We start from the raw sequence: 288,358 nt of genomic DNA, 5'->3' as shown, positions 1-288,358 counted from the left end.
GTTGGAACATCAGTCAGCGACCGCTGATGTAGAGGATACTAAAAAACTTGTGCAGATGATCACGCAAGAAACTAATCCTGAAGAGGCGTGCCGACCCTCCGATATCTGCTCTAGCTCAGTGCAATGAGGATGTATGTCATTACCACGCATGCTTTTACAACGTCGCCAGTATCGCTTTGTTCGCCCTAAGTGTGGCAGGGTATGCTCAGACGTGAGTCCCTTGTTCACTTGGCTACTGGATTCAAGATAGCCTGGCTGATGAGGATTATGAATCCGAAACCGGTCCCAGGATGCTTGTTTCCGGTCCAGGGAAGACATGGCTTGGCAGTTCAGGCTGTACTGTTCCCATGAGGCACAGGGTCAGACTGATTTGCATATAGCCATGTCTGAACTGGGGTGGCTGAGTGAACTAAAGAATGGTGATGGATTAAACCCAGATCAGTTGACTGGGGGTGAGTGTTTGATTTGTTCAAGCGCTCCGTCCATCATCCCCTTTTGTATCGCTTTGTTTGCCCTAAGTGTGGCAGGGTATGCTCAGACGTGAGTCCCTTGTTCACTTGGCCACTGGATTCAAGATAGCCTGGCTGATGTGGATTATGAATCCGAAACCGGTCCCAGGATGCTTGTTTCCGGTCCAGGGAAGACAGGGCTTGGCAGTTCGGGCTGTACTGTTCCCATGAGGCACAGGGTCAGACTGATTTGCATATAGCCATGTCTGAACTGGGGTGGCTGAGTGAACTAAAGAATGGTGATGGATTAAACCCAGATCAGTTGACTGGGGGTGAGTGTTTGATTTGTTCAAGAGCTCCGTCCATCATCCCCTTTTGTATAGCTTTGTTCGCCCTAAGTGTGGCAGGGTATGCTCAGACGTGAGTCCCTTGTTCACTTGGCCACTGGATTCAAGATAGCCTGGCTGATGAGGATTATGAATCCGAAACCGGTCCCAGGATGCTTGTTTCCGGTCCAGGGAAGACATGGCTTGGCAGTTCGGGCTGTACTGTTCCCATGAGGCACAGGGTCAGACTGATTTGCATATAGCCATGTCTGAACATGGGTGGCTGAGTGAACTAAAGAATGGTGATGGATTAAACCCAGATCAGTTGACTGGGGGTGAGTGTTTGATTTGTTCAAGCGCTCCGTCCATCATCCCCTTTTGTATCGCTTTATTCAGGTGTATTCCTTTGATTATCAACAACTTATTTTTTTACAAAGCTGGATGGTATTTTAGGAAGTTTCATATGGGGTTTTTAAAAAAAACATAGAGCACTCTCTTTTTGAAATTACCATTTATTAAAGGAGGTCTTAATTCTCCAGATTTCAAAATTTATTTTTATGCTTCTTTCTTGAGGCGATTACACAGTCTTTTCAACTCCAGTAATCCGTATTACTTTCATCAATTTATGCTGGGCACAAATGCTACACAATTCCTTGCAAGAACTAACAACCCAAACTACTTTAAGAGAGTTAGGTTCAAGACCGCCAAAGATACGATTCGTATATGGAATATAATATTGACTATTAATAAGACTTCTATATTTCACCCTAATCTAACACTATGGAATAACCCGGGCCTACCGGGCATTTTTAGTGAGCCGGGGTGGAAAATGTGGGCCAACTTAGGCATAACTAAGCTGGGAGATCTATATGGTTCCTCTGGTTTTCTAGAGTTTGAAACACTTAGGCTACTTTATAAATTACCCAAATATACGCAATTCAAATACATACAGATCCGTGATTTTTTTATCGGTAAAATGAAGCTTAAAGATATTTCAGATTCAGACTTTTGGGTATGCATGTATAGGGGGGGGGGAAAACAAAGCCATAATTAGTCTAGGCTATAAATGTGTTAGCCAATTCAAAACAGATGACTGCCCTAAGCTGGCGCAGAAATGGGCCCCCATATTGGGGACTGGGATATCATCGAACAACATCTCTACATTCTTAAATAATATTAATACTCTTGTTCACTCATCCAGTTTAAAACTTCAAGCCTATAAGACTGTTTGCAAGCTATATTATATTCCGCTACAAATTTCTAAGTGGTCTGTTAATAATGTTCTTAATGATCGTACAAAATGCCCGAAATGCAACTTGCAGGCAGCCAATCTAGAGCACATGATTGTCTCATGTCCAAAATTGTGTTTATTCTGGGAAAATTTAGAAAATATTTTCAAACAGAAACAGTTAATTTCTACTCCATTATCAGCTGAGACAATACTTTTAGGTATGCAACCAATTATTGCTCCATATAGGGATCTTGTTTTTATTTTGTTATCATGTGCTAGACTGATCATTGCAAGGGCATGGATATCAGATCAACCACCTCATGTAAATGAATGGTGGTTCTTGGTGAACGAAATACATGATATGGAACTTTGTTTAGCCAAGACAAGAGGGGACCGGCCACTAAAGAATATTGACAAGATTTGGGGATTTCTTTTTCCAGGCCTGATTTGATCTAGCTGCCACCTGTCTCTTGAGTTGTCTTATATAATTGTTTTCTCTTCTCGTATGTCTTTTTTTCTCTTGTTTTTTTTTTCTCTCTGGTATCAATTGCTCTTTGTACTTGTCAAATCAGATGTTTTTATGCTTTATTACAAACAGATCAAATGATCTACTTCTGTAGCACAAGTTACTACTTGTGTAACGATATATCTGTAAGAGACATTAGTTAGTGATAGATTCCTTACCTTAGAATATCCCCAGGCGTCAGACTGGATCCGGAATTTTTTTGCGTAGCAGTACCCTTGCGTGTCGGTAGGCGTCGTCTGCGGCTCCGCGTCCGTCATTGGCGTCGTGGGCGCCGTGATGACGTCGTTGGAGTACTTAGACGCCGCCTCCGTGTGCTGACGTCAGTTCTTAGACACAGCTTTTCTGCGCCAGAAGCGCTGAGCCATGTTAAAAACCAACACTGGTGCCATTGAAACTAGGGCCCTGAAAGGGGATAACCCTAACCCTAGATATTGCTTCGAAGAACGGGGAGGATGGGTGGGTCGGTAAGGAATCTATCACTAACTAATGTCTCTTACAGATATATCGTTACACAAGTAGTAACTTGTGCATCTGAAAGAGACACGTTAGTGATAGAGTCCTTACCTTAGAATAGATACCCCAGCAATACCAACCCCGGTGGTGGGTCTGCGAACCAATAATCACACCAGAAAGTCCTGGAGGACAGAACGGCCATAGAAGCCATCCCTCCAGACTTGGCTGTCCAGGCAGTAGTGTCTTGCAAACGTGTGCAGTGATGCCCACGTAGCTGCCTGACAAATGTCTTGTAAGGGAACTCCACGGCCCAGGGCAGTTGTAGTCGCCGTGGCTCGGGTGGAATGAGCCCGCAATCCAATAGGGGGCTCCTTCTTAGCCAAGGAGTAACATGCCTGGATACACAAGATAATCCACCAGGAGATGGTCCTCTTGTGCACCGCTTTCCCCTTCTTAGTGCCCACGTAACCAACAAAGAGTTGGTCATCCACCCGGAACTGGCGTGTGCGATCCAAATAGAATGAGAGCGCACGTTTTGGGTCCAGACGGTGGAGCCGCTCTTCCTCTTTAGAGGGGTGGGGTGGCGGAAAGAAGGTTGGCAAGGTGATAGACTGCCCGATGTGAAAGGCTGTGACAACCTTGGGCAGGAAAGATGGCTTAGTACGCAACACAACCTTGTCCGGATGGACAGAAAGGAAAGGAGGAGTACAAGAAAGGGCCTGGAGCTCACTCACTCTCCTGGCAGAGGTGATGGCAACCAGGAAAGCAGTCTTCAGAGTAAGAAGGCGGAGAGGACAGTTGTGAAGTGGCTCAAAGGGAGCGCACATCAGAAACGTAAGAACAAGGTTCAAGTCCCACTGAGGCATCACAAACGGAACAGGAGGAAACGTGTGTGTGATGCCCTTTAGAAAACAATTTACAATAGGGGACTTGAACAAAGAAGGTTGATCAGGCAGCCTCAGAAAGGATGAAAGGGCAGAAAGGTAGCCCTTGATAGTGCCCAGAGCAGAGCCCTGCTGGGCAAGAGAAAGAAGGAAGAGAAGAACCTCAGAGAGAGGGGCAGCAAGAGGATCCACAGCCTTTGCTGTGCACCATGCCACAAATCTGTTCCACCTGCAGGCGTATACCGACTTTGTGGAGGGACGCCTGGCTGCCAGAATGACATTACAGACTTCAGGAGGCAAGTCAAATGGCCTCAACTGTCGCCGCTCAATCTCCAAGCATGGAGGTGGAGACTGGACAGGTTCGGGTGGAGGACCGTCCCCTGCTGCTGCAACAGAAGGTCCTCCTGAAGAGGCAGACGAACCGGGGGATCGACTGACATACTGAGTAGCTCTGGATACCAGTATCTTCGTGCCCAGTCCGGAGCCACAAGGATGACTTGGGCCCGGTCGCGCTTGATCTTCTTCAGCACTCTGGGTAGAAGTGGTATAGGCGGAAAGGCGTACAACAGACCGCAACTCCACTCGCGACGAAAAGCGTCTCCGAGCCAGTGCCGCCTTGGAAATTCCAATGCGCAGAACTGATGACATTGCGCGTTCTCTTCGGTGGCGAATAGATCTAACCAAGGCTCTCCCCATCGCTGAAAGAGGCCTTGCGCCACGTCCGAGTTCAGACGCCATTTGTGATCCATCATGCACCGACGGCTGAGCTCGCCTGCCCTGGCGTTCAGAGAACCTGCCAGGTGTTGAGCCACCAGGGTCACGCCCTGGCATTCCAGCCACTGCCAGAGGCGCAGAGCCTCCTGGCAAAGGGTCCACGACCCCACCCCGCACTGTTTGTTGCAGTACCACATGGCGGTGGTGTTGTCCGTGAACACCTACACTACACTCTCCCGGACAGAGGGGAGGAATGCTTTCAGTGCTAGACAAATCGCCCGCAACTCCAAAAGGTTGATGTTGAGCCGGGCCTCCGCCGGAGACCAGAGGCCTCTGATCTCCGCCTCTCCCATGTGGTCTCCCCAGCCCTGGAGGGACGCATCGTTCACAACTACGTGCTCTGGTTGGGGGAGGGAAAGGGATCTGCCGCTGACCCATTCGCGGTCCGTGACCCACCACTGCAGTTGTCTCGCAGGGCCCTCCGAGATCAGGACGTGGTCGGACAGGTTGCTCTGATGCTGGGCCCACTGAAACTTCAGGTCCCACTGCAGAGCCCGCAGCCGCCACCTGGCGTGATGCACCAGTAGGATGCAGGAGGCCATCAGCCCCAGAAGCCGCAGCGTCAACCTGACCGAGACCCGGGATAAAGGCTGAAAGAGTGGAATCAGAGCCTAAATATCACGGACCCGCTGTTCGGGAGGATAAACCTGCAACTGCGCCGAGTCTAGAACCGCTCCGATGAAGAGGAGCTTCTGAGAGGGGCACAGGTGTGACTTCGGCACATTGAGGGAGAACCCCTGCTGGTGCAGGAGGTCTGCCGTTGTCTGGAGGTGGCTGACGACTGTTTGGGGCGAGCCCGCCTTCAACAACCAGTCGTCGAGGTAGGGGAAGACTGAAACCCCCAACCTGCGCAGATGAGCTGCGACCACCGCCATCACCTTTGTGAACACCCGTGGGGCGCTGGTAAGGCCGAAGGGGAGCACAGTATACTGAAAGTGCTCGTGGCCAACCGTGAACCGCAGGTAGCGCCGGTGGGCCGGCAGGACGGGGATGTAGAAATAAGCATCCTGCAAGTCCAACGCTACCATCCAGTCTCCTGGGTCCAGGGCAGCTAAGACCTGAGCCAGTGTCAGCATTTTGAACTTCTCCTTCCGGAGGAAGCCGTTGACGTTCCTTAGGTCCAAGATAGGACGTAGGCCCCCTTTGCCCTTCTTGGGTACCAGAAGGTAGTGGGAGTAGCAACCACACCCTTCTTCTGGCCCAGGAACACGCTCGATGGCCCCCTTGGCCAAGAGGGCCGTAACTTCCTCCTGCAGAAGCCGCAAATGATCCCCCGATACGCGGTGGTACTGCGGTGGCATGGTTGGAGGGGTCGCCTCGAAGGGTAGGGAGTAGCCCCTTCGGACGATTTGCAGCACCCACCTGTCCGACGTGACAGTGCGCCAGTGGAGGTGATGGCGAACCCTGCCCCCCACTGGCGTCACGTGGGCCTGAAAGCACGGACTAGGAGGGTTTTGAGGCGGATGCTGCGGGGGAAGGTGTGGACTGACCTCGCCGTTGTCCCCACCGCCGCCACGCGGGTTCCACGGCCGCCACAGCGTTAATTATTACCCTGCGGAGCGTGGCTGGTAGCACGTGTGGGTGCACCCCTTCCGTGGCCACGAAAGGAGTGAAAGGCAGCCAATTGCTGGCGCGGGGCCGAGAGGCCCAAGGACTTGGCCATAGCCCTGGAGTCCTTAAAGCACTCAAGCGCATGGTCTGCCTTGTCGCCAAAAAGGCGCGGGCCATCAAATGGCATGTCCATGAGTGTGTTTTGGACATCTGCCGAGAAGTTGGCGGATCTCAACCAGGCGTGGCGACAAATCGCCACCGCCGTTGCCATCGCTCTGCCCAGAGAGTCGGTGGTATTCAGTCCACACCGGATAGAATAACGTGCCGCATCTCGGCCTTCCACAAGGGCTTGGCCGAGTTTAGCCCGTACCTCCAACGGGCATTCTGGCAGCACGTCCACAACCGTATCCCACAAAGAGAGGGTGTAACGGCCCAAGAGGCACGCGGTGTTGGAAGACCGCAGTCCCAGACTCAGGGAGCAGAATACCTTCTTGCCGTATTGCTCGTACCTCTTGGATTCCCTGTCAGGCGGCGCCGACGGGAATGCGGTCTGGGAGTTTGAGGCCTGAATCACCAGGCTCTCAGGGTTGGGGTGGGTGGACAGGAAACAAGGGTCGCCCGGGGCTGGGCGGTGGCGTCTGGCCACGTTCCTATCTACAGGCGAACCTGTAGCGGGCTTGGACCAAGTGCCCAAAAGAACGTCGGTTAAGGCCTCGTTAAACGGCAGCAGAGGCTCGGCTAAGCATGACTGCGGCTTAGTGACCTCAGTGAGGAGGTTAGTCCTCACGGCCGCGACGGGGAGCTCAAGGCTCAAGGCCTTGGCTGCCCTCATCAACACCACACTGTAGGTTGCACCCTCCTCCGTAGCCACAGTAGGAGGTGAGAAAAAGCCAGTGTCTGGCGAGGTGTCCAGACCACTGGCATCCCCAAGTTCACCTGCCCAGTCCTCCTGGGACTGACATTCTCGTGTCAGAGGGTCCTCAGACCCCTCCCAATACTCCTCATCACCCATCTCCTGGTACTCGGGGTTAGTAAATGATGGGGCCGGTTCATGGAAAGTGAACTCTCCGAACGGCGTCTGAAGCGGCGCCCAGCGGCGCCGTTCCGGCGCCGGAACCGAGTCGAGGGAGGCATCGGGGACGGCGACGCCCGAGGACGGCGCCGGGGGTGACACCTGAGGGGCCGGCGCCGGGGAGGTCGTTAGGTCCACCGGCGACAACCCGGATCGGAACCGGATCCAGCAGGGTCCTGCGGCGCCGGGCCCGAAGGCGCTGGCGGCGTCAGAGCCGAAGCACCTGACCGCGTCGGGACCGAAGCCCCCGACCCGCTCGGCCCCCCAGACGGGTCCGCTGGGCCTGAAGGCGCCGCGGAGCCCGTCAGAGGAGTGAGGGACCTCATGGCCATGAGGAACCGCTCGATCTCCTCCGGCGCCGCGCGAGGCCCAGAGACCGGAGGGTATGGGGCCGGACGCGGCGCCTGCGACTCCGACGGAGCCACGTGGGCGGTGTCACCTGAACCCCAGGCCGCATCGCGCGAGCGTCGGGGGGAGTCAGAAGAGCGATGACGCCTCTTCGACTTCTTGTGCTTACCTGACGACTTCGACCATGAGGAGTGATGTCGACTCCCGGAGCTCCGATGGCTCCTCTCCTGCGACCGGTCCCTCGACCTCCGTCCGGAACGGGACCGTTCTCGGCGCGGGGCCGACTGCCGGAGTTCGAGCCGCTTGCGGGACCGCTCCAGCCTAGCCTTCGAAGTTAGGGCCCGGCAGTCAGAGCAGGTCTTGTCGTCGTGATAGACGCCGAGACAGTGGAGACACCGACGGTGAGGGTCGGTTACTGACATCAGCCGGTCGCAATCCTCACAGGGCTTAAAACCTGGCATCCCTACCGGCACCCTTCGGAGTCGAGGACTTCGAAAAAGGATGATCAAAAGATCAAAAAAGTTTAGTCAAAAAGGGACTAAGGTACCACTTTTTCCAGATCTGCGCTGCTGGCGCGGAAAAAAGAACTGACGTCAGCACGCGGAGGCGGCGTTTAAGTACTCCGACGACATCATCACGGCGCCCACGACGCCGACGACGGACGCGGAGCCGCAGACGACGCCTACCAACGCGCAAGGGTACTGCTATGCAAAAAATTTCCAGATCCAGTCTGACGCCTGGGGATATTCTAAGGTAAGGAATCTATCACTAACATGTCTCTTTCAGATAAGTTATTTCTTGTTTTAAGCTGCTTGTGTTATCAATAAAGAAACTGTTTAAAATAAAAAAAAAACATGCACAGTACAGAATAAAACAAAACGAAGGCAATACTGGTCTTGTTGTAGCGTCGAACAATACTGTTGGTAAATACTAGCTATGCTGAGACACTTGAGTGATGCTTATACATAATCGACATATATCCTTGGCAGCATTTTAGCATTCCTGTGCGTTGCCTTCGTAAGCTGGAAGAGACAGTGTGAGCTAAAAGGTAAGTAGGAGAGAAGGGAGGAAAAGGGAAGAGGAAGAGGGAAATGAACGTGAGTTAAGTTAGTGGTTGGTGGCTTTGACTTCAGAGCGTAGGGGCGGGTGGCACCGGGGGCGGGGGGATGATTGTGTGGGGTGTTTACGGCGGTTTTTGCGAGTCTAGGTATTTGTCCAGGGAATGCCACATCTCGTTGTTTGGGATGCCTTGGGATGTGCGATTTTGTGTTATGTTGTCTGCACCCCTTAGGAAGGTGATCCAGTTGAACCAGACTTTGAAAGTGGCTTTTCCTGTGTCCTTCCAGTTGGAAAGGATAGTCTTAGTTGCCGCTGTGAGGAGGAGGTCAATGAGGCTCTTGTAATTTTTGGAGTGTATCTCTGGGGCCATGAAAGCGGTGGCTATGCTGAGGATGTCTAGTTGTGGCGTGTACCCTGTTACGTTATAAATGAAGTCTCTTACCTTCCCCCAAAATGTCTTTACTTTAGGGTAGTGGATGATAATGTGTGCCAAGTCTCCTCTCTGTTTCTGGCAGTTCCAACATAAATCGTTATTTCTGAGCCTGACAGCCGCTAGGCGCGCCGGGGTCCAGTACGTTCTATGTAGGAGCCAGAATTTGGTTTGTGCCAGCGTAGTGGTGACTTTATTCCTGCTTGCTGATGTCCAGAGGTGTCCCTTTTCTCTTTCGCTAAAATGACCAGCGTGCAGTGTTTCCCAGTAATCTATTGTCTTTCTATTTAGTCTTGTTGTCTTTGTGCTTAAGAGTTTATATAGGTGTGATGTTTGGTGGCCAATTTTGTTGAGGTTGGCCATGTATTGATGGATTGTTGGGACCACTTTGCTCAGGCCTGCTTTTGTGATTGCTGCCTTTATTTTAAGAAAGTTATATAGTTTTATATCAGGAAGGTTGTACATACGTTGCAGGCTGGCAAAGGTGGTCGGGGAATCCTGTTCCTCTAGTTGGCTTGGGGTAGAGATTCCTCGCTGAGACCATGAGGCTAAGCTAAGTATGCTGTCTTTGTATTTTTTTTTAGTGTTGAACCAGATGGATTCCCATTTTGTGTTTCTAATGCTCCTTTCCATTCTTTTGGCTACATATAGGAGGGCGTTCTTGGTGTTTTTGAGAATTATGTTGCTAGCCTCTGGGTGTCTTTTGGCAGTGAGGAGAGCCACTTAGCATTGCTCTCTCTAGCTTCAGCCAAGCCGGCGTGTATCCCTGTTCTGGCATAAGCCAGTAAATGCCTTGTCTGGCTAGGCAGGCTGTCTGGAATGTCTTAAAGTTTGTGATGTTGAGCCCCCCTAGTTCTTTCCTCAGCATTAGTTTCTGGAGACTTATCCTGGCTTTCTTACCTCTCCAGAGGAACGTATTTGTCATGAAGTTAAGCTTTTTGTGGAAGTCTTCCGTGGCTATTAGTTGGAGCATGCTCAGTAGGTAGTTAACCATGTGGGTCATCATTTTTATTGTTTCTACCCTGCCCCACCAGCTGACATACTTGGGGGACCATGTGTCTAGCCTCTCTTATTTATTATTGATTTTTCGTTGTGGTCAAGTGTAGACTTGAGGTCCCTGTCAAAATAGATACCTAGGTATTTTAGGGCGCCTCTTTGCCAGTGTAGGCCTGAGGCCCCTAGAACGTCCTTTGTGGTGTGAACATTGAGTGGCTTACATTCAGACTTGCTTCTTTTGAGCTTGTAGCCAGCTACCTTTGCGTATTCATCGAATGTATTCATTAGTGCTTCTATAGAGGGCAACAACTAGTCCACACGTGGCTCAAGAAGAACCTGGGTGGATTTGAATCTTGGACATCAAACTTTCCTTCGAAGAACACTTTCCCTAGAAAACTGAGAAAGCCTGGTACCAGCTCTCTCTGCTCAGGAAAGTGACACCATTTCTTCTAGAAAGTGACTTTAGAACTGCTGTTTAAAATATCGGGAGGCAATGCTGTGTTCTAGTGCCTCCAAGACTCCACACCTACTCCCACTGACAAACACCTTAGAAAGTAAAGCACGTCTTACCCACAGTCTGCAGAAATATGACCACATAATCCCCATTGTGATGGAGCTCGCTTACTAACCTTGCCGCCTGAACCATCTTCACAACCATCTCGTCCTCCAAGGTTGCTTTCAAACTGGAAGCAAAAAGATTCCTCATGAACAAATTCTTACCTTCATAAAAGCGATTGTCAGCTCTTAGCGCATCGGACACACTTCATGAATGGATGTCATTCTGGTATTTTTCTATTGCTTTTGCTCCCCTTTCCGTTATGTTTTCAATGCCTAACACATCATACGCCTAGCCAAGGCCTATATCGGATCTTTTCTTGTGCACGATTTTTGCATTGCCTATGTATATTCCCCATTTGACTCTTGTACTGTTACCTCATTCCCTTAATTTGTAAAGCGATCTGATATCCTTCGGGATTAAGTTTGCGCAATATAAAACTTTATAGAATAAATAAATTTACCAACACTCCTTCCTCTCGGGCTGACAAGCACACCCCGTCCAATGATTTTTGGCATACCTGCAACTGGGTCAGCATCAGACTTGAGACAAAGAAGTGCTATAGAGTAAAAAAAACAAGGCATCTCCGTCTATGCACCCAGGATCTGCAAAGACATCCCTCTATAAACCAGGACCGGCCAGCCCTAACCCTCTCCAATTTAGGAAAGAGTGAATATATACCTTTTTAAAGAACACAACGTCAAGACGAAGTCACAGACAACTTATGCCCTCAGAGCCCTCCATTGCCTTTTGTGAAAACTCTGCTTTGGTCCAATGCCACTTCACAACTAAAACAATACCTACTATTTTCTCAGTAGCCAACACATCAGTAATTACTTTGAAACAGCACTTGCAATCTCTAATGATTGACTATACTCACCTGCTGGAACAGCAGGTTCTCCATCTGCAGCAGGTTCTCCATCTGCAGATGCTTCGGTGGTGAGAAAATTCTCAGCCTAGTAAGGTCTGAAACTACGATGGTTTAGCTGGATTCTAAATGATTAACATCATAACCACTCTGATCTCCCTTGATATAAACTATCTTGGAAACTTCGCCAGTCAGGACTAAATGCTTCCTCAAACTTCAAATAAACTCAATTGGCGACTATCTCCTCAAGGATTAATCAATTAGATATTTGCTCGTAATTTATCAATTACGTTCAGTATTCCTCCTAAGTGAGAACAGGAGCAACCCTTCTCTCCTCAGCACCAAACCCACATGGCCATGACTTTGACATGGAGCTGAGCCTTCTCCTCTTCTTCACAGTAAACTGCTGATGTACTGTCAGTCAGAATCTCTAAGTGACACGCCTGCACTATGGAAAAGAGGCCAGGACTAAACTGATGATTCAAAGTTCACTCTCATTTATACAGAAACACCCCTTCTCGTGTCCACAGACCATTAATACATAGTTCTTCTCAGTGAGACCACCGCCCCTAATCACAGTGTGCAGGGAGATGTCCAATAATGACTGTTAACCGTCTTAAAATGATCCCCTTCAGGGTATCCTTGACATCTGTTCACCGTAACCATTGTTGCACAGCTTATGAAGAATATCCGATCCTGAACCTCACCACAGACACCATCGGAGTGCTTTTATCTGCAATCTCCCACACAGCACAAGAACAAGCAGACGCATCAAGCGTGTAAATGGTCACTACACACTGCCTAAACTGAGATCCTTCTCAGCTGGCCTCACTACAAACTAGATATATTCCGCCTACAAAGACTCCAAATCCTTTGGAGAACATTATTTAACCCAACAATAAAAACCGATGGAGTAAACACTTTTCGTTTACAGTCTTTTGGAAAAACATCCCATCAAGAAGAGTCAAGGATGAGAGTGCTAACTATTGATGTTTCCTGCATGAAGATTTAGAACATTTACAGGTGGTTCAGGACCCTGGATTCTTTAATAAAACACAAGGTTCTCAAGTATCAGAAGAGCCTCTGGAACCTTGCAGCTGGGTCCCACAAAGCTTGCCGCCAAAGCACATTGCCTAATCCAGAGATATTGGAATAACCAGCACTCTCGTATCTTTTAGAGAACCTTCAAAATTAAAGTAGCAGGGAGGGATCGGATAAGGAAGAAAGTTCGTGGTATTTAAAGTGGATCAAAGGAGACTCCACTCCGCTTGCGCACTGAACTGAAAAAGAGACCAGAGTTGTTACTCTGTGTAGCAAAAAGGTCTACTTCAGGGAGACTCTTTCTGCAAAACGTTTTGCAGCTCACATTCAACAGAGGTTCACTTCAATATCTCCTCATTGAGGAATTCCGCCACTGCACCAAGGAGACCGACAGCAAACTTCAACCAGGCCAAGGAATTTGCTGTTGTGATATAGTCTGGGTGCACTTGAATTTTGTTTCCTTATATATTTTAAGAAATAATGATCTGAGGGCTAGTTTCACGAGTCTAAAACATAGGAACTTTAAGTGGTGATGGGTTGTCCAAATCTTCAGAAATTGCTTTATTCGGTTTTTACATGCAAATAAAAAAAATCATAAAAGCAGCATTAAAATGTAAACAAAATACATACTTAATCTCATTTAAAATAACTTAAAAAAAATTGTTCCAAATATTGATAAAACCTTTCACCCCCAACAATAGTTAACATATCATAGTGTTCTGTTTCCTCATGATGCTCTTTAAAAAACCAGTGATGGTACCAATACAATATTCGTTCTCCAACTGCTGCAAGAATAAAAACACTGGACGGTATTGCTGCCATGCTCCCAATTTCAGAAGTGGCTTAATCCATCTTCTGCGTTCCCTAGCATAGTATTTGCAGAATAATACCACATGGATGGTAGTTTGCAGGGAAAGATTATCACATGGGCATAGGGCCAAGTTTCTCGACCAGTCATTTTAGTTGGAAATGTTACCAGGTGATGAAAGGACTCAAATCTCAGCCTGGTAAGAACAAATCTATCAAAGCCCTTTAAACAAAAAGCCAAGTACGGTTGCATGGTATAATACGTTAGGGTCATTTGATTTTGTGTCACGGTTTTCTTATTGATTTCCCCAGATAACCTAAGTAATTCAAAGTGGTTAATACATAATATTTTCAGTTCTTTTCTATATAAAGAGGAAATCATCTATGGGTTTACATAAAATTCTGGTCTATTTAAGTTATTTGCCAGGTTTTTTATATTGTTTAACCGCGGTATGTTTCTGGCAAAATCCAGAAGCATTATGTCCTTGATAATTTCTCAGTTTAGACCCAAGGAAGGCGAAGACCAGACTCTGTGCCATAATAAGATTGGTTGAGTTTTAATGAGCTCTGTGATATGTTCAAGGCCTAGTTCGCTATGGCAATTAAAAACGTAGGTACTCTGTGGGACCGCTAAAATAAACCTTAAAAAAGCATTTTCAACTACTTGTAGGGAGGCTACATTGTACCTTCCCCATAAATCACTATGCTTCTGCATTTTGCAACATACATTTTTAATAAAATCTCTGGAGGTCTTTTTCCGAGCTTTTGAGCGAAATTCATTAGCACGGCAGTCGAGCGTTTAAACAGGAGAGTCCTGCTCTTGACCGCGGGGGGCCATGATCCTGATTCCTCGATAAGTATTCCAAGATATGAAAATGTATTAGTAGATCCAATTCTGTCATGACCTACTACCAGATTTTTACCTTTATTCCCGCCTTTCCCACACATCATCACAATGGTTTTCTTGGCACTAACCTTTAGGCCCCTGCTAGTCATGAACTCTATGTATGTGGAAAGCGCTCTCTGTAAACCTATCTTGGTTCTGGCCATTAGCACCGCGTCATCCGCGTAGAGAAGGGAGACGATCTGCTTGCTGTCATATCTTGGTGAGTCCCTTACTTTTGCCCCCAGTTCGTCCTCCAATGCGTTGGTATAAATGGAGAAGAGGAACGGGGCCAGGATGCAGCCGTGCCTTACACCCTTCTCCACGCAGAATGGCTTGGTGCACTCTCCCTTAAGGCCATATCTTACCTTCACGGTAGCTCCCATATATAGTTGTTTTAAAAATTGCACTATTGCAGGTTCTACCCTTATCTCCTCCAGGGTTTGCCATAACTTATTGTGATCTACCCAGTCGAAGGCGGCCGTAAGGTCAACAAATACTGCGTACAGGCGACCTGATTTAGCTTGGGTGTATTTTCCTTGTATTAAGATGAAATTTAACACCTGTTCTACAGTACCCATCCCTTCCCTAAAGCCATACTGGACAGGGCTCAGAATGTTATTGTCCTCTGCCCAGTTATGGAGTTTATTTAACACCACCCTTCCTGCAACTTTCATTAGGGAGTCCAAGAGCAATATTGGTCTATAGCTAGAGGGACTGTCCCGATCACCTTTTTTAAAGATCGGTATAATAATTGATTCTGACCAAGTTTTTAAAAATCCTATTGAGCAACATGCCTCAAGAACACGAGTATGGAGAGGGGCCCAGAGATCAGTAGTTGTTTTAAATAGATCGATAGGTATCCCATCCGGGCCTGGGGCTTTACTTCCTTTGCTCGAATTAATAGCCATTAGTACTTTCTCGTGGGAAATCTCGATGTCGATCAGGAATTGAGCTAGATAACCTTCAAACTCCTCCACAGGGTCTTGGTTGCTTATGGGGTCGTCCAACTCATTACTATATACTTTAGAGAAGAAGTTGACCCAGGTATTATCGTCGATTGCAACTTCTACCCTCGCCCTCTCCTTAGTAACAAAGAAAGGGGCATTCACAGCCTGCCATAAAGACTGTGAATCTCTACACTGAGCGGCCTCATATGTCCGAATCAATTATTTTGCCTTTATAAGAACCTCTGAGATGAGAGCTCAACCTTGTAGTGTAGTTCCTATATTCCGCATAAACATGACAACTTTGCTCCCTCCAGAATAAGGAGTATATCTCCAGAGTCGTGGAAACAATAGATAACTATTTTACTCAGTCAATCGTGCATACTTAGTTTCACCAGAAGCGCAGAGAAATAGAGAAACGGGCGTTTTCAATAAAAGAGGTTATTTATTGAACAGTCTTCTTTCTCATGCAAGAGAAGTGAGTTGCTACAATTGCAATACTTGTTATAAAGTAAAGTGTGTACAGTAAAAGGAGTATTATGAAATACTACTGTAAAAGCATAGCATGGTTTCTAAACCATACTGGGTTTAAAATAGATAAAATATATACATAGATAAAACCATGACTAAACGTACTCAACTGGTGCTTCTAAGATATGCCTACCCCTGTGTACCTTACCTAAGCCTAGAAAGTGGGAAGGAGTAAGTGAGCTGCAGTTTAAGTTAAGATAGTTTTTGCCAAGAATCTGAATCAAGAATTCTCTAAGGGTCTAATCAGCTCCGTACCTTGTTTATAGAATGAAGGAGGTCTTGTATCTCTCTCTCAGGACTTGATCTCCCAGCAACCGTAAGGGTGACAAGGAAACACTGGAGCTGGATTTCTCGGCAGGAAAAAGACAGCGTCTCTCTCAGTGCGTCAATGGGAGGGTCGGCTTCCTTCGGCACTTGCAACAGCAGGGCGTCGGGCAAATAGATAGCTGATCTGCTCCAAATCACTGTGTGTTTTGCTAGGACAGATGCTGGTATATTTATACCTGGAAGGTGCTGAGTTTGACGTAAGGTTGGACATAAGACGTCACTAAGAACTCGCAGTTCTTTTAGGACTCCAGGAGTTCTAGGACAAATCAATACAGAAGCAGGGGGAATTCCCGGGCTTCTGGAGGCTTGGTTTGTTTAAGAACGCGTTGTGCTTTCTAGGAGTCTATGGGAGTAGCCTTGCCGTATATGGACTGCATTGGCTATGACTTAATATGGATATGATTCTTATGCCTTTATAAGGATATGATTTGTTATAACCACATAAGGACATAAATCGGGATTCTTTAAATAGGGTCCTAGATACGTTAACAACACCCAGTCCACGTATAATGTCCATCATTGACGCCGCCACACGGATTTCCTGCGCCAGGAGGTGCTTCAAAAGGACTCCAGCATCGGTGGAGCGGGGGGAATCAAAATCCTTTGGGGGGCATACCTCGGTGGTCCAGTGCAGCGCAGCTCCAACGCTCCCCTCTGCCGCCGCAATCCCAGACCAGCGGCCGCAGTGCGAGGGGGGCGTAACCAGCCCGGAAACTACACTACCCAGAAGCCCTAGCGGCAGAACACGCCGCCACACGGATTTCCTGCGCCAGGAGGCGCTTCAAAAGGACTCCAGCATCGGTGGAGCGGGGGGAATCAAAATCCTTTGGGGGGCATACCTCGGTGGTCCAGTGCAGCGCAGCTCCAACGCTCCCCTCTGCCGCCGCAATCCCAGACCAGCGGCCGCAGTGCGAGGGGGGCGTAACTGGCCCGGAAACTACACTACCCAGAAGCCCTAGCGGCGGAACACGCCGCCACACGGATTTCCTGCGCCAGGAGGCGCTTCAAAAGGACTCCAGCACCCGCGTCGCGGGATCGCGCGCGGGTCGGCGCCGGGCTAAGCCCGGGCAAAGGACGGGCCCTCTGTGGCCCTCAGAGGCCAGAAGAGGACGGGACGGGCCATCCCACCTGACTTTCCCATAGGAGGAGGTATAGAGACACATTTTACTTATTGACTTGCACTGCATTGCTTATTGCCGTTTTTTGGTGTATTGTATACTAAACATGTCCATCTGGGAGAATCTCAATGCCCTGTGTGGCACTAAGTATGTCCCGGATGCATCACCACCCCCTATTTTGGGCAGTATTCCAGACAATTCAAACGGCGCTCCGCGGGATCTACTTCTAAATATAGACAAACTTCAAGCCAATGCACTGCCTCGGGGTCTTAACATTAAAAGGAAGCATGACGGGGAAAACGATAACGAGAACCAACCTAAAATTCAAAAATTGTGCACCAGCCCTACATTATCCCCCTCTAACCCAATCACATCATTGGTGGATATGGCTGTGGATAAAATAGATGACCCTGTATCGTCCTCCCAACTGTCTTTACTGGCTCAGCTTGAGCAATTGTTACTATCTGTCATATCACCTTTGGTTATAAAAATTAATGATCTGGGGGACAGGCTGACTAGCATTGAGAAAACAATTAAAAGGAATTCTCCGCCAACTAATAAGATGGCAATACCCATTTGCCATAATCCTCCCATTATCCCCGACAAGTTTAAGCCAATTATATGTAAGAATGTCCAAACTCAATTACTACCTCTTAATACACCTACCGCAACAGGCCTTAAAGTAGCACTAAAATCCCCGTTAATAAATCACACAGTGGCCAGAGCCGATCCAGAAAGAATGCCACGTATTAACCTACCTCCTGAAGCCGCCCCATATGTGACTGTCCTCTCTGGGGTCCCTGCACTTAGCCAGGGAAAACATGAAACACACCAGGACCTGTTAAATAAGGTTATTTTTTACAGAACAACAGACCTTTGCCACCTGACCTAGATGGTGGAATCCTGAGCGTCAGGAGGGTGGGGTGGTTAGGTACGCTGCCCAAAGACACCTCTGAGGACCTGGTGTTAATTAAATTTAAGAACAGGAACATTGTCCCCTACCTACGATTCTGCCAGCCCACAGAAGGAGACGGCCCCATTTGCATTTGGGACTTGTATGACTTTTATCCAAGCTTCCTACACATCCCGTTACTAAGATCAACGGCAAAGAAATACAACTCCTGGGGAAGGGGATCTTGTGCACCTAGCGCCACTAACTTTCTAGTCTCTAATAGATTTGAACCACTGTTTAAAAATTGTATTTCCTGAGAACCATCTATTAAGAGGCCACCCATGAGTATTAGCTTAACTGACACGGTAGTAAGCAATTAATAAGTAAACTGCTGACATAGGTTTGCCTGATGTTCTCCCCCTGAACCTTAAGCTAATTTGTGGCACTGTATGCACGACCCTTTTGTTCTTAGAGTTGTCCTATTCGTTAATGAAATGTCTTATTTTGATTAGCTGATCCGTCATACCTATTTAAGCTTGTTTTAATAGTTGATATTATTTTTGTAATGAAATGTTAAGGTATTTACTTATGTATTGATGCTGCTTTTATGATTTTAAACCAAAATCGAATAAAGCTAATCTGACTGATGTCCATCATTACTAAATACTAAGCAATTTTAAACATATGACTATGCATGTGTTTTCCATCCCACCCCAAAATACATAAAATGCATTTGAAATGGTATATACACGAAAAATGAGTAAAATACTGTACGTTTTCAAGCAGTGGTATCATTCAGATAATGCATATAAAGTACTTTGAAATTTTGGCTGAATGAATCACGAAAATTACATTTATGAAATGGCTCTTAATACAGAAGAGAAGGTCGAGACCATTTCATCACATATTTATACAAGAATGTACATGTGCTAGAGGCTAAATCAAAATATTGTCTCGAGTTTCAAAATAGAAATCTTGTTCTCTAAGAATAGTTCTACTTTAAGCAGAGTATCATGTGCCAAAAAAAGGTAAATATTTTGGGAACGTGGGAAAATAATTTCGCTTTCAGGGCAAAAAATAGTTCCACAGTTTTTTAGAAGTTCTGTTTTTCAAAATTGAAGGTTAGCAGGAAAATTTAGCAGGAAAAGGGAGGAGCGAGATGGGGCGGAAGTTTTTGAGATCGGTGGGGTCCGCTGTAGGTTTCTTCAGGAGGGTGCTGATCTCGGCGTGCTTCCAGCTCTCCGGGAAGGTGGCGGTGTTGAAGGAGGCGTTGATGATGTTTCGGAGTTGGGGTGCGATGGTGGAGTCGGCCTTGTTGAAGACGTGGTGTGGGCAGGGGTCGGTCGGTGATCCGGAGTGGATGGTGTTCATCGTGCGGGCTGTGTCTTCGGTGGTCACCGTGGTCCAGGTGCGAAGGGTGGCGGTGGGGGGCGTTGGTTCGACGGTTGGGTGCGTGGGTGGGCCGCCGAAGCGGTTGTGGATGTCGGCGATCTTGCGGTGGAAGAACGAGGCGAGGGAGTCGCAGAGGTCTTGTGACGGAGTGATGTCGTTGGTGCCGGTGCTGGGGTTGGAGAACTCCTTGACGATAGTGAAGAGCTCTTTGCTGTCATGGGCGTTGTTGTCCAGTCGTTCCTTCAGGGATTTCTTCTTGGTGGTGCGGATGAGCTGGTGGTGCTTGCGGGTAGCGTGTTTGAGGGCGGTCATGTTGTCGGTGGTCCGGTCGAGGAGCCAGGCTTTCTCGAGGGTGCGGCAGGTCTTCTTGGAGTCCTTGAGGTCGTCGGTGAACCAGGATGCCTTCTTGCTTCTGCGTCTGCTGGGAGGGTTCTTTAGTGGCGCGAGGTCGTCGGCGCAGGCGGTCAGCCACTGTGTGAAGTTGCGGGCTGCTTCGTTGGGGTCCGTTGTGTTGGCGGGTGGGCTCTGGCTGAGGGAGGTGGTGAGCTGGTCTGCGGTGATCTAGCTCCAATTCCTGTGAGGTACCTGTTGCGGGTGGTGGTGGGTCGTGGATCTTTTGAAGCTGAAGTGGACGCAGCTGTGGTCGGTCCAGTGGAGTCCGGTGGCGTGGCTGAAGGTGATGTACTTTATGGAAGAGAAGACGGGATCAAGCGTGTGGCCGGCGTAGTGGGTGGGGGTGTTGACCAGTTGCTTGAGTCCGAGGTTGGCGAGGTTTTCCAGCAGTGCGGTGGTGTTGCGGTCCTTGTTGTTCTCCAGGTGGATGTTGAGGTCCCCGAGGAGGATGTAGTCAGTGGAGGGGAGGGCGTGCGGGCTGATGAAGTCTGTGATGTCTTCGCTGAATTGTGTGCGTGGTCCCGGGGGTCTGTAGACGAGGGTGCCTCTGAGGGTCGTCTTAGGGTCGGTGTGAATCTGGAAGTGGAGATGTTCGGCTGCGGCGAAGGAGTGGTTGGCGTCGGTCGTGATGCGGATGGTGTTCCTGTGGACGATGGCGATGCCTCCTCCGGTCTGGTTGATGCGGTCCCTCCTGATGATCTTGTACCCGTCCGGGATGGCGATGGCGATGTCGGGTGCAGAGGAGGCGTTCATCCAGGTTTCCGTGAGGAAGGCGACGTCCGGTGATGTAGCGTCGAGGAGGTTCCAGAGTTCCACGGCGTGTCTGTGGACGGAGCGGGTGTTGATCAGGATGCACTTGAGGTGGTTGCTGCTGGTGTTTGTCTTGGCGGGTGCGGGGCAGGTTCGGAGGCAGGTGAACTTGCAGGTGCAGCAGGTGAAGGGTCCGTGGGTGCGTCTCGGGGTGGCTCGGCAGCAGGCGTGGGTCCGGCCAGCATTGAGTGCGTTGAGAGTGGCGGCATCGTAGGTGAGTCGGGTCGTCTTGCCTCGGCGGGGAGGGCCAGGGGTCCTGGCGCTGGGCGCGGGCCAGGCGCAGACGGGCTTACCTTTGGCGCACCTTCGGCGCTCAATCGGCGCTCCCGCTGCGCGCGTCCGCTGCGCGGTCGCTCTGGGGGCGTCATAAGTAAGGAGCCGGGAGGGAGGAACAGCTGGGTGGCGAGAGCGGGGCGGCGAATGGAATCACAGGGGGGCGGGGCCGCAGGGAGGCAGCGGCGGGAAATTCCAAGAAGCAGCGGGCAGCGGGAAATTCCCAGGAGCAGCGGGCAGCGAGCGAACGAATCTGCAGGCAGGAGGCGGCAAAGGCAGGCAGGAGCGGCAGCAGTGAGTGGGGCGACCAAGCCCTGTGGAGGGCTGAGCGGTCACTGTTTGATACAACTTGTCAATGGAATACAGCAAGTACAGATTCTGACAGGCCAAGGACTACATTCCATCTTTGTCCTGTAAAGCATCAGCTCCTTTTGCTTAGTAACCAATCTCTTCTCTTCTCAGATATTTTGTGGTGAAAACACAGATCAAGAATCATCCTCAGATCTCTGATTTTCTCGGGGATAAGGAAACATCTTTAGGAGAAAATGTTTCCCCTTTGCAATTTTGGAACTAATCAATGACACCCCTTTCAATGTTTGTTGGGGGGTGGGGCGGCGAAGAGGGGAAACTGAGGCGACTTTGCCCGCAATGGAAGAATTAATCCCTTATCCACAAGCTAAAACATCCACTGGTCCAAGGCGCTCTCTCTCCATCTCCAACAAAACAGCTAAAATCCCTATGGTGCTTCATGCAGCTATTTCAAGAACCTGCGTTTGGAAGTTGTAGATGAGGTCATGGATGCCGGTGTCCACCATTTTCCTCTACTTTAACCTTATCCTCTGTAAAAAAAAAATTACGTTTGCTGAGGCTGTTGAGGTTTATTAAACTCATGTTGGCAGGCCTTGAATTTCTTCTACTGATGGAGGGGTTTAGGTGGTGCCAACCCCAAAGCCTTGGTTATTGCTCTGCTCAACTTGATTTTCTGCAGAGAACAATCACCTTTCTCTCACTAACACTGACCATCGAGTGGCACGTTCAGCAGCTGAGCCTACGCATTCCCTGAAAAGCACGTTGATCTCACCTAAAAATGCCTGTCTAAGACTTTGTTGCAACCCATCATAGGCGCCACTGCATCCACCGTCTCATGGCCAGTCTTCATAAAGTTCTGTGCAGCATCCATGGCGATCTTCAGAAGCGGAGTGCTCTAGCAGACTTGCAATTGCCAGAGATGACAAGGAGTATAGACGGCATTACACAAGACCATAGTGCCAGATTTCCCAGAAGTAAAACAACTCCTCCTAAGTCATAGTGGTTTCTAAAGGAGGGATCGGTGGGAAAGTATTTTGGTGCAATTCACTGTGAGATGCTTGCATAACCAAGCTCTCTGAAGATGAGCCAACAGACACAAATCATTTCTTAGGGCTTCCCTATGTTTTCTAGCGGCATGCCTAGGAACACCTAAGACGTTTAGAGGTATCTCCCAAAGTGCCCTTACAATATCTGCCAAAACAAAACGAAGAGCAGAACGATCTACCGGTTTCTTCTCTGAAAATATTCCAGCAAATGGACTGGACTTCTGCTAATGGACTTGTTTTCGCATCAGCTGACTGCTGTTATCTCTATGCAAAATTACATCAATTCAAGATATCTTTGACTATCCAAATTCTTTCAAACGCAGTACTGGTGCTGTACATGGCTCAAGACAGCCTCTCCAATTGGCATCATCTTCCTCACTTCCTTCCTCCACGACTCTAGAGCCAGAGAAACACATTGGGGTGATCCTGAAAAACAAAGATTGAAACCACTGGTGTTGCATACGCTTTTCAAAGGCAAAGCACTACCTGAAATGAAGAAGCTGCAAAGGGCAAACTAAAGGGCGGAGGCTTTGCAAAAACGGTTAGCCAAGCCTCTTGGAAGGCTTCAAGTTGCTCTGAAACAGCACATGTGGACGAAAAACTTACATCAACTTTAGAGTGAAGCTTATCTAGGACTGAAACTTCTTCTCGTATCTTTTTGATGCATATAACAGAGGAAAAGGGTTGCTTATGCCTCTGGTGTTTCCAGAAATCATTTTCTGATGACCTCCCATTTGAAGGAGTTCTCGACTTTGATTTAGCAGGTACCAAGTATAGGTTCGCTTCATGCTCATTAATGTCCTAGGGTGCAACAAAAAACACAGTTCAAAGGCAGATGCACTCTGATCTTTCCCAGGCACCAGAGACACATGTTAAAAGGGTCAGTCGCCAAGACTGGCCTGTGATATCTGGTGCAGGGTTTAACTACAGATGCTTTTGGGGCAAGGGGTTGGGAGAATGATGTATGTAAAGAACAATTTACTTACCTAGAGTATCCACCAGAGAGTGCATTACCGAATGTACATTTTGGATGACTTTACTTATAGACTCCTCACCTTGTTAATATATATCAAGCCAGTACTTCCCCAGGTGGTTGGGCTTTTGGGGGTGTGGAATGGCCTAAACTAGAAAATCCTCCAGGCAAAAGCAACCTTACTGCCAGACCTGGCTATCAACGCAGTTCTTCGTAAACATGTGGGGTGACGCCCATGGTACAGATTGACATGTCCAGAAGTCATTCCATGTGCCAGCGCAGTGGTAAAAGCCTTGGCTCTGGTCGAATAAGCTCGCTGATGTTCTGGGAACTGCTTCTGGACCAATGCATAGCACCAAATATACACACACAAAGGACATCCCCATTGAGATGGCTCTTTTCTGTACTGCCTTACACTGTTTGGCTTCTGTGAACCGTTCAAACAGCCGATTATCCATCCGCAGAGGGTATTTGGTACGATATGTAAAAATTCAAACCCTTTGGGATCCAAGGAGTTATTCCTCTTTCAAAAGGGTGGGAAGGAGGACAAAATATCGGAAGGGTGATACTTGTCTGACATGAAAAGGGCATCCCAACTTCCAGCAAAAATGCCACTAACCCAATTAGTTCACCCACTATATACCATATTTTTTTATGACAGACAGCCTGTCGCTCACACACGCGACAAGCTAAAGTTATTGCTATCAGGATGACTGTTTTGATAGTCATGAGACACAAAGCAAACTGTGCATTGGTTCAAATGGAGTACACATCAGGAAAGTGTAGATCAAATGAAGGTCCCACTACGGCATTTCAAAATTCTGGGTTTAAACCTATTGATCAGACACTTAAGGAAACACATCACAACAGGTGATTTAAACATGATTGGCAGGCCTGGTAAATACAAAAAGGCTGAAAGACCCGAAAAGTACCTTTTACTGTGCCTACAGCAAGTCCTTGCTGTGCTAAATGCAGCACAAAAAGCAGAACAGCAACAACTTTGCTTGTAATGGATAAGTGTGGAGGCAACTGCACCAGGCCATAACAGTGTCCCAGCATGCAGTGTAAACATATTCTGTAGCTGGAAATTTGGCACAGAATAACATCCACTACTTCAGGAGGAAGATTAATGTTAGTGTACTGTCACCACTCAATCTCCACACATGGAGGTGCAGATTGCTAGGCCCAGGTATAGGACCCTGACCTGCTGCCGCAACACAAGATTCTTCAGAAGCAGCCATCTAATACGAGGACAGATGCTCATGTCCACAAGTTCTGGGTACCATACTCTCTTGGCAAGTCCGAAGCCAAGATGACTTGAGCCCAGTCGTTCCTGATCTTCAGAACTCGAGGGAAGAGAAACGGTGGCAGGAAGACATACAGAAGTCCTGTGCTACACTCTAAGCGCAACCTGTTCTGAGAGAGACTTCTTGGGAACTCATCTGCATGAAAGTGTTGACACTGCACATTCTCGGCAGAGCTCTAGCCAGGAATCTCCTCATTGCTGGAATGCGCCCAGCACTACCTCTGGGTGCAATTGCCATTCATTATCAATGATGCGTTGCTGACTCAGTTGGTCTACCCTGGGGTTTAAAGATCCCACCAGGTGCTTCATGACTAAAGAGATGCCCTGCCGACTCAGCCAGTTCTAGGAACCTTACCCCACACTGCTTGTTGCAGTACTACATGGCAGAGGTGTTGTCCGTGAGCACCTGGATCAACCTCCCTTTGATGGACAGCAGGAAGTCTCCATGCCATGTGAACAGCCCACACCAGTGAGAAGTGTGGCTCACTGGTTAGAAGCGGCAGACCCTGAAGCAGAGATCAGCCCGGGACCAGGGTTCAATTCCCGATGCGGCAGGGTCTTGGGTCAATGTCCGCGGACTCGATAATTCTCGCTGAGGTGCTTACGCTAACCATGGGTCCCACTCTGCAACTCTGGGCAATAGCTTGCTTAATCTCCACAACGGCCCCATCAGCGCCGGGGATGCCTGGCTTCACCTTGGAGGTGCCCAGGAGGGACCATCTCACAGGGAAAGCCAGGACGGGTTCCCCAGCGGTATACAGCGCCAGGACACTCCGAGATGGAGTAACAGTGCGCTTTACAAGTATACTTACCTACCTACCTACCCTCAATAGATAAATCTGGAGGCTGGTCTCTGCCACACACCAGCATCCCTTGAGCTTTACCTCTTCTAGACAACCTTCACAATCCATCAGCAACTCACTCTTTACCAATCAGCTCTGGGTGGGGTAGGGAGATGGGTCTGCTGTGAGTCCAACTGCAGTTAAGCAGCCACCACTGCAGGTGTTTAGCAGTCTCCTCCAAAACCGGGATGGAATCCAACAAGTTGTGTAGGTGCTGAACTCACTGAATTTAGATTCATCTGCAGAGCTTGCATTTGCCATCTGCTGTAATCCACTAGCAAGAAGATGCAGGAGGCCAAGAAGTCTCAGACGACCCACTGAGATCCAGGATCGAGGAGGGCTCCACCAATGGTAATCTGACTGGAGGCTTCCTTAGATTCTTGGGGGCCGAAGGCACACCAGGGGGCCGGAAGGGTGCCAAAGATGCACAACATGAACTCCCTGAAGGCTTCACCTTGCTTTAGTGTTGCCAATGGACACGGGCATTCAGACTGAATCTGTACAAGCTTTGCGATGGGATTAGCTGTAGGAAATAGAGAGGAACCTTGACAGCCATATGACTTCTCCTGACAAGAGTGGCAAGAAGAGAGACAGTCACGCTTCGGCTCCCTAGGTTTCTTTTTAATTTGGAGGTATCCAATGACTTCGGTCCAACTGGGAAAGGTTTGTAGAATGGGAATGCCTCGACTTCGACCAGGACCGGCTTTTACGGGCCTTCCAATAGTGTTAAGTGATTTTGAGCTTGGCTTTGTGGTCCTGGATCACCCTGGATTTCACCCTTGTTGTACCAAGCTTTAGAGTCGTGCAAAGACCTTGGCAGCAGAGACATTATTGGTGGGAGTCAGTCACCAACATCTGTTTGAGGTGGCCCTAGCAAGGATTAAACCTAGCAGACTTCAGAAGAGACGTGGTCCCTTGCACACTGTAGAGAAAATGTTAGAGAAAAACTTGTCAATATGACAAGAAAAAGCTGTGGGAGCAAACTCCGAATGCCCGTCTGAAAGCGTGGAAAAAAAGGAACAGACGTCAGCGCCTAGATGTGGCTCTTACATAAGTTCTGGGGTGGACATGGCTTGGATTCCAGAGATTATTCTTTCTGGTACCTGAGGGTGAAGCATCTGTGGTTTGAAGAATCCATCAGAAATCAAAGTTTCGCCAAACATAATGAAAAACTCTAAAATGTAACCTCCTAGGGCACACAAGATAGTGATATCAATGTTCCCAGTGCCCTTGGCATGAAGAACAAGTTACTTATCTTCAGTAACGCCTTTTCTGGTAGATTCCATCTACCGCAGACTCCTTACCTTAGAATAATCCCCAGGCGTCATACTGGATCTGGCAGTTTTTGTGAGCAGAACCCCTGCGCGCGGGTAGGAGTCATTGTTCAGCTCAGTGTGCCGGAAGGAACGTGCATGTGCCTATTTAGGCAATATCACAGCGCACTGATGCCAGTTTCTTTTGTGACTTTTCACGCCACAAGCGTGGAAAGTCACAAAAGAAGAACACTGATGTGTGAAGCTTAGGGCTTTAAGGGGGAAAAACACCTTTACTATGAAATAACTTCTCAGAGCGGGAAGGATGGGTGGGTCAGTAAGGAATGTACAGCTAGATAGAGTCTTAACCAGATCAGGCCTTAACTTGTTCATCTGATAGAGACTTCTAGCCGCAGATTCATTCCTTACCTTAGAATAGATACCCAAGGAATACCTCCCTGGATGTGGGACAGCGACATGGATTTAAACTAGAAAATCCTGTAGGACTAAATGGACAAAGTGCCAGTCTCGCCGGACCCGACTGTCTAGGCAGTAGTGCTTTGTACACTTGTGAAAGGAAGCTCATGTTGCTGTCTGACAGATATCCAGGACAGATACCCCACAAGCTAATGCAGTAGTCAAAGCCGTGGCTCTGGTGGAGTGAGCAAGGAAACCTTCAGGAGGTTGCTTGTTGGCCAATGCGTAGCAGATTTTGATGCAAAGCCTTTCCTTTTTTGGCTTCGACATACACCACAAAGGATTGATCATCCACCCGGAACTCTCTTGTGCGGTCAAGATAGAAGGCCAACATTCTTTTTGGGTCAAGTCGATGGAGTCTCTCATCTTCTTTAGATGGGTGAGATGGAGCGTAAAACGTAGGCAGGGCGATGGACTGGTCTACATGAAAGGGAGTTAGCACCTTCAGTAGGAAGGACGCCCTACTTCAGTAGGAAGGACACCCTACTCTGAAGGATCAGTTTGTTTGGATACATAGTAAGGTACGGAGGCTGAGACCGCAAAGCCTATATCTCACTGACCATCCGGGCAGATTTTATTGCCACTAGGACGGCCATTTTGATGTTAAGGAGCCTATAGGGCAGTTGTGTAACAGCTCGAATAGAGCACACATTAGGGAAGTGGGGACTAGATTAAGGTCCCACTGTTACATAATGAAGGATGCAGGTGATAACATGCGTTGGAGACTTAACTAATCTAAGTACAATAGGTGACTTCAAGGGGGTGGCTGGTCTAGCATCATTAGAAATGCCAAGATGGCTGAAAGATAGCCTTTCAAGTGCCCAAGGTAGAGCCCTGCTGGGATAACATGAGATAAATGACAGAACCTAAGAAAGAGGTGCAGAAAGAGGATCAAGTTGCCAGTCTGTAGACCATGCCACAAACGTGCTCCACCGGCAAACATATACTGTATTGGTGGAGGGATGCCTTGCTGCCAAGATAACATTACAGACTTCGGGCAGAGGACTGAAAGCTGTCAATGGTTATTGCTCAGTCTCCACGCATAAAGATGAAGTGTTTTCAGGTTCGGGTGCAGAACCCTGCCCTGTTGCTGTAACAGTAGAACCTCTTGAAGAGGCAGCCTCAACGGAGGTCCAATGCTCGGGATTCCAAAGTCTCTGTGCCCAATCCAGAGCCACAAGAACAACTTGAGTTTTTAGTTCACTATATAACTTAAACAATAAAGGGGATAATTGACACCCTTAACAAGTTCCTTTTCCTATTTGAAATTAGTGTTAAACTTCCATTAACTAGAATCCTGGCTGTTGGTGGTCTATAGATAGATCTCATTGCCTTGAGGAAATTATCCTCTAAGCCACTTTGCTTGATATCCGTTTATAGAAATGGCCAACTCACTCTGTCAAAGGCCTTAGTAGCATCAATGGTCATAATAGTCAGAGGAGAGTTTGTTTCTATTGCCACATCTATGGCACTCACTAAGTCGTGGTTAGTTCATACAGTTGTCTGCTTTTCATGAAACTTTTTTGATTTTTGTGGACAAGCCCTCCAATCACTTAATCTAGCCTTTTTGCCAATATCAGAACGACAATCTCACAAAACTGCTGACATTGCGCATTCGACGGACAACAGATCCAAGCAAGGCTTTCCTCATTCTTGGAGGAAACCTTGCGCCACCTCCGGACAGAGATGCCAATCGTGATCCACTAGGCATCGACGGCTGATCTTCCACCCTGGTGATCAGAGAGCCTGACTGGTGTTAAACCATGAGGGATACGCCCTGACATTCCAGCCATTTCCACAGGCGCCTCTTGACAAAGGGTCCACGACCCCACCATACCCATTTTGTTGTATTACCACATGGCAGTGGTGCTGTCCGTGAACACCTATACCAGCCTTCCCCTGACTGCAGGAAGAAAGGCCTTCAATGCCAGCTGGATCGCTCAGAGCTCCAACAGGTTGTGGTGAAGTCCCGATCCCGCCGGAGACCAGTCATCTGATCTTGACCTCTTCCAGATGGCTACCTAAGCCAGGAAGTGATGCATCTCTCACTACAGTTAGTTCTGGTGGGGGAAGGAAGAGGGGTCTGACACTGATCCAACTGCAGTTCATTGACCGCCACTGCAGGTCTTTTGCTGTTCCCTCTGAGATCTGGAACATGTTGGAGAGACCTCTCTAATGCTACGCCTACTGGAACTTCAGGTCCAACAGCAGAACCTGCATAAGCCAATGGGCATGTGCCACAAGCAGGACACAGAAGACCCAGCATCTTCAGTGTCAGCTCAAAGAAATCCAGGGCCCGAGCAGGACATCAGTAAGGGCTTCATTGAGCAGGAGAAATGGTTCTTTCGGGGCAACTACCGGCTGAAGCACCTCCATCAAGACGTTTGTCTTAAATGCTACTGAAGGCAACGTAAGGTCAAGGACCTCAGATGCTCTCTACACCACCATTGCGAATGAGGCACCCTGCTCCGTAGAAACTGGAAGGAGAGACCAGGACAGATACTGGGGAGGAATCCAGTCCACTGGCATCTGCCTGGTCCTTGCACCAGCTGCACTCATCTCTTCTAAATGGTATCTATAAGGGCCCCCAGACCCCTCCCATTTGTCCCCTAATCCAGGCCTGTCATACGATTAAAGCACTGGCTCCGTCATGGGGAGTCGGTCCACTGCCAGCACCGGAAAACATCCGACTGGCTCTGTGTCAGAGTCAGGAATGACTATGGGGACGGCGCTGCCGGGGGGCGCAGGCACTGGAGCCAGCGCAGGTGGAAGGTCGAGGTGGCTCGACCGGCACCACTCCAGATCCATTGCCGGATCCAAGGGTCCTGCCTGACACCATGGGGGCGAACCCGCCAGTGGAACACCAGTAGGGGCAGCTCCTGAACCCGCCCAAATATGAGTTGCATGGCCTCAAAATTTGTGTAACTGGACGGGGGTCACTCAGGATCCTGGAAACTCTGGGAGGCATGGAGATGGCCCAGGCTCCACCACAGAGCAAGGTTTCAAATGCCGCTCCCTCGTCTTGTCAGATGACTTAGACAGATGTGACAAAAACGAAGATCACTTCGACTTCTTGCTCTTCTTGTGCCTGTGGGACTTAACCCAATTTTGCAGACTACCTCATCTGTGAAGACGAGCTCCTGGAGTGGCTCTGTGAATGATCTCAGGACCTTACTCTTGACCAAGATCCTGATTGTTGCCGTGGTGAGGAGCTTGAGGGACCGCTTACTCAAGACCTTGCGGTGCATGGCAAGGCAATCGACGCAGGTCTTGGCATCGTGGGTGCACTCCAAACACCAGAGGCACACCCAAATGTGGGTCAGTCACTGACATCTGTCAGTGACAGGTGCCACAGGGTTTGAAAGCAGCTTTCCGAGCTGACATTCTTGACACACCAGGAGAAAAAGTCCCGAAAAAATCTCGACAAAAAGACAAATAAAGGTCAGTCAAAGACTAGTGGTAGCTCTTCTCTGGATCGGCACTAACCTGTGTGGAAAGAAAAAACTGACATCAACGCACTATGGTGGCACATATATAGGCATCGCACACGTCACTGCCAGCACAGAAGACGCCACACTGAGTTGAATGATGCCACCTACCGGCACGCAAGAAGTACTGCTCACAAAACATTTCTGGATCCAGTCTGATGCCTAGGGAATATTCTAAGGTAAGTGTTAGAACCGGGAGTCTCTGGTTGGCAAAGGTAAGTACCTTGGCCCAAGTAGGGACCCCTAGCTCCGGTCAGGGCAACGGAATAACCCTCTGAGATAACCCCTGCTCACCCTCTAGGTAGCATGGCGCGAGCAGTCTAGGCTAAACTCGGAGACAATGTGGATAACATTTGCACTTAACACAACAATAATCCCCCATCCACCACAAACTGAGACCACACAGGTAAGTATATTTTTATAAAAATATATAACTTTATCTAGTTTCAGCAAGGTAAATCAAGCAGTTGCACGATAATCACTTCATTATTAAAATGAGGCACTTAATCTTAATGGTGGTACGTAGTTTCAGGAAGTTGTCACATAAAAACAAATGTCTCAAGTCTCTTCAAATCAGTATTAAACCTAATGCCACCGATTTATAATGGCTACGCTCAAAAAACGAGCAGTCCAAACAATGCCAACGTTTAGAAGATATGCCAAAGTTATTGGGTTGACAATGCTCTCCAAATGAGCAAAGAAACAATGCCAGCGTTATTAAATTATGCCCCAATGGTCCCCTGGCTTCAGGGACCACAAGCGCTCCTAGCGCGTCTCACCCGGTATCCTGAGGGAGGGGGGACTTCTTTCCCCGTGCTCGCGGTGACGCGGGTCCCCCAGGGGCACCTCGCGGGGGAAGGCTCAGTGTGGCTCCCGCCCGGCCGGTCTCCGGACGCTCTCCGCCCGCTCTGGATCCTTCAAAGAGCAGCGGGGAGCAGAGACGGCAGGCCAGGGGCTGGAGCACATGTGGAGATCCCTCGGCGAGGTCAGGTCACTTCTTCCCGGGCCCGGCGGTGATCGCGCTGATTCCTCGGCTTCTTCAGCGGCCTCCGCGACGGCAGCCAATCCCCTCGCGGCTCCTCAGGCGAGCCTCCACAGCACCCGGGAGTCAGCCAATGGCAGTGCGGCTCCCGGGACAGGCAACGATGACGCTCCGCTCCCTAGGCCAATCACGGCCCAGCACGGCTGATGACGCTGCGCCGCACGGGCCAATCCCGTCGCGGCGTTGGTGAGGGGGCTCGGCTCCCTCCACCAATGGGAGCACGGCGGCTTCGTTCTTCGCCGGTTCAGCGCCGATCAGGATGGCGCTTCCCTCGGAGGTTCTCTGGCCCCGGGCAGCGGCGGTGATACAGCCAGCAATTGTTTTTCAGCGCCCCTTGCGCTGCAGAGGCTCACAGGTCTCCGGTCTGCCCCACACACGTGTCGATGAGCACGTCGATTTTGGCCCTGCGGCAGGCTGGGTCAGCGCGGCGCTCTCAAGCAGTAGAGAGCAGCCAATGCGCTAAACAGGCAAACCACACGGTTGCACGATCTCCTCGCCACACAGCAGCTTCAGGGGGGGGGGCACAGCAGATTCTTGTAGCCTTGGGCAACCTTTATGTTCCTGGGTTGCAGACAGGGAGCCAGCTCTTCTCAGGCCCTTGGAGATTCAAGCTGTAGGCACAGCCCACAGCAAAGTCTCAGCAGTTTCAAGCAGGCAGGGACACAGCCCACAGCAAAGTCCCTTTCTTCTCCTCAGCTTCCAGTGATACAGCAGAACAGGTCAGCCCTTAGAGCACACAGCAAGGCAATCTTCCTTTAGTTCTCTCGCCGTCCTCCTTCCAGCAGAGGGTCCGTCTTGATTGTAGAGTTTCAGAATCTAATTCTCTGCAGACAGGGGTCCTTTCCTTATACCCCCCAATGTCTTTGAAGTTCCTCGTGCATGGAGGCCCTGGGTCCAGTCTAAACCAGTTCTGGGGGTTGCGGAGCACTGAGGTGTCTCTGGCTTTCTTCTTCCTGTCAGCTTCAGGGCTAGTGGGGTCAGTTGACCACCAGGAGAGAGCTAATGTGGGGGAGGTAGGCAGGCACAGCCCAGCACTTATCTGGCATTCCTTCCTCCCTCCTCCCAAGCAGGCAGATGTGCCCTTTCATCCCCGGGATGGCTCCGACCCTCTCCTCTGGGGCTCTGCAGCCCCTTCCTGTCACATCCAGACCAGGCAGACATTCCACAAGCCCAGGCACACAGAAAAAGGTTTAGACAAGAGAACAGCCACTTTCTAAAAGTGCTATCCTCCAACACAGGATTTAAAAACACCCTTCACTAAAAGATGTGTCATTAAATTCTGAGTCCAGGGATATCTTTCACTTATGTCCCATCTTGTTCCTATGGGGAGATAGGCTGGTATCACATGGGCCCAGCCCCCCCTCCATGTTACTTTATGGAGCAAGATAGCCTTACAGCAGTGAGCACACAAAATGGCTGTAGCCCACTACCAGAGCATAGTACCTGCACTAGCACATGCTCTACCTTATCCCTACACTGCACCCTGCCCAGGGGGGTACCTTGAGCCTTCCATAGGGGTGACTGATGTGCACAGACAGGGAAGGATTGGACCTAGCCAGTGGGGACACTGGCCAGGCTGACATGGCAGTCACTGACTGCACACAGGCCCTGCGCTGGCAGGCCTGAGTCACCTTTTAAAAGCTACTCATGTGGGTGGCGCAATCTGCGCTGCAGGCCCACTAGTAGCATTTGTCATCACCAGCCCTGGCACACACAGTGCCCTCTACTAGGGACTTCGTGGTGATACAAATATGCCAATTCGGTATACTCAATCAATATCACAATTTACAGAAGGAGCACTTACACTCTGACACTGATCAGCAGTGGCAGAGTGTCCAAAACATCTAAATCAGCAAAAACGAAATCCAGCACAGCATCAAAAACACATGAGTCAGAGGCAAAAAGATGGGGGAAGAACCACGCCAAAAGGTGTCAGGTCTAACACGTGTCCCCTCCAGCTGAAAGTGGGGAGAACTACCCAACCTCTTGGGAGTCCTCATCACTAAGGCGGAAGAATCTGGACAGACCGTCAGCGTTGGCGTGTTCTGTACCAGGGCGGTGCTCCACCGTAAAGTCCATCCCCTGTAGGGAAATGGACCACCTCAACAATTTTGGATTCTCACCCCTCATCTGCATTAACCATCTGAGGGGCCTGTGGTCGGTCTGAACGCGGAAGTGAGTCCCAAACAGGTAGGGCCTCAGCTTCTTCAGAGCCCAGACCACAGCGAAAGCTTCTCTTTCAATGGCACTCCATTTTTGTTCCCTGGGGATCAGCCTCCGGCTAATGAAAGCCACAGGTTGGTCTCCTCCCTCATCATTGATCTGTGAGAGCACTGCTCCCACGCCTTGCTCTGAAGCGTCAGTTTGCACAATGAACTCACTTGAAAAGTCAGGTGCCTTAAGCACCGGTGCTGTGCACATGGCAGTTTTGAGGGTGTCAAAAGCAGTTTGACAGGCCTCAGTCCAATTCACTTTCCTGGGCTGATTCCTAGATGTCAGCTCTGTCAAAGGGGCCACAATGGTGCCATAGCCTTTGACAAACCGTCTGTAATACCCGGTGAGACCTAGAAAGGCTCTCACCTCCGTCTGGGTCTTGGGGGGTTCCCAAGCCAGAATGGTATCAATCTTCGCCTGTAGGGGCGCCACCTTGCCGCTCCCCACCTGGTGTCCCAAGTACACCACAGATCCCTGCCCTATCTGGCATTTACTGGCCTTGATAGTGAGGCCTGCCTTCTGCAGAGCCTTCAACACTTCAGTGAGGTGTTGCAGGTGTTCCTCCCAAGTGGAGCTGAACACCGCAATGTCATCCAGGTAGGCTGCGCTGAATTGCTCCAGCCCTGCCAGTACCTGGTTGACCAATCTCTGAAATGTGGCGGGGGCATTTTTCAACCCAAAGGGCATGACACGAAACTGGAAGTGTCCTTCTGGCGTTGAAAATGCTGACCTCTCCTTTGCCCCGTCAGTTAAGGCAATCTGCCAGTACCTTGAAGTCAAGTCAAAAGTACTCAGGTACTGGGCAGCTCCCAACCGATCCACCAGCTCATCAGCTCTGGGGATGGGGTGCGCGTCAGTCTTCGTGACCGCATTGAGCCCACGGTAGTCCACGCAGAACCGAAGTTCTGGGGGGCCACCGGGGGTAGCAGCTTTCTTAGGCACTAAGACCACTGGGCTAGCCCAGGGGCTGCTGGAGGGCTCAATAACCCCAAGCGCCAACATCTTGGAAACTTCTTCCTTGATGCTAGCTCTGACCTTGTCAGCCACCCTGTAAAACTTCTGTTTCACAGGCATGCTGTCTCCAGTGTCCACGTCGTGGACGCACCATTTGGTGACACCTGGGGTCAGGGAAAACAGTGGGGCGAACTGACCCAAGACTTGGCGACAGTCCTCCTGCTGTTCTGGGGTCAGGGTGGGGGAGAGGACCACACCATCCACTGACCCATCTTGCTCCTTGACTGCCAGGAGGTCAGGGAGAGGATCACTATCCTCCTCCCCTCCAACATCTGTAGCCATGAGCATAGTCACTTCAGTTCTTTCAAAGTGGGGTTTGAGGCGGTTCACATGGAGCACTCTCAGGGGCTGCCTGGGAGTCTTCAGGTTAACCAAATAGGTAACCTCGCTCTTGCGCTCCACCACCTCATATGGGCCAGACCACTTGTCACGGAGCGCACAAGGCTCCACTGGCGCCATCACCCACACCTTCTGACCAGGTTGGAACTCAACCAGAGAAGTGTTCTGGTCATACCACCTCTTCATTTCCTCCTGGCTAGCCTCCAGGTTCTCTTGAGCGAGCTTCCTGAAGCGCTTGGTCTGGTTGCGAATGGCCAGCACATAGCTGAACACATCCTGAGGGGTTTTCCCACGGGATTTCTCCCACCCCTCCTTCACCAGAGCCAGAGGCCCTCTGACAGGGTGGCCATACAGCAACTCAAAGGGAATGAACCCTAATGATTTCTGAGGCACCTCCCTGTAGGCAAACAACAGGCATGGCAACAAGACATCCCATTTCCGCCTCATGGGCTCCTCCAGGCCCATGATCATGCCCTTCAATGTGCGGTTGAATCTCTCAACCAAACCATTTCCTTGAGGGTGGTAAGGAGTGGTGAACTTGTAAGTCACCCCACACTCACTCCACAGGGACTTCATATATTTAGAAATGAAGTTTGTCCCGCGGTCCGAAACGACCTCCTTCGGAAATCCCACCCGGGAAAAGATCCCCATCAGGGCACGGCCCACCACTGGGGCGGTGACTGTCCTGAGCGGAAGGGCTTCCGGGTACCGAGTGGCATGGTCCACCAAGACCAGGATAAACCTGTTGCCTAGGGCTGTCTTGGGATCCAGGGGCCCCACGATGTCAATGCCCACCCGCTCAAAAGGGGTGCTCACCACGGGAAAGGGTTGGAGGGGTGCCACGCGCTTCCCTCCACTCTTGCCACTGGCCTGACAAGTCTGACAAGACTTACAAAAGGCAGAGACGTGCGTCTTCATCTGGGGCCAGTAGAAATGGGTGACAAGCCTGTGATAGGTCTTGTCTTGCCCCAGATGTCCTGCGAGAGGCACGTCATGAGCCAGACCCAGTAGGAAGTTCCTGAAGCGCTCCGGTACTACCAGCACACGGGCTGCGCCGGGCTCAGCGAACTTAGGCTCACTATAAAGTAAGTCATCCTCCCAATAGATCAAATGCTCCTTGGACCCCAGGCCTGCGGCCTGGTCAGCAGCCTGCTGCCGCACACCAATGAGAGAAGGGCACTCCTTCTGAGCCTGGCAGAATTCCTCCCTGGAGGGACCACCCTCTTGCTGCCACTGGGACAGCTCAGGCAATTCCCCTAGTTCGGCCACTTGCTCCCCTGTAGGTTCCAGGGCATCCCCTTCCGGGTCTGTCTCCTCCTGGACCGTGGGAACAGTGGGGGCCGGTTTCCCGCGCCCTCTACCCCTTCCTCTCTTGGCAGGTCCCTGGGCCCTTGTTCCAGGCTCCAGCTCTGTTAGACCGCCCTCTCTTACTGTCATTGCACGGGTGGACACACAGATCCACGCAGGCAAACCCAACATCTCCAAGTGAGTCCGGTGCTCCACCTCTTTCCATGGGGAGCTCTCCAGGTCATTACCTAATAGACAATCTACAGGCAAGGCATCACTTACTACAATCTCCAAAATACCGGAGACTCCTCCCCATTCAAATGGAACTTTCGCCAGCCTGCAGTAGCGCACTGAACTGTCAGCTGCCACCACAGGCCGGAGTACCTGGGGAACAATTTGCTCTTCAGACACCCACTGACACCTAACAGATGTCACGCTGGCCCCTGTGTCTCTCAGAGCCTCCACCACCTGTCCATTGATGGTCACCTTCTGCCCGTATTTCTTAGTGTTTTGGGGCAGCAAGGTTTCCTGGGCCATCTCTCGGTCTCCTAAAGAGACAAGGGTCATCACTGCTAACCCTTCCTCCCCACTAGAGATCAAATCCCCTCCCAAAGCTACACTGGCCAATGCCGGTGCTGGAGCACCAGAGGGTGCTGGAGGTTTCTTTGGACATTTGGGGGCAATGTGCCCCACCGCCCCACATGTAAAGCAGGTAGGCGGGGGCCTGTTGTCCTGCTTGCCCTTACGGGGCCAGGACTTCTTAGACTTGGGGGGTTGAGACACCTTCTCCTGGGAACCAGTTTGGGGCCCTTTAGAAGACTCCTTTTGATTACCCGTGTCCCCCCCACTCTTCTGTTGGGGACCCTGTCCACCTTTGGCGGGGGTACTTACCACCCCCTTGTGGACCCTGGTGCTAGTCCACCGGTCCGCCTCTTTAGCAAGCTCACTGGGATCAGTTAACTTACTATCCAAAAGATGCTGGCGCAGCTCTGGGACACACAAACTACTTAAGTGCTCCCTACTAATCAAGTGACACAACCCCACATAATCAGTAACTTTGCTGCCCTTCATCCAACCTTCCAGTGCACGCGTGTACATACTCACACACTCCACCCAAGTACTTGAATCAAGCTTCTTGAAGTTCCTAAACTTCTGGCGGTACTGTTCAGCAGTGAGCCCATACCTGAGGCACAAAGCCTCCTTCATGGCGGAGTAGGACAAAGCATCCTCTGCTTCTAAGGGTGCCAAAACATCCCTCCCAGAGGCCTCAAAATGCTTCCACAATCCTGCTCCCCAATTCTTCTCAGGCACCTCATTCATCTTTAAGGCAAGTTCATACGCTCTGAACCACGCATAAATATCCTCACCCCTCTGATAATTCTGTACCAGATCCTTTGGTATGTATACCTTACCCGCCTGTACTGGTTGTGCGCTGCCACCATTAGAACTGGACCCCCTCTCTTTATATTTGAAATCCAATTCCTTCATGCTCCTCTCATGAGCCAATTGGAGCTTCTTCTCCTCCAAAGCGAGAGCATGCCTCCTCTCCTGTGCCTCTTTCTCAATTTCCAGGCGCAGTTTCTTCTCATCGGCTTCCGCCCTGAGCTTCAAAAGCTCAATCTCATGGGCCCTAGCTCTCTGATTCTCCTCCAACTCCTCTGGAGAAATAATCCTACTGGAGTGGGTGCTGCCGGCCCTAGACGCTGGCTTTGCCACTGGCAATTCACTGGGCAAAAACCCAATCTCCTGTGCGCCACCCTCTTCCATAGGAGCTTCTGGGACACCATGCTTGGCCTCCCACCAGGCCCTCAGAGCTGTCCTTAGCTCTTCCTTATTTGCGCCGCCCCTCACTGGGCATTCAAGCTGTTTGCAGACTTTTCTCAGTTGCTCCTTGTTATAGGTTAACAACTTCTGGATTTCAAATTCCACCTCCACGTCTCCATTCACGCTTGGCGCTTTCCGAGACATGATGCTTCCTACCCTTTTTCAACTAAAAAGGTTTCACCAAAAAGAAAAAGTCTTGCGCAACCTGTTCTGCTAAACTAGACTAGTGATGTACAAGAAATCACTGCCGGTCAAGTGCAATTATTAGTTCAAAATCCGCACCGCGAGCCACCAATGTTAGAACCGGGAGTCTCTGGTTGGCAAAGGTAAGTACCTTGGCCCAAGTAGGGACCCCTAGCTCCGGTCAGGGCAACGGAATAACCCTCTGAGATAACCCCTGCTCACCCTCTAGGTAGCATGGCGCGAGCAGTCTAGGCTAAACTCGGAGACAATGTGGATAACATTTGCACTTAACACAACAATAATCCCCCATCCACCACAAACTGAGACCACACAGGTAAGTATATTTTTATAAAAATATATAACTTTATCTAGTTTCAGCAAGGTAAATCAAGCAGTTGCACGATAATCACTTCATTATTAAAATGAGGCACTTAATCTTAATGGTGGTACGTAGTTTCAGGAAGTTGTCACATAAAAACAAATGTCTCAAGTCTCTTCAAATCAGTATTAAACCTAATGCCACCGATTTATAATGGCTACGCTCAAAAAACGAGCAGTCCAAACAATGCCAACGTTTAGAAGATATGCCAAAGTTATTGGGTTGACAATGCTCTCCAAATGAGCAAAGAAACAATGCCAGCGTTATTAAATTATGCCCCAATGGTCCCCTGGCTTCAGGGACCACAAGCGCTCCTAGCGCGTCTCACCCGGTATCCTGAGGGAGGGGGGACTTCTTTCCCCGTGCTCGCGGTGACGCGGGTCCCCCAGGGGCACCTCGCGGGGGAAGGCTCAGTGTGGCTCCCGCCCGGCCGGTCTCCGGACGCTCTCCGCCCGCTCTGGATCCTTCAAAGAGCAGCGGGGAGCAGAGACGGCAGGCCAGGGGCTGGAGCACATGTGGAGATCCCTCGGCGAGGTCAGGTCACTTCTTCCCGGGCCCGGCGGTGATCGCGCTGATTCCTCGGCTTCTTCAGCGGCCTCCGCGACGGCAGCCAATCCCCTCGCGGCTCCTCAGGCGAGCCTCCACAGCACCCGGGAGTCAGCCAATGGCAGTGCGGCTCCCGGGACAGGCAACGATGACGCTCCGCTCCCTAGGCCAATCACGGCCCAGCACGGCTGATGACGCTGCGCCGCACGGGCCAATCCCGTCGCGGCGTTGGTGAGGGGGCTCGGCTCCCTCCACCAATGGGAGCACGGCGGCTTCGTTCTTCGCCGGTTCAGCGCCGATCAGGATGGCGCTTCCCTCGGAGGTTCTCTGGCCCCGGGCAGCGGCGGTGATACAGCCAGCAATTGTTTTTCAGCGCCCCTTGCGCTGCAGAGGCTCACAGGTCTCCGGTCTGCCCCACACACGTGTCGATGAGCACGTCGATTTTGGCCCTGCGGCAGGCTGGGTCAGCGCGGCGCTCTCAAGCAGTAGAGAGCAGCCAATGCGCTAAACAGGCAAACCACACGGTTGCACGATCTCCTCGCCACACAGCAGCTTCAGGGGGGGGGGCACAGCAGATTCTTGTAGCCTTGGGCAACCTTTATGTTCCTGGGTTGCAGACAGGGAGCCAGCTCTTCTCAGGCCCTTGGAGATTCAAGCTGTAGGCACAGCCCACAGCAAAGTCTCAGCAGTTTCAAGCAGGCAGGGACACAGCCCACAGCAAAGTCCCTTTCTTCTCCTCAGCTTCCAGTGATACAGCAGAACAGGTCAGCCCTTAGAGCACACAGCAAGGCAATCTTCCTTTAGTTCTCTCGCCGTCCTCCTTCCAGCAGAGGGTCCGTCTTGATTGTAGAGTTTCAGAATCTAATTCTCTGCAGACAGGGGTCCTTTCCTTATACCCCCCAATGTCTTTGAAGTTCCTCGTGCATGGAGGCCCTGGGTCCAGTCTAAACCAGTTCTGGGGGTTGCGGAGCACTGAGGTGTCTCTGGCTTTCTTCTTCCTGTCAGCTTCAGGGCTAGTGGGGTCAGTTGACCACCAGGAGAGAGCTAATGTGGGGGAGGTAGGCAGGCACAGCCCAGCACTTATCTGGCATTCCTTCCTCCCTCCTCCCAAGCAGGCAGATGTGCCCTTTCATCCCCGGGATGGCTCCGACCCTCTCCTCTGGGGCTCTGCAGCCCCTTCCTGTCACATCCAGACCAGGCAGACATTCCACAAGCCCAGGCACACAGAAAAAGGTTTAGACAAGAGAACAGCCACTTTCTAAAAGTGCTATCCTCCAACACAGGATTTAAAAACACCCTTCACTAAAAGATGTGTCATTAAATTCTGAGTCCAGGGATATCTTTCACTTATGTCCCATCTTGTTCCTATGGGGAGATAGGCTGGTATCACATGGGCCCAGCCCCCCCTCCATGTTACTTTATGGAGCAAGATAGCCTTACAGCAGTGAGCACACAAAATGGCTGTAGCCCACTACCAGAGCATAGTACCTGCACTAGCACATGCTCTACCTTATCCCTACACTGCACCCTGCCCAGGGGGGTACCTTGAGCCTTCCATAGGGGTGACTGATGTGCACAGACAGGGAAGGATTGGACCTAGCCAGTGGGGACACTGGCCAGGCTGACATGGCAGTCACTGACTGCACACAGGCCCTGCGCTGGCAGGCCTGAGTCACCTTTTAAAAGCTACTCATGTGGGTGGCGCAATCTGCGCTGCAGGCCCACTAGTAGCATTTGTCATCACCAGCCCTGGCACACACAGTGCCCTCTACTAGGGACTTCGTGGTGATACAAATATGCCAATTCGGTATACTCAATCAATATCACAATTTACAGAAGGAGCACTTACACTCTGACACTGATCAGCAGTGGCAGAGTGTCCAAAACATCTAAATCAGCAAAAACGAAATCCAGCACAGCATCAAAAACACATGAGTCAGAGGCAAAAAGATGGGGGAAGAACCACGCCAAAAGGTGTCAGGTCTAACAGTAAGGAATTGGAGGCTAAGTCTATCAGATTTAAGGACAAGGCCAACCCTTAAGCCCCAGTGGTCCATGGCTACAGCTGATTTGCACCACTTTGTGCTGGTGGGAAAGTAATGCTTAAAAATTCTTAGATGCAGTTTGGAACCTGTAGATGGGTCACAAACTCTGCAGAAAGTTTGGATGATATATGTATATGTATATGTATATATATATATATATAATGTTACTTATCCAGTAAGCATCTGTTCTTGGCATGTAGAGCTGTAGATTTCCATGCTTTGCAGACTCCTGCCATCTAGTGTTGGGTCCGGATGTTTGCAATTTGGTTTTCCTCGAAGAAGTCTTTGAAGTCACGAGGTAGGTGACTCCACCTTTCGGTGATAGTGCGCATGGGCATCAACTCCATTGTTAGATTGTTTCCCCACAGAGGGTGAGAATGGAGTTAGTAAAGGTAGAATAGAGATGTCCATGCGTATGTATGTAAAATAGGAAAAAAAAAATGCAACAGGCATAGGTGCCCAGGGAGGCGGGTGGGCGCATGTGAGTCTACAGCTCTACATGCCAAGAACAGATGCTTACTGGATAAGTAACATTTTCCGCTGGAGGCACGTGAACTGTAGATCACATGCTTTGCATAGACTATACAGTAGTAACTCCCAAAGCGGTGGCTAACCTGTAGCTATTGCAGATGTTTGAAAAAGTGTTTTAAGTAATGCCTGGCCTACATTAGCTTGTTGCCTCGCTAACACATCTACACAATAGAGTTTGGTGAATGTGTATGGTGTAGACCATGTTGCTGCCTTACAGATGTCAGCTAGGTGAATATTCCCTAAGGCCATAGTAGCCCCTATTTTGCGGGTGCAATTAGCTCAAGGGGGTATTGTCAAGGTTCTTTTCGCTTTCACATAACATGTTTGGATACATTTCAAGATCCATCTTGCAATACCTGATTTAGAAATGGGATTGCCTTTGTGTGGTGGCGAAAAAGCAACAAAGAGTTATTTTGTTTTACTATAATCTTTTGTTCTTTCCACATAATATAGTAGAGCTCTTCTAACATCTAGTCTACAGAATCAGGTTGAGGAAAGAACACCGGTAACTCAAAGCGGAAACTATTTTAGGAAGAAATTTGGGATTGGTTTGAAGAACCACTTAGTCTTTGTGAAGTTGAAAGAAAGGCTCTTGTATAGTTAGTGCCTGGAGTTCACCAACTCTCCTTAAGGAAGTGATTGCGATAAGAGAAGCAACTTTCCATGACAGAATATGTAGTTGACACTTGTCCATTGGTTCAAAAGGTGGACCAATTAGCCTCGTAAGGACTATGTTCAAGTTCTATACTGGTGCAGGTGGAGCTCTCGGTGGTATTACTCTTTTTTAGTCCTTCCATAAAGGCTTTAATCACTGGTACTCTGAATAGAGATAAGTGTTGTCTGTTTTCTAAGTATGCTGCTACTGCTGCCAGATGTAAGTGTAAGCGAATGGATGTGTAGGCCAATCCAGATTCCTGTAAGTGTAAAAGATAACAGATGATGTTTTGCACTGAAGCATCAAGGGGATTGATAGTTATTGTTGCAGTATATAACACATTTTTCCCACTTTGCTGCATAACGCACAAGTTACTACTTGTGTAACGATATATCTGTAAGAGACATTAGTTAGTGATAGATTCCTTACCTTAGAATATCCCCAGGCGTTAGACTGGATCCGGACATTTTTGCGTAGCAATACCCCTGCGCGTCGGTAGGCGTCGTCTGCGGCTCCGCGTCCGTCGTCGTTAGCGCCGGAATGACGTCATCGGAGTACTTAGACGCCGCCCATGCGCGCTGACGTCAGTTCTGATACACAGCTTTTCCGCGCCAGATACGCAGAGCCATGATAGAACCAACACTGGTGCCAAGAAACTAGGGCCCTGAAAGGGGATGACCTTAACCCTAGATATCAGTTCGCAGAACGGGGAGGATGGGTGGGTCGGTAAGGAATCTATCACTAACTAATGTCTCTTACAGATATATCGTTACACAAGTAGTAACTTGTGCATCTGAAAGAGACACGTTAGTGATAGATTCCTTACCTTAGAATAGATACCCCAGCAATACAAACCCCGGTGGTGGGTCTGCGAACCAATAATCACACCAGAAAGTCCTGGAGGACGGAACGGCCAAAGAAGCCATCCCTCCGGACTTGACTGTCCAGGCAGTAGTGTCGTGCGAACGTGTGCAGCGAGGCCCACGTAGCTGCCTGGCAAATGTCCTGCAAGGGCACTCCCCGGCCCAGGGCAGTTGTAGTCGCCGTGGCCCGAGTGGAATGAGCCCTCAATCCAACAGGGGGCTCCTTCTTAGCCATGGAGTAACATGCCTGGATACACAAGATGATCCACCGGGAGATGGTCCGCTTGTGTACCGCCTTACCCTTCTTAGCGCCCACGTAACCAACAAAGAGTTGGTCATCCACCCGGTACTGGCGTGTGCAATCCAAATAGAAAGAGAGCGCACGTTTTGGGTCCAGACGGTGGAGCCGCTCTTCCTCTTTAGAGGGATGCGGAGGCGGAAAGAAGGTATGCGAAGGTGATGGACTACCCGATGTGGAAGGCTGAGACAACCTTGGGCAGGAAAGATGGCTTAGTACGCAACACAACCTTGTCCGGATGGACAGAAAGGAAAGGTGGGGTACAAGAAAGGGCCTGGAGCTCACTCACTCTCCTGGCAGAGGTGATGGCAACCAGGAAAGCAGTCTTGAGAGTCAGAAGACGAAGAGGACAGTTGTGAAGTGGCTCAAAGGGAGCGCACATCAGGAAGGTAAGAACAAGGTTCAAGTCCCACTGGGGCATCACGAAGGGAACATATGCGTGATGCCCTTAAGAAACCGATTTACAATAGGGGACTTGAACAAAGAAGGCTGATCAGGTGGCCTTAAGAAGGCAGAAAGGGGGGGGGGCGTGGCCAAGATGGCGTCGGAGTAGGACGCTTTTCCGTGCCTCTCCAGCGCCGATCCGACACAGCTACTTATAGCTTGGTGTCGCCGGCACAGATCGGCCCCCGGACTGTGGGCAGAGGTCCGTGAGGAGTGGCGGAAGGGTCCGGTGCAGCCGGCGGAGCGCAGCGCCGCACGTGAAGGCGGCAGAAGCGAGGAAGGGGTGCGGCCTTGGGATCACCGGCCTCGAGTGATCGGGAGGCCGGCCGGAAGTTCGGGCTACAGCGCCGGAGGAGGGAGCCCGCTCACCGCCCACCCGAGGGTCCCCCCAGACGCCGGCGGCTCGAGGCGCACCACGCAATCGGCGGAGGGGGCGCTATCTGCCAGAGGCCGCTGGTGGTGCTTCAGGTCAGGAGGAGAGGGAGGACCTGTCTATGTAGGAGCGTGGAGGCCCACGGGTACCGGCCCGGAGAGACGGTGGAGTCTCAGGGCGCATTCCGGACGCCACGTGTTTTTGTGCCACGAAGCGGGGCCCGGCCGCGCTGCCCTGGAGGGGGATAGTGGACCCAGAGACCAGGGAGAGTGCAGTGGAGAGAGGCAGGGGGAGCGCGTCTGGAGGTCAGGAGGCGGTCTGGAAGTGGAGAGTGGCGGCGCCATTTTGCCTGGCTCCCCCGGTCGCATGAACGCTTAGCGCTTACGCCTGGATAGCTGGACGCTGTGCTTCCCCGCTGCTCAGTTCTCATAGGGGCTTGCCATCGGCGACGGGGGGCTCCTTGTTCCCTGATGTCTGTGCGTTCTCGCCGATTGGGATCTCGGCGCCCAGGGATTTTCCGGGAGCCTCCGGCCCGAAGTAGCGTGGAGGGCATCGAGTAGGGCTGCCCTACGGAGTCGATCAACGCATCTCGAGGCCAGGACCCTGTACCGTTTGGCCTTGGAAGTGTCTGGGGGGCCGTCCGCCCCGACGAGGGCTGCCAGGAATTATGGCTAACCAGGCTCGCAAGGGGCGCGTGGGGAAGGACGGAGCGGCCAAATCTTCCCAGCAGCCGGCGTCCCCCGGTCCCAGTGGGTCGCCAAGAGTGTCCGATGATGAGGCCCCGGCTACCAAGGCATTTATGACCGAACTTTTTGCTTCCATCAAGGAGGATATCTCCGAATTGCGGGCGCAGCTGGCGTCTGACCTCCGTGAGGTGAGGAGAGATGTGGATGGGATTGGCGAGAGAGTGGCGACTCTAGAGGACCATGATTTGACCACGGCCAATGATATGCACATGCTTCAGCAGGATGTCATCCGTCTCACGGAGCAGAATTTGGACTTGCAGGCGCACACGGAAGACCTAGAGAATCGTTCCCGCCGGAACAACATACGTATTAAAGCGGTGCCTTGGGACGGTGAGGCGGGAGACCTGCGAGGCTATGTACAAGAACTGTTTCTGAAGATCTTGGACGACGAGGATGTAAAGGATATCCAGATGGATAGAGTCCACCGCGTTGGTTTGCCCAGGAGAGGGGGGGGACCGCCGCCGGACATCCTTGTCTGTGTCCATGACTTTCAGGTGAAGGAACAAATCCTTCGTAACGCCAGGGCCATTACTTCACTGCAGTTCAGGGACCATCATCCTCAGCTTTTTCAGGACTTGGCGGCGTCTACGCTCCAAAAAAGGAGGGATTTTCGGCCGGTGACTTCCTTTCTGCGGGAGCGCAGCATCGCATATTCTTGGGGTCATCCCTTCAGGATCATCTTCAGATGGCAGAATAGGTTGGTGCAGACACGCTCCCTTCAGGAGGCAAAGGATCTCTTAGGCTTGGATGATGTTGCTCCGTCCCAGGGGTCGAATGCCTCCCCGTCTCGGCGGCGACGTCGATCCTCCTCTTGGCACAGAGTGGGGTCCTCACCAGTTCGGGGGCGCCCGGACCGCACTTCCAGCCTGCAGGAAAGGGGGAACGCAGTGGCTTCAGTAGTTTCGGCGACGCTGCCGGTGTCGCAGGCCAGTTCTGGTGCGGCATGATGGAGAATCGAGTGATGACGGATCGGCGCTGGAGAGGGCATGGGCCCCCTGGTCTGGGTGAATGGATGTACTTTTGGAGAAGACTCCCCAGACCATAACCCTGGGAGGAACCGAAATGGTCTCCCTGCCCTGTCCCCGGAGTGGTCGGATCTCCGCGAACTTTGGACAGCTGAGACTGATGAGTATCATGTTCACTGTTTATGTTTCGTTTACTGTATTGATGTTCCTTTTTCTTTCAGGGGGGGGGTGGACTGTTGGGGGGGTGGGGGTGGGTACTGATGGTGGCGACTGGAGCGCGTTGTGGCACTTCTGGTGGGTCTGGAGGGGAGTGATGGTGGCGTGTACAGATCTGGCTGCGTTGGTGGAAGGACTACGGGAGGCGGATGGTTGGGCTGATGTGGCTTGGGAAGGGGCTTTGGGCCGTTGGTCACTGTTTCCTTTGCATGGCGGGTGGATGACTGTGCGGGTGGGGGCTTCAGTGCTGTCTATGGAGTGTTCTGGTCTCTGGGATCGCCATGCCTGTTAGCATAGGGACATGGAACGTTAAGGGCCTGAACTCGCCACAAAAGCGGCAGAAGGTATGGAAGTACATAGCTGACCACCAGTTGGATGTGGTGGGGCTCCAGGAGACACACCTGGCGCGTAAGGACGAGATGCGCCTTCGCCATAAAGCATTTCCCATTATCTATAGGTCCTCGGCGTCCTCGAAGCACAGGGGGGTAGCTCTCTTATTTCGCTCTACACTGCATTTCCAACCTCATGATGTGTGTGGTGATAAGGATGGACGCTGGCTGATGGTGAAGGGGCTGGTCCGTGGGAGGCTTTGTACTTTTGTAGTGGTATATGTCCCCAATGCTGGTCAAAATCAATTTTTACAAGGTGTGTTGCAACGGGTGGGTGATTTTGCGGAAGGGAACCTGTTCCTCTTGGGGGACTTTAACCTGGTGTGGGATGCGAGTGTGGATAGCTCTGGTTCCCATAGGACTCATACAGGGGTGTTTTCTCCCTCCTCGCAGCGGTTGGTGGGTGACCTAGGACTGGTGGACAGCTGGCGTTTTTTTCATTCTACCACCCGAGATTACACTTTTTTCTCGCATGTCCATCATTCTTATTCCCGATTGGACCACATTTTTATTAGCCAGGCACTTAGGGGTGATGTCCTTGACTCCGTCATTCTTCCACTCTCGGTCTCTGACCACAGTCTGTTGGTGCTTACCGTTCGATGGTCGTCTTCTGGTGATGTGCAGCGGAAGTGGTACTTCCCGGCTTCGGTGGTGCGGGATGATGTCTCTAATAAGGCGCTCCGTAAGGCCATCAGGGAATTTTTCGAGCTGAACCCAGTGTCGGACACCTCGGTCTCCAACACTTGGGATGCGCTGAAGGCGTCCATCAGGGGCACCTGCTTGGGCCTCAATGCGGCTCTTAATAAAGCGCGGCGCCGGGACAGGGAGGCTCTGGAGACCGAACTGTCGAAACTTGAGCAGGCTCACAAGCTAAACCCCTCTAGAATCACTCTCCGGCCCTTGACCGCTATTCGTGGGAAATTGAGAGCTCACTACAACAACAGAGCTGAGCTGACACTATTGAGGTTGGGCAGGCAGTCTTATTCCTGCGGTAATAAGGTGGGCAGGCATCTGGCTAGGCAACTGCGGGATAGGCGGGAGCGTGAGTATATCGGGGGGATTCGGGACGCTGCGGGAGGGTTGCATCACCGGGATGTGGACAAGGCTGCGGTTTTTGGCCGCTTTTATGCGGATCTTTACACTGGAGTTGAGTTAGATGCGAGAGCCCAGGAGCAGTATCTGCAGCGCTTGGCCCTTCCACAGGTGTCCAGTGAGTGGAATGACGTCTTGGCGGCTCCGATTACCAGAGAGGAAGTCCTTGGGGCTATTAAGAATTTGAAACTGCATAAGGCCCCTGGGCCTGACGGATATACTGCCGTCTTCTACAAGACATTCGCATCTGAACTTTGTGATTTCTTGGTGACTCTTTTTAATAGCATGGCTGAGTCTGGCTCTTCGGAGGGTTCCCTGGCCGAGGCGGTTATAACGGTTCTGCCGAAGCCGGGGAAAGACCACACTCAGTGTGCCTCGTTTCGCCCCATAGCGCTCCTTAACTTGGATGCGAAATTGTACTCGGCGATCTTGGCGCATAGACTGCAGGATCTGCTCCCAGCGATTATACACCCAGACCAGTCCGGGTTTATCAAGGGGCGTCAAACTCACGACAATACGCGTAGAGTAGTGCATCTCATTGAAAAGGCGGACCGGTTTCGCATTCCGGCTGTCCTGGTGGGGTTGGATGCCGAAAAGGCGTTCGACCGGGTGGACTGGCGCTTCCTGTTTCGTACGATGGTGGCTTTTGGCTTTTCGGAGAAGTTCATTACCATGGTGAAAGCCAACTTCTGCAGCCCTAGATCTCGAGTGGGAGTTAATGGTCACCTGTCAGCTTTTTTCCCGCATACCAGAGGCACTAGGCAGGGTTGTCCCCTGTCCCCGCTTCTGTTTGCGTTGAGTATAGAGCCCTTGGCGGTGGCGGTGAGGGAACATGCGGGCATTCAGGGCATTCCGTTCACGGGAGAGCAACACAAAATCACGCTCTTCGCGGACGACGTCCTTCTGTCCGTGGCGGACCCGGAACGTTCGCTGCCTTGTGTTAGGGAGGCCCTGCTGTCCTATGAGGCGGTGGCCGGCTTCAAGGTTAACTACAACAAGTCATACATCCTGAATCTTACTCTCTCGCCGGTTGAAGTGGAACGAGTGCGCACTCTGACACCCTTAGCCTGGGCTGCTGCTTCGATTGTCTACTTGGGGGTCCACTTGACTCCTACTGTGGGCAAATTATTCGCGGCCAATTTCCCCTCTTTATTGGCCAAGACTCTAGCCGAATTGGACAGGTGGAAGCCTAAATTTTTGTCCTGGTTGGGCAGGATCCATGCTGTAAAGATGGTTCTTCTTCCTAAATATTTATATTTATTTCAGGCTTTACCCATCTCTTTGGACTGCGACTATCTTCGGCGCCTTAGGACGCAGATATTGCGATTTGTGTGGCAGGGTGGCCGATCGCGCTTGTCCTTTGCACTGCTACGTAGACCGCGGTCTGAGGGCGGTGTGGGTCTTCCTGATGTCCAGCTTTATTATAAAGCGGCGCAGTTGAGGATATTGGTGGAGTGGTCGCAGCAACAATCGGAGAAGCATTGGCTGCACATGGACCGGAGTGTGGCGGGGAGGTCAGTGTGGGATTTGGCTTGGAAACCCAAGAAGGACCGCCCTTTGAACGCATATTTAAGTACTCCTACGAGTACTGTCCTGAAGGTATGGGACACACTCGCTGGGGACGAGCGTTGGACTACGTTCCCCTCACCCTTCACACCCTTGCATTACAATCCGGCCTTCCCGCCGGCGCAGCGGGACGGGAACTTCGATGCCTGGAGGGAGGGAGGATGTAGGGCTCTGACCCACCTGTTCCATGGTCCGGTTCCCCTCACTTTTGCTAATTGCGTGAGGGACTATGGGGTTCCCCAGAATGACCAATACCGTCATGCGCAACTGCTCCATTGGGCCACGTCCCCGGGGGTACTGGAGGCGGCCACGAGACCGCATTCTCCATTCGAGGCTTTCCTGCTGCGGACGTCGACAATGAAGGGGGTCATCTCCTTTCTGTACCAGCTTTTGCTTAAATCGGCGATCTCGCCTAGGCCTCGTTATATGGGCCAATGGGAAGAGATGCTAGGGCGGGATATCTCAGACACTGAATGGTCGGCTTTGTGGAGGGATGTAGCGAAGTTTAATCACTCGCTTCACCTCAGGGAAGCCCACCTCAAGACTCTTATGCAGTGGTATTTATGCCCGACCAGGCTACATCGCTTCTACCCGGCCACTTCCGATAAATGTTGGAGGGGCTGTGGGTTTCTTGGGGACTTTCGCCACATCTGGTGGGACTGCCCAGTGATTCGGCCTTATTGGGAAGAAATCCTTTCGCATATTAGGGATATTCTGCAGTATCCTATAGAGGACTCGATGGCCTCCGTCCTGTTAGGCCTCCGAGAACCCGGTCTGGAGCACCAAACCAGGGCGGACAAGAAGATTTTGTGGCTTTGCCTGGGTGCTGCCAAGATTACATTGGCAGCTGCCTGGAAACAAAAAGATGCACCGGCCATCTCACTGTGGCACGCCCGGCTGTGGAAACTCTTGAGTTTGGAAAGAATGGCGGACATTTTCCTTGGTAATTTTAAGAACTTCCAATTCCAATGGGGCCCATTGGTGAATTTCCTGTCTAAGGGCTTGCCGTCAGCTGTCTGCCCAGCATCCTTGAGGTCACTCCATTTGTTTCAGGTGTAACTTGGTTGTTCGGAAGTGTTTGGATTGATTGAGTCGCCACCTTGGGGGGAGGGGTGGGAGGGGGGTTGTTCTGTTTATCGGGTTATGGTTCACCAAGGTACCTAGCGAGGACCTATGGCCGGCTGTTTAGTATAGCCGTAATATGGACGTGGCAGCCATGGACACTAGCCAATGCCGGACATTTGCCTATGTTATTGTGGATTCCGCATTTATGCAGTTCTGCTACCGGACTGGTTCTCCTCGAGGGAATTTTATTGCACCTTGGTGAATTTCATCTGTGTGATGTTTTTTTTTTCCTCTGAAACTGAAAATAAAAATTTTATTAAAAAAAAAAGAAGGCAGAAAGGGCAGAAAGGTAGCCCTTGACAGTGCCCAGAGCAGAGCCCTGCTGGGCAAGAGAAAGAAGGAAGAGGAGAACCTCTGAAAGGGGGGCAGAGAGTGGATCCACAGCCTTTGCTGTGCACCATGCCACAAATCTGTTCCACCTGCAGGCGTATACCGACTTTGTTGAGGGACGCCTGGCTGCCAGAATGACATCACAGACTTCGGGAGGCAAGTCAAATGGCCTCAACTGCCGCCGCTCAATCTCCAAGCTTGTAGGTGGAGACTGGACAGGTTCGGGTGGAGGACCGTCCCCTGCTGCTGCGACAGAAGGTCCTCCAGAAGAGGCAGACGGATCGGGGGATCTACTGATATGCTGAGTAGCTCGGGATACCAGTATCTTCGTGCCCAGTCCGGAGCCACAAGGATAACCTGGGCCCGGTCGCGCCTGATCTTCTTCAGCACTCTGGGCAGAAGTGGTATAGGCGGAAAGGCGTACAACAGACCGCAACTCCACTCGCGACGAAAAGCGTCTCCGAGCGAGTGCCGCCTTGGAAATTCCAACGCGCAGAACTGATGACATTGCGCGTTGTCTTTGGTGGCGAATAGATCTAACCAAGGCTCTCCCCATTGCTGAAAGAGGCCTTGCGCCACGTCCGAGTTCAGACGCCATTTGTGATCCATCATGCACCGACGGCTGAGTTCGTCCGCCCTGGCATTCAGAGAACCTGCCAGGTGTTGAACCACCAGGGTCACACCCTGACTTTCCAGCCACTGCCAGAGGCGCAGAGCCTCCTGGCATAGGGTCCACGACCCCGCCCGCCCTGTTTGTTGCAGTACCACATGGCGGTGGTGTTGTCCGTGAACACCTGCACTACACTTCGCCGGACAGAGGGGAGGAATGCCTTCAGTGCCAGACGAATCGCCCGTAACTCCAACAGGTTGATGTGGAGCCGGGCCTCCGCCGGAGACCAGAGTCCTCTGATCTCCGCCTCTCCCATGTGGCCACCCCAGCCCTGGAGGGACGCGTCCGTCACAACTACGTGCTCCGGGTGGGGCAGGGAAAGGGATCTGCCACTGACCCAATCGCGGTCCGTGAGCCACCACTGCAACTGTCTTGCAGTGCCCTCCGAGATTAAGACATGATCGGACAAGCTGGGCCCACTGAAACTTCAGGTCCCACTGCAGAGCCCGCATCCGCCACCGGGCGTGACGCACCAGAAGGATGCAGGAGGCCATCAGCCCCAGAAGCCGCAGCGTCAACCTGACCGAGACTCGGGACAAAGGCTGAAAGATGGGAATCAGAGCCTGAATATCCCGAACCCGCTGTTCAGGAGGGTAAACCCGAAACTGCGCCGAGTCTAGAACCGCTCCGATGAAGAGGAGCTTCTGAAAGGGACACAGGTGCGACTTCGGCACATTGATGGAGAACCCCAGCAAGTGCAGGAGGTCGGCCGTAGTCTGGAGGTGGCTGACGACTGTCTGGGGCGAGCCCGCCTTCAACAACCAGTCGTCGAGGTAGGGGAAGACTGACACCCCTAGCCTGCGCAATGAGCTGCGACCACCGCCATCACCTTCGTGAACACCCGTGGGGCGCTGGTAAGGCCGAAGGGGAGCACGGTAAACTGAAAGTGCTCGTGGCCTACCGTGAACCGCAGGTAGCGCCGGTGGGCCGCCAGGACGGGAATGTGAAAGTAAGCGTCCTGCAAGTCCAACGCTACCATCCAGTCTCCGGGGTCCAGGGCAGCTAAGAACTGAGTCAAAGTCAGCATTTTGAACTTCTCTTGACGGAGGAACCCGTTGACGTTCCGTAGGTCCAAGATCGGGCGCAGGCCCCCCTTGCCCTTCTTGGGTACCAGAAAGTAGTGGGAGTAACATCCACACCCTACTTCTGGCCCAGGAACGCGCTCGATGGCCCCCTTGGCCAAGAGGGCCGTGACTTCCTCTTGCAGAAGTTGCAAATGATCCCCCGACACGCGGTGGAATTGCGGTGGCATGGCTGGAGGAGTCGCCTCGAAGGGGAGGGAGTAGCCCCTTCGGACGATTTGCAGCACCCACTTGTCCGATGTGACAGTGCGCCAGTGGAAGTGGTGATGGTGAACCCTGCCTCCCACAGGCGTCACATGGGCCTGAAAACTCGGACTAGGAAGGTTTTGAGGCAGGTGCTGCGGAGGGAGGTGTGGACTGGCCTCGCCGTTGTCCCCGACCGCCGCCACGGCGGTTACCAGGGCCGCCACCGCGCTGCTGGGTATTCTGCGGTGCGTGGCTGGCAGCACGTGTGGGGGCGCCCCTTCCGTGGCCACGAAAGGAGCGAAAGGCACCCGATTGCTGGCGCGTGGCCGAGAGGCCTAAGGACTTGGCCATAGCCCTAGAGTCCTTAAAACGCTCCAGCACATGGTCTGCCTTGTCGCCAAAAAGGCGACGGCCATCGAACGGCATATCCAGGAGGGTGGCCTGGACATCGGCCGAGAAATTGGCGGACCTCAACCAGGCGTGGCGTCGAACCGCCACCGTCGTTGCCATCGCCCTGCCCAGTGAGTCCGTGGTATCCAGCTGACACCGGATAGAGTATCGTGCCGCATCTCGACCCTCCACAAGGGCTTGGGCGAGTTTAGCCCGGATCTCCTCCGGGCATTGTGGCAGCACGTCCGCGACCGTGTCCCACAGGGTGTGGGTGTAGCGGCCCAAGAGACACGCGATGTTGACCGACCGCAGTCCCAAACTCAGGGACGAGAACACTTTCTTTCCGAACTGTTCGTATCTCTTGGATTCCCGATTGGGCGGGGCCGACGGGAATGCGGTCTAGGAAGTGGAGGCCTGGATAACCAGGCTCTCGGGGGTGGGATGGGTGGACAAAAAGCAAGGGTCGCCCGGGGCCGGGCGGTAGCGTCTGGCCACGTTCCTATCCACAGGCGGACCTGTGGCGGGCTTGGACCAAGTGCCCACAAGAACGTCACATAAGGCCTCATTAAACGGCAGTAGAGGCTCACTGGAGCTTGCCTGCGGTTTAAGAACCTCAGTGAGGAGGTTAGTCCTCACGGCCGTGACGGGGAGCTCAAGGCCCAAGGCCTTGGCTGCCCTCGTCAACACTACGCTATAAGCAGCCCCCTCCTCCGTAGCCACGGTGGGAGGGGAGACAAATCCAGTGTCTGGCGAGGTGTCAATACCACTGGCCTCCCCAAGCTCATATGTCCAGTCCTCTTGAGACTGGCACTCGTGTGCCAGAGGGTCCTCAGACCCCTCTTAATCACCTTCGTCACCAGTCACCTGCAACCCAAGGTCAACAGACTGGACCTCCTCATGGAAATAGAAATCTCCAAAGGCCGTCAGAAGCGGCGCACAACGGCGCCGTTCCGGCGCCAGAGTCGGACCGAATGGAAGATTGGGGACGGCGTCCACAATGGACGCCGGGGGCTACACCCTCGGGCCGGCGCCGATGAGGTCGTGAGGTCGACCGGTGACAACCCGGATCCGGTGAGGCCCTGCGGCGGCGTCGGGGCCGAAGCGCCCGACCCGCTAGGGCCTCCGGCCGGGACCGCTGGGCCCGGAGGCGCCGCGGGACCCGGCTGAGGAGGGAGGGACCTCACGGCCATGAGGTACCGCTCGACCTCCTCCGGCGTCGCGCCGTGCCCAGGGACCCGAAGGTGTGGGGCAGGCGGCGACGCGTGGGCGGTGTCGCCCGAACCCCCGGCCGCATCGTGCGAGCGTCGGGGTGGGTCGGAGGAGCGATGATGCTGCTCCGACCTCTCATGCCTCTTACCTGAGGACTTGGATCCCGACGACCGATGTCCACTCCCGGAGCTGCGAGGACTCCGACCCCGCGACCGGTCCCTCGACCTCCCATGGGACCGGGACCGGGACCTGGAATGGCGCGGGGCCGACTGCCGGAGTTCGAGCCGCTTGCGGGACCGCTCCCGCCTAGCCTTCGACGTCAGGGCCCGGCAGTCGGAGCAGGTGCGGTTGTCGTGGTCGAGGCCTAAGCACTTCAGGCACCGGCGATGGGGGTCCGTGACCGACATCAGTCGGTCGCACTTCGAACAGGGCTTGAACCCGGGCATCCCTACCGGCACCAACAGAGTCGAAGACTCAAGAAAGAAATGATCGAAAAAGATCAAAAAGTTTAGTCAAAAAATGACTAGGGGTAGAGCTTCTCCGGATCTGCGCTAGCTGGCGCGGAAAAAAGAAGAACTGACGTCAGCGTGCATGGGCGGCGTCTAAGTACTCCGACGACGTCATTCCGGCGCTAACGACGCCGACGACGGACGCGGCGCCGCAGACGACGCCTACCGACGCGCAGGGGTATTGCTACGCAAAAATTTCCGGATCCAGTCTGACGCCTGGGGTTATTCTAAGGTAAGGAATCTATCACTAACGTGTCTCTTTCAGATATGCTCTATTAGTAGGTTTCCTAGCTTCTTTTAGGATATTGATACAGTCTGGTGGTAATTGTAAATAAACAAACTGACTTCATGAGCCAAATCGCCAGGTTGAGTTCTTTGTGATTTGGATGCCGGATTCCTCCATGGCTCTGAGTGAGGAGACTGGAGGTAAGATGCAGTTTTGGTGTGGAACTACTGAGAGCTTTAGCAGGGTGGCGAACAAAGGTTGACATGCCCATGTGGGAGCTATGAGAATGAGTCTGAGGGACGATAGTCGGAGCTTCTGAACTACTAACAGAATGAATAGAAGAGGCGGAAAAGTGTAGGCAAATATCCCTGACCAGTTCATCCATAGGGCATTGCAGGTGTGGGAACCTGGAGCCGAAGCTTGGGCATTTTGCGTTTTGAGCTGTGGCGAACAGGTCTATGTGAGGAAGTCCCCATTCCCGAAAGAAGGGAAGAAGAATCTGGGGATGAAGTTCTCACTCGTGGATTTGCTGCCTCTGTCTGCTGAGAAGGTCTGCAATTTGATTGTTTATTACGGGAAGATGTTCTGCTAGAAGATAGATTGTGATGTATGGCCCATTTCCAAATGGCATTTGCTAGGTGTGACAGTTGGAGAGAGTGCCCCACCCCCTGTTTTTGTATATAATACAGAGCTGTCATTTTGTCTGTTTGCACTAGGACATTTCTACCTATTAGGCGAGTTTGAAAGGCCTTGAGCGCTAGAAACACTGCTAGTAGTTCTAGGTGATTTATGTGGAGGCTCTTGTACTTTAGAGTCCACAGTCCCTGGATTGTCTGAGTTCGTAGGCGAGTGCCCCAACCAGTGAGCGATGTGTCTGCTGTTAGCACTGTCTGTGGAACAGGGTCGAGAAAGGATACATTTTGTAGGTTCCACCATTGCAGAGAGCGATGGGTGCTGCCATCTACCAACACCTGATCGGTCAACTGACCCTGCGATTGGCTACACTGACTTGCTAAGCATTCTTAAAGGGGACGCATGTGAAGTCTTGCATAGGGAACAATTAAAATGCACGATGCCATCATTCCTAGCAGTTGGAGGAATCATTTTGCTGGTAATGACTGGTTGGGCTGAAATTGAGTGAGAATGGACTTAATATTGTGAATCCTGGCTGCATTGGGAGATGCTAGTGCTTTCTGAGAGTCTATTGTGGCTCTCAGATGAGTTTGTGTGATGGAAGGCTGTAGATGAGACTTTAACGCATTTATTTTAAACCCTAGTTGGTGAAGTAAGTGAATAGTGGTTTGAGTGTGAAGGTGATACATTTGGCAATTGCTGGCTTTGATGAGCCAGTCGTCCAGGTATGGGAAGACATGGATGTGTTGTCTTCTCAGATAGGCTGCGACTACTGCCAGACATTTGGTAAATACTCTGGGGGCACTGGTGACTCCAAACGGGAGTTCTTTGAATTGGTAATGTTGACCCGCTATGATGAGTAGACATAAAATCGCCCTGTTGTAAAAGTGGGAGCACTTGTTGAAGTGTTACCATGTGAAAATGCTCTGACAGTATGCAGAAGTTTAGTTCTCTGAGGTCTAGAATAGGTCTCAAGGGGCCGTCCTTTTTGGGGATGAGAAAGTACAGGAAGTAGACACCTGTTCCTTGATATTGTAACGGCACAGGTTCTATGGCTCCTTTAGAGAGGAGAGACTATACCTCTTGCTGAAGTAAATGTAAATGTTCTGGTGACATTTTGTGAGAACATGGTGGAATGTTTGGAGGATTGTTGGTAAGCTCTAGGCAATAACCATGGTGGATAATTCCTAGCACCCATTTGTCTGTAGTTATCGATTGCCAGATGGGGAGGAATTGTAAAAGACGCCCCTGACAGGTGTTAAATGACCAGGGGGCAGCGTAGGCAAGTCACTGTTTGTTAAGAGAGGGGGAGATACGTCTTATAGAACCTCTACCTCTATACTTGCCACTGTTACCTCTGTATCCTCCTCTAAAGAAGCCTCTCGAGGAGGAGGATTGATTGTTGCCCTTGTAGGGTGTAACAGTAGTGTCTGAAGATATGGTCTTGGACCACCCACGATAGAAGGCGCGATGAAAGGAACCACAATTAGAAGGAGACTCTAGGGCTACCATAGAGTTAGCCACTTCAGTATCCTTTTCCATCTTTTCTAAGGACGTGTCTACTACAGGTTCAAAGAGATACTGTTTATCAAATGGTGTATTCAAAATGGATTGCTGGACTTCAGGTTTAAATCCAGAGATCCTTAACCATGCATGCCTCCTTAATAATACACTAGTATTGATGGCTCTAGCTGCAGTGTCAGCAGCATCTAAAACACACCTAATTGATGAATTTGAGATGAGATTTACTTCTTGGACTAGGTCTTGAGCTTTAGCCTTATGCTCATCTGGTAGAAATTGGAGCAATTGCTCCATCTCGTCCTAGTGTGCCCTATAATACCTGGCTAGAAGGGCCTGTGTGTTGGCAATAAGCCAGTAATTTGCTGCTTGGGTGGCGTGCTCCCTTACCGGAGGCGTCTATCAGTTTGGACTCTTTGTCTGAAGGGGGGACGTCCCCTGAAGTTTGTGAATTGGCCCATTTACAGGCATTAGAGACTACTAAAGAGTCCAGTGGTAAATGCCCCTTTGGGGCATATGTACTATAGACTATATATTGTCTGCATGTCGCATCATGCCTTTGGGCATAGGGAGAGTGTGAGTGGATCTTTGCGAGCTACTAAGGGTTTCAAATAGAAAGTCCTCTTCTAGGGATTCTTTATGTAATTGTACCCCAGCTCTAGATAGTAATTCTATGTACCTCACATTGTCATCAGGTGGGAAAGGCTTTGTAGGGTAAAGGTCTGGGTCATTATCTGTGTTATAGTCTTTCCAGGGATCTGCTGGTGAAGGATCAGCCCTACCATTCCCATCATCCTCCACATCAGGTTGTTGAGGAGAGTTAGTTGGTGTAATTAGTAAGTGATGCAACTGTGGGGAAGATGGTGATGGAGGAGGAGAGGGGTTAGTACCAACATGCTTCCTCTTCAAAGGAATATGATGAGTGTCCTCTGACACTGGTTTACGTTTCTGAGGCATTTTGGTAGAAAGATGTCCTGTATGAGGATTAAAACAGATTTTTTTTCTGTTTGGCCTCCGATTTCTGAGGTGGGACGTCAAAACAGGGGTGCTGCTGCTGCAGAGGAGCATCTTTCTGTTTCGGACCCGAAATTTTCGGTGCTGGGGTCAGGTGAATTTTTGGTGCCGAAGGTTTAAGTTCAGAAGCCGGTGTTGGCGTTGAATGTTTCGGCTCTGAAGCGGTTTTGGGCCCGAAGGTTTCGGCTCAGTGCCAGACTGACTCGATCTCGAGCCGGAAGGCTTTGGTGCATGATTTGGTGCCGACCGTGGCCCGCAGGCAGAGGTGGGACCGGAGCCTTTTGCTTTGGCTGAATAGGTATTTGGGGCAAGGGGTGTTCGGTACTCACGATACGTTGACCTTGCGGCACATGTTCTTCCATGTCAGAGTCCGATTCTGAAATGGATACAGGTTCTTCCTTTTCTTCTTTGGCCCCTTGCGCATCGTAATCTTCTTGCTCGGAACCTTCTCTGAAGATGTCAAGCGTGGGTTCAATGTTTTGGCTCTGCATTTCACGACCTCGAGCCCAACGATCGCGGAGCGTTTTCTTCGAACGGAAAGATTTGCATGTGTCGCATCTCTGTTTGTTGTGCTCCGGACATAAGCACAAGTTGCACAGTTTGTGTGAGTCGGTGTGCGGGTACTTTGGGTGGTACAGAGTACAGAATTTGAATGGAGTCCGTTCCATCGACTGCAAGGTGGCCGACGCGACGAGTTTTCCAATCAAAATGGAAGTTTTGTAGACTGATACAAAACGCGGAGAAGTGGGGTACATGTACGAAAACAATACCGTTGAGCGTAGAGTGGATTTTGCACCGAGGGGAACCCGAAGAATGGTTTCGAACTTGAGGACAGCAATACACTTCCGAACCCGATGGCGGAAAAAAATATATCTAACAATGGAGTTGATGCCCATGCGCACTATCACCGAAAAGAGCAGTCACCTACTTCGTGACTGGAAAAACTTCTTCAAAGAAAAACAATTTGCAAACATCCAGACCCAACACTAAATGGCAGGAGTATGCAAAGCATGTAATCTACAGCTCACATGCCTCAAACATGGAATTAGTTACTTACCTGTACACTATAGTTCTCCAGTATTATCTTTCATAGATTCACATGCTTGTATCTTCCCCGTCGTCATGGTGGGAGTCTCACGGTAACAGAATGACCAAGCAGTATCATAGAGAAGAAAAACTGCATAGAAAATCCCCATAGGGGCTGTATTATTTGGCAACCAGACCATATCTTTGTTTGGACCAAAAGCCAGCCAATCAGCATTGCTGCCCTGCCCTCACACTCCCCAGCAGAAGCTTCCTGCCTCAGATTTCCGTCCCCGAGTGAGAGACATGGATAAATACAGAGAAACAGGATCTGCCTGAGAAACGGGGAGGCGGGCGGGCGCATGTGAATCTATGAAAGATAATACTGGAGAACTATAGTGTACAGGTAAGTAACTAATTCCTTCTCCAGTATTACATCTTTCATAGATTCACATGCTTGTATCAGAGTAGTAAGCAGTGCTCACCAAATATGTAGCGTTTCCAGGACAGAACTAAGAAGGAAGCTCTGCCGTAAGACATAGGTATAACAAAACACATCAGCATAAGAAATACGATAAATGCATGGTGACACATAAATCAAAGTACTGCATAGACAACAAATTATGCCATTATGTCATACCTTACTGAAATAGACGCTTCAGAACAGCTTGTCCCACTGCCGTGTCCTCTTTCCACGCAGTGTCCAGACAGTAGTGTCTCGTAAATGAGTGCACGCTCTTCCACGTTGCTGCTCTGCAGATGTCAGGCAGCGCTACTCCTGCAAACAAGGCCATCGAAGTTGCCATCTTCCTTGTGGAATGTGCATGCACCTTAGAATCTAGCGGTTTCCCCGCTTTTTCATGACATTTCAGGATAGCTGAGGAGATCCATCTGGCAATACTCAGTCTTGACAAAGGAAGACCCTTCCTTTGCCCTTTAAAAGCAATGAACAATTGCTTGGACCTGCGGAACGTTTTTGTCCTTTCAATGTAGAACTTTAGGCATCTGGAAATGTCTAAAGAGTGTAAGGCTCTTTCTGCTTCCGATGAAGGATTGCTGAAAAAAGTAGGCAAAATAATGGGTTCATTGAGGTGAAAAGATGTTGCCACCTTGGGAATAAAGGTAGGATTTGTCCTTAGTATAACCCTGTCTTGACGAAATTGTAAGAAGGGTTCCTCCACTGAGAAGGCCTGGATTTCACTAACCCTCCTTGCTGATGTTAAGGCGAGAAGGAGGGCCGTTTTCCATGACAGGAACTGTAAATCTGACTTGTGAATAGGCTCGAAAGGAGGCCTCATAAGCTGCGATAGTACTGTGTTGAGGTGCCACGGCACAGGAGGGCGTTGGATGGGTGGGTAAACCCTAAAAAGTCCCTTGATAAATTCCTTTATTATTCTGGAGGACCAGAGAGATGGTTCATTTGGCTTCCGCCGGAAGCGCGATATTGCTGCCAAGTGTACCTTGACCGAGGCATGCGACAGACCTGCCTTAGATAGTGACAGCAGGTAAGGAAGGATACCTTCAGGTTGTACTTCAAACGGATGCAAGTTTTGTCTGCTGCACCAGTGGCAGAAACGGGTCCATTTCGCTGCATATGTTTTGTTTGTTGATACAGCTCTAGCTTGTGAGAGAACATGTCTGCATTCTTGCGAAATATCTAGATTTTGAAACTCCCGCTCGTGAGGTTCCATGCTGACAATTTTAGAGATTGCAGATTCGGATGCAGAATTTGCCCTTCTTTCATGGAGATGAGGTCTTGAAATGTCGGGAGCTGGATTTTTTCGCCCCTCGACAAAAGAAGTAGGTCTGAAAACCACGCCTGTCTCGGCCAGGCTGGTGCTATCAATATGATCCGGCACGGTTCCAATCTCATCTTGCGCAGTATTCGCGGTATCAACGGGAAGGGAGGGAACGCGTATGCAAACCTTCCTGTCCAATCCATGAGGAATGCATTTCCCTTGGAGCCCTGTTGATGGTATCTGGACGCAAATTGAGCGCACTTTGAGTTGTTTTGCGTTGCGAACAAATCTAATGTGGGAGTGCCCCACCTTTGAAACAAGAAGCGAATCTGAGTGTGGTGTAGTTCCCACTCGTGTGTCGCCTTGGTAGTACGGCTCAGGGCGTCCGCCCGTGTGTTGAGGACTCCCTGAATATGCTGAACCTGAATTGAAATTCCGTTGGTTATGAGCCATTTCCAGATTCTTTGCGCCAATGCCGACAGCTGTTTGGATCTCGTTCCGCCCTGCTTTAGTAGGTAAAACATGGTAGTGGTGCTGTCCGTTTGGATCAGTACTGACGAATGGCGTATTCTGGGAAGAAATGCTTGAAGGCCTAGGAACACCGCTTTGAGCTCCAACATGTTTATGTGAAGCTGAGCTTCCCAGTCTGACCAAAGGCCCTGAATTTCCAGCTCCTGAAGATGCGCACCCCATCCTTTCAGCGAAGCGTCCGTTGTCATCACGAAGTCGTGATCTAGAGGAATGAAGCTCAAGCCTTGATCCAGGTTCTTTTGAATCTTCCACCATGACATTGCCACCTTCATATGGCTCGTGATGGTAATGCGATCCTCGAAGGTACCTTTGGCCTGGACCCACTGCTCGTCCAGTTGTTCCTGCAAAGGCCTCATTCGAAGCCGACAGTTTGGTACCAGTGGGATGCAGGATGACATCATCCCCAACATGGATTTGTATATCCTCACGGAAGTGGACCTTTTTGCTTGAAGCGATGCCGTTAGCCTCATGATCTTTCCCATTCGTTCTTCGGAAGGGTAGGCTTTCCCTGCACTGGTGCATATCCATGCCCCCAGGAACTGGATGCCCTTGGCCGGAGTCAGCGAGGATTTCTCTAAGTTGGTCTTCAGGCCCAATCTCTGAAACAGCCGGATGCAGCTCTGAAGAGATGTTGCTGCGTCCCTGAAAGATGGACCTGTCACCAACCAGTCGTCCAGATATGGGTAAATGTAATGCCCTTGCAGTCTTAAATGGGCTGCCACCGGGGCCATGCATTTGGTGAATACCCTCGGGGCTGACTTGAGTCCGAATGGCAGGACCTTGAACTGGAAGTGGCGACTCTCCACGACAAATCTGAGATACTTCCTGTGCTTCCGAAGAATTGGAATATGGAAGTACGCATCCATGAGATCTAAGGACGCCATGTAGTCGTTTTCTTTTATCAGTAGTAGAATTTCTTGTAACGATAACATTCTGAAGGGTATCTTTTTTATGTACCGATTTAGATCCCTTAAGTCCAATACCTGTCTCCATTTCCGGGTTTGTTTCTTTTTGATGAGGAAGAAATGCGAGTAAAAGCCTCTCCCTCTGAGATGTTGCGGCACTTCCTCTATGGCGCCCTTTTGCAGAAGCGAGAGAACTTCCTTCTGCATTTCCTGGCGATGTTTGTTGAGCCTGAGTACTGGGGGTTGATCCGGAGGTATTTCCACAAATTCCAGAATGTGGCCCCTGCTTATGACATCTAAAACCCATTTGTCCGATGTAATGGACATCCAGTTGGTGTAAAATTGAGACAGATAGTGGTCTTTGTCGTGGATCTGTTGTGTGGGGAGCGCCGGCCTGAAATCATTGACGTCTATTAGACTGCTGAGGTTTCCCCCTGGCGTTAGATTTGCCTCTGGACTGTTGTTGGTAAGAGGAGTTGGAGGACCTGAATTGGTTGTTAGTGTTATACTGTCGATATCCTTGCTGATTATACGGCTGATATCGGTTGGATTGAAAAGAGGATCTTTGATTAAATTGACCTCTTGAACCTCTCTTCCGAAAGGACTGAAACCTTCCTTGCTGAAGCGATCCCAGCGCTCGAGCTGTATCCGTGTCCGACTTTATGCCTTGCAACGCCTCATCGATATGCTTCCCAAATAAGTTTTCACCGTCAAAAGGCATATCAACGATTTTCGCCTGCACCTCTGGACGAAAAGACGTCGCCTTGAGCCAGCCCTGCCTGCGAAGCGAAACCGCTCCAGCCATCTGCCTGAAGGCCATGGACGAAACATCCATGGCGATGTCGATAGATTCGGCAGCAGATTTAGCTCCTTCCTTAAGTATGGCTGCCGCTTCCTCCTTTCTATCCTCTGGGAGAGCAGAAAGTATGGGTGCAATATCAGACCACATTTGCCTGTTGTATCGTCCAAGCAGTGCCATAGCATTTGCCGCTTTAATGGTAGAGGCAGCCATGACCGCAAACCTCTTACCTGCCCCATCCATTCTTCTTCCCTCTTTGTCAGGTGGCACTAGGGAAGTAGCCACCGGGTTCTTAGAATTTCTTTGCGCTGCCTGCGTCACAACCGATTCAGGCCTGGGGTGCCCAATGAGGCAGGCTTTTGTGGACTCTGGGGCTCTGTATTTTTTGTCAATGCGGGGAACTGAAACCGCTATAGACGCAGGTGTTTTCAGAATCTTCAGTCCCTCCTCCCAGATGTGAGGGATAATCGGAATTGAGCGAAGCGACCTCTTGTTATCATCTTTGAAATCATACAAGAAACAATCCGTCTCTTGTACCTCCACATCCAGATTGAATCTTTTGGCCGCCCTTTCCATGAGATCATGAAAACCTCCGATATCTTGAGGAGGGGAGGTAGATTTGAGTGGTTCAGGCGATGCAGCCGATGGTAAAACGTATTCGTCCCATTCCTGTCCCGAAGCATCCTGAACGAGTTCTCCTTCTTCGGGCTGCTCATCCTCGTCGGATTCCGTTAGGTCGTCCCTTATAGTAACAACCTGCGGCGATCTCACCCCCTGTTCTTGGGGAGCAGGTGCTTCAGGTTCGTCGACGGGACCTTCGTCGACGGGACCTTCGTCGACGGGACCTTCGTCGACGGGGCCCCCGTCGACATCTTCGACGTCGAACCTGTCGTCGACGGAGTCGTCGTGGTCGTCGTCGACGGCCTGTTCGTCGACATTGAGATTTTACTTGTCGATGTTGTAAGCGTAGACGTCGCAGTCGTCGACGTAGCTTTAGACCTTATCGTCGACGAAGCCATAGTCGTCGACGAAGTCGTCGTCGACGGAGCTGAAGTCTTCACCACAGGCCTTGGAGCAGAAGCCAGCGAGCTGCTAGAAGGTGCAGACCTAGGTTCCTTAAGACTGGACTGTTTCTCCACAGGAGTAATAGGAAGAGATGAGGTTAATTTCTCCTTAGGCTTACTCCTTTTAGACTCCACTCTCTCCACAGAAACAGAAGCCTTTCTTTTCTTGGGAGTTGAATGAGAAGATTCCCCCTCAGAATCTGAGCCTGATGTGGCCTTCTTTTTCTGAAGCCATAACAGTAGTCTAGCCTCTCTGTCTCTTTTAGTTTTGTCAGAAAAATTTCTACAAAGCTTACAGTCTTTCACCAGGTGTTTAGGGTAGAGACAGTAAAGGCAGTCCTCATGTGGGTCCTCAGAGAAAAGTCTGGCCTTCCCACAGGACCTGCATGGCCTGAACAGCCTCTTTTTAGAGCCGTCAGCCATTATAAGAGAAATAAGTACACACAATACCTCAATCTAGTAGACAGGAAACAAGATTCCAAAGGGTCAAAAGTTCACTCAGGAACAGAAAGAAAACTGAGCAGAGCTCAGGGAGACTCCTTATCACACGAAGGCGGTTGGAAATCTGAGGCAGGAAGCTTCTGCTGGGGAGTGTGAGGGCAGGGCAGCAATGCTGATTGGCTGGCTTTTGGTCCAAACAAAGATATGGTCTGGTTGCCAAATAATACAGCCCCTATGGGGATTTTCTATGCAGTTTTTCTTCTCTATGATACTGCTTGGTCATTCTGTTACCGTGAGACTCCCACCATGACGACGGGGAAGATACAAGCATGTGAATCTATGAAAGATGTAATACTGGAGAAATATATATATAGAGAGAGATATATAAAGAATAAAACAAATATATATAGAGAGAGAGTGTGCTAGCTGCGGGTACTGAACATGGCATTAGCTATGTCTCATGAATGAAAAGTGTCATTGTTACAAAAGAAAAAAAATGGACACAGAGACATGTATGTATATTTAATATGCATAAAAATACAACATACAAATATTTTATATGATAGTATCATATGGTCTAATATATATGACCCTTAATTATTTTTTTTTATCTTGATTCACTTTCATGCTTTGTTGAACACTATGTGAAGAGCAGACAATGTATTCAATCGCCACTGTCACTCAGTCAAACGTAGCTGGTAAATCTAAGTGAACAGTGCCTTCATGCAGTGGGACAAACTTGGCAGAACTTGTAAAATGAGGTCACAAGGCCACACACTGGTTTGAGCTAAATCTTACATCCTGCATAAGCGCTTCTTAAGTAGCACCAGTGGTGGCAGGGGACGTCAATCTTAAACATTTCAGTAAGAATGCCAGCAAATGAAGATTAATAAATTATTGCAATATAACAAAAAAATGTTTTTACAGCAGAGTACCGCATCAAATCTCATCTGCTACAAACAGCATCCGCCTCTAAGGTTGGCTTCCCCGACTGAGAAGAGCTTCAAATGAACAGTCCTCAGCAAATCTTTGTTACACTAACAAGGTATTGTCCCACTGTAATATTCCAGTGCACACTCAGGTATAGCAGAAGTTGGGACAGCAATGGCCAAAAATACTACTTGACTGAGAAGTGGATTATCCTACACTGCTCTGGTGCATATCTAGCTATCAGAGAACTGGAGCACTAACCAAGCACTAAACCGGACTGCTTCCTGGTGTTTTGCCCAATAGGTTAAGGGTTTTGACAATACAGATACTCGCGGTTAGTAAGCCAGGCTCCTAGCACCATATTTTGACAGTTTGTTTAATTTTGCAAAATGGAGGGAGCTTACTACCAATAGCTAGTGACACCTCACAGTATATGGCTCTCTGAGACAGGACATCCTGATATTCAATCACACACACTGACAATTCCTTCATCAGATGAGGAGTCCCAAAATCCAGTCAGAAGTAAGAGCCAGTGGTCCATTCACATAGAAATTCCCACTGTCCAGCCACAGCCACGCAGAACACCAGGAGATATACTTAAAGTGCAATCGCAGCTTGGTACTGCAGTCTCTCTCACATGATGTCCACCTGCAGACAGAGGTCACTCCCTGCCCAATCACCATCCAAGAGGATGGTCTCCTGCCATAAAAACTATTATGCCTAATCACAGTCTTTACTCGTTAGTACCTGATCAGACCCAGGCATGGACCCTGATGTTGAACCAGTGAGTTCCAAAGCAGGTAACAGCAAGGGCAAATAATTTAGAGTTCCTTTCTGCCTCACAAATATCTGTCCCAACCTGTCGCTAGTAGCATAGATGGAGAAGTGCTGCAGTGCAGGGGTAGTAGAAATTATTGCGATTTTAATGGCCTTTCTTCTGAAAGAGGTGACCTGGTTCAGGTATGCAGAGGCAGTCCAACAAACCAGCAAACCACTCACAAGGAAGAGACAGAGATTGGTGTAACCAGGGGAGGAATTATTAGACATTACTTTAGGAAATCTAGATTGCTGCACTAGCACCGGTGGCAACCACAAATAACCATCTTGATTTTCTTGGTGTCTCTGGTAACATTCAAAGATTCTTAAATCTTTAGTAATGTCTAAATCTGTCCAAGATTTATTTAACACAGGAGGGCAACACATAGCACAGGTGAAGTCATTATTCCTTTCAGATGTTCACTCAGCCTCAGCACGTTTCCTTCTGAAACCACCCTAGACACTGTGCTTCGAGTCAATGATCACAAGACTCAGTACCATGTCCTGATACTCTCCAGTGAAAATGTTTCTGCAGATTATTATTCGTGAAGCAATATTATCTGAGTACACTACCAAGATGGCGGCTGATGAGATGGAATCTTCCGTAGTTCCATCAAGTGTAACAAAACCACTCCCGCATTGACACAATAACACTGCATCACTGATTAAAACAAGGGTGGTGAGTGGAAAGCGAGGAGAAACCTCCAGAAACATAAACCTAGAAGCAAAAAAGCTGGTCAAGGCAAACTACCCATAACATAACATAACTCATAGCGTAACCACACACTGCTCTCCCATTTAGGGAGTTAAGGCCTCAGATTTCAGAGCACACACATTGGACAGCTTTAATGAGGTGTTGGTTGCACTTATGTCAGGCTCTTGGCACTGATCCCGCTATGAAACAAAAGACAAGGTGGAGGAAAGGTGAGCTTCGACACCCACCCAATGCATGGCATTTTCTGACATATTTCATCCGCAAAAGCAGTGTTTTTATGTTGGAGATGGACGACCATATCTATTAGGAACTTCAAAGACGCAAGATCAATGTGGCATTCGTCACCTCTGCCCTACAGCGATTTTAAGTAATGATCAATTGCCTTGCATCAAATCACAGAAACTGAGAGACTTGTCAAGGAAGAGTTTACTGAAGTGGGATTGTGCATTAGAGAGCGGAGTGCTGCCTTTACAGAGTGATTTTATGCCAACTAAATGGCATTGAAGAAGACGATTAGTCATACTTTCCATTTATGTTCCCCAGATAAACAAGCAAAGCAAATTAAGAGAGCCCCTGCCGGCCACATTCGGTAACACAAACCTGTCAGCACACACACATTGATAAAATATGATCCACACAATAAATTAAATGAAGCAGGACATGCGTCCCCTCTCGCTCGGGCCTGTAGATGGGGCCTGCCGTTGACCCACAGGTGACCCATGGGCACTGATGGACTGGCGTGTCCTGTAGGTGACATAAAGGGACATGGGACAGGGACACCAGGCGGAGAAGGGGATCGATTCCAGTAGGCATCAACTCATCCGTCCCAAGTAGGCAGACAGCAGCAGCTCAGGGGGCAAGAAGACGCCATGCTTGTTGCTCACCATCATCCGACGCTTGCCTTCATGGTCAGTACCTTGGAATGATAAATATGCCAAAGGAAATTAGAAACCAAGGGTGCAGGGCAGCTTGACTCCTACCAAGAGACTACCAAGGAGGACTATGATGAGAGCTGTCCGTAACCAGAAATACTCCTGCACAACAGGTACACAATGTTCAAGGCATCACACTGCTCACCTGGGATCTATAGACATTTTCATATCCCTGTGCCAGCAACACAAGTCTTCAGACTCCCTTACCACTGTGCATAACCCATCAGTGTCTACAGATGCCCAATGCCTTCTGCAGAAACAACATGGCAACAGACATCCCTATCACTTTGCCGGCCAACCACATGCCTAGAATTACCCATCACTGTCTGCAGCTGCATGCCTAAAGACTTCCATATCACTCTGCCAACACCTGCAAGCCTGTAAACCTCTGTAACCCTCTGCCAACAAATGCATACATACAGACTTCCTTGTCTCAGTCAGCATTCGCAAGCCTACAGACACCCCCTCCACCCCCCAAGATATGTTCAGATGTCTCCATCCCAGTGGTAACATTCTGTTGGACTTGGCCCTTCTGGCAGGTTCACCCCTGAAGTTTTTGCCTGGTGTTATTAAATAATTATAGTGATGTCTTGGTTTCTGCGCACTTTCACTGTGTCCCAGTGGAAAGTGCGTGCGCACTCTGAGTGCGTGGAGTGAGATAGGCCTGCCCTCCCGTAGGAATGCATGGGGAATGTATGTGTCCCTGGTAGTTCCTGATGCGTGGGGTGTACAGGTTCGAGTCTGGTATGTGCGGACTCGTGTGATTGAATGCTGCGAAATGATGTATGCGGCATGAATGTATCTAATGTGTCTTGATGTAATACAAAGGCTATTTTGTATATATAACCTTGTGTGGAGTTTCCTTTGTGGTGGGCCTTGGGTGTTGTTGCTGGGGTGCGTGCGCAAATACTTAACTCACATCGCCTCCAAGTTTAGCCTTACTGCCCGTGCTACGTTACCAAGGGGGTGAGCAGGGGTTATCTTGGCATGTAACTCCATTGCCTTGACTTAGGAGTGGTGGTCTCTGACTGACTTTGGCGCAAGCCCTGGCCAGCCAGGGATCCCATTTCTAACACATTCCATAATATCTTCACAGCTACTTTTCTCTCTGACGCCAGTGGCATCCCTTCACACTGTAACTCTTCACTGGGACAGGTGCCAGACCCAATCTCTCTGGTAGCACCCACAAACCTACAGTCTTCATTATCCCTTTGACAGCACCTGCAAGTCTACAGACTTCCTCACCCGTCCCTATGATAGCATCCCTAAGCCTAGAGACATTCCTATTCATGTGTGAACCCCCACATGCCTACAGACCTCCCTACCCCTCTGCCAAAACCTGCACGCTTACAGACGTCCCTACCCCTCTCAGCACCCACATTAGTACCGATTTACCCACCACTCTGCCAGCACCCCCAAGTCTTCAAACTCCACTGCCCTCTGTCAGCACCCTCAGGCCTACATTCAGAGCACAGCCAGCATCACCATCCCTCTATCACCAACCCATCTCTCTTCAGGCTTTAATGCGACTTTACCTTAAGCAGTGTCCACATTTCTGTCTCCCTGCCAGCTGACCTAATGTCTATTTTTCCTGATCTATCCATCTGTACCATATTCAATACAACCTCTCACTTCCCTCTCAACCCCAATAGCCCTGCAAGTACACCAATGAAGCACTCTCCCTTCCCTCTCTATCATCCCTCCACCAAGCCATTCTATAAATCTCCACATATCAAGCAGCATTGTAACAATAGCCTGACGCCTTCATATTGTTCTTCAACAGCCTTACGACTGTCTCACACTCCCTGCTCATCTCCTTCTGTCCGACCAGCATTCTCAGAACACCCTCAAAACACCATAACATTCTGGCATCATATTCACTCCAATATCTCTCTGCCATTAGACACACATAAATCCCCCTCTGAATCTGTCATCATCTTCACACTCTTCTGACCATTTGCAGTACCCTCAGCACATCTTCACAACCAGATATGTTTCTGTCACAAACATCTTCATGCCCCTTTTCCTGTTTGCAGCATTGCCAAAGGTTTCATAGTCCCTTCGCACTCTGGCAGCAACCTCAGCATGTCCTCACACCTCCTTATTTAAGCCCAGTATCATCAAGGCGGATTCCCACTGCCCTCTCATCCTCCTTTACAATGGTCTTCAAACTTTCAATGCCACACCGCCTTGTGATAAAAAAAAAACATCTGGGCCCCCACAATCAAATGTTCTCATAATTATTCTAAAACACTGCCAGCTCTGAAACTATTTCACAATTTGAACGTTGTTGATATGGTCAGTTATCCCTTTTAAAAATTAAATTAAATTTATAACTGCCATCATGCTAGTGGAACCCTGGGCTCAATAAAGTGTAAAAGAATCCACAGCGAGATCCTTTATCAGAATTTTTATGGGGGTAACGGGGGTGGGAGCCCTCTATCACCTCTCTATATTGACACATACTTCCAGGCCAGAACATGAGGGGAAAAAAACTTTGCTGATTACCCGTTACAAAGCAGCTCACTGCCACTCAGTTTAACACCCTGAAGGACAGAGAGATGGCTGACCCTTAAACTACTGGACGAGAAAAACATCCTCTTAAGAGGGATTCCACATAGATGAGAACCAGATCCATAGAGGACCTGCCTCAAAAATGCGCACACACTTTTGCACAAACACAAAAGGCCCGTTTGTACATACACACTGACGCATAGAGACATGAGAAGAGACTACAGAGATTCATAGACAAGAGGACCAACAACATATCCACACTACCTCTACAGGCAAGAAGGTCAGCCAAAAACAAGGACAAATATAGGAGGAACAGTCATACACATTAGAACCAGACCCATATACACAGAGAACCAGACAAACACATGTATACATTGAAACACACAGATGAAAGGAACAGCCACATACACACGGCACATCTACAGATAAGCGAACAAGCCGCAGGTACAGTGAAAGACTCATACATGACGGCCACATAAAGAGTACGAAAAAACAACAGCTGCAGGAAGAACAAGTTACTTACCTTCGGTAACGATGTATCTGGTAGAGACATAGTCTAGCCGCAGATTCCTAAACTTAGAATATCCACCGGCGTCAGAGTGGTTCGGAATATTTTGCGCAGCAGCCCCTCTGCGCGCCTGGGGGCGGCGCCGCACGGCTCCGCCCTGAAGTCGTCCATGGACGGGACGTCAGCGGAGCCATATATGCCCCGCAGACATCAGTTTTCATCAGGGAATTTGTCCGCGTCAGAACGCGAAGCCATCACCAAAAACCGTGAAAATATGGGAACAGTGTGCAGAAAAAGAAAAAACAAGGTATGGGGAATAAACATCACCACAGAAAGACAGTGCCAAGCACTGTATACTGTAAACGGAGGGAGGGAAAGAACAGAGCACCACTCTGAGAGGAACCCCCACAAGTATAAAGTCCTAACTTCCCCCGGAGGCAGAAGAAGATGTAGAGCATAGGCAGGATAGAACCCTTGGCCTGTGTGAGCCTGTGCCACCAGAGGCACAAGACCCACCATTGAGTTACAGCTCCTCGGTGAACCATCACAGCAGGCCTGCAGAAAGGCTGCAACCACGAGAAATGACAGTGAAGGACAACCAGTCCAAAATCCAGGCGCAAGGACAAACTACTATAAAGCGTCACCTAAAAGAAGACGTCAAATCCAAATAATGGATCCGCCAAAGGCAGCTTTGTCAGAGACTGCAACCGCTAGAGTGCAGGGGAGGCAAGAGACCTCAAGCGGTTGAAGAAGATAGAAGGGAGAATTAGACTCACGTCGGACAACCCAGGGTAAGGGTTGTAAAGGACACATGTCATATGAGCATACCGTCCAATCACAAGAATGGGCAGAGCAAAGTCACGAAACAGAATTTAGCCTCGTGAGTCGGAGTGAAGAGGAAACGTCACCCCGCAGAGGAATAGAGCCACCCGAAGGAGGCGAAGGCAAGAAGTCCAACCTTAAAAGGTTGTCGCAGGACGGAGAGGACGGGCGGGTGTTAAGGAATCTGCGGCTAGGCTATGTCTCTACCAGATATATCGTTACCGAAGGTAACTAACTTGTTCATCTGATAGAGACGTCTCGCCGTAGATTCCTTAACTTAGAATAGATAACAAAGCCATACCCATAGAGGAGGCGGGACTGCCACTAAACCCCACCAAGGTCCAGAAAGAACCTAGTGGTCAATAACATGACCAAAGGAGTGTCGTCTACCAAAGAACGAAACACAGTGGGGGCAAAATGACAGAGCAGCCAACCACCCTTGTGCCTTGAAGAGAGCAGGAATCAAGGGAAGGCTAGGGCACCACAGCCCATCCAGAATAACACAAAAAAACCACATGTAGAGGGGATGAGAGAAGAAAAACACCAAGCCAAAACGCTTGCACCTGAGTGAAAAAATGCAGAACCTCGAAAGAGGCATGAAGGATCCACAGGATCCAAGGTGTCGACAAGAAGCAAGAGCTAGCCCAATTGAATCACTCAAACAGCGTAAAACATTGTTAAACCTGCTCCCGTAAAGATACGAAGGCAGCAGGATACTGGCCCCTGCCCAGCACGGGGCGACATGGAAGAAAAACACACCTAGTAAGAAACTGACATGAAAAGAAAGTGCAGCACCTCGCGTGGAGTAGAAGTGAACCTTATGGCGTGAAAGAACCGCAGGATGTGGCAGTCGATAAAGTCAACCTAAAGGACCGGATAAGTGGTATGGTTGAGAGAACGCATAACGCCACCACGTGTACCACAGAGGAAGAGTACTGCAGAGACCCTTACCAGACAGAGATGTGGAGAGCATTGAAAGGATGCCCATACACAGCCCGAAAGACACTCATACGTGGCCAGAAGTAACACCAGGGAGCAAGACAGCGGGAACAGCCGAGATGCGCCCAATAACAAGAAGCAACGGGCCGCACAAGCCATGAGGAATAACATGGCACATAACAGCCTCAAGTAGATGCTGAAACCCGTCCAAACCCAGGCATTCGGATTCGCTTAAAAGTACCTGCAGCTTATACAGAAAGTGAAACTAGTCCAGGATCTAAGCAGCATCTGCCGTCAGTCCGGACGAGAGAGAAGTCCTCTCGCAGGACAATTTAGAAGAAAAGACCAGCCTAACAAGGGAGTACTTGGGACCAGCTCACGGGTCCTAGACGCCAGGAAGATCAGAGTACAAGGAGAACCGGCTCCACGAGTCCGCCACATTTAAGAATGCCAGTGGAACGTAGAAATCCCTGCGCGAAAGCAGCGGGGATGTGGAGAAAACTGCTGGGGAACAAACCAAAGGCCATAACAGCCCACAACAGAGAGGTCCATGACAACTAGAACAACCCAGGAGGGGCTGGCACGAAAAGAAAATAGACCTAGACCCGGAGTCTAAGCATTACAGACAATAGGGTGATGCGACCCTGCGGAACGCAGTAAAAGGAGGCATATAAGTCCCAGAGGGATACCTACAATGAAAACTCCACAGGAGCGTACGAAGGCAAAGGCAGATACCTGCCACCAGCAAGTACCCCACATAGGGCAAGGGTCAACCCCTGGCAAGAAGGGGGGGTCCTCTTGGCAAAACAGACAGTCAGAGTACTTGAAAACAAAAACAACGCAGCTGTACAGCTATACAGACAATATAGAGGCACCAACCTGCCTCTGATAAAAAAAACTTGCCGTAAAGGAAGACCGCAACCAAGAAGAAAAGTCAGCCAGTCAGTGGCGCGGCATAATTACAGAAGCCTGGACAGAAGCCTGGAGATCGCAGAGTCAGCCTGGGACCCAAAAAGGTTTAATCTGTCAAATGACATGTCCTGGAGGCTCTCCTGGATATTATCAGGGAAGCAGCTGTCACGCATCCAGGCACAACGGCGCAAAGCCACCAACCATACAAGAGCACGGCCCACAGAGTCCGTGGTATCCAGGGAGGAGCGTATAGTAAAATGAGCCATTTCCTTGCCATGAACGACAAGACGGAGTAACTCCGGGCGCAATTCCTCCGGAAGAGAAGAAAGAAATTTAGCCACGGAGTCCCAGAGTGCGGAGGACGCATGTGCAAACATGCATGTAGTGTTTAAATTGCGGATGGCCACGCTAGAAGAAGCAAAAAGCTGTCTGCCACATGCATCCAGCCACCGGGATTACCGGGTGGGAGGAAACAAAGGCAAAGTGGAGGAGTCTTGTAAACCAAAAGCCGCCTTAATTACCAGGCCCTGAGCAGCAGGATGGAGGGACAGACCGAGGGGATCCCCCAGGGCAGGACGGTGCCTACCGGCAATGGTCCGATCAACCAGGGCTCCGGAAGAGGGCCGTGCCCATGTGCCACGCAGAACTTCCAATAAAGCAACCCCAAGGGGTAGCAACGGTTCCATTGTAATGGGCTCGAGATGAAGCAGATCCGTTAAGGGATCGGAAATGAGGGGTACCACAGGAGGCTGAAAGCCAAGGATAGCAGCTACCCTGGTGATAGCCAGCGCGCAGGCGCCCCCCAACTCAGTAATCACCCTAGGAGGGAACAAGAGGCCATCTGTAGTTGACGATTGGAGGCTAATTCTCCCAGTCGCTATAAAGAGCGGGTCTGGGGAACGACCTGAAGGCCATGCCACACTAGGAACCTCCACCAGTGTCTCCAGACCAGGGGAAGCAACAGCCTCCGAAAAGGCTGTAGGGGATACCAGTGTCGCTCGACCCCGTTGAGGGGACAGAAATGAGGAATCGGGAGCAACCCCAGGCATGGGCACCAGCGTTGATGAAAAGATGGGCACCGGCGGCGATGGATGTGGCCGCGTCTGAGTCGACAGTACGTCGACGGCCTCCACGAGGGATGCACCCTCGACGCCGACCGGTGTCAGAGAAGTGAGCTGGGCATTGCCTTGGACGATGAGCCCGGTTTTGGGTCCGACGTGGAGCCTAGCTCCAAGCTCGGCGGCGTCTACGCCGCTCCCGCCGTCCGCGCAGGGCTATTCGTTGACTGGCGGCAAGAGCCTGGCGTCGAACCCGGCGTCGCCGGCATCCCCATGCAAATAAGGTGCGGATAAGTGCCAGACATCTGACGCAGACAGGCCTCACAGGCTTTGAACCCGGAGGACATTGCACTATGTTCCGGTACGACACCCACGGTGTCGAGAAGGCCCAAAAGTAGACCAGGAACTGCTGGTTTCCCGGATCTGCGTTGTGACGCGGAAAAGAAGAAAACTGATGCTGGTGCGCCGGGACGGGGCACATATAGCTCCGCTGACGTCACGTCCATGGACGTTGTCAGGGCGGAGTCTTGCGGCCCCGGCGCGCAGAGGCGCTGCTGCGCAAAATTTTCCGGACCAGTCTGATGCCTGGGAATATTCTAACTTAAGGAATCTGCGGCTAGACGTCTCTATCAGATCACTGAATCATACACAGACAAGAGAACAAGACAAATACACAGCCACAAATACAGTGAGGACCAGCCACACAGGCAGACACATACAAACACCTATAAAAAGGACCAGCCTCACAGGCTCAGATGAGGATCAACAACATTCACAGATAAGATGACCAGCTGTATACACAAGGACAGCTACTGAGCCGATAGAGCGAGTCACGAACACATTGACAGATAACAGGACCTAACCTCATCCCATACATACATAGGCAAAAAACTAGCACATAGTTACAAAGTCATGAGGAGCAGCTAAACATACAGGTGAGGGAACTAGTCATTTATATACTAACATAAAAATTAGAGGATCAGCTACACACACGCTGACACTGCTTCAGATGAGGACCAACCACATACACACAGATACACAGAAAAGACTACCAGCCCCATACATAGTAACAGATACAGAGCAAACAGAGCCTGTTGAATACACAGAGATACACAGGCTAGAGGAGCATTTGCATACTCAAAAGAGAGAGCAAGTCCTGTATATGCTGACAGATACAAAGATGATAGGATCATAGCTCATTCATACCGACAAGACACAGAGCAGAGGAGGATCAGTTGCATTCACACTGCCGGATACACAAACACAAGATAGGCAAGAGAGCCATCAATGTAACTTGCAAGGCAAGGGCCCGGATAACTGGTGAAGTGCAGTGCCAGGAGAGAAGTTTAAAGGCAGGTGGGAAAGGGTCACTCTGGTTTTTGGGGGAGACAGAAGAGGTTTGGAAAAAGAGAGGTGTTGGTCAGGAGTGAAAGTTGGTCAAGAGAGAGGGCATGGCTAAGAGATTATGTGTGGGAGAGAGGGGACAGAGTCAGCAGGAGAGAGGGGACAGAGTCGCCAGGAGAGAAGGATCAGAGTCTGCAGGAGAGAAGGATCAGAGTCAGCAGGAGAGAGGGGATAGCGTCAGCAGGAGAGAAGGATCAGAGTCGACAGGAGAGAAGGATCAGAGTCGACAGGAGAGAAGGATCAGAGCCACCAGGAGAGAGGGGATAGAGTCAGCAGCGGAGTGGGGATGGAGTCAGCAGGGGAGAGGGGATAGAGTCAGCAGGGGAGAGGGGATAGAGTCAGCAGGGGAGAGGGGATAGAGTCAGCAGGAGAGTGGGTATAGAGTCAGGAAGAGAGGGGATAGAGTCAGCAGGTGAGAGTGGATAGTTAGCAGGAGCGAGGGGATGGAGTCAGCAGGAGAGAGAGGATAGAGTCAGCAGGAGACAAGGGATAAAGGTAGTAGGAGAGAAGGGATAAAGTAGCTGGAGTGAGGGAATCTGGACCAACAGCAGAGAGGAGTCTGGCTTTGGAAGGAAAAGGGAAGGTCGGCAGGAGAAATGGCTAGGTCAGCAAAGTGCAGTGACCTGTGTCAGAAGGAGAAATGGGCCGATTTAGGACTAGAGTGGATCTGACCAGGAGGGAAGGGGGTACAGGGCGGGAGGAGAAGAGGGCTTTGGGGGGGGGGAGGAAGGGGGTTGGGGCAGAAGGAGAGAGGGGGTTCTGGGCAGGAGGAAAGAGGACAATTACACCAGGAAGAGAAAAGAGGCCGGGGTCAGGAGGACAGACAAAGTTTGGATCAGGAGAGATGGTTCAGAACAGGAAAAGAGGGAGTTTAGATCAAAAGAGAGAGGCTTTGAATCAGGAGGAGAGAGTTGTGGTGCAATGAGGAGGAAGACTTCAGGATACGAAGGACAGAAAGTCGCTTCGATTACGAGGAGAGAGGCGAGCCAGGGTCAGTTGGATAGAGGAGCCGGGGTCAGTTGGATAGAGGAGCTGAAGTGAGGGGCCGTGTTAAGTCCTGGATGAATGTTTCAATGTCACCAGGACAGGGATATCATCTCAAAGAAGAGTGGGGTCATGTCAGGAGGAAAGTGCAGTCAGGGTTAGGCAATTGGAATTAAGCGGCAGGGAAAGACCAAGTTATGTTCCAGAGCTGAGTAAATTATGCAATGAGAAATGGCAAATTACATTGCGTAATCCTGCACATTTATAAGCGGTAATGCTTCACTTATGTCAGCTTTACACATATTAACGCTTTACGGGCAAAGGTGTCACATCATTAATATCAGTTTAACACCTAAACACAGCAGTTAGCAAATGAAAGGTGACCTGCTTCTGCACAACAAAAAGCTTGCCACTGCACTGTACCACATGTGGTAGCTTTTTTCAAATAACACTACATTCATTCGGAGGTAGAAACTACTTATTTGTTTGCAAAATTTGCAAATTATTCTGATGATTATGGATTACGTGGCAAATCAATAACTATGTGGAAAAACTGCAGTCGCAGTCTGCATAATTCAAGTGTGCCTGGTACAGGTGTTAGAGGACAGTGCTGAATGGCAAGAGGAGAGAGGGGCCAAGGTTTATAGGAGAGGACGTAGAGTTAAATAAGGAGAGGATGAGTTTGGGATAGATGGTGAAGATTCGTGGAGGACAGTTTAGAAGGAGAGCATCTGAAGTGAGCGGTTAGGGTTAAGTTCATTATAGAAGTGGCATGGGTCTGGTAAAACAGCTTACTAGCAGAGGCGAGGTCCATGTACTGGCAGACAGCATGAAGCAGCAGCCGCTCGTAGCTAGAAGAGAAAATACTGCACGTTACAAAAAGACCAGGCATCAGTCTAACAAGAAGTCTGTGGACATTGTCTTACAAAGGTGCAAAGGTGAATGCGACGCACAAGGTTCAGATCACTGAAGTGAAGCACTTCAAGAGTCAGAAAACGGAGCACTGCTGTTTTCCGTTCCCTCAACACAGAGCAAGTTCCCCAGGAAGGTAGTTTAAAATGTCCTCTCCAGTGTAGTCTACAAAAGTCTCTCAGAAAGACAAAGTCCCGCCCCAGAAGCTTCCAAGTGGTACACTTAAACAGGTATGCAGAAAAGGGAACAGTAGCATGTAAACTATGCTACCCATATACAAGAGCTCGCACAGACCTCTGGCTGCATTGTCCACCTCTCTAACCAGGCATGCTCACCTGTTCTGTAGCATGGCTGTGTACACAGACTCAGGGCTCTCAGAGAAAAAAGTCAACAGCTCCTCCTCCAAACCCTCCAAGGTACCCTGTGAAATGAAAAACAAGATTTATCAGCAGTAGGCACGTTAGTGACAAAGTACGGCAGTAAGAACACACAAGGAATTTTAGCATGGGTGAGAAGGCTACAGTTCAAGCCATGAGTGCAGCAGACTGTCCAAGTCTCACCCTTAGGACATCAATGAGGGATGATGGCTATATCGATGCCGGATAACCACCTATTCTATCTAGAACCCCAACAAGGAGCCTGAACGGGATAATGGCGCTGGGCATCTACATCAGCTCTTGCCCAGCGACAAGAAAGTTGAAGGTGATACCAGTTCTGGGCTTTTACCTCTCATCTCTAGCTTAGCGACCACAAGTCTGTGGACTAGCATCAATGGTCTCTAGGCAGAAGGGTTACCACCTGAGTTTATAAATTGAGTTCTTAGTGTGCGCTCTTGCTTTGGCAGGGATTTTCCTGCAGTCTGACGGAATTTCTATCATGGAGAACTAATTGAACTCAGGAATGAGGTCGATAAGGGTAGTGATGCTGGGTCAGGATGACAGACCTGGCCCTGGCTCATGGTCAGCAACGTTGGTATTGGTATGAGCTGGACATGAGGTTGTTCCGATAGGAGCAGGAGTTCGGTGAACCAGAACTTTATGGGCCACTTGTGGACTACGAGGAGAATTCTGCAAGGCTCTCTCTTCAGTTTGATGAGCACCTATGGAACCAACGGGATCGGGGTGAAAAGCGTAAGCCTAGATTCCTGACCATCTCATTAAAAACACATTCCCCAACGATCCCTGTTGGGATGCCAACTTGAGAAGAATGGGAATTTTTTGTTCTCGTTCGTAGCTAACAGAGTCAAGTTCGGCTTGCCCCACCGGAAGAAAGAACTGTCCATAAAGTGCTGGTTTAGCTCCCATTTGTGGTAAAGAATACTGATCCTGCTTAGCGAGTCTGCGAGGATGTTGGACACTCCTGACACATTTTCTGCTTTGAGTGATCTCTGATGCTGATTAGCCCAGTTCTGGATCTGTTATGCTTGATGAGATAGCACTGGTCAGCGCGTTTCCCCCTGCTAGTTGAGATGAAACATACTGGTGGTATTGTCTGTACGAATGAGCACCAATGATTTTTGTATCTTAGGGAGAAACAAATTCACTGCTAAGGCAATAGCCCTAAGCTCTGGTTGGTTGATTTCGCCTGGACTCCATTTGCCACTTATTAATAAGTCCTGGAGGTGGCCACCACAACCTTCTAGTGAGTCATTCGTAGTTATGATATAGTTGGAAATTTGTGTTAGATATGAGGGACCTCTGGACAGATTTGAAGATTGTGTCCAACAAGACATGGCTGTGAGAAGTTGGCCTGATATGCAGTGCTCACTATTCTAGTGATCACTATGTATCAGTCCAGACAACCCTTATTGATGATTGGTTGTAAGTCAACCTTATAGACCAGCTATCCTAGTAGCATGGATACGAGCAGTCTAAGGCTAAGACTCTAGAGGGCGTGTTAAGCCAGCTGTTTTACCATCACATATACCCCTTGAACACCAAGTGAAAGGACACCACACAAGTTGTTATGAAAATAAATGTATATTTATTTCTAACAAGTCTACCCTGGCTCTTTATGAGACAGGGAGCTAAGCACACAACAAAACTCTTATAAAAATACTTAAAGTCCCGAGGGGCACGAAAAACCATATACTATACAAGTGGAATGCGAAATTACTAGCAGGTAAGTAATACTTTTCTAGACTGTAGAAACGCTAGGCCTACAATGCTGAACCCTTGGATTAGAAGCAGGAGGCTGGTTGCTCCAGACTGGCCCTTGCTCCCCTCCAACAGAGGAGCACCCCGGACCCTCCTGGTCCACTCCAGACTCCATTTTAGGTCCACCGCGTGGGCTTGAATTTGCCAAGACTTGTTGACCCAATCCTGGGTCCAGCGACGTCGACAGCAGATACCTTCGTGGGACAGCTCGCACCTCCATCCTGGTCGCCGACAACGCCTCCTGGTCCGAGAGACTGCAGAGCCCAGCAGCGCCCACTCACTCACCTGGTCGTTGTTGGGGGGGGTTGGAGGTAGACCAGACAAGAACTGCCAAGCCATGTCTTTCCTGGACCGGAATCAAGCATCCTAGGACCGGTTTCTGGCTATCAGCCGTCTTCAGCCAGAATAGCTTGACTCCAGTGGTGTAGAGAGCATGGGACTCACGTCTGAGCATACCCATCCCACTCGGGGTGACAAATGCAAAACAACAGATGATGGACAGAATGCAGAACACTCTCATACCTTCACCCCCAGTACAGAGATCTGGGCCTAAATCCATCGTTTTTTTTGCAGGCCACACCACCCCAGTTCAGACATGGCCATATGCAAATCAGTCTTGACCCTGTGCCTCATGGGAACAGTCCAGCCCGAACTGCCAAGCCATGTCTTTCCTGGACCAGAATCAAGCATCCTAGGACCGGTTTCTGGCTATCAGCCGTCTTCAGCCAGGATAGCTTGACTCCAGTGGTGTGGAGAGCATGGGACTCACGTCTGAGCATACCCGTCCCACTCGGGGTGACAAATGCAAAACAACAGTTGATGGACAGAATGCAGAACACAGTCATACATTCACTCCAGTACAGAGATCTAGGCCTAAATCCATCGTTTTTTTGCACTCCACACCACCCCAGTTCAGACATGGCCATATGCAAATCAGTCTTGACCCTGTGCCTCATGGGAACAGTCCAGCCCGAACCGCCAAGCCATGTCTTTCCTGGACCAGAATCAAGCATCCTAGGACCGATTTCTGGCTATCAGCCATCTTCAGCCAGGATAGCTTGACTCCAGTGGTGTGGAGAGCATGGGACTCACGTCTGAGCATACCCTTCCCACTCGGGGTGACAAATGCAAAACAACAGTTGATGGACAGAATGCAGAACACTGTCATACATTCACCCCAGTACAGAGATCTGGGCCTAAATCCATCGTTTTTTTGCACTCCACACCACCCCAGTTCAGACATGGCCATATGCAAATCAGTCTTGACCCTGTGCCTCATGGGAACAGTCCAGCCCGAACTGCCAAGCCATGTCTTTCCTGGACCAGAATCAAGCATCCTAGGACCGGTTTCTGGCTATCAGCGGTCTTCAGCCAGGATAGCTTGACTCCAGTGGTGTGGAGAGTATGGGACTCACGTCTGAGCATACCCATCCCACTCGGGGTGACAAATGCAAAGCAACAGTTGATGGACAGAATGCAGAACACTGTCATACATTCACCCCAGTACAGAGATCTGGGCCTAAATCCATCGTTTTTTTTCACTCCACACCACCCCAATTCAGACATGGCCATATGCAAATCAGTCTTGACCCTGTGCCTCATGGGAACAGTCCAGCCCGAACTGCCTAGCCATGTCTTTCCTGGACCAGAATCAAGCATCCTTGGACCGGTTTCTGGCTATCAGCCGTCTTCAGCCAGGATAGCTTGACTCCAGTGGTGTGGAGAGCATGGGACTCACGTCTGAGCATACCCATCCCACTCGGGGTGACAAATGAAAAACAACAGTTGATGGACAGAATGCAGAACACTGTCATACATTCACCCCAGTACAGCGATCTGGGCATAAATCCATCGTTTTTTTGCACTCCACACCACCCCAGTTCAGACATGGCCATATGCAAATCAGTCTTGACCCTGTGCCTCATGGGAACAGTCCAGCCCGAACTGCCAAGCCATGTCTTTCCTGGACCAGAATCAAGCATCCTAGGACCGTTTTCTGGCTATCAGCCGTCTTCAGCCAGGATAGCTTGACTCCAGTGGCGTGGAGAGCATGGGACTCACGTCTGAGCATACCCATCCCACTTGGGGTGACAAATGCAAAACAACAGATGGAAGGAATGCAGAACACTGTCGTACATTCACCCCAGTACAGAGATCTGGGCCTAAATCCATCGTTTTCCCATGAGGCACAGGGTCAAGACTGATTTGCATATGGCTGGGTCCAGACTGGAGTGGTGTGGGGAGCAAAAGAACAATGGATTAAACCCAGATCTTTGTGACTGGGGTTGAATGTTGCATTGTTCAGCATTCTGTACATCATCTGTTCCAGATACTTAGTTCATACCCAAGTGAAAAACCTTTGCATATTTACATTTCAATTGCTCCATCCCTTCTACGAAGCACTTGACACATACATTTTTAAGCTTTTTAAAAAATAAAAAAAAAGTTTCACTAAAGCATGTACAGTTATTCAAGCTTATTGTACATAAATGGTTGATTGCTAAAAAGCTTCTATGCGGGCTGAATTAGGCGTTCCTATTCACATACTAATGCTGCTTTATTTAGCCACACTGAGCCGGCAGATAATGAAAGAAACTAGTACATGTACCGTACGGTTTTGTTGGATTGTAGTGCTCCCTGGTCTACTCAATTTGAAGGATCATTGCTTCAATTGTTACGACACAACTTCATCTTTATGTGCCAACGGAATAATTAAAATCATTAGTGACACCAAATTGTTGACTTCCGAAAACTTCACTCCTCAGTTAAGCGACTGCGCACTAATGAGACTTTGTATGAAGGAGCATGAACTGAAATATTTTACCCAAAAACCTGACTAGAAATGCTATACAAAGTTTCTGACAGGCGCAGATAAAAGAAGCTTCTTCTCCGGATCAAATTCCGTTTGAAGTGCGTAGCGCGGACCTCGTGCACACGCATTAACAAGATGAGCGATCCTTGTGGGCTAAAAGACTAGTCTGCTCACCGCTCTTACAATCAGCGTCCTCCATCTTGATCTTGTTGATTGCAGAGTTCTGTAAAAACCGCAGTGACACTCTGGGCTACAGTTTCCCACCAAAACTCCACTTTCTAAAACTAGAATAAATATGAATCTTTTTAGTTTCCTGAGCTCTAGTTGACTCTTATGTTCTGCTTGTAGCAGGTCATGACTTTCCTGACAGATGTGGTAGCAGGTGTTATTGTACAATTGCACGGGTTGGCTGGTGTAGCAGTCTGTCTTCCTACTGACGCAAGGAGTTTTAAAGTACAGTACCAGTGGGAATAGCTGCCTGATGAGGTTGATGTTGCTGCATTGTGGTAATATGTGTTACTGTACCGTGGAGTGCTGTTGCCCTGTAGGAGCTGGCATTATAGTAGTGTCAGTGGGTGTTACAGTACTTGATTGGGTATTACAATACTAAAGCACTAAGCATTGCAGTATGTAAGTAGCAGGCACTGATGCACTGCTTCAGTGGATGTCGCCGCATTGCAAAAGAAGACTTTGCTGTACAGTTTAAGTCTGTGCCACTGTGCTGGAACAGTGGATAAGAAAAGGTTACTTACCTGTGACAATCGTTCTCCTTGGATTATAAATGTGGGCCTACAAGACAAAAGGAAAATGCTACTTACCAGTATGCATCTGTTCTTGGCATGTAGAGCTGCAGAGTTGCACACTGTGCATAGATGGCCACCTAGTGTTGGGCCCGGATGTTTGCAGTTTGTTTTTCTTGTAGAAAGTGTTTGGAAGTCACGAGATAGGTGACTCCTCCTTTGGGTGATACTGCGCATGGGCATCGGCTCCATCCCCAGATTGTTTTTCGCCATTAGGGAAGTGATGGAGCTAAGAGACAGTGATGACCATGTGTGTTTGTATCTACGATGATAACACTGGAACAGATAAAGGTAGCCGGAGAGGCGGGTGGGCGTGTGCAACTCTGCACCTCTACATGCCAAGAACAGATGCATACTGGTAAGTAGCATTTTCCGTTTGAGGCATATGAGCTGCAGACTGCACCCTGTGCATAGATTGTATAGCAGTACCCACCTTAGCGGCGACCACCCGTATCTGTTGCAGTTGTTTGAAATAGTGTTTTAAGTACAGCCTGGCCTACAGTGACTTGTTTTGTTTGCACATCTGCACAATAGTGTTTTGTGAATGTGTGCGGTGTAAGCCATGTAGCTGCTTTGCAGATGTCTTCTAAGGGAATGTTCCCTAAGAATGCCATGGAAGCCCCTATTTTCCTGGTAGAATGGGCTTTGGGAGGAATTGTTAGTGTACGCTTAGCTTTATGACAACATATTTGGATACACTTGACGATCCACCTGGCAATACCTGATTTTGATATTGGGTTGCCTTTATGCGGTGGTGAAAAAGATACAAAAAGCTGTTTTGTTTTCCTAAAGCTTTGTGTTCTCTCTATGTAGTACAGTAATGCTCTTTTGACATCTAAGGTGTGCAGAGCCCTTTCTGCTATGGTTTGTGGCTGCGAGAAGAAAACTGGCAGGTCCACAAATTGGTTTAGATGGAATGGCGAAATGACTTTTGGAAGGAATTTAGGGTTTGTACAAAGAACCACTTTATTGTGATGCATTTGCAGAAAAGGTTCTTGAATGGTAAATGCTTGCATTTCGCTAACTCTTCTTAGAGAAGTAATGGCTACTAGGAAAGCCACTTTCCATGTGAGAAATTGCAATTCGCATTTATGTAAAGGTTCAAATGGAGGTCCAATGAGCCGTGTGAGCACTATATTTAAGTTCCACACAGGTGAAGGTGGTATTCTTGGAGGTATTATTCTTTTGAGACCTTCCATGAAAGCTTTAATGGCTGGTACTCTAAAAAGAGATAGATGTTGTCTATTTTGAAAGTAAGCTGCAATGGCAGCTAGGTGCAACCTGACAGATGTGTAGGCTAAATTACACTTTTGAAGAGGTAGTAAATAGCCTATAATGTGTTGGATGGACACATCTAGGGGATTTATGCGGTTTCTTTGACAGTATATTACGAACCGTTTCCACTTAGCAGCATAGCATGCTCTAGTGTTGGGACGCCTTGCTTCCTTGATAACATTCATGCACTCTTGAGGGAGTTGAAGGTAACCAAACTCTATGACTTCAGGAGCCAGATCGCAAGGTTGAGCTGCGCTGGGTCCGGGTGTCTGATCCCTCCATGGTTCTGAGTTAAAAGATGTGGAGATAGTCTTAGTTTTTGGTGTGGTACCACAGATAGGTGTAGCAGTGTGGTGTACCACGGTTGTCTGGCCCACGTTGGAGCTACTAGTATAAGCGTTAGCGAGTGTTGTTGCATCTTGCGTACTAGTAAATGAATCATTGGTAGAAGAGGAAAAGCGTACGCAAATAGTCCTGACCAGTTCATCCATATCGCATTGCCTTTGGCCAATGGGTGTGGGTATCTGGCGGCGAAGTGTGGGCATTTTGCGTTGTCGTGGGTGGCGAAGAGGTCTATCTGAGGTTGTCCCCACACTTGAAAGAATAGATGAAGAACTTGTGGATGGAGTTCCCATTCGTGCATCTGCTGAGTCTGCCGACTTAGCAAGTCTGCCATGGTGTTTTGAACCCCTGGGACATGTTGGGATATTAAGAAGATGTTCTGAGGTATAGCCCACCTCCATATCTGCTGAGCTAGTGGAGAGAGCTGCAGAGAGTGTGTTCCTCCTTGCTTGTTTATGTATTACATGGCTGTCATATTGTCTGTGCGGACTAAGACAGTCTTGTTTGCAATTTGTTTTTGGAATGCTTTTAGGACTAGAAACACAGCTAACAACTCCAGATGGTTGATGTGGAGTAGTTTTTGCATTGGTGTCCACTTTCCCTGCGTGGTGTGATGTAGTAGGTGGGCTCCCCAGCCGGAGAGCGATGCGTCTGCTGTTAGTATTATCTGTGGACCCAGCTCTAGGAATAGTCGGCCTTTTGACAAAGTTTTGGTGTTCCACCATTGCAGAGAGCGATGAGTCCGACTGTCTACCAACACTAGGTCTGTTAACTGACCCTGAGCCTGGTTCCATTGACGTGCTAGACATTCTTGAAGTGGACGCATTTGCAGTCTTGCGTGAGGTACTATGAATATCCAAGATGCCATCATCCCTATGAGTTGCATAAACACTCGAGCTGGGAGCGAGTGTTGTGGTTTGAACTTTGTTAGGAGCGTTTGCACACTTATTATCCTTGCTAGAGAAGGATAAGCTAATGTTAGTTGAGTATTGATGGTCGCTCCTAGGTACTGTTGTGTGTGCGATGGTAGCAGATGTGACTTGGTGTAATTTACTGTGAAGCCTAAGTTGTGAAGTAACATTATTGTATTGTGAGTGTGTTGTACGCACTGGTTGTACAACTGTGCTTTTATGAGCCAGTCATCTAGATATGGGAAGACGTGGATTTGCTGTCTTCTTAAGTGTGCTGCTACCACTGCCAGACATTTGGTGAACACCCTTGGCGCTGTTGTGACTCCGAATGGGAGTACCTTGAATTGGTAGTGTTGTCCTGCTAGCACAAACCTCAAGTACTTTTTGTGCGCCTGGTGAATTGGGATGTGAAAGTAGGCGTCTTTGAGATCTAGTGTGACCAGAAAGTCGTTCTGGAACAGGAGCGGAAGGACTTGTTGAAGTGTGACCATATGGAAATGATTTGACTGTATGTAAGCGTTTAGAGGTCTGAGGTCTAGAATAGGTCTCAGAGATCCGTCCTTCTTTGGAATTAAGAAGTATAGGGAATATACTCCTTTGCCCCTTTGATGTTGTGGAACTATTTCTATTGTATTTTTCTGCAGGAGAGACAGTACCTCTTGTGACATTGGACGCTGTTTGGGTGGTATGTTTGGTGGGGTAGATGTTAGTTCTAGACAGTAACCTGACTGAATTATTTGCAGGACACACCTGTCTGATGTGATGTCTTCCCAGGCTGGTAGGTGTTGCTGTATCCTTCCCCCAACAGAAGTGGAATGGGGCGGGGGAAGGGGAGGGGAGTCATTGGGTAGGGGTGGAGGCTGAGCGTGGGTTGTTGTTTTTGCCTCTGCCCTTGTTGGTGTTACCACAGTAACCTCCCCTTTGGTAGCCCTTACTGTAGGTAGACTGCGTGGGGCTTTTGTATGCTGTGGAAGGTGTGTCAGATGAGTACCCTCTATTTGCACCTCTTTATGTAGAGCGACAAAATGAACGTCTGGGAGCCTGCGACTGCAGGGCTCCCATAGATTTTGCTGTGTCTGTGTCCTTTTTCATTTTTTCGAGGGAGACATCCACCTCAGGTCCAAATAGATGTTGCTCATCAAATGGTTGATTGAGTATAGTGGTTTGGACCTCTGGCTTGAAGCCAGATATACGTAGCCAAGCATGCCTGCGCAGCAGGACGCTAGTATTGATCGCTCTGGAGGCTGGGTCTGCTGCATCTAGAGCACAGCGGATAGAAGTGTTAGTAATAATATTCCCTTCTTGAATTAGCTCACTAGCTCTATCTTTAAATTTATACGGGCGATGTTGCATTATGTTTTTGAGCTCATCATAATGTGCCCTATCATAGCGTGCAAGTAAGGCTTGTGTGTTGGCAATGCGCCACATGTTTGCTGCTGGTAAGGCCGTTCTTTTCCCTGACGCGTCAAGGAGTTTAAATTCTTTATCTGGCGGGGGAGCTTCGCCTGATGTTTGAGAGTTAGCTCTCTTACGTGCGTTAGATACGACTAAAGAGTCTAAGGGAACTGGTTGGTCCCTTTATATATGCTGGGTCAGATGGTGCAGCTTTATACTTTTTTTCCACTCTAGGGTTTATGACCCTAGTTCTGACTGGGTCTTTAAAGACCTCAGAGGCATGTTTGACCACGCCTTTGAGCATTGGCAAAATTGCTGAGCACCTTTGTGCAGTGTCAAATGTGTCTAACAGGAAGTCCTCCTCTACAGCATCCGAGTACATGTCTACCCCGTGGTATTGTGCTGCTCTGGTCAGTAACTGGTTAAACCCCATAGTGTCTTCTGGAGGTGAAGGCACAGAGGGGTATATGTCATCTTGGGGTATATTTGGGAAGTCTGCTGTATTGTAGTTGTCCCATGGGTCTGGCGAGGCTGGTTGATAATATGGCTCCTGTAGGTTAGCCCCTGTATTTGATATGTCGTTCCCATTGTCATCGATACTAGATTTGTGTAGGGGAGTGATGTGGTGAGATATGTGGGGAGGGATTGTGTGGAGGAGACAGGGAAGGAACATGCATAGGTGAGGTAGCAATGTCTTTCTTCTTCTTCGGAGCCGGTGTTGGTGCCTCTGATGGTCGTTTCATTGATAATGTCAATCGACCAGTCTTGGGATCTTTTATGAGAGTCTTTTGCTTTGTATCTGGAGCAAACAATCAATCAATCAATCAATCAATCACAGACATTTATATAGCGCACTACTTACCCGGAGGGTCTCAAGGCGCTAGTCCCTTTGAGGAGTGTGCTCCTTCGGCGTGGAAGCTGGTTTTGGCACCGAAGCGGCTTCTTTCCATTTTTTGTCTCTAATGGGGGAAGCCGGTGTGTTTTTTGGTTCCAAAGTCTTTTTCGGTTCCGAGGGTTTTTTTTGAGTCCGAGACTTTTTTCGGCTCCGATGTGTGCTTCAGCTCCGGTGCTTTCTTGGGGCCCGAAGCTTTTTGTGTTTCCGAAGTTGTTTTGGGTGCAGAGGGAAGGGAGTGTTTCGGCGCCGATGGCTTCGGTGCGGTAGCAGATTGTTTCTTCGGTGCCGGAGGGTGTGGGCTGGCACCGAGTGGGGGTCGACTCGAGTCCGAGTCGCCCGAAGGCCTTATTGACTTCTTGGCCGAGCCCGAATGTGGGGCAGTTGAAGTAGTATCTCGGTATGCACCAGAGCCCGAGGGCGAGGGTGTGACCGCAATCTTTTTTGTGTGTGTCGAGGGAGGGTCGGGGTCGACGGTCTTACTCACGACCCGCTGCGCTGGAGTCACGTCCTCGACATCAGAATCTTTGGCCTCTGAGTTGCTGTCAACGTCGTGCTGTGCTAGGACGTCGACGCCTTCCTGGAAGATATCGTCTGGAATCGATGCAGAAGATCGAGCCATTGTTCTTCTGGCTCTCCGGTCCCGGATAGTCTTTTTGGAGTGGAAGGAGGCACAGGCTGAGCAGTCCTTGGCCTCATGCTCCGGAGAGAGGCAGAGGTTACAGACCTCGTGGAGGTCAGTGTGGGGAAACTTCGACCCACATTGAGGACACTTTTTGAATGGCGTCCTTTCCATTAGCTGGAGTCGAGGCCTAGTTGGGCCCGAAGGCCGTAGTCGACGACCGGAATCGAAGTTCTTTGTCTTGAAAAGTGGTGTCGACTGGAAAACGCTTTCGAGAGAAGCTTCTTGAAGCCGGTGAGGATTGCACGCCGACGGTAATCGGTTCCAACAAGGTGCCCTGGAACCACATCCGAGCCCGGTGGCGGAAAAAAACAACCTGGGGATGGAGCCCATGCGCAGTATCACCCAAAGGAGGAGTCACCTATCTCGTGACTTCCAAACACTTTCTAAAAGAAAAACAAACTGCAAACATCCGGGCCCAAAACTAGGTGGCCATCTATGCACAGTGTGCAATCTGCAGCTCATATGCCTCGAACGCTACTTTCAGGAGAAGTGAGATATATTTCTACAATCTGCGATACTGCGGTGTTTTGTGTGCCTGATCAGGTGCCATTACTAAAGTTAACCTCCTCTGAAAGGATGCACTTCTCTTTGGGCTCATTTCTGTAACCCAGAGGTCTCCCTGAATGTCAGAAGTGAGCATTATTTCAACTGGAAGACTTTATTACAATCAGAAGTGAATGTGGTGTCAGGATATGTCTTAGTCATTGTTTTAAGCAGCACAGGAGTACAATAAAAAAGAAGCATGGGTCAGACTCTAGGGAGAGTGGGTACACATTAATAACACCAGGACTGTATTCAGTTATTCATTATGTCATTTCACAGGTACAGCACAGTAGCATTTCAGAGATAGGGATCTGACACAAGCACTAAAAAAAAACCTAAACTTAGCACTGCACAAATTACCTTAATCAAGGAATTGGTATGCAGTGTACAAAAATTCATATCCTTTTTCAATAAGGCAAAGTAAATAGAAGTGTTAATAACCAGCTATTAATGGAGTCACATTTCCTCACAACGTCAATAGTGTTACAGTGACTGTCACAGTGAATGCAAGAACATTTAATATCAAGATCACATGAATTGATTTCAACTGATGCAAGAAATGAAGAAGTCACTACAAACAGCTGTTGGTACTGGGAGGGAACTTGTTTTGCAAGCTCCTTCATTATTTTCTCATGGTTCGGTGATCATACATTGTTATTGTGCTGAAGGCGCGAGTCTCTAAGAGGATGAATTAAGCCTTTTCTGATTATGCACAGTCCCTGGAGCATGAGGCTTCATCAGATGTTTAGTATTGGAAGGAAGTCATTTCTGTGACTCACTCCAATAAACAAGGGCCTTCGGTGAGATGAATGATTAGTGGAATGTACTCATTTGGTAATTATTCACTCATGTAAGGCTGCATGGTGGCTCTGGGTGCTGCGAAAGGGCTTCCTGCATGCGGCTGCACTGCAGACACCAGCGCCTGGGATCGGGACTTATTCTTCATCAGACTTTGAAACCAAGCAAAATAAGGCAGAAAAAGGAGAATGTAGGGTCTATTCTAGCTTGTGACATATCTGGAGTAGAAGGACAAGTTACTTACCTTCGGTAACGCCTTATCTGGTGAATACAAAATCTAGCCGCAGATTCCTTACCTTTGAACTCCCAGGTGTCTGGCTGGATCCAGAAGATTTCTCTTAGCAGTACCCCTGCACGCCGGTAAACTCCGCATGGCATCGTCGTGAAGTCCACATCAATATAACTCCCACACCGCTGACGTCAGTACTTTTCATTACTTTTCACGCCAGAAGCGCGGAGCCATGAAGTGACTGAAAAGGTGTGTTAAAAATGAATCTAGGGCTCTGAAGGGGAACAGCCCTGACACTAAAAGACAATTCCGCAGTGCGGGGAGGATGGATGGGTCGGTAAGGAATCTGCAGCTAGATTATGTCTACCAGATAAGGCGCTACCGAAAGGTAAGTAACTTGTCCATCTGACAGAGACATTTAGCCGGGGATTCCTTACCTTTGAACAGATACCCAAGCAATAACTTCCCCGAAGGTGGGACTGCATAAAAGCTTTGAACCAGGAAATCCTGTAAGATAGAGTGGCCAAACAGGCCCTCTTTGCGAACCTGAGAATCCAGGCAATAGTGTTTGGCAAACGTGTGCAGAGATGCCCACGTGGCCACTTGGCAGATATAGGAACATGACACTGTAGGGCTGTGGTGGCTGCTTTCGCCCTGGTGGAATGGGCTCTAAGGCCTTCTGGACGCTGCTTTTTTGCCAAGCATAACATATTTTGAAACAGAGGATAACCCAGCATGATATGGTCCTCTTTTGGACAGAACACCCCTGCTTTGCTCCCACATATCCTAAAAAGAGTTGGTCATCTACCCAGAAATCTTTTGTGTGATCAAGGTAAAACGGTAACACTCTTTTTGGGTACAGACGGTGGAGATGCTCCTCTTCTTTGGACGGATGCAGAGGTGCATAGATAGTGGGCAGAGTAACAGGCTGTTCCAGATGGAAGGGAGTCACAACTTTAGGCAAAAAAGATGCCCTAGTTGTTAGTACCACTTTGTACGGGAAGACTGTCAGGTAAGGAGGGGGTGATGACAGTGCCTGTAGTTAGCTAACCTTACCGGCAAAGGTAATTGCCACCAAAAAGGCTGTTTGATAGCAAGCAACCAAAGAGGACAGTTGAGCAGAGGCTCAAGCGGTGCGCACAGCAAGAAAGTACGGACCAAATTAAGGTCCCATTGTGGCATAATAAACGATGGAGGGTGAAACGAACAAGTTACTTACCTTCGGTAACGATATATCTGTAAGAAACAGTAGTTAGTATTAGATTCCTTACCTTAGAATATCCCCAGGCGTCAGTCTGGATCCGGAAACTTTTGCGTAGCAGTACCCCTGCGCGTCGGTAGGCGTCTGCAGGCGTCTCCTGCGGCTCCGCGTCCGTCGTCGGCGCCGTGCGCCGTGATGACGTCGCTGGAGTATATAGACGCCGCCTCCGCGCGCTGACGTCAGTTCTTTGTACATAGCTTTTCCGCGCCAGAACACGCAGAGCCATGCGAGAACCAACACTGGTGCCATTTGAAACTAGGGCCCTGAAAGGGATGTCCTTAACCCTAGGTATCAGTTCGCAGAATGGGGAGGATGGGCGGGCGGTAAGGAATCTAATACTAACTACTGTTTCTTACAGATATATCGTTACCGAAGGTAAGTAACTTGTTCATCTGAAAGAAACAGGTTAGTATTAGATTCCTTACCTTAGAATAGATACCCCAGCAATACCAACCCCGGTGGTGGGTCTGCGAACCGATACAATCCTACACCAGAGAGTCCTGGAGGACCGAACGGCCAAAGAAGCCATCCCTCCGGACTTGACTGTCCAGGCAGTAGTGCCTCGCAAAGGTGTGGAGCGAGGCCCACGTAGCCGCCTGGCAAATGTCCTGCAAAGGGACTCCCCGGCCCAGGGCAGTAGTAGCCGCCGTGGCCCGAGTGGAATGGGCCCTCAGCCCAACAGGAGGCTCCTTCCGAGCCAAAGAGTAGCACGCTTTGATGCACAGAACGACCCACCGAGAGATGGTCCGTTTATGTACCGCCCGTCCCTTCTTCGCACCCACGTAGCCAACAAACAGTTGGTCATCCACCCGGAACTGGCGTGTGCGATCCATATAAAATGAAAGCGCACGTTTTGGGTCCAGACGATGGAGCCGCTCTTCATCCTTTGAAGGATGCGGAGGCGGGAAGAAGGAGGGTAAGGTGATGGACTGCCCGATGTGAATGGCAGAGACTACTTTGGGCAGGAAAGAGGGTCTAGTTCTCAGAACCACCTTGTCTGGATGAATGGACATGAAAGGAGGTTTGACAGAAAGAGCCTGGAGCTCACTCACTCTCCTGGCAGAGGTGATGGCAACCAGGAAGGCCGTCTTTAAAGTCAGGAGACGGAGAGGACAGGAATGAAGTGGCTCGAAGGGAGCACACATCAAGAAGGTCAGAACCAGGTTCAAGTCCCACTGAGGCATCACAAACGGGACAGGTGGATACATGTGAGTGATGCCCTTCAAGAATCTTGTCACAATAGGGGACTTGAACAAAGAAGATTGATCAGGCAGCCTCAGAAAGGCCGAAAGGGCAGAAAGGTAGCCCTTGATAGTGCCCAGAGCAGAGCCCTGCTGGGCAAGAGAGAGAAGAAAGAGGAGAACCTCGGAGAGAGGGGCAGAAAGAGGATCCACAGCCTTTGCTGTGCACCATGCCACAAATCTGTTCCACCGGCAGGCGTATACCGACTTCGTGGAGGGACGCCTGGCTGCCAGAATCACATCACAGACTTCAGGAGGCAAGTCGAATGGCCTCAACTGTCGCCGCTCAATCTCCACGCATGGAGGTGGAGGCTGGACAGGTTCGGGTGGAGGACCGTCCCCTGCTGCTGCGACAGAAGGTCCTCCTGAAGGGGCAGGCGGATCGGGGGACCGACTGACATGCTGAGTAGCTCGGGATACCAGTATCTTCGAGCCCAGTCCGGAGCCACAAGGATGACTTGGGCCCGGTCGCGCCTGATCTTCTTCAGCACTCTGGGCAGAAGTGGTATAGGCGGAAAGGCGTATAACAGACCGCAACTCCACTCGCGCCGAAAGGCGTCGCCGTGCGAGTGCCGTCTTGTAAACTCCAACGCGCAGAACTGAGGACGTTGAACGTTCTCGTCTGTGGCGAATAGATCTAACCAAGGCTCTCCCCATCGCAGAAAGAGGCCTTGCGCCACGTCAGAGTTCAGACGCCATTCGTGGTCCATCGAGCACCGACGGCTGAGTTCGTCCGCCCTGGCGTTCAGAGAACCTGCCAGGTGTTGAACCGTCAGAGTCACGCCCTGACGTTCCAGCCATTGCCAGAGACGCAGGGCCTCCTGGCAAAGGGTCCACAACCCCACCCCGCCTTGTTTGTTGCAGTACCACATGGCGGTGGTGTTGTCCGTGAACACCTGCACTACACTCCCGCTGACAAAGGGGAGGAATGCCTTCAGTGCCAGACGAATCGCCCGTAGCTCCAACAGGTTTATATGGAGCCGGGACTCCGCCGGAGACCAGATGCCTCTGATCTCTGCCTCTCCCAAGTGGCCTCCCCAGCCCTGGAGGGACGCGTCCGTCACAACAACGTGCTCCGGCTGGGGAAGGGAGAGGGGTCTGCCTCTGACCCAATCGCGGTCCGTAAGCCACCACTGCAGTTGTCTCGCAGTGCCCTCCGAGATCAAGACATGGTCGGACAAGTTGCCCTGATGCTGGGCCCACTGAAACTTCAGGTCCCACTGCAGAGTCCGCATCCGCCACCGGGCGTGATGCACCAGAAGGATGCAGGAAGCCATCAGCCCCAGTAGCTGCAGCGTCAACCTGACCGAAACCCGGGATAACGGCTGGAAGATGGGAATCAAAGCCTGTATATCCTGGACCCGCCGTTCCGGTGGATAGACCCGAAACTGCGCCGAGTCGAGAACCGCTCCGATGAAAAGGAGCTTTTGGGAGGGACACAGGTGTGATTTCGGCACATTGATGGAAAACCCCAGCCCATGCAGGAGGTCTGCCGTCATCTGAAGGTGGTGGACGACTGTCTGGGTCGAGCCCGCCTTCAACAACCAGTCGTCTAGATAGGGGAAGACTGACACCCCTGATCTGCGCAGATGGGCTGCGACCACCGCCATCACCTTTGTGAACACCCGTGGGGCGCTGGTAAGGCCGAAGGGGAGAACGATAAACTGAAAATGCTCCTGGCCGACCGTGAACCGCAGGTAACGCCGGTGGGCCGGCAGGACGGGGATGTGAAAATACGCATCCTGCAAGTCCAACGCTACCATCCAGTCTTGCGGGTCTAGAGCAGCCAAGACCTGAGCCAATGTCAACATCTTGAACTTCTCCTTCCGGAGGAAGCCGTTGACGTCCCTTAGGTCCAAGATAGGACATAGACCCCCTTTGTCCTTCTTGGGTACCAGAAAGTAGTGGGAATAGCAACCACATCCTACTTCTGGCCCAGGAACGCGCTCGATGGCCCTCTTGGCCAAGAGGGCCGTAACTTCCTCCTGCAGAAGTGTCAAGTGGTCTCCCGACACACGGTGGTTCTGCGGTGGCATGGCTGGAGGAGTGGTCTCGAAGGGGAGGGAGTAGCCCCTTCGGACGAGCTGCAGCACCCACCTGTCCGATGTTATCGTGCGCCAGTGGGAGAGGTGATGGCGAACCCTGCCGCCCACCGGCGTCACATGGGCCTGAAAGCACGGACTAGGAGGATTTAGAGGCGGAAGCTGCGGGGGGAGGTGTGGACTGACCTCGCCGCTGTCCCCGACCGCCACCACGGCGGTTCCCACGGCCGCCGCCGCGTTGAGAAGTCTGTTGCGGCGCGTGTCTGGCAGCACGTGTGGGACCGCCCCTTCCGTGGCCACGAAAGGAGCGAAACGAACCCGTTTGCTGGCGCTGGGTCGAGAGACCCAAGGACTTGGCCGTGACCCTGGAGTCCTTGAAGCGTTCCAGCGCGTGGTCCGCTTTGTCGCCAAACAGGCGACTGCCATCAAACGGCATGTCCATCAATGCATTCTGGACATCTGCCGAGAAATTGGCGGACCTCAGCCAGGCGTGGCGACGAATCGCCACCCTCGTGGACATCGCTCTGCCCAGTGAGTCGGTCGTATCAAGACCACACCTTATGGAGTATCTCGCTGCGTCTCGGCCTTCAATCATAGCCTTGCCGAGCTTAGCCCGTACCTCCAGCGGACATTCAGGCAGCAGTTCCGCGACCGTATCCCACAGAGAGTGGGTGTAGCGGCCTAAGAGGCATGCGGTGTTGCAAGACCGCAGTCCCAGACTCAGGGATGAAAAGACCTTCTTACCATACTGGTCGTACCCCTTAGATTCCCGGTCCGGCGGGGATGACGGGAATGCGGACTGGGAAGTCGAGGCCTGGATCACCAGGCTCTCAGGGGTGGGATGGGTGGACAAGAACTTTGGGTCATCCGTACACGGACGGTGGCGTCTGGCCACGTTCCTATCAACAGGCGAACCTGAAGCGGGCCTGGACCACGTGCCCAAAAGAACGTCAGTTAAGGCCTCATTGAACGGCAGCAGTGGCTCCTGTGGGCATGACTGCGGTTTGAGTACCTCAGTGAGGATGTTAGTCCTCACGGCCGCGACGGGGAGCTCAAGGTGTAAGGCCTTGGCAGCCCTCATCAACACCACTGAATAAGCTGCCCCCTCCTCCGTAGCCACGGTAGGAGGCGAGACAAAGCCAGGGTTGGGGGAGTCATCCAGACCACTGGCGTCACCCAAGTCACCTGTCCAGTCCACATCGTACTGACACTCTCGGGTCAGAGGGTCCTCAGACCCCTCCCATTCCTCTCCGTAATCTACCTCCTCACCATATTCGGAGTCAACAATGTAGACCGGCTCCCCGGGGTCAACAGACCCCCTCGGCGCCGGACTCGGCGTCGGGCGACGCCGGTCCGACTCCGCGTCCGGAGTCGGAGAGGGAATGGGGGCGGCGCCACCCGGAGCCGGAGCCCCGGCGCCGCGCGGGGGCGGCACCGTGGGTTGCCCCGATGGAATCGGCGCCGGAGAGGCCGGTGGACCAGCCGGCGACGACCCTGAAGGCCCCTGCGGCGCCGGAGCACCCGACGGCGTCGGGGCAGGAGCACCCGAACCGCCAGGGCCCCCGGACGGGACCACCGGGCCCGCAGGCGCCGTAGGTCCCGTCGGAGGAGACAGTGCCCTCATGGCCATGAGGAACTCCTCTATCTCCTCGGGCGCCGCGCCTTGCCCAGGAGCCGTAGGGTATGGAGCAGGCCGCGCCGGCGACTCACGCGGGGGTGGGGCCACCCGAACCCCCGGCCGCGTCGGGGGGAGTCGGGTGTACGATGACGACGCCCCGACTTCTTGTGCTTCCTACCTGAGGAACCAGATGAATGGTGACGACTCTCGGAGCGCTCGTGACGGCTCCGCGACCGCTCCCTCGATCGCTCCCTAGACCTCCGTCCGGACCGGGACCGCTCTCGACGCGGGGCCGACACCCGGAGCTCGAGTAGTTTGCGGGACCGCTCCCGTCTAGCTTTACTCGTCAAGGCCCGGCAATCGACGCAGGCGTCCACGTCGTGGTCTGGGCCCAGGCACCAGAGGCAGAGTCGGTGATGGTCCGTGACCGACATCGTGCGGTCACACCCGTCACAATTCTTAAAACCGGGCATCCTACCGGCACCTTAAGAGTAAAGATAAGATTAAAAAACTTTGGTCAAAAGACCGGAGTACTGCTCTTCGGATCTGCGCTAACTGGCGCGGAAAAAAGAAGAACTGACGTCAGCGCGCGGAGGCGGTGTCTATATACTCCAGCGACGTCATCACGGCGCACGACGACGGACGCGGAGCCGCAGGAGACGCCTGCAGACGACGCCTACCGACGCGCAGGGGTACTGCTACGCAAAAGTTTCCGGATCCAGACTGACGCCTGGGGATATTCTAAGGTAAGGAATCGAATACTAACCTGTTTCTTTCAGATAAGTGGTTTAACCCCATCAAAAACCTCTGCACCAGAGGGGACTTAAAAAGTGATGGCTGTTCTGGTAGCCGAAGAAAAGCAGAGAGGGCCGAATGGTATCCCTTTCAAAGTGCTCAGAGCAGAGCCCTACTGGGCCAAGGAAAGGATAAACAGGAGAATATCTGCCAGAGAGGCAGATAAGGGGGTCAATAGATAATTCGGTAAAATATATACCAAATATGTTCCATCTGCAGGCGTATACCGATTTCGTAGGAGGATGCCTGGCTGCCAGAATAACTTTGCAGACTTCTGGAGGAAGGTCAAAAGCTGTCCACTGTCGCCACTCAATCTCCATGCAAGGAGCGGAGGGTGGACAGGTTCGGGTAGAGGACCCTCCCCTAGTGCTGCAGCTAAAGATCCCCTCGAAGGAGCAGCCTGAATAGAGGATCGATGCTCATATCCAGAAGCTCGAGTTACCAAACTCTCCGTGCACAATCTGGAGCCACAAGAATGACTTTTGCCCGGTCGCTCCTGATCTTCTTGAGTACTCGGGACAGAAGTGGTATGGGCAGAAAGGCGTACAGGAGGCCGGAGCTCCACTCGCGACAAAAAGCATCACAGAGCGGGAGCCGCCTTGGAAACTCCAACGCGCAAAACGGCTGACATTGCGCATTCTCTTCGGAGGTAAGCAGATCTAACTAAGGCTCTCCCCACCGCTGAAACAGACCTAGTACCACCTCCGGATAGAGATGCCACTCGTAATGAGCAAGGCACCTTTGGCGGAGTTCATTGGTTGTGGTGTTCGGAGAACTGGCCAGATGTTCAACTCCCAGGGAAACACCCTGATGTTCCAGCCAAGTCCAGCAGCGCAGGGCTTCTTGACAGAGTCCAAGACCCCACTCACACATGGCGGTAGTGTTGTCCGTGAACACCTGAACTAGCCTTCCCTTGATGGATGGTTAAAAGGCTTCAGTGCCAGTCGGATCGCACAAAGCTCCTATAGGTTGGTATGGAGCTTGGCTTCCGCCGGAGACCAGAGTCCTCTGATCTCCACCTCCCTCAGATGGCCGCCCCATCCCAGAAGAGCAGCATCCATCACTCTGACCCAATCGGGGTTTGTCAGCCACCCCTGAAGGTCGGCAGGTCTTTCGCAGTGCCCTGATATCTGAACCAGGTCGGTGAGGTTTCCTCGATGCTGTGCCCATTGGAACTTCAGTTCCCACTGCAGAGCATGCATGCACCACCGTGCATGGCCCACCAGCAGGATGCAGAAGGCCATGAGGCCCAACAGCCTCAGAGTCTTTCTCATCGAAATCCAGGAAAGGGGCTGAAATATCGGTATTTTGAATTTATCAGGGAAGAAGCCAATGCCCTTCTTTCAGTATCAAAACAAGAGAATACCAGATCTGGTTGTCCCGGTGCACTGCTGCCAGTCACTCATCTGAGTGTACTATAATAAACAGTAAATTGAATGAGAGTTCAAAAACATTTAGAGTACAATTTCATAATCTTGAAGAAACACGTCAAGCGATGAACAACATGTAGTCCTTGAAGCTTTTCGTAGAATTTCTTTATATCCATTCATAAAGTTCAGAGTAAAGTTTTGAAATACAAAAATCCAATGTAGGGTCCGAACAAGTTCATAGGGGGTTTCAAATTAAATATCCCAATGCATTTCGGGCAAGGAAAGGTCGCCCTTCATCAGGGAATCTAAAGAAAATGGTATAAACACATCATGAAGCTTATGTACAGAGGCAGCAGGCGTAGTTACGCTAGAATCATAGTAGAGAAGTCAATTTAGGTATTCCATAAACCAGTACAATTAGGTACGCAAAAAAGCAGAGTGAATGAATAAAGCCATGTTCCTGGATAGAGGGGGTAAAAAAGGGTTGGATGCCATGGTCATAGCCAGAATCAAAGGAGTGAACAATAGTCGGATGGTGTTATCAACAAGGAAGTCAAATTAGGTATGCCATATACCAGTACAAGTAGGTACACAAAAAAAAGTGCAAAGTGTATAAGTCAAACCATGTTCCTGGATAAAGAGAAAATAGGGTGGGATGCCATGGTCATAACCAGAGTCAAAGGAGTGAGCAAAGTCGGATGGTGCTACCATCAAAGTGAAAGTTGCAGTTGCTACTGAAAAAGAAAGTGCGTGCATGCATTCTGTGTTATCGTGAAAACGGTGATAAAAGGAAAACGCGTGAATAAGAATGATAAATCGGTGGGGTACTAGTCTTACCGGGGAATGCGCACAAGTAATGAAAAGGTGCGTAGCGTTCACAAATGAACGGCGCCAAGAACTACAAAGTGAAACATGGTAATTAGGTTACGGAATCTGTGGTGAAAAAGCATGGTCTTGGGTGGAGAAATGAAAAGGGCTTACCATGTGTTGAACCCAAATATTAGGTGTTCATGAAGTTGAAGTGAGCAGGTCTGTCTGTAAAGAAAATACGGGATAAGCACGAGGGTTGGGAAACATGAATAAAACCGTAAATGAGAAACTGCGGCTGGAGGAAAGTAATGGGACTTACCATCAAGGTGACAAACAGGAAACTCTAGACTTCGGACGCCAGATAGAGCAACAATACGCGACGCCGAGTAGAGGGAAACATTAATATTCTCCCGTGTAGTGACAATAAAAGATGGACTAAATATCAGGTGTGTTAATAGTAAAGAAAGTGGCGGCCATCTTAGGTAGGTGTGAGGAAAGTAGTGGGAAGTGTGTTAATAGTAAAGAAAGTGGCGGCCATCTTAGGTAGGTGTGAGGAAAGTAGTGGGAAGTGTGTTAATAGTAAAGAAAGTGGCAGCCATCTTAGGTAGGTGTGAGGAAAGTAGTGGGAAGGACTCATGGCAAGCGTTACAGTACAAAGAAAATGAAAGGGGAAAAAAAGGATGACATTTCAGGAATATGCCAGCAACAATACGTACAATTAATGCGATTGTACACAGTCATATGATAATACAGAAGAACAATGAACAAGATGGGTGTCCATTAACGTGAGATACATAAGGGCATAATGTCAAAAAATAAACTGAAAGACAGTTAATGGCAGATACATACTATGAATAAGATATGAACATATGTACAAGAAACATACAGTAAGTGCAGATTGAGCCTATTTACAGAAAGCATGCTAGTTCGAATTTGTCATTAAGACTATTTGGTACAAGAGTTTGCATGAACCAGATCCAGTGTGTTTCACGTTGTAATAAGAATTTGTTGTCACTTCTTTCAGTATCAGCATGGATAGGGGCTTCTTTTAGAACTTTTGACAACATGACATCACATAATTTCTTAGCTGCCTGTCATACCTGCCTACAATGGCAGACCCATTTGCAATATTAACAGATGTAGAAGTCAGAGATTTCACCGACTATTTTGCCCATCATGTCTCAGTGTCTGCCTTCCCTGTCTGGAGGAACTATATTGAGTGTAGAAGAATTTCTAGACCTTCCCTGTGCCACAGCAGCAACCATAGACTCGCTTTAGTCCAGGAGAAATCTTCTGTTGAAAAGAACTCCAAGGCTTTAACCCCTTCGACGCTCATGACGAGCTGAGCTCGTCATGAGTTACGCCTCTCGTACGCTCATGACGAGCTCAGCTCGTCATGTAATGCGGGTTTTTAAAAAATGCCGCGCACAGCGGGAAAACCGCTAGCGCGCATGCGGTTAAGGTTAATTTCAAACTAGCTATGTGCTCAGACTATGATGAACGGTCTTTTATGCTGGCTTTACTTGTGTCCCAAAAATGATAAAAGCAGTGGTAAAGATGTTCTAGAACTTCTGGATTTATTTTTAAAGTCATAGAGAAAGCTACATTTCTCAACAGTCGATATGGGTAATTTAAACTCCTCTGAAATTCTTTCAACTAATAAATGGTAACTGTCAATGTTGTATGGGGCAGATTCCTATGCCATCATCAGGCACAATAAATGCACCCAGTCTGGAGCCGCTAGAGGACTTGCGCTATCCTGAAGCTCAGTGTAATTAGTGCTGACTCTGCAAGAACGCTAGTTCCCATCTCACCCATTCGTGAATCATCATTATCAGTCAATACCATTGTTATCATCTCCACGTTCAAGTGTTGTACAGTAGAGCCCTCAGGCTGTGCGCCTGGAGCAGGAGCAATAGCTACTGGAACCTCAGGTGGAGCTTACGGTGGTTATTTGAGTGGCACTCAGGGAGCTGGTGGATGTTACAACATTTTCATGATTATCTGTAAAGAAGTCAATAAATCGACATGGTCCTCCATCATAGGCACAGGCCGAAGAACACACTTCATATTCTTGTGTGAAACACAGCGATGACTGCATATACTGTTTGCATCTTCTGATAATGCTGATGTTGGTTTTCATTGTGAGAATCATGCTCATCACAGAGTATCCTAAGCTGCACTGGATGCATCATCTTTAGACTGCCAACATTATCTGAAATAAAAAATGTCTCACTTTGATCTTCTTAACTAGCCCAACTCTCCTGCTCCTCTTCCATGATTTCTGGCCCTTGAAAAATAATTTAAGATGGCCGTGCTGCAACACTACAAAGGGAGCCCCATCAGTGACTGCACTGGTAAGATTTTTGATGATGGTAACACATCTAAGCGTACAGGCAGGTTCTGTTACTGGTGTATCTAATAATGACGTTGTCCCAACCACCAACAGCCAAAGTAAGCAATCTGTAAGACAGGAGGTAACATGACGAAGTGGCACAACAGTGACACATGCGGTTGCGATACCTCATCAGGATAATCTCCCACTTTGTAAGGGTCTACGAGTAGGTGACTTGGCAAACGAGTTTGACCTCAGCGAAGCACATTCTCTAGGAAGAGGACGTCTGGGTTCTAGTGTCCGAGGACTGCAATCTCAGAGGGCTGAACCTAGTGTGGCAGGCGGCCCACAGATTCACAAAAAGCCCTTTGTGGTATAAGTAGTCAAAGTATAAATGATGGAAGCAATGGCTGTGGAAGCTATCCAACAAGATCCAGAAGGCAGCCAAGCGCAGAACTCCATGCGCTGTGTAAAAAGGCTCTCGAAGAAACAGACATGAAGAACGAAGGGAAGCTGTCGGTGTCTAAATAACGAGATGGAGAAGGCAAACGAGGGGGTACTACAGCTCCAACTCAAATGTATAACACCAGCTCTCTTGCATTTCGTCTCCAGCATAATTCCTGATTATCCTCATACTAAGCAAAGGAATATTCTGAAATAACGTTAAAGGACATGAAAGAGACATATATCATGCTAACAATTGAAGGCACCACGAAAGAGCCTCCTTCCTACACTTTGCTTGTAAACACAGATCACCAACAACAAAACACACTTTGGAAGGCAAGTGGTACAAAACAGCAACTGCAGAACAGACTGAGTCACTCAAAGGAAGAACGTTTGAAGAAAGAGGAGAACAAGATACCATTTTCAAGCATCTGCAGCATATTAAAATAACAAATTGGTTTGGAAAATGCTGCAAATTGCTGTAGGCAGTATCATGAATCTGTTGCTGGGATAGTTGGAAAGGATGATTAATAAAAATATGACAAACTCATTAATTGTGGTTTCTACTCAGGGAGATAATAACGGAACGCTAATGCAGCACCCCGTTTCCACGAATAGAAGTGTGCTTTGAAGAGAGGCACATAGCCTTCCTGAGCACAGTGACCTGGCAAATTAGCAGTACATACAAAGGAAATTGGAAGGGCAAATTAAAGCAGGAAAAGACGTTTCTGGATGGACGCTGCATGCATACGGGTTAAGTGGAGGTCTCTGGCTATGAAGGTTGGACGCTCAGAAACTAGGCACTCCTGACAAGCCTGACTGCCCAACACAAGACAGCAGATTCCGTCCAATGATGGAGTCCCAGCCACTGAAGCCACCTGGAATCGGTTAATTCTATAGCATGGCACTCAGTCTCTCAAACAACAACTCACGTCCAAGACTGTAAGGGGGCTGCTTTATTTTAGTCTAGCTTGACAGTTCTCGCTGTCTGGTAAACAACTTGCAAACAATACACAGATATAGGACTTTGGGCCAGCCTCCAAAGGTGCATTGCCTTGTTCCACAAAGATGGATACAGCCATTGGCTTGAGACTTCGTCAATCACATTTCATCGTCATGCTATTGTACATGGTGTATATTATTTCCCTTCCCAGGGTGTGCTTCCATTGCAATACATGAGGTGCATTATTTTCAGTAGGACTACCAGTGAACGCAGACGTGCTTGGAAAGAAGGCTTCACACTCTAAAGGCAATACATTCAAGTGATAAAGAATCCTTCAAGCAGGATGTAAACATTATGTAAACGCACAGCTTGTCCGGTGCTGCCCGCACTGTCATATCCAACACAACAGAAGTCCAATGCTGCTGGCACTGAGAGCGGCACTAGATGTTCTGCTCACAATGGCGTCAGAGATCACTATCCAGCAGGAGGAGGCTCCTGTCACATTGTCTCCATGACAGCGCTTCCATTTAAGGCTTCTTGTGCAGGAGCCAGCCACTCATCTAGAAGAAACTGCAGAAATCAGCCTCCCCGTGGAAGCCAGGTACCGGATAGAGGTTGTTTCTTAGCTACTCTGCACCTCTATGCCCTGCACATACATCTCGCTTACTGGACACAAGGAAAAGATGTTCATGCATGGTACTGCAAACATAACGAGTGAGCTAAGAAGCCAATATTTTGTTTTTGCAACTGTGAATTTAGTGAGTGTCGGGCCCTGGCCTGTGCTGTGACAGGTCAGGAGAAGCAAGCAAACGTGGCCCCACCACTTTCCGCCAAGAACAGAGCACAGCAAGCCAGCCTCAAGAATAATGGAGGTAACACGTAACAATGTTCGAATAATGGAGGTAAAAATTAAGAATGTTCGAATAATGGAAGTAACAATCAACAATGTTCGAATAATGGAGGTAACAAGTAACAGTGTTCGAATAATGGAGGTAACAATTAAGAATGTTCGAATAATGGAGGTAACAATTAAGAATGTTCGAATAATGGAGGTAACAGTAATCGAATAATGGAGGTAACAATTAAGAATGTTCGAATAATGGAGGTAACAATTAAGAATGTTCGAATAATGGGGTAACAATTAAGAATGTTCGAATAATGGAAGTAACAATTAATGTTCGAATAATGGAGGTAACAAGTAACAGTGTTCGAATAATGGAGGTAACAAGTAACAGTGTTCGAATAATGGAGGTAACAGTAATCGAATAATGGAGGTAACAATTAAGAATGTTCGAATAATGGAGGTAACAATTAAGAATGTTCGAATAATGGGGTAACAATTAAGAATGTTCGAATAATGGGGGTAACAATTAACAATGTTTGAATAATGGAGGTAACAATTAACAATGTTTGAATAATGGAGGTAACAAGAATGTTCGAATAATGGAGGTAACAATTAAGAATGTTCGAATATGGGGGTAACAAGTAACAATGTTTGAATAATGGAGGTAACAATTAAGAATGTTCGAATAATGGGGTAACAACAATGCTCGAATATTGGAGGTAACAAGTAATGTTTGAATAATGGAGGTAACAAGAATGTTCGAATAATAGATGTAACAATTAAGAATGTTCAAATAATGGGGGTAACAATTAACAATGTTCGAATAATGGAAGTAACAATTAAGAATGTTCCAATAATGGAAGTAACAATTAACAATGTTCGAATGATGGAGGTAAAAATTAAGAATGTTTAAATAATGGAGGTAAAAATTAAGAATGTTCGAATAATGGAAGTAACAATTTTCGAAAAATGGATGTAAAAATTAAGAATGTTTGAATAATGGAAGTAACAATTAACAGTGTTCGAATAATGGAGGTAACAAGTAACAGTGTTTGAATAATGGAGGTAACAAGAATGTTCGAATAATGGAGGTAACATTTAGGAATGTTCGAATAATGTGGTAACAATTAACAATATTCGAATAATGGAGGTAACAAGTAATGTACGAATAATGAGGGTAACAAGTAACAATGTTCGAATAATGGAGGTAACAATTAAGAATGTTCGAATAATGGGGTAACAATTAAGAATGTTCGAATAATGGGGGTAACAATTAAGAATGTTGGAATAATGGGGGTAACAAGTAACAATGTTTGAATAATGGAGGTAACAAGTAACAATATTTGAATAATGGAGTTAACAATTAAGAATGTTCGAATAATGGAAATAACAATTAATGGTCTAATAATGGAGGTAACAAGTAACAATGTTCGAATAATGGAGGTAACAAGTAACAATGTTTGAATAATGGAGGTAACAATTAAGAATGTTCGAATAATGGAGGTAACAAGAATGTGGTAACAATTAAGAATGTTCGAATAATGGGGTAACAACAATGCTCGAATATTGGAGGTAACAAGTAATGTTTGAATAATGGAGGTAACAAGAATGTTCGAATAATAGAGGTAACAATTAAGAATGTTCAAATAATGGGGGTAACAAGCAACAATGTTCGAATAATGGAAGTAACAATTAAGAATGTTCCAATAATGGAAGTAACAATTAACAATGTTCGAATGATGGAGGTAAAAATTAAGAATGTTTAAATAATGGAGGTAAAAATTAAGAATGTTCCAATAATGGAAGTAACAATTAACAATTTTCGAATAATGGAGGTAACAAGTAATGTACGAATAATGAGGGTAACAAGAATGTTCGAATAATGGAGGTAACAATTAAGAATGTTCGAATAATGGAGGTAACAATTAAGAATGTTCGAATAATGGGGTAACAATTAAGAATGTTCAAATAATGGGGGTAACAATTAAGAATGTTGGAATAATGGGGGTAACAAGTAACAATGTTTGAATAATGGAGGTAACAAGTAACAATATTTGAATAATGGAGTTAACAATTAAGAATGTTCGAATAATAACAATTAATGGTCTAATAATGGAGGTAACAAGTAATAATGTTCGAATAATGGAGGTAACAAGTAACAATGTTTGAATAATGGAGGTAACAATTAAGAATGTTCGAATAATGGGGTAACAACAATGTTCGAATAATGGAGGTAACAAGAATGTTCGAATAATGGAAGTAACAATTAAGAATGTTCGAATAATGGGGTAACAATTAAGAATGTTCGAATAATGGGGGTAACAATTAAGAATGTTGGAATAATGGGGGTAACAAGTAACAATGTTTGAATAATGGAGGTAAAAATTAAGAATGTTCAAATAATGGAAGTAACAATTAACAATGTTCGAATAACGTAGGTAACCAGTAACAATGTTCGAATAATGGAGGTAACCAGTAACAATGGTCGAATAATGGAGGTAACAATTAAGAATGTTCGAATAATGGAGGTAACAATTAAGAATGGTCGAATAATGGGGGTAACGATTAAGAATGTTCGAATAATGGGGGTAACAAGTAACAATGTTTGAATAATGGAGGTAACAATTAAGAATGTTCGAATAATGGGGTAACAATTAACAATGTTCGAATAGGGGAGGAGCCTAGCTCGCGGACGTAATGGCCGCCTTTTAGCTCGGCTCCGTCGGCCCTCCGGCTAACTCCGACTATCCTGCCATATATCCTGCACTGCGACGCTACTTCCATACAGAATTTGAACTTTAAAGACCCACTCTTACTCACCGTCTGATCCGGAGGTCCCTGGGTGCTGTGGATCCGCAGCTGTGCCCTCGGTGAGATTGGGGCCTCCGGGCACTCAAGACCGGGACCTCGCCTGCGGGACCCGACTGGTGGAGAAGAGATTCCTGCGGGACCCGACCGGCGGAGAAGAGATTGCCGGCCCCGGCCGCGAAAGTGAGCCACTGGTGGGAACCGTTGTGCGTGTGCCCCGGAGATCCTGAACCGGCCCGATGACTGGGTCGTGCGGCTGGAGGGGGACGAGCTGTGTTGGGGGCTGACCGTGTGAAGGGGTCCCTTCGCCTTTGTCCTGTCCGGCGGTCCTGAACCCCGCGCCTGGCTCTCGCCTGTGGGGCCTGCTACTGTTCGGAGGGGATCCCCCTCCCCATCGGGCGCTCGCCCATCCTGTGCCGGTGAGGCCGTTGTTGGGATCCTCCGGAGGTCTGTAAAGTCCTACATTTGGGAACTGTTAGGGGGCCCACGGTGGAGTGTGGGGAGGCGAAACTCACAAGATGGCTACCGACAACGTGGGGGGGTGCTCCGCTCTGCACCGACGCTCCTTACCGGCCGGATTGTGCAGAGGCCTGGGTGTGTACTCGAGCGCCCACGCCCGGAGATGTCCTGGACGCCTTGATGTCATTGTACGCTGTCTTGGCCCCCGGTGCCTCTGCCGACCCCATGTGGCTCGCCGCCATTTTGGGCCGCCGCTCCTTCATGCACCCCTGTCGTCCTGATGCCGCCATTGCTTCGCCCCCTTCGGCTGCGCCAGGAGTTGCTGTTGTTGTTCTTCGGCCGCTTGATGGGCCGGTGACTTTTGACCCTCTGCTTCCTCGTCGCCTGGATTTCGAGGACTTCCACACGCCGCGGAGATTTGCTCCTTCCCGGGTACCTGGGACTCATGGTGGGCCGCTGTTTGCTCCCGCTTCGTTGGATTTGAACTTTTGTTCTGGAGGGATACCTTTGTGCTGTCGAATTGCGCACCTGGACTCCGGCTTGCCTTTGCTTGCCCTGTCGTTACTGCTACAATTGATTTGCTTTATTGACTTTTTGTATTCCCTCCGTACGAAGGCTCTACCTGATTTATATCACTTCCGTGACTCTGGACTACGTTACGCTTATTTTGTGCTGGGTGGTCCGCTCCACATTATCCTTTATTGGGTTGGTTTCGTGATCAGGAAGGGTTGGGGGTGAGCTGTACGACATGATAGTTTGCTGGTCTACCTGCCCGTTGCATTGATGTTTGTATTCCCGACACGGTGAAACGTTACAATCTCTCCCTCCCCCTCCCTGTGGTTCTTGCTGTATGTGAAGGTGTAGTACTGATTTGATACTTATTCATTTGTTGGTCGGGGGAGGGTCGTGGCCGAATGTGTTTGCTCATATCCTCTGGCTCCTCCCTCATTTTATTTTTTGTTTTGTATTTCCTCTCCTCCCCTTTTTTGTCTTCTTCCTCTACTTTTCTTTTCACTATATTTCGGGTTTCGGATTAGGGCGACAGGCACGCTGTTTGGAGGGTAGGCCGTAGCCTTCTGCAGGGGTGCGGGGTGGGACGGGTGGGTGGGGTCTTTCAGATGTTTTCTTTTGGTTCTATGGCCCTTTTCTATCCCTTTATAGCGGTGCCGCTTCTGTCCTCGCTTCTCAGGCATGGGTGGGTTGGGGTCTATTGCTATGCCACTTTTCTTGGTTTAGATGCTTCGTTGCGACTGCCATACCCTTCTTTTCGCCAGCTACCACTTTCTTCTGTACTATTAGCCGCGGGTCGCCTGGCCCGGGGTGGCGCCCATCTCGCGCGATTGTGTTTCTCTTTTTATTTTTATTTTGTTCTTCTCCCTTCCTTTCCCCCCCCCCCCTTTCTGTCCCTTTTTGGTTTCCTCCCCCTTGTTTCCTTCCTATTTTTCCCCCCTTCCCTTTTCCCCCAACCCCCCCTTTCCCCCCCCCCCTCCCCCTTTTTCCCAGGCTCGTATTGTGAGAAGTGGGCTTGATTCGTACAGTTTTCCGTTCCCCCTTGCCTCCGTTAGTGTGTTATTGGGTTGGGGTCATTTGATCTTGGTAGCACTTGTATGCTTCTCCACTACATTTTGCGTTTGTTTTGTGCTACGGTCGTATCGTGCCCTTACATCCTCCTCCCCCCCACCCCCCCACCCTCCTCTCGTTTTGGCATGGGTGTGATCCTGTTTCTGGGTTTTTTCCGTATTTGTGAGTCAGCCATGAGCCTCGTCCCCTTATTATAAAATGGACCTCATTGATCCTGCTGTTGGGCCGTTATTGCTGCTTATCCCATCTCTAGCATTGTGCGATTATGTTTGCTTGCCTGCCAACTGGCCTTGTGTCGCTTATTTTGCCACTTGATTGACTTTGACTTGTGGCCGGCCGGATTGGTTGTAGGCCCATACATGTTTATCCTAATGATGCAAATAAAGGTCTTAAAAAAAAAACGAAAAAAAAAAAACAATGTTCGAATAATGGGGGTAACAATTAAGAATGTTGGAATAATGGGGGTAACAAGTAACAATGTTTGAATAATGGAGGTAACAAGTAACAATATTTGAATAATGGAGTTAACAATTAAGAATGTTCGAATAATGGAAATAACAATTAATGGTCTAATAATGGAGGTAACAAGTAACAATGTTCGAATAATGGAGGTAACAAGTAACAATGTTTGAATAATGGAGGTAACAATTAAGAATGTTCGAATAATGGGGTAACAACAATGTTCGAATAATGGAGGTAACAAGAATGTTCGAATAATGGAGGTAACAATTAAGAATGTTCGAATAATGGAAGTAACAATTAAGAATGTTCGAATAATGGGGTAACAACAATGTTCGAATAATGGAGGTAACAAGAATGTTCGAATAATGGAGGTAAAAATTAAAAATGTTCAAATAATGGAAGTAACAATTAACAATGTTCGAATAACGTAGGTAACCAGTAACAATGTTCGAATAATGGAGGTAACCAGTAACAATGGTCGAATAATGGAGGTAACAATTAAGAATGTTCGAATAATGGAGGTAACAATTAAGAATGGTCGAATAATGGGGGTAACGATTAAGAATGTTCGAATAATGGGGGTAACAAGTAACAATGTTTGAATAATGGAGGTAACAATTAAGAATGTTCGAATAATGGGGTAACAATTAACAATGTTCGAATAATGGAGGTAACAAGTAACAATGTTGGAATAATGGGGTAACAAGTAACAATGTTCGAATAATGGAGGTAACAAGTAACAATGTTCGAATAATGGAGGTAACAATTAAGAATGTTCGAATAATGGAGGTAACAATTAAGAATGTTCGAATAATGGAGGTAACAATTAAGAATGTTCGAATAATGGGGTAACAATGTTTGAATAATGGAGTAACAATGTTTGAATAATGGAGGTAACAAGTAACAATGTTTGAATAATGGAGGTAACAATTAAGAATGTTGGAATAATGGGGTAACAATTAACAATGTTCGAATAATGGAGGTAACAAGTAACAATGTTCGAATAATGGAGGTAACAATTAAGAATGTTCGAATAATAGAAGTAACAATTAACAATGTTCGAATAATAGAAGTAACAATTAACAATGTTGGAATAATGGGGTAACAATTAACAATGTTCGAATAATGGAGGTAACAAGTAACAATGTTCGAATAATGGAGGTAACAAGTAACAATGTTCGAATAATGGAGGTAACAATTAAGAATGTTCGAATAATGGAGGTAACAATTAAGAATGTTCGAATAATGGGGTAACAATTAAGAATGTTCGAATAATGGGGGTAACAATTAACAATGTTTGAATAATGGAGGTAACAATTAACAATGTTTGAATAATGGAGGTAACAAGAATGTTCGAATAATGGAGGTAACAATTAAGAATGTTCGAATATGGGGGTAACAAGTAACAATGTTTGAATAATGGAGGTAACAATTAAGAATGTTCGAATAATGGGGTAACAACAATGCTCGAATATTGGAGGTAACAAGTAATGTTTGAATAATGGAGGTAACAAGAATGTTCGAATAATAGATGTAACAATTAAGAATGTTCAAATAATGGGGGTAACAATTAACAATGTTCGAATAATGGAAGTAACAATTAAGAATGTTCCAATAATGGAAGTAACAATTAACAATGTTCGAATGATGGAGGTAAAAATTAAGAATGTTTAAATAATGGAGGTAAAAATTAAGAATGTTCGAATAATGGAAGTAACAATTAACAATTTTCGAAAAATGGATGTAAAAATTAAGAATGTTTGAATAATGGAAGTAACAATTAACAGTGTTCGAATAATGGAGGTAACAAGTAACAGTGTTTGAATAATGGAGGTAACAAGAATGTTCGAATAATGGAGGTAACATTTAGGAATGTTCGAATAATGTGGTAACAATTAACAATATTCGAATAATGGAGGTAACAAGTAATGTACGAATAATGAGGGTAACAAGTAACAATGTTCGAATAATGGAGGTAACAATTAAGAATGTTCGAATAATGGGGTAACAATTAAGAATGTTCGAATAATGGGGGTAACAATTAAGAATGTTGGAATAATGGGGGTAACAAGTAACAATGTTTGAATAATGGAGGTAACAAGTAACAATATTTGAATAATGGAGTTAACAATTAAGAATGTTCGAATAATGGAAATAACAATTAATGGTCTAATAATGGAGGTAACAAGTAACAATGTTCGAATAATGGAGGTAACAAGTAACAATGTTTGAATAATGGAGGTAACAATTAAGAATGTTCGAATAATGGAGGTAACAAGAATGTGGTAACAATTAAGAATGTTCGAATAATGGGGTAACAACAATGCTCGAATATTGGAGGTAACAAGTAATGTTTGAATAATGGAGGTAACAAGAATGTTCGAATAATAGAGGTAACAATTAAGAATGTTCAAATAATGGGGGTAACAAGCAACAATGTTCGAATAATGGAAGTAACAATTAAGAATGTTCCAATAATGGAAGTAACAATTAACAATGTTCGAATGATGGAGGTAAAAATTAAGAATGTTTAAATAATGGAGGTAAAAATTAAGAATGTTCCAATAATGGAAGTAACAATTAACAATTTTCGAATAATGGAGGTAACAAGTAATGTACGAATAATGAGGGTAACAAGAATGTTCGAATAATGGAGGTAACAATTAAGAATGTTCGAATAATGGAGGTAACAATTAAGAATGTTCGAATAATGGGGTAACAATTAAGAATGTTCAAATAATGGGGGTAACAATTAAGAATGTTGGAATAATGGGGGTAACAAGTAACAATGTTTGAATAATGGAGGTAACAAGTAACAATATTTGAATAATGGAGTTAACAATTAAGAATGTTCGAATAATAACAATTAATGGTCTAATAATGGAGGTAACAAGTAATAATGTTCGAATAATGGAGGTAACAAGTAACAATGTTTGAATAATGGAGGTAACAATTAAGAATGTTCGAATAATGGGGTAACAACAATGTTCGAATAATGGAGGTAACAAGAATGTTCGAATAATGGAAGTAACAATTAAGAATGTTCGAATAATGGGGTAACAATTAAGAATGTTCGAATAATGGGGGTAACAATTAAGAATGTTGGAATAATGGGGGTAACAAGTAACAATGTTTGAATAATGGAGGTAAAAATTAAGAATGTTCAAATAATGGAAGTAACAATTAACAATGTTCGAATAACGTAGGTAACCAGTAACAATGTTCGAATAATGGAGGTAACCAGTAACAATGGTCGAATAATGGAGGTAACAATTAAGAATGTTCGAATAATGGAGGTAACAATTAAGAATGGTCGAATAATGGGGGTAACGATTAAGAATGTTCGAATAATGGGGGTAACAAGTAACAATGTTTGAATAATGGAGGTAACAATTAAGAATGTTCGAATAATGGGGTAACAATTAACAATGTTCGAATAGGGGAGGAGCCTAGCTCGCGGACGTAATGGCCGCCTTTTAGCTCGGCTCCGTCGGCCCTCCGGCTAACTCCGACTATCCTGCCATATATCCTGCACTGCGACGCTACTTCCATACAGAATTTGAACTTTAAAGACCCACTCTTACTCACCGTCTGATCCGGAGGTCCCTGGGTGCTGTGGATCCGCAGCTGTGCCCTCGGTGAGATTGGGGCCTCCGGGCACTCAAGACCGGGACCTCGCCTGCGGGACCCGACTGGTGGAGAAGAGATTCCTGCGGGACCCGACCGGCGGAGAAGAGATTGCCGGCCCCGGCCGCGAAAGTGAGCCACTGGTGGGAACCGTTGTGCGTGTGCCCCGGAGATCCTGAACCGGCCCGATGACTGGGTCGTGCGGCTGGAGGGGGACGAGCTGTGTTGGGGGCTGACCGTGTGAAGGGGTCCCTTCGCCTTTGTCCTGTCCGGCGGTCCTGAACCCCGCGCCTGGCTCTCGCCTGTGGGGCCTGCTACTGTTCGGAGGGGATCCCCCTCCCCATCGGGCGCTCGCCCATCCTGTGCCGGTGAGGCCGTTGTTGGGATCCTCCGGAGGTCTGTAAAGTCCTACATTTGGGAACTGTTAGGGGGCCCACGGTGGAGTGTGGGGAGGCGAAACTCACAAGATGGCTACCGACAACGTGGGGGGGTGCTCCGCTCTGCACCGACGCTCCTTACCGGCCGGATTGTGCAGAGGCCTGGGTGTGTACTCGAGCGCCCACGCCCGGAGATGTCCTGGACGCCTTGATGTCATTGTACGCTGTCTTGGCCCCCGGTGCCTCTGCCGACCCCATGTGGCTCGCCGCCATTTTGGGCCGCCGCTCCTTCATGCACCCCTGTCGTCCTGATGCCGCCATTGCTTCGCCCCCTTCGGCTGCGCCAGGAGTTGCTGTTGTTGTTCTTCGGCCGCTTGATGGGCCGGTGACTTTTGACCCTCTGCTTCCTCGTCGCCTGGATTTCGAGGACTTCCACACGCCGCGGAGATTTGCTCCTTCCCGGGTACCTGGGACTCATGGTGGGCCGCTGTTTGCTCCCGCTTCGTTGGATTTGAACTTTTGTTCTGGAGGGATACCTTTGTGCTGTCGAATTGCGCACCTGGACTCCGGCTTGCCTTTGCTTGCCCTGTCGTTACTGCTACAATTGATTTGCTTTATTGACTTTTTGTATTCCCTCCGTACGAAGGCTCTACCTGATTTATATCACTTCCGTGACTCTGGACTACGTTACGCTTATTTTGTGCTGGGTGGTCCGCTCCACATTATCCTTTATTGGGTTGGTTTCGTGATCAGGAAGGGTTGGGGGTGAGCTGTACGACATGATAGTTTGCTGGTCTACCTGCCCGTTGCATTGATGTTTGTATTCCCGACACGGTGAAACGTTACAATCTCTCCCTCCCCCTCCCTGTGGTTCTTGCTGTATGTGAAGGTGTAGTACTGATTTGATACTTATTCATTTGTTGGTCGGGGGAGGGTCGTGGCCGAATGTGTTTGCTCATATCCTCTGGCTCCTCCCTCATTTTATTTTTTGTTTTGTATTTCCTCTCCTCCCCTTTTTTGTCTTCTTCCTCTACTTTTCTTTTCACTATATTTCGGGTTTCGGATTAGGGCGACAGGCACGCTGTTTGGAGGGTAGGCCGTAGCCTTCTGCAGGGGTGCGGGGTGGGACGGGTGGGTGGGGTCTTTCAGATGTTTTCTTTTGGTTCTATGGCCCTTTTCTATCCCTTTATAGCGGTGCCGCTTCTGTCCTCGCTTCTCAGGCATGGGTGGGTTGGGGTCTATTGCTATGCCACTTTTCTTGGTTTAGATGCTTCGTTGCGACTGCCATACCCTTCTTTTCGCCAGCTACCACTTTCTTCTGTACTATTAGCCGCGGGTCGCCTGGCCCGGGGTGGCGCCCATCTCGCGCGATTGTGTTTCTCTTTTTATTTTTATTTTGTTCTTCTCCCTTCCTTTCCCCCCCCCCCCTTTCTGTCCCTTTTTGGTTTCCTCCCCCTTGTTTCCTTCCTATTTTTCCCCCCTTCCCTTTTCCCCCAACCCCCCCTTTCCCCCCCCCTCCCCCTTTTTCCCAGGCTCGTATTGTGAGAAGTGGGCTTGATTCGTACAGTTTTCCGTTCCCCCTTGCCTCCGTTAGTGTGTTATTGGGTTGGGGTCATTTGATCTTGGTAGCACTTGTATGCTTCTCCACTACATTTTGCGTTTGTTTTGTGCTACGGTCGTATCGTGCCCTTACATCCTCCTCCCCCCCACCCCCCCACCCTCCTCTCGTTTTGGCATGGGTGTGATCCTGTTTCTGGGTTTTTTCCGTATTTGTGAGTCAGCCATGAGCCTCGTCCCCTTATTATAAAATGGACCTCATTGATCCTGCTGTTGGGCCGTTATTGCTGCTTATCCCATCTCTAGCATTGTTCGATTATGTTTGCTTGCCTGCCAACTGGCCTTGTGTCGCTTATTTTGCCACTTGATTGACTTTGACTTGTGGCCGGCCGGATTGGTTGTAGGCCCATACATGTTTATCCTAATGATGCAAATAAAGGTCTTAAAAAAAAAACGAAAAAAAAAAAACAATGTTCGAATAATGGGGGTAACAATTAAGAGTGTTGGAATAATGGGGGTAACAAGTAACAATGTTTGAATAATGGAGGTAACAAGTAACAATATTTGAATAATGGAGTTAACAATTAAGAATGTTCGAATAATGGAAATAACAATTAATGGTCTAATAATGGAGGTAACAAGTAACAATGTTCGAATAATGGAGGTAACAAGTAACAATGTTTGAATAATGGAGGTAACAATTAAGAATGTTCGAATAATGGGGTAACAACAATGTTCGAATAATGGAGGTAACAAGAATGTTCGAATAATGGAGGTAACAATTAAGAATGTTCGAATAATGGAAGTAACAATTAAGAATGTTCGAATAATGGGGTAACAACAATGTTCGAATAATGGAGGTAACAAGAATGTTCGAATAATGGAGGTAAAAATTAAAAATGTTCAAATAATGGAAGTAACAATTAACAATGTTCGAATAACGTAGGTAACCAGTAACAATGTTCGAATAATGGAGGTAACCAGTAACAATGGTCGAATAATGGAGGTAACAATTAAGAATGTTCGAATAATGGAGGTAACAATTAAGAATGGTCGAATAATGGGGGTAACGATTAAGAATGTTCGAATAATGGGGGTAACAAGTAACAATGTTTGAATAATGGAGGTAACAATTAAGAATGTTCGAATAATGGGGTAACAATTAACAATGTTCGAATAATGGAGGTAACAAGTAACAATGTTGGAATAATGGGGTAACAAGTAACAATGTTCGAATAATGGAGGTAACAAGTAACAATGTTCGAATAATGGAGGTAACAATTAAGAATGTTCGAATAATGGAGGTAACAATTAAGAATGTTCGAATAATGGAGGTAACAATTAAGAATGTTCGAATAATGGGGTAACAATGTTTGAATAATGGAGTAACAATGTTTGAATAATGGAGGTAACAAGTAACAATGTTTGAATAATGGAGGTAACAATTAAGAATGTTGGAATAATGGGGTAACAATTAACAATGTTCGAATAATGGAGGTAACAAGTAACAATGTTCGAATAATGGAGGTAACAATTAAGAATGTTCGAATAATAGAAGTAACAATTAACAATGTTCGAATAATAGAAGTAACAATTAACAATGTTGGAATAATGGAGGTAACAATTAAGAATGTTGGAATAATGGGGTAACAATTAACAATGTTCGAATAATGGGGGTAACAAGTACAATTTTTCGAAAAATGGAGGTAACAATTAGGAATGTTCGAATAATGGAAGTAACAATTAACAATGTTCGAATAATGGAGGTAACAAGCAACAATGTTCGAATAATGGAGGTAACAAGTAACAATGTTTGAATAATTGAGGTAACAATTAATGTTCATGCTGGATATTGGAAGATACATTAGAAGTCCTAAGCTGATGTATGCATGAGTAAAACAACTTTCCATAAGTAACCATGTCTTAATTCTATAACCCTCACCTCTGCCCAATGCGAATCAATATTTGAGTTTAATGAGGGTATGTTATTTATGTAGTCGGTTGCTGCATGGCAGTCCACAGCACTTTGGTCGCTCTTGGGCCGAGCGGGCACTGAGCAGCAGAGGGGTCTACACAGTTCTCCCCTGAAGCCTTCAGTCGTCTAGAACTTTTCTTCACATGTAGCACTAGATTTTAGATCTGAAGGTCGAGGGGGTTTACACCACCATCTATACTCCAGAGCCGATACAGGGCCCCAAACTTAACTCTCATAGACTTACCTGGATAGGGAAGAGGACATTATTGAGGAGTTTTAGCATTTGTCCCACTGGTGGAAGAAAATAAGTTACTTACCTGTAACTGTAGTTCTCTAGTATTGGTATCATAGATTCCTATGCTTGAATCATTCTCTGAAGAGGGGGTACAATTAAACCAGCATTTACAATGCAACAGGTCTTGCATTTGTTAGAGTGAGAGCTTTTAACAAAATTCAAAATTACAATGTCTTTAACCATGCACTTTTTGTTTTGACTCAAGTGGATGTGTGCGGTGTTGAATTATGTGGGTTGGATTGGCTTTGTTAAGTTGTGAAATTGTGTGGTGTGGAGTGGATTTGTGTAATGGAATAATGTAGAAGGGCGTACAGTGGAATTATGTGGATAGTAATTATGTAGTATTGAGAGTACTGGAATTATGTGGAGTGGGATTGTGTGTCATGGAGTGTAATTATGTAGGATGGTATTTTGTGGAGTGTTATGTAGTGGAGTTTACTTCTGTTTTGTGCGATTGAATATTGTGGCATGATGTGGAATTTTGTGGTGTGGATTGGATGTATGTGGTGTTTTGTGTGATTGTGTTGTTGAGTGGAATTACGTGGTTTGTTGTTGAATTATATGTGGTGGGGAAAGGAAATGTGTAGAGTGGAATTGTATGGTGTTGAAGTGTGTGGCGTTAAGTGAAAATTATGTTGAGTGGTATTATGTGGCATGGTGTGGATTGTATTTATGTGGAGTGTTGCTATGTGGCATAGACTGGTTTTATATGGAGTGTATTTATGTGGTATGAAGTAGATTAATTATATGGAGTCGAATTATGTGCTGTTGAGTGGTATGTGGTGTATAATTATGTTGTGAGGTGAATTGTGCAGGGCTGAATTGTGTAGTGTAGAATTGTGTGGCATTATTTGGCATAGTGTGGTGTGGAATTATGCAAAGTGGAATTTTGTGGCAAGTTGCAGAGTTGTATTTTGTGAAGTGTAATTATGTGTTTTGGAGTGGATTGTAAATATGTGGCATGAAGTGCAATTATGTAGGTTGAAGTGGAATTATGTGTAGTTGAATTGTTTGGAGTGGAATTGTGTTGTGTGGAGTGTGATTATGTGGTGTGGAGTGGTATTATAGTTGCGTGGGGTGGTATTATGTGATGTAGAATGATGTGTCATGGAGTGAAGTAGAAATATGTGTGGTATGGAATGGTGTGGAGTGGAATTATGTATAGCTGAAATGTGTGGCATGGAATTATGAGATGCTCAAATGTGCTATAATTACATGCTGTGGATTTGTGTGTTGTGGAATTATGTGGCACTTAAAAACTAACATAACCTGCCACTTAGATGCAGTTAAATAGAGAGTAGAGGAAAAATGCTGTACGTCACGCACACGCAGTACACGTACGTCTGTGAACTATTAGCCACTATGCTCCTTTATTGCAGCCATTGTACATAACTTTTTGATATGTGGGTCCAGTTGAAGGAGGCCTTGAGCAACCTCACCCTACTGTTTCGAGTTGTGAAATGTAGACAGTAATGTTTTTAACAAAACATACGATAAATCAGTTGTTGCAGTAAATTGAGCCTGCAGGATTTCTCCTTGCATGGACGTGATGTAATTAATATTAAGACAGATCTGAAAAATGCTGCAATATTGTACATGTGGCGCCTGAAAGCTTTCCCAATATTTCTTAACAGAACCACCATGGCGCATTCCCCATTCCATCGGTGTGGGTCAGAGTTCCTTGAGACCAGTAGCGAACTTCCGGCACAGTGCTGAGTGCTGGAAATAATCGAGTTCTTTAGAGGTCGCGTAGACTTGCGACCCGTGCGTTGTCTCTGTATGAACATTGCATTAATAAACGAGGGGAAGCAAGCACTAAAAGCGCAATAGAGTGAGTAGCTGGTAGAGGGAGGGGGAAGAAATAAATAACCAGAGGTAGTAAGCGCTAAATAAATACAATTACAATTTAAAGCACGCACTTCAGAGCTCAACGGTGAACTCTTTGCATGGCCACTCAAATAGAAATGGCATCACAAAGCCTCAAATTTGTCATCAATTAAAGCCAGTACCTGCCCCCAAGCATCCTATACATATGAAGTTACCCTTTATGTTTGCAGAATAACTTGGCGCGCACAAGTGCATTGCTTACAGGCAAGCAGGCACACTGGCAGGAGGGCTTCTTTAGCTGTCTGTCCAGCTTGGTTTCACAGAACAGGAGACACACACTTCAGCTGAAGCATTCAAACTCTGTGTCAGTAAACAGCAATGGGAACTGCTGCGAGCTGACTTGGCATCAGGTGCACCACGCTGGAGGTCAATAAATTCTCCGGGAAATGGGTGGGTGTTCACAGAGCCATCGAAAGTATACAGTGCCGCAGATGTTATGGAACAGAATTTGGACAAGCCGTGCACGCTACGGCTTTTATGTCATGGGATATAAAGTGGAGGATTGTCTTTGTAAAATTAATCCGGGCTGTTTCTTTAGTTTCCGGACATTTCTTCTGAACAATCTGTTAAACTGTATTGTAGTCAATGATCTGTTTCTGGACGCACAAAAATGAACGTAATGTGCTTTATTTACATTCTAAACTTGATCCAGCAGGAATTCATTAAATTGTTCACGGACGATGCTGCATTATCTGCATTATACCAAGGTGTTAGAAAACAATGAGAAATCCCAAAGAGGTTTGTTTACACATTTTTGTTCGACATTCTCCATCAAATATGCTAATTTCATGTTAGCTCACGGCATGCAGAGAGGCTTCTATGAACCATGATTCTGAGAGGCTTATATGAACCATGATCCTAACACTAACTTTGCATTTTGACCTCCACTTGTTTTGTGAGTGTTTAAATGTGTATGTCGTGGCGCTCAGCCGCATAAATCTTGAGCCATGCTGGCGTGGAAACATTGCACAAGCAGTTGCGGGTGCCAGGAACAAGGAGATGGAAATGGCCTTTTCACATAAAAGGGAAGAAATTACAAGCAAAGCTGCTGGGTCCTGCCCCAAAGTCTGAAAGCAGCAGGACCGTAACTAAGCTTTAAAATAAATATAGAAATGCACTCCAATTTCTGCAACAAAACAGAAACGTGTATTTTTTTCTCGACCGCAGGAAGTAGCATAATGTAGCATGTAAACCATGTGTGCAAAGACCTAAGCCAGTGCTGCAAGACTTAAAGCACAAGTTACTTACTTGTGTAACACTATATCTGTAAGAGACATTAGTTAGTGATAGATTCCTTACCTTAAAATTACCCCCAGGCGTCAGACTGGATTCGGAACGTTTTCGTCAGCAGCGTCGTTAGGAGTCGACGTACGGCTCCGTGTACGTCGGTGGCGTCGTAGTCGGCGAGATGACGTCGTTGAAGTTACATAGACGCGCGCTGACGTCAGTTCTGTACACGGTTCTGTACACGACTTTCCGCGCCAGGAACGCATAGCCATGCAAGATACTGACCACTGGTGCACTGAAACTCGGGCCCTAAAATGAATGACCTTAATCCTAGAAATCAGTTCGCAGAACGGGGAGGATGGATGGGGTGGTAAGGAATGTATCACTAACTAATGTCTCTTACAGATATATCGCTACACAAGTGACTTATGCATCTGAAAGAGACACGTTAGTGATAGATTCCTTACCTCAGAATAGATACCCCAGCAATACCAACCCCGGTGGTGAGTTTGAGAACCAAGATTACACCAGAAAGTCACGGAGAACAGAACGGCCAAAGAAGCCGTCCCTCTGGACCGGACTGTCAAGGCAATAATGCTTAGTAAAAGTGTGCAATGAGGCCCACGTGGCTGCCGGACAGATGTCTTGCAGGGGGACACCACGACCCAATGCAGTAGCAGCTGCGGTCCCCCAGGTAAAATGGGCGCGTAACCCCACCGGAGGTTCCTTTTTAGCCAGAGAATAACAGGCTTTTATACACAAGACGACCCAGTGAGAGAAAGTCCTCTTGTATACAGCCTGGCCTTTCTTGGCGCCTACGTAGCCTACAAAGAGCTGGTCATGCACCCGGAACTGTTGTGTGCGACTCAAATAAAACGAAAGCGCACGTTTTAGGTCCAGACGGTTGAGCCTCTCTTCCTCTCTGGAACGGTGCGGAGGCGGAAAGAAAGTGGGCAAGGTGATAGTTTGCCCAATGTGAAAGGCAGGTACAATCTTTGGCAAGAAGGAAGGACGAGTGCGAAGCACAACCTTGTCCGGATGAACCAACAGAAAAGGAGGCTTACAGGAAAGAGCCTGGAGCTCATTCATGCGCCTAGCAGAGGTGAAGGCAACCAGAAAAGCAGTCTTCAAAGTTAATAAACGAAGAGGACAGTTGTGAAGCGGCTCAAAAGGAGTGCAGATCAGAAAAGTAAGAACCAGATTCAAGTCCCACTGCGGCATCACACACGGAATAGGAGGGAAAGGAGAGTAATGCCTTTCAGAAATTTATTAACAGGAGTCTTGAAAAGAGAGGGCTGATCAGGGAGCCTAGGGAAAGCCGAAATCGCAGAAAGGTAGCCCTTAATAGTGTCCAGAGCAGAGCCCTGCCGGGCCAGAGAAAGAAGGAACAAAAGGACCTCTGGAAGAGGAGCAGAAAGGGGATCCACAGCCTTTGCTGTGCATCATGCCACAAATTTGTTCCACCTGCAGGCGAATACCGATTTAGTGGAAAAACGCCTGGCTGCCGGAATGACATCATTGACTTCAGGAGGTAAGTCAAACGGAATCAACTGTCGCCGCTCAATCTCCATGCATGGAGTTGGAGGCTGGACAGGTTTGGGTGGAGAACAATGCCCTGTTGCTGCGACAGAAGATCCTCCCGAAGAGGCAGTCGGATCGGGGAATCCATGCTCATACTGAGTAGCTCTGGATACTAAACTCTTCGAGCCCAGTCCAAGGCCACAGAATGGCTTGAGCCTAGTAGTGCCTGATCTTCTTCAGCACTCTGGGTAGAAGAGGTATAGGCCGAAAGGCATACAAAAGACCATAGCTCCACTTGCGACGAAAAGCGTCACCGAGCAAGTGCCACCTTGGAAATTCCAACGCACAGAACAGCTGACATTGCAAGTTTTCTTTGGTGGCGAATAGATCTAACCAAGGCCCTCCCCACTGTCGAAAGAGACCTGTGCCACCTCCGAATGAAGACGCCATTTATGATCCAACAGGCACCGGCAGCTGAGTTTGTCCGCCCTGGTGTTCAAGGAACCTGCCAGGTGTTGAACCGTCAAGGAAATGCCTTGACGTTCCAGCCATGTCCAGAGGCGCAGAGCCTCTTGACACAGGGTCCACGACCCCACCCACCTTGTTTGTTGCAATACCACATGGCGGTGGTGTTGTCTGAACACCTGCACCACACTCCCCTTGACAGAGGGAAGGAATGCTTTCAGTGCAAGAAGGATCGCCCGAAGCTCTAGAAGGTTGATATGGAGCCGGGACTCCGCCGGAGACCAGAGGCCTCTGATCTGCGCCCTCCCTATGCCAGGAGGAATGCATCTGTTACCACTATGTGCCCCTGCTGTGGAAGGATCTGCCGCTGACCCAATGCTGATTCACGAGCCACCACTGCAATTGCGGTGCAGTGCCCTCCGAGATCTGAACGTAGTCGGACAGGTTCCCCTGATGCAGCACCCACTGGAACTTCAGGTCCACTGCAGAGCCCGCATATGCCATCTGGCATGGTTGGTCAGCAGGATGCAGGAGGCCATGAGGCCCAGCAGCCTCAAGGTCGTCCTGACCGAAACCTAGGACAAGGGCTGAAGGTTCGGAATAATAGCCCGAATGTCCCAGACACGCTGTTTGGGAGGATAAACCTGAAACTGCGCTATGTCCAAGACCACTCCGATGAAGAGGAGATTCTGAGAGAGACTCAGGTGCGACTTCGGCACGTTGATGGAGAACTCCAGCGAATGCAGGAGGTCGGCTGTAGTCTGGAGGTGGGAGATGAGTGTTTGGGGCGAGCCCGCGTTCAACAACCAGTCGTCGAGATAGGAGAAGACAGAAACCCCTGTTCCGCGCAGGTGAGTTGCAACCACCTCCATCACTTTCGTGAACACTCGAGGGGCGATTGTAAGGCCAAAGGGGAGCACGGGGAACTGAAAATGCTCCTGCCCTACCGTGAACCGCAGGTAACGCCGGTGGGGCGGCAGGACGGGGATATGAAAATACGCGTCCTGCAGGTCCAACACTATCATCCAGTCTTGTGGGCAGACAAGACCTGAGCAAGTGTAAGCATCTTGAACTTCTCCTTCCGGAGGAAGCGATTGATGTTCTGAAGGTCTAAGATGGAATGCAGGCCTTTGTCCTTCTTTGGAATCAAGAAGTAGTGGGAGTAACAACCACGACCTACTTGTGGCGCCGTAAAGCGCTCAATGGCCCCCTTGGCCAAGAGAGCCGTAACTTCCTGCTGGAGAAGTGCCAAGTGATCCCCGACATACTGGGATACTCTGGTGGCATGGCTGGGGGGTTGTCTCAAAGGAGAGGGAGTAACCCCTTCGGACAGTTTGCAGAACCCACCTGTCCGATGTGATGGTGCGCCAATGGTGGAGGTGATGGCGAATCCTGCCACCTACTGGCGTCTGGTGGGCCTGAAACACCGGACTAGGAAGGTTTGCGAGCAGTGGCAGCAGGGGGTGTGGTGGACTGACCCGCACCCTGGCCCCGTGACCCGCCTCTGCGGGTCCCACCTCCGCGGCTGCGCTGAGACTGTTGCTGAGCAGGCCTGTGGCTCTGAAACTAAAGTGCTTGGGTGCCCCTTTCTTGACCATGAAAGGAGTGAAAAGCAGAAGGAGTGCGTGTGGCCGAAAGGCCTAAGGACTTGGCTGTATCCCACGAGTCCTAAAACGCTCCAATGCACTACCCGCCTTATCGCCAAACAGGCAAGTGCCATCAAAGGGCATGTCCATCAATGTGTTCTGGACACCCCCAGACAAGCCAGTCGTTCTCAGCTGGGTGTGGCGGCGTAGTGCCACTGTCGTGGAAATCGCCCTGCCCAGCGAGTCAGCAGTGTCAAGACCACAACGGATCGTGAACTTAGCTGCGTCTCTCCCCTCCGCAATAGCTTGGGAGAGTACTGTCAGAGCCTCCACCAGACACTGAGGCAGCACTTGCACAACCGTATCCCACACAAAATGGGAATAACGGCCCAAGAGACATGCTGTGTTCACAGACCACAGTCCTGAACTGGCAGAAGTAACAATCTTCTTCGCAAACTGCTCCAGTTTCTTGGATCCCCTGTCCGGTGGTGCCGAAGGGAATGCACTCGGGGACACAGAGGCTTGGACAACCAAGCTCTCAGGGGTAGGGTGTTGGGAGAGGAAAACGGGGTCGCCAGGAGCCGGGCGATGGCGTCGAGCCACGTTCCTATCCACAGGAGCCCCTGTGTTGGGCCTGGACCAGGTGCCCAAAAGAACGTCAGAGAGTCATCATTTAAGCGCAGCAGCGGCTCCGTAGAAGAAGTCGCCGGCCGAAGCACCTCTGTCAGGAGGTTAGTCCTGACAGCCATGGTAGGAAGCTCGAGGTGGAGCCTCGGCTGCCCTACGCAACACCATAGAGTAGGAACCACCCTCCTCTGTAGCCACGGTAGAAGGAGACAGTGAGCTAGGGTCAGGAGTATAATCCTGGTCACCTGCACCCCCCAGATCCTCATCCCAGTCCGGGTCTAACTCGCATTGTACTGCCTCAATTCAGGAAGTACCACAAGACCTGGCTCTTTGACTGAACTGCAGACTGCAGAACCCCCCTCCCCCAGAGCCTTGAGACCCTTATGGGTGAGTAGTCATGCTTTATAAGAACCCTCATTGACTGATGTCTGACCTCTGCAATCTCAGGGACCATTGTTTACATCCTCACTCAGGGTGCACAGAGAAAGAGAAGGGGAGAGCGGCTGCATCATTCCTGAGGTTTCCAATCAGTGTCAAGTCACAAAGTCAATAATCTTGACACCAAAGACACAGAAGGGAGGTCATTACTGAAATAGTAAGGAGAGAGATGCTGAGAAGTAGGTGCGTCAACTATTTTATGTCAGGGCCCATGATATTCAGTCACACGTAATTGAGGGTTAACATTCAACACCAAAATCTTTGACAGTGAAGGTCAGGCTAAGGAGGTGGATGATATTGAGCTGGTCTTTCCATTCTCTGCAAGCATCTCAAAGAGAAATTACTTCTGTATTTGATCTCTCTCAGATGTTAACTAATGAAGGAAGGGGTTCTGAACATTAGCCCCTAGAGCAACTCCATCGAAGAGAATATCCTTCATCTCTCTACAGGAGACTAAAGAAAGCAAAAGTCAACTGACAGAACTACATCGCACCCTTGCAGACAGTACAGCAATCAAGGACACACACAACAGACTCCAACAAAATCCTGCAGCATGAGGAGGAACACATCAAAATCTCCCTGGGGCACGTATTCTCCCATTTCCCTAACTATGTCCACATCTGGACTATCACCAGTGGACAAGAGACTAACATGGGAACCTTCCGAAGCGGGCATCAAGTTCAAGCAATAATTATTTTTCTTTCAGATACGATCATCACTCAGTTGCATTGGAGACAGTCAACTGCAGGCCCCTTCTACATCACTGTATGATTGATCCAGGTTTAACTGTGCTAACAATGGAGATATTTTTAACACTGACCATCTTAAAAGCTGAAACCCCACAGCTGCTCAAAAATTATAGCGCACCAAAGCAAGATTTGCAGTTCTAAAAATCAGATCCACCTTCTGATTTAGCACCACACACACAAACATTTGCCAATAAATGCTCTTGTCAGCCTAAGTAAGGAATCAATGAATCACTTTCTTCAGATGCCTCTCCTTTGTAAATTAAATTGTCCTTGATATATGTAACTCCCATCGTCAATATATGATCTCTGTTCTTTACTTAAAAATACTGCACTGCTCTGGTCTAGTTTACATTACTTAAAGCTTTTCTCAATTCAAACACTGCATTTTTTGCTCACAATCAAGCTGCAATTCTCAGGCCAAATGGAAGCAGTCAATGGATAGAACAATACAAAAACAATTACATCACCATCTAATTCTCCACTTATGGATGTATTGTTGTACAGGGAGGACAATCAAAAAATTGTGGCTAGAATCCAATCCAGGATGAATTTCAGGACAATTTTAATCCTGACGGAGGCAGAAGGTCCTTCAATCAGCAGATAAAAGTGTTTGCATCTGTGCAGTGCTTAATTTTTAAAACAATAAGTGGAGGCGACCACAGATTGCTCAAGGAGCTCACCACCATGGTAACAAATATTGGGGGTTGCTGAATACCAAGCCAGCCTACTCTTGGTTGCACCTCATGCTTTTTCTTGCACCACTCTACTCTTCCTGTATCCATCTCCCTCTTGCAGGGTCCTTTTCAAACTTGCATATCCCTGTGTCATTTTTCTTTTTTTCTTACCCTACTACTTTCTCTGGGTCAAAAGTCTGTCGGTGCTGGTCTCTAAAATGGAGTACCACAATCAAAAAAAGCCACTATTTCAGCACTGAGTCTGAGTCTTAATGGTACTGGCCCTTTCTGCTTTATTGAGAACCATCAACCATATCATTTTTCTGAAGTGAATAACCAATCGGGTTGCCAATTTAGTAGCTTCTTTTTGATTGATTTGTTATTGTGCAATTGGTGGTGCCACAAGGCCTTTCATATGACCAATTTTGTTCATTCTCTGTCTATGTCCTTTTACCAATATCAATTGACAAACAGATGGAAGACCACTGAACCCTCCCTCATTAAAGCTTACAGACAAATAAAGGAGTTCAGGACTGGGTTAAATCTAACATCCCCCAAGATACCAACTATTGACTTATAAAGTTATTTGTCATTTCAGCTAAATATCTGCCCAGAAATATCCACGTTCAGACATTTGTTAGCATACAGCCCTAGAACTGCATGTATTGGCCAGCCGGTATACGCTTTCCTCTGTATTCATTTGTTAGCATATAGTCCTAGAACTGCATGTATTGGCCGGCTGCTATACGCTTTCCTCCGTATTCATTTGTTAGCATATAGCCACTATGACAGTAGTATTTCCCAACCGCTATATGTTTTCCTCTGTATTCATTTGTTATCATATAGTGAATATGCTACTTACCAGTATGCATCTGTTCTTGGCATGTAGGGCTGCTAACATTCATATCTTAGCATTAGATCGCCGCCTAGTGTTGGGTCCGGATGATCGCATATTGTTGTCCTGGAAGAGTCTTCGAAGTATCCTGAGATAGGTGGCTCCTCCCCTGGACTACAGTGCGCATGGGCATCGGCTCCATCCCCAGATTGTTTTTCGCCATTGTGGCAGAAGATGGAGTGAAAAGTGTAAAGGATGTCCATGCTAATGACTGAATACAATAGTATATCTGCAGCTGCAACAGGCACCGGGGAGGAGGGCGGGCGATATGAATGTTAGCAGCCCTACATGCCAAGAACAGATGCATACTGGTAAGTAGCATATTCAGTTCGAGGCATGTGGGCTGCTAAATTCATATCTTAGCATAGAATACATAGCAGTCCCTCCATCAGCGGCGGTTGCCCGTGCCAGCTGCAGAAACCTAAAAGAGTGTCTTGAGAACAGCCTGTCCTACAGCAGCTTGCTGCTTGGAATGCACATCAACACAGTAGTGTTTTGTAAAGGTATGTGGTGTAACCCACGTGGCTGCTCTGCAAATGTCCTCTAAAGGAATGTTCCCTAGGAAAGCCATGGATGCCCCCAATTTGCGTGTGGAGTGCGCTCTTGGGGGTATCGTTAGAGTGCGCTTAGCCTTTTGATAACATATTTGGATGCACTTAACAATCCACCTGGCTATTCCTGCTTTGGAAATAGGGTTGCCTTTGTGTTGTGGTGCGAAGGCAACAAAAAGTTGTTTTGTCTTTCTAAAGGGTTGTGTCCTGTCTATGTAGTACATCAACGCCCTCCGTACATCTAAGGTATGGAGCATTCTTTCCGCTACCGTTTGTGGGTTTTGAAAGAATGCCGGCAAGTCAATAGTTTGGTTGAGATGAAACTGTGACACCACCTTCGGAAGGAATTTGGGGTTAGTGCGTAGCACTACCCTATTTGGATGAATCTGAATGAAAGGCTCTTGGATTGTGAGCGCTTGTAGCTCACTAACCCGCCTCAGTGACGTAATAGCTATTAAGAAAGCTACTTTCCACGTTAGGAACTGGAGTTCACACGAGTGCAGTGGCTCAAAAGGTGGTCCCATCAGTCTGGTGAGGACCACATTGAGGTTCCACACCGGAGCTGGTGGTGTTCTTGGGGGAATGACTCGTTTCAGACCTTCAAGGAAAGCTTTAATGGCAGGCACTCTGAAGACAGAGAGATGCTGCCTGTTCTGAAGATAAGCCGCTATGGCGGATAGATGTATCCGAATGGAAGTGTACGCTAGATTGCACTTGTAAAGATGCAACAGATAGCAAATGATGTTAGGGATAAATGCATCTAGCGGGTTGATGTCATTGGCTGTACAGTAAATGACAAAACGCTTCCATTTCGCAGCATAGCATGCTCTGGTAGTTGGCTTCCTTGCCTCCTTGATGATGTCCATGCATTCCGGAGGTAGGTTAAGGTATCCAAACTCTAGGACTTCAGGAGCCAGATCGCCAGGTTGAGCTGTTGCGGATCTGGATGCTGAATTTCTCCATGGTTCTGCGTCAAAAGTCTGGGCGTGAGGCGCAGTCTTTGATGCGGCACCACTGAGAGTTCGAGGAACGTGGTGTACCATGCTTGGCGCGCCCACGTTGGAGCAACTAGGATGAGAGTCATCGCGTGCTGCCTTAGCTTTCTTGCCACCAGCGGTATCAGAGGGGCTGGCGGAAAAGCGTACGCAAATTTGCCTGACCAGTTCATCCATATCGCATTCCCCTGCGACTGTGGGTGAGGGAACCTGGCGGCAAAGTGTTGGCATTTTGCGTTTTCTTTTGTGGCAAACAGGTCTATCTCCGGATGACCCCACTGCTGGAAGTACGGGTGGAGGACAGATGGGTGTATCTCCCACTCGTGCATTTGATGGCTGTACCTGCTGAGCAGATCCGCCATCTGATTGTCCTTTCCCGGGAGGTGTTCTGCCATGAGGAAAATGTTCCTCTGAATGGCCCACTTCCACATGCTCTGAGCCAGATGAGACAGCTGTGGCGAGTGGGTGCCTCCCTGCTTTTGAATGTAGTACATCGCGGTCATGTTGTCCGTCCGGACTAACACTACCTTGTTGCACAGATGTACAATGAAGGACTTGATCGCCATGAAGATTGCCATCAGTTCCAGATAATTGATGTGCATCCTCTGTTGTTGCGTCGTCCATAGTCCCTGCACTGTGTAAGTGAGCAGATGAGCGCCCCATCCCTGGAGAGATGCGTCCGTTGTCAGGATAATCTGTGGCACTGGCTCTTGGAACAGTCGGCCCTTGCAAAGGTTGTGTGGAGTCCACCAATGCAGAGAGTCGTATGCCCGACTGGTAACCAACACTAGGTCTGTCAATTGTCCCTGAGCCTGTGTCCACTGATTTGCTAAGCACTCCTGGAGCGGGCGCATATGTAACCGTGCGTGAGGGACTATGAAGATGCAGGAGGCCATCATGCCTATCAACTGCATGAACACTCTCGCTGGAAGCGAGTGTTGTGGTCTGAACTTCTGGATTAGAGACTGCATGCTGTCTATCCTGACTTGGTTTGGTTGAGCCATGGCCGTCAGGGTATTGATCGTCGCACCTAGAAACTGCCGGACATGTGCCGGCTGAAGATGCGACTTTGGGTAGTTCAACGAGAAACCTAGATTGTGAAGGAGGTGAATGGTGGTCGACATGTCCGCGGCGCACTGTCGTTCCGACTTGGCTTGAACGAGCCAGTCGTCCAGGTAGGGGTAGACATGGATGTTCTGCCTCCTGAGGTGCGCTGCTACTGTCGCCAGACACTTGGTAAACACCCTTGGGGCTGTGGTGACTCCGAAGGGTAGGACCTTGAACTGGTAATGCTTGCCTTGAATAGTGAACCTGAGGTATTTCCTGTGGGACGGGTGTAGTGGAATGTGGAAATAAGCATCCTTGAGATCTAAGGTTGCTAAGAAGTCCCCTTGGTTTAACAAGGGAAGAATCTGCTGCAGTGTAAGCATATGGAAATGTTCTGATAGTATGTACAGGTTGAGGGGACGTAGATCTAGAATGGGTCTGAGAGATCCGTCCTTCTTTGGAATAAGGAAGTACAGGGAATATACCCCTGTGCCTTCCTCTCCCACCGGCACGAGCTCGATTGCGCCTTTGTGCAGCATCGCCACTACTTCCTGCTGCAATAAGTGCAAGTGCTCTGCGGACATAGGCCTTTGCCTTGGCGGAATGTTGGGTGGAGTGGATTTCAACTCTAGGCAATAACCATACTGGACTAGTTGTCGCACCCACCTGTCTGTGGTGATGTTTCTCCAGACGGGCAGGAACTGCTGCAGTCTCCCCCCGACAGGTGTTAAGTGGTCGGGGGGCAGTGACAGAGAGTCACTGTTTGCTTGGGGTAGAGGAGCGGGAGTTGTTGTTTCCTCTGCCGCGACCTCTGTTGCTGTTATTTCTGTAACCTCCCTTGTTCTGTTTTGTGAACGAGGATTGTGCTCCACCTCTTGAGAATTGCGATTGTTGACCCATTTGTCCTCTGGTGACTCCACGTGCACCTGAGCGACGAAAATTATTGCCACGAAACTGTTGCGATTGTAGGGCCCCCATGGACTTAGCAGTTTCTGTGTCCTTTTTTATCTTTTCGAGGGTGGTGTCAACATCTGGACCAAACAGTCTATCAGGATTGACTGGCTGATTAAGTATGGTTGTCTGAATATCAGGTTTAAACCCTGATATGCGGAGCCAAGCTTGTCGTCTCAGCATGACGCTAGTGTTGATCGCCCTAGCAGCTGTGTCTGCGGCGTCAAGTGCACACTTGATGGCTGCGTTGGAGATCAGTTTCCCTTCCTCTATAAGCAGTTTGGTGCCCTCTTGAAACTTTGGAGGCAGGTGTTGTACAATCTGCTCTAGGGTGTCGTAATGCGCCCTATCGTAACGTGCTAAGAGTGCTTGTGTATTTGCAATACGACAAAAGTTGGCAGCTTGTGCCGCCACTCTTTTGCCCCCTGCCTCTAGCACCTTGGACTCCTTGTCTGGGGGAGGAGCTTCACCCGTCGTCTGGGAGTTGGCCCGTTTTCTGGCATTTGCGACCACAAGAGAGTCTAGTGGCAACTGTCCCCGAATGTATGCAGGGTCTGCAGGTGCTGGTCTGTACTTTTTCTCGATACGTGGATTGACCACTCTCGCTCTGGTAGGTTCTTTAAAGATGTCAGCTGCATGCTTGAGGACTCCCTTGAGCATAGGCAGCGTTTTCACAGTTCTTTCAGAGACTGAAAAAGTGTCAAAGAGAAAGTCCTCTTCCACTGGGTCAGCATGCATGTCCACATCATGATTAGCAGCTGCCCTCTCAATGAGTGCATGAAAACCTGCAGAATCCTCTGTTGGGGATGCACGTGCACTGAAAGCCTGCGGGTCTTGCCCCACACTTTGGGTGCCTTGGTCACCAATGTCATCATATGCATCTGGATGTGCATCTGGTTCATTGATGGGGAAGGTGTATTGGTCATCTTCATCATATCCCTCAACCTCAGAGTGTTCTGGTGAGGGAGTAGGGCTTCTTCTTGGAGGAGGCTGGATAGGTTCTATGAGGCTAGAAGGGTCCTGAGGAACCCTTTTCTTCTTTAGTGGGATGACATAGGAGTCCAGAGGCTCCAAAGTGATCCTCCTTTTGTATAGGGTTAATTTGCCTGTATTGGCGTCGATGAAGTGCTCAGAATCGTCCTCTGATTCGAGTTCTCGACCTGAAGGTACCCCTGCCGTAGAAGAATCCGACTTCTTTGGCGTCGATTTCGTAGAAAAGGCCTTCGGAGCCTCTTTCGGCGGCAGAAGGAAGAGAAGCTTACTCTTAGGCTTTGCCGGAGTGTCCTTCGGCGTCTGAGGCGACGGCAACGGAGCCGACGTAGCAGCGGCCTTGTCCCTGATTCTCTGTAGCGAAGCGGCGATGGGGGACACTTCACTTACAGTGGCTTTTGGCGCTGACGAGGATGTCTTGACCTTCCCCTCGGATCCGACGTCATGGTGGCCTTTTTGAGTCTTGGAGGCCGATGCAGTAGCCGCCGACCCAGAGTCCTTGGATCGATGCGCAGATGTGCCAGCCGTCGATCCGTGTGCTTGTGTCGCCTCCGACTCCACTACGCGACCGACGAACGGAGTCCCAGTCGGAACCGGAGCCGTGCCGCTGGCCTTGGCGTGCTTAGACGGTGTCGCAGCGGTTGATCCGTGCCGACCACCCTTCTTAGAGGATCCCTCCTCTGGCGCCGATTTTGACCCTGTGGAATCGACCGATTTCTTCGACTTCTGTGGACCGGAGGTCGACGGAGCCGATGCGGCGGCGGGTGCAGTAGTTTTCTGTGGGCCGGCCGCCATTTTAGGGACGCTCGAGTCCATAAGTTTCGGTTTCGTTTTCGGGTCGGCCATTTTAGGTGTAGTCGATACCGTAGGTTTCGGTTTCGATCCGGCCTGCCCAGCAAGTATGTCCGTGGCCGGGCCTGAAGGCGGGGCCGTGGCTTGCGGTACGGGGTCTTGGGTAAGGCCAACTGGCGATCCCGTGACCCGATCGTGATCTTCGAAACCTTCGGGGCATAGCTCGTCCCCTGAGCTATCTGCCGCGGCCCCATAAATCTCTTCGACGTCCCCTACCTCGTCGACGTATTCAAGGCCTTGATCCACGACTCCGTCGTCGTCTACCGGATCCGCCTCGACCTCCGTTTCGGGTGGGGATATTTGGAGATGATGACCCTGTTCATCTTCTTCTTGGTCGCCGAAGATGTTTTCTGGATCCGGGGCCGCTTGTCTAGCCTCCAGGCGCACCGCGCGCCGAAGCTTGAGAGTCTTTTTAGACCTGAATTGTGCGCAAGCCTTGCACTTGCCGTCGTCATGGTCCGGTGAAAGGCATTTATTACAGACCGGGTGCAGGTCTATATGAGGGTACTTGGACCCACAGAGCGGACAGTACTTAAACGGACTCCGCTCCATGCTGGAAAGTCGTGGTCGTGTCGCGATGAGAAGGCCTCGATGTCCGAAGAGTGAAAAAACTCCGCTGAATCCGACTCCAAGAGTCGGAAGAACTCGAGACCGTGCGCAAACAATACCGACGCTATAAATACAAGGCCTTTTGGCCTTAAAAAGTTAGTTTTACTTGGTTCCGACAGAGAGAAGTCGAGACCGCATCCGAACCCAATGGCGGAAAAAAACAATCTGGGGATGGAGCCGATGCCCATGCGCACTGTAGTCCAGGGGAGGAGCCACCTATCTCAGGATACTTCGAAGACTCTTCCAGGACAACAATATGCGATCATCCGGACCCAACACTAGGCGGCGATCTAATGCTAAGATATGAATTTAGCAGCCCACATGCCTCGAACCCCTATATATGCAGTATTGCCCAGCCGCTATATGCTTTGCTCTGTACAAATTTGTTAGCACTTAGCCACTATGACTGCAGTATTGGCCAGCCGCTATACGCTTTAATCTGTATTCATTTGTTAGCATATAGCCCTATATCTGCAGTATTGGCCAGCCGTTATACGCTTTCCTCTGTATTCATTTGTTAGCATATAGCCACTATGACTACAGGACCGAGTGGCAGTTATACGCTTTCCTCTGTATTCTCTTCTTGCAGCTTAGATGCTGTCACATCAAAGCTACATTCTTCCATTGAAAGGGCTCTGATTCAGAGAACATAAGCAGGATCAACCTTGCACATTCCCTTCATTTGATAACTAACTTTCAATGTGATCCCTATTTCCCATCAGATGGGGCTGCCAAGATACCTCAATCATCAGAAATGCATTATAAAATGTCTTACCATGATCTCTGCATAAGATCAAGGAGCGATGCTAGCTCAGAAAGAGAACAATACACAGTGGTCTTAAAGGGAAATCTGCTGCCATATTTTACACCAAATACACAGCCATATTACCATGGACATCTTTCAAGGGAGGCCTCCTTCATTATCTTAAGCTCTTGCACACTCGTATGCCCTATTCACCCCTCTTTTTTCCCCCAAGTGATTTGTCTTGCCCACCGTACCTCATCATATAGGGCCAAATCCTGCCCTCTGCTTTACCATTACATTTGCTGCCCTTTTACAATCACAAGTTGTAACTATCCTACGACCCCTTCTAGATGAATACTTTCTTGCTTATTCGCTGTTCTGAGCTCTAGGATTCATGCTGTTGGCTTCCCCCAGAAGGTCCTCTATCTGGCATTAGAGATCACATGTGCTCTTTCCATCGTACCAGATATCAATCACACTCCCTAACCTGCTCCAATGTTTAATGTGGGAGACTGCAGCATCTCACTCACATCAACCACTGCACTTCTCCTGAACGCAACTCACCATTGGTATCTGTCGGCGTCTCAGTGCTGAGCGCATGCGGCGGCTGATACGCTGAAAACACTCTTCGGGGGTGAAAGCAGGATGCTCTGGAAAAGAAGAAGCGGCTCGTCAATGGGCTGGATTTATCCATAAAAATCCCGGCTACCCTCCTTTGAGGAAGCATATCAATACCGTGGCTAGAAAGACACAAGAACCTGTAGCGAGACTATAGCTGGTGTACTGTAGGATCTGGTTTGGTTATATGCCAAATCACTTACATTTTCAACTGCAAATGTAAAAAAAATACAAAAGCAAAGAAGAGAATATGAATTTGAACAGCAAGGTTTCCTAGATTATTGTAGAAAGCACATATTCTTCTCTGGTATTAAATAACTGACAGTAGTTCAATTTGCTGCATTAGTAGTCACTAATTATCACTTATATACACTGACATCCCTAGAGAGGAGCAATGAAAAGGCAATAGAAATGAACACTGGCATTTGCCCCAAAAGTAAGGATCCAGTTAAAATGATGGTTACTTATAGTGATGTTTACAGGTACCGCACCTGAAATCCTCTCCCAAGCTACCCCCCTAGAAGGTTTCATTTCTGCAGGTCGAGCTCCACTTTATTTTGATTCATACCAGAGAAGGTTAGGCAGATAAACTTGCCTAAGGGTGTTTGGTTGCACTTTTGCAATACTCAAAGTGAGTCACTAACAAAGTTTAGGAAGTATCTACAGAACTGAATCTGAAAGGTGTTCATACAGGGGCAGGAACCAAGGAGAATGCGTGGGCCTAAACAAACAATACACACAGTACTGATGTGGAACCCTCTCCACAGACACCGAAGACGCAGCCCTGAAGAAAAAGCTACTTACCTTTGGTAACGCCCTTTCTGGTGGATACTCTTTCCAACCGTACCATGTGGAAATTTCCCTAGGTGTCAGACTTGATAAAAAAAAATGGTAGCAGTACTCCTGTGCACAGTAGGTGAAGTCGTGTGGCTCCGGACAGATGTTGTTCCACTCTGGATGGAACAAGAGAGTCTGCATATAAGCAACACCCAGGCACGCACAAGTCAGTTGCATTTGAAGGCTCGTTTGCACCCTCAGACACAGAGCCCTCTGCAAATTGGCTTCACCAATGTGCAGACCTCCAGCGTGGAACCTTTTTAGCTGAAAAAGACTATTCTACAGAAAGGGGAGGTGGGAGGATAATAAGGTGCCTTCGGTTAGATAGAGTATCCACCACAAATGGAGTTACTGAAGCTAAGTAACTTTTTCTTCTTGTGATACTTCTAACTGCAGATTTCTCACACTGTAAATAAGATACAAAAGCAGCACCTCCCCAGGTGGATGGTCGGTGGAATGGCTCGACACAAAAGGCAAAATGCCCATCCCTATGGACTTGACAGTTAAGGAAGTAGTGCTTCATGAATGTGTGCAGGGAGGTCAAAGTAGCAGCCTAACAGATTTTCAGAAAGGGTACTCCATTTGCCAACACAGCATCAGCAGCCTTACCTCTAGTGGAATGAGCCTGTAACCCTTCGAAGGGGCTGCTTTATACCTCAATCGGAGCAGATTTGACTGCCCATTCAGAGGTAGTTTTTTTCGTACTGCTTTTTCCTGCTTTTTTTCTTCAAAGTACTCACAAAGATCTGATCGTCGACTCAATGGTCCATGCTGCGCTCAATATACAAACGGAGGGCTCGCTTGAGATTGAAACAATGCAGTCTGTCCTTCTCATTCAAGGAGTGAGGCGGAATGTCGGAAGGACGATAGCCTGTCCGACATGAATGGGTATTACCACTTGAGGCAGGAATGCCGCTCGTGTCCTCAAAACCAGTTTGTCAGGAAAAAATTAGGCGTAAGGTGGGTGAACTCAGAGGGCCCGATTCACAGAATGAACTTAAGACTAAATCCTAAACTTACTACTATTTGGTATTCACAGAATGCACTTACTACTTTCGGGATTCACAGAATAAATTTACTACTTTCGGCATTCACAGAATAGATTTAAGACTACTAACTTCACGTCCGAACTCGGGCCGGAAATTCCGACCCGGAGGCGGAGCTTCCGGCTTGGGGGCGGAGCTTGCGACCTGGAGCTTCCGACTGGGGGCGGAGCTTGTGGCCCGGAGGTGGAGCTTCCGGCCTGGAGTCGGAGCTTGCGGCCCAGAGGTGGAGATTACAGCCATGGCTAAATCCCCACCTCCGAGCCAGAAGCTCCGCCTCCAAGCCGCAAGCTCCGCCTCCGGGCCGGAATTTCCGGCCCGAGTTCGGACGTAAAGTTAGTAGTCTTAAATCTATTCTGTGAATACCGAAAGTAGTAAGTTTATTCAGTGAATCTCGAAAGTAGTAAGGTCACTCTGTGAATACCAAATAGTAGTAAGTTTAGGATTTAGTCTTAAGTTCATTCTGTGAATCGGGCCCACTGTGTCCGAGGCTCACTCAGACACCGAGCTGATATAAGACAATTAAAAACACAGGTTTTTAATTTTAAAAGGCTCCGTGGACAACTGTGGTTTGGCTCAAATGGGGTGCACATAAGGAAGGTAAGGACGAGATTTAAGTCCCACTGTGACATCAAAAAGGACTCTGGCGGAAACAAATGTTGCAAACCTTTGAGGAACCTCATCACAACAGGTAATTTAAACAAATAAGGCTGATCCAACGACTGCACACAAAAAAAAGACAGTAAAAAGCCTCTAACAATGCCCAAGACGATAACTTGCTGGGACAAAAAATAAACAAACAACAATACCTCAGACAGTTCACCATGCAGCAGGTCAATCTGGCGGCGGTCTCTATGGACCTCGATTTGCTGCAACATCAACGATGGACCTGTAAATTCGGGTTGTATCGAAGAACAAGATTTGGAAGCTGCACTTCAGAAATTCAGAAGTGAGATCGAGTGGCACATTGACTTCAACTGCGAAGAGGATCTGCCACAGAAGCATCACTTTCAACTTAAGACTGGTCATGGCGTGGTGTCGTCTGAAGTTTGACGACTCAGTTTCGCCTCAAGGTCTCCTGTGTCCTTCAGCTTCATCTGGACACAGTCGCCTCAGGTCCTGGAGTCGTGTTACGACCTCAGGCACCCCAGCCATACCTCGTTGGGGGGCGGGGGGGGGGGCGATGGCTGGCGCAGAAATGTGTTTGCAAGAGGCCCTACAAGATATAAACCTGGTCTTTTTTTTGAGAGGTGCAAACTGGTAGAAGAGGCTATCATGGAAGCTGTCGGTTTTGTATAAACAAATAAAAACATTGAAACATCAAAAAAAGCCAAAGACTGAGCCTCAGTGTGCAGAGAAATTGTTCGGAATGTATATAGAAAAACAAATTAGGAGAAGCTGCCTGGAGGTATCTGGGCTTTAAAAGATTTGGTTAGATCTTAAGGAGTTCATGGTGATGCCCGAGAGGCTACAGAAGTGTGTTTACAAATAAATTATCAGGGTTCTGAATTTCTGCAACCCTGGCTGGGACAGCGAATTAAGTTATGAAGCAATTACATTTGCTGATTTAGTATGGACCTATGGTGGGAACAGCTTGAAGTCAAATGATAAAGTTGCAAACTGACAAATAAATCAATGCATGCCCCCTCACTACATACTGATGACCTTGAAATATGTTATTTAACAGTAAGATGGCGGCTCAAACACCACAGGTCTCCCAGCATCCAAGATCAGGCTCGAGAATCCTATTTATACAAGAATGACACGCTGCTGGACCTTTGCCTCCATGTTTTTTGCAAATGTTTTGATTGGGTTTCACAACAGGATTAATACAGGCAGCCAGTTGGGCCGTGTGAAAGAACATATTGGCTAAGTGCACATATTGATTAAGCACTGGATTTAGAAAATGCAATACTTAAGCACATTGCATGGTATTAACCGCATGCGTGCGGCGGTCATTTTTGCGCTGTGCGGCTTTTTTTTAAAAGCCGCGTTACATGACGAGCTGAGCTCGTCATGAGCATGCGAGCGGCGCAACTCATGACGAGCTCAGCTCGTCATGAGCATGGAAGGGGTTAAAGAGTCTCTGAAGTTTAAACAGCGGACACAAGCAGATGATTCTGGCATGTAGCTGCAAGGCACCCAACTGGGGGCAGGCTGGAACTGGGGGTAGAGGGCACAATAGGGGGCGGTGGCAGGCAGGGTCTAATGTGGAAGGGACCACTGAGTACACGTGGGTAAGTGATCAGAGCGGGGGTTATGGTGGTGTGTGGGGTAAGCTTCCTGGGTCCTATGTGATCTTGGGTAGGGGGTTATCGTGGGTGGGGGACATGACCCACAGAAAAAGGTGCATGGGGTCAGTGGGGCGAAACTGGGGTATGGAGTGCTGAGACTCGAGATGGGAGCAACCGGAGTATAATGTGAAGTGAAGGTTGTTCATGGGGTGGGGGGAGGGGGTCATTGCTTCCCAGGTTCTGCAAAAAGTGAGTGAGACGGGTAACCCATTTGGGGGGAAATAGGACGCTTACACAGGTTTGCGAACCTCCTCATATTGGAGGGCCTCTTCCTCTGCCTCCCCCATTTTCGCAATGCTTATGCAAAGCTGCCACTGTGTATGCCACCCTGGATTTCCAACTGGAGTATGAGCACACGTTTGGCTAGGAAAAGCGCCAGGGCTGCAAAGCGCGTCCACTCTTTTTGTTGTTTCCAGCGCTTATAGATACCTAAAGCACATTACCTACTGTAGAACCGAGTGAATCGAGTGCCCGTAGCCTTGAACAAGACCAAAGCATATGGCTTAGATCTGCACCTTGGGGTAATAACAATTAAATTGTGCAGAGGTCAGGTAGGCCAGGTGGAGCATAAAGAATTGTATATTTTTTAAAGCAAGCATTTCTAGAGACAAGCTAGGGGAATTCCAGTGCCTGCTGCCATTCTTTGCCACTTAGTACAGTTTCCCGCCTTCATAGCCTACTCTACTCAGCTATTGCTGAACCGCAGAATTTTGTGATCAGCTGCATTTTCTACAAGTTTAGACGTTTTAGGATGCCTCTTCCAATGCAAAAAGTGCCAAGAACACTTAAGGTCACAGAATGATACAATTAAACACACAAACTATCCACAAACACCTTGCAGGTGGGAATATGCAATGCATATTTAAACAACAAAACAGATGTTATTGCTATTCAGTTAACTGCAATACTTCTAGAGAAATCAACTAAACGTCCAATGTCCAGTGAAGCCCAATCTGTTCCCTCCACAGAAAACTAAGGTTTCAGCAATCCGACCCATCAGTCTCTGGGCCATGAAGCTCCTGGATTCAAGAGGATGCAGTATGTTCCATGCCAGCTTAGGCAGGAACCCTTCAGTCAAAAGATGAGCACACAATTGTTTTTGGCCTACTAGAGACACTAACCAGCCGCAAACTGGACAGAGGGGAAGAGTGCTCACAATTTAGATCTATGACCTACTAAGGTTAGAATAGTGCTCTGCATACTACCAACTTCGTAGGATCACTAGGGCTAAGCCATCACCTCACAGTTCAACCCTAAACAATGGGTTAATAGTAGAAGCGAGCGCGTCTTAATCCATGTTGGTCAAACTACATAATCATGTTTTGAAAGTAATCTTAACTAAAGTCAGGAGAAAAGTCCCACATTTCAAATAAAAGTTTCTGTTCTAGAAAGCCTTGTAATAACTAGCGGCCAGGCTGATGAACCCATCTCGTAATTTTATAAAGGGTAACGTTTCAACCAGGTAGGGCTCCTCTCAAGCTGTTGCTGCAAAACAACCAGAGTTCAACTGTGATGAGAGGACGCTTTTCACCGAGGAAATATTTCAAAGTAGAAATTTCAGCTCACCTCCCCGTCCTACCAAAGACATATTGCTTCATGTTACATACATTTCATTATGGCATGGCCGTCCTGGGAAAAATAAAATCTCTTTTCACTAGAGAAAGTGAAAAGTGAAAAAGTGGGTTGAAGGAAGTAAAACAATGTCTTATTTCATACAATTAAAAAATGATTTTCTAATGGAAAGATTACGCTGCTTTAAATCCATTTTGTGACATCTGTACTACGAGTTTTTGGCTTAGAACATGCAGTCAATCTTGGCAGTCTAGCCTATGAAAAAGGGAGACCGAACAGTAAGAGTTTCGACATCTCTATACTGGAGGTCCACAAACTGGAAAAAACGCATTCCATTTTAAGACAAGAGAGATAATAAACTATCATATTGTTTTGGCTGAGTAATCTGCTGTGCTTTACCCTCGCCTCCCGTACACCCTCAAGGAAGTACACAAACCTTTCCTTTTGTCCTCCATCTTGGGGTCCAGCTTCCCGTTTGGCTTTCTTCGGGTCTCCTCCTCCAGAAAGCGAATGACTCTCTCCTGCTCTTCACCTGAACGGTTCATGAAATCATTCCAGATCTAGGAGAACAGGAATAGACGGTTTCAGTGGTGCATACATTACAGCTAACAAGTCCTTTCTCCTATTAGTCCAGTTAGAAGTCTGCTTTGAAGACACATGACCATTACCTGTGACTGGAAACACCAATCATTTTACATTCAACCCCCATGAGTCCCTGAGAGGGGTTTCTGCCACCTGAAATATGTCCATTGTGACAGCCTGAGCCCAAGCTCTGCACCCTCTAGATAATGATGCTTCTTCACTAGAATACAATCTGAGCATCTTCAATGTCTGCGAGCCTCTAGAAGGGACGGACTTCTATCCCACACTGGACACACGCGTCAGGAACATGACCAACCCAATCCACTCACTGGTGGAAACTACATGTACAAGGCACACACTCAAATGCGTGGTTTGCTTGGGAAGCAGGCATGTCACGGTGAGAGACTATCACAACACTAGAACATATTACCTAACAACTTAGGACTCCCATAACTCAACCAGCCCAACGCAAAACTGGGCTAACATACCGTGCAACATCATCATCAACTTTATTTGATTCTTGAAGCTAAAATCACACACGGATACATTTCAGTACTACACCACAAACATCGAAACTAAAATATTTTAAATCAATACATAGTTTAAAAAAAAGAAACATCATCAAAGAATAAGTATGGGAGTTCAATATGCCACAAACGACAATGAACAAAGCTTTTAGTGCAGAGGTGAAGTATCAGATAGAACACATATCAGGAATGATACCTGTGGAAAAAGAAGGGACAAAGGGGCTAAAAACTTGCACTCAAAACACTAGCCAGAAACCACAATACATAAAAACGCAGTTTAGATGTAGATAATAGTTGCAAATATAAAAATGCAGGTGTGATCTGTCTACAATTCAGGAACAACAAAAGGGGCCTTATGTACTTATGGTGAAGGGAAGTGAGTCTGGAGCAAATGAGCATTCAGTGCAGGGTATCATAGAATAATATATTGTCGCATGTAGAAGGAAGCAATTCAAAGGTTTGCACCAGACCCCCTTTGGGAACAACAGCTGATGGAATACGCCCAGTCTAAAATAAGTCAAAAGATGACGATGATGGTTGGGCATTTCCGAAAGGTGATGGGGCTCAATCCCACTAACAAATTTTGCTATTATGTATTTACTCATCGACTGCTTGGTTAAAGCAGAAGATTCTCGTTCAGCTGCCACCCTAGGGGAGAAGACCTGCTTAACCTCATGCGCGCGGCGGTTTTTCCCGCTGCGTGCTGAAGTTTTAAAAACCCCGCGGTTCATGACGAGCTCAGCTCGTCATGAGCGCACGGCAGGTAAATCTCATGACGAGCTGAGCTTGTCAGCCTCGAAGGGGTTAACCCAGTACCAATTTCCTCCATTATCCTAATTTCCACTGATCCTGAAAAAGTGAAGCAAGACGAGGATGAGCTCAATTGCTGTGGAGTAGATTATGCAGTGTTGGGTGACTGATCCCTTTCGAAACCACCATGGAGGAAGTTGCCAAGAGGCTGAGTTTGAAATGCCATTCACAAGGCTGGCTACTGCATCACAATCTGTGGACTTGACTCCCTGTCTCATGTATTCCTACAGTTCAGAAATTTTAAATATGAACATCTGCGAGAAGAGGCCTTCGTTAGTTGATGTTACATGATAAAGTGGAGGCGATTCTGTATATGTTGAGTGCAAATGTGCCTAGATGAAGCAGTATGTTATATATTTACACATATATATGTTATGTGTTCCGGGTTCCCACTCATGGGCGGAGATTATTCAGTGCTTATGACTATTAATGAGTATCCCCTGGAAGAGAAACATTTGACCATCCCATCAAAACCACATTTTACTTGCATCTTTTCTGTTACTATCTGGACATGAATTCTTAGCGCTTTTTGTTGAAAATAGATCGAGGGGGGGAAGGTTTCCAGCACATGATAGGTTTGTCTGCCCCACTTAGGGTTTTTGGTGCAGCCTATCTGGTTGTGTGGTGCATTTTGTGGGCAGACTGACAGTTATCATGGTTAGGTTTCTGGCCATGAGCGTAAGTTCTATGGCCAGCACCCCCTTCAAGAGTACTCTAAATCATGTTCCTGCTTCCATGTTCAGATAGTACTTCACAGTTGTGTTTTCTGCTTTCTGTGGAGTTTTCCTTCAAACGTTTGGTATATAGAATGCTTGGCAAGATGTACTGCCTTCACTGAAACTATGATTTAACGATCCCCTGTGGGATAACATGCCTTGAATCTGAAACTCTGAAGTGAGCTGCCCGTCCTATCAGGAAGGCATCGCTCATAATACTCGGAGATGGTAGCAGTTTTTGAACAGCATCACTTTCATAAGGTTTTCGCTCCTTATTCATCAAGAGATTGCTCTGCTGCCGCCAACAAAGTCCATCTGTTTTCCCAGCCGTCAGAGTTAAATCGTCCTCTTCTGCCAACTTTTATTTCTCAATATAAACAAGTCCATTTTCCATGGAGAGACACAACTTGTCGAGCTATCAGTTGGTGTTTCTCAATTAGAATGTGCCACTTCTGCTGGAAGTACAGCTTTCTCTGCTCAAAGGAGACCATTTTGCTCAATGTGCTTCCACCTCTGCTCCTAAGTAATGGATCTGCTGACAGAGTGCTTGTTGATGTGAACAGACTGTGGATGCGAAGGTTCTGCAAAACTGTCAATGCTATTTAAAAACCCTGTTGTGTTCGTTATTCATTTTGTTTTATTAGCCAGTCATTGAGGCATGGCTTAGACGCCTCATTCTTTTGAGGCCTGCCAATACCACCTCAATATGCTGCAGAATATCTCTGGTGCAGACTTAAAATGAAGAGTAGGACTTGGATATCAAAATGTTAATAGTGGACTACAAATCTTAGGAACTCCTTGTGGTTTTCAGCATGACCAGGGGGTGAAAGACCATTTATTGTATCTCTTTGGTGCACAAACACCCCTTTGAGGTAACTGCAAAGACAACTAGTTCTTGTGTATATCCAGAATGGGCCTCCACTATTTCTGTAGCCTTTTAGTGTGTGCCAGAAAGCATCTCACATACAAGCAATTGTTCATGTAAAGCCTCACAACTTCCCATTACCAGTTCCTTTAAAAACAGTCACGATTTGCTCCCTGCACTCTCGTGCCCACCACCAGAGGGGTGCATCGTGAGACTTTCCTGTGTTCTAATAAGCTTCCAGATACCCCCCTGCATGCACATCTTGACTTCCATTCATTTGGTCATTATTTGGGAATTGGCATCCCTTCCCAATTCATGCCGGGTTTTGTGAAAGCCAGCCTGCTCATGCTTGAAGCCAGCCTGCTAATGTTTGACACTCTGTTACCTAGAATTCCCTGCTCACTGCTTTGTCTCCACCCCTGCAGGCCAAGGATGGGTGGAGGAATTCAGGTCACCTGTGGCTGGCTGCTGCTAGTCTGCTCACACCTGATGCATGCGTTACTGGGAGCTCTTTTAAGACCCAGCTCCCTTCAGTCCAAGGTTGGTCATTGTAGCTGTGTACCGGTGAGACCGATCCTAGTTTCCAGTGTTTCCTGAGCTTTAGCATTCCCTGTTCCTAACCTGCAGCAGCTTCCCTTGGTCCTGAACTAGTACTGCCTACAGTGATGCCTTGACTCTTGAGCTTTTGCTCAATTATAGTTCCTGTTCCAGTACGGCCTTCAGTACTACTTTGTTTTCTTATTTCCTGAATCAGCACTATTCTAGTATACCCTTGTAGCCTCCCCTTCTGTACATCCTTTTCTTCCCATTTCCTTGGTTCCAGTTCCTAGTTTGCTGTCTTTCTATTCTGCTATCTTGCTTCTATTACCTTGTATGTTTATTTGCTTTCTGCCAAGTGTGCCCTGTGAGTTCCTTCCTTTCCTGTTAAGCGCTCCTCCTTGCTAGCTCCTTAGTTCTACCCCCTTGCTGTTACTGCCTTGCATGTTCCCGTTTGATCGGCAGGATCCGTGGGCACAGCTGACTACCTAGGTGGCGTTTCTTGTCCACTGTGAATATTGTCTTTGAGTTACATTTATAACATAACTATAGGTATAAGCTCAACAGACCCTGCCTTTGCATGCATATCCTATATGTGGATAATTGCAGTCAGTATCTGTAACAGCAATTGTGGGTGAGGAACTTACTGAGCTTCAGTCTTACTTTGTGGAGCTCCCAAGTGCTTTACCCCACACTCCTTTTATTGTTGTTTTATATATTCTCTCTCTCCCTCCCTCTCAGACAAATCCTTTGTGCTGATCCAATCCTAGAGGTGACTGGCTGTGTTTCCCTCAGCCAGTATCTCCAGACCTTCAGCCTGCTGCTGTGAGTCTGCAGTGCTCTATTTTGCTTTAATATCCCAAATAGTTGAAGGCCTTAACTTTGACACAGCAGACTCAGTCTTTTATCTCTAAGTCAATAAAGCAAGTGCCATCAGTTGCTAATTAATCTCCAATGTTATTTACTGCGCGTGCTACATTATAACACGTTATTGTCAATATGTCCTGCACGCTTCCACTTCATACAAGGAATCTGTTAGGGACGTCTAGAGCAAGAGCTTTTACACAAGGTTCATACCTCCATGTAGGTTTTATTGTTGCAGGCTTCTGTAAACACACTGGGGGATGCCGTATGCACCATGTCTCCTTCCTCATTCCCGTAGTCCTCACGCTCCAAGAGGGTCATCAGGTACCGAGCTATGAAAGAAAAGGCCCATATTTAAGGATAAAGTTGCAACACTGGGACAAAGATATAGCATAGGTTCTAAATTACCTGGATGGGAGGGGTTTGGTCACTGTGACAGCAAAGTCCAAGAAATTGAACTTTCTATGCACAAGCTAGTCAAAAAGTAGCACCTTTCTGGAAAGTTAGGCAAAGGGTTTGTCACATTGTGCCAAAGTTATTAACAACACAAAACACGCTTTACATATAGAACAGCTGACCTAACTAGAACTACCCATTGGCGACCGCCAGTGGGTAATAAATACATAAATATGTAAAAGTGTAGAATGTGCAGCTCATATGCCTCGAACATATGTAATATACAGGTGTACATGCATACATACACACAAAAACACCCCCACTAACCCACCACTGATTCTGCATTTGTTGGTGATGTACGAGCATGTCAGGGACGATGGTGTGCTCCTAGTAACATTGCAGAGTGGGGTTCAGAGAACACTGACAAACCCAGCTAAAGATGCGTTTCACAACACTAGCCACATTTTACTAATCTACTAACTATTTAACTCTAACCTAGGGTTCTGGTGCTGTGTCAGGGGGAGAAATCGCTATATAAATACAATTTAGAGTTACAAGTAAATGCTCCTGTCCACATCTCTCTTATAAATACTGAGGCCCAAATATTGGCTAAAGTGATAGAAGGTAGGCTGCTACAATATATGACTGAACATTGAGGAGGAGGCAGGATTTCTACAGGGTCAAACAATGACAAATATATGCACAATGTTCGCCATAACGCACCACCTTCAACCTGAGCTGGAGGTAGTCGCTGCTTTGGAGCCGCAGAACATGAACATGATTCAGTGGATTGCAGTCTTTTTCAATAAACCCCCAAGGGTTGGACTGGTGAGGGAGTTATGGGCTGGAACTTGCTGCTCTACTATGCCTGCCAGCTGAGATAAGACTCAACGGGTTGATGTCCAGCACGTGGAGTAGGGCACCAGCCGAATTGCCCTCTTTCTCCGTTATTATTTATTATTATGCTAGAACTGCTGGCGGTACTGATAAAGGAATGCTACCTCGACAGAGGTATCTTGCTTGACAGGAGGAGGATGTTCCTATCTCTCTCGATGCTGTTGTCATGGTAGTGTATATGATGAAGTTCTACTGTATATCAGAAACTCCAACAGAATCTGGCATCTGAAGATGGATATGTAAATACAAAGTTTTTTAAACGCCTGAAAGCACTGTTTAAAAAAAATAGATGAGTGGTTTGTTGGATGAGGAGGAGGCAGGGAAAAGCAACACCGCAGGTGGAGAAGCAAGAGGGAGAGAAAACAGGTGAAAAAGAGCAACGTGGGAGGTGCAGAAGTACACAGGAGAGAGATCAATGCATGTGCGGACGGTGGAAGAGAAGCACATAGGCACAGATTTAGGGAGAGGGGAAAAAAGCAAACATGGGAAAGAGCAGAAAAATGCATGAACTGTCATGGAGTGCTTAAGCAAAATGAAGAAATAGTTCCCTAAAAGTAAGCAAAGGAAGCATAGAAGAGAGCTGATTAAAACAATTGGTAAAGAAACTATTCTCCAGGGGCAAGACAAACACAAGACTGACAAAAAAGCCAACAAATAGGAAACAGCCCAATAAGAGCAAAAGGAATGGCAACCAATTGTAAGCACTGCGCCGGCTCCAATCACCTGCATGTTTGTGTTAAGCCCACAATAGGTCTTTCGCAACAAGGTAGCGTGCACTGTCTGGTAGGCTAGACCTAAAATGGACCCAGATAGCCCGGCTCATGTACGGAAAGTAAAAGAGCCCTAGCCAACAGTAATTGCCTCTTGAATTTCATGCCTTTGTTAGCTAAGAATTGTCATGGTGCCGAGATAATTTCAATTTTTGTACTCAGCGGGTCTGTGTATCTTATCCGTGCACTATGGAAAGAAGGCGGTGTCCAGCCTCCACCATCGCGAGACCCTTCCTATACTTTAATCATCTGCTCTCTCGCTCTGAAACAATAATGTGCTTTTCATTGTGAGGCCAGCACCACTCATTAGACTGGCCTTAGCCATGCAATTATTGCCCGATGACATTAGGAGTGCACGAAAGAACCGCTGCTGTTTAGAGGGCCCTTCTTTCAAACCGCCATTCAGCTGGGATAATCTGGTCACAGCGATAATGACTAACATTAACCACAAGAGCCACTGTAGGGAGCAGCGGCTGCTCTATAAATCTGCAGCACAAGTGCTCTCATCCCAGAGGAAGCTGGCATGTGGCTCACTGTGCTGTCATGATGGAGCATGGAGGTTGGCATGAAGCACACTACCCACCATTCGTTCACTGCTGGGGGAAAAGAGCCGGGCACAACGCAGGCTACCCTCCACCATACTGCCACCACTGAAAGAGGAGTTGGGGCAAAGCACTCCACACACACCATATGGTCATTTCTGGGGAAAAGACTGCACAGGGCATGTTACCCATCATGAGGTCACTGCTGGGGCAAGGGAGGCTGGCATCAAGCACACTATCTACCATACGGTCATAGCTGGCGTAGGATGCTGGCACGAGGCAGGCTCCACACCATGCGGTCACTTCTGGGTGGAAGGAGGCTGCCATGAAGCATGCTACCCACTATACTGTCACCACTGAAAGAAAGGTAGAGTGCGGGCACGCCTCAAACAATGTGGTCATTTCTGGGGAGCAGGCTGAAACGAAGCAAACAACCCAACAAACCGACATTACGGGGTAGGATGCTGGCACGAGGTGCGCTGCACACAATGTGGTCACACCTGAGGAGTTGAGCAGGAGGCATGTCATACATCAAGTAGTGTCTTCTAGGGAGGAGGCTGGCACAAAGCACTCTGACCAACTATACAGTCAACTGTCGGGGAAGGTGAATGGGCGTGAGGCATGGGGAGCGAGGAAGCTGGCAAGTACCAAGTTATACGCCATGCAGCGGCGGTCACAGTGAGGAGCAGGAAGTATGCTGTCGCTGCTTTGGGACAGAGCTGCCTTGGTGCACTCAGTGAGCACTGTGCAGAATGAAGTGAGCAGGGTCACTCCTGCGTACGGTTCAGTCATTGATGTAAAAAGTGGCTGGAAAGGAGCGTGCTGCCTACAGTGGAGTATGCAATGGGGAAGAAGTCTGACACAAAGTATGCTGCCCACTATGTGTTTACTACTGAGAGAGGAGGGTGGCACAGGGTACACTAATCATCATGTGGTGACTATGGGTGAGAGTGAGGCAGGGCGCACGGTCACAGCATGAGGACACTGCAGTCAGGAGGCACACTGCACACCATGTTGTCACTGCTGGGAAGGGGGAGAGAGAAGATGAATGCTCCCCACTCTCTATCACTGTGGTGGAAGGGGTCAGCCTGAGGATGCCTTGGGGGAGTTCTCTGACACTCTTGGGAAGGAGGCTGGCATGTGTACTCTACTTATGGTTCAGTCACGATATGAAGAGAGGCTGGCATGAGACATGATGCCTGGGATTGTGTCACCGTTGGGTAGGGTACCAAAGTGACCCTGGCGGCTGTCACTACAGGTGGAATGACCCGGCATGGGAACAAGACCCACTATAGGACCATTGATGAGGAAGGGCATGTTCGAGGCTTGCTATCTGCAGCCCAGTAACTATGGGGAGGGAGACCGACATGGAACATACTGCATATGTGGGGCTGCTGGCTGGGAAGTGGACTCAAACAGAGCATGTTGTCCTTCAGACATGAAAGCGGAGAAGGGGTGTGGCCGAGTCAGAATGCTGTTCAATCACACAATGACATGCACAATAGAGTTAGCTTGCAGTAGGCTCACAGCTCAAAGACAGGGGCAACACAAGGAGCATTGCCCTACGTGTTGCCATGATCTTGAGGGGCAACTTTAGCCAATGTACAGCCAGTGGCGGAAGGAGGGGACTTGCATGGTCATGCTGACCTATGTGTGGCTAGAAAAGATTGCAGGGGTCACAACACAATGTGTGGCTTCAAGAGGGGCTTGCAGAGGTCATGCTGCCCAGTGTGCAGCATGTGGCTGGAGGAAGAGGCTTACAGGGGGTCAGGCTGTGCACTGTTCAGCCAGTGGCTGAAAGAAGATGCTTATAGAGGGTCACGCTGCCCAATGTGCAGACAGTAGCTCAAGGAGGGGGCATGCAAGGGACAAACTTACTGTTCTCCAGCCTTTGAAGACTCTTCCGCCCTTTGGCCTTTGGGATGAGATCAGAGTTGCGGATGGCCCGGTTGATGTAGTACTGCTTGCGCTTGGGAGGCAGGAACCTTTTTGACGGGGAACTTGGGAGTGGCGAAAGGCAGCTTTCAATGAGGCTAGAGGAAAAAGGAATAAGAAATTATCACCAGGTTCATTTGGAAACTGCCACATTTATAAAAAATCATTCAGCTGAGTAGAATACATATGACGAGGTTGTTAAAGGGAATGGTAAGTAAATAAATAAATACATTTGAGTTGTTGAGCCGTAGAAAGACCTTCCTACTTCAGTCACATCTCACACCCTTATCTTGTGGCGTGTGATTCTGCAACAGAGAAACAAAACAGTCTCAACATGTCTACGCTTAACACCTCTTTCTGAAGAAATCTCTGTTTAGAAGTCACTGTTGCTCCCTAAACCTAATTTACACCTGGAACTGCTAAATACACTGAGATCAGTTAGATCTGTAACTGGTCCTAAACTGAGTTGTGTCCTGAATGGGTTCAGAATCCGGATCCAAACTAGCCCATAAAAAGGGACACCAAGTTCCAGAGCACCCCAAAACCACCCTCTGAGTTGGCTTGGGTGAGACCTTTAGTGTTTGGGTAGGGGGATTTTGATTAAACAATTTCTTTTTACCACTCTGACAGGCTGCTCCGCAGTTGGTGATTCTGCTTTCTGAATTATCTAGCTGTGCACCGATGGCCTGGGAGCATTGCTACAAAAACCAGATATTATCACAGTAAAAATGGCACACTTTACTACTGTGGATAGGTAATGTGGGTAGAGGATGAGGAGGGCTGTGGTCACAGCTTGCGTGGTCATGTACTATGGGTGGGTGACGAGAGCTGCGGGTGCAGCTGGAGTTGGCCTGTGTTATGAGGGGACAATGATGAGGGGCTGTGAGTGCAGCTGGAGCAGGCCTGTGATATGAGGGGCCGGTGACTAGGACTGCAGGAACCATTACAGCATGGAGAAGGTGCAGGTGCAGCAGGAGCAGGCCTGTGATGTGAGAGGCCGAGGGCTGCAAATTCAGCTGGAGTGGGCATTGTTAGACCTGGCATTTTTTATGTTTTCCCCCTGTTTTTTTTTTGCTTATGACCTCCTGTTTTTGACTGTGTGCTGAATTTCGATTTTGCTAGTTTTTTTTTAACTCTTTGGGCACTTACCACTGCTGAAAAGTGATAAAGTGCAAGTGATCCCTGTGTAAATTGTGAATGTGATTGGTTATCCATGATTGAAATATTTGATTTACTGGTGAGACCCAAGTAAATTGCACTGTGTGAGCCCAGAGCTTGCAATTCAAATGCTACTAATGGGCCTGCGGCACAGATTGTGTCACCCATATTCGTAGCCCTGCAAACATGTCTCCGGCCTGCCACTGCAGCGTCTGTGAGTGTAGTTTTAAACTAGCATGTCAATCTGGCAAGTGCACCCACTTGCCAGGCCCAAACCTTCCCTTTTACAACATATAAGGCACCCCTAAGGTAGGACCAAGGTATACCTATGGGCAGGGTGCAGTGTATGTGAAAAATAGGACATGTATTGGTGTGTTTTACATGTCCTGATAGTGAAATACTGCCAATTTCGTTTTTTCACTATTGCAAGGACTATGTAATTGGAGCGGAATTGTAACATCTTACTAGTGTAACTTTCAATTGGGCAGAGATAGAGATTTAGAGTTTGGGCTCCCTGAACTCAGAATTTAAAAATACATCTTTTAGAGAAGTTGGTTTTTAAACTGTGTGTTTGGAAATGCCACTTCTAGAAAGTGAGCATTTTCTTGCTTTACCATTCTGTGGCTCTGCCTACTTCAAAGGCAGAAACTGGTATAAGCACTGGAGCTATGACACCACATTTTAGAACACTGAGCAATTTCATGCCTGATGCTGTTGGAAAAACATCCAACTAGGCTTCCACTTTTTCCAAACCATGGCCCGAACCCACAAACAACCTGACAGAAGACATCAAGCGCTTGGACAACTAGATTACAGTCTGTCCCAAATTACTGGTTCCCTTCAAAAGTGGCAAAACAACAGAAACAAAAACACAAGCAAACTGTACACAGAAGACCTCAGGCTGGCGAAGTGGTACTGCAAGAAACTAGATTGCACGTGGAGAGCAAGCCAAATCCCAGCGGAGAAAGGGACATTCAAATTCGCTCTCAGATGCTACTACCAGCATATGCAGAAAACCAAGCACAGAGCCCTCGCAGACACATCAAAACCGGTACTTTCAACAAGTAATTCTTCACCATCATCAAAGAGTTCACCACCCCTGCAGCTACCTTTAACAAGATCACACACTCAAGACCTCGGAAAAAACCCAGCAGACTAATTTCTGGAACAAGATCACATCCACATACAACAACTTCAACCCTCAGGCAGACCCCTTGGTCCACGCAATAAGTATCCCTGTATAAGATGAAAAACAGACCATTACCACAAAGCCTGCAGTCGCCATAAACTTAACGACCAACACTATGAAGCTCATCGACTCTGGGGCCTCAACATGCCCATACCATGGAGTACATCCACTCTGGAGCCCCATCATACCCATGCCCGCACCATGAAGCACATTCACTGTGGAGCTCCATTATACCCATGCCCGCACCATGCCTTCAACAAGAGATTCACCCCCATCAGCGAAGCCCTCATCCCGATCCGCAATGCCTCCAACTCAGGCAACTACCCAGAAACCTGGAAACAATCTGCAGTCAACACCTTCTCAAGAAAACTTCGGCAGAGCCTACCAAGCTTAATTATAGACTGATCGCCATCCTACCATACCTAGCAAAGACTTTCAAGAAACTCATCACCAAACGCCTCACCACCACTTTGTAGTCCACCGGGTACTAGACACAACTCAGTCCAGATTTAGTCCTAACCACAGTACAGAAACATCACTCCACAGACAACATACAAATGTGCCTGGACAGAGAGCCAAGGGCCCTCATCCTCTCAGACCTCACAGCGGACTACAACACTGTTGCACACCACACACGTCAGGCAGCCTCCATGAGATAAGCATTCAAGAACCTGCTCTCCACTGTATCTTTTCCTTCCAGACAGAACAAAGATAAACAGTAACCTTCACAACATACACCTCAGAACACGTAAACCCATCTGTGTAGTGCCTTAAGGCTCATTCCTCAGCACTGCCCTATTCAACATTCATAAGACACCACTAGCCAAACCACTCCCAAAAACCAGTAACAAGTTCACTGCCTGCATGACCAATGTCACCGCCTGGATGAAGCGCAACTCTCTCAAGTGCAACACCAACAACTCAGAAATAGTGGTCTTCGGAAAAAACACTTAATCCTGGATTCCACCCGATAGCCAACCAACCTCAGACACACATTGACTCCCAGATGCGCAAGCCCAAAATTTCAACAATCATTTACGACAAACTGAATATGTTAGCACAAGTCCATGCAGTCACAGCCTCATGCGTCCACACCCTGAAGCTGCTGAAGAAGATCTTGAAATGGCTCCCAAGCAATATCAAGAAAACAATCAACCACATCTTCATCATCAGCAAACTGGACAACGCGAACATACTGTTCACCAGAATCACCGAGCAACTCACAGGAAGCTTACAGACCATACAGTTCCTGCTGCCAGACTCATCCTCAACCCTGCTCGCAATCGCATCTTCTTTTATTAACCAACTAGACACCTGCGCTCAGCCTAACTCTTACTTGCACACGCCCCACTCATCCACTGAAAGAGTGGACGTCAAGGCTTCTCATATAAAGCTCCTTAAAGCATAAAGCAACTTCCCATCACACGTAAGAATCTCTGATCCTCTTCTTGAATTCCTTAAGAAGCTAAGACGTGGTTCTTCGAGTATCACGCCCCTGAGCAAGGTCCGCAACCTGCTAAGCACTAAGATAACCTCAAGTGTGATAGCATACTATTCAAATAAGCGCAACTTAACACAAAAAAACTTGAGGATCCAATGCTTTTGGTCCAGCAAGGAAATCATGACTCACTTCTTTAAATCCGCCCCCAACTTGAAGACATCAGCTTGCAGCCCTCCTAATCTTGCACTACCTTAATATGAAGGACCTCAGAACTCCGTTTCAATCCAGCACTCAAAGTAAAAACCTCGTACCATGGCAGCGAAAATTTGGCATCCATTCAAAGTAAATGGCCTCATGCTCCATCAGTTACAATGAAGCACCCATGGCCAGTGTCAATCTGACCCTCATTCAATGTGATGGACCTGAGGACCCATTGCTTTCAATCCAGCACCAACTGCAAGTAAAAGACCTCTGGCCTTAACACTCTCAATCCAGCACCCGCTCAATATGAAAGACATCAGGATTTACTGGCTTCAATCAGGCACCCACTCAAGTTGAAGGAACTTAAGGCCAGCAGTATCAATGGGGACCTACTCAGTGGAGAGAACCTTAAACCCAGGACTCTCAATCAAGCACACACTCGACGTGAAGAACCTTGGGACCCACAGCTTTCAATCAGGCATTTACTCAATATGAAGACCTCCGAGTCTGCTGCTTTCATACAGGCACCAACTCAACGTGAAGGACTAGTGGCAAACTGGCATGCACTCAATGTGAAGCACCTCAGGCACGGTCAGTTTCAATCAAGCACGCACTCAATGAGAAAGACCTCAGCCCCAGGTATTTTTATAAAGCACCCAGTCAACGGAAGGACATCAGGCCTAGTACTTTCAGTCCAGCAAACATTCAATGTGAAGGACGTAGAACCTCAAGGCTTTCAATTCCACCAAACAGTCATCTTGAAGAGCCTCACGCCCCAGCCTTTCAAATAAGCTCCCACTCAATGTACAGGGCCACAAGCGCCATGGCTTTCAATCAAGAACTATTGATTGTAAAGGAAGTCAGGCTCCAGAGTCCAAACCTAGCTTACACTTGATGTGAAGCACCTCAGTGTGAATGATCCGAGGACCCAATGCTCTCAATGTGGCACCCAATGAATGTAAAGACCACCATACCCCAGCACTTTAATTCAGGTACCCACTTGACGTGAAAGACCTTGAGCCCAAGCACACGCAATTCGGCACCCACACAATGAGAAGGCACACAAGACTCAATTCTCTCAATCTAGCACTCAGGCAATGTGAAGGACCTCAGGCCCAAACGCTTTCAGTCCAGCAGCTTTGTTTATTATGGTAACTAATGGAAAAAGAGGAGCTAGGCTGCCAGGTGAGAAGAACACATCCCCTCACAGCTTGAAAATCCTTCACAGGGACCAGCTGACTCACAAAAATAGGCATGTAGGACATCACAAGACACTGGAGACCGTCCTGTGACTGCAACAACATTTCTCCAGGTAAGGTGGCCTGGAGACAAGACAAAGACCACTGACAAATGGTCACTAGGGAGCCTGCATCATCCTTTACCCCATGATAAATATACTTTTACATTTATTTTGAAACTTTTCGTTTTAACTAAATCAAACGCATAGTAAAACATAACGCGATCAAAAAAGAACCCAACGACAGGTGCTCGTTAGCGCAAAGTAAAATAAAAGAAAAGCTTAAACAGGCCATTCCTGCTGGGGTGAACCATGATGAAAGCTGGGCAGCCCATCATGGGACACAAAAACAATCTCAAACGAAGGTCCAGAAAAGGTCTTGTGAAGAAGGATTGTGCTGTGCATCTTGAACATAAATTCTGTAATCAAACCAGAAAAGAAGTATTGAGCCATCAAGCTTGGTGGTTCTTTGAACATTAACTTTGCTAAGGATTAAAAGCGTCTAAAAAGTACACACCTGCAAAGCTGGAGAAAGGGAGGATTGTTGTTAAAAAATAAAGAAAATGACTAGAAACCGTTTCTTCTCGGTGTCCCCGGAAGAATTCTTTGAAAATAAGGTTCTTTTTTACGATGATTTTAATAAATGGCATTTTCTAAAGTGCTCAGCACAGCATCATTTGTTGACTTGCAAACTAAAGAGGTTCGGTGCCTTTTCGCTTCTCATCAGGGTCCTTTCAAAGATGGCAAACAGTATGCTGCCTTGGTTAAGCGAGCATTTTTAGCGTGCATGGCACAGCAGCAGTTTGCCAAGCCTCTCCAGAAGATCAGACAGCTTGGGAGGCAGAAGCTCTTTCAGCCACAGGAGATGCGTGTGCACAGGAGGCCTGCAGTAGAGACTTTCTACGTGGAATGAGGCCTGTCTCCTTAGGAGTGTAATCGGCTTCTCAGAAATCAGCGTGCACACAGGCACTTATGCGTCAGACCACTATCCAATGCATTAAGAAGTCATCTACAGTAACATGGACGTCGCGAGCATGCTAAGCAGGCTCCTGGAACGCAAAGACGACCCACCGAGCCACTTACCTCAGTGAAGCGCTTTCTGGTGGATACTCTGCCTGCAAATTCCTCACATTGACAACATTCCCAGGCACCAGACTGGATCCAGAGATGCAGTGCTGCTCGTGTGCCAATAGGCGGCGCCGCTATGGCTTCAAACTGCCCTGGAAGTAAGTGACCGAGTGAAGCCACAAATAAGCACCCCCCCTGTGTGCCGACATGAGTGTCTTAATCTTTTTGCTCCGCCCTCTGGACACAGTGGTTGGAATAATTTGCAGATCACCATGTGCCAAAATCTAACTTTTTTTTGTGTTCAAAAGTTTTTTATTAGGAGCTTAAGAGGTATACAGCTGTACAGAAGTTATTAACAGAATAAAGAATTTGAAAAAAGTACACATATAGGGAAAACAAAACAATAATAGAAGTTGGCATATGGAAAATACACGAGTCGTATCAACATTTTTACAGTAAATTAAGTAAATCATAAGTTATACATACAATTATACATAGGAGAGTTGCATCTATTTTTTTACATGACGATGGGCATACAGAGTCATAGGGTGATATCATTACCACTACAGCATGTTAATTAGGAGTGTGGAAGTACGGGATGGTCGTGAGGCCATTGTGTATCAAGGAGGCTTGTGTAGGTCAAAGTAATCATCTAGCGAGGACCAGAGTTTTCTGAGTGGGGGACGCCACGGGGTAGAGGCGAGGGCTATGTTGTCGGCTCTTCTTAAATTGGTGACCCAGTTAAGCCAATGGGGGAAGGAAGCCTTGTTTGTGCTTTTCCAATTATTGAGTATGATTTTAACCGCAGTCGTCAGCAATAGGTCGAGTAGGGCTTTATCATTATCATTGAGTGTGGCGGCTTTGGCGAATCCGAAGACGAGCGTTGAGAATTCCCTTGGGAGGGTGATATGTAGGGCTTTGGAAATGAGATCAAAGATTCTGTCCCAATAGGAGGTGACGCATGGGCATCTGAAAATTAAGTGTTCAAGGTCCCCTCCCTCTCCATTGCAGTTCCAGCATGTGTCATCGTCCCTGATTTTATGCAGAAAGAGCCTCCTAGGTGTCCAGGAGGCCTTGTGGAGTAGCCAGAACTTGGTTTGTGAGAGTGTAGGGCTTATTTTGTGGCGAGTGGTGGACTCCCAGTTTCTGGCCCATTCTGCCTCTGAGGTAGGTGTGGTTGAGAAAGAGTCCCAATAGAGCTGGAGTGCTTTGGTTAGGGAGGACGATTGTGGGCGAATTAGTTTATAGATTCTAGAGACTTGATGGCCAAGTTTGGTTAGTGAAGTGAGGAATCCAGGGAGGGAGGGGGTGACGTCCTTCAGGTCCGTTTTCGCAAGCGCTACTTTAATATGTAGAAAGTTATAGAATTCTATGTGATGGAGGTGGAATCTGTTCTGCAGTTCACTGAAGGAGAGTGGTAGTGTTTTTTCGGCGAGTTGGTGGGGGAAGAATATACCTCTTTCTATCCAAGGAGAGTAGTTTAGAGGTTTCCCTTTGTATGTTAAGGCGTTATTGTGCCAGAGCGACTCCCAATTTGAATGCTGGAATTTATGTGGTAAGTGTTTGCTGACTTGGAGAAGAGCCATTTTGGTGTTTTTGAAGATAGGGCCCGAGCCCAAGTTGGGACGGAGTTTAATGGTGAGCAGAGCGCAGGGGTCGAGGCCTTGTAATATGGACCTTTCCACAGCAAGCCACACCGGGGTATACTGCGTCTGTGAGGTTAGCCAGTATGATCCTTGTTTTGCTAAAAATGCAGTTTGATATAGCTTTAAGTCCGCCAAGTTGACTCCCCCTAGGCTTTTATCTAATCGTAGTTTCTTTAAACTGATTCTGGCTTTCTTGCCCTGCCAGAGAAATGAAGAGATCAACTTATCTAATTTACTATGGAATTCTTGTGGAGAGAATAAGTGGAAGCATAGTGATGAGGTAGTTGACCAAGGGGGATATCATCATTTTTATGGTTTCTATACGGCCCCACCAAGTAATGAAACGGGGGGACCAACCATCGAGCAGTCGTTTGATTTTGGCAAGAGTCGTGGTCTCATTGTGTTTAAGGGTACTTAAGAGGTCATCAGTAAATTCTATCCCCAAGTATTTAATCACGTGAGTTTGCCAAGTTAGGCCAGAGTTGCCTAAAACTTCTCTAGAGGTGTGGACGTTTAGAGGTTTTACCTCGGTTTTATCTCTATTTAATTTGTAGCTTGATAGGGAGGAGTATTTGTCAATTGAGGACATAAGCCCAGCGATGGAGTTAGTAGGGTCTTCTGTTGTAATTAAGATGTCATCTGCATACGCTGCTAACTTAACTCGTGTGTCCCCGAAGGAAACACCTGCTATGTCTTTATTATTTTTGATGTCTGTAAGGAGGGGTTCAAGGGCTAGGAGGAAAAGCGCTGGGGAGAGTGGACAGCCCTGTCTGGTTCCCTGGTGAAGTCGGAACGGGCTGGATAGGGTACCGTTTATAGCTATCCTGGCAGATGGGGCTGAGTATAGGGCCATCACCATCTTGGCAAAGGGGTCGCCAACGTTGAAGGTGTGCATGCATTGCCGGAGGAAGGACCACGAGACCTTGTCAATGGCCTTTTCCGCGTCCAAGGTTATCGCTACCATTGGGGAGGAAGAGGCCTTTGCTTTTTCCAGAAGGTGGCACAGTAGTCTTATTGTCGTTTGACATCCGGTGTTTTAGGAAGCCAACCTGCGCGGGACTAATTAGTTTATGAAGGACGGAATTTAGTCTAGTCGCCAATATTTTTGCGTAGATTTTGCAATCAAGGTTTATCAAAGAGATGGGGCGGTAGTTTTTAGTGAGAAGGGGGTCTTTCCCTTCTTTGGATATTACTATGATCGTAGCTTCACTCATCGATGGGGAAATACTTCCGCTGGATGCTGTAGAGTTAAAAAGGTTAAGGAGCGGAGGGCTAAGTTGGTCTGTGAAGGCCTTATAGAATGACGCCGTGAAGCCGTCCGGTCCGGGGGCCTTATTATTTTTAGGGCTCGGCCTCCGCCCACTGAAAGTGGGAGGAGTTTCGAGATCCTAATGTTAAAGGAAAAAAAAAAGTATCTCCTAGGGCTTTGGCGAGACACATTCCACACATTCCTTAGTCTGGTATCTCATCTGGCCAGTGATTCGTCTTCGTTGTGGTGTCGTTTTAATAGGCTTGAAGTGATAGGGTAAATGTAGTTATCCTCCGCCATGTTGGGCATTTTTCGTTCGTGTGCGCGCAAAGAAGTACATTAATTATAATTAGGAGCTGTCAGGGTGCCTCCGTAAGTGAATCCAGATGGCCGGGCGCGTTCACCATTCAGCAGCGCTCAGCGCGCAGCTGCTCCATGCCAGGCCGGGAAAGGGCTTCATTAGTTCAAGAACAAGAGTCTGACGTTCTGTCATGGGCTGTTCTTTTAATCTCAGTTTCATTTTTTTTCTGGAATGGTCCGTGGCCGGTGTGAATGGAATTGTTCTCTCGAGTTTATTATGTGTTTCTTTGCAGCAGCTTTTGTTTTCGGAGCTGAGGTAATGAATAGCAAGCTGGCAGGCAGCGCCTTTTAGAACTCTTTGCTTTCTGTTTGAGACTCCTGACAATGTTTTACAAAATCTTTTTTCTAAAAGCAAGCATCTATCGGAAGTGGGAGATAGGAACCTTTTGACTGGTTTCATATAGTTCAGAGATTCACTTTCATTCCTCTTTAAATATCACTCTTTAGGTGTTCACGGTTTGTGTATTTTTTTTTTACATATCTTAAGACAATCTAAAAGTATTTTTTCAAGATGAAATGCCAAAGCAGCACTATGCAGAGCAATGACATACTACAAGTGGCATACTATAATATTTTTTTAATAAGGGGCAAGACGTTGAAAGCCTAATAGCATTCTCAAAGTTTATGTGTAGTGTTCATAAAAGCAGCAAATCTGGGATAAGCTGGGGGGAACTGTCTTTCGCTCTAAAGGCTGTCTGTCAACAGGTTTCCGCTTTCAGAAGTCTAACTGGAATTCTTCAGGACTGTTTATATGGAGTAGTTGCACTATTCTAGCAGACAGTAAAGCATCTGATTACAGTGGTCTTGGGGGCAGAAAACATGACCGCCTTGCTCCTGTCACACTCACATACGTGTATATGACAATTGTGAGAGTGCAGTTTGAGAGTTGAGAGTGCAGATTGAGAGTTGAGAGTGCAGATTGAGAGTGCAGATTGAGAGTGCAGTTTGAGAGTGCAGTTTGAGAGTGCAGTTTGAGAGTGCAGTTTGAGAGTGCAGTTTGAGAGTGCAGTATGAGAGTGCAGTATGAGAGTGGTGTTTGAGAGTGGTGTTTGAGAGTGGTGTTTGAGAGTGCAGAGTGGAGATTGAGAGTGGAGAGTGCAGTTTGAGAGTGCAGTTGGAGAGTGCAGAGTGGCGGTGCAGAAAGGCGGTGCAGAGTGCGGAGTGGCAGTGCAGAGTGGCGGTGCAGAGTGGCGGTGCAGAGTGCGGAGTGGCAGTGCAGAGTGGCAGTGCAGAGTGGCAGTGCAGAGTGGCGGTGCAGAGTGGCGGTGCAGAGTGCAGAGTGGCGGTGCAGAGTGGCGGTGCAGAGTGGCGGTGCAGAGTGGCGGTGCAGAGTGGCGGTGCAGAGTGCAGAGTGGCGGTGCAGAGTGGCGGTGCAGAGTGCAGAGTGGCGGTGCAGAGTGGCGGTGCAGAGTGGCGGTGCAGAGTGGCGGTGCAGAGTGGCGGTGCAGAGTGGCGGCGCAGAGTGGCGGCGCAGAGTGGCGGCGCAGAGTGGCGGCGCAGAGTGGCGGCGCAGAGTGGCGGCGCAGAGTGGCGGTGCAGAGTGGCGGTGCAGAGTGGCGGTGCAGAGTGGCGGTGCAGAGTGGCGGTGCAGAGTGGCGGTGCAGAGTGGCGGTGCAGAGTGGCGTTGCGGCGGTGCAGAGTGGCGGTGCAGAGTGGCAGTGCAGAGTGGCAGTGCAGAGTGGCGGTGCAGAGTGGCGGTGCAGAGTGGCGGTGCAGAGTGGCGGTGCAGAGTGACGGTGCAGAGTGCAGAGTGGCGGTGCAAAGTGGCGGTGCAGAGTGGCGGTGCAGAGTGCAGAGTGGCGGTGCAGAGTGGCGGTGCAGAGTGGCGGTGCAGAGTGGCGGTGCAGAGTGCAGAGTGGCGGTGCAGAGTGGCGGTGCAGAGTGGCGGTGCAGAGTGGCGGTGCAGAGTGGCGGTGCAGAGTGCAGAGTGGCGGTGCAGAGTGCAGAGTGGCGGTGCAGAGTGGCGGTGCAGAGTGGGGGTGCAGAGTGGCGGTGCAGAGTGGCGGTGCAGAGTGGCGGTGCAGCGGTGCAGAATGGCGGTGCAGCGGTGCAGAATGGCGGTGCAGAGTGGCGGTGCAGAGTGGCGGTGCGGCGGTGCAGAGTGGCGGTGCAGAGTGCAGAGTGGCGATGCAGAGTGGCGGTGCAGAGTGGCGGTGCAGAGTGGCGGTGCAGAGTGGCGGTGCAGCGGTGCAGAATGGCGGTGCAGAGTGGCGGTGCAGAGTGGCGGTGCAGAGTGGCGGTGCAGAGTGCAGAGTGGTGGTGCAGAGTGGCGGTGCAGAGTGCAGAGTGGCGGTGCAGAGTGGCGGTGCAGAGTGGCGGCGCAGAGTGGCGGCGCAGAGTGGCGGCGCAGAGTGGCGGCGCAGAGTGGCGGCGCAGAGTGGCGGCACAGAGTGGCGGTGCAGAGTGGCGGTGCGGAGTGGCGGTGCAGAGTGCAGAGTGGCGGTGCAGAGTGGCGGTGCAGAGTGGCGGTGCAGAGTGGCGGTGCAGAGTGGCGGTGCAGAATGGCGGTGCAGAGTGGCGGTGCAGCGGTGCAGAATGGCGGTGCAGAGTGGCGGTGCGGCGGTGCAGAGTGGCGGTGCAGAGTGGCGGTGCAGAGTGCAGAGTGGTGGTGCAGAGTGGCGGTGCAGAGTGGCGGTGCAGAGTGGTGGTGCAGAGTGGCGGTGCAGAGTGGCGGTGCAGAGTGGCGGTGCAGAGTGCAGAGTGGCGGTGCAGAGTGGCGGTGCAGAGTGCAGAGTGGCGGTGCAGAGTGCAGAGTGGCGGTGCAGAGTGGCGGTGCAGAGTGGCGGTGCAGAGTGGCGGTGCAGAGTGGCGGTGCAGAGTGCAGAGTGGCGGTGCAGAGTGGCGGGTCAGAGTGGCGGTGCAGAGTGGCGGGTCAGAGTGGCGGTGCAGAGTGGCGGTGCAGAGTGCAGAGTGGCGGTGCAGAGTGCAGAGTGGCGGTGCAGAGTGGCGGTGCAGAGTGAGAGTGCAGAGTGGGGGTGCAGAGTGGGGGTGCAGAGTGGCGGTGCAGAGTGCAGAGTGGCGGTGCAGAGTGGCGGTGCAGAGTGCCGAGTGGCGGTGCAGAGTGGCGGTGCAAAGTGGCGGTGCAGAGTGGCGGTGCAGAGTGCAGATTGGCGGTGCAGAGTGGCGGTGCAGAGTGGCGGTGCAGAGTGGCGGTGCGGCAGTGCAGAGTGGCAGTGCAGAGTGGCGGTGCGGAGTGGCGGTGCAGAGTGGCGGTGCAGAGTGGCGGTGCAGAGTGGCGGTGCAGAGTGCAGAGTGGCGGTGCAGAGTGCAGAGTGGCGGTGCAGAGTGCAGAGTGGCGGTGCAGAGTGGCGGTGCAGAGTGGCGGTGCAGAGTGGCGGTGCAGAGTGGCGGTGAGTGCAGAGTGGCGGTGAGTGCAGAGTGACAGTGAGTGCAGAGTGACAGTGAGTGCAGAGTGACAGTGAGTGCAGAGTGACAGTGAGTGCAGAGTGACAGCAGAGTGACAGTGAGTGCAGAGTGACAGCAGAGTGACAGTGAGTGCAGAGTGACAGCAGAGTGACAGTGAGTGCAGTGACAGTGAGTGCAGAGTGACTGTAGAGTGCAGAGTGACTGTAGAGTGCAGAGTGACTGTAGAGTGCAGAGTGACTGTAGAGTGCAGAGTGACAGCAGAGTGCAGAGTGACAGCAGAGTGCAGAGTGACAGCAGAGTGCAGAGTGACAGCAGAGTGCAGAGTGACAGTGAGTGCAGAGTGACAGTGAGTGCAGAGTGACAGTGAGTGCAGATTGACAGTGAGTGCAGAGTGACAGTGAGTGCAGAGTGACAGTGAGTGCAGAGTGACAGTGAGTGCAGAGTGACTGCAGAGACAGTGTGTCAGGGTGCACATTGTGTGAGTGTGCAGAATGAGTGTGCAGGGTAAACAGTGTGTGACTATGCAGGGTGACATTAGGAGTGTGCGGGTGAGCAGTGTGTGAATGTTACGGGGCAGTGTGTGAGTGTGCAGAAAACACCACACACACATACACCACACACACATAACGCACACACAAACCACACACCTCAGTCTCTCAACACCACACACTTGTCACCACTCAACACAACACACTCACCACCACACTCACTCCCCAGGCTCACCCCCACAGACTCACCACCACACACTCACCAGCACACAGAAAACAACACACACAACAACACACCCCCAGCCGTCAATGAATGCTTTCACCATGCACAAACACCAACAACCATCATCCATCTGTGCACGCTTTTACCAAGCACACACCCACCAGCCGTCAGTGCACCCTTCCACCAGGCACACACACCTCCAGCCGGCAGTGCACTTTTCCACCAAGCAATCGCAGTATGGTACACTTTACTTTTAAACATATTCATATAAAGCACAGCATGCCACCATTGGTAAAATTACAATTCAACAAACATACTTCCACTACACACCACATGCACACACTCCATAACACATGGCAAAAAGACATTGGCATTTACAATGCCATTAGCTCAAACTCAAATAAATCCGAGCCCGATTGCATTTCTAATGCTTGTTTAGTGTGGTAATTGCTGCCTTGATCTCTGCGCTTGTGATGGGGGAACCTAGGTGAGTCTTATCTGTGTCTGAGAGTTTGGGGAGGTGGAGCGATTCAAGGTAGTCGGTGCATGCTGATACATCTAGTGGTTTGTCGTTTTTATATAGGTCTTCGTAAAATGATTTGAACGTGTCAAGGATATTAGATTGTTTTGTGTGAGTGTTGTTTCTAGAATCTTTTATGGATGTTGTGGTGGACAATTTCTGTTTGTGCTTAAGATAGGAGGCAAGGAGTTTCCCTGCTTTGTTGCCTTCACAGAGTTTTAGGGCCTTGAAGCGGTTGATCCATACCCCCGCTCGTTTACTGGTAATGGTGTTGTATTCGTACTTCTTTCTGGTTAGTGTTTCTAGCGTTTTAGTGTCTAGTGGGTTGGACTTATGTTGGGATTCTAGTGTTCCAATCTGTTGTTCTAAAGATTCTAGCTCTTTATTTAGTGTCTTGTTCGTCTTGGCTCTGATATTGATCATGACCCCTCGGATCGTGGCTTTCAGAGCGTCCCACAAGGTGTTGGGTGTAGTGCCATGGGTGTCATTTAAGGTTAGGTATTCATCAATGGCGTTAGCTATTAGCAATTTGTTTGCGGGGTCTGATAAGGTTTCATCGTTGAAGCGCCATCTCTTAGGTGGGAGGATTGCTTTGGAACCAGCAAGCTTGGTGCGAATACAGGCGTGGTCAGAAATTAATTTAGGGGCTATTTCAGTTTCCTCTATCAGGTGTGTGAAGGGGCTTGAGATCAAGATAAAGTCGATGCGTGAATATGATTTGTGTGGGGCGGAGTAGAAAGTATAGTCCCTTCCGTCTGGATTTTGGAGGCGCCAAGAATCTTTCAGACAATATTTGTCACAGAGGCGAAGGAGGGCTTCGTGCGAACGGGATGGGTGGAAGGAGCATTTGGATTGTCTGTCTAGAATCGGGTCAAGGGGGAGATTGAAGTCGCCTCCCACTATCAGCAGGTCATCTGGGGGGATGGGTTCTAATGAGCGGGAAACCGAGTCCCAGAATTCCGGGTCGTCAGCATTTGGGCCGTAAATATTTATTACATGAATGGGGTCATCCTCCCTTAGTAGGTGTGTAACGGATAGCCTTCCTTCTTTGTCATGAGAGTGCGAGACTAGTGTTAGATTGGATTTTTTCGCTAGTAGGGTGATTGCCCCTCCTTTTTTGTGAGTCGCTGGCGAGTTCAATATGTGCGACGCCCAGTGGATGTTCAGGAACTGTAGATCCTCCTCAGACAGTTTGGTTTCCTGGAGTAAGATAATGTCCCCCTTCGATTTGGCGAGATATTCAAAAACTTTCCTCCTTTTTACCGGATGGTTGAGGCCCTTAACATTGAGATTATTGTAAGGTCATCGGCTAATGATTTTGTGTTAGACATCGGAGTGAGATTTTATCGCTGAGTAGTAACATGGCAAACGAATGATACCGGTGTATAGTGTCGTGTACTGGTCGCATTGGTGTGGGCAAGTGTGAGGAGATACAACTCTAAGGACAGGGTGTAAGATACAGCATTGAAATAAGATTTGGGAATGCAGCGAGAGATGCATGCCATACCTGTAAGAAGTGAACATAAGCAAAAGGCAGTACAAAACAAAGAAAAACTGTTATTCTCTGAACTCTTTTAGCTCCATTTTTTACCCCCCCTGTCAAAACCACCCTCAAGCCCCCCCTCCCCTCCCTCCCTCCCCTCCCCCCAAAATCGTACATAGGGAGTACAACGGCAGTACCGTGCTAGGTGGAGCAGGAGTAGTAAACTGGTAACTAGTAAATTCCCTAGTCAACAAAAATAGCATAGTATCAATAAACATGAAACTTGTCTTATCCGACAAGCAGTTTGCGGCTGAAAAAGTGTCACTCTATATAGCAGTAGTAAGTGGTAGTGGAATGAGAACATAAACAATTTACGCTAAGGCATTAACGAATAACATTAGTGTGACATCATAGTGAAGCACGAGATCTGCATGTGTATAGGTGGCATAGTCCTACAATTGTGGAGTTGTAAACTTTATGGAAAACAAGTGACACAACTTTAAGAGCATAAACTCACGATACCGGAGAGTGATCAGGTGAGATGAAGGGCTTCGGTGTCGAAGCGGACGTTATCAGATTGAAGAGCATGGCGCTAGAGCCATATCAAGCCCGTTTAGGGCCAGGCAAAGGCTTGTTGGCATTGAATACCAGCAGACAATATGGTGACTTATGAGCTGGATGAGTTCACGTTTTCCTTTTCTTCGAGAGGCCGGACGATAGATCCATTTCTTGTTCGCGACGATCTTCTAGTAGGTCTGCAGGGGCTCTGGGGTCCGTGAAGAATCTTGGGTGGCCGTTCACTACAATTCTGAATTTCGCCGGACCAGCGAAGGAGAATGTAATGTTTTTGGATCTCAGTTTGTCTCTGAGTTCCAGGAAACCTTTACGGATCGCCACCGTGTCTTTTGAGAAGTCCTGCGTAAAGATGATTCTATGACCTTCCCACGTGATGGAGTGTTTTTTTCTTGCGAATTGAAGGATCATCTCTACATGTTGAAATCTGAGCGGTTTGCATATCAACGGTCTGGGGCCTTTGGAGTTCCTGGCAGCGAAGGTGGGGATCCTGTGTGCCCTGTCCAGTTCAAGGCCATGTGGGAATTCTATGTTGGTGATCATGGGTATCCATGATTCAAGGAAGGCCACGCAGGAGTCTGCATCTTTTTCGGAGTTCTCCGGAACGCCAAAAATTCTGATGTTCCCTCTTCTGTTCCTATCTTCCAACTCTGCGTTATGGCGTTTAAGTTCGTCCGTGGTCTTTTCTAGACGTTGGATTTTGGAGGCTGATTGTCGTGCCAGGTCCTCCACGTCGCTAATACGTTGCTCGGCTGCTCCCAAACCTGTGTTTATTGCATTCATATCAGCTCTGATCGCTGTGAGCTCTAGTCGGATCTAGTTGGATCCCCCACAGACCCATGCCCTCACCACATCTTTAACAAAGCAGACTCCATTATAGCACCGCACCTCCGAGACGTCATCAACTGCTCCCTCAACTCCGCAACCTTCCCGGAAAGCTGGAAACATGCCGAACTCAGCGCCCTCCTGAAGAAACCCACAGCTGACCCCACTGAACTCAAAAACTACCGCCCTATCTCACTCCTTCCATTCCCGGCCAAAGTCATCGAGAAAGCGGTCAACAACCAGCTCGCCGCCTTCCTCGAAACCAACAAATCCCTCGACTCCTCACAGTCCGGCTTCCGAGCCAAACACAGCACTGAAACCGCCCTCATCGCAGCAACAGACGACATTCGAACTCTACTGGACAATGGAGACACAGTCGCCCTCATCCTCCTCGACCTCTCCGCAGCCTTCGACACAGTCTGTCATAGCACCCTCTTACAGCGCCTCAAAAACGTCGGAATCCAAGGAAAAGCACTGGAATGGATCACCTCGTTCCTCACCGGAAGAACCCAGAGAGTCCGCCTTCCACCATTCAAGTCAGAGGCCACTGAAGTCATCTGCGGCGTACCACAAGGATCTTCACTCAGCCCCACCCTCTTCAACGTATACATGAGCCCCCTCGCGGTCATCGCACGCCAACACAACCTCAACATCATCTCCTACGCCGATGACACTCAACTGATCCTATCACTCACCAGAGACCCTAACACTGCCAAAACCAACCTGCATGAAGGAATGAAAGAAGTAGCCGAATGGATGAAGCACAGCCGTCTGAAACTGAACTCAGACAAAACAGAAGTCCTCATCCTGGGCACCTCCCCCTCCGCCTGGGATGACTCTTGGTGGCCAGAGGCCCTTGGAAAAGCACCCACCCCGACGGACCACGCACGGAACCTGGGCGTCATCCTGGATTCCTCACTCTCGATGAACAGACAAGTCAACGCCGTTTCTTCATCTTGCTTCAATATTCTTCGCATGCTCAAAAAAACATTTCGCTGGATCCCCACCGAAACTAGAAAAACGGTCACCCACGCACTGGTCACGAGCCGCCTGGACTACGGAAACACCCTCTACGCTGGTACCACTGCAAAACTCCAGAAAAAACTCCAACGCATCCAGAACGCTTCAGCCAGGCTCATATTAGACATCCCGCGTAAAGAACACATCTCTGGTCACCTGAAAAACCTCCACTGGCTCCCCGTCAATAAGAGGATTACTTTCCGCCTCCTAACCCACGCACACAAAGCACTCTACGAAATCGGACCCGAATGCCTCAACACACGACTGTCCTTCTACACCCCCTCCCGCCAGCTACGATCCTCCAACCAAGCCCTTGCCACTGTACCTCGCATCAACAAAACCACCATGGGAGGTAGATCCTTCTCCTATCTGGCAGCTAAAACCTGGAACTCACTTCCCACTCACCTTCGCCTTACTCAGAACCACCTAGCATTCAGAAAGCAACTTAAAACGTGGATATTCGACAAGTAATTCCCCACCCTTCTTCAAGCGCCTTGAGACCCTCTGGGTATGTAGCGCGCTATATAAATCTATTGACTTGACTTGACTTGACTTGAGAATCATTTCCATCGTGGCAGCCATGTCCGATTTGCTTTTAACGGGGGAGTCCGAGATAAGTGGGTCTGGCTTCACCTTTTTGGTGGTGTTTCTGTCCTCTCTGGTCGCCATCGCACGTGTTCTGGGTTAGGTGCTACAGGAAGCAGGATGGGCCTGTGTAGATCCGGTAAGAAGACACTGTGGACTGTTGATGCTGGTCACCCACGTAAGTAGGACCGGGTTGCTGTTCGTCTGCTGTGTTTGGGGCTTCGTGAGCGATTCGGACACAGGAACTAAGGGTGGTAGGGCAGTGGCACACAGTCTTATGAATGCGCAGAGAGGTTACAGAGCGCAGTACCTGTGATCGCTACAGCGGTAGGCGGGCACCGCGGCACATTAGGCTGTGGTCTGTGTGTCTCTGACTATGAGGAGACGCTCAGTAGTGAGGCAGATCTTGATGGCCACGTGGTAGGCAGCACTGGGCAAGAGCAGTCGCTTCTAAACTTGGTAAGGCAAGGTGGAACCGCTCTGATGTATTAGAATCCCTCTAGGTCGGTAAAATTGGGCATTGAGTAGGAGGCAAAAGCTCACCGTGTGACCATGCAGTGTGCTTTCGAGGGAATCGCTGCCGCCATTTTGGGGTCAGGCACGATGTGCCGGTTGACAGCTGTCGGTTCGTCTACTTGGCAGCTCTCGCCTCATGGTGTCTTTAGGGGTTGATTTCAAGTGCCTGTATCGCTTCCCCTGCATGTGGTGGGCGGCTGTTGGTAGTAGAAGCGTTGTTTTAGCACTCGCGTCAGGCGCTGGAGCTGCGACCGGGCGCCGCCATTTTGATTTCAGCCCGGGTCGGCGAGCGCTCGGCTGACAAAGTCCGAACAAGACCGCAAATGGTCAGTTGCAGGCGGATTTCAACCCACCGGAGGGGTCCTCATGCTTCTAGGCGCAGGATCCTTGATTTTGGGTCGTGTTGCAGTGAGGAAAGCAGGGATAGCCGAAGGAGTCGCTCTCCCGATCCACGGAGCTCCCGGTTCAGGCGGCCATTTCCCCTGCCGTCCAAGCCACGCCCCGTCAAAATCTAACTTTAAGCCATATATACTGATGTCCAGGAGTTCACCCACAGAACAGGGACATGGGAGGTCAATGAGCCATCTCCAGTAAGACAGCCTATCCAACAGAGAGGCTGTTACTGATCGCAAGGGACCTACTCCTCGGATGGGTATTTTTAACCACAGACCCCTCATCTTTAGAATACATACCGAGCACCTCCCAGAGGTGGAGGGTCTTGGCAGGGGCAAAATGTCTCTTCAGCCAGACAGGCTGTCTAGGTCAGAGGTGCAACTAAAGTCAAATTTCAGGGGGGGGGGTTGCTGATTCTTCCAGCAATATGCGGAGTGGAGATGCAGGGGCTCTAAGAAGGGATGTAAACACAACAAAACCTTGTTAGCAAGTAAATGGTCTTTTAAAGAACTGTGAAGTGCTCGAGTGCGACTGCGTGTGCCAGGGAAGCTGTCTCAGCGGGTGAGGGGGGGGGGGGGTGAAGCCTCTTGGGAAATGGGCGTTGCGCGCCTGGTCTAGCTAATAGTGCTTTGTGAACAAGTGCACCGACTATCACGCTGCAGCCTGGCAGATGTCCAGAACCGGCAACCCCATGTCAATGCCACTAGTGCAATGAGGCCGTGAGGCCGCAGGCTGTCTGGGGTTTCCTATCAACTAGTGCAGCGTTGATGTTAATGCAGGGGACCAACCACCTTAGACAGTCCTCTTCTGCAAGGTCTGTCCTGTCTTGGTTCCAGTGAACCCCACAAAGAGCTGACCATCTAGACAACAGTTTCTTGAACAGTCAGTGCAGAAGCTCAAAGCTCCCTAAAGAATAAACCAATTGAGCATCTCCTCCTCCTCCGACGAGGGGGGTGGCAGATCAAAAAATAGCAGCAGGATAATAACTCCATGGACGTGGATGAGATAAAACCACCTAGGGCAAGAAGACAGCCTGAGTCCTCAGCACCAATTTGTCTGGGGGAAAAACGGTGCAGCGAGGTTGCACAGAGAGTACCTGCAGTTCACTGATGCGATGCGCACAAGTGATGGAGACAAGAGACTGACATGATAGTCAGACGCCACTGCAAGCAACTGATCCTCAGTTCAAATGGAGCGCACATAAGCAATATCAGGACTTAATTTAAGTCCCATTGAGGTATGATGAATGGCTTTGGAGGCAACATGTTTCGATCCCTTGATAAAACACATCACAACCAATTATTTAAGGATAGAGGGATGATCCGGCACATATAAAAGCATGGGTGCGTTGAATAAAAGGATTAAACAAAACCTAACAGGCAATACTGTCTCCAAAAAGATTGCAGAGACGATAAGTCCCCCAAAAGAGCAAAGTAAAGTTGCGGCATATTAACAAAAAAAAAAACATGATCTTGAAGTGGGAGAGTGATTTACCTAGAAACTGTACATAACCCAGTAAGTACCCTGTTATTCCAAAGAGAGGTGCTCACATTTCAAACCCTAATTTATAATTTAGGAAGCATTTGATGTGTTGGTCTTCAAAAAGTAGATATTTGTGTCATTCGTTACCCTGGAAAACAACACACCTTCTTCAAATCCTGAATTCACAAATCTATACAGATACACAAAGAGCCACATGTACACCAGTTTTTTGTGGCCGGGTCCTGGCATGTATAAATGCTATTTTGCAAATCGGTGACTTGCAAAATAGCGTTTGCGACTTTTGCTAATCGGAAGCGGCATCCCTTCCTTATAGCGAGTGAATGTACTACTGTTTTGAGACCGCATTTGCAGCCGCAAAACACTCACAGTTTACCACCTACTTCAAGTAGGTGGTAAGCCACTCGCAAACGGGAGTGGATGCAAAAATATTTTTTAAGAGCAGGCAGTAGAGTGGGTACTCGCTCCCCAAAAAATTAAACAAACGTTTCATTTTACTTTTTTTAATGCATCCCGTTCTGGAGGAAGGAAACTCGAGGTGACTGTGGACCATGGATTTTCAGTGGCCTCCCAGAAACTTCGGGCAGACAGTCTGTGTTTTAATGTGGGCCGGTTCTGAAGCCTGTAACGTGCAGTAGGTTGGGCTGGGTCTGAAAGTCGAGGCCGGTCTTCTAGTTCAGGAAGCCGGCGGGGGTCTCCTGGTCAGCAGTAGTTTGTGAGCCCAGTTTCTGCAGCCTTTCCGCAGGGACGAAGTCTGAAGAGTGCAGGGAGCTGCTGAGAAGTGTCTGTGTTTGTTGTGAAAGTTGAGGCGGGTCTCCCTCTCTTCCTGACTGAGCGTGGAAAGTTTAGGAAGGGCAGGGGCGTCTCTGGGTCAGCAGTACCCGCTGAGGCCGGTGACCGGGTTCTACCTCAGGGGTTACTGTATCCGCGGCCTTCCCCGGTGCGGCCTAAGGTGGCTGAGACAAGCTGTCCGTCTGTCCGTCCAGGAAGAAGCCGAGGCCTGCTCTGAGCCGGCGGCTGGGAGTGTTGTGTGTCCAGGCGGCCTCTTGGGCTCCAGGGAGGGAGGGGAGGGAGGACCCAGGAGCAGAGGAGGGGGCTGAGGGGGCGGGGGGAGCCCGGGACAAGCAGCTGGAGCAAGGAGGCTGCCAGCCAGGGAGGGGAGTATGGAGGGCTGGAATGGGGGGCGAGGGGAGGAGTGTGAGCTGGGGAGAGAGAGACGGAAACAGCAGCCGCGGAGGCGCGAGGTTACATGTGTGAGACGGTCGGGCGCCCACATTTACCATATTGGGGGGGTCAGGTAAGTGTGTCAGCGGCAGCCCCCCTGAACTGTCCTCGCACTAAGGCTCTCAGCAGGCGCCCTGGTCCGCCGGGGGTGGGGGACAGGGTGCTGAGAAAATGCCGCCTCCAGCAGTACACAGCACCGAGGCAGCACTGTGTCACTGCAGACACCTGGCACAGGAAGCAGCAGTAAACAGTACACACACAGAGGAGGAAACTGCAACAAAATGCCCCCACGGTTACAGGGAGATGAAAAGTGTGCAAGTGGCAGGACGGGCATGTCCCACCAACCACGAAACAGCAATACTAAAGAGGGGCTTCTGTCGTTCCTTTGAACCTTCTGGAGGAAGGAAACTCGAGGTGACAGTGAACCATGGATTTTCAGTGGCCTCCCAGAATCAGACTTCGGGCAGACAGTCTGTGCCTTGATGTGGGCCGGTTCCGAAGCCTGTAACGTGCAGTAGGTTGGGCTGGGTCTGAAAGTCGAGGCCGGTCTTCCAGTTCAGGAAGCAGGCGGGGGTCTCCTGGTCAGCAGTAGCTTGTGAGCCCAGTTTCTGCAGCCTTTCCGCAGGGACGAAGTCTGAAGAGTGCAGGGAGCTGCTGAGAAGTGTCTGTGTTTGTTGTGAAAGTTGAGGCGGGTCTCCCTCTCTTCCTGACTGAGCATGGAAAGTTTAGGAAGGGCAGGGGCGTCTCTGGGTCAGCAGTACCCGCTGAGGCCGGTGACCGGGTCCTACCTCGGGGGTTACTGTATCTGCGGCCTTCCCCGGTGCGGCCTAAGGCGGCTGAGACCAGCTGTCCGTCTGTCCTCCAGGAAAAAGCCGAGGCCTGCTCTGAGCCGGCGGCTGGGAGTGTTGTGTGTCCAGGCCGCCTCTTGGGCTCCAGGGAGGGAGGGGAGGGAGGACCCAGGAGCAGAGGAGGGGGCCGAGGGAGCCCGGGGCAAGAAGCTGTAGCAAGGAGGCGACCAGCCAGGGAGGGGAGTATGGAGGGCTGAAATGGGGGGCGAGGGGAGGAGTGTGAGCTGGGGAGAGAGAGACGGAAACAGCAGCCGCGGAGGCGCGAGGTTACATGTGTGAGACGGTCGGGCACCCACATTTACCATATTGGGGGGGGGGTCAGGTAAGGGTGTCAGCGGCAGCCCCCCTGCACTGTCCTCGCACTAAGGCTCTCAGCAGGCGCCCTGGTCCGCCGGGGGTGTGGGACAGGGTGCTGAGAAAATGCCGCCTCCAGCGGTAAACAGCACCGAGGCAGCACTGTGTCAATGCAGACACCTGGCACAGGAAGCAGCAGTAAACAGTGCACACACAGAGGAGGAAACTGCAACAAAATGCCCCCACGGTTACAGGGAGATGAAAAGTGTGTAAGTGGCAGGACGGGCATGTCCCACCAACCACGAAACAGCAATACTAACCAGGGAACAGCAGAGGGAAGAAACGAGAAAGCTTTGTGCACCGAGCAGAGCCATGCTGCAGTAAAACAACACGAATCAGGAGATAGAAGGCAGCAGAAAACTGTTTAAGTAAAAGCAGAGAGAGGCATGACACACAAAAACAAGCAACGAAGTGCATGGAAAGGAATACAAACACAAGGTCATTTTCGGATTCAGGGGGCGTGTTTTTCGTGCTCTCCCCTTCCCATTGGCTGGAAGGTAAAATTCCAGCCAATGGGAAGAGGAGAGGGCGGGACTTAAAAAAAGACCCGGAAACGCCCCCGAATCGCGTTCTGACTGGGAAAGAGTGATTGACAACGATGTCTTCCAATGGCTAGCCTCCATTTATGGAGCTAGCCAATGGAAGAAGGGGCGGGTTCAAGTCCCCCATACTGTAAACAAAAGTTTTCGCCCTGCGCGAACGCTGCTGCGCAGCGGATCACCAGGCGAAACCTAAAAACCTGCTTTATTAAACAAGCATTTGCAATGCAATAGGTCTCGCATTGGTGAGAGTTTGAGCTATTGGTGTTATAAATGACAATGTTTTTTACCTATGGGTTTTCATTTGTAGTGTAGTGGATGTATGTGGTATGGAGTGAAATTCTGTGGGTTGTATTGGAATTGTTAGTTGTGGAATTGTGTGTTGCTTAGTGTATTTGTGTAGTTTAATTATGTAACATGGTGAAGAGATGGGGTGAAACCTACAGAAAATAGGTAGAAAAGAAGGCTGAAAGGGATGGGTAAACTGTGCACAACTTGGTGAATGAGACAGGGGAGCATAAACAGTGTGTGAGAAAGAGAGAAAGAAGGGTGGAGCAGGCCACAGATTCATAAAGAGGGAGCTTTTGTGTATGCAGAAGATACCCTAGGAAAAGAAGGAGAGCATGGGTTTTAGGGACGGAAACTTTGAAAAGGTACCGGAAAGAAACTGTGGCGCATATTATCAAGACAGGCAATAAAATTATCGCCGTAAAACAGCAATAATGGACTTGATAATACGCTCTATGGAATTACAATTGAAGCCCATGTTAAATGTCCTTCACATTTAACATGGGCTTCAATTGGAATTCCATAGAACATAATATTAAAGCCCATTATCGCCGTTTTAGCGGCAGTTTTCTGCCACTAAAACGGCGATAATTTTATCGCCTGTCTTGATAATATGCCCCTGTGTTTGAATACCTGAAGTGAACCAATATGAGATAAATGGGAAGAGTATGTAAGAGAGTGAGTGAGAGGTGTGAGAGAGAGTATGAGAGAGAAGGACGAGTGGGAGGGTCACACAGAAAGGAGAGGGAGGCGATAGATGAACTAGTGTACAGCGTGAGGAGGTATAGGAAGGTGGTATGTGTGAGTAGACAGTACAGAGAGGAGAGAGGTAGTGTTAGGGAGGAATAAGAGAATGCAGTGACATTACAAGATAAAGGTGTAGTGGAAGTGTGAGATGAATGAGAGGGGTAGTGGGTGTAGGAAGAGATGACAGGATTGGTAGAAGTGTAAGGAGGGAGAGATATGTTGTATTGAAATTGTTTTGAAATTGTGTGGTGTGTAATTATGTGGAAAGTATTTAAATGGTACTGAGTTTTTGGGAATTATGTAGAGTGTGAATGTGTGTAATGGACTTAAATATATATATAACTATATTGTGTGTTGTGGAGTGGCTTTTTGAGTTACTATATGTGGTGTGCTGTTAAATTTTGTGGCATGATGTGGAAATCTGTGGTGTGTATTGGAGATACGTGGTGTTTTGTGGAATTGTGTTGTGTATTTGAAATGTGTGCTTTAGTGTGAAATTATGTGGTGTGAATTGTAAATGTATGTAGTTGAATTGTGAGGTGTGGAATTGAGTGTCATTGAGTGAAATTATGCCTATTTAAATTGTGTATCATGGTGTGCAGTGCATTTATATGGATTGCTGGTAGGTGCCATTCAGTGTGTTTATGTGAGGTGTATTTGTGTTGTATTAAGCATAGTTTAATTATGTGTAGTGTAATTTTGTAGTGCTTAGCTGTATTATGTTGAGTGTAATTATGTTGTGTGGTGCAGACATATGCGGCATTGAATTGTGCGGAATTATGTGGCATGGTTTTTGTAGTGGTAATATGTGGCATGGTGTGGGGTTTATTATACGGTGTGGAATTATGTGGCATGTTGTGAAGTGTAATTAAGTGTTTTGAAATTGAGTGGACATATGTGCAGCATAAATATGTTGCATGAAAAGTAGGGTGGAGTGCAATGACGGAAGTGGGTGTTAGTAACTGGTGACGATCGACTATCAGCAAATGCACAGATCTATAGAGACTTCAAAGTTTCACCATCACCAAAGCCCATCTATACCGTCTTCAAAACTATAACTAAAGTGCCTGGTGTTAAAAATAAACAATAAACTATATACGGACCAAAAGGATGGGCGAGCAGCACCAGTAGGAGATGTTACATTTATTCCATGCTTGCCGCTATCTGTAGATGCAGTACATAAATAATAATTTCAGCCAAAGCTAAATAAAGGCCACCCAAACATTCCAGAGTGTTTACCTCAGAACGTTATGACCCAGGAAATCAAGGGTGTGTGCACAGGGTAGTTTTATGTGTCTGCACGTGGAATAATGAAGGAAGTAGTTGGTGATAACTGGGGACGACCGACTGTCACCAAATGCACACATCCATAGCCCCTTCAAAGCTTCACCCTCACCAAAGCTGCACATTTAGAGCACCATCGAAAATGTAAATAAAGCGCCTGGTGTGAAAAATAAAGACTAACCTATATAGAGACCAAAACAACGGGGGCGAGCACCAGTGGAAGATATACAATGTATTAGATACTTCCAGCTATCTGTAAAGCGATGCATTATTCAAATAATCAAGCAAACACTTTCAGGCCAAAGATTAAGGCTGCCCAAACATTCCGTAGTGTTTGCCTCATAACGTTATGGCATCAGGGTTTCAAGGGGGCGTCTGTAGGGTACTATTATGCGTCCGCACATGGCAGAATGAAGAATGTGTGTTTTAGCAACTGTTAACTAACGACTGACCCCGAAGCTGTATACTCATAGCGCCTTCAACGCTTCACCTAACTAATACTGCCCATCTATAGTGCCTTTAAAATTATAATAAAGTGCCTGGAGTGAAAAATCAAATTAGCTATATAAGGGCTAAAATATTTGTGGGCAGCACCAGTGGGAGAGGTTACATTTATTCAATGCTTCCAGCTAGCTCTAAAACAATGAACTATATAGATCATAAAGAAAACACTTTCAGCCAAGGATTTTCATTTTTTTTTTAAAGGACATTAAACAAATCGTTTCAAAAGCTTTAATAGACTAATTTTATGCGTGATCTGTCAAGAGAAGAAGACAAGTGATTTAAGTCCATGTGGACCCCTTTTAGGCCACAGCAGTTTGAAGTGCCAAAGTCATCGCCACCTAGTTCCCCAGTGAAGCCACAAAAATAAATGAGTGAGGCAACTCAGATTAAAACAGTGTTAAAAAATAAAATCTGTAAACATAGTTTGTTTGTGTGATGTATATATATATATATATATATATATATATATATATATATATAAAGGTAAATATCTTCTGGTGACTGCAGAAGTGTAATCTGTTGTCGTATGTTAAGCTAATAACTTGGGTAGTATGTGGCCACCCACACACAAACATCATTAGTACATGTGTAGATGTACAGTGGGTATGGAGTAGCACCCATGCAAGACACTTGTACAATAGTGCACACAAATATACACACACAATTTGTGCATGTGTACGCGTAAATTAGTATATGCAACTGTGACGGTGTCTTTATATTACAAATGCCATAGGTCACTTAAGTCATATTATAAATATGCCGTACATTTTAATAAATGCATTTTTTATAACATATCACACAGTGTCTACAAGTACCAGCACTATTTAAAAAATTGCTCACTGAGCGGCAACATGGATATATGTTTTTTGTTAACGTGTAGACATTAACTAGTTTGTCAGTAGAGTTACACTTCCATGCGCTACATATTGAAAATAAAAAAAGCACTTTTAAAGTAAACAAAAAACATAAAAAGCCATGCTGCCTTTATAATAACAAAAGGAGCACACCACAAAGGTTACCTCTATAAACAAGCAGGATGAGGAGCGGGAAGGGATTCTGCAGCATACATAAAAAAAGTAAAATGACTCAGGGAATTGTTTTTGTGCAGGAAGGTGCCCCCTCCTGCACTAAAACTATCCGACCTTAAATGCAGGCACCCTTGCACCATGGTGCAAGAGTGCCTGCATTGGCGCTAGACTGTGCAAGGTATGCCAGTGCTGGGAAAAAGCAGGAATATGCCGTAATGTGATAAATACGGCACATTCCTGCCCTTTTCCTGTAATGTAGCTCAGTAAGGTGACGTGCTGGGATGCGTTAAGATTTGCTAAATTTGACCGTAGATTTCTGTGATTTCCACCAGACCTGCATATTGGTGTCGCTCTGAGCTTTCTGTTATTGCATCCTGATATTTCACTGACATACCTAAAACCAGCCATTGTCAGCGGTTGTCTCTGAGCCATCTGCAGAGAGGCCAAGGACTGGATGAGCATTGTGTTCTGAGCTCCATTTTGACCCTGTGAGAGGCCCAGTGAGAAACTCGCACTGCCTTCCCGCAGCTCCAGAGCTCTCTAAACATCTCGAGGTGACTCAATTCAAAGTATATGCACCTCACAACATAATGTGTTACATCAAAAAATATATATTAAACAGATCATCCTGGAAATAGCCAACACGCTTATGGAGTACAAAATTGAGCAAAACGTGAAACATATACAGGAACTGAACTGAAAAGCGGACACGGGTTCCCTTTACGTTTTTATTATTATTTGTTCAGAAATTGTGTTTCACCAGTGAAGTTAAGGAGATGAATATAGGGGCCGATATAGATCCGTTTCAATGTGTTTTACATTTTCACCGGGTCTGAGACACGGAGTACTCAAGCAGAAACTCCACGCGCCTACTCGTTGAAGATTACTTCTGAGACATTCAGGGACTACAATCACAATTACCCCTTGCGAGGCCTTAGCAAGTGTCAGCAGACGGAGTGCAGCAAGGCGCAAAGGCTTCTGGGAGAATACAATGCTACCAGATAAACTCCTCGGCATGACACGTCATGTACTGCTGTGGGCCGAGGCGACCATTCTGAAGAAAGGGGGAGGGGGTTTAAATCACTGTCCGAAGTGTTATAAAAGGTTCTGAAAAAAAACTTAACAAATGCCATAAAAATTAACATTTCAGAAAAAGCACATAAATGCACCAATACGACCCATTGCACATTTGTGCACTGATTTTTCGAAGTTGGGAAGCAATGCAGTACACTTCTGGTACATTCTTGCGTGGGGTTCTGCTGCAAATAATTTAATAGACACTTCTTACGCATTTTTTTGTTTGTTTCTTGAAATGCCCACTTCTATTTTCTGTGCACCAACGTGGGTTCAGGGCGTCTTTGTTTTATTTGTTTTTGTGAACGGTGCGAGGGGAAGCCTTCATCTGGACCCTCGGCCCCCAGCTGAAACAGTGGCTGGGAGAGCGGGCTGCTTCGTCTTCAAAGGCCCTGCAGTGGCTCGGTCTCCACTAGCAGCAGATCAGATGCATAGAGGCAGGAGCTGCGGAGCTCCGGAGAGCAGCCTGCGTGTGCCGGTCTCTCGCAGCACAGGCTGTTAAAAGAGCATCGCGCAGGGAGGGAAAGCGGCGGGAGCGAGGGAGGGTTTGTGGGACGTCCAGCAGGAGTGAGAACCAGAGAGACAGGAGATTGGGAACGCGCGCGCGCGGCCGGCTCCGATCGCTTTCCAGAGCGTGCGCGCGCCAGTCTCTGTCTCCTGGGAAGCAGACTCCACAGCTATAGTATCGCGCCTGCGCGATGCATATGGCTTCGCCATATGCGTCGCAGGCGCGAGACCTAAAAAGCAGTCACAGGCATGCTGGTCTGCTGACCCCAGAAGGCCTCCACCCCTTTCCCATTCCCAATGAGGTTGCATATAGCGCCTGCCTCATGAATATTAATGAGGCAGGAAATGTGCAACCCCATTCGGAATCGCTAAAAGTGTCTGAGTCACTGTTGTAAATTGTATTTTGTGAGTTGCAAAGCACCGCAATTTGCGAGTCACAAAATGTAAGGGTCGCACATCTTGCCCTAGTTGTATCTCAAGAAGATGGCGCACAGGCCCTTTTATGTGTGACTCCGTCCAAGTGCAGACAATACCAGAACATTGAGGGACCTGCTTGAATGGACACAAATGTACCCAGATTACACACAAGCAAGCACCAAGAGGAAGACCTTCATAAAGGTCTGGAAAAAAGAGGCTTGGAGACTCAACTGCAGAACAAACGAGAGCACAGGCCCATGCACTGTGTCCTGAATTGTTACAACTACCAAGAGACAGCCTGGATGGAGCAAGTAGGAAAAGCTCAACTGAGAGATGTGAACAGGAAAAGCAGCACAGGCAAATATATGGATAGTCACATCTCCATCTCCTCTCCACTGCACAATCAATGCCTAAACATGCCCTGCTCATCTCATTTATAGGGCGAAGCACTCTAGCATGTCTTTAACTAGGGCTGGTATGTTCTTGAAACATGCAAAATATAAATTAGACCAACACTAGATTCATAAACTTTAGACAGCGCAAGGAGCTTCAGTAAATCAGCTGCCTGCACCCCTTACACCTCCCCCTTTCCTGTTTTCTAAAACCTTCATTTAAGACCCAGCTGCCAACAAAGAACATGCCATTTTAAATTTCTTTTCACTTGTAACTATTTTTATACAACACTTCAGCAATAATGGAGCCAAGCCCTTCACAGAAGCTGCTACAGCACCACAATCTGCAATACACAATGGCAGGGGCAGGATGTGAGAAGCGACTCTTCCACTAGGGCCGAGAGCGGACAACAGTGATTGTTTCAGAATCACAAAAGAGAGCTGCACACACAGGACACTACGGATGTGGTCCTAAAAGCCACAAACTTGACCAGATTCTGCCCTTCACCGGAACACCGTATTACGTATAACTGAACCAGCGCCAATTGTCGCTCGGCGCCAGAGTATGCGCCCAACGGCATTACAGAGGATCAGTCTGTAATGCCGTCGTGATGTTTGCGTAGACTTTGAACTTAGTGTTTATGTGCGTTTGCGTCTGTGCGCATATTGTATTAGCGCGCAAACGCACATAAACACAGACATGCTCGGGCACACAGTGACAATTAGTGCTGGCGCAGTTATTGGTAATACGGCCCCTAGAGGCCAAGTACACACACAAGTGGACATTTCACATTCTCAATTGCCCCTACTGCAAAAGAGCAATCGCACAAAATTACAAGGTTCGCCTCCTCACCATAAAAATTGGATGCCGAATTGTGGGGGAGTGAGGTGGTGCCAACCGTGGAGGACTGGGGTAGGGACCTGGATTGGTGTCAAAGGGCCGAAAGAGTCATTTATAAAAGTAGAGGGTGCCCTAAAAAGTGGGAGAAAGTGTGGGCGGCATGGAGGCAATATAGAGGGGAGTTGGTGGATACCCAGGACATGTCTGAGTCTGATTAGCGGCGGGAAAGGGTCTGCTGGATGTTCTATACCCTGAGAAGGTAGGGAGGTGGGTGGGTTGTGTGGAGGGGGTGGGGCAAAAGTGGTTGTGGTGCCGTAACTGTGTCAGCCGAATGTCCGACGACTGAAGTTCCACAGTGATGGTGTCCAGCGAGTTCACTGCCAGCGCTGGGATGTATACTTGGGGTTTGATCTTCCAATGCACGCTGAATTGTTGACGTGTAAAAATATGTGGCATTGGCCTTTCTGTATCACTATCCTACTGCTACTGACTAATGTGCGAATGGATGGAGCCTGTTTATACAATAAAAATAAAAAAAATTTTAATTGGATGCCGAGCACTCACACAGGTGTGACCTCACAACCACATTCTCTCGTACCGTAAGAGAGTAAGAATTCCCATTGATGAGCCCCACCTGCTCACCCGAAAGACTCCTTAAGCCCCATCCTACTGAAGCCAGCTCTAGCCTTGGTAGACAAGAAACCCACCGAACCCCAATGTCAGGTAGGTTAGACCTAAAACCCACCCTGAAAAACCTCAAGCCCTGTACTTTTGTATTCAGGCACAATGCCCTTGGGAGACGTGAATCATTTACCTATCGTGATAGGCAACGTTGATCTGCCTCGAAGTAACTTTGATCTTCACCCTATGCAGACAAACACTGGGCCGTTGGTGGATATCGAGTCAACAGCCGATGATGCCAGAGAAGATCGGCATTACTGTGAAACCAACTTAAGCCTCAGAATATATGAGCCTGTTCAGAGGTACAGGAGACCTTGACCACACCCTAAATACAGCCACGCTCCACACTATGAAAGCTACACATGGCTTCTAGTGCATATCAAGCCACAGCAGCAGTGTGCTAGGTGAGCTCAAACCTCCCCTAGGCCACCTCAAGCACTGCACTAGTGTCTTCCAAGAGCCGTCAGGATCTTGGGTTGCAGAAATCCACCGCCCCATGGTCACAAGACAGCCAACTCACTGTAAATACTTCCAAGCACCACACTATGGACACCAACCACCACAGGGTAAAAGTTGAGCTCACCCATCCATAACCGAAGGAGGATCGCTGCCCGTTTTTCTATTCGCCTTGCGAAAAGTAAGTCAGTGCTATTATGAGGCCTGCCGACTCTTAATGCAAAGATTCAACTGACTGCCACTGAACTTTATTTAACCGACCATAAAACTGTGGCTCGTTCAGACGAGTGTCAGATTGGCATTGCAGAGTGATTCAACTGCATGTAGTGAGATCTCCCATTGATTTTACTAGATAGCCATGCGATATAACTACAACTTTGAACGGCTGACTGTATTTTAGAGTATACACGTGGCAACATTAATTAGCCGTTGTCATTGTTTTTTATCGTCCTTGGGACACTGAAAGCAGACTGTAGTGATATTTTTCGATACGGTCTTTAGTAGGATACACTGTCATCTGCACGCTAGGGGTGAGTCAACTGTATTTGCTGGCTTGCTCTGTTAATTTAATCAGATGTTCATCCGAAATGAGTATAACTTGTAAGAGCTGTTTGAAATACATAGCGCCTTTACGGCAACAGCAAACAGCCATCGCTATGCTATATCGCCACTCGGGCACTGTGTATAGGCTGTAGCGAGACTCCACTACATGACCTGTCACTGTGGATTAGCGTTTGTTTAAACAATATCAATTTTAACAATCAGCCAGTGAGGAAATACAAATGTATTGGCGATCCTCAGGTGCCAGCAATTAAGCATCCAAGTAAGGTTAGATGCCCCTTTGGTGTCCGATGGGACTGAATTGAAGATCTAAGTGCATGTCCTCCACTAAGGTGATCATATGAACAACTCAAATAGATGATTAATAAGTAGAGTGACGGTTCAAGTCAAAAAAGTCAAAAAGATTTTATTTGATTTGGTACTCGACTGAGGACCACAAATATTATAAACACAATTTATTACATATTAATATGTCAAGATTTTTTTTTTAAATTTATAAAAATTATAGCATACAAATTCATTGGGTGGATGTTTGCACAAAAATAACATTTCTTTTGTAGTTAGAATTCTACATTTCCGATATATAGGGTCCAAGTATCTTGACCGTGCTATTACTACATTAGCATTTGGGCATATAAATAAAAGGTGCTCAATGTTCTGATTACCCCCCTGGCAGAGGGTACATAATGGGGATCCACCTGGAGTCCATTTAGATGTAACTGTTAACACGGGTAGGATACCTAAACGTAGCAATGTAATTGCCCTCCTTGCACCGTGTGAAAGAGAGAACTTAAGGTAGGGCTGTGCTTGCTTGTACTCCAATGACTCAGCATAAAATTTATACAAGGATAATTTGCTACAATGTTGATGATCAAGTTCATAACTCAGTTTAGGTGTAAAACATTTTAAGAAAAGTTTAAGTTGTGAGGGTGACCAGGTTAACAAAATTTCAGTACTGATCTTAGCTAATTGAAATACCACTTTCATATTTCTGAAAAATGTTAAATTTGGAGCGTCTAGGTCAAAAGTCTCGATCTTTGACATTGATCGTAGTGATTTTTCTTTAGCGTGGAGAAGATTGTAAGCCCACCTGATAACGTTCGCAACAGCCGTAGCGTAGGAACTAGTGATCGAAAATTCAAGTCTTATTGCTTGGACTGGTGTAGATTCGGAGCCCTTCAAAATTTTCTTTAATATTTTCCCTTCTTTTAGGTCCATATAGGACCACTGTTTTATTGGGATATATTCAGTGGCATAGGATAAAACGGTTCTAATATTAGAAGATCTACATAAGATGCATAGACTCAACATTGAGCATGTTTTGTTTTAACATTGGAAACATATAGTATCAATATAATGAAAGTGGTGCAATGTCACTTGTTTCTAGATTGATCGCCAAATAGACTGAATTGTGAGACCAATCGGAACAACTATATAAATCGCTGTCACCGCTCTGAAATACACTACATCAGGTATATTAGAAATCTAGTTGATAGAGTGGAAACACAACTAGAATATCAACAAGCACTTTAAGTATAAATTTGTATATTTCAATTGCAGTGTGTCAATTTCGACATTTAAGGCTTGGAGCATCAAGGAGCTCCTTTGAAATTGAAGCAATTGTGCCGAATTACTTTCAGACTGGCCTTTTCGCTAAAAGTAAGCATATAAATGTCAAACATTAAATCTCTACCTTTAGCATGGAGAGGTTGGGATAATTTGTATATTTGTTAGATTTTGAAATTAGATGAAGATACAGCATAATGTGGGGGTAGAAAATGATGATCACTACACATATATGCCACATATGCGCTGGTTTGTTTGCACACGGGTAATCTTTGTTTTATTGTTTGAATTAGGGATAAGAACTGAATTGAAATGTCATATTTGTAACTGTATGCATTGTTCTCATGTCTTTGCTAGATTCAATTTTTACTGTCCCGAAGATGGCCCGAGGGATTTATACCACAGAAGACCGAAACGTCGACTGTACCATCCATTTCCCCAATATTGGATATATTTTAAGTGATTGTTGTATTCATCAGGAGATGAGTCACTTTTTTGATCAAATCTGGAACTGATGTTTTTGACTCATGAACTATAGGTTTCATTGCAATTTACCTTTTTCATGTGTTTGCATTTGGATTAATTTCAGTTATGATTGTGCCCTATTTAATGTAATTTATATATGAAAATACATTTATATTTTGACTAGATGATATTCCCGTGTTTGTCCCGATGTTGCAGTTTTGTTTCTCTGCGCATTTACTGCAGAATCTATTCAATTCATTTCACTACTGGTTCAAGATTTGATAAAACAACTATCCAAATATTTTGAATACAAGGTATTATAAGTTGAACTGCTTAAGCAAAATCCCTTGTTGGCCCACTTCACCCAATACTATTCATATTGCCCAAGCCCACAAGGGTTTACGGGGTCTCCCCACGTTACCCCCCCATCCATAATGGCACCTGAAGCCTGGCTATAGTGTATTCCCAGGGCAGCATCAAGCCCACAGCCCTGGGGTCTTAGTAGATACCCAGCCTACAGCAGCACGGTTATTAGGGAGCTCAACGCCACCCGAGACCCTGCACTACAGAAGAGCGCTTGGGGCAATAGGCAGACAACAGATACAAAGCCTTGAATATGGTAATGGGGATGGAGTGCATGCGAGTTGAAGGATGGTAATGGGGAAGGGGTGCATGGGAGTGCCTGGTAACTTGCTCCTAGTTGATCACCAATTTCCGCTAGGTGTGTAGCTGGAGCACATGATGGTACAGTGTGCGGAGAGGATCCATGGTTTGTCTTAGAGGTAAGCTTCTGCAGGCTGTATAATACCCTGCTTTGGTGTGTACACTGGAAAGTGGATTTAAGTCAAAGAAGGATTAAAGAGAATTCGTAATCCGAAACTAATCAACTTGTTTAGCAAACAATGTATTCTGGAGCAGGCCGGCCAAGAGATTTCTACATAAACTGAGTTTGTCCATTAGTGTGTGAGACCACATGGGCTGGACTTTTCTTATGTTCACCCACGTCTCAGTTTCCCTGTTTGAAGTCTCACTCAACCCTGGTATTCTTTTTAAACCCTTTCCTTCTGTCCTTCTCATTTCCCGACTTCCTGGAGAGTGTGTTGTCCTTTAGGAGGGATAGGCTTGCATCACGTAGCTTGTGTTGCATCTGAAGCGCATTCCAGTTACACTTTTCCAGTTACTGAAGGAAGCTAGTTTATAAATAGGGCTCCTTGTTTTTAAATATAAATACAGACAGTAAACATTGTGTTTCCAGTCTGTATTTATTTTTAAAAGTGGAAAAATACAGATAATTTGCCTTCTTTTGAGTGACTCTCCATGCTGAGATTAAGGACTTTCAGGCCAATAGCTGTACATACTGGCAGCATGGGGAGTTACAAAACTCAATGAGATGTGCTTAATCTCAAAATGTGTTTGTGCTAGTATGCTACTTTTTAGGTCTCGTGACCTATCAATGTGCATGCGCATTGAGAGAAGCGAGACTATAGGGCTTTAAACAAAGTTTAACTAACTGTGGCGATTTGGTGCTGTGCCCGTGCGCTTTTAGGTCAATGCGCAAGCGCATAGACCTAAAATGAGCGTGCACAGCATCAAATCGCCAGCCATCTGTTGCCTAGCTTGGTGCCGCTCCACCCCCTGCCGGATCAAAGGCTTTCACGGCCGGCCGGCCGTGCTTTCAGTTTCACAGCCGCTTGGCCGGCCGTGTCTCCTTATTTGACTTGTTTTGCTTGTTTAACTATCTAATTCCACTTTTATATTTGTGTCCAGGCCTGTTTTCTGTCCCATCCTGAGCCTGCATCACAGTCGACAACATAGACGAGAGATCATGCCGCCGACACCACAATTCTTAATTTAAAACCACAGTTTCCAAATAAAAACTGGCAGCAGAATTCGGAAATGTTGCTTTCCCTTTAAAGCCACGCCCACCAGCTCTTTCCTCGCCTGACCCTCACACTCCCGCTCCCAAGACAACAAACAGCAAGTTGTGTGTCTGAAGCCGAGCGTGGGCTGCCTCCTCCCGCTGCGCGCTGCTGATTCAGCACGCGCTCACCGCCGCGCGAGAGGCCATCTTCAGTCTCGGCAACAACGCTCGCTATGTCATCTTCCAGTTTCCGCAGCAATGTAGCGCAACTTGTAGAGATTGCATAAACTGCTCGACACTATTTTGTTCTGTGATGTTGAGATCACTCACACTGACACATAGACCTTGGTCTACTCTTAGTCGATCAGCCTATAATCCACTTTACAGCAACACATCGCCCATAACAAGGATGCTCCGCCAGCAGCTCTTCCCCTCCCCACTCTCTCTCCCAGCACACCTCCCCCCGCTCCGCCCCTTGCTCTCCGCCCCCTGCCTCCCCAGCCGCCAGCACTCCACACTGACACAGCCTGCCGAGAGCAGCTCTTCACGCTCCGCCCTCGCCCCACTCTCTCTCCCCTCACGACGCTCTTCCCGCTCCGCCCCCTCCCCACTCTCTCTCCCAGCACACCTCCCCCTCCAGCATACAGCACAGAATTCAAGCATCAGCAGGACATGCGGAAAATTTCCCAGATTCTTATAGCGCAACTTGTAGAGATTGCATAAACTGCTCGGTAAATAAAGAAAGTTACACACTATTTTGTTCTGTGATGTTGAGATCACTCACACTGACACATAGACCTTGGTCTACTCTTAGTCGATCAGCCTATAATCCACTTTACAGCAACACATCGCCCATAACAAGGTTGCTCCGCCAGCAGCTCTTCCCGCTCCGCCCCTTGCTCTCCGCCACCTGCCTCCCCAGCCGCCAGCACCTCCCCTCATCCGTTCCCCAGCAGCATCTGTTCCCCAGCCTGCCGAGAGCAGCTCTTCCCGCTCTGCCCTCTCCCCACTCTCTCTCCCCGCCCACTCCCTTTCCCTCACTTACCTCTCACTCTCTCCTCACTCCTCTATCACCCTCTCCCTCCCTCTCTCCTCTCTCCTCTTCCCCTCTCTCTCCTCTCTCCCGCTCTTTACCTTCCCTCTGCTCTAATTTTTCTCCCTCTCCCAATCTCCCCCTCTGCCTGCTCTCCTCTCTCTCTCCCTCCCTCCCCCCTCTGTCCTTCGCTCTCATCCTCCCCCTCTCTTCTAAACCCTCCCTCTCTCCCTTTCCCTCTCTCGCTTTCACTCTCTCCCTTTACCTCACTTCCCTCTCCCTCTCTCCCTTTCCCTCTCTTACCTCTCCTCTCTCCCCATCTCTCTCTCACTCTCCTCTCTCTCCCCTCCGTCCTTCGCTCTCATCCCCCCCCCTCTATTTGCTAAAATAATCACAAATCTACAAACAAAATTAATACTTTTATTTAGAAGGGAAAAAACTTAACAAAAAAAAAAAACCTTTTCCACACCAAAAACTCAAAACTATCCTATGGCGAGACCTATTGCATTTCCAATGCTTGTTTAATGTGGGTTTATTATTTGTGGCTGTGTAACTTGCTAAAAACCTGACCGGCATCAATGTGTGCTTGCACTTTTATCTGTTAAATAAACGTGGAAATATATGAAGTTATCACCTCATCTGTTCACAAAACACAAAATAAATATGGATTAATACCAGTAAGGTGGACAAAAAATAAATGTGGATAAATACAGACAGTAATGTTCAAAAAATAAATGCCATAAAACTGGGAGCCCTAATTACAGAATGCTGGCTGCTCAATAGATCCATCTTATGAAAACGCACATGCATTGTACGGGAATGGCCTAGAGTGGAGACAAACGTCTTGTAAGTCTTGACATGCATCTGTGAGCTAAGTAATAGTCGTTTATTGTTGGGTTATTTAAAATCTTACAATATATGTGAGCTAACTAAAGAAAAGATTAACAAAGCACGCCTACATGCAGATAGCGGAGGCATCTAGGAGCCTGTGTGAACCTGCAACCCACCACTCCTATACTTGTTGGAGCCTGCATAACCGCATTTCGAGGGGCTGTGAAATCTCTGCAAACTTTGGATGGTATGTTTTGGGGTCATTAAACTACCTGTCTCTTACATTCTTAGCCAACTCGGCTCTAACCCACTGAAATATTCGACCTTTGCATCATAGGACGCCGAGAAGCTGTGACAAAGGGCAGAGTATCACAGCAGATAGGATAGATTTATGTGAAGGACTCCGGAGGACGCTGAAGACTCGTGACATGCGCAGCACAATGGCACCTCATCAGACCAGTGCCAAAGTAGTATGGTGGGGGTCACATTACAGCGCCACATGGTGCTAGACTCTGGTTTGTTAGTCATTATTTTAACTGCTCAGCATGACCTATAATGAAACAAACACTGGCAAAGCCAAAAGGTCTCACCTACAGGAGAGCTATTGGCTTTGCCAAAGTGTTTTAGTCATGTTATACACAGGTGTGGCTGCTGTTCAGCATGTCTAAAAGTAAGTGGCGTGGGGTGGGGTAGAATGGAGTGGAATGGGATAGCGTGAAATGGGGTAGATTGGGATAGAGTAGGGTAGACTGGAGTGGGGTAGAATGTAGTGGAGTAGAGTGAGGTAGATTGAGTAGGGCCGATTAGACTGGAGTAGACTGTGGTAGACTGGAGTGGGAGAGAGTGAGGTAAAATGAGTGGGGTAGACTGTAGTGGAGTAGACTGTGGTAGATTGGAGTGGGATAGAGAGTGGAGAGAGCAATTGTAGTGGAGTGGGGTACATTAGAAGGGAGTATGGTAAATTGGAGTGGGGTAGTTTGGGGTGGAGTGGGATAGAATATAATGTGTTGGACTGGGCAAAATTAGAGTGGGGTAGGATTGACAGGAGTGGAGTGAGGTGGATTGAGGTGGAGTGGGGGTGGAGTGGGGAAGAGTGAAGTGGTGTGGAGTAGACTGACGTGGAGTGGGGTATGTGGAGGGGCACAAAGGGGAGTGGCATGGTGTGTCAGATTCTTACAGACGAGGGGTGTAGCTTGCAGTGACATGTTGCGGAGTGATATAGAATGGAGTGGTGTGGCATTAAAGGGCATACAGTGCAGCAGGGTGTTGTAGAGCAGGGTGTTGTAGAGTAGAGTGTTGTAAAGTGGAGTGGTGTAGTGTGGGGTATGCATGGTGTGGTAGCGCGCAGCCAATACAGACAACACCTTCAATTGAAATGACCATTACATTCGCACAGACATACAGTTTTCCTGATAAAACTATACAGCTCACAAACGATGTGTGGAAAGGTCATCATCTAGTGTACCGATTTTTTTGATCGTACTCAAATTATTTGCTTACCCCCACTGTTCATAATTACAAAAATAAATAGCTTCATTTGTACTTTCTTAATTCTGATGTATTCTGGAATATCAGCACAATTCATTTATGTTGTTTGCTGAGAAAAATTACATCTTACAGCCTCTTCTCTCACATAGATACTCAGCAGAATTTCTACATAAGTTCTCTCACTTAGACGTAGGAGAAAGAGAAGTAAACACTAAGCTCCCGGGAAGGCAGAGCCTGACATTTGCCCTATGTCTTTGAATGCACAGCAAATGTGACAAGACAAGAACTAGTTTCAAAGGCTTGTTTAGAGAAAGGGAGTACTCAGAAGGATACAGTAAACAAGAGATGCTCCATGGGAGGCAAGAACTCAAGCTGCACAGTCTGAAGCAAATAAAGCCAGAAAATAGAGAGCAAGCAGTTGTGAATCACATAGCCAATGGTAAGCAATGGGCTGATAGCATTCCAAGGGAAACTTTAAGAATGTCCCCAAGTTGTTGTTAGAAAACCGGATAGCTGCACTGTCTGATTGACTTCAACCTAAAAAGACTAACTAAAGGAGGCACGCATTTCTTATAACAAACCCACTGCACCCGCTCTCCAGATGTATGAAGCTAAAGCCCTGGGCTCCGCACTATATAGGGTGTAGCACTGGAGCTTTACCAATACATATATCTAAAACTCTAAAATAATATAAAAAAATTTAATTTATCAGCCATTGATATAAACGTAAAACGAGTCCATAAACAATTGTATGATTAAATAAAGGCCAAATACTTGAGGTCTTATGAGAAATTCAATTCATGATATGAACTGACGCCCGCGGCCCAGTGCTGTCATGGCAGACCGAATGGATTTGTTTATCATGATATGATGCGCGCAGACACGACACTGCCTCAGGTCACCGGCGGGGGCAGGATGTTCCAGTCTTGTGTGCTTTTATTGAACGTCGGATTCGAGGGGCTCGAGCTGAGAATAGTAACGGGTCTATTTGCAGTGACAATCACGCTGTATAAATAATTCTCCCCCACCAGGGCTCCCCCTGTCTAAGCCTGTCAGCCTGTCAGGGAGCATGGCTTTGCATTGGTTTGTGTTGCCTTGTCCACCTCGAGTTCTTTGTGCCGGTGGAAGTTTATATTGGGTCGAAGCTGTGCTGCGGCCCAGCTGGTTTTTATGTACAATATGATGTAAAGAGAAGACACAGCACAGCTTGAATTTTATGGCCTGGCTCTCTCGCTCCACAGCGACTGGAACAAAACGAGATGCGGGAGCTGCTGGTGTGCGCGCACGGTGGCGAGCAGCAGCATATGTTTCCAATTATCACGCCCACGTCTGGGCACCATAATTGGAAACATATGCTGCTGCTGCGCATAACCGCAAGCATAAGGCCGTGGGCGTGAACATGGAAACAAGAAGGTGGGACAAAAAGACGCCTTTGGCCAATTGCGTGCTGTCTTTGTTAAAAAGATGCACGCAAAGGCCAATAGCCTAGGACAAAACTAAAAGCACTCGCACGAGCGTGTGGTGAGATTTCTAAAGCCCTTACATAAAGTCAAGCAGAGAAGCGCATGCGCGCTGCGCTAGGCTCGACCTAAAAAGGATGCATACTGAAATAAAATATTTGCCTAAGACCACATAATTTATTCAAGCGGGTTTCACATTAGTGGCAGAGTTGCACAGAGGCATCTCTTCCTCACTAAAAAAACTATAAAATATTGTCAATATATACATTTCATTTTCATCTTGGGGCTGGGGGACAGATTTAGGCCCAAAACTAAAAACACATCTAAGATCAGCAACCTAAGCTGCCGTCCTGTGTTGCACTAAGGGGAGAGTACAAAAAGAACAATTGATTGACAGAATGCAGAACAATGTCATACATTAAGTACAGAGATCTGGGCCTAAATCCATCCGTTTTGCTCCCTATGCCATTCCAGTTTGGTCCCAGCTATATGCAAATCAGTTTTGACCCAGCGCCGAATGGGAGCAGTCCAGCCCGAACTGTCAGGCCAGGTCCTTCCTGGACTGGAAACAAGCATCCTAGGACTGGTTTCGGGGTTTCACCCCTCATCAGCCAAGATAACTTGACTCCAGTGACATGGAGAGAACGGGACCCAGGCCTGGGCATAGCAGTCCCATTCGGGGTGACAAATGCAAAAAGAACAATTGATGGACAGAATGCAGAACAATGTCATAGATTTACCCCAGTATAGCGATCTGGGCCTAAATCCAGGATCCTTGTTTCCAGTCCAGGGAGGACCTGGCTTGGCAGTTCGGGCTGGACTGTTCCCATGAGGCACAGGGTCAAGACTAATTTGCCTATGGCTGGGTCTAAACTGGGGTGGCATGGTGAGCAAAAGAACCATGGATTTAACACAGATATCTTGACTGGGGATGAATGTTTGATTTGTTCTGCATTTCGTCCATCATCTGTGTGTCTTTTGCTTTCTCGCCTTAAGTGTGCCGGGTATGCCCAGATGTGGGTTCCAGGCTCACAGTGCCACTGGATTCAAGCTAGCCTTGCTGATATGGGGTGATTCCCCAAAACCGGTCCCAGGATGCTCGTTTCCGGTCCAGGGAGGACCTGGCTTGGCAGTTCGTGCTGGACTGTTCCCATGAGGTACAGGGTCGGGAATGATTTGCATATGGCTGGGTCTAAACTGGGATGGCATGTTGAGCAAAAGAACGATGGATGTAACCCAGATCTCTTGACTGGGGGTGAATGTTTGATTTGCTCTGCATTTCGTCCATCATCTGTGTGTCTTTAGCTTTCTCGCCCTAAGTGCGTCGGGTATGCAAAGACGCGGGTCCCGGGCATACCATGCCACTGGATTCAAGCTAGCACGGCTGATGAAAGGTGAGGCCCCGAAACCAGTCCCAAGATGCTTGTTTCCGGTCTAGGGAGGACCAGGCCTGGCAGTGCAGACTGGACTGTTCCCATGAGGCACAGGGTCAAGACTGATCTGCATATGGCTGGGTCTAAACTCTAAACTGAGTGGAATGGTGTGCAAGAGTGATGGATTTAACCCTGATCTCTTGACTGGGTGTGATGTTTGATTTGCTCTGCATTCCGTCCGTTATCTGTGCGTCTTTTGCACTAAGGGATAGAGAGCAGCACAAAGCCACATTTCTCCACGATATGACGCTGCTGCCTTCTTACCTTCAGCTGGTGCTCTTTAAGCATGCCCAGTGCCATACACACTCCTTTGCACCATAGTGTAGCAGTATGTGTGGCATCTAGCATAGGTTTTGTACTAGAAGAGGTTCCCCCAGTACAAATTAAGCTTAAACAATTTTAAAACATTTCATAAACTCGATGTGTGCTAAACAGTTCAGGTTAGGAGCCTATAAAAGATTTCTTCTACTTAGTGTCTGCCTCAAGTAGGCATTATACTTTAGGTACAACAGAAAAAGGGTATTAAGTTTACGGGATTCACGGGCGCTCAAACAGTTTTAACGTGGATGTATGGGTAGATGTTCAAAGTACTGGTGCCAGCAGGGAGGGGAGACCCTAAAGAACCCCTCAATTTAAGTATGCAAAACATACACATATAAAACAAACTACACAAAGTCCGGCGCACTCAAAACAAGTATACAAAGTAGTGTGATACTATATGAAATTTGAATAGAAATATGTCCAACGACGATTCTTGGAGTTTCATGTATATCTCCTTTTATTTGATCATCACACCATTGGTTATTTACAGCCAGCCGACAGGTGTTTCGTAGTAGGTCTGTACATGCACAGATGCTACAACTCTTCAGGGCTCAATGGCTGGATCCTTAATATTATGCCCCACGTCTGGTGATAATTCCAACCCGGCAGGGAAACCTCTTATTAGGACGAGAACGGTGTATGGAACTCCGATAATGTAGTATTAAAAGGTTGTTGAAGACGCCAGCACTCCGCACATCCGTGCAATACGTTATTTACTGTTCCCAGTTCATATAATCCGCAACCAAAATTCCTTCCAAAAACCACATGGGTACGTGTGGTGTCACTCTCTCTGGGGCTGAATCGCCCTCGCTAGAACGGCGTCTGGAACCCGGAAGTCTATTATTTAGGTAAAAGCACGGTTTAACAACTTTAGTAAATAGGGCTTTGTATCAAAACGCATAGGTAGTACCGGGGGAACACCCAAGTATCAAATCTGTGGTGCTTTTTTACGCAGTCATACATCATAATGCACATGTGCATCAATAAAATTACATGACCGACAACACAGTATCATATGCCTCTTTTTTTTTGCAGACACTACACAGCATCATTAAAAAGTATTTTGAGCAGTGGCAAAACCTATAGGTCCCAAAGGCGAGACATACTGGCTTTGCTGATGCTTCTTTTAGTCACTTATGTAAACATGTAAGAGGCCTAATTTCTGGTGTCCTGCACACATCGATGAAGACAATGATTGGGGTGGAGAGCAGGGGTCTCTAACCTCTGACACGACAGCACAGATAAAAAACTGTTGACTAAAGGTGTACTGTGCAAACAGAGTCTGTCTTACTGCTAGAAGCTAAAATAGTACAAAACAAGTGAGTCACGCTGCAGGACAAGAAGGAAGCTGACAAACTATTGCATCAACCCAAAATGTCACTCAGTTGAAACCTGAACTTTGTATCCAACGTGACAAAAGAAAGAGGCACCTAACAGTGCTACCATATCCAAAGGATGTAAGATCTTCTCACACTCAGCTGTGCTGGGGTCATTCGCCATGACACTAATACAAAACACAGGCTGATTAATTACCCGTGTCAAGAACGCTTGAAAATCAGACCCCATATTTCTCCTACCCAGATTTGTCCACTCTGTCTTTGAAATAAAGGAATGCCCTCCGTTTCCCTGCCACAAGTCCAAACATGAAACACCTGCTAACAGGTGGATTCAATAAAGTCCTGAGAGGTAACGTCACTCACTAGACCCGAGGCAAAGTAAGATAGCAATAACTATGGCGGAAGACCAGGCTGATTATTTGTCAGGTTTACAGGAAGCGGAGGTTTAAGGACAGAGGGATCCTTTGATAAACAGCAACTAAAAAGAGGACAGAACAAGCGAAGTAAAAAAAGCCAATCCTCGATTCCACTGCCAGCCTCTGTTGGACTGTGTGCATGGGGGTGCACTGACCGGCTGTGCTGAACTATGTACGGGGGCATCAACAGCTGTGTACGGGAGGGGGCCATTGACTGCCTGTGCTGGACTGTGTAGATTGGGAGGGTAGTACTGCCAGCCTGTGCTGGACTGGGTGGGTAGTGCTGCCAGCCTGTCCTGGACTGGGTGGGTAGTACTGCCAGCCTGTGCTGGACTGGGTGGGTAGTAATGCCAGCCTGCGCTAGACGGGGTGGGTAGTAATGCTAGCCTGCACTGGACTGGGTGGGCAGTACTGGGAGCCTGCGCTAGACTGGGTGAATTGGTGGGCAGTACTGCCAGCCTGCGCTGGACTGGGTGGATTAGGTGGGTAGTACTGCCAGCCTGTCCTGGACTGGGTGGGTAGTACTGCCAGCCTGTGCTGGACTGGGTGGGTAGTAATGCCAGCCTGTCCTGGATTGGGTGGGTAGTAATGCCAGCCTGCACTAGACGGGGTGGGTAGTAATGCTAGCCTGCACTGGACTGGGTGGGCAGTACTGTCAGCCTGCGCTAGACTGGGTGAATTGGTGGGCAGTACTGCCAGCCTGTGCTGGACTGGGTGGATTAGGTGGGTAGTACTGCCAGCCTGTGCTGGTCTGGGTGGGTTGAGAGGGTAGTACTGCCAGCCTGTGCTGGACTGGGTGGGTTGAGAGGGTAGTACTGCCGCCTGTGCTGGTCTGGGTGGATTGGGAGGGTAGTACTGCCGCCTGTGCTGGGCTGGGTGGATTGGGAGGGTAGTACTGCCGCCTGTGCTGGTCTGGGTGAATTGGTGGGCAGTACTGCCAGCCTGTGCTGGACTGGGTGGGTTGAGAGGGTAGTACTGCCGCCTGTGCTGGGCGGATTGGGAGGGTAGTACTGCCGCCAGTGCTGGTCTGGGTGAATTGGTGGGCAGTACTGCCAGCCTGCGCTGGACTGGGTGGGTAGTACTACTAGCTGGTCTGGGTGGATTGGGAGGGTAGTACTACCGCCTGTGCTGGGCTGGGTGGATTAGGTGGGTAGTACTGCCAGCCTGTGCTGGTCTGGGTGGGTTGAGAGGGTAGTACTGCCAGCCTGTGCTGGAGTGGGTGGGTTGAGAGGGTAGTACTGCCAGCCTGTGCTGGACTGGGTGGATTAGGTGGGTAGTACTGCCAGCCTGTGCTGGTCTGGGTGGATTGGGAGGGTAGTACTGCCGCCTGTGCTGGTCTGGGTGAATTGGTGGGCAGTACTGCCAGCCTGCGCTGGACTGGGTGGATTAGGTGGGTAGTACTGCCAGCCTGTGCTGGACTGGGTGGGTTGAGAGGGTAGTACTGCCAGCCTGTGCTGGACTGGGTGGATTAGGTGGGTAGTACTGCCAGCCTGTGCTGGTCTGGGTGGATTGGGAGGGTAGTACTGCCGCCTGTGCTGGTCTGGGTGAATTGGTGGGCAGTACTGCCAGCCTGCGCTGGACTGGGTGGGTAGTACTACTAGCTGGTGCTGGTCTGGGTGGATTGGGAGGGTAGTACTGCCGCCTGTGCTGGGCGGATTAGGTGGGTAGTACTGCCAGCCTGTGCTGGGCTGGGTGGATTAGGTGGGTAGTACTGCCAGCCTGTGCTGGGCTGGGTGGATTAGGTGGGTAGTACTGCCAGCCTGTGCTGGGCTGGGTGGATTAGGTGGGTAGTACTGCCAGCCTGTGCTGGTCTGGGTGGATTGGGAGGGTAGTACTGCCAGCCTGTGCTGGGCTGGGTGGATTAGGTGGGTAGTACTGCCAGCCTGTGCTGGTCTGGGTGGATTGGGAGGGTAGTACTGCCGCCTGTGCTGGTCTGGGTGAATTGGTGGGCAGTACTGCCAGCCTGCGCTGGACTGGGTGGGTAGTACTACTAGCTGGTGCTGGTCTGGGTGGATTGGGAGGGTAGTACTGCCGCCTGTGCTGGGCTGGGTGGATTAGGTGGGTAGTACTGCCAGCCTGTGCTGGTCTGGGTGGATTGGGAGGGTAGTACTGCCAGCCTGTGCTGGACTGGGTGGATTAGGTGGGTAGTACTGCCAGCCTGTGCTGGTCTGGGTGGATTGGGAGGGTAGTACTGCCGCCTGTGCTGGTCTGGGTGAATTGGTGGGCAGTACTGCCAGCCTGCGCTGGACTGGGTGGGTAGTACTACTAGCTGGTGCTGGTCTGGGTGGATTGGGAGGGTAGTACTGCCGCCTGTGCTGGGCTGGGTGGATTAGGTGGGTAGTACTGCCAGCCTGTGCTGGTCTGGGTGGATTGGGAGGGTAGTACTGCCAGCCTGTGCTGGACTGGGTGGATTAGGTGGGTAGTACTGCCAGCCTGTGCTGGTCTGGGTGGATTGGGAGGGTAGTACTGCCGCCTGTGCTGGTCTGGGTGAATTGGTGGGCAGTACTGCCAGCCTGCGCTGGACTGGGTGGGTAGTACTACTAGCTGGTGCTGGTCTGGGTGGATTGGGAGGGTAGTACTGCCGCCTGTGCTGGGCTGGGTGGATTAGGTGGGTAGTACTGCCAGCCTGTGCTGGGCTGGGTGGATTAGGTGGGTAGTACTGCCAGCCTGTGCTGGTCTGGGTGGATTGGGAGGGTAGTACTGCCAGCCTGTGCTGGTCTGGGTGGATTGGTGGGCAGTACTGCCAGCCTGCGCTGGACTGGGTGGGTAGTACTACTAGCTGGTGCTGGTCTGGGTGGATTGGGAGGGTAGTACTGCCGCCTGTGCTGGGCTGGGTGGATTAGGTGGGTAGTACTGCCAGCCTGTGCTGGGCTGGGTGGATTGGGAGGGTAGTACTGCCAGCCTGTGCTGGTCTGGGTGGATTGGGAGGGTAGTACTGCCGCCTGTGCTGGTCTGGGTGAATTGGTGGGCAGTACTGCCAGCCTGCGCTGGACTGGGTGGGTAGTACTACTAGCTGGTGCTGGTCTGGGTGGATTGGGAGGGTAGTACTGCCGCCTGTGCTGGGCTGGGTGGATTAGGTGGGTAGTACTGCCAGCCTGTGCTGGGCTGGGTGGATTAGGTGGGTAGTACTGCCAGCCTGTGCTGGTCTGGGTGGATTGGGAGGGTAGTACTGCCAGCCTGTGCTGGTCTGGGTGGATTGGTGGGCAGTACTGCCAGCCTGCGCTGGACTGGGTGGGTAGTACTACTAGCTGGTGCTGGTCTGGGTGGATTGGGAGGGTAGTACTGCCGCCTGTGCTGGGCTGGGTGGATTAGGTGGGTAGTACTGCCAGCCTGTGCTGGGCTGGGTGGATTGGGAGGGTAGTACTGCCAGCCTGTGCTGGTCTGGGTGGATTGGGAGGGTAGTACTGCCGCCTGTGCTGGTCTGGGTGAATTGGTGGGCAGTACTGCCAGCCTGCGCTGGACTGGGTGGGTAGTACTACTAGCTGGTGCTGGTCTGGGTGGATTGGGAGGGTAGTACTGCCGCCTGTGCTGGGCTGGGTGGATTAGGTGGGTAGTACTGCCAGCCTGTGCTGGGCTGGGTGGATTAGGTGGGTAGTACTGCCAGCCTGTGCTGGTCTGGGTGGATTGGGAGGGTAGTACTGCCAGCCTGTGCTGGTCTGGGTGGATTGGTGGGCAGTACTGCCAGCCTGCGCTGGACTGGGTGGGTAGTACTACTAGCTGGTGCTGGTCTGGGTGGATTGGGAGGGTAGTACTGCCGCCTGTGCTGGGCTGGGTGGATTAGGTGGGTAGTACTGCCAGCCTGTGCTGGGCTGGGTGGATTGGGAGGGTAGTACTACTAGCTGGTGCTGGTCTGGGTGAATTGGTGGGCAGTACTGCCGCCTGTGCTGGGCTGGGTGATTACGTAAACAGTGCACAGCATGAGGTCTGAGCAGGTGGGCCGTCAGGTGCACGGGGATGCAGGGGCGTGGAGGGGGCTCTGAGAGGGCGGGGTCGGGGCGGTGTCATTGCTCAGACACTGGAGGCCTGTGGGCGGGCGGGGTCGGATGGGGGTAGTTGAACAGCTCCCTGTCAATCTGCCCCACCCCCCGGGGAGTGCCGGATCCCGTTCTGACGTCATATCCCCTTCCTCTGAAGGGGTCTCCTCGCGCCGCCGGCCTCTCTCTGACGTCGGACCCCCCTCCACACCCTCCCAGCTCACCAGTAAGACCGGGCCTCTCCTTCTCCGCTCTCCATCAGCACCATGGTGGGGGAGGAGGGGGGGGCAGACGGTTAGGGAGAATGGGGTGAGGGGGGACCCGAGGGGCGCCGCCCGAGGTCCCGTCTGACAGGAGCCGCCGCCCGCAGCGCCGTCAGCCGCCGACCGTGACGTCAGCGGCCTACGCTACCCTCCCCGTGACGTCGCCACGCACACACGCCTCCTCGCTACGTGGGAGCTCGCGACTGCTGCTGATTGTTGTGCGCGCGCGCGCCGAGGGAAGAGGGAGCGCGCGCCGCCAGTGAGGAGCTCGCGCCCTTTCACTGTGCGCGCGCGCAAGGCAAGTGTGAACGCGCGTGGGCTGCGGCCAACCGTGCGTCGAGCTGAGGGAGGGAAGAAGGAAGCGCGACGTCAGTGTTTCTTGGTCTCGCGCCCGTTTGACGTCTCGTGCGCGGGAAAGCCTCGTGCCGGGGAGGGAGGGGGGGGAAGGAAGGCCCACACAGCCGCGGCCTAGAGTAGAGCGACTGTCCCGGCCGGAGCTGAGGGCCCGTCTGTGCGCAGCAACCGACCGTGGGGCCCGCCCAGGTGAGAAACGAGGCCCGTGGGACCGAAGCTGAAGGCCCTGAGGAGAACTGACCGTGTTGTGCCTTCAGGGGCCGAAGAATGGGCGGGCCCGGCTGCACCCAGGGGTCTGAGGTGGGAAGAGCAGTGGCGCCAAGGGGTTGAACCCAACGCCCATTGGGCTCAAAGGACTCCTCCATTACCCCCCCCTCGTGTGTCAGCCCGGGCTGAGACCGCTTTCCCGGCATACGCACAGCCGTGCCTGAGCACTTCACAGGTCTTTAAAAGATCATATGCTTGTAAATGAGGCTTTGTTGTTGTTTCACCCCTTCTAAGACCCCTGCAGCTCCACTCTGCCTATTGCTGGCAGAGTGAGCCCCCCCCCCCACATATTTAGTAGCCCTCTCACGAAATTTGGTTCTAGTTTGCCTCTGGGTCGAACCACATTGTAGAGGCAAGAAAGTAGGCCCTGTTCCCAAAGCTGAAGGCCCTGAGGCGAGCTGACCGTGTTGTGTATCAGTGTCCAAGGAATGGGCAGGCTGCACCCAAGGATCTGAGGTGGAGCCAAGGGGTCGAACCGCACTGTAGAGAGGGGTAATGAAGACCAGAAGCCAGAAGAAGCAAGTTTGAAGTATGTTCATTCCATTTATAGCCCATGCCCACTTCCTTTAGGTCCGTTCTCCAAGAAAATTCAAACCGTAGCTGACTACTCGGTTGTGGATACCATGGAGAGCGAACGCAGGCCATGAGCACGGTTCAAGCACACTTACATGAAAGTAAACACTGCACGTGATCAGGCTCGACATACAAATAAGAACAACTGCGGAATGTGTATGAACTTGTGATCAACACGTGGAATCACTATCGTAATCAACACAAAATATACACTACACCATCTTCCCCTTCATATAGAAAGAAAAACATCAAAATGTAATGCATATAAAAGTTCATATACTGAATAGGCATGGAAGCCTTGCGAGCACACATACACTACATCTGAGCCCCAGTATCAAGCCCAGTAGAAGGATGGTTAACAAGCTCATTAGCAACATCTAAGGAAAAATTCTCATGCAAAACATTTACAGAAACTTCCTGTGGTGCCTAAACACATATTGGATGAAGTACTTCGTGGCTGATGCATATCAGGGAAAGAACTTCTGTCGTTTAAATTAAACCAACTATCAGATTATTGAGTTTTGTGCTTACCAATATCACATGGAAGCTCAGGTGTTAATTTAACTACTGTACTTTTACTCCACCAACATTTACCTTGCAGGAACGCTGTATCTTTGTGTGGTTTTTCAATTTTTACCGGTTTAGAAAACACAGATTCTCCATTTTTCACTCTATTGGGCTGTCTAAGAAGAACCCAGTCATTTGCTTTGAATTCCAACACATTTCACATCATAATACCATTTGTGTTTCATCTGTGCCTCATCCACCCTTTGTTTCACCAACTTGCCTACATCACAGTTACAAGTTTTATCCTTGGGCAATGTGTCTTTTACCCAATCAGGACACACATCTGATTTGGGTTTCCTTTTCCTTAGTAGAAGAAAAGGAGAAACACCAGTGGTGGAATGTGGGTTGAGGTGATACGCCCATACTTTTTGTTTTAAAGAAAACATCAACCGGTACCCCACTTCCAAGGGCAGACTGTACACCTTTCAGAAACCTATTGACCCTCTCTACCAAACCATTGGAGGTCAATGAGTACAAAGTCACCATAAGATGTCTGATATGGTGTTTTTGCATAAATTACTTAATCTGCAAGGAAATAAAATTAGTGCCTTTTTCTATAATTAAATGTCTTGGGGTTCCCTCACTGTCAAAGATAGTGCTTAGAAACTTTACCACAGAAGCAGTGTTCGCCACAGGAACAAACTAAAAAAATGTCAACTTCGAAAAAAAATCCACAAGAGCTATTAAAAATCTTTTGTCAGATCGTAGTCATGCAAAATCTATTGCAACTTTTGACCAAGGTTCTTCAGGAAGAGGAACTACATGTGTTATGAGTAAGTACATGTTTGTTCGAGAGCAGGCAAGTACTACATGAAGAAAGCCAGTTATCCACTTGAAAGCTAAGAGAGAGCCACAAAAAATATTGTTTGAAATTTTTGGAGGTGGCTTCAACCCCAAGATGACTGATGAGCTGCCTCAAATAACCTAGATCTTATGGCAGCAGGTGGAACGACAACATTGTTGCGAAAAAGTAGACTCAGCAATGGATAACTCACTGGCAACTTGTGGGAAGGGTTTTGGAAGGGCAGATAAACATGTTTCCTTCAGCCCAAATTTTCTTTTTACAATCTACTTAGCCAGGGTCAACATGTTATCGTCAGCAGTGGCAAACAACCAATCATCACAAGAAATTAACTCAGAAGAGTTTAGAACATCTAAAGTGGCCACAACTGATTCAACTTTTTCATGCTCCTCAGTGGAATCAGTGTCCTGAATGGGCATCCTGGATAAAACAAATCAGCTCTAGATTTTTTATTACCAGTAATAAAATCAATTTTGAAGTTATACTTTTGTAATTGTGAAAAAAATCTAACCTGTATAGCAGACGCCTTTCCTGAACCATTTCCACCAAGTAAACAAATCAAAGGCTCATGGTCAGTGAAAAGCACAAAACTCAAACCCCAAAGGTAAGTCTTGAACTTTTCAATGGCCCAGAAACAGGCTAAAGCCTCCTACTCACTAGTGCTATAGTTAGATTCAGAAGATTTGAGGGAACATGAAGCAAAGGCTACTATGTGTTCATTATTTTCATAATATTGCGAAAGTACTGCACCTATACCAATCTGACTTGCAATAACAGTTACTATGCACTTCGTGTTGGGTCTAAAAGCTGTGTCTGAGATAATTGTGATGGGTTCCCCTGAATCCATCATCATATCAAGTTTTTTTTGGAACTAATATAAACATCATATAGCAAAAAAAAGTAACTTTTTGATGGTGAAACTTGTTATTCCTAGCCCTGAAAGACAAAGCATTAACTGCATCAGTAACTTGCACAGTATTAACAGATTGTGTCAAAATATCCAATGAAATACATTTGCTAGACATCATAGAATGCTCAATTGCTTTGGCCATATCCAAGACTTCAACTAAAGTTAGATCTCTTCAAGAAAGAAGACGTTCTTGAAGTTTCTTAGAGTTGCAGCCGAAGACAAATTGATCTCCGATCCAAAGGTGGACCAAAATTGCATTCAGCAGCTAAAATCCTTAGAGCCAAAATTTTTTCTTCATTCACTTCCTCCATAGATTGGCTTCTTCTATTAAAGTTAACTCTCCAGTAACACACCTGGTGACAGCTTCCAAATTCACATTCCAGTCATCTCCTTATCGAGATGGTGAGATTACAGGTAAGTTATCAAAAAATGTTGTCCTCTATTGCCAAATTGCTGTATAAAATAAGACTTTTTTCTTTTTGCACTAAATTCCTGAACATCAATTGCAACAAGAAAGTTTTCAAAAGTGTTGTACCACTTTTCCCAATGTTGTGGTTGCTTTCCAGGATTTTGGAGATAATGCAATATTTGCACAATTTATGGAATGCCAGCCATACTTTAATATGCTTTTCCCCCCTTTTTTTACAGCTGAATAATTTTAAAACAGCTTGAAATAAATATAAAACTACACCAATGGGAAACTGAAGCAAGATCCAAGCTTTAAAAAAGTTTTCCTTGTTGTTTTCTTTACTTTTTTTAAAAACAAAAATAATGTTGTAAGGGCTTAAATCCAATAAAACGAGCTTGCCGATATGTAAAGTGCCCCAACTCAAGATGGGTTCTGCGCAGGGATGGCCCAGTGCGTAAGGGTCATAATCCAGCCATCACATGCAAGAGAAACTCAGCGCTGAGAAAAGCGTGCGGGTGCACACAAGCAGGATGCAGCGCACAGCAGGTTCAATGGTGCCTAAAGCATTAAGTAATTAAAAGCCCTGGGAGCCCACTCACAATTCACCAAGCGTGAGGAAGACCAGCAATCAAAGAAGATTGAAAGGAACAGGAAATCAAAAGTAGAAAAAGTTGGACAGCAAGCTCCTGCCAGTCGTTGCTCAGCCCCGAATATGTAGATAGGGGTAATGAAGATCAGAAGTAAGTTTATTCCATTTCTGGAATGAGCCAACTTCCAGCAGGTCTGTTCTCCAGGAAAATCCATACCGTATCTAACTACTCGGTTATGAATACCATGGAAAACGAATGCGGGCCATGAGCATAGTTCAAACACACTCACAAGACTGTAAACAGTGTGCATGATCACACTCGACATACACATAAGAACAACTACGTAATGTGTATGGTCACGCTTGTGAGCAGCACAACACATATACTACACACACATGCGCTGAGGAAGGGATTGGTACAAAGACTAGTGTAGACGAAACATGGTCAGTCAAGAACAGATGTTGCACTTTATGAGGTAGAAAAGGCCGATACTGCACCCCAGGAGCTGAGGTGGAAGAGAAGTTTACATTGAACCTCGGTACTGAGGAAAGGGGCTGCTTCACTATTACGGCTGAAGGCGCCCGGTAAGCTAGAAGAAATGGGAGTCCGAGGACCAGTGTCTGAAGAGTACAGCATCTCTTAAGCTGGAAAAGGCAGAAGCTTTGGATGCTAAGCTACACCTCAAGGATCAAAGAATGGAGCTTATACCCCGAGAGCAGATAAACAGTGCCTGCGTCTCATGAGTTGGGTAACGTGAAGTCTGTCCGAGAAGCGACGGGCATAAGGGTATCCCTCTGCCTCAAGAGAAAAAGTGTATGTTTCACGTCTAGACGCCACCTCTGTACAAGGTCGGAAAATGGAAAACAAATCCTTTTTTATATATACAATCCTCACCCACTGTAGTAGTGGCATGCTTCATCATTGGGATCACCCTTACCCATAAAAGTCAGGGTGAGCTCAACCGTATTCCAAGGAGCTCTTTGTAAATTAGTGTGTCTGGGGGAAGCTACGTGTAAATAAAAATCCCTCATCCACTCCGATGGTATCCCTTTATTATCAGGGTGGATGGGAAATGATAAAAATTATATAGGAGGGGCGTGTAGGATACAATGGCTGAGAAGAGCAAATACTGTACTACAAAGATCAGAGATAAACCAAGTCTATCCGTCAAGCATCAGTGTTCAGCCTAATGCATCTCAAGAAGCAAAGGCACTACCGATGTCCTCTCACAGGTTTTGCATGCTTTGAAGGAGAGAGTGAATGTCCCGAGATGGATTTGTAGTCATCGTTGTACCATTGATTTTTTTCTTTTCTTTATGTTCTGGACCTTTCCTCTGGCCACCTTGACCTCCGATCTTGATTTCATGATCTTGTGTGCTGAGTTTCACTCACTGCTGCTTGCCTCAAAGTAACCTTTGCTCTTCACCGCTCTTGAGAAGTGCAATCTTTAAATGGCTGTGTCCGGTACCTGGGTTCCAGATTCTTCTGCTTCCACCGGAGCAGATGCTAATTCCTCAGTCCCTACGCCAAGATACCAAGATCATATAGACCCAAGCATCCAAGCGGGGGAAAGGGGATTGGGATGAAAGAGAAACACACCAAGTCTTCCTTCAGCTGGACAGGACTGCTCTACTCTTCCTTTTCTTCTTTTTTGTGTCTTCCTCTTGTAAAAGAGAAACTCTAGCAACTATTCTCAAAACTCAGTTACACTTATTATTTTCCTTATCTTAACTATTTTACCTGTCCTAGAAGCGAGGCTAACTGTTCTCTTGTTTAGTAATACTGGGGGTTGCTGCAATTATTCACGAAGCAATTCTAGTAAATACAAATAACAGTTATTCTATAAACTCTGAGCTCTTCACTCTCTTACTCTAACTTGAAACACTTATTACCTTCTTGTACCCAGAATTACTCTACTGTCTTGTTTTTCCTTTATTTACAGATAAAGATGCAATGTCTTTTAAAGATGTCCATGTAGTAGTACTGAGGACTGAGAACCACTCTTCCTTAAAGATGGTAGGTATCTTTATATATATATATATATATATGTACACATATACATATATATATATATATATATATATATATATATATATATATATATATATATATATATATATATATATATATACATATATATATATAACACATACTTGTAGAGCTTCTGTCCTAAAAAACTCCAAGAGCTGCTTGTATGGCTCTCTTGTATTATCTCTATTCTGTGAATTGCCTTATTCACCGTTATTTTGGAATTTTTATTCCTCTCATAACATTTCTTCCCAGTACCTCAAGATATCAACAAGTTTCTGTAGCTATTTTCCTACCTCAACTTCTCACAAAGTACTTTACGTTATGGTAGAGTTTAAAAAGGCTTTGAACGGAATAGAGTTCAAACTACTGACTGGTAGTCTTTTACTTCAAAGGAAAACTTGCCGCGGCAATGCTTCTACTGGAAACTTCTTTCACAAATACTCACGGACCCCAAAATCAAACGGTTCAAGAATCCCAAAAATGAAACGGTAACAAAGATGCGACTGTTTCCTGACTGATAATCAGTTGAAGTGCGCGATTCAACGGCCGTTGAACCGCGAACACAGCTGCGCTCGATTCCCGGCGGAAACACTAGACCGACAACAACCGCAAACCATGGCGGCCATCTTAGAATTCCGCCCCAGTTGCGATAGCAGTCTCTTTAGCAGCAGAGAAGCCCTCCGTTTAGCAAGGCTACCTTTAGACCTGAAATAGTGAATCTGCTGAACCTTATTAAACATAGGGGGTATAGGATGATCTTGAAGAGCGTTTATTTGCCCGATCCTGACAGTACCCCCCACCAAAACTCCTCCCTGCACCTCCTTAGGCTTGTTTGGATGTCTCTTATGAAATTCCTTGATCAGTCTGGTTCCCAAGTTCTCTCTTCAGGACCAAAACCCTTCCAATCAACTAGATAGAACAATTTCCCTTTCTTAAATTTTGAGTCAATGATTCTCTGAACTTCATACTCCTCTTCAGATAGAATCTGGACTGGCTGAGGTGGACCCTTCATTTGCAAATTTGGTGGACTCCTTCTGATTAGAGAAACATGAAACACTGAATGAATCTTACATTTTTTAGGAAGTTGAACCCTCACACTAACTGGATTTATCATCTCCACCAGAAAAGGACCAATAAACCGGGGAAGGAACTTGCGATACGCTTTCATACGTAGATTTTGTGTAGAAATCCAAACTTTTTCCCCAGACTTGTAGATTGGACTAGAACGCCTTTTCTAGTCTGCTTTCTTCTTATAAGAAGCCTTTGCCTTAATGATATTATCAGTAGCCTGTTTATAAACCTTTTTTATATTCTGTACTACTGTCTCAACTGCTGGAACCTGACTTTCCTGTCTTCCTACATATGTGTTTGGGTGTCTGCCTGAATTCAAATAAAAGGGGGTGTAACCTGTAGTTGAATGTACTGCATTGTTATACGCAAATTCTGCTGCCCAAATTATATCTGGCCACTCTCTCTCATGATCCATCAGGAATAAACGCAGATACTGCTCCAACTCCTGATTAACTCTTTCTGTTTGACCATCCGTGTCTGGATGAAAACTTGTGGACAAACGAGAGTCAATATCCAGTCTTTTTAAAAATGACCTCCTAAAGTGGGACACGAATTGAGGACCCCGATCTGAAATGACCACCATAGGGATACGTGCAACTTAACAACTTGCTGTGTAAACAAGGAAGCCAATTGGGTAGCATTTGGAATGGATTTTAAAGGAATGAAGTGACTCATTTTGGTGAAGTGATCCACCTCCACCCAAATACCAGTAAATCCCTGACTGGAGTGTAGTTCCACTATAAAATCCATGGAAACGGTATGCCAAGGATAGGGAGCGAGAAGCAAAGGGAGAAGTAAACCTTGTGGGGCCCTTCTAACTGATTTTCCTTCGAAACACTGCTCACAAGAGGCCACATATTGTCCCATCTGAGCTTCCATTAACGGCCACCAAAAGTCACGTTGAACCAATTCCAAAGTCTTCTTCACACCTTTATGACCGGCCAACAGATCATCGTGAGAATGTTGAATAATCATAGTTTGAATTTCCTTATAGGGAATAAAAAGTTTTCCTCTGAGATATGGTCTACCATCCTTTACCTCTCGGTCGTTGCCAGACTTGACCCATTCTTCGCAATCAAATGAGGCCATCTCCTGATCCAAACGCCTCTCCAAATCTGGAAACAAAATCACCCCGATAATCCTTTCCTTCGGAATTATCAGTTCTTCTTTCAGAACTGAAGGATCCTCTCCGTTCTCCAATCGCGATAAAGCATCGGCCTTGCCATTGATAGAACCAGGTTTATAGGTCAAAACAAAATTGTAGTCTGCAAAAAATAAGGACCAACGCACCTGTCTGGGCGTCAAAGTACGAGCAGACTTTAAAAATTGAAGATAGATTCCGATGGTCAGTATACACTAACCTCGTGTCAAGCACCCATCAAGTAATGCCTCCACTCCTGAAAAGCATCCTTGACTGCCAATAGTTCCTTATCAGCAATGGAGTAATTCAACTCAGCAGGAGTCAGTTTACGAGACCGATATGCCACGGGATGCAGCTGACCGGTTGACTTGTCCCTCTGAGATAAAATTCCCCCAATGGCCAAATTAGAAGCATCAGCTTCAACAAAGAAAGGCTCCTCTGGATTGGGATGCATCAGCACTGGAGCAGAAGTAATAACTTTCTTAAGTTCACAAAAGGCACCTTCTGTTTCTTCCGTCCAAAGAAATTTAGCACCTTTCTTTAGCAGCCGAGTTAAAGGAGAAACCTCCGAAAAGTTTTCGATGAAGCGTCGATAAAAAATTGAAAATCCAATAAAGCTTTGCACTTGTTTCACACTTTTAGGTGATGGCCGCTCCGTAATTGTCTTTACCTTGGAATCATCCATTGAGACTCCTTCGGGAGTGAGTACAAAGCCCAAAAATTCCACTTGACTGGAATTAAACACACACTTCTCCAGCTTCACAAATAATTGATGTTCCTAGAGTTTCTTCAAGATGGTTTGAACATGCTGAACATGTTCCTGTACATTTTCAGAAAATATGAGAATGTCATCAATATAGACGACTGCAAATCTATCCAAACATTCTCTCAAGACATCGTTTACAAAATGTTGAAAGGCCGCAGGTGCATTGCAAAGGGCGAATGGCATTACCTGATACTCAAATAATCCCAACTTGGTTCGGAAAGCAGTCTTCCATTCATCACCCTCAGCCATTCGTACCAAATGATAAGCTCCCCTAAGATCCAGTTTTGTATACACTCGTGCTCCTTTGACTTGATCCAACAGTTCAGAAATTAGGGGCAGCGGGTACCTGTTCTTCTTAGTAATGGAATTCACAGCTCGATAATCAATACAAGTTCTTAAACTTCCATCCTTCTTTGGAATAAAAAAAGGGGGGAAGATACTGGCGATTGAGAAGGACAGATAAATCCGTTTGCCAAATATTGTTTGTTAGACCTGGCACCTTGGCGTGAGTTTCCCTTCCACTTTTTGCTGATGTGCCTCAGATGTTTTTGCTGGTGTCCGCCGCTCAGGGCACTGCGCCATGGCCAACCCGTGCCGCAGTGGAAGTGCTCCCTATGAAAAGTATAACTGTGATTGGTATACCTGATTGGTTCATTGGATTTACTGTCAGTCCCCGTAAAGTGCACTAGGAGTGCCAGGGCTTGTGAATGCCAATACTGCTAGTGGGCCTGCAGCGCTGGTTGCGCCACCCACAGAAGCAGCCTTAAAATGTGTCTAGGGTCTGCCATTGCAGAACCTGCGTGCAGTCTGGTACTGTCATGCTGGCTGGGCAAGTGCACACACTTGCCAGCCTCTAAACCTTCCCTTAACTTCATATTAGTCACCCCTATGGTAGGCCCAAGGGCAGGGTGCATTGTAAGTGTAAGGTAGGACATGCTCTGATGTGTGTGGCCAAATTCGTTTTTCACTATTGTAAGGCTACCTGTTCTCTTTAGGCCAGATGGGCTGCTGGAATTATTACACTCTATAATCCCAGCAGGCTCAGGGAACATGGTAGAAAATAATGTTTAATATGCCTGAACTCAGACTAAGAAAATCCTTCTTTTAGTAAAGTTTATTTTAATATCCTGTGTTTGCAAATGCTACTTTTAGAAAGTTAGCATTTGCTTGCCTAACCATTTCAGCCCGCCTCTGCTTGGATGTGTATCTGACTGTCTGGGATGTGTGAGTGACAGGGCTGGGGGATGACAGGTGGTGAATGCAAGGATTACCCCTTAGTGGGAGGTAGGAGTGCCCCTGGACTCTTAATCAGGCTGTGCTCTGCCACCACAATGCTGGCTCCGCCCCCCTGGGGGGCGACTGATGACTCAGCCTGCACCTGGCCCAGGAAGGGCGAAGCACTGTCATCAAGGTACTCCTGGCTGCCCCTGTCCCCACAATTCTGTCTCCGCCTCCCTGTGGAGCGTCTGATGTGCCTGCCCTCACACTGAAAGCAACAGCCAGAGTACACCCCACAAGTGCTCAGAGACTGAAAGGAATTATGCAGAGCCTGAAAAGACAAAGAAAATGGTGTATAAAAGTAGGAGCCCTGCTCCTTGTAAATTAGATCCTGTTTGCGCCAAAGAAGAAGCTCTGCCTGAAGAGGAGGACCCTGGAAGCTGCATGGAGAAGTACTGACTCTGACCCCAAGAGACTGGCCCGTGGTGGGTGCCTTGCTGCTGAAGGAGAGCAGGAGAGAAAGACTGAAAGACTTTGCTTTATTTCGACTTGTGCCAAACTTTTAGAAAGATCTCCAAGGGCTTGCGGTGGAACTTGCCCCCTGAACAGCGCCCCAGGAACATTGGGCGCTACCCCCTGAAAGAGGAACTGCTGTGAGTGCTGCCTTCCCCTGCAATTCTACTTGGGAAAAGCAGAGCGCGTCGTGAACATCCGCCACGCACTCTGAGAGGCCCGGCGCACTACCGCCCCTCCAAGCACCGTGACTGCCGCCTGCCAAGGCCCCAGAAGCACCGCAAAGACCAGCCTCGCTGGCCCAAGCACCGTGACTGTCGCCTGCACGAGCCGTAGCTCGCACCCTGAGGAGAGGCCTCGCCCTGTGCCTGCTTACCCCTTTTGACCTGTGCCCGGGAAAGCGCCTGCCGCTGTCTGTGAGCGGCTGCGGCGCGTTGTGCAGAGAAGCCCGTCTCGACCCCCTTGATGTGCCCTGCCGCTTCGCCCGCACCCAGCATGTGAACCCTCTTGACGGACCCCGAGGCGCTTTGTCCCACTGGCCCGGCCCACGCCGCAACGCCAACCTTCAAGCCCGAGCCGAGCCGCCGCTCTGACTGGCCAAGGAAGGAAGACACCGCGACGCGGGATGCCGAGCCGATCCCCGACATTGTGGCCTCGACCCTCTTCAAGATCTCCCAAAGGTACTGTGTTGCCCCCGCGGTGCGAGCCGTCCTGCCTTCAAGCTCGCACCGCTCTGTGTCCCTCTGCAGCCCCCGGGACCCCCACAGCGTTTGCATCCGAGCCGCGGTACGAGCCGCCACTTCTGCGAGGCTCGCACCGCTCCGTGACCTTCTGCTGCCCCCGGGAGCCTCGCAGCTGCAGTCTGCACCGCGGTACGAGCCGCCCCCCTCCAGTGAGGCTCGCACCGCTCTTGCCCCCCGACGCCCCCCCTGGCACTCCCCGTGGCCGGCGCCCCCTCCTCATCACGTTGCGCACAGCAGTGCGACTCGTACTAGGAGCCAGACCCGGTTGTGCCGTACGCCTCTCACGCGGCAAGCGTGAGCTTTGGCAGGCCTGGCCTGATTTACTCACCAGAGGCGCACGGAGGCGCTGGGAACCGCGCCGAAGCGCTAAGGAGCACTGTACTTGTTGGAAACTGGGCAGAACGCCCCAAGGAACACCTTTTTGAGACTATTGTGAAAAGCTGAACAAAGAACTGTGGCAATCTGATAGACAGTAACTGGAACCATTCTATAACCTGCACAAAGACTGTATTTACAAGCCTGCTTTAAAGATATATATAAAGAAGATATTTTTACAGAAATACAGTTTTGCGTCATTGTCTGGTGGGTTGATGGTTATTGTGTGTGATACTGCAAATGTTTAACCATATGCACTCCAGAGTTTAGCCTAGACTGCTTGCGCCACACTACCTAGAGGGTGAGCAGGGGTTATTTCTGTGAGTAATCCTTTGCCCTGACTTAGAGGAGAGGACCCCTGCTTGTCGCCAGTGCTGCACTGCGCCAACCAGAGACCCCCAATTCTAATATTGGACGCAGCGGTAAGGATCACGAATTTACATTTGCAGTGTCCATGCAGTGATTGTTGACTCTTGCACAGTGATTACCGTCCAGTAACTTAGCCACAGACTTTTCAATTTTTTTTCTTTGCTGGAAGAAGATCCCTTTTGTTTGAAGCCATGCCTGGCACCAACAGCGTGGAGAAGGCAGTATCTGTAACCTCTGATGTGTTGGAGATAGAATGGGATGTGTCAAAACTGGACGACTACAAGAAAGCTGAGCTAATTTTCTTTGTCAAGAAATTCAAGGTTCCACGTGTAGGGTGCAAAACCAAGGAGGATTTCCACAGAGCCCTAAAAGCCTGGATTGAATCAAGGGAGTCACTTGAGGATATTGTTGTACCTGACAGAGAAGGCAGCGTCCATAGCTTTGGCAGAGGCCTGTCGCCAGAGGAGCTGGCAGACAGACAGGCAACCCGGGATCATGAAATGAAGCTGGCAGAGTTAAAATTGAAGGGCCAACTGGAGCTTGAGAGCAAAAGAATGGCTCTGGAAGAGCGAAGAATCCAAATGGAACATGAAGTAAAATTGAGGGAGATGAGTCTAAAGGAGAAAAGTTTGGGGCATCCTCCCTCTGGTGGCAGCACAACGCCGGTGCAGGTAGAGTCCAGGGTGTACATACCCAAAGATGTAGTTAAGGAGTTCTTTAGGGGGGATGACATAGGACAGTGGTTTAGGGCTTATGAAGTAGCCATGTCCTCCCACCGGGTTCCTGACAAGGATTGGGGAGCGGGGTTGTGGGGAAGGTTCCTTAGCGAAGGGCGGGACACCCTCCTAGATTTGCCCCTTGAAGAACAGAGTTCCTATCCCCGCATGAAGGAGGCCTTAATGACCAGGTATGGGCTTACCCCTGAAATGTATAGACAGAGGTTCAGGGGTTGTACTAAGCTTCCTGGGAGTACATATGTGGAGTATGTAACTTTTTTTGCAGAGCACTGGATGGTTGGGTGAAGGGTAATAAGGTGAATGATTTTCAAGGTCTTTTTGATTTAATTGCATGGGAGCACTTGTCCAATAATTGTTTTCCTGAGCTACGCCAGCACCTGATTGATAGCAAGCTGTCCAACCCGAGGAAGCTTGCTGAGGAGGCGGACCGCTGGCTCAGCACCAGGGTCCACAAGGGTCCAGTGGGAGACTCCGCCAAGGGTGGGCAGGGTCCCCAGCAGAAGAGTGGGGGGGACAGGGGTAAACAGAAAGGGTTCCCTAAAGGCCCCCAAAGTAATCCCCAAGGGAACCAGCAGAAAGGTTCTCAGCCTCCCCCACCCCCGAAGCAGAACGGGGCCCCGACAGGTAGACCTGTTCCAAAGGGGCCCTTCAATTGTTACAGATGTGATGACCCGGGGCACATTGCCAGTGACCCCAAGTGTCGCCTGTTTGGTAAACCAGCACCCACTGGTGCTCCACCCCGGCAAGTAACTAGTGTTAATTTGGGGGAAGAAGTAGTAGTCCCTGGGGGTGGAGATCCTGTTCAGATGACCCTAGTCTCGCTAGGAGACAGTGAGATGGTCCCTGAGAACTACCTGCCCTCTAACACTAAGAAATATGGGCAGGTGGTGACCATCAATGGAAAGAAAGCTGAGGCTCTTAGAGATACAGGAGCCAGTGTGACTGCAGTGAGGCAGCACCTGGTGTCTCAAGAGCAGGTTGTACCCCATGCCTACTGTAGGGTTATCAATGCTGATAATTCAGAGAGTCAGTGTCCGATGGCACAAGTTCCCTTTGAGTGGGGGGGGGGGTCTCTGGTACTCTGCAGGTCTGTGTGAGGAAAGCCATGCCTGTAGACTGTTTGCTAGGGAATGACTTGGAAGACTCCCCTTGGGGAAAGGTGGAGAAGACGACTCACCTGAAGATGGTGGGCCTGCCTGACTGGGCGTGCGTGATCACCCGGTCAATGGCAGCCAGTAGGGGTGCTCAAGAGATCCTGGGGCCTGAAGGAGAGGCCCAGGAACCGGCCTTAGAGAGAAGGCGCAGGGGCGCGGGAAACCGGCCCCTGAAGTTCCCACGGTCCAGGAGGAAGCAGACCTTGAGGGGGATGCCCTGGAGCCTACAGGGGAACAGATTGCTGAACTGGGGGACCTGCCTGAGCTGACCCATTGGCAGCAAGAAGGAGGCCCCTCCAGGGAGGAATTCTGCAGGGAGCAGAAAGAATGCCCTTCTCTCATGGGTATGCGGCAGCAGGCTGCAGACCAGGCCAATGGTGTTCTGGCCAAAACACATTATGTGTACTGGGAGAATGACCTCCTGTATTCAGAGCCTAAGGCTGCTGAACCTGGGTCAGCCCGTGTGCTGGTGGTACCCCAGAAGTTCAGAGCCTTCCTACTGGGGCTGGCTCATGATGTGCCGTTAGCAGGACATTTGGGAATGGACAAGACCTATGACAGGCTTGTCACCCACTTTTATTGGCCCTAAATGCACAAGAGCTCAGATGCTCATTGTAGATCCTGTCAGACTTGCCAGGCAAGTGGTAAGAGCGGAGGGAAGCACAAGGCTTCTCTGCAACCCTTCCCCGTGGTCGGTACTCCATTCCAGCGAGTGGGTATTGACTAAGCATGGGCGGATTTTGCGGATCCGCGGATTTGCGGATTTGCGGATCGTGGATCCGCAAAATCCGCGGATTTGCGGATCCGCGGATTTGGGGCGGGGCTTCCATGCGAGTGCACATGCCTCTTGTGTGTTTAAAAGGTACACATGATGAAGAGACAGACCCTCCTGGTCACAGGAACAGCAAAGGGATTGCGCTCCTGAAAGTCAAGGATGCAAAGGCCTCTGTCCAGCATCACAGCTGATTTTCGACGGTAGATTTGGGAAGAAGGCACACCTGCCCAGCCTCGATGACGAGCACGATTGTTTTTTGGGCTGATATGAGTCACTGCATTTGAGTTTCAACTAGTTCCAGCGACCATGTGTGTGTTAATATGCAATCGCCCCGAAGGGCGCAGGGGTCCCTTAGGTGAGCTGTCCATCATAGTGGGTCAATGGCGGGAAGACGGTGCACACCGCGAGTGTGTGGGCGGGGCTTCCATGCGAGTGCACATGCCTCTTGTGTGGGTAAAAGGTCTGAGACCGATCAGAGCAGTAGATGAAGAGACAGACCCTCCTGGTCACAGGAACAGCAAAGGGATTGCGCTCCTGAAAGTCAAGGATGCAAAGGCCTCTGTCCAGCATCACAGCTGATTTTCGACGGTAGATTTGGGAAGAAGGCACACCTGCCTGGCCTGTTGTAACTATTTTACGATGGCGCCGGCAAGCTGCCAGCGCCATCCTAAAATAGTTACTAAATTAGCTTCAACAGGAAGCTCTAATAGATAAAATCGAGCACCTGCTTTATTTTATCTATTAGAGCTTCCTGTTGAAGCTAACTTAGTAACTATTTTAGGATGGCGCCGGCAGCTTGCCGGCGCCATCGTAAAATAGTTACAACAGGCCAGGCTTCAACTTTTGCCCCGGGCCCGGATCCGCCGCTCGCGGATTTGCAAATTCTCGGCAAATTCGCGGGAGTTCGCGAATTTACCGAAAATTCGCAAAATCCGCGAGCGGAACGGATTTTCCGCCCATCCTTAGTATTGACATTGTTGGGCCTCTGGACCCCAAGACAGTCATGGGCAACAGGTTCATCCTGGTCTTGGTGGACCATGCTACCCGGTACCCTGAAGCCATCCCTCTGCGGACAGTGGCGGCCCCCGTGGTGGGACGGACACTGATGGGAATTTTCTCACGAGTGGGATTCCCTCTAGAGGTGGTGAGTGACAGGGGGACCAATTACATATCCAAGTATATGAAATCCTTTTGGCAAGAGTGTGGTGTAACCTACAAGTTCACCACCCCTTACCATCCCCAAGGAAATGGGTTGGTTGAGAGATTCAACCGAACCCTAAAGGGCATGATCATGGGCCTGGAAGGTCCAATGAGGCGTAAGTGGGACGTCCTCTTGCCATGCCTTCTCTTTGCATACCGTGAGGTGCCACAGAAGTCCCTAGGGTTCAGCCCCTTTGAACTGCTGTATGGTCACCCAGTGAGAGGACCTCTGAGTTTGGTAAAGGAAGGCTGGGAGCAATCTCCCAGGAAACCTCCCCAGAATGTATACAGTTACATGCTGGCCTTCAGAAACCAGACCAGGCGATTCAGGCAACTTGCTGAGGCAAATCTGGAAGCCAGCCAGGAAGAGATGAAGCGGTGGTACGACCAGAATGCCACTCTGGTGGAGCTGCAACCTGGACAAAAGGTGTGGGTCTTGGCCCCAGTGGAGCCTTGTGCACTTCAGGATAAGTGGACAGGTCCATTTGAGGTTGTGTAGCGCAAAAGTCCTGTCACCTACTTGGTGGACATGCAGTCTCCCAGGAATCCTTCGAGGGTCCTACATGTTAACCGCCTTAAGCCCCACTTGGAGAGGTCCGAAGTGGGCATGTTGTTGGCAACTGATGATGGAATGGAGGAGGAGTCTGAGCCTCTTCCTGACCTCTTGGTAGCCTCTGAGAAAGATGGGTCAGTGGATGGAGTTAACCTCTCACCCACCCTGACGCCTGAGCAACAGGGAGACTGCCGCCAATTGCTGGGACAGTTTCCAGATCTGTTCTCCCTGGTTCCTGGTGTCACAGATTGGTGCGTCCATGATGTGGACACAGGAGACAGCTTACCGGTGAGGCATAAGGCCTACAGGGTAACTGACAGGGTCAGGGCCTGCATCAAGGAAGAGGTCTCCAAGATGCTTGCTCTTAGGGTGGTTGAGTCCTCCAGCAGTCCTTGGTCCAGCCCCGTGGTCTTGGTCCCAAATGCTGCTGCGCCGGGAGCCACACCTGAACTCCGGTTCTGTGTGGGCTACAGAGGACTCAATTCAGTCACCAAGACTGACGCGCACCCTATCCCCAGAGCTGATGAGCTCATTGATCGGCTAGGGGCTGCCCGGTTCCTCAGCACGTTTGATTTAACGTCTGGGTACTGGCAGATCGCCTTGACCGATGGGGCAAAGGAGAGGTCAGCATTCTCTACACAAGATGGGCATTTTTTTAGTTCCGGGTTATGCCATTTGGAATGAAGAATGCCCCTGCCACCTTTCAGAGGTTGGTCAACCAGGTGTTGGCTGGGCTGGATGAGTTCAGTGCCGCCTACCTGGATGACATCGCAGTGTTCAGTGGCACCTGGCCAGAACACCTGCGACACCTCTGGGAAGTGTTGACGGCCCTGCGCAAGGCAGGCCTCACAATCAAGGCAAGCAAGTGCCAGATTGGGCAGGGTTCAGTGGTGTACTTGGGACACCAAGTGGGGAGTGGCAAGGTGGCACCCTTGCAACCCAAAATTGAGACCATCCTGGCTTGGGAACCCCCCAAGACCCAGACTGCAGTGAGAGCCTTCCTGGGGCTCACTGGGTACTACAGGAGGTTTGTCAAGGGCTATGGCACTATTGTGGCCCCCTTGACAGAGCTGACTTCTAAGAAGCAGCCCAGGAATGTGATTTGGACTGACACCTGTCAGAAGGCTTTTGACACCCTGAAAACTGCCATGTGCACGGCGCCCGTGCTCTTGGCCCCTGATTTCTTCAAGGAATTTCTAGTGCAAACAGACGCTTCAGAGCATGGTGTAGGGGCTGTTCTCTCACACATGACTGAGGAGGGCTGGGACCAACCTGTAGCCTTCATCAGTAGGAGGTTACTTCCACAGGAACGTAGGTGGAGTGCAATAGAGCGAGAAGCATTTGCTGTGGTCTGGGCACTGAAGAAGCTAAGACCCTACTTGTTTGGGTCTCACTTCCGGGTTCAGACAGACCACGGGCCCCTCAGATGGTTGATGCAGATGAGGGGTGAGAACCCAAAACTGTTGAGGTGGTCCATCTCCCTACAGGGTATGGACTTCACGGTGGAACATCGCCCTGGCACAGATCAGGCCAATGCTGATGGTCTGTCCAGGTTTTTCCGCCTTAGTGATGAGGAACTCCCTGGGGAAGGGTAGTTCCCCCCACATTTCAGCTGGAGGGGACACGTGTTAGACCTGGCACCTTGGCGTGAGTTTCCCTTCCACTTTTTGCTGATGTGCCTCAGATGTTTTTGCTGGTGTCCGCCGCTCAGGGCACTGCGCCACGGCCAACCCGTGCCGCAGTGCAAGTGCTCCCTATGAAAAGTATAACTGTGATTGGTATACCTGATTGGTTCATTGGATTTACTGTCAGTCCCCAGTAAAGGGCACTAGGAGTGCCAGGGCTTGTGAATGCCAATACTGCTAGTGGGCCTGCAGCGCTGGTTGCGCCACCCACAGAAGCAGCCTTAAAATGTGTCTAGGGTCTGCCATTGCAGAACCTGCGTGCAGTCTGGTACTGTCATGCTGGCTGGGCAAGTGCACACACTTGCCAGCCTCTAAACCTTCCCGTAACTTCATATTAGTCACCCCTATGGTAGGCCCAAGGGCAGGGTGCATTGTAAGTGTAAGGTAGGACATGCTCTGATGTGTGTGGCATGTCCTAATAGTGAATTACAGCCAAATTCGTTTTTCACTATTGTAAGGCTACCTGTTCTCTTTAGGCCAGATGGGCTGCTGGAATTATTACACTCTATAATCCCAGCAGGCTCAGGGAACATGGTAGAAAATAATGTTTAGTATGCCTGAACTCAGAATAATAAAATACTTCTTTTAGTAAAGTTTATTTTAATATCCTGTGTTTGCAAATGCTACTTTTAGAAAGTTAGCATTTGCTTGCCTAACCATTTCAGCCCGCCTCTGCTTGGATGTGTATCTGACTGTCTGGGATGTGTGAGTGACAGGGCTGGGGGATGACAGGTGGTGAATGCAAGGATTACCCCTTAGTGGGAGGTAGGAGTGCCCCTGGACTCTTAATCAGGCTGTGCTCTGCCACCACAATGCTGGCTCCGCCCCCCTGGGGGGCGACTGATGACTCAGCCTGCACCTGGCCCAGGAAGGGCGAAGCACTGTCATCAAGGTACTCCTGGCTGCCCCTGTCCCCACAATGCTGGCTCCGCATCCCTGTGGAGCATCTGATGTGCCTGCCTTCACACTGAAAGCAACAGCCAGAGTACACCCCACAAGTGCTCAGAGACTGAAAGGAATTATGCAGAGGCCCCCCTGGCCTGAAAAGACAAAGAAAATGGTGTATAAAAGTAGGAGCCCTGCTCCTTGTAAATTCGATCCTGTTTGCGCCAAAGAAGAAGCTCTGCCTGAAGAGGAGGACCCTGGAAGCTGCATGGAGAAGTACTGACTCTGACCCCAAGAGACTGGCCTGTGGTGGGTGCCTTGCTGCTGAAGGAGAGCAGGAGAGAAAGACTGAAAGACTTTGCTTTATTTCGACTTGTGCCAAATTTTTAGAAAGATCTCCAAGGGCTTGCGGTGGAACTTGCCCCCTGAACAGCGCCCCAGGAACATTGGGCGCTACCCCCCTGAAAGAGGAACTGCTGTGAGTGCTGCCTTCCCCTGCAATTCTACTTGGGAAAAGCGGAGCGCGTCGTGAGCATCGCCACGCACTCTGAGAGGCCCGGGGCACTACCGCCCCTCCAAGCACCGTGACTACCGCCTGCCAAGGCCCCAGAAGCACCGCAAAGACCAGCCTCGCTGGCCCAAGCACCGTGACTGTCGCCTGCACGAGCCGTAGCTCGCACCGTGACGAGAGGCCTCGCCCTGTGCCTGCTTGCCCCTTTTGACCTGTGCCCGGGAAAGCGCCTGCCGCTGTCTGTGAGCGGCTGCGGCGCGTCGTGCAGAGAAGCCCGTCTCGGCCCCCTTGACGTGCCCTGCCGCTTCGCCCGCACCCAGCGTGTGAACCCTCTTGACGGACCCCGAGGTGCTTTGTCCCACTGGCCCGGCCCGCGCCGCAACGCCAACCTTCAAGCCCGAGCCGAGCCGTCGCTCTGACTGGCCCAGGAAGGAAGACACCGCGACGCGGGACGCCGAGCCGATCCCCGACATTGTGGTCTCGACCCTCTTCAAGATCTCCCAAAGGTACTGTGTTGCCCCCGCGGTGCGAGCCGTCCTGCCTTCAAGCTCGCACCGCTTTGTGTCCCTCTGCAGCCCCCGGGAGCCCCGCAGCGTTTGCATCCGAGCCGCGGTACGAGCCGCCACTTCCGCAAGGCTCGCACCGCTCCGTGACCTTCTGCTGCCCCCGGGAGCCTCGCAGCTGCAGTCTGCACCGCGGTACGAGCCGCCTCCCTCCAGTGAGGCTCGCACCGCTCTTGACCCCCCGAGGCCCCCCCTGACACTCCGCGTGGCCGGCGCCCCCTCCGCATCATGTCGCGCACAGCAGTGCGATTCGTACTAGGAGCCAGACCAGGTCGTGCCGTACGCCTCTCACGCGGGCAGCGTGAGCTTTGGCGGCCGGGCCGGATTTACTCACCAGAGGCGCACGGAGGCTCTGGGAACCGCGCCGAAGCGCTAAGGAGCACTGTACTTGTTGGAAACTGGGCAGAAGGCCCCAAAGAACACCTTTTTGAGACTATTGTGAAAAGCTGAACAAAGAACTGTGGCAATCTGATAGAAAGTAACTGGAACCATTCTATAACCTGCACAAAGACTGTATTTACAAGCCTGCTTTAAAGATATATATAAAGAAGATATTTTTACAGAAATACAGTTTTGTGTCATTATGTGGTGGGTTGATGGTTATTGTGTGTGATACTGCAAATGTTTAACCTTATGCACTCCAGAGTTTAGCCTAGACTGCTTGCGCCACACTACCTAGAGGGTGAGCAGGGGTTATTTCTGTGAGTAATCCTTTGCCCTGACTTAGAGGAGAGGGTCCCTGCTTGTCGCCAGTGCTGCACTGCGCCAACCAGAGACCCCCAATTCTAATATTGTTTGAGATAATCTTTGAGATGTTGATTCTCTTTTTCTGACAGAGCATAAATGCGACTGCAGGGCAAAGATGGTTCTTACAATAGTCAGAATTCATTTCGATGGTTCTCTTAAACCAATCAATTTGGGGATTGTGCTCAGTGAGCGAAGGAAGCCCCAGAATGAGCTGAAATTGAGGAGCATCGATGAGACTAAATCTCAGAACGCTCACATGTTCTTCTGGACCCGTTAATCTAATCACCTCTGTATCAAATACGATTGGCCCAGATGACAAATTGGTACCATCAACTGCACGAACGGCTTAAGGTCTATCTTTCTTTACAAATCCGATTCCCATCATCTTAGCAAAGCCAATATCGCAGAAATTACCCGTTGCTCCTGAGTCAATCATCACGGAGATACCATCAATACTTGTATTTCCAAATTCAATTAAACTGGAAATGATCAAATGAGAAGCTGCTGATTGTAAAGTATCAGCCAATAATTGAGGATCTGGAGTTGACTTTTCCTTAGCTCCACCCAGAGCAACTCCTCTTACTGGTGGAGCCTGTCTTTTACTGACAAATTCTGCTTTGGTTTCTTAGTACAATCCCTCAAAAAATGCCCAGAATCACTAAAATACATGCATAGTTTGCCATTTTGTCTTCTCTCTCTTTCTTCTTTAGAAAGAGGTCCTCGCACAGAGCCGATCTGCATGGGTTCTTCTGAATGAGTCTCTTTGATCTTGGAATTTTCAGATTTGAATCAATCGAAACGAGGAGGAAAAGCCTTAACTTCTTTCCGTCTCTAATTTCTTCGCTCACTCTGTCGCTGATCTATTTGGAGAACCAAATCAATTAATTCGGACACGTTCAGTAGGTCGTTTGGGTATCTGCGCCAGACCATCCTTTAATTTGTCTTTAAGACCACAATAAAAAATTGAGGCACGTTTAGCTTCAGGCCAATTGGTCGCCACAATAAGCTTATTAAACTGCGCCAAATAAGCAAACAGATCTCTTTCGGCTGTTTTAAATCCAGCAGTTAATTGTCAGTAATTTGAGAGTCTGGCCTTCGATCAAAAATTCTCAAGAACTCCTTTTTAAACTCTTCGAAGTCACACAAAATGGGATTGTTGTTATTCACCAACGGTATGGACCAGGCCGCCGCATCGCCGCTCAGGTAGGACAACATAAAGGCCACCCTCGACTGATCCTCCTTAAAAATAACAGGCTTGCAAAGATAATGTAAGGAACATTGTGTGAGAAATGTTTGGGCCTTTTGTGGATCCCCACTAAACCTTTCGGGAGCCACTAGGGCAGGGTTCTTCAATCTGTGGGGCGCGCCCCCCTGGGGGGCGCGGCACCATCCCAGGGGGGGCGCGGGCTCCACTCCGATCTTCCCTTTGTGCCCGTTCCTTTGTCTGGGTGATTCTCCCAGGAGGGGGCCAATTCACGGAGTCGACAGCTTCGGCTGCAGTGCGAGGCAAGGAGTCTCCTCTGCTAAAAACGACAGCAAACAAACAGACACGCTTTCAGTTTTAGCAGAGGAGACCCCTTGCCTCCCACTGCAGCTGAATCTGTCAACTCCGTGAATTAACCCCCTCCTGGGAGAGTTAGCTCTTCCCAGAAGGGAGAGAAGGTTTCGCAGAGGTTTTGAGGCACGGGCGCGGTGTGGGCTCTGGCCCAGGGCCCCAGCCTTTCAAGGGGGTTGGGAGTGAGGGGGAGTTGGGGGGGGCGGGAGTCCTTCAGTTATTTTGGGAAGGGAGGGAATGGTTGCAATTCGGGTTTGGGCCATGAATCGGGACAGTGGGCTCTGGTCTGCGGTCCTCAACTCATGAGGATCTTTGTGTGGGCACCGAAGTGTCGGTGTTCAGGGATGTTGGTCTACAGATTCGAATTTGAATCATCAAATGTGTGAGGGATCTCGGTTGGAGCCGGCCACCAGACGTCCGTTTTGTTGCCATGTGGGTGAATAGATGTATGGGTGGAGTGGTGGATGTATGGGTGGGGTGATGGGTGGAATGGTGGATGTGTGGGTGACATGGTGGATGTATGGGTGGGGGGTGGATGGATGAGTGAGGGGATGGATGGTGAGTGAAGGGGTGAATGGATGGTGGGAGAGAGGATGGATGCATGAGTGGAGGGATGGATGGGAGTGGATGGATGTGTGTATGGTTGGAAGGATTGGTGGAGGGGTGGATGGATCAGTGAAATGGTGGATGGATCGATGGGGGGGTGGATGGTGGACGAGTCGGTGGGTGGATGGATGAGAGAGGTGATGGATGGATTGATGTATTGATGGGTGAAGGGGTGAATGAATGAATGGATGGATGGATGAGTGAAGGGGTGGATGTGGGGATGGATGGGTGATTGAGGAGGGTGGATGGACGGGGGGATGGATGGAGGAGTGAAGGGGTGGATGAGTGGTCAATGGATGCATTCATATGTGGATGAGTGGATGGATGAGCGGGTGGATGGGTGAAGGGTGGATGGAGGGATGGGTGACTGGGTGAGGGGGGAATGGAGAGAGAGGGGGAGGATGGATGGATGAGTGAGGACATGGATGAATGATTGGCAGAGTGGATGGGTAGGTGTGTGCATGGATGGGTGAGGAGGGGAGCATGGAGATGGATGGGTCAGAGAGTGCATGCATGAGTGGGGGGGAGGGTGGAGAGCGGGATGGATGGGTGGATGGATGAGTGGGGGTTGAGTGGGTGGACAGATGAGTGACTGGGTGGATGGATGAGTGGGTGGGAGGATGGCTGGATGGGTGAGAGGGTGGGTGGTTGGATGGATGAGTGAATGGATGGATGGGTGGAGGAGTGGATGGATGGGTGGAAGAGTGGATGGATGAGTGGAGGAGTGGATGGATGGATGAGTGGAGGAGTGGATGGATGAGTGGGAGGATAGCTTGGGTGAATGGTTGGATGGATGAGTGGGTGGATGGATGGAAGAGTGGATGGATTGGTGAGGGGATGGATTGGGTGAAGGGATGGATGGATGGGTGAGGGGGTGGATGGAGGGATGGATGGGTGAGATGATGGATGGAGGGATGGATGGTGGATGGGTTTGCAAGTGGTTGAAGGGGTTTGGATGTGGATGGGGCTCAGATGGAGGGGCGGAATGAATGGTGGGGGAGTTGGTGGATGACAAGGTGTACATGATGGATGGGGAGGGTTGTGATGACTTCCTTTGCTTTCTTGGTGCCATGGGAGCTGTGGTTCAGAGTGGAAGGTATTTGAATTGTTTGGCTGCTCCCTTGCCTATGTGTTACTGTTCTGTATTCTATGTGTGCTCATGTGTGGGATCTATGCATCATGCGTGTGACATTTTGCGTGACGTCCAGCTGCTACTTGAATGCGGGCCCCCATGGGCAAGGTCGGGTTCCATGTTTTGGGTTCCGCTTGGTGAAGCACCCATGGTGTGTTCCCTATAGTGGGTTCATCACGGCGGTCCTCCCTTTGGTTCACTTGTGCATGGTGCTTTACATTCTACAATGTATTTGTTTATTTGTTGGGGAGTTTGTGAGATTGGGTTCTCAGCACTTGCGGTGTTGAAGACTAGGTACCGTTCAGGACTGGATGTGGAGCACAGCCTGAGGATGGCAGTGGCAGGGATCCACCCACAGATTGAGAGTCTAGGTGTGGCTGGGCACCTGCACACCCATCACATTCATGTTGGTGGTGTTGTTGTTGATCTGTGTCCTGTGTAAGGCAGGGCATCCTAGTGGGGAGAATTTGCGCACATTTTGTCTTGGAGGATTGTGTTTTGAGCTGTGTGGTACGCCTCTGTCGTTTCGCCACACCCACTCACAGGCCTGCAGTTTGCTAGGCACTCTTGTTGTGTTGAGCATTGTTTGCCGGATATGGCCCGTGGTGTGCGCGTGGCAGTCGAACATGTGGTGTGCCGGATTCCCGAGGTTTCTGTCGGGTGGTGGGGGGGCCCAACATCTGGGGGAATTCAGCTGGGGGGGCTCAACCTGGAAAAGCTTGAAGACCTCTGCACTAGGGGAATGTTAGGTGGCATTGCATGGATTACCTGAGTGGTAAGTTCTGCTGCTGAGGAAGTGGGGGCAAAAGTTTGTGACTTATTTTCCTTCGTGCCCACCATAGACGCTGCAGATAAATCTAACCTCTTTCGCAGAAACTGCGTTTCTTGACTAGACCTTCTTACTTCCTCTCTAAGTGTCTTATTTTCTGATGAGGCTTCACTTAATTGTGTCCGAATCCCATCCAATACTGACGCTAGAGTTTTAAAATCTATTCCCTCAGCCATCTTGCTCAGGCGGAAGTATCTGGAGGGCACTTCAATCTCCAATCTGTCAGGTACCTGGGTTCCAGATTCTTCTGCTTCCACAGGAGCAGATGCTTATTCCTCAGTCCCTACACCAAGATACCATGATCATATAGACCCAAGCATCCAAGCGGGGGAAAGGGGATTGGGATGAAAGAGAAATACGCTAAGTCTTCCTTCAGCTGGACAGGACTGCTCTATTCTTCCTTTTCTTCTTTTCTGTGTCTTCCTCCTGTAAAAGAGCAACTCTAGCAATCTATTCTCAAAACTCAGTTACACTTATTATTTTCCTTATCTTAACTATTTTACCTGTCCTAGAAGCGAGGCTAACTGTTCTCTTGTTTAGTAATACTGGGGGTTGCTGCAATTCTTCTTCACAAAGAAATTCTAGTAAATACAAATAACAGTTATTCTATAAACTCTAAGCTCTTCACTCTCTTACTCTAACTTGATACACTTATTACCTTGTTGTACCCAGAATTACTCTACTGTCTTTTTTCCCTTTATTTACAGATGAAGATACAATGTCTTTTAAAGAAGATGTCCATGTAGTAGTACTGAGGACTGAGAACCACTCTTCCTTAAAGATGGTAGGTATCTTTATATATATATATATACTAACAGCCCTTCCCAACGTTGTCCGGGTAGGCTTTGCTCGGTGAAAGGTACTCACCAGCATCGCGCTCCCCTGGGCATGTCGATGTCGACGCTCCTCCCCGCGCTGCTGGCTGCTCTTACCCCATGTGAATTGGACCTCGCAGGGTGTCGGGCGGCCGACAGGTTATGGCATGGAAGAATGCGTAGCCAGTGCGGTTTTACCTTCTATTTAAAGAAGTCAGTGGCCGGCTCACTTCCTGCTTTCACCTCCTCTGCCCATGTGTTGTGGGCACGCTGGAACACCGCCTGCAGCTCGCCTCAGGGCAGCATCGATCGCATCATGGCAGGCCTCACTCGACACGCGAGACTTTTAGTTTTCCTTCTGCTGAGGCGAGTATCATAACAGGCAAAATAGGTTCTCCACAGTCTCCCACCGAGACAGAAGAAGGAAAGGCAGCGCGCTTCCTGTTCCTCTCTGGGGCTGCATTGCTATTTGCGCAATATTATTTCCTCTCTTTTCCATGTCAACAGATTCTTACTTACATTTCTGCCAACTCTCGACTGCCCCCCTGAGCATGGCTTGATCGCTCCGGCCCTCGCAGGGTGTTGCTTCCGGCTTCCGCGGTCCTTGCCGCTCCTCCCCTCGCTCCTGGCCGCCGACCCGTGATGTCAGCACGCACGTCGTTAGCTGGCGCTACTTTGAAGGGACTACTTTTCCCAAAAAGTTACTTTGCCCTTATAACATATTTTTTTTAATATATATAGCCTATGTCCATCTGCTTACCCTGACAATTCCAATGTTGTATTGGGTGTTTGGATTGGCGCTGGGGTTTCCGAGTTTACCCGCCTCAAAGGTTCCCAGTTCTCACTTTATAATAGTAGTATAGATAACAACACATACTTGTAGAACTTCTGTCCTAAAAAACTCCAAGCGCTGCTTGTATGGCTCTCTTGTATTGTCTCTATTCTGTGAATTGCCTTATTCACCGTTATTTTGGAATTGTTATTCTTCTCATAACATTTCTTCCAAGTACCTCAAGATATCAACAAGTCTCTGTAGCTATTTTGCTACCTCAACTTCTCACCAAATACTTCTTTACCTTATGGTAGAGTATTAAAAGGCTTTGAATGGAAAAGAGTTCAAACTACTGACTGGTAGTCTTTTACTTCAAAGGAAAACTAGAATTCCACTAGAAAAATATATCGGACTTCAAACTTGCCTCAGCAATGCTTCTACTGGAAAATTCTTTCACAAATACTCACGGACCCCAAATTCAAACGGTTCAGGAATTCCGTAATCCCAAAAATTAAACGGTAACAAAGATCCAACCGTTTCCTGACTGATAATCAGTTGAAGTGCGCGATTCAACGGCCGTTGAACCGCGAACACAGCTGCGCTCGATTCCCGGCTGAAACTCTAGACCGGCAATAATCGCAAACCATGGCGGCCATCTTAGAATTCCGCCCCAGTTGCGATAGCAGTCTCTTTAGCAGCAGAGAAGCCCTCCGTTTAGCAAGGCTACCTTTAGACATGAAATAGTGAATCTGCTGAACCTTATTAAACATAGGGGGTATAGGATGATCTTCAAGAGAGTTTATTTGCCCGATCCTGACAGGCTGTGCCTCCCCCTTCCCACAGCGTTCTCTCTCTTAACCTATCCTCCCAGTATATTCAACCCTGATATCCTGATTAAGGGTGAAGAGTTAATGGTGTGTTTCCTGTATCAGGGTACAAACGGCAGACCATCTAGAGCTTATAGAGGATATTACATTGGCAGCACACGCTTTATCGCTCCTTGCTTGACCATGTTGAGCATTGATCCTCACTTCCTTTACTATTACACGCTGTGGGATACTCTGTTGATCCTGAGTTAACTTTAAAGAGCATTAATCCTGACTTCCTGTAACATTTATTTAATGGTCTGCTTCTTTGTCACCCACAGCTTAATCCTATCAAGCATTTAGTCTGACTGCTTGTGAACAGTGCCTTTCGTGCCTTTAAGTGACATTGTTAATGAACTTGTGTGTAAACTTGAAAATACTGAATGTCACTGGAAATATACACTTGTGTGGTACTGTCATTTTTTTGGGGTAACTATGAATTTGCTCTTCTTTGACACATTTCAACTTCTGTTCTTAATTTCCAGATTTTCCCTAAAATGTCTCCAGCTCAAACACAAAAAGTCAAATCACTGCACTTGGAGTGCATCACCACATCATGCACTTTGCAAAGTTAACTGGTCATCATTCAGAATGTTTTTACTGAAATATTAGCTGAGAATGTAGGGGCAGGTTTTTGTCTGCAGCACGGAAAAATATCCTTACATTTTTTTAAACATATTTTAAATTGGATGGAAAGAAAGATTGTGTCAGTCATGCCAATATTTTAGATGGCTATCCACACGTTCCTTTTTACATCATGGATACTTAATGTAGAAGCTATCTTTCATCCAATAGTCAGAAGAATTCCCAAAATGTTAAACCTTTACCTTCCTTTTATCTTTTAAGTGTTTGTTAAGAATGCTGGAATACCTTGCTGGAATACCTATTCAGAGGATCATCAACCCTGCCCAGAGTACTACGTAACCAATGATTTGAGAAGGACCATAATAAAATTAGATGTAGTGGTCATCGATTCTCCTGAACTCCACAGGTAGGTTTTTGCGTTGCCTAACGTCATGTTCAGGGGTGCTATACCTGCTCACTCTGACCCTGTTGAACGAACTGGAGACACTCCAACAAGGCTTCTCCCTGGAACTGCAGTGGTTTGACATGGTAGTATGCCTGTATACACGTTTAAAGATAGCTACAAGTCTTTCCTCGATCGCTGGTGCATCAGTGGTTTGAGACTTCTCAATCAGTACCCAGGCTAGATGAAGTATTTTGGAAGTTTCAGGAACATTTTGCGTTTCTTTGTTTTATAGCAGCTGTCTGCAGTTTGGCAGAATGTTCATTGCTTATAATAAACATGTGTCAGTTTTAGTGCCCACAGTGGTCTAAAGATATCATACAAGACAATGCTCCAGATTGCTTCTGAAAATATCCTCATGAGCTAGCCAATCTATTAGCACGGGAATTAAGAAAAAAGGTTGAACCAGGAGAGATGTAGTTTTTTTTTGTTTATGTTTTTTACATTCAAATTTGTAGACATAAGAAACGTATCAAACTTCAAAGATGCAGATTTCCCGCCGATTCAACTTGCCATTGGAAGCACATCCTAGTTCATTAGGTTTTGCTTTGTTATATTTCAACTATTTCTCTTGCTGCTATGCTTTACACATACAGCATGTTTCACCACTACAATGGAAGACACGAGTCAAGATAAGTATGCCTATCTCTGTGGTCAAGTTCTAAAGTTTATTCGAGTAAGTCAAGTAGCTCTTCTCTGTCCATATCAACATTTACAGGCTCATTTGGCTTCTCATTCTTTATCAAAAGATTCTTGTTTCAAAACGTGACTATTTGGATCCCAGTGGATGTGAATGTAATCATTTTCTTTATTTTTCTTCAGTGGGAAAAAGCCCTACTAAATATAGATTAACAAGATCATCTCATAAAGTAACTAAATTTGGAATTGCAGTTACCTGGAAAAGTAAAGAAATCATGTGCTTATTCTTTTCCTAGACCTGCCATGTTCTTTTGCTCCAGTACTTGTACATTGCATATCGACAATTCAATTTTTTCTCTAACATTTCCATAGAGGAAGTTGTAGTATTTCGCACATTTCTCAGCAGTTTGCATATCTCAAGCCACTTGTTATAGTCACTGTATTATTCACTGAAGGCTGAAGTTCCATCAGTTAGCCCCTTTTATTTACAACCAAAAACTCCATGCTTAGTTGCATTCATATGAGTCACTTTCTCTCTCTCGAACGATGGTGGGGCGGGTGGGTATGAATCAAGATTTTAAAATGCTGTTCTCCAGCAGTTCACCTGTATCTTTGACTCTCCACTCCCTGTGTATTTGAACAAACTCAAGACTTGCCTGTAAAATGGGCATTACTCCAAGGACAGAGAACCTTCCAGACATGTTTGAGGTATTGATGCAATATTTCCTACCATTTATAAACTACTTTAGTCCTCTATTGCATCAGCTCCGAGATACGGGTGGAACTGGAATCTTATTATGTATTTAGCCCTTATTTATACTTACAGCTTCAAAATGGCTAACAATGGTTCCTGAATTCTTGCAAGATTTCAGAGATTCTCACCTACGAGGTCTTCCCTTTTGCATCCAGCATAGCAATCCCTTTTGGCATTGGCACCAAGGTCTGCAGATGTGAGCTTGCCCACGAATGGGCATGTGTTCCTTCACAATCTCTGCTTGGCACCTGCGTTCCTTGTGAGGTGAGCATCAAAGTATCCCATGCCAGTCATATGTCCAATCATGATTTATGTTGGAGGGATTGTTTTGTTGATAATATTCTATGATATGAGATTTCATCTCTCAAAACTAGGTCTTTAAATAGGGGTGGGTGAAAAATCTATCCACTTTGCCTCATTGTTCTCAGATGCCCGAACAGAGCCAACTCTATTTCAGCGTGGCCCAAAATTATTATAGAGTTTATATGGTATCGTGGACTCGAGGAATAAGGGTTTTTACTATAGCCCACTGTAGCGGGCTATACCGGCTATTAAAGGTCCGCTTCCGCGTTAAAGCCCCGAGGCAAGGGACTTTAACAAGGGACCGGGACTTTAATAGCCGGTATAACCCTGCTACTAAGGGCTATAAGTCTATTAGACTAACAAATAAAACAAAGGCCTCTCGAAGCTCGAGGGGATCTAAATCCCCTCGTGCTCCGAGAGTCCTTTGTAAGACACTGGAATGTTGCTCTGCGGGCCTTTACCGCCCTTAGAAGCATGGAGCACTTCATTGTCTACAATGGAGCTCCCAACATTCCAATGTTCTAATATAGCATATGTTCTGTGAGAATGCAAAAAAGGCTGTAATCTACTTGGTCCATTATTGGGGCATGCCCCTGAATGCACTGTACTATTACAGAATCTGTTTGTGATGTGGTTCTACACAGAGTTTATATCTCCATCTACCACAAGAACAACTGTGGCAAAGTTACCATGGACGATATTAAAACCGGGGTGAGTCTAGGCTGGTGTTCTGAACATATACCAGAGCTGACGTTAACGTTGTCCCCTGCCTGTGGTCCAAACAAGCCCCTTAATGCGTTGCACTGTTACCTGATCACCAACAGCAAAGTCATCTAGGGTGAAAATTAAAACAAAATGGAGCCTTGGCCAGTGTTCCGAACATATACTGAAGCTGTTGTTAGGGTTATTCTCTTCAAGTGCCCGAGACTATGATACATATCTCCCTTTGTGTGATGTATGTGTGGTTGGTTTAAAGCCCAAGGACTTGTGAAAGAATAAAGCAACCCCATTGTGCTTCGTTCTGGCTGATGAACAGAATGCTAAGCTATGGTTCCTATGACATAGACAATGTTTTTCCTGTTCGGGTAAGTGAGTTTTTTGTAGTGCTATAATATCGTATTTCACACATCTCAGGGATTCAGGAGAGGAATGTATACAATTTAAAATATCCAATCGGGAGCAACGCAAGGATGATTTGGGGACGGTGGGGGGCAAAAGAAAATATATCTTTTCAGACATTTAGGTTCTTTTGCAGGGATGTGGAAGTCCTGTAGCCCGACGCCCAAGACATATTGTTTGGGGTCCCTGGGACAAGTAGGCCCAACCCCCTGCAGCACAAACCCTTTAGCTGGCAGTTTGCTGTACCACATTATCGATCAGGGAAGGGTGCTGTCTGCAGTTAAGGTAACATTTTTGTCCGTATTTTAATACTGTTCAAACTTCTTTTTTATGGTACATTAATTGAAAGCCTTTATAATTAAGGTGAGCGCTCTCAGTAAATGTAAGCTTGGACTGCACTACTGACAGTGGTTCCGGTATAAAAATGTGTACACACGTTTTCAAAGTTTAGCAATATGAGGCTATGTATGATGCTCCCAGCATACTCTCTGATTTGATGCAAATATTTGCAGAAGCTTGAAAACAAGATTGATGAATCTTTGTTTTCAAAAGAAAATGTTCATAAAAAATTTGCATAAAAAATGAAAGTAGGACACAAACATTTCGCTAAACTACTGTAAAATTTCAGGTACCATTTCTTTGCAGCATCATTTAGTAACATGTTGATGCATGGTAGTATTTCCCAAAAATATTCATAATGGCAAATCAGTGTAACCAGTTTCAATAAGATTATGGGAAACAAAAATTAACAAGCTTTGGCTAAACCAATAGGTCTGAAATTGGTGGTCAGCTTTTTAGTGTTTTCAATGTGTGAACAGTTTTGGCATGGTTTTTGTAAAACCTTACTGGTGTGGGAGCTACTGGGCCTTTACCATTATAACAAACATTGCAAAAGCAAAAATGTTTTTTTGTCTTAAAAAGCACACACTGCCACAGTAGTTAGTGGCACTGAACACAACTACTTTGTTTGCCGATATGCTCCTTGTGAAAAAGCAGAATGCTGTCACTCCCAATGAAACCGACCGATGCAGAGAGAGAGAGAGACATTATTAAACGCAAAAGGTCATGGTCAACGCCACACCAAATTAGGGGCCCAATTATTTAAGAAAGTCTCAAAAGTGCACCAATGGTATATGTCCTTTCATTAAGTGCAGCTATACAGCTTTCATAAATTCCTAGGAATTTACAGAAGTAGAACAAGAAATAGAACTAGAAAACATTTGTGAATTGCATTTTAGCATAAACAAATATGCATGTGTAGATTTGCTCATGCGAAAATCTGAGTGTTAGCAAGTTCACTTTCTCTCCAGCCACTTTTTTTCCCAACTCTGGATGAAGGTTTATGTTTGCCATTGTCAGAAGTATATTTCCAACATTTCTCAGTAATGGAAAAGATTCGATAACAGTTGTTGAAAACCCTTAAAATATGCAAGTTAGTAGGTTTGCACAGACTCAATATGGCATTCTAACCCATGAAGTATTGCTTATCACTACCTTTAGCCCCAGTATGTAGATCTGCGGAAACGTGACAACATGAGGGGATTGCAAGTATTCAAACACTACTATGGTATGAGCCCTGGCATAATCAGAGAGGCTATATCGGAGCTCTTATATAATGAGATTGCTGCCATAATTTGTCACCCCACTACATGGCACTAAAGGGACAAGTGGATTTTGTTACAGGACAAGTAGATTTATGAAGCAACCTGCCCCATGTGCAAGTAGATATTTTATTAAATTCCACACCCCTGTTGTGGAAGAATGCATTTAGAAAAATGATAAACCTTTTAGCACAACTTCTTTAGTGGTATTTGATGCAACCAAAACATGTTTGGATGAGCATACAGGAACACATTAATGCTGTGGGTGTCACCAAATGCACCATTAAAGAGATAGCAAATGCTGGTATGACTTGCAGTCTTCTACCAAAGAGAAACTGACAAAGAGGATCTCTGAGGGTGGCCATACTGAAAACTGCTCATCTGTCCCTCCTTGAATGTGATAGAGAAAATTAATGAAAGCCCCTTTGCACCAGAAGCTGTGTCTGTATTTACCGACATTAACACCTTTAGTGTTTCACCTTCAAATACAGGTTAAAAAGCAAAATAATTTTTTAATAAACATACATATACATGTGTGTTTCAATCAAATCATTGTTTATTAGCAAGCTTAACATATATTTTAAACAAAAATTATATATTTTGTGTAAAAAGAATTAACATCAATACATTTATGTTTAGAACTAAAAAGCTTACAATGCATTCAATTACATTTCTTGTTTCTTTACTTGCATTTACACTGTATATTTATGTAATGTTTACTAAGATGTAAAAAAATACATTATGGGACATGTAGTTTTAGGAAAACATTAATAAAAAATCATTTCATTTCTAAACAAAACTGCAGCTAAATTTGTGATTTTTCAACACAAATCTCTCAAACAATTATATTTTGAAGATGAAGGTGATGCTGCTAAAACTATTTCAGATTTTGAAATGGATAAAACATCTGACGCACATTAACATTAAGTTTATATAAAGAACAACCTTCAGCCTCCTGACTGAAATGCGTGGACTTACACATACTTTAAGATGTACTCCTACGCATAGACGGCTATTATTACTCCTTCAAGCACTCGCATTATGAGTTGTCGATTGCTTCAAATACATAGATAGAGCATAAGGCCTAGGTCAAATATGACATGGAATTTACAAGTTGAGTTACAGCCTGCTGGATAATTTCAAATGATATAAAATCTGTTTCAGAAATGACAGCTTAGGGCAATATGGTCTTTGAGGTAACGAGTGAGTTGGCTAGAGGAAACCATGACATCAGGTTTTCATCATATTCGTGAGTCACAAGGCAGTGTGTACGGAAATCGGTGCCTTAACCGTAACATGAGCCACACTATGTGGATTAATGATTGTGCATAAAGTTGACATACATAGTTCTCATGGTCATTTAAGTGATAGAGTGCAAGGATTTGATAGATCACCTTGCTACTTCTACTTGTCTTCAATGTCGTAGATGTTATACTCTGCAAATTAAGCTTGGGCATTTCACTGTTGATGTTGCCAAATTGACTTGATTAAATTACAAATGCTTTGGAAGACATAGAAACCACACAGGCTAGAAGACTTGTGGGAGGTGGTGTGAAAGAGGGTAAAGAGGTGTCAAGCCATACACATTTGTCTGGGCAAAAGTAGGGTGATGTAAGATGCAGGACACGGCAAATCTCTGGTGTGCAGTGCACTTCTACTCCTACATCTAGTGAAAGAGTGTAATGAAAGGCAAACAAAGAGGAAGACAGGAATGGCAACTCTTATTTTTGTTTTTACTGTTCTAATTTACCATAGGAAAAAAATCCACCTTTTGTATCGATTTCGCATTTATAGAGCGCATTATCACTGTCAGGTCTCTAAGCGCTTTTTGCATATTTACTTTGTGTGTATGTATATTTGTGGTATTTCTGTATTACAAACCTATCCAAAAGGCATCGGAGCGCTGTCCATGGTCCAAGGCAACTTAAAGTCTGCGCGTAATTGGAGAAGCTGAGTTGTGGACATGTAATGCATTGTGATGTAGTGTTGTTTGACTAAGTGAGTCTTCAACTGTTTCCTAAATTGGAGCACCATTGGGGCAGTCTGGGTGGATATGGGGATGCTGGTCCAGATCCCGAGTACATAGATGGAAAAGGCCTTCTTTGTTGATGGTAAGATGGTGAGCTTCTCTGCAAGATAAACGAGGATACTGGTTCTGATGGCGTTATAAGTAAATGATGCAGCTGGTTTTGAAGATGGTGCGGGGTGCCATTTGGAACCAATGAAGTTTCATCATGGATGCAGTGATGTGATCATTATTCTTCATGCCCTGGATGAGACGTGCTCTTGCATTTTGGGTGCCCTTAAGTGGTTCCAGTGTGAAGTTTAGGAGAGCATGTAGTATGGCAAGACCACCATCCAGATGCAAAAGCTTGAGCAAGAGTTCTGAAGTTGCCTTCTGTAAGAAATAGTTTGACTTTCTTTAGAAGAGAGAATTTGTACCAGGCTTTTTTTGGCAATGTGTTCCTTGACAAGAGGTCGGTTTCCAGGGTGAATCTAAATATTTTGATAGGTGAGAGTTGGTGTTTGAGATTGTCAAGGTTCATATCATTGAGCCAAGTTTTTATTGTGTCTTGTTTGTTGTGTACGTCAAATTATAGGAATTATTTCTTGGTTGAGTTGAGCTTAATATATGAACTGGTCATCCAGGTCTGGATGAAGTGGAGCAGCATTTGAGATGTTGGATGTCTGAAGCAGAGAAGACTTTCAAGTAGAGGTGTTTATCGGCACATTGGTAAATCTTGATGTTGTTTTCTGAGACTAGAGCACCAAGCTTCTCCATGTAAAGGTTAAAGATGACAGGAGATACTATGAAACCCTGGCTGTCTCCATGTGTAATAGGATATTTTGTGACCTGGAGTTGCCCTTGTGAACAAACTGATATCTGCTGGAAAGGTAAGAGGAGAACCAGTGAATAATATTCCCAGTGAATCCCATTTGTGAGTCAAGCTTGCCTATGAAAGTGGAATTCTCAATTGTGTCGAAAGAAGCTGAGAGGTCCAGAAATATCAGGAGGCTAGGGGCATCTTCAACTGTGGTCCATAGGGCATCATTTACGATGGGTAAAGTGGCGGTCTCCGTTCTGCAGTGTGATCCGAAGCCAGACTGGTAGTCATGCAGGAGGTGGATAGCACTGATGTGAACTTGGAGTTGAACATAGAACGCTTTTACAATGTTCTTGCCAAAGAATGGTAGATGGGCACTAGTTGACGAGATAGCTAGAAACACGTTAAAACAATTGCTTTACATTTTATGTAAGTTTCTTTGATAATGATAAAAAAATATTGACCATAAATATACGTATATTAAAAGTGTAGTTGTTTGTGATTTTTAATCACAGAGTCCTTTTAATATCTGTTTTCATCTTGATATTGAATAGGTATGTTACTCATAACTATTGTCATCCGTTGGCTCTCATTGGAGTGCTGGTTACTTTAGCATGCAACATAGCACCACGTGCCACTATTTTCCATGAAATGTCTGGTGCATACTGCAGGCCTCCACCACTCTTGTGTAAAGATGTGAAACGCACTTTGTGCAGTCCAAGGGATTGGTAATTTTGCCTGTTACGATACAGGAATTTAGTTCTTGACGGTGAAGAAAGTACATGTTCACCATCAATGCAGCCAACTACCTATGGGAACTGTGCTATACAGAAAAAACACAATGGAGTCCTGAAGCACCCCTGATGTACAAGTAAATATAAGTATTTATCTTAACAATGTTGCTTCCAGAAAATTGTTAAATAACTTTGAGAGTGCACCCTTTGAAGCCCAAAAATGCCTTCACCACACCATCGCATAAAACACAGCTCTTGTGAAAGTAACTGTAGCTTTCAGGGCCCTTTTTTTACATGTTGAACCTGGGTACCACCAGAAAACACGTGATAGTAATTTTACGAATGCAAACGCCCATTCTTCGAATATTCACTAAGTGCAAATCTTCTGAACATACGAATTGTGAGTAGCGATTTGCAAGTCTCGAATTACAAATTACTAATTGGTAATTTTGCTAAATATTCATTCTGTAAATATTTACACTGTAATTTTAGGAAATATTTAAAAAGTCCTTCTTTGTGCATATGGAGAAACCATTTTTGCAATCGAAAACCAGTTTGTGACAGGTTTGAGATTCCTTGTTTTTTCAAACATAGGTCCCCAGGAGATTAGCTCACCAATAGTAAGGAAGGAGAAGTACACGTGTAAACTAAATTAACCCTCAAATATGTAAAGCATGGACAGCCTCAGGCCTCGGCACAGTGTACATCGCAATTCTGACAGAGAAGAGCAGAACAAGCCATAGGCGTTTTAACGGAAGGGGTGTGGCGCGGCGGCTAGGGCGACTGACTCCGGAATCTGGGGATCACGATCCCCGGCACCGGCGGCAGATTAGCCCAACACCATGTGACTCTGGGCAATAGCTCGCTTAATCTTCCCGACGGCCCCCAGCGCCTAGAGACCCTTGTGATTGTGCGCTTTACAAATGTGGATTTATTATTATTATTATTTACTTTGACAACTATACTTATAGGGCCCGTTTACAATGTTGAGCTGACTGCAACCAGTGGAGGGACTGCGGCGCTTAAGACGGGCTCAAGGAGCCCGACACCCCTTTCAGGTCGGCCTTTCTGACATGGAATGTGGTTTTTTTTGGAGCCCCTTGCAGGGCCCCTTCATCCCTGGCCCTCCGTAGTGAGCCCCCCTAAAAATCTGTTTCACAATTGTAGCTTGTGCTGTGGACCTTTTCCTCCTACTCACAGGCCACTAGAGTAAAATGGATGTTTAAATACAGCGGATGGAACCGTCAACCTATGGTCGGTGGTTTCCATTCCGCTATGATGTCCCAATATAATAATTGTGCCAATAAGCACGTTTTCAGCTAAAAAATAAAAATACATAAATTACCTGTCCATTTAATGAGAGTCAAAAGTAAATGGCGTCCATACAAACCAGGTCCTATTTTATATCTAGCCAGTCACAAATATTTCTACCATTTTATTAAAAGCTAACAGTTCTCTGTACTGAAGATAGTTGGCGGCAGGTGCAATTTACAGCTGTTCTAAACTAGCCCTGAGCAACGGTGCAAGTGGATTTCCACAAAGCCATATGAGGGAGCCTATCTGAGTACTGGTATGGATTTATTTACCACAGGCTGGTCAGTATTTCCCTGGTGACAGCCCTGCCTCTCTATCTGACCTGTTTGGTATTTCGCTTCTTTGAAAAAGAGGCTACAGCAAAGCCTCTTCTGAACATTGTCATTTCTTTATGCACCCTAGAGATTCCTTCCACGGATGCAGAAACCTTTGTGTTTTCTTGTAATTTGTTTTTCATCATCTGTGTTTCAGAGCAGCCACCTGGAGCAGCAGACAAGGAGTCTGTAATCCGGCTGAGCCCCGGACATTGCTTGCCAAGATTTTTTGATTTGTGTTTGAATTTCTGCCACCCCTCTCACTCCTGCCTTACAAAGAGTGTGTTTTTGATTGAGAGATTGGGGGGGGGGGCCACGTGCTCTGAGGGGGTAACACTATATACCATCTGGGCCACTGATAGAAATAGCAAAACATATTGCTTTGAGAAAGCTGCTAGTTATCATCCAAAGCTACCCTGAGAACAAGCATGAAACCAAGTTTGCAATTTCCAGTCGGTGTTCCACTTCCTCACTAATCGATTGCTTCTTTGCTGTTCCCCATTGTTGGATCGATTCAATGCTGTTCGATCATTTTATTTGCTCTTGCCTTCCAATTGATAAATTCATTGTATCAATCTCCACTGGCATAATTGCTTCATTGTTTTTCCCGACCAATTAATAATTTGTTTGCTCTCCCCGATGATCAATTATTTCAGTGTGCACTCCTGCTGTTCGATCACATCGATCTCATCAATGTGCACTCCCCCACCATTCAATTGCTTCATCATCATATCTTTATTTGGCAAATCGCCCAAAAAGCACATAAAGTTAAAGCATCAGTCCAATAAAACACTTAAAACACCTCATGAAAATTGTTTTAGCATTGAAAAGAATAAAAGATCTGTACAATAGCAGCATGACTAATAAAGTACAAACATGGTCCAGAATACTAGCTGAGTTCATGAACCGCAAAAAAGATATAGTCTCGGCAAAAAGGTCCTAAAGTCACAGTCAACAATACACATATACTTCATGTTGCGATGACCTATTTAATAATAAAACCAAAATCTGCATTATAAGCCTCCACTCATAGTCTTGTCAGCATTAGGCCATATAAGTGTCAGGAAACCTCCGGGTATATGTCGCGCTTTACAAATATATTCATTATCAAAATAAACCAATGCACAGCTCACGGATGCAAGATCTGTATACTGCCATCACAATTATCAGAGGGCTACCTTTTTCTGTCTGCATCTCCACATATGGAGCAGGAAGTGGAAAACAACAAATACAAAATGCTGTGATGTATTAGATCTTAGGATCCTTGCTACTATCTTAAAATCCCCAATCCCCATGCTACGAAGTAACGGCAATATCCATTTCCTCCTATAGGCATGGTCAAGAGGACAGAAGTAGACAACATGCTAAATACTTTCCTTTGCCTCAGAGCACAGGGTACAAGACACATCAAACTCAGTGTAGGCACGTTGCCATTTGGCAGTAACTGTAAGTAGCGTTAAAATCCCAATCTGAAATTTTATGTGCAGGGATTTTGCGAGCGGCAGCTCAATCTCATCCATGTACACTTCTAAAGATTAGACATCTTTACACTCAAGAAATGCTAATCTCAGAATGCCCACCCTCTCATTCCTGATAATACGACAATCCACGTGCCTCCAATAGGCCCCTTTGAGAACAGGCTTCGGCACTCTGCAAGCGAATGTATGATGTAACAACGAATTCCGTTGCAACGTATGCCTTTACCACGCATGCGTTACAACGGAATTCATTTTCCACGCATAACCTTTACCTCGAATACTTGCGTGGTGACGTCATACGTCGTTAAGAGGAAACAGAATTTTTTTTTCCGGTTTCTCCTAAACGACGCTGATTATCTTCATATCCGACGTGACTTCTGGTGAGTTGTTTTTTTGGGGGGGAGACCCCCCAAGCCCCCCAATTTTTTACTTTTTACCTTTACCACATATGCCTTTACTACAAATCTCGTAGTAAAGGTATGCGTGGTAAAGGCTTTAGTGGTAACCACGCATGCGTTGTACTGCATGCGTGGTTAAGGATTTCGTGGAAACGGCTTCGTTGTAGTGGCCGTTTCCCTCTGCAAGCAGTCTGTGGATTCTTCCAGAGATTCTCACATCCGATCTCAATCAAATGACTTTTAATGTATCTGAACCATGGCACACCTGCAGCCCCGGGGAGGTTTTTTTTTTATGTTGAAATTTTTTATTAGATTATTCAATAAAATACATAGTAAATATCAAAGTGATAAAATATCATAGTAATAAAAAATACAGGTAATAATAAACCTTATACAAAGGAAAGAGACGGGGTAGAAAAATACATTCCTAGTAGAAAAGAAAAAGGAAAAGGAGTTTTAACATTTCTTCTAGACCCATCCGATAAGACACTAGATCCACTGATGCCCAGACCCTTCAATACAACAGTGGTCTGAGACCTATGAGTGAGGGGTCTGTGGCCTCATTCTAGCCGGAATGGAATACGTGGGATACTAATCGCTTACATTCTCATTCCCCACCATATAAAGACCCCCCACGCCCCCAAGCGCTTGTGAGTTAAAAATTTGGAGTGTCTGGAATATCTAATGAAAAGTAGAGGCATGTTGGGCTCTCAAGATACCCCCTGTATAGTGTTTAACCCCAAGTCTACACTTCTGTATCTGGGATGACCAGCTGAACTGCTCCCTGAGAGTGTAACCTAAGTATTCAAATGTGTGGACCCTTTCCAATGGAACACTATTGAGAGCCGGATGTGGGTGGCTTGTGGGACAAGGGTTCAATGCTATGTACTTAGTTGTGGCAAGATTGATCTCCAGCCCTCCCTGTCTACAAAAAACTCCAAACATGTCTACCAAGTTTTTAATACCCATAGGTGATATGAATACTAATAAGATGTGGTCCGTAAATACGAGCACCGGGACCTTCCTGCTTGCTCGGCTTGGGGCATCATGCTTGCCCACCTCCAACTTGGCCACCAAGTCATTTATAATTAAAACAGAGTCGGCGTTGGGACACATCCATGCCTTACTCCCAGAGTTACTGGAATGGGAGCTGTCAATTCACCAAGGAAGCCACATCTGACCTGTGCAATTGCTTCAGTATCTTCCCACAATGATGAATTACTCCGGCGTTATCACCCACTGATTAATTGTTTTACTGTTCCATGTGTATCTATTATCATTTGATTTACTGTTACATTCTCGCAAAGATCTATTCCTTCATTTTTTCTCTCCACTGATTAATCAGTTTAATGTTGGTATCTCTGCAGATCAATTACTTCAATTTTCCACTTTGCATAGATTAATCATGTTAGTGTTCCACCCCCAAGCTAATCTCTTGCTTCAAATGTCCCTTCCAGGACAGTCACTCACCCAGGAAGATTTTATCATGGCAAGCTATTTTTGGGGTCTACTGGCCCGCTCTAGAGCTCGAGCTGGCAAAGAATAGGTGTTCTGTTCGTTCAGAAATTGAATGAGCAAAAAAGATGCCTTTAAATCTTGTTTTTATCTTGTCACATTTGCTGTGCATTGAAAGATAGAGGTTACATGTTACCTTATGTCTTCTTACAAATTGCTGCTTATTTCATTCTGGAGATTGATATTTATTTTTGCTGTTTGTGACTGCATAGTTAGATGATTTTGTAACGTGAAAGGTTGTAGGATGTCAGTTTTTTTAACAAGATTTATATAGCTTGTAAATGAACAGTCAAAGCATTTCAAAATATATCAGCAGTTAAGAAGCACTTTTTTGTAATTCAGGAGTGTGATGATACAAAGGATCAAAACAAATAGCAGCACTTTACTTAGTAAAGTATTTGCTCATACCTGTTTTTCATACATTATCGTTTGTACACCACAGTTTTATAAGCAAAACTGCATGTCAGTGGAAAATGTTGTGGCTATTTCAATGGATTGTGTACTGTCTGTAATTGACAATGCACCACCACATCAGGCTTTAGTGATATGTGTATTAAAAGGGAGAGTTTTTTTAACACGAACTGAGAAACATTTGAGCCCACTGCCCTGATGAAAATGCTATTGGTGAACTAAGAAGCAGGCCAGGGGTCCTTTGTACCCTATATGTGGTCTAGATTTGTATTACATAAACCCAATGGGATGTGGCTCCGCACTCATATGTTTTCAATGCTGTTATTTGAGGTTTGAAGTTTGTATGCTTTTCAACGGTGTGGTTGGTGCTTTATGTGAATCTCCCACTGAGCATGTTGGGGGTGTGATACTGATTCTGATGCATGTTTCTTCGATCCCAAGATTCACAGTCACATAAGCACTCAAGTGTTATTCCTTTCACTCAATTTCCAAATAAAGATGTTTACATATTATTCATGTATTGTTTTCATTTATTTTTCATCTGTTTTTCATCAATACTTCGTTATTAAATCATCATAACTTTCAAAATTCATTTCACAATCAATATGCCCGATGCATTTCGAGCTAACTGCTCTTCCTCTGGAATCCGCGTCATCTCAGTCTCCCCCTGAGGGAGACTGAGCTGCCGCGGATTCCACGCGCACGTTTCGGGCACAAGATAGTGTAAGAACCGTCCAGATAAAAAAGTCCCCTGAGGAAGAGCAGTTAGCTCGAAATGCATCGGGCATATTGATTGTGAAATGAATTTTGAAAGTTATGATGATTTAATAACGAAGTATTGATGAAAAACAGATGAAAAATAAATGAAAACAATACATGAATAATATGTAAACATCTTTATTTGGAAATTGAGTGAAAGGAATAACACTTGAGTGCTTATGTGACTGTGAATCTTGGGATCCAAGAAACACGCATCAGAACTAGATTTGTATTAAACATGGATCAAACATTTAGTCTGATAAATCAAGCAAAAGAGTTTTTAGGTCTCGCCTAGGCTGTGCTTGCGCTGTCTCTTCGAGACATTCTGTGTTCAGGATATGGGCATGAAGCTCTGCCCACTTTCATCTGATCTTTTTAATTGGCTCCTGTCACTGACCTTTGTAAATGGTGTCTTGTCATTGGTCAGTGTGCTTAGTAATCCCTCCTAAGTACCGCCTTTTCTATTGTAACCTCCTAAAGGACCCCCCCGTTACATATGTTGGTACTTGGTACGTTTTAATGGGGAACAGCGTTTACTACGCATCTTTTACAACGCTGTGCCTTTACGACGCAACTTTTACAATGCAAGTCGTTACAACGTCTTGCACTGGGGGGCGCTCCAGGATAGGGAATAGATTAATTTACTATCCAACACCTTCCCTACTATCCACGGGGACTGGAGTTGGAATAGTAAATTAAACTATTCACTATCCAGCGCCCCCCAACGCAAGTCGTTGTAACGACTTGCGTTGTAAAAGTTGCGTCGTAAAGGCATGCGTTGTAAATGCATGCGTAGTAACGACATACATCCGTTTTAATTCCAGCCTCCGAGCCCTAATTTCTTAAATGGCTTTTTCCTGCATAATGCTGGGACGTACTTTCCCGGAAGGCTTGTTTCTGTTATTCACCCTGCATGGCACGCCTCGGCTGGAATAATGGTGGCTGCGCCTTTCTTTTATTTACGGCGCCAAACTTAGCAGCATGCCTTTTTTCTGTTTATTTACTTTTGTTACAATGGCAGTACCTGCTCTTCGCAGCAAGACACTGACACACTGCGCCCCATTCGACATATACTCCACCATCAAGCTACGAAGGAGTACATACCTTACTATAGTATTCATTATCATTATTTTCACGACGGCCGGCCATCCAAGCAAGATTGAGCTACGTCACAATTACCTAGCTCTACATCACTGAGGCTACAGTTTCCCCTCGGGGGCTTTTAGGCTGGTATTTTCCCAACCACAAAAGGTGTGTCCGCGTATTCATTATACATAGACCAGATATGGTCGCTATCAAGTATTAATTTGAAGATTATCCAGTTATAACAATCAAGGCGCTGTTCTACGAAATAATCTACCTATTCCCTCTTGAATTTGGACATTCCATCCTGAACCATTGTTCACTGGGTTTTATTGAAAAGAATGGTTGTTTATATGATTTTTTGATTGTTTTTAAACATAGGTGTATTAGATAATACTATGTATTAGATATTTGCACAAATTTGTAATGAAATGTATGAACAATTCAATAAAAGATACACTTTTTTATATAATTAGTTTTGACTAAATGTGATTGTTTATGCTTGACACTACCTGTTGTGAACTGTTAGACACATATTCAGCAATTATTTATCATTTACCTAATTGTCTAGGAATTTTTTTTACATAGTGTTTTACCCTGTCCTAGAAATTGGATAATACCAGGGGGTCCTTGTTACGTCCATATAAGTACACGCTCTTTAGCTACAAAAAAAATTATTTTATTTTTCCTATTTCTTTACTTTTGAACCAATCGTGGCACCTGGGCTTTAGATTAAGACGTTTAAAGCTAAAGGATGGGTGCTGCGATTGTAACAAGAGTAAATAAATAAAAGGAAATGTGTGTATCTGCCATTTTTTTCTATTTGCTTATCCGCGCTTTGGCTTTAAACATCTTAAGCTAAAGAAATTGCAAGTGGCGCGATTGCTTTGCAGTGCAGTAGCTCTCGCATTACTGGAAGTTTGAGCTATTGGTGTATCATTATTATTAGTAACACCAATAACTCAAACTTTCAGTAATGCGAGACCTATTGCTTTGCACATGCTTGTGTTCATTTTCTTGCATGAAAGTTACATCAGCTCCTGACTGTTGCTTTATTTTCTTTTTTGTAGTTGTTATATTTCTCTTCATCAGTCCACGTTTAGAATCGCGAAGTGATTTTGTTTTTCTGTGTTTTTTCTTATTTTTTGTTCTGCCATCCTAGTTGCTTTTTGCATAACGAGCTATTGAGACAAGCCCTCTCAGGTTGTTAAATTAAGTACTTTACATTTTATACATAAATAATTTGTGTATTATAGTCCATCAGACAGTATTTGCATGTAACTAATGCAGAGGTCAATTTGTCATGGTTCCGTGGACTGTTCTGTGGATGCCCCAATCCTTATCTGAGAGTGCAACAAAAACAAGCACTGTAAATGCAATAGGTCTCATATTTGTGGGAGTTGGAGATATTGTCATTATAAATGCCAGTGTTTTTTTACCTAGCCATGTTACAGGTTGCTGTACCATATATGGGTACAATAGGTGGCCAAAATAGGTCCCCAAAAGAGGTCCCATGGGACCTCTTTTAACCACACATGGTTCTGTACCCTGCAACATGGCTAGGTAAAAAACATTGGCATTTATAATGCCAATAACTCCACCTTTGCAGGGTGCAGTACCATATGTGGGCAAAAGAGGGCCCATGGGACCTCCTTTAGCCACTTATGGTACTGCACTCAGCAACATGGCTGGGAAAAAACATTGGCATTTATAATGAGAATAACTTTAATTCCAACAAATGCGAGACCTATTGCATTTGCACTGCTTGTTTGTACAGCGGACATGCTGAATTTGCATATTTGAAGGTGCTCTTGTGAATGATAATGAAGAAAAAGGTGGCTCACTGAATTAAAATATGTGTTCAGTTTCACACAACGTGAAACCAGTTAATGGGTCAAGAGCATTACAGTTAGGTGGAGTAGATTATTCAAGTCACTAGACCTGCAGGCCTGGTAACGTTTTTATGATTTTTTGAGGCGTGTCTTTTATCTCAAACTATTGTTTCAGTTTTCCACCGCCCCACTGATCAATTGCTTCAATGTTCACTGCCTATCAATCACCAGTTCACAATGTCCCACTCCCAAACATATTAATCACATTAATGATCTAGTGCCTTATCAAATGATTATTTCAATATTTCACTTCCCTGTTGTCTGAATGCCTCATTATTGTGTTTTTTCTCTTCTTTGTGTGTCCATCAAAAGTCTACTGCTTCAAGCATGTAACCCAATCATCACTATATATGTTACTCGGCCATTTACAAATCTGGTATTCCCTTCCACATTGTGTCTTGAGTTATCAATATCATCTGTACCCAATGTAATCCATAATTGATACCTTGAGGTTTTCATTCCATCATTAATGTTTTTTCTGTCACAGTAATGCGCACTTGGTATTTCATTTGGAATTTCACACCTGGATCTCTTTCACTTGGATTCATGAAAAATGAGAATTTGGTCAAAATTATACACAGCCAATTTCCTTATATACTGAAGGAGAAAGAATGAACAGCAGGCAGATGTGTTTGTAGTACCAGAAATGAAAAGGCTACAACAAACATGCAGTGTTTTTAAAGTAATTCATTATTTGGATGGGCACACAATACTTATTTAGGTTGGACCAACAGAGACCACTTTCTACTTGAGCAGGTTTTGCATTACTAGCTTTCCTGGAGTTGCCAGTATTCATCCCTTGCCATGTTGGGCAGACCATATTATCTTCTTTCATTTGACAAATAGGTATTCATTTCCCTCTTGTAGCTTTAGCGTAACCAAGCAAGCACTATAAGACGATGGACGGAGCACTGAAACATTTCAGACAGTCACCCCTAGTCACTATTAGATCTAGGTTAAATCCATCATCGTTCTTTGGCTCACTTCGCCACCCCAGTTCAGACCCAGCCATATGCAAATCAGTCTTGCCCCTGTTCCTCATTCGAACAGTCTACCCCGAACTGCCAAGGCAGGTCTTCCCTGGACTGGAAACAAGCAGTTTGTGCCGGACTGTTCCCATGAGGAATAGGGTCAAGACTGATTTGCTTATGGATGGGTCCAAACAGAGCTGGCATAGTGAGCAAAAAAAATAGATTAAATCCAGATCTTTGACTGGGAATGAGTGGTTGAAACATTTCAGCACTCCATCCATCATCTTGTTGTGTTTGCTATGTTTGCCCTAAGTGGCCAAGGTATGCCCAGACATGGGTCCCTTGCTTGCTGTGCCACTGGATTCAAGCTGCCCTGGCTGATGAGGGGGTAATACCCCAAAACCAGTCCTAGGATGCTTGTTTCCGGTCCACGGAGGGCCTGGTCTTGCAATTTGGGCTGGACTGTTCTCATGTGGATCAGGGTCAAGACTGATATGCATACCACTGGGTTCAAACTGGGGTGGCATAGTGAGCAAAAGAATAATGGCTTAACCCCAGATCTGTGACTGAGGGTGAGTGGTTGAAAAGTTTCAGTTCTCCTTCCATCATCTTGTTGTGTTTGTTATGTTTGTTATGTTCGTCCTAAGTGGCCATGGGTATGCCCGGATGTGGGTCCCTTTCTCGCTGTGCCACTTGATTCAAGCTAGCCTGGCTAATGAGGGGTAATACCACAAAAAACGGTCACTTGATGTTTGTTTCCGGTCCAGGGAGGACCTGGTCTGGCAGTTTGGGCTCGACTGTTTTCATAAGGATCGGGGTCAAGACTGATAAGGACGATGGATTAAACCCAGATCTGTGACGGAGGGTGAGTGGTTGAAAAGTTTCAGCACTCCTTCCATCATCTTGTTCTGTTTGCTATGTTCGCCCTAAGTAGCCAAGGGTATGCCCAGATGTGGGTCCCTTTCTCGCTGTGCCACTTGATTCAAGCCAGCCTGGCTGATATGGGATAATACCAAAAAAACGGTCCCAGGTCGTTTGTTTCCGGTCCAGGGAAGACCTGGTCTGTCAGTTCGGACTGGAAGTATATAGAAGTATCCTTTTCATGTTGTACCAGCTGTGACGCTGATTGTGTATTCTTTATTTTCACTTAGCCTTGAAAAAGTCACGTTGGCGACGAAACACGTGTTGGCTGAGAACCTGTACAAATAATAAAAGAAAGAGGAAAAAAATAAAGAAACAAAGAACCTTACTACTATGCTTTTTCTGTTATGAATGTGACTTGCACCTGCTATTGCTGTCATGTCCATGAATAGTTATACGTGTGCCGGGGATCGCATTTTACTTTGGTTGCAGCTTAGGCTTCAAAATTTGGGCAGGCCGGTGGTTCTCCCCACCCTACAGCACCGTTAGATAGATTTAGTACTACATACAGATATTTGGTGACATCACCCTTGCAGCGCCATTTACCCTACCATTATACCACTGATCTTTTTTGTACGAATTGTGCAGAACAGTTCTCAGGACAACGGAGAAGAGAGAAATGAGTGGGTTACAGCTGGGAGAGACAGTATTTCAGAGTAAGGGTCCGATTGAAGGTATAGGCTTGCATCAATCATTTACTGTATATTAGTGAGACTTTAGTGCTGCTTAGAGCTAAGGATGAACTGTTGGGGTGCGTGGATCTAGGCATGAGAGTAAATCTTGGTGATTACCTCTTTTCAGAAGCAATCTTGAAGGACCTTTGGGCGAATACTGACATTATGGACCAGGGTCTTGTCTCAATTTAAACTGCCTCGTCAATATTTAGTAGGTCAAAGAGCCACTTTCGAATTTAAAGAACCCGTGTAACACTTAGCTGATAAAGAATTATGCTGAGCTCAGTCCAGAGCTTACTTCTGAAACCCGCCACTGCTTTTCAGTAGGGTACAAAAAGGGATGTATGACGTTACAACGCATACTTTTACAACGCCTACCTTTACAACGCGGTTTTTACCACGCATACCATTACAACGCATAGCGCTTTGGGGTGCTGGATAGTGAATAGTTTAATTTACTATTCCAACTCCAGTCCCCGTGGATAGTAGGGAAGGTTATTGGATAGTAAATTAACCTATCCCCTATCCTAGAGCGCCCCCCAGAGCAATGCGTTGTGATAGTTTGCGTTGTAAAAGTTGCGTTGTAATGGTAGGTCGTTGTAAAAGTTTCGTTGTAAAGGTTGTATACCTACAAAAAGGGTTATAGCTTGTGAAATCCATGGCTGATTTTGAGAGTAGTGAACGCTGTAGAGAGCTGCACTCATTTAGTCAGAAGTGCTATTTGCAAGTATAGAGCTCTAGACCGGCGGTCTAAATTTTTTTTTTTCTGGTAATGTTTTTCTTCTTCCATTTCTAGGAGCACAACTCGCCCTAATTACTCCAGTTTCAATTATCCTTCGTATGCGAATGATGCAGACACTTTTGTATGTATGATGCGTGGCACCTGGGATCAGTTTGCACTGCCTGAATCGTGTCTCCCTGCCATCCAAGAAGGGTAGTTAATTAGTCAGAGGTTTTTTTTCTAATCTTCCGAACCTAATGACTTTATTGATGCAATTGTGGCCTTTTTCAGTCTGAAAAAATCGTGAGGCTTAATTTAGATCTTGGGGGGGGGGATACTCCATCACAAACATGAGAGAGAACCCGTCCACCATATTAACCCGCCCGCCATATTACAGCGACATTATATCCTATGGAGATCATAACACTGCCGAACGGGATATCTGTCACGTTTGTGGCGGAGTACTCCATCCGCCGAGAGCTAAATAAGGGCCTTGTGATTTTTATGGTTGTATGAGTTTACAACGCATTCCGTTGCAACGCATGCCTTTTCCACGCATGCGTTACAACATTGATGCCATTACCACGGATATGGTTTACCACGAAAATGCCTTTACCACGCATACCTTTACAATGTTTTTCGTTGTATAACTATGCATGATAATGGCATTTTCATTGTAAACCGACTGCAGGGCTGATTCTTTAGTCTAAATCTATAAATATATTTTTAATAAAGCCTAACCTAATAAATTATTATAATTAAAAAAATATCCACGTAATTCTCCTTCTTCTAACACTGTTTTCATTGGTCCTTTTTCTTGAAAATGCAGTACGTACACGCACGTACGTAATCACGTCGTTATTGAGGATCATTACATGAAGCGCAAGAGGCACAGAAGATCATTTTTTAGGTCTCGCCTGTCGATGCGCATGCGCATCGAGCTTGCGAGCCTATTGCGGCTTAAACAAGCTTTAACTAAGAAGCAAGGAATCCTGGCGATTCCTTGCAGTGCCCGTGACTTTTAAGCTCAATGCGCATGTGCATTGAGCTTAAAAGCTCGTGCACATCAGTTCCCTCAGCCGCAATCGCCGTCTGTTCCCTCTGCCGCATTCCTCCGACACCTTTTGAAGTGAAGCTTAGCTTCACTTCAAAGGCCCCGGCTTCTTCACACCCACATGCCGCTCTCCCCGCTCCGCCCCCTCCCCTGCCCGCCATGTGCATTTCTCCTACACCCCCTCCCCACAGCAATGCCCTCCGTCTGTTTTACAATTTGAAGAGGTGCCTCCTCACATTTCACTTCACTGCCTTCCAACCTCATGGTTGAAACTTTAGTCACCATCTCCTGTTTGTCGTACCCCAAGCAGCGGTGCACGCACTACAAATCCTTCTGTTATGCCACATCTCGCAGCTTAGATTCATTCCCTCTTTCTTTTAACTCTCCACGTTTCTGCCTGTTTCACTCTCTCTTCCAACTCTCACCCCCTCTCCATTTACTTACACAAATCTCGCAGATACCCCAAGCAGCGGTGCACGCACTACCAATCCTTCTGTTATGCCACATCTCGCAGCTTAGATTCATTCCCTCTTTCTTTTAACTCTCCACGTTTCATCTCGCAGATACCCCAAGCAGCGGTGCACGCACTACCAATCCTTCTGTTATGCCACATCTCGCAGCTTAGATTCATTCCCTCTTTCTTTTAACTCTCCACGTTTCTGCCTGTTTCACTCTCTCTTCCAACTCTCACCCCCCTCTCCATTTACTTACACAAATCTCGCAGATACCCCAAGCAGCGGTGCACGCACTACCAATCCTTCTGTTATGCCACATCTCGCAGCTTAGATTCATTCCCTCTTTCTTTTAACTCTCCACGTTTCATCTCGCAGATACCCCAAGCAGCGGTGCACGCACTACCAATCCTTCTGTTATGCCACATCTCGCAGCTTAGATTCATTCCCTCTTTCTTTTAACTCTCCACGTTTCTGCCTGTTTCACTCTCTCTTCCAACTCTCACCCCCCTCTCCATTTACTTACACAAATCTCGCAGATACCCCAAGCAGCAGTGCACGCACTACCAATCCTTCTGTTATGCCACATCTCGCAGCTTAGATTCATTCCCTCTTTCTTTTAACTCTCCACGTTTCTGCCTTCCAACCTCATTGTTGAAACTTTAGTCACCATCTCCTGTTTGTCGTACCCCAAGCAGCGGTGCACGCACTACAAATCCTTCTGTTATGCCACATCTCGCAGCTTAGATTCATTCCCTCTTTCTTTTAACTCTCCACGTTTCTGCCTGTTTCACTCTCTCTTCCAACTCTCACCCCCCTCTCCATTTACTTACACAAATCTCGCAGATACCCCAAGCAGCGGTGCACGCACTACCAATCCTTCTGTTATGCCACATCTCGCAGCTTAGATTCATTCCCTCTTTCTTTTAACTCTCCACGTTTCTGCCTGTTTCACTCTCTCTTCCAACTCTCACCCCCCTCTCCATTTACTTACACAAATCTCGCAGATACCCCAAGCAGCGGTGCACGCACTACCAATCCTTCCGTTATGCCAGATCTCGCAATCTTCCATCACACACGGAGCTGGTACAGCACAGGCAACGGCAATGCAAGCTTCACTCAAACACGGAGCAGGTACAGCACAGGCAACAGTTCCAAGTGCAAGCTTCCCTTACACATGGAACAGGTACAGCACCGACAGCAGCAGTGCAATCTTCCCTCACACATAGATCAGGTACAGCACAGGCAGCAACAGTGCAAGCTTCCATCACACACGGAGCAGGTACAGCACAGGCAACAGCAGTGCAAGCTTCCCTTACACATGGAACAGGTACAGCACCGACAGCAGCAGTGCAAGCTTCCCTCACACATAGATCAGGTACAGCACAGGCGGCAGCAGTGCAAGCTTCCATCACACACGGAGCAGGTACAGCACAGGCAACGGCAATGCAAGCTTCACTCAAACACGGAGCAGGTACAGCACAGCCAACAGCAGTGCAAGCTTCCCTTACACATGGAACAGGTACAGCACCGACAGCAGCAGTGCAAGCTTCCCTCACACATAGATCAGGTACAGCACAGGCGGCAGCAGTGCAAGGTTCCATCACACACGGAGCAGGTACAGCACAGGCAACGGCAATGCAAGCTTCACTCAAACACGGAACAGGTACAGCACAGCCAACAGCAGTGCAATCTTCCCTCACACATAGATCAGGTACAGCACAGGCGGCAGCAGTGCAAGCTTCCCTTACACATGGAACAGGTACACCACCGACAGCAGCAGTGCAAGCTTCCCTCACACACCGTCACACACCCTCAGCTTCACACACCCTCACTCACCCTCACACACACACACACACACACATACAACAACAAAAAGAAGAATAGAAATAAACTATCCTAATCCACACTCTAACTCCTAGATTTAAATCCTGAGTCCTAATTCACCATAATAAACTAACAGCCTAATTCACCCTACAAATACACCCTCAAGATACGCAACAGAAAGACATCCTAGAAAATAACAACCTAAGTAAAAATACGCGCAATGATGTTTTTCAAGCTTCAGGTCACCAAACTAACAATTATTAAGACAACAGAACACCAACAAAAGAACGAAGAAATCTCGGTCAGGATGCGAGGACGAGGATGTACAAACCCAAAAGTAAAACAGCCTATTTTTAACTTGGGTAATAAACAAGCACTATTCATCCAGTAAATGGGACGGATTAAACACAATTGTCACGAGTTACACACAAAGCCGTAGGCATATAACAATAGCAGTTCATCACACGGATTTACATCAAATATAGAAAACATATTACGCAAGTTGGATTCAGCGCTAACATCCCCCAGACGCACTCCTCCCTTTTAACTCTCCACGTTTCTGCCTGTTTCACTCTCTCTTCCAACTCTCACCCCCTCTCCATTTACTTACACAAATCTCGCAGATACCCCAAGCAGCGGTGCACGCACTACCAATCCTTCTGTTATGCCACATCTCGCAGCTTAGATTCATTCCCTCTTTCTTTTAACTCTCCACGTTTCTGCCTGTTTCACTCTCTCTTCCAACTCTCACCCCCCTCTCCATTTACTTACACAAATCTCGCAGATACCCCAAGCAGCGGTGCACGCACTACCAATCCTTCCGTTATGCCAGATCTCGCAATCTTCCATCACACACGGAGCTGGTACAGCACAGGCAACGGCAATGCAAGCTTCACTCAAACACGGAGCAGGTACAGCACAGGCAACAGTTCCAAGTGCAAGCTTCCCTTACACATGGAACAGGTACAGCACCGACAGCAGCAGTGCAATCTTCCCTCACACATAGATCAGGTACAGCACAGGCAGCAACAGTGCAAGCTTCCATCACACACGGAGCAGGTACAGCACAGGCAACAGCAGTGCAAGCTTCCCTTACACATGGAACAGGTACAGCACCGACAGCAGCAGTGCAAGCTTCCCTCACACATAGATCAGGTACAGCACAGGCGGCAGCAGTGCAAGCTTCCATCACACACGGAGCAGGTACAGCACAGGCAACGGCAATGCAAGCTTCACTCAAACACGGAGCAGGTACAGCACAGCCAACAGCAGTGCAAGCTTCCCTTACACATGGAACAGGTACAGCACCGACAGCAGCAGTGCAAGCTTCCCTCACACATAGATCAGGTACAGCACAGGTGGCAGCAGTGCAAGCTTCCCTCACACACGGAGCAGGTACAGCACAGCCAACAGCAGTGCAAGCTTCCCTTACACATGGAACAGGTACAGCACCGACAGCAGCAGTGCAAGCTTCCATCACACACGGAGCAGGTATAGCACAGGCAACGGCAATGCAAGCTTCACTCAAACACAGAGCAGGTACAGCACAGGCAACAGCAGTGCAAGCTTCCCTTACACATGGAACAGGTACAGCACCGACAGCAGCAGTGCAAGCTTCCCTCACACATAGATCAGGTACAGCACAGGCGGCAGCAGTGCAAGCTTCCATCACACACGGAGCAGGTACAGCACAGGCAACGGCAATGCAAGCTTCACTCAAACACGGAGCAGGTACAGCACAGCCAACAGCAGTGCAAGCTTCCCTTACACATGGAACAGGTACAGCACCGACAGCAGCAGTGCAAGCTTCCCTCACACATAGATCAGGTACAGCACAGGCGGCAGCAGTGCAAGGTTCCATCACACACGGAGCAGGTACAGCACAGGCAACGGCAATGCAAGCTTCACTCAAACACGGAACAGGTACAGCACAGCCAACAGCAGTGCAATCTTCCCTCACACATAGATCAGGTACAGCACAGGCGGCAGCAGTGCAAGCTTCCCTTACACATGGAACAGGTACACCACCGACAGCAGCAGTGCAAGCTTCCCTCACACACCGTCACACACCCTCAGCTTCACACACCCTCACTCACCCTCACACACACACACACACACACACATACAACAACAAAAAGAAGAATAGAAATAAACTATCCTAATCCACACTCTAACTCCTAGATTTAAATCCTGAGTCCTAATTCACCATAATAAACTAACAGCCTAATTCACCCTACAAATACACCCTCAAGATACGCAACAGAAAGACATCCTAGAAAATAACAACCAAAGTAAAAATACGCGCAATGATGTTTTTCAAGCTTCAGGTCACCAAACCAACAATTATTAGGACAAAATAACACCAACAAAAGAACGAAGAATTATCAGTCAGGATGCGAGGACGAGGATGTACTAACACAAAAGTAAAACAGCCTATTTTTAACTTGGGTAATAAACAAGCACTATTCATCCCGTAAATCGGACGGATTAAACACAATTGTCATGAGTTACACAAAAAGCCGTAGGCATATAACAATAGCACTTCATCACACGGAATTACATCAAGTATTAAAAACATATTACGCAACTTGGATTCAGCGCAAAAAATAATCAATAAACATTACATATGTCTCTTAGCTTCACAAAAGAAATCGTAATACAATTAATACATTTTAAGTGTACAATATTCATGGCGAAAAGAGTACTTAGAAACTCAATGAACAGCTCTTGTACGTCAAATTACAAACAACTGCTAATAATACATTACATAACACTTTAAGAAAATTAATACATTACATATCGATTAATAAAAACAAGACTTTAATTACACGACATAATAATCATTTCGAAATATTACAAACAAAAAAATACAATGTCAACAGTATTAAAAATACACTCCTATTCATTCGTTAACTTAAATATACTATATGTAGTAAATAAAACACTTAATTGCATATAAATTACATAAATAACTAAAATAATTACAATCGCTAACAAAATATGTCACTATTTATATAAATACACTCGTAATTATTAACTATTTTATGCATACTATCAATACTACTTTACATTATATTAAAAAAACACGTCGAGGGAATCTCTTACCTATCCTACGACGCACCAACAGCACACGTACAGGAACACGCCTTCCGCATCCGGCTATTCTCCATGTTCTGGAGAATTCCACCGATTACGTATGCTAATCGGAACGCGACGTCAAAAACGTCGCGCTCCGATTGGCTAAAAAAAATGTCCATCAAAAATAAAACGTAACGGTAGGGAAAAGAAAAAAAAAAGCTAGAACGCTAACCTGGTAAATGTAGGTAGCGTTCAGGTGGCGATTTCCGTCAGACATTTTATTAACAAAATTTTTTTTAAACATCAACCCCTCACCCTCTATAACTCTCTATCACCCTCAACACATCACCATCACTCACCCTCACTCACCCTCAATCACCCTCACTCACCCTCACCCTCACTTACCCTCACTCACCCTCACCCTCACTCACCCTCACTCACCCTCAATCACCCTCACCCTCACTCACCCTCAATCACCCTCACTCACCCTCACTCACCCTCACTCACCCTCATTCACACTCACTCACCCTCACTCACCCTCAAGCCCTCACCCTCACTCACTCACCCTCACTCACTCTCACTCACCCTCACTCACCCTCAACACCTCACCCTCACTCACACTCAACCACTCACCCTCACCCTCACTCAGCCTCAAACCCTTACCCTCAATCACCCTCACCCTCACTCAGCCTCAACCCCCCACTCACCCTCAAATCCTCATCCTCAATCACTCTCAACCCTTCACCCTCACTCACCCTCAACCCCTCACCCTCACTCACCCTCACTCACCCTCACTCACCCTCACTCACCCTCACTCACCCTCACTCACCCTCACCCACCCTCACTCACCCTCACTCACCCTCACCCACACTCACCCTCACTCACCCTCAACGCCTCACCCTCACTCACTCTCAACCCCTCACCCTCACTCACCCTCAACACTTCACCCTCACTCACCCTCAACCGTTCACCCTCAACCCCTCACTCACCCTCACTCTCACTCACCCTCACTTACCCTCAACGCCTCACCCTCACTCACTCTCAACCCCTCACCCTCACTCACCCTCAACACTTCACCCTCACCCTCACTCACCCTCAACCGTTCACCCTCAACCCCTCACTCACCCTCACTCTCACTCACCCTCACTTACCCTCACCCCCTCTGCCTCACCATCACTCACCCTCACTTACCCTCAACCTCTCAGCCTCATCCTCACCCTCACTCACCCTCAACCCCTCACCCTCACTCACCCTCACCCTCACTCAGCCTCAACCCCCCACTCACCCTCAAATCCTCATCCTCAATCACTCTCAACCCTTCACCCTCACTCACCCTCAACCCCTCACCCTCACTCACCCTCACTCACCCTCACTCACCCTCATCCACCCTCACTCACCCTCACCCACACTCACCCTCACTCACCCTCAACGCCTCACCCTCACTCACTCTCAACCCCTCACCCTCACTCACCCTCAACACTTCACCCTCACCCTCACTCACCCTCAACCGTTCACCCTCAACCCCTCACTCACCCTCACTCTCACTCACCCTCACTTACCCTCAACGCCTCACCCTCACTCACTCTCAACCCCTCACCCTCACTCACCCTCAACACTTCACCCTCACCCTCACTCACCCTCAACCGTTCACCCTCAACCCCTCACTCACCCTCACTCTCACTCACCCTCACTTACCCTCACCCCCTCTGCCTCACCATCACTCACCCTCACTTACCCTCAACCTCTCAGCCTCACCCTCACCCTCACCCTCACTCACCCTCAACCCCTCACCCTCACTCACCCTCACTCACACTCACACTCAACCCCTCACACTCACTAACCCTCACCCTCAACTCCTCACCCTCACTCACCCTCAACACCTCACCCTCACCCTCACTCACCCTCACCCTCCCTCAACACCTCACACTCAATCACCCTCACCCTCACTCACACTCAACTCCTCACCCTTACCCTCACTCACCCTCTCACCCTCAACCCCTCACCCACCCTCAACACCTCTCCCTCACTCACCCTCCCTCACACTCACTCACCCTCACTCACCCCCACTCAACACCTCACCCTCACTCACCCTAAACCCCTCACCCTCACCCCCTTACCCTCAATCACCCTCACCCCCTTACCCTCAATCACCCTCACCCTCACCAATAACTACAACTTTTCTAATGCTATACTTATTGCATTCCAACCCCACTCATCCACGCAACGCCACTCACACACGCAACGCCACTCACACACGCAACGCCACTCACACACGCAACGCCAGTCACACACGCAACGCCACTCACACACGCTACGTCACTCACACACGCTACGCCACTCACACACGCTACGCCACTCACACACGCAACGCCACTCACACACGCAACGCCACTCACACACGCCACTCATCCACGCAACGCCACTCATCCACGCAACGCCACTCATCCATGCAACGCCACTCATCCACGCAACGCCACTCATCCACGCAACGCCACTCTTCCATTTGCAAAAAGAAAAAAGTCTAACTATTCTATTGCGAGACCTATTGCATTTCCAATGCTTGTTTCGGTAAGTTTTCTTTTTTAGTTAAAACCCAGATGTTTTTTTCGGGGGGGGGGACCCCCCAACCCCCCAGCCCCCTTTTGTTTCACATTCCTTTACTACGTATCTCGTAGTTTGGAATGCGTGGTAAAGGTTATACGTTGTAACCACGCATGCGTTGTAAAGCATGCGTGGTTAGTGTATTAGTGGAAACGGCCGCGTTGTAGTGGCTGTTTCCCGTTTTTTATTTGATGAATACATTTCCCTTGCCCCTCTGCAGCTGCTTCGTCCTGTTGCTTCGTCTCAAGTCAAGTTCTGTGACTCTGGGTGCAGCTCTTATTTCTCACCTCTGTTATTTCAAATCATTGCATATTGATCTACCCTCCATTTGCTTCTGCCTTTGAGGAGGACTGTAGCAAAACTGAACAGTGACAGCAGGCAAATATCTCCTCAAAAGAGCCCTTCACGCACAGCATTACATACTCTATTATGGTCCAAGCTTTGACTGAAAGAAATATGTCTCACTATAAAATCTGTACCGCTTACTTGGATCTAATTGTGTTAATACTAGCCCTCAAATGGATTAAAACGATGCAATTTATGCCTCTCTCCCATAAAACAGGGGCTGAGATTTTGTAAATATTAGCATGATGCAAGAGCATATTGCAGTCAGCATGCAGTTGTTCCCTGGGTAGAGTCCACTTTGGGAAACCTCTTTCGGGAGTTGGTATCGGATTAGTGGCATGGATGCATTTCATCATGAGTTACAAGGAAAAGGAGAGGCCATTGCATGCCCATTCTCTAGCCAAATCAGAGGGCTAGTATTAGGAACCCCAAAGAAGCTTTCCTGAACCCTAACCTGTACACTCTTGCACCCCTTGTCAGTGCCAGCAAAGTGGACTTCCACAAATACATGCAAAGGCATTATCATTACTGGTTGTGCTTGCACATGGAGGGGCACCTGGTGGATATTAGAAAGCAACACTGTTTAAGGTCATCTATTGAAGCCGGCTTGGGAGCGGGCAGAATTGCATATTTTAAAGCTGCTGTACGGTAAGAAGCATGCCTTTAAGTAGAAATGCCTTTGAATCTTTGTGTTGAATATCCTGGGGGGATCTAACGTGCCAGCCTGTGCCCGAGGAACAGCAGGGAGATTATCTCCCGCTGTTTGCTTACTTATTGATGCCTCTGGCTGCTTGAACTAACCTCTTTGTCAAGCCTATAGATCAATGGCATAGAAGGGAGGGGTAAGTCCAGAGACCAGAGTGGCTCCCTGCAGTTCAAAGATGTCTGCTTCACATGGTAGAGGGAACGTTTAGTTAATGTGGATATTTGTTAAAAACATACAGCACTTTCAGTGAGAGTGATGGGCAAGCCAGAGGTGGGCAGCCATGGACCTTGTGGGTGTATCATAGAGTAATCTCTGTGTCATACTCGTATATATTTGTATTACACACCTCTGCAATTGCTATAGGCTCATTGTTGACATCACATCTTGTATCAGAATTCAAATAATTGAAGATGACACTACATTAAATGCTGGTAAGCGCGTAGTATCACTGTCAGAAATTAGATGTCCTCCTTGAAATCCACATTTAGAAGAAAATCTTCTGACAGACTAGATAACAATACTTTTTATTTGTGTAAATAGTAGTTTTAAAGCTGCAATACTACTGTTGTCATATATCGACCAACAGAAGTGATGCATATAGACTCTGCCTTAAGTGGAATTTAAAAGGTGTTGGTGGGACTTTTATATGGGCCATGCCACTAGAAGCCTAATAAAGAACTCTACATGAGAGTATTAGCATACAATGTGAAATAGAATCTCCCCGAGAAATTCAATAACAGAGCCTTACTTGACAAAGAAAACACAAAAATTGGTAGCATATCTTCAGCCACAAGCATTAACAGGGTTGACAAGGAAATTTAAAAGTGAGATTTGTCTTGACTGCTCAATCAGTGCCTTTTTGCAGTCAAGTGTACACTCGCAAAGACTTGATTGGAAAGAGTTGGTTCAACTACAATTAAACGAGTCCTCAGAGACCGAAGCATTTTCGTGTCTGAAAGTTGGCTACTACAAAGGTAACAGTTTTAGTAGTTTTGTCCTGCATATGGTATTTGATTTGTCTATAGAAATGTTCTTATGCCTCAGGTTGAACATGAATCAACTCACGGATATGAGTATCAGAAATATATTAATTATTATCTCATGATATGTTGAGGGGGCATGGTTTCATTTTAATTTCATGCTATTTTAATGATTTTAATTAATCAATAAAGAATGAATTCTTGACTTGAAACACGGAAGATATTCACTCAGTTTGTAGGTTATGGTTGATGAGATTTTGCCTGTAGTTCCGGAAGAGTTTTGTGCAAATTTAACATAGATAATCTAAGAAAGACAGAATGCAGCAAAGTATGTAATCCTTTCTGAAGTTGACACTGCTGGCTGCTTAGGCAAGGCAGTCAGTACCTGTGGTGTTCTTTGATTCTTCATGTGGGTAAATTACGTGGTTTTTCAGATGATGTTTTGTTAAGGGACATCCTATATGACCACATCCGTTTCTTCAGAGATGAAGCTTACACGACATTGGAGTGCTTCAAGTAAGTAGCACTTTCTGTGCCCGTGTAGCAGTATTCCTACTAATGTCACCCCATTCGAGGCTTCGGAATTGGTTCTGCTCAAAGGCAACACAACGGCCCTCCGCTCCATCAATATACCCCCTCCCCCAGTCCTTTCATGGGCAGGGTCGGAGATCTAACCAACAACAACCAGTTCAGTAAGGGTAGCATACTCCCAGTTCCATTCCCCAGCTTCAGCTCCCAGACCTCTTTAGTTTGCCATCAGCAGCACATGACTAGCCTTTAAGAGGCAGGTTAACCTCTAGGGGTGGCAGAGCATCACATCCAACCAGAGGATGCTCCAAACCCTTCATCAAGGATACACCCTACCATTCCCGTCAGGCCTGCTGCGTATCCCTCTCGTCTCAGACCAGGATTCGGAAGGCCATTTGTTGATTCTGCTGAAATAAATTCTGGCTCTCCTGGATGAAGGAGCCATAGAGAGAGTTCTGGCATCGGAAACAGGGACTAGCTGTTTCTCCTGTTATTTCCTGGCGCCGGTGAAGGATGGAGACCATCATCATATATTAGATCTTAACCCTCCCAATTTCTTCCTGTAGAAAAATGAATTCCAGGTGATCATGTTGGCCCAGTTGTATCTGCCCTGTATCCAGGAAACTGGATGGTAGTGCTGGACCTACAGAATGCCTATTTTCAGATTCCTGTCCTACGTTACCTCAGGCATTACCTGAGATTCAAGGTGGGTCAGGAGTATTTTCAGTCTTCTGTGCTCCCCTTCGACCTTACCAGTGCTCCTTGGGTGTTCACGAAAGTACTAGCGGTGGTCACAACACATTTTCTGAGATGAGGATAGCAGTCTTCCCAGACCTCGATGACTGACTGTTAAAGGTAGGCTTGTCACAGTCATTCGTAGCCCACCTCCAGACAACAGTACTTCTTCTAACATCTTTGGGTTTCTCTAGCAACGTGCCAAAGTCACACCGGACTCATTTGCAAAAGCTACTGTTAGACAGAGCTGTCCTAGATCCAGAGTAGGTTTGAGCCTTTCCTCCACTTCATTGAGACCAAGATATTTGGGCTATGATCCCAGTGTTTCGACCTCGTTCATGGATCAAAGTGAGAGTGGCTCTGAGACTTCTTGGTTTCCTGCATCCCACTTGTCAACTATGCCTGATAGCATATGGCTGAGAACTAAAATCTCAGTGGGCTCAACACCAAGGGATCCTATCAGACTTCAGATTTCGAGCTAGACTTCAAAAGACCCGCAGTGGTGACTTCTTAATCACTGTTGGACCAGCAGCAGAAACGTCTCCGTACCCCACCACAAGCTGACGGTGGTGATGGACAGATAACTGTTGGGTTTTGAAAGTTATTGGAAGAGTTGGAGGACAGACACCCACCTCCACATCAATCTTTGTGGGTTGTGGGCTATTGGTTTGCTGTTGAAGGCTTTCTACCATCCATCAAAGGGTGGTTGCTTGAGGTTATCACAGATAATACAGCTGCCATGTGGCATTGCAACAAGCAGGGCAGAGTGTGTTGTTGGGCCCTTTGCCAGGAGGCCTTGTCCCTCAGGAACTGGCTGAGTCCGCAGGGTATTTCCCTGGTCATGAACCACCTGACAGGATCCTTAAATTATAGAATGGACAAACTTGGCTGCCAATGCCTAGTGGATCACTAATGATGACTGCACCCAAAGGTGGCACAGGCTGTCTTCTAGTAGAGGGGGTTACCCTGACTCTATTCGCCACCTTCGAGAACGTTCAGTGTCAACACTTTAGCACACTGGGGCACTCACAACTCCTGTCTCAGAGATGTATTCCTCCCAGAGCAAAGGAAGGTTCTCCTGTACACTCTCCTGCCTCTTTCTCTCCTATCCAGAGTCGTGAAAAAGATCTGGGATGACAGGCCCCAAGTCAGACTTGTGGGATCTGGAATATCTGTGCATGAGTATCTGCCCTCTAATCAGGCTGCCCCGGGCCGGCACAATCTATCCCTCCATGTGTGGAAATTGAGTGGTGAAGATTTACTGCTTTCGATTCCAATCCCCCCACGGGAAGTAGTGGATGTCATCCTAGAGGCCAGGCGCCTATATTGTCGAAAACGGGATCCGCATAAGCCCCACCTCCCTGGACTACATCAGGTTTCTAGTTTTCAGAAATGTCTGGGTTTGGTAGGTTTCCCTAGATGCCCGCCGAACCCTGGATTAAAAACGCAGGTGACTCCCTCGAAAAAAACAGATCTTTTTTTATCAATAATTTTGAAATCTCCACAGTATGTTTTAAGCCATATCCTGTTGTGAGCACTAGGCGTACCCACACAAGTGAGGTGCCATTTCTTATCAGGAGACTTGGGGGAATAATGGGTGGGTGGAAGTTTGTGGCTACCCACAGATTCCAGAACTTCACCTTGCAGAAAATTTAGGAAAATGTGATTTTTGACATAGTTTAAAGTTTGCAGGGGATACTGGGTAACGGAACCTGGTGAAAGCCCCACAAGTCACCCCATCCAGGATTCCCCTGGGTGTCTAGTTGACAAAAATGTAAGGTTTGCTAGGTTTCACTTGGTGTTGGCTGAGCTAGGGCCCAAAATCCACAGCTAGGCACATTGCAAAAAAGGGTCAGCTTTCAATGGAGAAATGTGATGTGTCCATGTTTCATTTTGGGTGTTTCCTGTCGCGGGTACTAGGTCTACTCACACAAGACAGGTACCATATTTATCAGGAGACGTGGGGGAATGCTGGGTGGGCAGAAGTTTGTGGCTTCCGGCAGATTCCAGATCTTTACATCACAGAAATGTGAGGAAAATGTTTTTGTTTTTTTTACAAAGTTTGAGGTTTGCGAGAGTTCTGGGTAACAGAACCTGGTGAGAGCACCACAAGTTACTCCATCCTGGTTTCCCCTCAGTGTCTAGTTAAAATAAAAGTACTGGTTTTCTAGGTTTTCCTAGGTGTCGGCTGAGCTAGAGTCCAAAATCCCCAGCTAGGCACATTGCAAAAATAGAGTCCGTTTTCAGTGGAAAATGTGATGTGTCCACGTTGCATTTTTGTCCGTTTCCTGTCGCTGGCCCTAGGCCTACCCCCACAAGGGAGGTACCATTTTTATCAGGAGTCTTAGGCAAACACAGAATAGTAGAACAGGTTTTATTACCAATTGAACTTCTATGCATTTTTGCCTTCCAAATGTAATCTAATTCACATGCTAGTACGGGTATCCAAATATTCAGAGATGTGCAAATAACCACTGCGTTTAAACTCCTTATGTTGTTCCCATTTCAGAAATACATAGATGTCCTTGATACCTATTTTTCACTCTTTATATTTTACCAAATAAATTGCTGTATCCACAGTACACAATAAAATGGTACTGCAAGGTGCTGCACAGTTATTGTCTCTGGGTACCTCCAGTTCTTGGTGAACCTACAAATCATATATATCCCTGCAACCAGAAGGCTCCAGCAGGCGTAACAATATATTGCTTTCAAAAATCTGCCAAACTTAAAATAAGTTACAGGTGAAAACATAGGCACACATGGCTGTTTTTTTCTACTCATCCCTAAACACTTTCAAGGTATAAATATGCCTTCACTTGCTATAGCAAAGCATGGTGTTGTTCGATACAGTTCAACTACCTACTTGCCTGACGCAGCTCGCTACAGGACGGGCCGAAGGAAGCCGACTCTCCAGCTGATGCACTGACAAGAAGCTGTCCTCCTCTGCCGAGAATCCAGCTCCTGTGTTTCTGATTCCCCTTGCGGGGTGTTGGGAAATCGAGTCCGAGACAGAGATACCAACCTCTCTCATTCTAAGGTATGGAGCTGATTAGAACCTAGAGAAACCTTTGGCAGTTCTTGGCAAAAACTAAACCTATGCTAAAGACCATACTTACTTCTTCCCTCGTACTATACCTAGGTTAGGTACATTGGGGTAGGCGTATTTTAGAAGCACCAGTTGAGTATTTTAGTCATAGCACTAGATAATACTATTACAGTATTATTTTATAATACTATTCTCGCTGTACACATTATACTTTGCATTCTGTCTAACGATTGTAGCAGTTCACCTCTCTTGCATGAGAAAGAAGACTGTTCAATAAAGCCCTTTTATTGAAACGCCTGTCTCACTATTTCTCTGCAACTCTGTAGAAACGAAGCATGCACGATTGACTGAGTAAAATAGTTATTTATTGTTTCCACAATGCTGAAGATATTTGTTCCAGTCCTAGGGAAACAAAGTTGTCATGTTTATGCGGTTGTCAGAAACAAATCCCTTCTTGTGTATTCGAGAAAGTTTCTAGTGACCTCTGAGCTAGCTGGCACTCACAATTAAGTTTAGTATATTCGATAGAGACATACTGACCTCAGTCCAATGTCACATCTATAGGATATATTATTCCAATGCGCAGAGCCATGATGGCAACTTAGGAGCAGCCTCAGGCAGCACAAACTATGCCTTTGGTCCCAAATGCATATTTGGATTACTTTGAGGGATCCACGCTGCCCCTTTCTGAAGATCCCTCACCCTGGATTATAAGTGACCAGATGAGGAACATATCACATTGGAGTCTAAAGGTTGGGCCAATTGATGGACTTGATGAGTATTCAAAACTTCCTTTGTCCTAGAGAGTTTTAAAGACTGGGCTAATGCACTTTACTTCTTCTCATTGAAGCCCATCACCCATTCCACTACATGTTCTGAGATAGGGATAGTACTCGAAGGCGGGGCCTTAGATGGTCATGAACACCATGATGACAACATGGTGATCCAACTTTAGGCAAGCCAGCCTTAGAATTTCCTAACCTGCAATCTGACAAAAACTGTAAAAAATACATCAAAACGCACCCATATAAAACAAGTAGCCCCTTAAATATAACAATTAAACCGGCATTAAGGTTGAAATAATACACATATAATATACTGCATGAAAACATTCATTTAAAACATCCATAACACATTAAGGCCTACCAGACTACATTTCCAATACTAAAACTGCAGCCTAACACTTAACAAGTAAGCTACAACAAAACACTAACTAATACTGACTTTACTAACCCTCAACAGATATTCCCAACTACAAAATCCCTAAACATAACTTAAAATCAATCTGATCCGTAGAGCAGCAACAGGGACCTCACAGAACCTGGAACAACACAAAAATGGTACACAGACAAAATATCGAAAATAAAATATCGTAAAGACAAAATATCGAAGTTAAAATATCGAGGGTAAAAAATATTGGGAAGCAAAAATATCGGATACAAAAATATCGTAATAGGTAAGTAAGTATAAATATCGAAAATAATAATATCGTATGACGAAATATCGACAATACAAAATATCGTGTAGTAATGGAAAAAATAAATAGTATAGGAAAAAATATAATAATTGTACATAAAAATTTGATAAAAAGGTCTATATTAAAAAATTACAATATATTTAATAAATTTTTTTTTTTTTTAAACATATCTAGTTTTAGTAGCGGGTAATTGGGTTTATAGGGGATAAGGGTGGGGAGTGTATTAAAATGTATGTAAAAATACATAAAATAATAAAAAATATTTAAAAAAAAGATAAAATTTAAAATAATATTTAAATTAATAATATTAAAAAATAATAATAGATATCAAGTTTTAGGAGCGGGTTATTGGGTTTATAGGGGATAAGGGTGGGAAGTAATTTAAAAATAATTAATAAATTAATATATGTTTGTAAATTTTTTTATTAATAATTAATTGGTAAATAATTAATATTAATTAGTTAATTAATTAATATAATTTTGTACATTAATTTATATAATAATTAATTGGTAATTAATTATTATTAATTAGTTAATTCATTTATTAATATAATTTTGGACATAATTTTAAATAATAAATAATTGGTAATTAAATAATAATAATTAATTGCTAATTAATTAATATTAATTAGTTAATTAATTAATATAATTTTGTACATAATTTTAAATAATAATTAATTGGTAATTAATTATTATTAATTAGTTAATTACTTAATATAATTTTTTACAGAATGTTAAATAATAATTAATTGGTAATTAATTAATATTAATTAGTTAATTATATTAATTAGCTTCATTTAGTTTAATATATATTTTTTACTTATTGTAAATTAATTTGGAAAAAATAATATTAATAATTAAATTTATTTATTTACAGCTAATGTGCTAATATATTTAATTTATTGTTATTGTTAATTAATAATTAATTTGTAATTACATAATAATTGTTATTTTTGGGTAAAGGAGTATTGTTAGAGTTCAGGGTCAGTTTTCAGTTCTTGGTTAAAGGGGTATTTTTAGGGTTCAGGGTCAGTTTTCAGTTTTTGGGTAAAGGGGTATTTCTTGGGTTCAGGGTCAGTTTTCAGTTTTTGGGTAAAGGGGTATTTCTTGGGTTCAGGGTCAGTTTACAGTTTTTGGGTAAAGGTGTATTTCTTGGGTTCAGGGTCAGTTTTCTGTTTTTGGGTAAAGGGGTATTTTTTGGGTTCAGGGTCAGTTTTCAGTTTTTGGGTAAAGGGGTATTTCTTGGGTTCAGGGTCAGTTTTCAGTTTTTGGGTAAAGGGGTATTTCTTGGGTTCAGGGTCAGTTTTCAGTTTTTGGTTAAAGGGGTATTTTTTGGGTTCAGGGTCAGTTTTCAGTTTTTGGGTAAAGGGGTATTTTTAGGGTTCAGGGTCAGTTTTGGGTTTTTGGGTAAAGGGGTATTTTTAGGGTTCAGGGTCAGTTTTCTGTTTTTGGGTAAAGGGGTATTTTTTGGGTTCAGGGTCAGTTTTCAGTTTTTGGGTAAAGGGGTATTTTTAGGGTTCAGGGTCAGTTTTGGGTTTTGGGGTAAAGGGGTATTTTTAGGGTTCAGGGTCAGTTTGGGGTTTTTGGGTAAAGGGGTATTTTTAGGGTTCAGGGTCAGTTTTGGGATTTTGGGTAAAGGGGTATTTTTAGGGTTCAGGGCCAGTTTTCAGTTTTTGGGTAAAGGGGTATTTTTTGGGTTCAGGGTCAGTTTTCAGTTTTTGGGTAAAGGGGTATTTTTAGGGTACAGGGTCAGTTTGGGGTTTTTGGGTAAAGGGGTATTTTTAGGGTTCAGGGTCAGTTTTGGGTTTTTGGGTAAAGGGGTATTTTTAGGGTTCAGGGTCAGTTTTCAGTTTTTGGGTAAAGGGGTATTTTTTGGGTTCAGGGTCAGTTTTAATTTAATGTAAGCTGGATTTGGTATAGTAATAATTAAATTATTAGAGTCCAACATATACTCACATTTAATATACAGTGCAAATTTTCTCATAAGATTGTTACATTATAGTAAGTTAATGATACAAATAGTTCAACATGATTGTAGAAACATTATTTTTATTTATGTTTCACAAATAAAATGTTATTTCATAACAAAAATCTTTTTATTACATTTGGTTTTATAAACATATTTTATAAACACAATGATAAGCAACTATACAGAAGCATTATTATTTTCATACTTTTGTACAAAAAGTTTTAACACATTTTTCAACTATTATAATTTGTGACAATGTACTTATATTTCTAGACATTGTAAACATAAATATTATTCTTTTCATAATATGTATTTATTACATTCATTTACATATTTGTTAATCAAATCATTGTAGGATTAAAGTAAATATTTCTTTACAATAATAGAAATTTAAGGTTTATTTTTGCCTATTTAGTTAAGTATAGATATTATATTTTATACTTGGGACTATTTTATTGCATTTGGGTGCTTTATTTTGTAACCGGGTTAGGTCGTTTTGGGTTATTTGGAAGAAGGGTTGATCGCGGTTGGGAGACACTTCACGTCGCTTCAGGTAAGGTTTATTTTATATGTTTTATGTGTATTTTATTGATGTTTTGAGACTAGTGACCTTATATTTTGTGTTGTTGAATGTGAGGGAGTTATGTTTTAGATTTCGAAAACAGATAATTACTTATGGTATATACACGTAGTGTTAGTTAGTTAACTCATTATATATAGAGTTAATTTTAGTCTTTTACGGTATATCTACAAGTGAAATCATCAATTTTAATATGTTTGTACCTAATTACTAGCTAATTAATGTGGGTGGGAATGTCTGTTTTCTATGTTTTTGTCATAGGTGTACGCTACATCGGAAGTTCCGTTTTTTTTTAAAGGAAGTGTTTGTTTGTTTAATTCAACACTGCTTTACAAACACTTCTTTATATTTTTCGGTTTTGCTGGAGCGATTCTTTCTATTTTTCCAATTTTTCGGGTTTTTTATGGTTATTCGATGGCTCTGGACAACGTGGATGTCTTCATTTTGGAACTGTTGTATTTTTACATTTTTTTTGGGTTAATTTTGCACTACCTGGATTACTTTGGGGGAGGAGGACGTTATTGGATTGACAACATGATTGGTAAGTCCTTGCTTTCTTATTTTGTGTGGGTGGGTAATGTTATTTTTATTATGGAATTGTTTTTTACTTGTTAATTAGTTTTAATGTGTGCATATATTATAATAATATCTCTATATATTGCATACATTAAATACTTTAGAAGCTCACGTTACATATTTTTGCATACTTAGGTGATACTTTTAGTGTTGTTTACCTTTTTGGGAATTAATTAGAGTAGTGTTTTGGCTATGATGTTTAGGTATTCTATGCCTTTTGTACTAGGGTAAACTTTAACTTGTTCTTCAGGTACTTGTGCATTTGTTTATTTTGCTTTGATGTTTTAGGGACAAGTTCAGTTACAGATTGGTCCATTCTAAATTCCTGGTAGCTCTGTTCTTTCTGTAGGCATTTAATGAAATGTTCTAGAGTAGGTTTGGTTCTGCCAGTTGATTGTACAAATGCATTGTGCCAACCTTCCACTGCATTGTTAGTTTTTGAATCTCCGTTAAGGGTACTTCTGTAAACGTTCCACCAGGGTATGAGGAATTTGGGATTTCGTCTGTGGCCAGATCTGTGGAGTCTGCCTACCCAGGTGTCTTCAAAGTAGTCGAGAAATGGACTTAATTTAGCTTCATTTTGTTTGTAGAAGGGGCTGTCTATAACAATGTTGTAGTGTTCAGCTACGTCTGTTTCAGGGACATAAGCAAGTGCAATGAGTTTTTTAATTTGGAAAGCAAAAGATGAGTTTGTAGCATATTCAACACTTAGGGTAGTTTTTTGAAGGTGTCTCCATAAACACTGGTTGAAATGATAATAGCAGCCTTGAATGCAGGTATGGGGGTGGATTTTTAGGATAGTTGAGAGCATTGCTTGCTCAAAATCAAGAATGATACTTTCAGGAGAAAAATCATTAGTTTTTTGTTTAATTATATTTATTAATTCCATATATGTGGAATTATTTTTGTTTGGTAATAGTGCATATAGCAAAGGTATGTTGCAGTTGTGGTAGAGGCCATGTATTGTGTATAATTGGAAAAATGGTTTGGGACAGATGTTAAATGTTCCATCCATCATCCAATATTGGCTTTGCTGCAGTTTAACTAAATTCATATTGGTACCAAAAATTATAAGCCTTTTGTCATTGTTTTCGTTGTCGTAAACTATAAATGGTTGTTTATTTAAAGTTATTATTTGGTTAGCAGTTAAATTTATATCCTGATATGTTCTGGGAGATGGTGTTGTAGCAGTAGTAGCTTTTTTAGTTCGTGCTATAGTTCTTTTTAAGGAGAGGATATTTGGCATTTGAGTTGTGGCAGTTTTTGGGATTTTAGGAATGGCTTCTTTTAAAATGACATTTGTTTGCTTTTGGGAACCTGTACTAGCTTCTTTTATATTTTCCAAAGCTGTTCTAACTTCTATTTCTGTAACATTAGGTGGATGATTGTGTTCCCTAGTATACAGTACTGTAGCTTCTCTAGTTGTTGCTCTGCCATAGCACTTGTTAGAATAATATTTACAACATTTCCAATTAACTTTCCTGCCATATTGCTTTTCTTGTGTATAAGTGTAACCCATGTAGCATAGTAATAGTTTTCCTTTCTGGCTGGTCACAAATTCGGCTCCTTCGGTCATTTTGTACTTTGTATATCTATAAAATATATATATAATAGTTAATGTCAAATTAAATGTGATAAATAATCTATGTTAGTGATAAGTAGGAATGTTTATACTTACGTGTTGTAGAATTTACAGCAAAATTAGGAGTTGCTTGCTTCTTTAGTTGGGGATAATTGTTTGTGATGTTGTTGTAGCTGTTATGAAAAACATGAAAGTAGTATATTATTAATTAATGTTTCGGTACATTTGCAATGTTAGAGCTCATTTCTACTACAAAAGTGTATCTTCATGATTCACATTGTGAAGATACTTACATATTTTTTTAGGTTGGTCTTTGCCAGTATAGTAGTTTCTTCTGCTTCTGGAGAGTAGTTTGTAGTGTTATCTCAAATAAAAAAGGAACATATGTGTTGAATAATCACCATGTTGGTATGTTTTTTAATAGATTATCTGGTAATTATGTTCTTTAATATACTTACTTTGTGATTAGTATCTGTATTATTCAGAATGTGGAGTTCTGTATTATGTCTGTATATCTATTCGTTGTGTTTGCTCTGTAAATAAAAAATATATAATAGAAAATAATTAGAACAGTTCTAAATGTTTGTATTGTTTTTGCACATTTATTTCAGTTGCATAATACTTACTTAGTAAAATGTATTGGAGAAATAGTACTGATGTCCTTAGTTCATTAGTAGTGCAGTTTTCAGTAGTAGAATCTACAGAAAAAAAGAAATATGTGGGGCAAAAGTAATTATTTCTGTGTGTTTAGATTTATGTGCACATAATGAAACAATGTTAAATTACTTACATAGTTATTAGAATCTGTATTCCTAGGGTTTGTTCACAGTTATTTTGAGTAGAATATTCAGTAGTCGTTGTATCTACAAAAAATGGTTTCATATAATTATTTAGCATGTTAAGTAGTATGAATAGCAAAGGGGCACTGGGTATTTAGCAGGTAAGTAAGTAGTAGTAGCAAATAATGCAGTTTCTATTTTATTTACTTACTTAGAAGATGTGATAGTAGGTTGATACTCTGGTTCTTCTAGTTGTTGTGCAGCAATTCGGATAGAGATGAATCTCCTTCAGTGACTTTTGGCAAGTAGTTTGTGCTTAGATTTTAATTGTTTATATAGGGGAGTGTCAGTAGTAATTACTTTGCTATTGGTTCATTTAAAAAATTAGGTTTGTGATTGGTTAGTTAGTATATTTGAATTTAAGTTGTGATTACTTTGTAATAGAAGTGAAAATCCCCAAAAAATTATAAAATTATACAAAGTAGTATAGAATATTTTTATATGTGTAGGTGATATAATTATACCAATAGGATATTTTTGACCGATTAATGGTGTGTCTATAGTATTAACGTAAGTATTGTGTGTTTATTTAGATGTGAAAACATATAAAACGTTAATTAATTATGCAAAGAGATGCATATAAAAAGTCGATATAGCTGATAATCCAATATTTAAGTGCACGATAGTTTTGATGTCGATATTATAGTTAATGTCATTATTTTTTGTAGATAGCGATATTTTTGTTTTCCGATGTTAATGTAGTCGATATAAAAGTAAACGATGTTTTTGTATATCGATATTAAAAAATCGATATTTGTGTATATATCTAGTTAAGTATAGGAAGCCGATATTTTTGATTTCGATATTTTTGCTCCGATATTTTTGTACGTCGATATTGTGAATGTCGATATTTTGTCAGACATTCCACAAAAATAGGTTGATAGGCTAAAATAAAAAGTAGTGGTAAAAATAAAAATGGCTGCTAAATCAACATAAAAACGACTGCCTATCCATAAAATCAATGGAAATTTAGAAAAGGTTATATATCTTTAAAATACTGTAATAAAAATATGATCAAATGTACCAAAGTTAAAAATTTAAAGATATTAAAAAGTACTGACATAATTGTATTTCCAAATTTACAGTACATAGTAATATAGAAAATATACCCTATATCCTGCAACATTATGTAAAAATGTTTCTGTGAAAAAAGTATTGTTTGACAAAAAGTATTGTAAAGACATTGTTGTAAAAACAGTACAATAAGTTTAAGTAAAGCATAAAAGTAAAATGTTGTGTTTGAAAAGAGAAAACTTAAAAAAAATTAAAATGCTCATTTATAGTGATTACTGTATAAACAATTGTTATTAAAACGTTAATAGATAATAAAGGATATGAAAAAATGTATATAAGTGCAATAGTATCTGTACAAAAAAACTGTTTCTGTAAAAATAAAAGTAACATACAAAAACTGTGTTAAAGTTATTTTTCAAAATACAAATACACTGTAGCCTGACCTACATGGGGAAAAACTTTACACTTTGAGGAAGGTTCATTTAGTATTCCTACTTAAATCTAAGTACATTGGAAAAAGCATTGGACATTGAAGGGGATAGATTAAGTATTCCAACATCAATCTAAGCTACTTTGCGAAAGCTTTGAACATTGAAGGGTTAGATTTACCATTCCCACTCCAATCTAAGCTACTATGAGGAATATATAAATATTATAGTAAGACGATATGTCCAACTTGGTAAACACCCTCAAAACAGTCTTTCTCATAGAAATAGCTTCAGCTTGTTGCATGAGTCTGCTACAAGCGCTGCCAGTTCATTCTCTGTACATCACCTTTTGCCTGAACAAACTGGTGGTGCAGACCAGGGTGACATTTTTGCCAAAGATTGTGACTCTTTTTCATGTCGGACAATCCATCAAACATCAGGGATTCTTTACCCTACCTCACCCCTCAAAGGAGGAGGATGAGAGACTCCATAATATGGACTCCATAATAGCTTAGAGCTTTTACATCTATCCTTCCAAGGACCCTTGGGTGAAATATCAGCTCTTCACGGAGTGAGTTTTGTGGGCCACAGAGAGAAAAGACCCACTAGAACACAGGCAGCCAGTTGCCACTTTTACACCTTTGCCTGTTGTGAAGCTGCCAGTCCTACCACTGTCCTTGTAGAGAATGATCTACAGTCTTCACAGGATATAATTATTTCTAAGATGAGTCAGTACAAAAAGGACCAAATTGAGTTGCATCGTCCTCTGTATTAAAATCTGCTATGCATTGGCCAAGAACAACACCCAAAGGATCTGAGGGCTCATTCGACCAGAGCAAAGGCTGCTACCACTGTGGCTGCATGAGGAGTGCTTGTTCTGGGCATCTGTCTGACCGCAGCTTGGGCATCACAGCAAACATCACCAAAGCACTAATACCTTGAACATCATGTCTTCCGGGAAGGGCACTTTGCCTGTTCGGTCCTGTACCACTTTTTGGGTTGAGCCATTTCACAGACCTACCTCCTTGGGAGGTATTGATTTGGTATCTATTTCACAGGGTGAAGAATCTGTAGTTAATCATATGCACCAGAAGAAGATAGTTACTGACCTTATGTAAAGCTCTTTCTGGTGGATATTCTGTCCAACTGCAGATTCCTCAATAGTGTGTTACCTCCCTGTTCTGTTTAATGTACTCTTTTATCCATCTATAAATAGGTCCCAATTTAGAGATCCACACATGGTCACATCTGATCAGTTATTATGTCCTGTGTCCGGCTGCAGGGACAGATTCAAGAAAGAAACTGATGTCAGCGTGCATGGTTGACGATATATATCTGCCTCTGGAGGCACATCCAGGACGGGTCAGAGCCAACACAGAGCCACACTAAACCGCCTGCAGGGGCACAGGAGCAATGTTGAGGGAAAATATCCTGTTCCAGTGTGACACATCAAGGTATTCACAAGGTGAGGAATATGTGTGAGATAGAACTGCAAAGAAGGGGTGAAAAAGAGCACATTCCTAAAGCACATATGTACAGAAAAAGACTAATGGGTCTCCTTGTAGTTCCGCAACACTTGGATTTTATCCTATCATGTCAACATTTGGACATAACAAACAAGCAGGAAAGTTCAAATTATCATTTTCTTTATTAGAAGATCCATAGAAGTAGATTTGACAAGAAACAACCGACACGTGTTTCGTTAGTACTGCAGATCAGTACTATGACTTTTTCAAGGCTATGCGAATGAGACTGGCACGGCACATCCAAGATCAAAGCATGTCCGTATCAAGAAATATAAAAATCAGAAACCATAGCAATTTGATTTCAAAACGAGCACGCAACTACGAGGAACAAAAGTCCGTATGATCCAATCAGATCACTTGAGGAAATGCCTGTCGAGTAAATGCACCATAAAGCGTTCCACTGAAATCATGAGGGCAACCAACCACTATGTATAAGAGGTGAATCGTAAAAAGTATCAATGTAAGAACCCAAATACGATGTAAATTGGTAATATGTCACAGTCAGTCTAGTAGAGAAATCCTTAAAAATGGATGCTCGAACAAACGAAGCCCCTCATAATAAGTTGCAGCGTGCTCCGGCCCAGCCCCACAACAGTCTAGGAGCAGTGACGTGAGAAATGACTCCACTTAGTAACGGAATCAGAGAAACCACTATGTGTGAGATAGAATATCTCCTTAAAGGAGTGTTTCAGAAGGTAAGTAACTTGTTTTAGTCTCTTAATGAATACTTGCACTCATTTTACGCTTGTGAGCTGCCAGGTAGCAGCAGCAAAACATTGCACACTCATTTGTTTAAGCTTGTTGTTTGTCAAAACATGCACTTGTACTATGCTTGTTGTCTGTGAGCGTTCACAGCAGTAGAACACTTGTTGTTGATGAGCGCTCAACTCCTATTATGTTGCAGCCTGAGTGCTACCAAATAGCCTCAGTATGGTACTTTACACTTTTTTTTAGCCTTTTGTTTATAAGCACAGCAGCATTGTGCACTAATTTTGTCTGTTGTCTGTGAGCACTCGCACTTGTATTATACTTGATTATGAGCGCATCCAAACTCATTTTTTATATGTATAATACATGGGGTTCTGTAATCTCTGTATAAATGGCAATCTCTAATTTCTTCTTAATCAGCGACTTGTGACGCACCTGGTTGCCAATCATAAAGAAAAGACATCAGAACTTGACTACTAAAAGTAATTACAGTCGAGTTCTGACCTCACACTGTCTCTGCCAGAGCCATCAGCCAAAGTCAAAGGCAGGTCAGGTCACAGAGCATAATTGAAGTAGTTGTTTAAAGCAACATTGATTTTCTGTATTCTACTCTATTTTAATAGCTTACAATGACAAGCAAAGAGAAAATGCTTATTTTTTGCCCTCCTTAGAGAAAAGCTTGGCTCTTGCTGCATGTTTCTACATGTTAAAAGGCACTGCTGCTTTTTATTTTAAACTGACTTGTATTGAACTGTGTGTAATATCTGTTTGCAACAAATATCTAACATGTTTTTGATGTGTTTAATTTTGCACTAGAGGTTTTATTCTTATTCTTCATGTTTGTAAACATGCTCAGTCTTTATCATATGAAAAAGCTACGCACCAAGGTTTTAAGTGGTTTGTGAGAAGTGCAATGGTGTGGCCATGCATCATATGGGGTAAAGTGCCCCCTGGCGTACATGATAAGGATATAGCACCTTATAAAGGACCTCAGATTTCTGCCTCATTACTCTGTATGGGGCATATTATCAAGGGGGTTTATCTCTGCTTTTTTGGCTTTAAAAGCCAAGAAAGCGGAGATAAAATTATCTCCCTATTACCTAGCTGTCGCTAACACCAGTTAGCGGCAGCTAGTAGGAGATAGCGACCATCTTGGGCCCCGCTTTGCATGTCGGTGGAGAAGTGTGGCTCACTGGTTAGAGGAGGCAGACCTGGAAGCAGAGGTCAGCCAGGGACCAGGGTTCAATTCCCGGCTCGGCGGGGTCTTGAGTCCTAAAATGTCCATGGACTCGACAATTCTCGCTCCGGTGCCTACTCGATTCACGGGTTCACACTCTGCGACTCCGGGCAATAGCTTGCTTAATCTCCACAACGGCCCCTCGCGGCGGGATGCCTGGCTTTCACCTTGCGGATACCCTGACGGGGTTATCTCACAAGGGAATACCAGGACGGGTTCCCTAAGCAAGCGCTTAGAAACCGCTTGGTGATTTGCGCTATATAAATTCCTGTACATTTACATTCACATTTACATTTACAGTGATATTTATCACTAATGACATGCAAAGTGGGCGTGCCAAGATGTTAGCGACTGGAAACAGTCGCTAACATCGCTATCTCCTATTACCAACTTATGGAGATATTCACGCTAAGCACGAATATCTCCAAAAGCTAACACCTGCCCTGAGCAGTTCTTAGCCATGTTATCCAATGGGAGGTGGATAACATGGCTAAGAGCATTAGCTCAATAATGCATGAATATCGCTGACTTTTCAGCGATATTCATGCATTGCGGCTGTTTTTTATCGCATTTGCGATAAACCTTGGTAATACCAAGGTTTATTTGCGATAAAAATCGCCGCAGCTCAGCGGTAAATTTTTGTCTCTAACCAAGCAATAGCGATAATTATCGCTATTGCTTGGTAATATGCCCCCATATGTTTATGGAACTCCTCGGTGACTTGCAATATCCTCATAAAGTACATTGGTTGTACTTTATCCCTAATATTCTATTTTTTGGCATTACTTTACGATATTACCAAGTAGCATTGGCAACTCCAGTAGGTGTAAAAGGAAGGGCATTTTGGCATTGCCAGTGCAGGTTTCTTCTTGGTATCTGTGAGCACTTGCACTCGTATTATGATTTTTGTCTGTGAGGACGTCCCTGCTTTTGCTTCTGGTCTATAAGTGCTGCTACATACCAGCAGCTCAAAACTGTCTATGAGCCTAATGGAGCCCGCCCTGATCAGGTCCCAGGTACCCTTCCCGCCCCCTCCTCACTCTCCAGCATCTTCAGCATGGATACTCCTGCTTCAGTATCTCTGAGTGGTTTGCAGTGCCGAGTGGACGCAGCTGTTGTGATCTACTAATGTCTTTCAGTCAGGCTCTCGTTAGGGTAATGGAGGGAAGCGCGAGGGGCACATCCGGTAACATCTGTTTAATTTATGCCCAGGGCCAAGTGCCACATCCACGGCTTTGTCACGAGTCGCGGCGCCCCGCAGCTCCTGGCGCCGTGATCTGCATCTTAATTGGTTTTCAATGTCCTCTGTGCAGTTGGGTTCAGCAGAGGTGTGGTAGAACACGAGGCAGTCCAAACTGGAACAGGGGAACTGCATGGGATGGTGATTATCTTCCTCGTACAGGCAAAGGGAGGTTGAAAGCTCCAATCAGTAATAACTCCTGTATCCCAGGTGTGTGGTGAGAACAACTGATGTGAAAGAGGACCGGTAGTTTCAGCCCAGAGAGTAGAAGCTCCAAATCCTGGCATTTAGTGGCTGGTAATGGAGCACCCAGGAGACTGTGCTTCTCTGGCTGGGACACAGGCTGACTGATGAAGGAGTGTGGGCCTTTGTGGTGCCCGGGTGAGCCTGGGGTTCACTTGTGTCCTTGGTGAACGCCTCCAGTCTTGGTATCGATGTCTGTCGTCTGATAGATTAATGCCGCTGTGTTTCAGCACCTGTTGGGCCCCTTCTCGTTGCCATGGGGCCGACTAAGCAAAATGTGTGTCTGCAACGTCCCCATGGTAATGAGAGGACTTGTCAGGAGAGGACTAGTCAGCTGAGTCTTCAGGGTCACAGAGACGACTTGTCAACAGATCCCCACAGGGAACTGAAGAGGACTTGTCAGCAGTGCCCAGGGCCACAGAGCATTTGTCTGCAGTTCCCTCAGGATCATGAAGATGACATGTCAGCAGTGCCTCCAGGGTCAGAGAGAGGACTTGTCAGCAGTGCCCCCAGGGTCAGAGAGAGGACTTGTCGACAGTGCCCCCAGGGTCAGAGAGAGGACTTGTCAGCAGTGCAGAGAGAGGACTTGTCGGCAGTGCCCCCAGGGTCAGAGAGAGGACTTGTCAGCAGTGCCCCCAGGGTCAGAGAGAGGACTTGTCGGCAGTGCCCCCAAGGTCAGAGAGAGGACTTGTCGGCAGTGCCCCCAGGGTCAGAGAGAGGACTTGTCGACAGTGCCCCCAGGGTCAGAGAGAGGACTTGTCGGCAGTGCCCCCAGGGTCAGAGAGAGGCCTTGTCAGCAGTGCCCTCAGGGTCAGAGAGAGGACTTGTCAGCAGTGCACCAGGGTCAGAGAGAGGACTTGTCGGCAGTGCCACCAGGGTCAGAGAGAGGACTTGTTAGCAGTGCCCCCAGGGTCAGAGAGAGGACTTGTCAGCAGTGCAGAGAGAGGACTTGTCGGCAGTGCCCCCAGGGTCAGAGAGAGGACTTGTCAGCAGTGCCCTCAGGGTCAGAGAGAGGACTTGTCAGCAGTGCACCAGGGTCAGAGAGAGGACTTGTCAGCAGTGCCCCAGGGTCAGAGAGAGGACTTGTCAGCAGTGCCCCCAGGGTCAGAGAGAGGACTTGTCAGCAGTGCCCCAGGGTCAGAGAGAGGACTTGTCAGCAGTGCCCCCAGGGTCAGAGAGAGGACTTGTCAGCAGTGCCCCCAGGGTCAGAGAGAGGACTTGTCGGCAGTGCCCCCAGGGTCAGAGAGAGGACTTGTCAGCAGTGCAGAGAGAGGACTTGTCGGCAGTGCCCCCAGGGTCAGAGAGAGGACTTGTCAGCAGTGCCCCCAGGGTCAGAGAGAGGACTTGTCGGCAGTGCCCCCAAGGTCAGAGAGAGGACTTGTCGGCAGTGCCCCCAGGGTCAGAGAGAGGACTTGTCAGCAGTGCAGAGAGAGGACTTGTCGGCAGTGCCCCCAGGGTCAGAGAGAGGCCTTGTCAGCAGTGCCCTCAGGGTCAGAGAGAGGACTTGTCAGCAGTGCACCAGGGTCAGAGAGAGGACTTGTCGGCAGTGCCACCAGGGTCAGAGAGAGGACTTGTTAGCAGTGCCCCCAGGGTCAGAGAGAGGACTTGTCAGCAGTGCAGAGAGAGGACTTGTCGGCAGTGCCCCCAGGGTCAGAGAGAGGACTTGTCAGCAGTGCCCTCAGGGTCAGAGAGAGGACTTGTCAGCAGTGCACCAGGGTCAGAGAGAGGACTTGTCAGCAGTGCCCCAGGGTCAGAGAGAGGACTTGTCAGCAGTGCCCCCAGGGTCAGAGAGAGGACTTGTCGGCAGTGCCCCCAAGGTCAGAGAGAGGACTTGTCGGCAGTGCCCCCAGGGTCAGAGAGAGGACTTGTCAGCAGTGCCCCCAGGGTCAGAGAGAGGACTTGTCGACAGTGCCCCCAGGGTCAGAGAGAGGACTTGTCAGCAGTGCAGAGAGAGGACTTGTCGGCAGTGCCCCCAGGGTCAGAGAGAGGACTTGTCAGCAGTGCCCCCAGGGTCAGAGAGAGGACTTGTCGGCAGTGCCCCCAAGGTCAGAGAGAGGACTTGTCGGCAGTGCCCCCAGGGTCAGAGAGAGGACTTGTCGACAGTGCCCCCAGGGTCAGAGAGAGGACTTGTCGGCAGTGCCCCCAGGGTCAGAGAGAGGCCTTGTCAGCAGTGCCCTCAGGGTCAGAGAGAGGACTTGTCAGCAGTGCACCAGGGTCAGAGAGAGGACTTGTCGGCAGTGCCACCAGGGTCAGAGAGAGGACTTGTTAGCAGTGCCCCCAGGGTCAGAGAGAGGACTTGTCAGCAGTGCAGAGAGAGGACTTGTCGGCAGTGCCCCCAGGGTCAGAGAGAGGACTTGTCAGCAGTGCCCTCAGGGTCAGAGAGAGGACTTGTCTGCAGTGCACCAGGGTCAGAGAGAGGACTTGTCAGCAGTGCCCCAGGGTCAGAGAGAGGACTTGTCAGCAGTGCCCCCAGGGTCAGAGAGAGGACTTGTCAGCAGTGCCCCAGGGTCAGAGAGAGGACTTGTCAGCAGTGCCCCCAGGGTCAGAGAGAGGACTTGTCAGCAGTGCCCCCAGGGTCAGAGAGAGGACTTGTCGGCAGTGCCCCCAGGGTCAGAGAGAGGACTTGTCAGCAGTGCAGAGAGAGGACTTGTCGGCAGTGCCCCCAGGGTCAGAGAGAGGACTTGTCAGCAGTGCCCCCAGGGTCAGAGAGAGGACTTGTCGGCAGTGCCCCCAAGGTCAGAGAGAGGACTTGTCGGCAGTGCCCCCAGGGTCAGAGAGAGGACTTGTCAGCAGTGCAGAGAGAGGACTTGTCGGCAGTGCCCCCAGGGTCAGAGAGAGGCCTTGTCAGCAGTGCCCTCAGGGTCAGAGAGAGGACTTGTCAGCAGTGCACCAGGGTCAGAGAGAGGACTTGTCGGCAGTGCCACCAGGGTCAGAGAGAGGACTTGTTAGCAGTGCCCCCAGGGTCAGAGAGAGGACTTGTCAGCAGTGCAGAGAGAGGACTTGTCGGCAGTGCCCCCAGGGTCAGAGAGAGGACTTGTCAGCAGTGCCCTCAGGGTCAGAGAGAGGACTTGTCAGCAGTGCACCAGGGTCAGAGAGAGGACTTGTCAGCAGTGCCCCAGGGTCAGAGAGAGGACTTGTCAGCAGTGCCCCCAGGGTCAGAGAGAGGACTTGTCAGCAGTGCCCCAGGGTCAGAGAGAGGACTTGTCAGCAGTGCCCCCAGGGTCAGAGAGAGGACTTGTCAGCAGTGCCCCCAGGGTCAGAGAGAGGACTTGTCGGCAGTGCCCCCAGGGTCAGAGAGAGGACTTGTCAGCAGTGCAGAGAGAGGACTTGTCGGCAGTGCCCCCAGGGTCAGAGAGAGGACTTGTCAGCAGTGCCCCCAGGGTCAGAGAGAGGACTTGTCAGCAGTGCACCAGGGTCAGAGAGAGGACTTGTCAGCAGTGCCCCAGGGTCAGAGAGAGGACTTGTCAGCAGTGCCCCCAGGGTCAGAGAGAGGCCTTGTCAGCAGTGCCCTCAGGGTCAGAGAGAGGACTTGTCAGCAGTGCACCAGGGTCAGAGAGAGGACTTGTCGGCAGTGCCACCAGGGTCAGAGAGAGGACTTGTTAGCAGTGCCCCCAGGGTCAGAGAGAGGACTTGTCAGCAGTGCAGAGAGAGGACTTGTCGGCAGTGCCCCCAGGGTCAGAGAGAGGCCTTGTCAGCAGTGCCCTCAGGGTCAGAGAGAGGACTTGTCAGCAGTGCACCAGGGTCAGAGAGAGGACTTGTCGGCAGTGCCACCAGGGTCAGAGAGAGGACTTGTTAGCAGTGCCCCCAGGGTCAGAGAGAGGACTTGTCAGCAGTGCAGAGAGAGGACTTGTCGGCAGTGCCCCCAGGGTCAGAGAGAGGCCTTGTCAGCAGTGCCCTCAGGGTCAGAGAGAGGACTTGTCAGCAGTGCACCAGGGTCAGAGAGAGGACTTGTCAGCAGTGCCCCAGGGTCAGAGAGAGGACTTGTCAGCAGTGCCCCCAGGGTCAGAGAGAGGACTTGTCAGCAGTGCCCCAGGGTCAGAGAGAGGACTTGTCAGCAGTGCCCCCAGGGTCAGAGAGAGGACTTGTCAGCAATGCCCCCAGGGTCAGAGAGAGGAAATACATTTTATTGCCAAGATATGGCCGTGACATTTGGTTGGCAACTTGTTCTTTATTTTTTCTTTATTTTTATAGCATTTCCTTACAATAAAAATAATAAAAAGATAATAATCACACCAATTTTCTAAGCCCAAAAGTTTGCTCACCCAAAGCTTGTTTTGATCGCTGATGATTGTGTTTTGTTAGATGTACATGTTATTAAAATAAGGTTAACAAGCACTGACAAAGCCAATAAGTGTGGCATTGGGCACCATACTCTTGTTTTTGTCAATACTTGTTTTGTTTTATCGTGGTTTATGCAAAATGGTATTTTTGAAAAGCTCCCTGTCCGTCATCAATAAAAAAAAGCATTGGAAATGCAATAGGTCTCGCAGCATTAGAGTTAGTGCTTTTAGAATTGTTTATGGGTTTTTTTTGTAAATCTTTAGCATTTTTGTTTCCTGTAGCCAATGCTAAAGAATTACAAAAAAAAAAAGCCATAAACATTTCTAAAAGCTCTAACTCAAATGCTCCGAGACCTATTGCACTGTGTGAGGGTGAGGGGTTGAGGGTGAGTGAGGGTGAGGGTGGGTGAGGGTGAGTGAGGGTGAGTGAGGGGTTGAGGGTGAGTGAGGGTGAGGGGTTGAGGGTGAGTGAGAGTGAGGGTGAGTGAGGGTGAGGGTGGGTGAGGGTGAGTGAGGGTGAGTGAGGGGTTGATGTTGAGGGTGAGGGGTTGAGGGTGAGTGAGGGTGAGTGAGGGGTTGAGGGTGAGTGAGGGTGAGGGTGAGTTAGGGTGAGGGGTTGAGGGTGAGTTAGGGTGAGGGGTTGAGGGTGAGTGAGGGTGAGGGGTTGAGGGTGAGTGAGGATGAGTGAGAGTGCAAGAAAGTTGCAGTTTGGCTTTGAAACGGATCTGAGAGGTGTCTGCGTGATAAATGAATGATGCATAGGAATGGACAGAATGGAAATGTGTTTCGAGGACGTGCTCGGGGTGTGCATACTGGAAGCAGGGGCAGACAACATGGTAGCCAAGACATATGCAAACAGGCAGGGCGGTACGAAATCTGCTACCCTGAACCTAACAGCAAAGAAGATTGGTCGCAGGGCAGAGAACCACCCTCTAGCCCTAAAACTGTTCACATAAGAGCAAAGGACAGTGTTGAATTAGACTGCCTAAGAAGGGTGTTTCTGGCTTCTCAGGACCTCAGCTCACAGCAAGAAGCTTTGCGAGGAATTTTGTTAGAAGTTCAGAATCCCAACATTAGACATGCTTGCACCGCCTGAGAAGAAATAAGTACACAACTTCTCATGCTTTCTTGGTCTGGAATTTGGGTGGGTGCTCTATTCCATGGCCTCTACAACCTCTCTTTACCATTACAACTTCGATGCTCAAACCTCTGCTTTCACCCTCATAAGCGCCCTATAAATTGAAAGCAATCGTATAAACCACCATTTACTCCGCAGGCCAACACTTACCTTCTCTGACATCTCTGGAGATTGGCGCTTTGCTGTGGAAATTATGTTTCAGCGACTTGCCTGCAAATAAACAAAGCGAATAAGGCAAAAATCACCCAGAAACCCCAACTATGAACACAATTCCCTGAAAAAAAGCTTCATCAAGGTACCATGCGTGTATCCCATAGGCATGCGCAACATGAAATACTGATCGCATGCGCACAGCGTGATTCGAGGGAGGAGGCTACACTGTGATGAACTACTCTTTCAGACAAGCGCGCAAATATACTTTACTCTTTTGCACCTGCGCACAGCTTAAGACACTGCTCACCTAGCCCTGTATGGACGGAATATAAGTGGACAGGGCCCCGAGGTTTAATTTAATATAAACTCGAGACTCCGGTGAAGTAAAATGTAACTGTTAAAAACATAATGAAACTTATACAGATCCAAAAATCTAAAACACCGATTGAATCCAGAGGAAAACATTTGAAGCTGACGACAACTGAATCGCTTTTGGGACGACTCTCAAGACAGACCCATTAGGTGTGTTCTCCCGACACCCATTATACGTGTTGATACACAACGAACTAACTGAGCACGAGCTTTTTGGTTACATTAGTTTGTCAATATACCGTTTACAGGCAGAGCAGATTAAAGAATGATACAGACTAAAAGAATGCCGTACAACACGGGTATCCTTGACTCGAGCTCCAGCTACAGCTAATGTTTTTCCTAATTGGAACGTGACTTTATTTTACCTTTCTGTCACATTTGTTTACAGGTAGTGGTGTATAATGTAAAATATCCTACCTATTGAGAGGGAATTCAATTCTCGTCTTGTCTCGAACAGACTGCGGGCAGGGGAGGGGGCGGAGCGGGGAGAGGGAACAGACGGAGGGAAGGCCAGATAAGGGGAGGGGGGAGGAGAGTAGGAGGAGGAGAGTAGGGGAGGCACGGCCTAGCGGCCGTGCAATCAAGAAGTGAGGGGGCAGGAGAGTAGGCAAGGCAGGCGGCTGGGGGGAGGGGGGAGGAGAAATGCGACGCGACATGGCAGGCAGAGAAAATGGGGAGGGGGCGGATCCGGAGGTGCGTCGTGACACTCGTGAGGGGGAGTGGAGAAGGAGGGGGGAGTAGAGTAGGGGAGGCACGGCCTAACGGCCGTGCAATCAAAAAGTGAGGAGGCGGAGCTGGGGGAGGCTGTGACAGAGAGAGCAGGCAATGCAGGCGGCTGGGGGCTTGTGCACGCGCTTTGAAGCTCATTGCGCATGCGCATTGAGCTTCAATTTCTCGTGCACTGCAAGGAATCGCCACGATTCCTTGCAAGTTGGATAAAGAGTGGATAAGCCCCCATAGTCTCGCAAGCTCGATGCGCATGCGCATCGACAGGCGAGACCTAAAAACAGTGGCAACAGGCAAAAAATCCTTTTTGGTCTCAAAACGCATACATTAAATGGAAAAGATTCTGTATCTGGTGCAGGTCGGCTAAGGTGCATCCTTTCACATCCTCTCCAAAAGAAATATTGCCATACCTCCTTCATTTAGCTACTTAGGGCCTCGCCCACGCTTCCATCAAAGTTCACCTGGCAGCAATAACCCGTTTCAGAAGATCTTCTACAGGACCTTCTCTTTGGTCAAATAGATTAATAAAACAATTTCTCAAAGGTCTGTTTCGGACTTTCCCTCTTGTAAAGTCTCCACCTCCAACATGGCAACTAAACACAGTACTTGCTCAGCTTATGAAGCACCCTTTTGAGCCGATACACAGAGCTGACCTCAAGTTCCTCTCCTGGAAAACTGCGCTCCTTCTAGCCCTTGCATCCGCCAGATGAGTTAGCGACCTTCACGCTTTCACGATACAAGATGCCTTTCTTCAATTCAAGAATGACAGGGTAATTCTTCTCACTAATCCAAAATGTATTCCAAAAGTACCATCGAACTTCCACCTAAATGAGCCTATTGTCTTAAAAACGTTCTTTCCAAATCCTCAAACAGCAGCTGAACGAGCTCTACATTCACTGGATTTGAAACGGTGCCTTAAATTCTACCTTGACAGAACAAAAACTTTCCGCAAATCAAACCAACTTTTTGTTGCTTACAGTTTACCCAGGAAGGGTTTCCCTCTCACAAAGCAAAGCATTTCCAGATGGATCTCTGATACAATTGTCTTCTGTCACCAGCAGGCTGGTCAGCCTTTACAATCAAGAATTCGTGCCCATTCCACTAGGGCAGTTTCTACTTCTACAGCACTGTTTGCAGGTGTGCCCATCACAGATATTTGAAAAGCGGCAACATGGAAGACGCCGCATACATTTACCAAACATTACTGTTTGGATACTGAACTAACAAATGATGCTGCAGTGGGACAGGCGGTGTTGCGTCATCTATTTCGAGAGAGGTGAGCCTTCCTTCCTTCCCACCAACCTTTCTCTTATTTTTCCACGCACATTTCTCTGTCACTATTATACCTTTTGCCGGACTTGCAACTTATTGCTTTGCATTTTAATGTTGTGATATATATATATTTGAGGGCTTGTACCACAAATGAAATAAAGCATTTTTGAAATTTGAAAGACTGACTCCGGCGATATTTTTGGAAGTTTGCGTACCTGTCGGTGCTGTCAGGCACATTGAAGACAAGTTTGGATTCTTATATATATATATATATATATATATATATATATATATATATATATATATATATATATATATATATATATCAAACAAGTGCAATCACCCAGGCTCCGACCACAGCGACCCAGGAAATTACGCGGATCCAGTAAGTATGAAGCACAGATTTTTATTTAAAAGCTGAACCAAGCAATCTGACGCGTTTCGGGCATCCGCCCTTGCTCACAGACAGTCAGAGTTGGAAATGCTTGCGTTTTAAATAGTAACTGCCAAACAGTGAAAAAAGTGCATTTTTTTCTCTCTTTTTTTCATCATACACCTCGTGATAGTAGACAGCGAGGACAAACTACTTATAATGAGTAGCCTAGTCTGTTTTCCAAACAATTTTAAATGGCAACAGTTCGAAAAATTCATTAACTGGTTTAAATCCACATTTTAAATTTGACAAAAACGGAAACCCATGATTAAAAAGTTAAAAATGTAAAAAGAACTTTTTTAACAGCTTAGAATGCAAATACCAAAAGGTTGTATATAACAAATATATATACACACATAAAGCCCACGCCAACATTCAAAGTTGATAGTGCAAAATAGCAGAATAAAGTGCAAAGTGCATCATTTAAAAATTAATTGCTGTTCTTATAACAGATGCATTTAAAAAAAATCCCACAGTAATACTGTTGGTTATGTGCAAAATACGCTTGAATGTAAACAGTATAATGTTGCATCTATATTCATCAAAGTGCAAATCAGCGTAATATGTAAACATGCGACTGTAGCAGCATAGTTATGAGGCATGGGCTCATTGGTATAATAATCAAGGGGATGTTATTGTCAAAATGCGAACTGTTGCAAAAACATATTAATCAGGGACTACAGAAAAAAACTGTTGTCTATGTCCTCAAATGAGTGTACCCAAAAAATTAAATACTAATACATAAGTAATGAACCACCGTAAAATAATATATACAGATAATACGTGCAATAACCCAACAAGGAGACAAAATATTAATCACATGGGGGAGGGCGGCAACCAAGAGAACCCTACCACCCAAAGTAATACAGAACGAAGTGGAAAAAGCAAGGCTTGATTTACAGAAACACATGTAGGTCCTCCGTGTTGTTAAGGCCATTTGGAGATCTGCTGTCTAGCTCAAGAATGAAGTGAGACTCCATTCTTCTCAGCAATTTGACCCTATCTCCGCCTCTTCTGGGTTTGTCTATTGCAGAGATAACAAAATAAGATAGGCACTCCAGATTGTTGTTGTGTATTGCCTTGAAGTGCCTAGCTACAGGGTAGGCTGGGTCGTTGTTAACGATGGCACGCAGATGCTGGAGGATCCTAACGTGTACCGGTTGTCGTGTGCTGCCGACATACCTGAGTGCACATGTGCAAGTTAAAACGTAAATGGCAAATTCAGTTTTACAGTTATATTGACCCTTGATTTGGATTGGGTCTGGACTGAACGGCGTGCTGTATTGCCTAGTGCTTTTGCCAAATTTACAAGCCCTGCAAGAGGTGCAGCGTATAAAACCTGATCTTGTTTTCATCCATTCCTGCTTTTTTCTAAGTTCAGGAAATTCATGGCAGATGTGAGACCTTAGTGAGGGACCTTTCCTAAAGGTGACAATAGGGACTTCCGCTAGTTCAGGTTTTAGTACAGGGTCTGTGGCAAGAACAGGCCATCTGTTAGACAAAATGGATTTTATTTGCCTGGCCTGTCTGCTGTATGGCGTGAGGAACCTGGGGTTCGTCGTATCTCCATCTGAAGTGCAAGATGTATCAGCACTGCTGTTAATCTCAAGCAAAGAAGCACGAGATCTAGTTTTGGTTTTTAGCATTGCTGTTTTAAGCAC

The 288,358-nt window shown here is 47.3% G+C and overlaps 1 protein-coding gene across 1 annotated transcript; it reads right to left on the bottom strand.

Annotated features, from left to right (window-relative positions):
* Positions 1-65,543: 65,543 nt before the first annotated feature.
* Positions 65,544-200,227, bottom strand: R3HDM4 (R3H domain containing 4). Its single transcript, XM_078669029.1, has 8 exons — positions 199,974-200,227; positions 150,722-150,876; positions 146,452-146,570; positions 141,774-141,897; positions 135,538-135,623; positions 78,818-78,903; positions 78,366-78,421; positions 65,544-68,413 (listed from the first exon to the last, which is right to left on the bottom strand). Exons 1-8 carry the CDS (start codon positions 200,015-200,017, stop codon positions 68,310-68,312), a joined length of 774 nt encoding a protein of 257 aa, XP_078525155.1. The 5' UTR covers positions 200,018-200,227; the 3' UTR covers positions 65,544-68,309.
* Positions 200,228-288,358: the final 88,131 nt, after the last annotated feature.

This window comes from Lissotriton helveticus, chromosome 12 (genome assembly GCF_964261635.1).
Source record: "Lissotriton helveticus chromosome 12, aLisHel1.1, whole genome shotgun sequence".
Classification (NCBI taxonomy): domain Eukaryota; kingdom Metazoa; phylum Chordata; class Amphibia; order Caudata; family Salamandridae; genus Lissotriton; species Lissotriton helveticus.
This window is presented reverse-complemented; position numbering and strand designations above follow the sequence as displayed.

What these genes read in the sequence shown, in the direction of transcription:
- R3HDM4 (XM_078669029.1), bottom strand. Translation starts at nt 200,017, where the DNA reads ATGGTGCTGATGGAGAGCGGAGAAGGAGAGGCCCGGTCTTACTG. An exon ending in TCTTCAAAGGCTGGAGAACA is followed by an intron (nt 146,571 to 150,721) that starts GTAAGTTTGTCC and finishes TTTCTTTCATAG; the next exon opens with CTCGGTACCTGATGACCCTC. An exon ending in GACGCCGACAGATACCAATG is followed by an intron (nt 78,904 to 135,537) that starts GTGAGTTGCGTT and finishes TTCATTTCACAG; the next exon opens with GGTACCTTGGAGGGTTTGGA.